Source organism: Megascapheus bottae, chromosome 10, assembly GCF_031878675.1.
Source record: "Megascapheus bottae isolate mThoBot1 chromosome 10, mThoBot2.hap1, whole genome shotgun sequence".
In the NCBI taxonomy this organism is placed as follows: domain Eukaryota; kingdom Metazoa; phylum Chordata; class Mammalia; order Rodentia; family Geomyidae; genus Megascapheus; species Megascapheus bottae.
This window is the reverse complement of record NC_143518.1, coordinates 5848877-6104481: the sequence shown is the minus strand read 5'-3', so window position 1 is coordinate 6104481 and position 255605 is coordinate 5848877. Positions and strand designations below refer to the sequence as shown.

General features: G+C 40.6%; 1 protein-coding gene across 1 annotated transcript; it reads right to left on the bottom strand.

Annotated features, from left to right (window-relative positions):
* Positions 1-15704: 15704 nt before the first annotated feature.
* On the bottom strand, positions 15705-163063 carry Megf10 (multiple EGF like domains 10). The gene is made up of 25 exons (XM_090340113.1): positions 162505-163063; positions 130045-130169; positions 120911-121012; positions 116754-116854; positions 94599-94691; positions 72181-72427; positions 70688-70808; positions 67507-67643; positions 59969-60181; positions 55141-55315; positions 53835-53955; positions 52921-53084; positions 51615-51717; positions 41079-41225; positions 39706-39840; positions 39094-39222; positions 33404-33532; positions 31585-31713; positions 29473-29601; positions 26037-26273; positions 23954-24081; positions 22613-22736; positions 20532-20576; positions 19522-19728; positions 15705-17679 (listed from the first exon to the last, which is right to left on the bottom strand). Exons 2-25 carry the CDS (start codon positions 130146-130148, stop codon positions 17474-17476), a joined length of 3426 nt encoding a protein of 1141 aa, XP_090196239.1. The 5' UTR covers positions 130149-130169; positions 162505-163063; the 3' UTR covers positions 15705-17473.
* Positions 163064-255605: the final 92542 nt, after the last annotated feature.

Here is a 255605-nt window from a genome sequence, read left to right as displayed (position 1 = left end):
GGGTCTTCTATTCTGTTCCACTGATCTTCTGGTCTGTTTTTTTGTGCCAATACCAAGCAGTTTTGTTATATGGCTCTATAGTAGAGTTTGAAGTCTGGTATTGTAATACCACCAGCATTGCTCTTTTTGCCTAGAATTGTTTTGGCTATTCTAGGTCTTTTCTTGTTCCATATGAATCTTTGGATTATATCTTCAATTTCCATAAAGAATGTCTTTGGGTCTTTGATGGGGATTGCATTGAATTTGTATATCAATTTTGGTAGTATAGCAATTTTCACTATGTTGATTCTCCCTAGCCATGAGCATGGGATGTCTTTCCATTTCCTAGTGTCCTCTTTAATTTCTTTCATTAGGCTTTTATAGTTTTCATTGAATAATTCCTTTACATCTTTGGTTAAGTATATTCCTAAGTATTTTATTCTTTTGGGAGCTATTGGGAATGAGATCATTTTCTTGATTTGGCCTTCTGTTTGTGTATTGTTGGTGTACAAGAAGGCTACTGACTTCTGAAGGTTAATTTTGTATCCTGCCACTTTGCTAAAGTAGTTTATTAATTCTAGAAGTTTGGGAGTGGAGTTTGTTGGGTCACTCAAGTAGAGGATCATGTCATCTGGGAATAGAGATAGTTTAATTTCTTCTTTCCCTATGTGGATCCCTTTGATGTCCTTTTCTTGCCTTATTGCTCTGGCTAAGGGTTCCAGCACTATATTGAAGAGAAGTGGAGAGAGTGGGCATCCCTGTTTAGTTCCTGATTTTAAGGTGAATGGTTCCAATCTTTCACCATTTAGTATAATACTGGCTGTAGGTTTTTCATATATGGCTTTCAGTATTTTGAGGAATGTACCTCTTATTCCTATTTTTTGTAGTGCTTTCAACATGAATGGATGTTGTATTTTTGTCAAATGCCTTCCCTGCGTCCAGAGAAATTATCATATGATTTTTATCCTTAGCTCTATTGATGTGATGTATTACATTGATTGATTTGCGAATGTTAAACCAGCCTTGAATCTGTGGGATGAAGCCTACTTGATCATAGTGTGTTATTTTTTAATTTGTTTCTGCATTCTGTTAGCTAATATTTTATTGAGGAGTTTTGCATCTGGGTTCATTAGAGAGATAGGTCTGTGGTTTTCTTTTTTTGTTGGGTCTTTCCCTAGTTTGGGGATGAGAGTAATATTAGTTTCATAAAATGACTTTGGTATTGCTCCTTCTGTTTCTATTTCTCAGAAGAGTTTCAAGAGTATAGGTGTTATTTCATCTTTAAATGTCTTGTAGAATTCCGCAGTGAATCCATCTGGACCTGGGCTCTTTTTGGTTGGCATTTCCCTGATTGCTTCCACAATTTCATTGTCAGAGATTGGTTTGTTCAATTTGTTTACCTCATCGTTATTCAGTGTGGGTAGCCTATATTTATTTAAGAAATCATTCATTTCTACTAGATTTTCTTGTTTCTTTAAATATAGGCCCTGGTAGTACCTATTCATTATGGACTGGATTTCTTGGGAATCAGTTGTGATTGTTCCCGTGGGGTCTCTAATCTTGTTTATTTGAGTCTCCCCTTTCCTTTTTTTGGTTAATCTTGCCAGGAGTCTGTCTATTTTGTTGACTCTTTCAAAAAACCAACTTTTTGATTTATCAATTTTGCGTATAGTAGATCTTATTTCAATCTCTGATATTTCTGATTTTATTTTTGTTATTTCTGTCCTTCTAGTTGTTTTAGAATTAACTTTTTCTTGCTCCTCTAGGTGTTTCAGGGTTTTTTTTAGGTTATTTACATGCTCTTCTTCTGTCTTTTTAATATGCGCCCCTAGTGCGATAAATTTGTCTCTTAGAACTGCCTTTGCTGTATCCCATAAGTTCCTTTGTGATGTTTCTTGATTGTCATTACATTCAAGGAAGTTTTTAATTTCATTTCTGATCTGATCTGTTACCCAGGAGTTATTCAGAAGTGTGTTGTTCAGTTTCCAAGTGAGTGAATGTTTTTTGACTGACTCTACTGTGGTCTGATAGAATGCATGGGATTATATCAGTCCTCTTGTATCTGCTTAAGTTTTCTGTATGAACTATTATATGATCTATTTTGGAGTGTGTCCCATGTGCTGCTGAGAAAAATGTAAAAAGTTTTGCCGTTGGGTGGAAGACTCTGTGTATATCTGTTAAGCCCAGCTGGGCTATGGTGTCATTTAAGTAGATGGTGTCTTTGCTTAATTTTGTTGAGTTGACTTGTCGTTTGTTGAGAGTGATGTATTGAGGTCTCCCACTATGATTGTGTTTGAGTCTATCTTGTTCTGTAATTCTAAAAGAGTTTGTTTGGATTGTACCCTTTACTAATATATAATGGCCGTTTCTATCTTTATGTACTGATTTTACTGAGAAGTTAATTTTGTCGGAGATTAAGATTGCTACTCCTGCTTTTTTGCATGGTGCATTGGAGTGGAAAATTTGTTTCCATCCTTTCACTTGGAATTCGTTTCTGTCTTTGGCAGTGAGGTGGGTCTCTTATAGGCAACATATGGATGGGTCTTGTTTCTTAATCTAGTCTGCTGCTCTGTGTCTTTTGATTGGATTGTTCAGCCCGTTCATATTTAGGGAAATTATGGAGAAGTGGTCAGTGCCCATTGTCGTTATTTATTTTTACTTCTAAGTTCCTTTCTCTCTCTTTTTTCCCTCTTTTGTGTTTAGTGAATTATAGATATTTGCTTCTTAATGGGGGTTCTTGATGTTCTACAATTTGTTCTCGATTAATTAGTATTCTTTGTGATGCTGGTTTAGTGTGCACGTATTCATAAAGCTTCTCTTTGGAGTGAAATATTCTTGTTTCTCCCTCAAATGTAAATGCTAGTTTTGCTGGATATATCAGTCTGGGTTGGCAGTTGTTGGTCTTCAGGACATCAATGATGTTTTTCCAAGCTTTTCTTGCATTTAGGGTTTGCGTGGAGAGATCTGCTGTAATTCAAATTTTTTTCCCATTGTAGTATAGCTCTTTCTTTCTTTGTTTTTTGCAGCATTTAAGATCAATTCCTTGGTATTCAGGTCTAGTGTCTTTACTATGATATGTCTAGATGAGTTCCTTCTAGGATCTTGCCTGTTTGGAGTCCTGAAATCTTCAATAATGTGAGTATTTTCCCTTTTGAGGTTGGGGAAGTTCTCTGCTATGATTTTGGTGAATAATGGTTGCATTCCTTTGTCCTGAAATTCTGCGCCCTCCTCAATCCCTATTATATGAAGATTAGACTTCTTTGCTGCATCTGCCAGTTCCTGGAGCTCTGGCTAGTACATTCTGACTGATTTTTCCAAGTGGCGATTCTCTGTTCTAGCTCTTGTATTTTATCTTCCGTTCCTGATGTTCTATTCTCCATCTCAGTCAATCTGCTGCTTAATGCCTCCATTTTTGCTTGAAGTGTAGACACTGAGCTGATTCTGTCTGCTGTGAGGCTATTAATCTTTTCTTCCATTTCTCTTTTGAATTCGAGGAGCTCTTTGGTGATTTCCTGCTTATGTTCCTGGAATTGTTTTTGGAATTCTGTTTTAATCTCTTTAGTCATGTCCACAATCATCTCCTTGAATAGGGTCATGTTTTGTGTCTCTTCAGGTGTCATTTCTTGGGATGGTGACATCTCTCTCGTCCCTTTGCTCTTGTTTTCTTTTGGGCTTTGCGTGGGACTTTGATTATTTATGTATGTTGTAATTCGTCTTTGCGCTCTCCTCGGCATCAAGAACTGTTGTATTTCGCTCTGTGGTCGGTAGGTGGCGGTCTTTACTTGGATTGGGACCAGTGGCTCTGGGAATCTGTGTATACCTGTGGTTCTCGGCTAAATTGGTTCATCTGCTGACTAGGTCAGTTTGCAGTTTTTGCAGGTGTTCAGCCGGTTCCCAAAGGCTGTGTGCTGCTGCACGACTAGCTCTCAGCCCAACCAGTGGCCTCACAGTGGGCCGTGGATTGGATCTGCATGCTTCAGTCTCAGTGCGCTGGGCGGATGGTTGGTTTTCCTGTGCTGCTTCCAGGGGTAGCCCCTGGCCAAGGGTCTGGAGTTTGAGAGTTTCCAGGGGCTCTCAGGTAGTCCAGCTGGTGTCCTCTCTGTTCCCAGGGGCGGGGTCCAGCAGAGGATGTGGGCTCCAACGGCAGAGCCGCGCCTTTCTGATTCTCAGAAGGTGAGCTCGGCTACTGGTCTGCCCTTCAGCTCCCTGCTGTGTTTCCACTGCTTTGTCAGAGAGTCTGTGACTGTGGGGGGCCCCTTGGTGCTGTCTTGCTGGGATCCCAGCTGGAGCGTGTCCGGCTCAAGATTTGAGGGGGACAGATGCTGGCTCCTAGACTCCCGCACACCCCACCCGCTGTTGGACAGCAGGGTCTCAGCGCCCCCTACTCTCGAGACCCAGTGGCCTGGGAGAGGAGCCTGTTGGGCGGGTGAGCTGGGACACCTCTGCCCCCTTTGGTGGGGTGCTGGGTCTTAGCTCCCTCCCGCTTGTCAGTCTCCAGTCAGAGGCCTGGGAGAGGAGCCTGTTGGGCGGGTGGGAGCAGGGACAGCCCCGCCTCCCTTGGTGGGGTGCTGGGTCTTATGGGTAGCCCGCCTGTCAATCTCCAGTCAATGGCCTGAGGGAGGGGGCTGTTGAGGGTAGGGACAGGATTCTAAATTCCTTGTCCCCCTGCTCCTGCCAGTCTTTCTCAGGCGGGGTGGAGGGGTCTGAGTTAAGTTCTATTGCTTGGCACCAGCTCTGCTTCCCCGATGGGTTTGGGGACCCGCTGGGCTACTCACTCCTCTGTGTTTGGCTGTGGGTACTCCACGGTCCTGCGGAATCTTTCACTCCACTCGGATCTCCGCCGCCTGCCGCCTGTGTTCCGCGTCTGGGTTCTGCTGCTTCTGCAGTGTGCTGGTCCGGTCCTATGCTGGTTTCTGCAGGTTGGGGCTGCCCGGCCCGGTGCCCTCCGCCGCCGATTTTTGCGTCTTGGAGCCTGCGGCGAGGGGTGGGGGAGGGGTCCTCGCCTTCCGAATTCTTTGAGAAAGTTGGATGTGAGCTTTATCTGGATTTCTTTTCCGGTTTGAGTCCCTCTCTGTTGCTTCTTGAGTTTGTTGTGGATTTCTTTAGGTAGTTAGCTCGTGGGATTCCCTGGTTCTCTCTTTTTGTGGGCGAGAGCTAGGCTGCGTCCCTATTGTCTCGGCGCCATCTTCCAGTCTCTCCTTATTCCTTCTTAATAGCTCACTTGAAACTCAGATAATTCTAGAAGGCAAATATTATTATTTCCTGGCTTCAAAGTCCAGTAAGGGCTAAACTCCACACAAATTATTAATGGAAGAACAAGGATTGAATCTTGGTTAAGTCTCCCAAATTCCAAGTCTTTGTTACAGTCTCTCTGTATCCCCATCTTGTCTTGATGCCATACTCAGTCTAGAGCTTTCTCTCTCTCCCCTTCCCTCCCTTCTTCTCTCTCTCTCTCTCTCCCTCCCTACCTCCCTACCTCCCACCTCTCTCTCTGTCAGATATGGTGTGGGAATTGAATTTGGGGCTTGGGCACAGTCCCAGGTTTCCTTTGCTCAATCCTTGAACTCTACCACTTAGCCAACAGCTCCACTTTTTATGTCCCTGGTTCTTTTAATTAACCAACTTTATTTTTAGAATAACTTTAGGTTTTATAAAAAAAATTGAAAATGTACTGTAGGAAATCAAAGTTTCCACATACTGACCACTATGCCCAATTTTCTACATTATAAACATCTTGAATTAATATTAAGCATTTGTTGCAATGGCTGAATCAGAATTGATGCATTTTGTTGAGTGAAGTCTTTAGTGTGCATCAAATTTCACTCCTGAATTGGTGTATTTTATGGAGTATCCTATATCATTACAGTGCCATTCGGCATAATGTTCCTACCCACAAGTTCTCTTGGACTCCATTTATTCAACCCTCCTTCCCACATCCTGAGCCCATGTCTCCCATTAAGTTTTTATGATCCACATCAGTTTTCCCATTCCACAATGTTGGAATCATGCAATATGCAGTTCTGCTCAGATTCGTTTTCTTCACTTAGCAGTATGCCCGTGAGAGTTCTCCTTATCTGTTTGTGGTTGATGATTTAGTTCTTTTTATCACTGAAAAAACAATAATCCTTTGCATAAATGTACCATGATTTCCTTATCCATTCATTTATGGATGGCCATCTTGGTTGCTTGAAAATTTGGGGAAATTAGGAATGAAGCTGTTAAACATTGTAATGATTCATTTCTGATATTAGTAACTTACATTTTCTTTCTGTTACTCTAACTTAGCTTGGCTTGAGGTCTCAAGGACCTCGAGTTTGGAATTATTGATTTTTATCATTTTAAATTTTACTGATGGTTATTTTTTACTTTGGATTTAGTCTGCTCTTATCTATTTTTCTAAGGTAGATTATTGATTGTTGACTTTGAGAGCTTTCTGGCAGATGTATTTAAAGCTATAAATTTTCCTTTGAGCACTGTCTTTGCTAGATTGCACAGATTTTGGTTTGTTCTGTTTTGATTTTACTTGAGTTAAAATATGTTCTGCATCTCATCTCATGAGACTACATTGTGTTACTGTAAACCTGCAGTCACAAACATTTGGAATTTTCTGGGTATCTTTCTCCTGTTGATCAAGACTAATTCTATTGTGTTTGGACACGGCAATATTTTGTAATTTTCATTCTTTGTTGTTGTTGTTGGCTGTGGTGATTGAACTCTGGTCCTGGGGGCTGTCCCTGAACAATTGAGCTCAAGGCTATGCTCTACCATTTTGAGCCACTTCCAGTTTTCTGGTAGTTAATTGGAAACACAATCCTCAGATCTCACCCTCTGAGTAGCTTGGATTACAGGCATGAGCCACCAGAGCCCAGCCATGATTTCCATTCTTTCAGATTTTCTAGGGTTACTATATGGACCTGAGTGAGGCCTATATTGGGTAATGTCCCATGTCAGCTTGAGAAGACTGTGTATCCTGCTGCTGTTCGGGTGTTGTATAAATGCCCCTGCTAAATGGATGATACTGTTCAACTCAGTTATATCCTTCATGATTTTCTGTCTGTCAGATCTGCTAATTGCTGATGTTGAAGTCATTAATTACAATAGGGGATTCATTTACTTGTCCTTATAGTTTTACCGGTTTCTGGGTCATGGGTTTTGAAGTTTTTCTGTGAGGTTCATACAAGTTGGGATTGACTATCTTCTTAGATACACAAATCCTTTGTTATTATGCATAACCGATTTCTGAAAATTCTTCTTGCTCTGAATCTTGCATTGTATAGCATTAACATCACCACTCCAACTTCTGATTAGTGTGGGCATGTGTACATTTTCCTCATCTTTTTACAGTCACACTTTGAAGATAAGTTGTAAGTTCACCTCTAGGCCACTATAATGAAGGAAGCATCACAATTAAGTAAGTCATAAGATTTTTTTTTTTTAGTTTTCTAATACATAATGAAAGTTATGGTTATACTCTGTAGTAGAATGATGTCTAAAATGATGCAACTATCTTACATAACAATACTTTATTGTCCTCAAATGCTAATGGCCATCTGAGTCTCCACAGAACCATGTTCTTTGTACTTGTGGTGCATCCTGCCTTGATGTTGATGTATGTGACCTGATCAGAGTTGATGGTCGTTGAAAGTTGGGGTGGTGTGTCAGTTCTTCAAAAAGGCAATGAGTCTTCTTATATCAGTGGATTCTTCCTTTAATGTTGCTTAATACCACGTGTACTCTAGTGCACTTATTCTGAAGTTGGACTCAATTCCCTCATATCTTGTAACTGACTTAACTAAAATGATATCGATGCTGGACACTGGTAGCTTACACATGTAATCCTAGCTACAAAGGAAAGCTGAGGATTTGCAGTTTGAAGCCAGCCTGGTAAAATCCATGAGGCTCTTTTCTCCATTTAAATACTGAACATGTCAGAAATAGAGCTCTGGCTTGAGCAGTAAAACACTAGCCTTAAGCAAAAATTGCAAAGACAGCACCTAGGCCCCAAGTTCAAGCCCCAGAACCAGCACAGACAGTAGCAATGAAGCTTAGGTCATAGTCTAAATTCTGTGCTATCATTTCAGCACTATTCATAGAATCTTTTCTAAGAGTATCTATGTCAGGAATTTACTTCCTTTGTTCATTCATAAGAAACAATTCCTCATCTGTGAAGGTCTTATCATGAAAATTCAACAATACAATCACATATTCAAGCTCTATGTCTAATTCTAGATCACTTGCTATTTCTTCTATATCTGTAGTTATTTCCTCTCTTGCAGTCTTGAACTTTTCATGTCATCAGTGAGTGTTAGAGACAACTTCTTCCAAATTCTTATTAATGTTGGCATTTTCACCTCCTTCCATGACTTATTGTTTGTTTAGATATCTAAAAAGGCAAATCCTTCTGAGACAGTTTTCAATTTATTCTACAAAGATCCATCACAGGGATGTCTATGCCAGTAATAATCTTAAAAAATGTATAGTCTTTACTCATATGAATTTCTTTCCTCCTTCAAGTTCTGTCTACTAGGAAGCCCACAAAAGCATTCCCTCTGATTTACTCTCACCACAGCAATCAGAGTTACTTTCAACTTCCAGTGTGGTAATTTGTAGACTTCTGACATATAGGTCTGGTTCTATCTTGGGAGTTCCCTAAGAAGATAAGGTCTGAGATTTGCAATTCCTTCAGTTGTAATCCCTACTATTTTACTGGAGCCCTCTTGACAGAATGGTAAAGTGGGAAATAAAGAGATTTGTCTTATAGCCCTAAAATTGTGTCTTAATCTTCTAGTGAACATGTGTCCCTGGAAATAAATTCTACAAATATTTATCAGTTATAATTTTCTCCTTTCTCTCTCTCTCTCTCTCTCTCTCTCTCTCTCTCTCTCTCTCTCTCTCTGTCTCTCTCTCTCTGTCTCTCTCTCTGTCTCTCTCTGTCTCTGTCTCTCTCTGTCTCTGTCTCTCTGTCTCTGTCTCTGTCTCTGTCTGTCTCTGTCTCTGTCTCTGTCTCTCTCTGTCTCTCTCTCCCTCCCCCTCTCTCTCTCTCTCTCTCTCTCTCTCTCTCTCTCTCTGTCTCTCTCTCTCTTTCCCTCTCTTTCATTAGAGAGAGATTTGGTCTAGAATGAGCTAGAGTGAGAGTAACCCTTTTCCAGGTGATGTGGCTTCTGGTAAGAGAGTTTCCTTGTGGGTAGGCTTTTATTGAGGAAGATAAAGCTCCTGCTTACTTTTTCTGGCTTTCTGCTGTAGCCTGAGGGTTGTTCCCTCTGATCTTTACCCGAATCTTTGGAGATTTTTTTATTGTCAAGATTTTGCACATTGATCTTCAAACAGTTTACCCATTACAGCTTAATTTCCTACCAATGCTAGCTGTCTAAGAAGGGAGTTTCTGCCCCTGCGTTAAGCTATGGTTCTCCAAATTCTCTTCTCTGCTCAATTTTAGGGACATCCATTTGCTCTACAAGATGCGACCTCAGTCTTCTGACCTAAGAAGTTTTGTTTTGTGTGTGAAGGTTGAAGTTACTGTAGCTTCAAAGTTCCCTAGTGTGGACCACACCCCAGTCTCCTTTTTGTTTTTTGTTTGTTTGTTTGCCTTTTAGAATAAATCTGACTGATGTGAACACATGTGGATCTTATTTTTGGTCCAGATTTCAGCCAGTAATAAAGATAGTGTGAGATATCACACTATAATGGTATCACAAGCAATTTAATCCCAATGTCATCAAAGCTACAATTTATATTTGTGCATAATTTCTAATTCTTCGGCACTAATCCAAGCCCTACAGTGTTTTACCATCACAATAAAATGGGGGAAGTAATCACTTTCTCCATTTTACAGCCCTGGTACCTGAGGCACAGAGTATTCCAAAGTTTTCAGCTGGCAGAAGTCTCTGACTCCAGAGTCCACTCTGACAAGACTTGGCATGATTCTGCCATAGCCAGGAATCATTATTATTGCATTTTTAGCATATCACCAACATGTTATCATTCTTTTGTGCCCCTGTCCATTTTCATGAAATCAAGACAAAAATCTCCTCCAAAATGTAGATTGCACAAGAAGATGCTTTCTTTCTTGGTCCAGATCAAAGGTCTAACATATTTAATAAACATGGATTGATTTAAGTTGAAGGGTATTGTGACAGTTAAGCCAACAATTACTCACTTCAAAAGAAAATTGAAAGGTTTAACTCATTTGCTAATAAAATGCATGGACATCAAACAATCTAAATGAGTCTGGAAATATTATCAAGATACAAACATTGAGAAAAACTTTCTTCTTGTCATAAGCAAGTTTGTTTTACTTCCCTAATGACAAAATGCCAGACTAAAGCATGTCATCCCCAGTTATGCAAATTCCATTTATGATAACCTCGATTTAAAAATATAGATGCAGTTTTAGAAATATAGATGCAGTTTTAGAAATATAGATGGGGGTTTGAATATAGGGCTTCAGCTTCACACTTGCTAGATCTGGTGCTTAGTTTGGAAATATTTTGTGTCTTTTTTTTTTTTTTGCCAGTCCTGGGGCTTGAACTCAGGGTCCAAGCACTGTCCTCGGGCTTTCTTAAGGCTAGAGCTCTACCACTTGAGCCACAGCACCACTTCCACTTTCTCTATGTGTGTGGTATCAAGGAATTGATCCTGAGTCTTGTGCATGCTAGGCAAGCATTCTACAACTAGGACAAACTCTGGCTCTTTTGTGCCATTTTTGTGAAAGCATCCTCTCAGTGGAGAGACGATTTGTCTCCGTTGGTAAAGCAGGTGGAAGCAAAGGATGACCTCTAGAAACATTCAGTAGCTCACCTTTCCACCATCACAGAAACTCCATTTAAAGCAAGCAGCAATCTGAGCACTTCTGAGATGTTTTAAACACCTTTTTTGAGTATTCAGTAGTTTTAAAAAATTGTTTCTAGGCATCTTTCCTGTAGGCCAGTAGAGGGAGCCCAAAACTTAGAAAGTTATTCCTTGCCCAGTCTGATGTCCCTGTTCTTTTATTTGGTCAGCAAGAGCTGAGATTGCTTCCTGTCATTACTTTGCCCTTTTGTCTGACTTTGATTTTTGGAAGTATGACCAAAATTTAAGCAAGTTCTATTTTTTAACTTTTTGGGAAATCCTACCAGTCATTTCCAAAGTGGCTCAACAAATGTCCATTCCAGATAATAATGAATGAGTCCCTTTCACCACATCCACACCAGCAGTTTTTGGTATTTGTTTTCTTGAAGATAGTCATTCTGACTGAGGTGAGGTAGAATCTAAATGCAAACTGGATTTTCATCTTCCTGATGGATCAGAAAATTGAACATTTGCATGTATTTATTGGTCTTTTTGCTGCTCATTTGAAAAAAAAATATCTGTCTAGTTTATTTTCCCACTCACATATTATTCATTATTTTGGTGCTAACTTTTGAAAATTCTATGTTTGGGATTTTAATCCCCTGTCTGGCAAAGATGTTCTCCTGTTCCTTAAGCCCCTCATTCTATTGATTGTTTCTTTTGCTATGCTGAGCTTTTAAATACTTGTGCTGATAGGCATCATGTAATGAAGACCTTAGGTTACTCGTCTTTTGATACCCAGTGTGGCAGGTGTTGTTCTGGGTCTTGCTGAATGTTATTTGACATAAAAATGATCTTCTTGTAGAGGTGATGTACAGAGGGGTTACAGTTATATAAATAAAGTTTCTTTTCTTTTCTGAGCATTTCTCAAGCTCCCCCACCGCCCACTTCCAGGTTCTAAAGTTCATTTTCCACAGTGTCTCATGAATATCACTGCTGCATTGATCCACCGTCGTTCCACCATTTCTATGGTCTTTTCTCAACAGCACTATTACATTATACATTATGTGCCGATGATACAGCATGGCTGTCTTTCATGGTTGCTTAGATTCACCTATAATTTTGAAAGGAAATGGGAGTATCCATAGCTTATCTAATAGGAAATGAATTCTTTTCTATTTCCTTTGACTATATGAATGCACGAAATTCTTTTCCTCCATTACAATCACTTTGAATTACAGAAGTTAAATTCATTTTCACATCTTCCTAGTGCTACTTCTAGGTAGAGTGCAAGAAACGAAAAAACATACTTAGAGGCACAAAACCCAACTGATGATGTGTTTAATGTACAGGCAGGGATGCAATGGTAGTGAAACTGAAGTGCATTTTAAATTCAAAGGCATCAACATTCACTATGAGATTTTTGGAACTTTCGTGGGAAATCGATCCAATGGAGACCTAGTCACACAGTCTTGTGATGCTTGTAGTAAGTCTTTATGTGTCACATAGTTAAACTTCTGTCAGAAGTGTGGAATTTAGAATTCCAGAAGAAGAGGTCCAGAAACCAAAAGATCAATGTGTTTCTAAAGGATTATGTGGCCACTAAATGCTTCCCAGACTGTTTATTTATTGTGAGAAATTTAACATCTTCAAGCTTTTCAGTCACTTACCCCTTTTGTCCATGTCAAGATGAAGTGATCTCTTGTTTCTCACAATGGACTATTTGAGGATCACATCATCAAAGCCACTGAAAGTGCACAAAGCATGAAGGCATGTCACACTGTGCAAATGGCCTTCAGCCTGACTGCATGGCACAGTCACCATTGTGTCCCATGAGCAGCAAGAGCAGTGCCACGGGAGATAACAGAACCAGTGGGCCAGACTGTGACCCTGGATGGGAAAATTCACTTCCAATGCACACCCCACCATGACCTTACTCAGAGAGCTTATTTACTTTACCTATTGGTAATAACCATCCATGAGCTGGGTTCTCAACTCTGTGAATGATGACTGGAAATAAAAGGAAAGGATAGGGAAGGACCATAAGAAAAGACTGTAGTAAAAAACCATTCTTCCCCCACAGAGAGAATGGCATTTTCCATTCAGAGCTAATTTTGTTTGGGTTTTTGCTTGCATTTGCTTTTCTTTTCATGAGAATCTGTCAGTTTTAGACACAAGTGAATGTGATATTTCAAGTGAGTAAAAGTAAGTTAGTGAAAAGTAAATGTTTTTTCCAAAAAGAATTGAATGTACATATGTATGTATATTATTTGTTAATACACACACATAGATACATACAAATATACATACATACATATATACATTCATACATTCATACATACATACATACATACATACATACATACATACGGATACAGAATATTGAAACCCACCACATGCTGTATGGAAAAAGGGAAAGAGGAAAGAGAGGAAGAATGAGGATATGTTGGCGAGTAAATTTGTTCAAAGTGCACTGGGTGCCTGTATGGAAATAGCACCATAAAACTCTCTCATATTACTAATGTATGTGAACAGAAAAACTAAAAGCAATCATTCACTGGTGGATCTTACATTGTAACAAGTGAAGCAAACAATACATGGAAAGCAAATTAATGCAATGTGCAATTCCAGATACTAAATCTCAGGACAACCACCAAACAGAGGAGAGGAATATAAACTGTGTTCTTCATCACAAAGGTGATCAAAACATGGGTCTAGCAGCCAAGATTATATCTTTCCTCTTTCCTGCTGAAGACTATAATTAAATTCCCAGTCTTCTGGCCTTTTTTGCTTCTCAACTATATTAATCAGACTTTTATTGTTGCTATGACCAAAATCTGAGAGAACTTAGAAGGAGAAAAGATTATTTTGGCTCCCTTAAAAGAGAGTTCAACTGGGTGCCAGTAGCACATGCCTGTAGTCTTAGCTATTCCATAGGCTGAGATCTGAGGATTGTGGCTCAAAGCCAGCCCAGTTAGGAAAGCATGTAAGATTCTTATCTCCAATTAACCACAAAAAGCTGGGAGTGGAGTTGTGGGTCAAAGTAATAGAGCACTAGCCTTGAAAAAGCTAGAAAAGCTCAGGAAAAGTGCCCTGACTCTGAGGTCAAAGCCCCGGGGGGGGACAGGGTTAAGAGGATACATTTATTGATGAATAGTGTTAGGACCCAGTGTTAGGCAAAACATCATAACTACCAGAGCAGAGGCAGAAAGTGCTGGTTCTTTCACAGGCCAAATTGCACATTAAAAAAGAAAATTTTGGGCCGGAGTTTGGCCTAGTGGTAGAGTGCTTGCCTAGCATGCATGAAGACCTGGGTTTGATTCCTTGGTACCACATACACAGAAAAATCTGGAAGTGGCCGGGAGTTTGGCCTAGTGGTAGAGTGCTTGCCTAGCATGCACAAAGGCCCGGGTTCAATTCCTCGGTACCACGTACATTAAAAAAAAAAAAAGCTGGAAGTGGTGCTGTGGCTCAAGTGGCAGAGCACTAGCCCTGAGAAAAATAAAAACCTAAGGACAGTGCTCAGGCTCTGAGCCCAAGCCCAGGACTAACAACAACAACAAAAAAATCTTTCTACTTTGGCACTTGCTCCAAAATCTCGCACAATAAATCTGTCAAAATTAGCAAGTAATCACCATGCTTGAGTGTTATGGAAATTTCAACGTCTTGAAATTTCTGCCACCAAATTCATTACTCTATGGTCTTTCAATTTAGCCTCTCACAAAGTTTCAAGACTATAACACTAATGGCCTTCCTCCAATCCCCAATGGATTCTTCATTTTCATCTTAAAAATCCCCACGTGAAAACTTTATTATTCACATTTCTATTTGCATCCTGATCTTCTGAACTCCCACCAGATTGCTTTGCTTTCAGTGTTCTAAATTTTCTTTACTCTGCATCTGCAGACTCTTCCAAATTCTTCCCACAAACTGGTAAAAAGCCTTAAAAAAATATGGTCAGCTATTACAATAACCACCCCACTCCTCTGATACCAATTTTCTGTTAGTCACTCTATTACTATGACAAAAATACCTGAAGACAAAGAGAAGAATGACTGTTTTGGGCTTATGATTTCAGAGGGTTCCATCCATTGTTGCTTAACTGTGTTGTGTATTCCTTCAATTCTTCCCTTCTTCCTTGTGATATAATTAATGTTAGTATAAAGTTATTGAAGCCTCATAAAACTAGGAAACAACTACTATTATTTCTAACATGCTGCAATATAGAATGAAAGGCTTTGAGAGGTGAAATAACACCAGTCAGACAACCAGTCACACGTGTTTTATTTCCCTAATGGAATAGTCAATTGCTTGAAAATTGCATGTCACTCTTTTTGCCTCAGCCCTCACTGTGCCCCACAGTCAGCGCTCCAGGTAACAGCTATTCAGATTTCATCCCTCAAACGCAGTGCTCTGAGTGAATGCTTCAAAATATTTTAGTTATTACTGGAAACATTACAAGCCTTTACCGCCAGTTCATCAGGGAAAATGTTAGAATAGAGACATGGCTCAAGTGGTAGACTGCTAGCGGTGACCAAAAAGCTAAGTAAGAGCATGTAGTGGTGTGTTCAACTCCTGGCACCAAAGTAAAAAAAGAAAGGAGGAAAAATATTTCTCTTTTTTCTTATCAGAAAGGATACTTCATATTTCCTCAGTTACATCTGTCTCGATTCACTGAAACTAGTTGCTAACTTAGAATCATTTGGAAAGTATATTCTAGGAAATTCCTTATTGCCTTGATTAACTTGGTAGTTCCTAATAAATTAAGGGCCATATGTGTGTTTGTTGTATTGACCACTGGATCTGACAAGCCACTATCACAGGGACAGATGTATGACATGAAATATCTGGCTATGCCAACTCAGAAACTGGCAGGGACCGTGTTTTTTTTGATACTACCTGTAGATAAACATGCAGTATATGTTATTATCTGACTCAGGCAGAATGTCATTCAGGATTGGTTATTTTTATTTTTATTATTATCTTTAAGTAGTTGTGTAAAGAACTTGTGTTTCGAAAAGATCAAAGAGTATTATTTTCTCTTACGAAGTCATCTCTGTATTCTGCCTTTCTGTTTGCTCAAGAAGATCAAAGAAAGAGAAACTAGCTTTTTTGTACCACCTTGGCAAACTTATGAGATAAACACCTTAAATTGAAAGTTGTCATTACCGAAATGTACAGGGGGCGAGCATTGTTGTGGCTTATCAGTATAGATGCCAGTGCTTTGCAGAATTGTCAGCAATGCCTTCATTTGCTAGCCAGTGTCACAGTTTAGATGGACAATATGTGATCATCATAGTTCAGGCCTCTAGCAAGATCAGCACTCTTCAGGCTTGGGGCCCAATCAACACTTAGGGAAACCGTAATGAAAAGGCTCTGAACTTTGGAATATACAAAAACCTCTCTCATTCACTCAGAAACCATTCACTTGTGGTTACTACATTATTTTAGTAATGGCCAACTTTAATAAGTTCAAATGATGTATTCGTTTCCTCTTTCCAAAAGAAAAACATATCGCATTTTTATCAAGCAGAAGATGAATGGCAATAATACAAGAAACAATGAACATATAATAGTTTTCCATTAACAATCCAAACACTACAAAACATAGAATATACAACTTGATGAAAATACAAATTAACGACAAAGGGGATACATGTCATATTAGCAATGCAAAAGACCAGCTTAAGCATAGTTTCTCTAAATCAACAATTAATAAAAGGAAAGTGCCCTTTTCCAAAAATGCACAAAAATACTTTGGAAATGTCTAGGGAAAAATTAAATCTTCTTGCTAATTCTATATTACAGCATGTATTACTAATTGCCTACAAAACTTTAAGCATCTTCTTATGCTATGCCAGTCATTACATATTTAATTCGCTCCAGTCTTTCAAAAATAAAACGATTTTGCTTTTATATTTCTGAAATGATCACTGATATGTTATGTCTCCCGAGTGGTATCTATGTATGCTAGGCAATAATGAGCAGAATAATGTTATGGATCTAAACTGGGCAAAGGTCATACTGAGAAAGGCAGCCTTTGCTTGGCACATTTATGTGTTGATTCTCACGATGCTTTGACTATTTCTAAAACAATTCTAATTGTACATTTTCTCATCCTAAGAAAACTAAAGTGTTCATATGTAGGCTTGTGGACAGCTAGTGTTTATTCAAAGTTCAAGTCCTACCACCTGACAGAACGTTTTCCCTGCACAATCCTTATAAATGGAGAACCCAACTGGAAAAACAGATGAAGTAATAAGGACTCAATACTATGCCTCACCTCTTCAAGGGGTTCAATGGTTCCCATTTTTAAATTAAGTAAATTTAGGGCAAGCTGCACAGTCCTACGTAGAGCTCCACGATGCAAATGAGAAAAGGTATTCAAACTTTCCAAGCAACAATGCCAAGCATCCATTGCAGCCCTCATCTTCAAAGGCATTCTGCAAGTTCATCATTTTAGCCAACATCTTCCAATATATCATGCTTCATGGTGCAATGCTAAAACTAATAGCAAGAGGAAATCATGATGCTGTCTCTTCCCTTCCACCCCTTAGAGAAATCACCTACAATTAGTGACAGCCTTGGCTTTGAGCTCTCTGGTTCACATCCAGCAATTGCTTATCAAGTTGATGAACGTTCGTGAAAGATGGCCGGCTTGGATGTGGAGACGAACTGTACTGTAGCTCTAGAAAGAGTTCTTGGGTCATCCACTGGTCCTTTGGTGTCATTCACTGCTGCTGCTGCTGCTGCTACTGTTGCTGCTGCTGCCGCCACCGCCACCATCCTCTCTCTTGGGGGAGGATGAACTGTCTCTGACAGGCAGCAGGTCATAATGACAAGGGATGTGACTGTTCTTTGGCAGGTCATATGGATCCTGGGTAAGGGGCCCATTATTGCTGAATATTCCTTGGACAACACTCACTGTAGGTTCTGTGAGAACCAATGATATGTTAATATATCAGGAAGGAAACAATGTTCAAAAACAAGATGGTTCTCCTTACAAATATCAAACACATATATTTTCATGAAAAATAGTTTTTTGAAGTATGATTTCACCTGGTGTTGGTGGCCACCCCTGTAATGCTAACTGCCTGTGGCACTGAGATGGAGAGGATCATAGTTGAGGCTAGTCCAGTCCCAAAAGACCATGAGATCCTTTTTCCATCCCAATGAAGCTGGGCATGGTAGCATGTACTCATCTTCCTAGTTATAATGGAAGCCCCAAATAGACTCTGACCTAGGTATTCATATGCCCACCCAGGTATATGAAAGAGTAAGTATAATAGTGTTGGACAAATTGACATACACAAAATGGTATTCTGAACAAAAGAATGACCACAAAGCCAGGCCCTGGTGACTCACGCCTGCAGCCCTAGCTACTAAGGAGGCTGAGATGTGAATGATCAGTTTGAAGCCAGTCCAGATAGGGAAGGGCAGGAGACTCTTATCTTATTCCAATAAACTACTCAATAAAAAGTCAGAAATGGGGGGTGTGGGGGGGAGGGAAATGGGTACCAACACATGTGAAAGGGTATCAATGTACGTGAATTAATGCACCTTCTATCTGGCAAATATCATGTAACCCTTTTACTAATTACAATAAAAATTGCAAAAAAAAGTCAGAAATGGTGCTGTGGTTCAAGTGGTAAAGTGATATCTTTGAACAAAAGAAACTCAAGGAAAAGACTCACGCTCTGAGTTCAGGTCCCAGGACCGGGAAGTGGGAAGGGGGGAAAGGATAACCATAGGCTAGGAGAGTAGCCTAGAGGTAGAGTGCTCACCTAGCATGCACAAAGCCCTGGGTTTGATTCATACATACCACATACATAGAAAAAGCTGGAAGTGCTTCTGTGAATCAAGTGGCAGAGCACCAGCCTTGAGCAAAATGTGTTCAAGGACAGTGCCCCAGGCCCTGAGTTCTATACCCAGGACTGGGAGGTGGGGAGTATAACCACATGGTAGGTATGAAGAAATCAAGGGAATATGCAGAAATACAAAACACATGAGTCATTGTCTCAAAAATACCTTGGGAATAACCTAGTTTAAATCCCTGGCTCAGAGTTTAGAAGACAAGGTGTTTAAAATTAACTCAATGCATGTTCATAGCACTAGGGCTGTCACTCTGAAGTGAGTTCTCATCCTCCTGTGATGGGCTTACAGAATAATTTAAAGAGAAATCATCACAGATTTAAAATAAAGAAATGAATTTCACCACAGTTTCCACACTGAAATTCTCTTAATTCTTTAAAAGTAAATGGCTCCAGGGCCGGGAGTGTAGCTTAGTGGTAGACTGCTTGACTAGCATGAACGATTTTTTGGTACCACATACACAGAAAAAAACTGGAAGTGACACTGTGGCTCAAGTGGCACAGTGCTAGCCTTGAGTAAAATGTATCCAAAGACAGTGCTCAGGCTGGCTTCCAACTATGACCCTCTAATCTCAGCCCCTGAGTAGCTAGGATTACAGGAGTGAGCTACTGTGTCTGGCAAATCATTTGTTTTAGCTTACTTGACATGTGAACTAATATGAATACCTAAGTTATTCTACACTATTGTGAAAATATTTAATGCAATTACAGAATAAAAGATGATTTAGAAGATTTAGGCAACTGAATACACATGTGCTAAGTAGTATTTTTCCCTGAGAATTCATTTCACATTGATTAATGGGATCCCTGTTAAACACAGTTTGCATCCAAAATATGGGCCATTTAAAATAGGTTCGAAAACAATCAGATGGCCTGGGTTCTACCTATGGCTGTGAGAACTCACCGATTTCATACACATTCTTGGTAGCTGCAGTTGCGTTACTGATCTCTGCATAGGGGGAATCTCTTCGTGCGGGTGACTTCATTTCCACATAGCCACACTCAGATGTTTTAGGGAGTAGTACGGGCGGGTCTTTGATGGTGGCATATGGGTTTTCAGAACTGCTTAGGGAGCAGTTACTTGAAGTATATTCAGAATTTTTTCCCAGATCTGTGATGAAAGGTGGAAGGAAAAAGCAAATGCAGTTTTATGACCATTGGATATTTTTTTTTTGGTGCTGAAACCAGTGTTGTTTATTTTGGAGAGCATCTGCTATAGAATTACTCATCCATGATATTTACATCTATGATGTCATTTTACCTCCACTTTAAGAGAAGTCCCAATGAAAATACCACAGTCTGATTTGATTTTAATGCTCATATTCAAGTATAGTTAATCCCATTCTATTTTCCAAATAGAAAATGTCCTCGATGAAACCTTTGAATTTATAAAGTGTTCAGTCTAGGAAACAGTAGTTGATAGCCTTGGGGCACAAGATGGTTCTACAATGACAATCAAGTAAGGCCTTCATACTGTACTGTGAGAACTTACTGTACACTGCCATAAGCTTGGGCTTATGCACATGGAATTTTTAATTGAACTTTGAATGAATTCTGGACACTTAGGATCCCGAGCCTTCAGTAAACACATCATCAGACTAAGATCTTATTTTCCTGGCTAATTTCTATTTTACATTTCCCTCTCCCAATATACCATATTCTTTTAAAGATAGTATGAGTATTTCTTTTGCAAACAATCAATTTTTTTTCCAAGACTTGTGTTCTAACAAGATATGCTATGGTCACTCTTGACATCAAACATGTTTGTGTGTTGTAGCAATTTACCATGTTGACAGCTTTAGATGATCGTTATACTGCTGCTTTTGCTTGCTTAGAAAAATATAATCTGTGAGATCATTCCTTAAGATTGTGATTCTGATATGCACATTTCTTCCTTAAGTTTACATACCATACCTTTCAAGGATTTTCCCACATAGCTTCTGTCAAGTCCAAAAGCACCTGTAATAAAGACAGAAAATAATCACCCTATGAGAAAAGAAAGGAGGAGAAAACCCACCTCAAGTTCCAGGATCATGGTGGGACACAACCTTGCCGTGATAATGTTTACCGAATGGGCTAAGCAGTCAATGCCCCCCCAACACTACATGTACGCATACACACATTTGATCATCACCTGCTCTTTCCTAAAAACTTGAGGAAAGGCTGATAATTTTAGGATCACATAGGAGTGTTAAACTGATATATATATAATATATATATAATATATATATATATATAATTCAAAGCTGCATAGGAGGAAAGCCATAGCCACGGCTAGTACTGAGAATTTGCTCACAAAGGCAGCACTTAGGAGGCTCAATGGTTTTTTTCCACTGAGATTGGGTGATATTACTGCCTCCACTGTAAGAATGTTTTCTAAAAACTGGAAATTTCAAACATCCATTATTGAGTAACAGGCTATGAGCCAGATCTTGGCCATTGATATGCAGTTTTTATTTTAACTATTTGATATTTCCAGCTTTGGGGACATAGGTGTCTGAGCCTACCTAGTAGATACAGCATTGCTTTCTTGTTTTAGAAGATCTGACCTTCAAAAGGGAGGGCATGCTCATACTAGGAAAAGTGAAGTATGCTGCCATTGAAAACACAACCTTTTGCTTGAACCAGTGAAGTCACAGGTATCAAAAAGAAAAAAAACTGCAGTCACAAATCCACGGTATTCGGAATATTACCGAGGGGATCCCAGGCCCTACCTTATTTAGTCCTTGTTACATCACCTGATATCAGCGCACTGACCAAGAATCAAAACTTCTATTGGGTCTGCTTTCTGGCAACTCAGATCCTATCACTTTTTCAGCCATGCTATTTGGGGGCCATGCTAGAAAACCTGTCTTCATCCATCCAGGAGTGTTGTCATTGTTTAGGGAAGAACAGCTTGGGTCAAGGCTTTGTGAACTTCAAAGCACCAAATCAATGAGTGGAATTTTGATTAGTGTAGCATTTATGTGGCACACACTTAGAGACAATCCAAGGGACATTTGATGAAAAGGAATATCATATTCCTTCCTACATCGATCAGGGCTTAGTTAACAGGAAAGAGTAATAATGACACCTTATGAACCATCCAACTAAGCATCTGAGAATATTAAAGAAATACTATCCCATCCTTATGCTATATTCCTTCAAGGCAAGAATACTAGAAAACTCCGAGTTTCTCACATGGAATTTTTAATTGAACTTTGAACGAACTCTCGATCTAAGGCTTCCCATCAAAATATGGGAGATATTGCAAGTGACATTAAACATTGCAAGTGATGGACCATGGAACTACTGAATAAAGAGAAAGACAAGGAAGGAGCTGTGTCTCATACCAGCTATCATGGAAAAGAAGATAGGAAAAATTTTTTTCTCCCTTGAGCTTATTGTATTGAGTGGGTTATAGGAATCTAGCTCAGCGCCAAGCAAGGTGGTGGGGGAGGCAAAGGCAGGATAAAGGCATTTGTAGCACAGAATTAACTATACCAAAGAGAAGTTTAGTCTTTGCTCTCAGCTCCTGAGATGTGATCCCTACCTCCTCTGAACATTCTGCCCACAGAAGTGTTTTGTGTACTTGGGTCTGAGGGCAGCTGCTTTGGCTGACCAAATGGTTTATAGGGTGGGTTGGATCCAATTTTATCAGCTTGTCCTCCAGTCATCCTCATAGACAACCAATTCTACCCAGACAACAGGCCCTGAAATTGCACTCCCCGTCTCCAACTCTCTCCCTAAGATGATGACCTAAGGGGAGTCATTTTGAGCATGAAATTAAGGAAAGGAATTAGATGACAGCATTGTCTGGCAGAGCTGCCATCTAGCAATCATTCTTGCGCAAGAGCAACTCAGAGAGAAATGGTTGGACAGATCCAGCAGACCCCGCAGAGGGTTTAGGTGCAAACCTATCATCTGGGCTGCTGCTGCCTTCTTGCAGCAGATCTCTGGACTCCCATGCAACTGAGAGAGGGTTCGAGTGCAGGGAGGGCACGCGTTGCACACACCGAGCTCATTGAGGTAGCCACCATGCTTCCAGTCTGCGGGCAGGGTTCCTGTGCAGTCCACCGCGGGGCCTCTCTTCCCAGGATTTACATTTTTAAGATTTACAAACAGCTGGTTGTTCTTGGACTGTGAAAAACATAGAATAGAAATGTTGAAAAAAGAGATCATAGTGGATCAAGGGCATGCTACCTCCTGTCCAGTGGAAAGCAAGGCCATGGGAAGGACCCACTCTTTAAAACACTAAGCCAGGGGGCGGTGAGATGTGACAACTCCCTGGAGGCAGAGAATCCACGTATGCACCCCAACCCTGCTCACCACACCTAAAGCTCTTCTTTTCCTTCAGTCACCCTGAGTTTGTCTCTTGGGCCTATGCACATGGAAGTTTTCATTGAACTTTGGAAGAATTCTGAATCTAAGTTTTCCCATCAAAATAGGCATGGTATTGCCTGAGTCTTCCTGACACACAAACTTCCCCGGATCTGCATGAGGACGAGTGGAAGGATGAAGCTGAATCTCCAGAGTGAGACATGTTATTTAACCAGTCGGCACCATAATTAAACTCTAGCTACATTAATTTAATGACAACTGCATTGAATTAATTAGCTCATTTTTCTCCCCTAGATGAAGTGAACAGAGAACAGAAGAGTGGTGAGTCTTTCAATGGGGACTGGAAGCATTATTTGGGTATCATGGCAATGAAGGTTCAGAGAGTTGTGCGGAGAACTGTAGGGCACAACTGGAGCTGCTAGATGATTTCCTCATCTGTAAAATGCAGTACTAGTCACACCAGGTATCACAGTATTGCTGAGAAGAACGAGTGAATTCCTAATATAAGGTGACTAGAAATGCTTAGTGTCTAGCATTCAGTTGTTACTATTTGGCCTATGGGGGCTTGAAAACGTCACAGTTTCATATGACTGAACTCATATGTGTATTTTTGTCACTAAAGTAAAAGGACTACGCAAGGATACTGGAAAGGGTACTCAAAGAATGCTAGTTAGGAAAGACAAACTTGATGATTTTAAGTCCGCTATAGGTCTTTATGGTATTTTTTTTTAAAAAATTAATGCCCAAACAAGCCCACAGCTAGCAATAAAACAAAATTAAAATTAAAAAATTAAAAATTGATGTCAGCATAAGACTTTAAGATCTCATGTAAAATTAGAAATAATATGTGGTCTGACTCTGGTGGTATACTACTATAATCCCAGGTCTTTCAGAGGCAGATATCCAAACAGCCACAGTAAAAGGCTAGCCCCATGATCAATTTAGGAAATCCTCATCCTTAATCAGGCTAGCTCCCTCCCTTCCCCCATTCTCCCTACCCACCAGATGCTTCTCACCTTGGCAATGGTCAGCCCGTCCCTGTTGTTGAAGTGAGGGGAGGTGGCACGCTGGGTGAGGGTGTGGTAACTGGGATTGGTGAAGTAGTGGCTGTTGCCATTTCCACCATTGCTGTGTGGTAAGGTTTCTGCAAGAAGAAAGGGAGAGGATTCAGACACTTGCTGCTCCAAGTCTCCACAGGAGGGAGAGAATGGAAAACAGCAGTGTCAATACAGTATTTGGACTATTTTCTTAAGTCAGTCTCAGCCCACTCACCCAGCCCTGATTGCTCATGCCCATAATCCTTGTTATTCAGGAAACTGAGATATGAAGATCATAGTTTAAAATCAGATGGAGCAGAGAAGTTCATAAAACTCTTATTTCTAAGCAACCACCAAACACCAGAAGTGGAGTTGGAGAGCAACAGGCAGAGTATTAGCCCTGAGCAAGAAAAGTAAGCAACAAGCACATAGGCCCTGAGTTCAAGCCCCAGTACTGGCATATGCACACACACAAAGCCTAGCCCTTTCAGCAAAACTCCTAGAGAGAGCAGTTTAGGCCTGCCTACTTGTCTTCTTGTAAAATATGAATGCACTTACAGATGGCTGCCCTTAGATTTGGGGATTATTTCTGCTGTAACTCTCCTCCTTCTTCTTCTTTAAATAAAATTATCCAATTTTTTGACACAATAATTCTGTACTATCTGCTGCTTGATATATTTCCTCAGAATTATAGTATTTATAAACATGTCCTCTAGTAATTGTTCTAAAGGAACTGATCTTTAAGTTTTCAGGTCCAGCACAGTATCTCAAGCCTGTAATCCTAGTTACTTGGGAGGGAGAGATTGATCATGGTTCAAGACACGCTTGGATGTTATGGTTTGAGAGACTCAAACAAATGGCCGCACACAGTAACGTGTGCCAACTATCCCAGCAATATGGAGAGGCACATAAAGGAGGCTCATAGTCCAATCACACCGGTCTCTTTTTTTCTCACCACCAGTCCCTTTTTCCATTGGTTATAGTCAAGGCAGGTTTTGCTTGATGCCCAAACTGGGCTGTTCAACATCTCCGGTTCAGTGGACACTCCATCTCGTGGTTAAATGAGTCACCTAATTATTTTGCTTTTGTGGACACTTATGAGAGAAAGAAAGATTCAAATGAGTTTTCTTATAGGAAAACTCACTGCCTTAGTTATTGCTCATACCTCAAACAACAATATTTCCTATATAAGTTGCTTTTCTAGTTAATGATATGTGTTTATCCAGGGTGAGGTCAGAAGATACTATGGGAAATGTACAGGAGCAGAGACAGGAGACCTGCTCTACCTACCTGATCTTCTCCAGACCATGGTAAATTTATAGCCCCTGCTCCTTTCCTATCCTCTCATCCATGACAAAAGCTGGGACTTGGTGCCTAGTAAAGTTTTTTTCTTTTTTTTTTTTGCCAGTCCTGGGCTTGAGCTTAGGGCCTGAGCACTGTTCTTGGACTTTCAAGGCTAGAACTCTAGAATTCTACCACTTACTTGAGCCTCTGCACCACTTCTGGACTTTTTTCTATGTATGTGGTACCAAGGAATTGAACCTGGATCTTTGTGCATGCTAGGCAAGCACTCTACCACTAGGCCAAACTCCTGGCCCCCTAATAAAGTTTTAATGCTTTATATCTAAAGCGAGCACACAAAGAGCTCAATTTAAAACCTTAGAGAAAAAATAAATGACAGAGTAAGGCCAGATATGGTAACTTAATACTGTAATCCCCGCCACTTGAGAGGTGGAAGTAGTAGGATCTCTGTTCAAGGGTACTGCAGGCCAACAGGGCAACGTCTATATGAGACATAACCAAAACAAAAAGGCTTCAAGGTGTGGCTAGTGCATCTTCCTAGTAATCATGAGGCCTTGAGTTCAAAACCCACTATCTCCAAGACAAAAGAAAACGGCATCGTGATCATTTCACTGATGGCTTAACTAGCGTCCATTCCTAATATGTTACAATATTTTTGGACAGGAAGGACACACAGCCAAATGCATGATTTCAAAGACCAAGGGCAAAGCCTGGCTTTATAGGTTCTGTGATTCTCCTCTACCCTGGACTTCTGTCTTACCTGACATACTGTAATCCCCATTGATGACCCTCACAGCTGGGGTGTAGCTCACAGCTGGCATGCTTGAATCCTTTCCTTTCTGTTTGTGTCTGTAAATAACGAACAACGCCAGGAGGAAGACAATCACGAGGACAAGAATGATGACGCCAGCGATGGCCCCTATCTGGTAGGAATCGGCAGGAAGGGCTGTGCTTGTGCGGCTCAAGCTGTTCAGGCTTCCCACAACAATAACCCCGGCTAGAAAAGAAGGGAAGAAATGAGCATGGGGTGGGCATGAGGGTTTACTGGATAAATGCTTCATCTTTATTTACAAAATCCATGCCAGCTAATGCCTGGGTATTTTCAGCTCATGGTTCATTTGGAAACTCTTGGAAATAGAATGGGAAAGAGAAACAAAATGTCAAAGCAAAATGTCCTTCCACATTAGTCTTCATTTTTGACTAGCAGATTGTGAGTTCTTGAAGAAAGGTTGATCTGGATTCAGAAAGCCCACTCCAAAGAATCTTTGAATGCAAAGATTCAAAAATCAGGTTTGGGGGCTGTTGCTATATTTCAAATTAAACAATTTAGACCATAACTTACATAATTCCTATTTTGGCTTAGATTTCAAGTACAGAGTTTAAACAGGGGTACAACCTAGAAGCCCAATTGGCTAAGGTAACCTCATGTTTATCCTGATAGTTGCTGATTTTTTTTTTCCTCAAGAGAGCAGACATAATTACATTATAAATCAAGCCCAAGGATCAAATCCAATGAGCTTTTTAACCTCAGGAGGTATTGTTCTGGGAAATTATACTTTCTGAAACAGAAATAGTTCCCTTAATTGTACCTGATAATATCATCCTACAGCCTTGCTCCTTGTGGTAGCTAATCCTTTTTTCCCCTGGTAGTAGGGTTTGAAGTGAGTCTGGTGCTCTACCATGTCAGCCATATTTCCAACTCCAGCTTTCTGTCATTTTAGCTGGAGATCAGAGGCTTTTCTTCCAGGCTAATTTAGAATCTAGACCCTTGAATCTCAGCTTTGCTACGAGTACTTAGGATTATAGGCATTAGCCATCAACATGATAGGTAATCTTAATTTTCAAGCTGATTTGGATTAAGACACATCTGGAATACTATTAAGCATGCCCCAAAGGTGTCTTGGGAACATTTTCTTGCCTGTCAGGTCTTGAGAGCTGGATGGAAGCACGGGCTAACATCTTGATGGGTTGTCCACAATACCTTGGCATTGTGAGATGGTAGTGAAAGGTAGGATGTGGAGCCTACTTAGAGGATGTAGGGTCACTGGGCCATGCTATACAGGGCATATATCTTGTCTTGACCTGTTCTTGTCCCTCTGTCTCTCCGTTCTTAGCCGCCATGCTGGTTTACCCAGGCACATGGAGCTAAGTCGTCACGGAATGCATTCTCTAACAGAATGAGTCCAAAGAAATCTTCTGTCCTTTTTCGTTGTTTCTGTCAGGGCTTTGCTTATAGCAGTGAAAAAGGAACTGAAACAGTCATTAAACTCAAAATGCAGCTCTATTTCTTCCTTATGATCCATCAAGTGAGGAAGAAAAAGATAATTATGAACTGAGAACTGAGAAATTAGGCATCTGAAAAATGACCCAGATATCTCGAGCTTTCCCTTTAGTGCTTACACTGCAGTTTCAAGATCTGTAAATAAGGAAAATGGCTTCCACATAACTGCTCTCCTATCAAATACATTTCTTACTATTTTATGCTTCTGAATGAATGATAGGATGAATACCTTCTAGGAAGCACAAGGATGATGAGTTTGAGACCAGTCTTTGCTACATGGTAAAACTCGGACTCAAAAAACTACAAAAAATAAAACAGGCAAACCAGTCTGCCTTGAAACTAGAGCATGAAGCTGTGAGCTTGGATTGCATTTGAAATAATGACCAGATTATGAATCAAACATCTGATTTTGGTTACTATTAAATATAAAATATGGGTATGCAGAAGTTTACTTTGAGAAAGAAATTAAATGTTACACGTATACACTCTTCTGTGGTCTGCAGTTTAGGATGAGTCTACCTACAAAACTATACATGTTCTGAAGTCTTTAAGAGGCCCACTGCTTATGGCTACTAAAAACCCATGTGTCCAGGAGAAGCTAGGACTAAGAAGACCAGGAATACTTTCTGAAAGACCTATCCACCCCAAAGGAGAATTTCTCAAGTGAGACTATGTATATGATGAGTATTTCCAGGTGATTATATGAATACACCTTGTTTTAAAAACCATGGGCACGAAGGGGCCGGGAGTTTGGCCTAGTGGTAGAGTGCTTGCCTAGCATGCACAAAGACCCCAGTTCAATTCCTCGGTACCCCACATACATAGCAAAAAGCCGGAAGTGATGCTGAGGCTCAAGTGGTAGAGTGCTAGCTTTGAGAAAGTCCAAGAACAGTGCTCAAGCCCTGAACCCAAGCCCAGGATTGGCAAAAAGAAAAAAAACCATGGGCACAAATGTCTTAAAAAGTTATGTGAAGCTATGACTCAAACGGTAGAGCACCAGCCTTGAGAGAAAAAGTGAAATGAGTGCTTAGGTCCCGAGTTTAAGCCTCAGTACTGGCACAAACAGAACAAGAACCAAACAAGTTTCTTAAAAATTCAACATATGCCTTCCTTATAGCTCCTTGTCAATTTTTGTAGCTTAGGTGTTTTCTCATGAGAAATGAAAGCACAGACCACACAAAGATTGACCCACTGTTTGTTGTTCATAGCAGCTTTAACAGTTATTATCCCAAACTGGAACAATGCAATGTCTATTAATAAGTTCACAAAGCAATAAACTAAGGTATATCTACTCTATGAAATACAACACAGCAACAAAAAAAACTGAGCTACTGATATATAAAATAACATGGCTCAAAATATTTCTGTTGGGTAAACAGAATGAGACATGAAAAGGAATACAGTGTGATTCCACTTAAATAAAATTATACATCATGTAAATACATCTGTAGTGGTAGAAAACAAATCTGTTATTGTCAGGAGCCTAAGCTGTAGTGGAGGCAGGAAGGGACCTGAGGAAGACTTTTATGTAAGATGATGGAAATCATCATTTCTGTGGCAATAGTTTCATGAATATGTATATATGATTGCTTTTTAAAATCAAATTATATAACTAAGCTATATTTGCATATTAACTCTATCTCGGAAAAACTGAAAATATCATTGGCCCAACAGAAAGTGAATGAGTTTAAAAAAAAGAGAAACTTGGCATGAAAGACTATGATGATCCTTAAAGAAATTGTCCAACTTCTCCTAGCCTTAGTTTCATTATCTAAATTAAATAAATACCCAATTCTAGCAGTTACATGCAGAGGTGTAGCAAGGGCTTCTCCAGGTTCTGTAAGTGAAAAAACTTACCATGTGCCTAGAGCCCACATATGAAGACACAGCAGATGTTTCTTATGACTATTCCTACCTTGATCACAGCGTGCCCCCTTCCATCCAGGACTGCAGTAACAGGTCCCGGTGATGTGGTCACAGGTGGAATTGTTCAAGCAGTCACATATCTGGCGACAGCCATAGCCATAAGTCCCAGCAGGGCACTCTGAAGAAGGAGATAAGGCCAGTTCAGTGCCCAGCCTAGGGAATCTGAAGCAAGGCTGCTTTCTACTGTGTACCCCTGAACAGACAGTCTCAGAGCCCAGGGTATCCCAGATCTGGACAGCAATTTCTGAGTCATGAGGTGACTAAACCCAGTGTGGAGGCTTGAGCTTCTCAGCATCATGGCTCCTGATGCTTTTGATATGGAATGCTTATTCAATGTGTGGAACTCCTGTGAATGAACAGGTGGTCACAAACAGGTACTAAGAGGAAACTAGATGGCAGGTACAGCCTAGAGCTGCTTCCCTGAGGACATATAGATTTTACTGTAGGTTCAGATGTCTCCCTGTAGTACATTCTCACTTGGATTAGCTGAAGTCTCAGAGGTGGAGAGAAAATTGTGTTTAATCTCTAGGTGACAACCTCATTTACCATAGAATCATTCAAATTCTGGATTCACAGGATTCAGACTTGGAGATTAAGATGGCAGGGTTCTTATGACATGGTATAGTAATAGTTGGGCATTAGTTTCATAGACTAAAGCACAACTGTGTTTCATTGTTCTTTGTAAAGTGAACATTAGGGGGCACTGTGCTGTTATTATAATAGCTCTCTGAAAAAAAAGAAAAACCAAAACCAACAACAACAACAACAAAAACAAACAAACAAACAAACAACAAAAAAAAAACAAGCCTCTGTTTACAGGGAGCACTAGAAGTCTTCTAGGACAAATGGATGTTTTAACTTGATGTTCAGAATAATCATGGAAGCACTGAAAAGGTTTTTATTTAATGAGACCTTAACAAGTTGCCTGGCATGCAAGTGAAAGTCACCTGAGAGCACATTATGGCATCTAGGTCTGTGTTTAACCATTTGTACACTGACATGCAATACTTAAACACACAGAAGGTGTGGCTGTGACTGTATAAGCCAGTGTCTGTTGTAGGACTGAATGAAACAGCAAGGTAACGCTCCAGATTGCACTGTCTCTGTCTGAAGCTGGTTCCTGGATCTCCTGCTACATTTGCTAAAGAGTTGCTGGAGTTTAGCACCCAGCACCTCAAGCCATTGGACTGGGATTAAGAGGAAGGGTGATTTATTGTGGAAGTCCTTTTCCAGCCACATCTCTCCTGGAGCCATGTCATCTCGGGGACATCTCCCATAAGTCCACCCGTTGGGAAGTGGAGAAGCTGTCTTTTGCTAGAAGGGCTTTAGAATAAGAAAGAACACCATACACAGCTCTCTACTTACACATTCATATGAATCCTGGATGAAAATTGTCTAGGAAAGGAATGGTGCAGTCACTTGCATGCTTAGCTTAAGGCTCATGTTCCCACTATTCAGATGCATGGCTTATGAGGTAAATATGGAAAAACCAGATGGATTCTTCCAACAGTTCACATTCTCCCTGAGTCAGATTAAATTGTTTTAATGTTAAGGCAATGTGTTGTCTTGAATCTTAAGACTTAGAGGACTCAATGGCAGATGAAAGACTATAAAAGTTGTCAAAAGAACCAATATTTGCCTGGCATGTTCTCACCTCAGCTACTTTGGCTGACTTTGGGCTCCTAGCCCTCCTCTCTACCCTAATGGCCTGTCTCTGATCGGAGTCCCAGTCACCCTTGTCACAAACAAAGATTTACCGCCTCTTTCAAGGTTTGAACTACTGCACTCCAAAAATTAGAGAGATCGAAAGGGACACGATGATTCTAATGGAAAACCAGAATTTGATCTTTGTTCTTAGAGTCACACCTCCTCCATCCAGAGGGCCTAGTGGATACTCAGAGGAAGCATCTGGAAGAAAGCTAGTTCATAAAGGTCCCAGGGAGGCAGATCTCTGTGAGAGGAAGTCAACCGTGGTGGTAACTACCTAACCATCTGCTTAACAACTTAAATGCTGTAATTCTTCTGACTTAACAGTTCGGGTACCTGGGAATGCTAATCCAGGAAGAAAGACCCTGACAGTAAAGTCATACGCAATACTCACTCTGCTCACAGTGCCGTCCCATGAACCCTGTGCGGCAGGTGCATTGCCCAGAAATGTGGTCACAGTCAGCTCCGTTCTGACACTGACAAATCAAAGCACAGTCCTTGCCATAAAACCCCAGAGGACATCCTGTGGGAAGAGGAGGGAGCACAGAAGCACTCAGAAGCCCGAAGGAAGCAGAAACACAGCTCCTGCCTCCAACACAGTTGTGTTTAGATTGAGGGAAGCTGTGTTCATGATGTGTATCTCAGCCTGTCGAGAGGCCTCACATTGGTCCCGAGGGAGGCTTTTGCAGGAGGTACAACCCACAAGCAAGAGGCAGGGGACTAGACCAGTCTATATAACCATTACTGGTTCCCTTGGAGACAAGACTAATGTCTTTCCATAAAGCCTTCCTTAAAGCTTATGCAGTGTGGAGTCATTCCTTTCATTCATCAGTTCAACTACCAGGAGTCTGGACTCAAGTTCCCTAGACTGAAATGAGTAAAATTATCTGTATGCTTTTAAGTCTTGGTCCTAGAGCTAACTGTTTCCTCCATCCTCTTTCCCAGGTCCTTTTCAGAAAGTTCCCATGTTTTTCAAGGGTTATTCTCTTGACTGTATTTCCTGGTATTAAGTCAGGATTGACTAATTTGGGATCCATCTTTCTGCCTTATTTTAAAGGTATCTGTTATTATTAATAACTATACTATATGCATTCCAGTTTGGTCTCCTTTATTCAAATGAAGCAAGGAGACTAAAAAATAATGCTTAACTGTGGAATCCTCTGCCTGTGATGTTAAAAAGCTTCATGAAGAAAAGTTGATTTTAAGCTAGATCTGATGAATGATACTTTTAAGTCCAAGCTAGTTAGGTGGTTGAAAATCTGACCATCTCAGTTCAAAGCCAGCCAGAGCACAAAAGTCTATGAGACTCTTATCTCCAAAGAACCAGTCAAATGCTGGAAGTGGAGGTGTGGCATCAGCCTCAAGTACAAAAAGCAAAGCAAGAATGCAAGGGCTTGAATTGGAGCCCTAGTGCCAGCAAAAGAAAAGGAAAGGGTAATGTGAGACTCTAAAAGGGGGGGAAGGGGGGGAAATCAAGCTAAATCAGAGCTTTCACAACATCTGGAATTACCATTAATGGGCAGAAGTGCAGATACTCAGGTTCTCCACAACCAGTCAAGTGGGGAGGCCCTGCACTCCAGGCGTATTAATCCTCCGCATACCATGAACCTCATTAAGCTTGAGTATCATGGAACTCCGTCTGTTCCAAGGACACATAGTAAGTGTGCTCTATACCAAAAAAATGTCCTTGGGCTGGGAATGTGGCTTAGTGGTAGAGTGCTTGCCTAGCATGCATGAAGTTCTGGGTTTGATTCCTCAGTACCACATACACAGAAAAAGTCAGAAATGGGGCTGTAGCTCAAGTGGTAGAGCCCTAGCCTTGAGCCCAAAGAAGCTCAAGGACAGTGCTTAGGCCCTGAGTTCAAGCCCCAAGACTGGCAAAAAAAAGAGAATTGTCCATCACGTATCCCAATCTTTGTGCAGCAAGAATAAATGACAGACAAATTGATCCATGTCAATATGATCTAGCTAAAAGAGAAAAAAGACAGAAGATGCTCAACAGCCTCTATATACCATTTTGCTCCACCTAGGTGTTCTGAAGTAATCCAAAGCTAAACTACACGGAACCTGATAGCCTTTTGCTATTTAGAGAAACGCAGATGTCTTGAGGTCTTTGGGGCAATAAAATATTCCCTTCCACGAACCCGGTTAGCTCAGACCATACAGGCAAGCTGAGGATCTATCTTTCTGAGCCACAGAGGTTCCTTGCTTACTCTGAGTGCAGTAGAGTCCAGTCCAGCCAGGAGTGCATTTACATTCCCCATCATAGGCACTGCAGAAGGCTCCGTTGTGGCAGTTACAGGTGTGGATACAGTTTGGGCCCCAGTGAGCCGGTGGGCAGGCTGAAACCGTAGCAAGCATGGACAAATGTGTTAGAGTCCAGTCAACACTGAGCAGAGAGAACTTAACAGTGTAAATTAGGACTAAGAAAGCACAATCATTCCTCATTCCAGGGCAGATACCCTGAATTTGTCAGGGTATTTTTCTATATTACATATAGACGTAGTGAGTCAGACATTAATGAGTCAGGAGGCCAAGAAAGGTCTCAAGGCTGTCAATTCAGTTATTGAACACACGTGTGTTTAAAATACATGTGTTAAAATGCACATTCAACACCTAAAATGTACATTCCACTGCTTTAGGTACAGAGCAGAGGACACTTGAAATTTAGGAGAGTAGCAAGTCAAACTAAACAGCTGTAGTGGCAAGAGCTGTGGAACAAGAGAGTGGGGTAAGAAAGACAAAAAGATGGGGTAACTCTTTAAACATGCCCTCTCTGATGAGGGGATATTTGAGCAGAGATTTAGCAGGGAAAGGAAATCTGCATGCTGATGGTTCACTTCTGTAATCCTAACTACTCAAGAGGCTGAGAGCGCAAAAACACTTCTTAGCAGAAAGAACAGCTCTGGAGGAATTTCAATTCCAAACTTTAGACTCTATTACAGAGCTATAATTCTCAAAACAGCTTGGTACTGGCACAGGAACAGGCCTGAAGACCAATGGAATAGAACTGAGGACCCAGATATTAAACCACAGACCTATGGCCACCAAATCTTTGATAAAGGAGCCAAAAAAAATAGAATGGAAGAAAGACAGCCTCTTCAACAAGTTGTGCTGGCAGAACTGGTTAAGCACCTGCAGAAAACTAAACTTGGATCCTTCTTTGTCACCCTGCACTAGAGAATTAACTCCAAATGGATCAAAGACCTGGAGGTAAAAGCTGACACACTGAAAACTCTACAGGAAGGAATAGGAGATACACTAGGCCTCCTTGGCACAGGTCGGAACTTTCTTAATAAGGACCAAGAATCACAACAAATCAGAGAAAGGCTGGATAAGTGGGACTGCATTAAACTGCAGAGCTTTTGTATGGCAAAGGACATAGCTAGTAAACTAATCAGGAAGCCTACAGAGTGGGAGAAGATCTTCACCAACCAAACAACGGACAAAGGCCTTATATCTAAAATATATCAACAACTCAAAAAATTGAATCACTCCAAAACTAACCTCCAAAGTAACAACCATCCCATTAAAAAATGGGCCAAAGACTTAAAGAAAGTCTTCTCTGAAGAAGAAACAAAAATGGCCTATAGACACATGAAGAAATGCTCAACATCTCTGGTCATAAAAGAAATGCAAATCAAAACAACTCTAAGATTCCACCTCACTCCAGCTAGAATGGCCAGGATCAGGAAAATGAATGACAACAGATGCTGGAGGGGATGTGGCCAGGAGGGATCACTACTACACTGTTGGTGGGAGTGCAAACTCGTTCAACCACTATGGAAAGCAGTGTGGCAGTGCCTCAAAAGGCTAAACATAGAACTCCCCTATGACCCAGCAATTCCACTACTTGGCATTTACCCAACCACCCAGAAACAAGGACATACTAAACCCACTAGCACAACAATGTTCATTGCAGCATTATTCACCATAGCAAAGATATGGAACCAACCTAGATGTCCCTCAGTTGATGAGTAGATCAACAAGTTGTGGTATTTGTACACAATGGAATTCTATGCTGCTGTCAGAAAGAATGACATCGCCCCATTTGTTAGGAAAAGGAAAGACTTAGAAAAAATCATATTAAGTGAAGTAAGCCAGACTCAAAGGAACTTAGGCTCAATGGTTTCCCTCATTCGTCATAATCAGTAGAAACCTTGGGCTCTACTAGCAGAGATTTGCAATAGAGCAAAATCTTGATACATAAGGACATATAATATGAAGCTAATTGAAAGGACCTCCAGGATACTGAAACAAAAGCCATATAATGAATGATTGTTGTCCTTAATGTACTATGTTGTCTCTCATCTCCTTTGCTGTCCCTTGGTTATCTCATATTGGTATAGTATCTCACTTTGTTATCTGATATATTGAATTTATTTGTATTTGGATATTTGAAATTTGATAGGGAAGGGGGGAAAATCAAGACGGGTGGGGGGGTGGGGGGGGGAGGGAAACGGGTACCAAGACATGTGAAAGGGTATCAATGTATGTGAATTAATGCACCTTCTATCTGGCAAATATCATGTAACCCTTTTACTAATTACAATAAAAAAAAATAAAACAAAAAAAAAAGAGGCTGAGAGCTAAGAGTAAGGTTGGAAGAATGCCCAGGCAGGAAAGTCCAAGAGACTCTTTGCTCCAATTAAATCACCTAAAAGCTAGAAAGTGGAGGTATGGCTCATGTGGTAGAGCATCAGCCTTAAGCTAAGAAGCTAAGCAAGAGTACAAGGCCCTGAATTTAAACCCCAGTCCTACACACAAAAACTGGGAGAAAAAGGATTTGACTTGGGTGCTTTAGGTTATGTGACTTATGGCTTTGATTTCCCATCAGCTAGCTGTACCTCACAATTATTGCTATAGACTTATTATCCTGATAGTGTCAGATTTGGTTGATTCATGGAAACTAGTAACTGGAAGAAGTAGAAGACAATAAAATAAAATCACAAAGGGTCTTTGCCCACTCAAGAGCAATGAGAAGGTCAGATATGATGTGTGTGAAATTAAAATGGGAGATTACAGGGTAAATACTTTTTATTCATAGTAGTATTTCAGAAATACAATTGGCTTTTTGTCCTTTGAAGTACTGAGGTTATTACTAAGGGCCATATGCTTATAATCAGGTCCTCTACCACTTGAGCTATATCTCTAGCCTTATTTTTAAGAACTTATTTGCTTAAAAGGAGCGTTACATAAAATTTCTATGTGATTATTCACTAGAAAATATGAAACAATGAAGATAATGAATGAATCTGAAGTAGTTTTAAAAATGAAATAAAGATCTCTCAGAAGTGTGGGTTTTTTTTAACCCAAGAGCAAGAGGAAAAAAAAAAGTGATGATTGACATTACAGTGGATTTTCTAAGGAAAATGCCCTCACTTAACAGATGAGGAAATTTTGTTTCAATGAAAGTTAATAGTGACTCTTGTCACACAGATCCGTGGAAATAGTTGTTGTTTTTATATAAGTACATCTTCACTCTTCAAGGGTACAGTAAGTCTCAGAGAGAGGGTTGGGAAATTGTGATTTAGTGATAAAATATCTGCCTATCAAGTGCTAGGCCCTGGGTCCCAATGACAGTATTTCCAAAACAGAAACAAACAAAATGCAATAATGGAAATGGAATTTAGGGTGAATGCGACAAACCATCTCAGCCTATCTGGTGGCACATTTGGGCCACTTTACCAAAACAACCTACTCCTTATGTGCTACCTATTAAGTATTTGTAAAACCTTTATGCCCATAATGTGTTTTTCTATGGTAACCCACTTTGCATCAGTCTTTAGGCTCTTCTATCCATTATGATTAGAGAATGAAAATATTACTCAGCATTTATATTTCCACATGGTATATGAGAAACAGAGTCTTAAAGAATCCATGTTGTCAAAGACATCTGACTCTGAATATACATTTTAATTTTTCGCCATCTCTGTATCACTGCGAAAGACATTTTACTTTCTAAACCGGCTGACACCCTATGAGAAGTATTAAGAGGGTGCCACGGAGCTCAGAGGGAAATCAGTGAAATCAGTGATCCCACGAGAAGCAAAATAAATAAATAAAGAGCTTCCGCTGCAGCAATCTTGGGGACAAGCAAATCATTGTCCCCATTCAGAGTGCTGTTCCCATTTCTGTCCTTTCAGCACATTCCTCCTCAAATGAGGACAGGAACAACTTTCAAAATAAAGGGTACCTTTTTGTCCCCCTTTATGCTGAGAGTGAAGCTTGAATTCAGGGCCTGGGCACTGTCCCTTAGATGGTTTTTGTTCAAGGTTGTCACTCTATCACTTGAGCCACAGCTCCATTTCTGCCTTTTGCTGGTCAGTTGGGGAGGAGAGTCTCACAGGCTTTTCTGCTCTGACTGGTTTTGAACTGTAATCCTCAGATCTCATTCTCCAGAGTAGTTTAGGATCACAGCACTTGGCAGAAAAATATTAAATTCAGAGAGATACATAATATATATTTCTCATCTATTTATACTAAAGATTGATGATAAGTAGCATAGGAATTAAATAGCAAATAATCCATCACGTAAACCAGTAAAAATTCATTTTCTGATTTGTCGTATGTGCATGATAGATTCCACAAAAATTGAGTATGTGCTATAAAACTTATAATGAATAAAACTAGATTAACCCCATTTGTGTGATATCCGTGGTCAAAAGTTGAATAACTTTAGAAGCTGCTCTATGGTCCTTTCAAAGCACGAGCCAATGGCTTGCAGTCAATGCCATCTATCCATGGCATGAGTAATCTGAATGCTCGCATGATGTCATGGTATCCCCATCTGAATTCAGTGAAGAAGAGTGATCCAAGTGAGACAGGGTGGAGCTCAGGATATAAGCTCAGCACATGAATCCACTTAGCCAAGTCTGCTAGGGAAGCCCAACAGGTGCCCAAACGCTCGTCAATCTCCTGCTTCCTGTCTCTCTAGTTACCTCTCCATGTAAACACAAAGCAGAGACAGACTCAGCCTCCTTCCCTCCCTCCTTTTCCCTCCTTTTTCCCTTTCTTCCTTTCTCCCCCTTCCCCCAACTTTTCTCTGTCTCTCTGTATCTCTCTCCCTGTCTTTTTCACCTAGAGTGTTAGTATACAGCCCAGAGTGGCCTCAAAAATCAAAATCCTCTTGACTCTGCCTCTGGAGTGTTACAGTTAAAGATGGATACCACCATATTCTCCTGCTCTTCTCCCTCTTTTTCTTCTTTTCTTCCTTCCTTCTTTTTCCCTCCTTTTCTCCCTTCCACTTTTCTTCCCTCCCTTTCCTTTACTTCTTGCATTTCTGAAGATTAAACCCAGACTCTTGCACATTCTAGGCAAGTAGTCTACCACCAAGGTACATTTTCTATCTACCTGGCCTACCTGCCTGCCTGTCCTTTTCTTTTGTCTTTAAGAAGCATTCTTCTCCCTGAGCACCTGTGGCTCACATCTGTAATCCTAGCTACTCAGGAGGCTGAGATCTGAGCCTCCTGAGTAGCTTCAAATTATGAGCTCCATAATCTGAAGCCATCCTAGGTATGTGACACTCTTATCGCCAATTAACCACCAAAAAAAATCCAGAAGTAGAACTCTGACTCAAGTAGTAGAGCTTTAGCCTTTTAAGACTGGCACAAAAAGGAAATAAACTTTTTAAAATATGCCTGTTTTTGCTTTAAATCATTGAGTGGTGTCTCGTGGAAAAGTCAACAAGAAGAAATGTTACCTATTTAGATTATTCCCAAGCGATCATTGTGATTTAGAACTAGAACTTTAATGAAGGACGGGATTTTAAAAACTAGACCACATCTGATTATTGGTCATGTATTACACACACACACACACACACACACACACACACACACACACACACAAACGCGTCAGAAAGTACACAAGTGTTGAACCATTACTCTCCAAGGGGACTTACGCTGAGAGCAATCACTGCCAATCCAACCCGGGTAACACTGACAGGACCTGTCAATGGGGTTACATGTGCCATTGTTGGTGCAGGTGCAGATTCCTGCACAGTTTTTCCCAAATCTGCCACTGGGACACACTGCGAATAAAACAGAGGTCAGTAACTCACAGTCACAACCCAGCTCACAGAATCTTAGGACAGGAAATATTTGAAGGGTCACCAGCCCAGATATTCATTGGCCAGTAGTCTGTACTCTACAGCACCCCCACCCCAAATCCTGAATGGACTCATTTTAACAAATACACAGAGTCAAAGACCTCATTAAAGCATCCCAAGCCAAGAGACATCACATTTCTCGAAATCTGACTTAAGGACTTCACACTCAGGGAGTCCAAAAATCCTTCTTCATATTGATTTTTCATGGAAGGATGCTTCCAATTAAGCCTGAAGAGGATAACAGTGCAGACAATATAGAGCTTTGGCTGGCATGTGAAGCCAGCATTCTTCAGAGCTCACACAGCCTACAGAGGGCATTAAACGTTGTGTCTCTTGTGATGTCTGAATCCAGAAACAGTGGGATTACTGCTCACCATCTCTCCTTCTAAGACTTAGAAGCCTTACCTTCATTGCACAGGGCACCAGTAAAGCCGGGCAAGCAGTCACACAGGCCTGTGATGTGGTGGCATGGGCCGCTGCTGTGTACACACTGCGGGCATGTCTGGCTACAGCGATGCCCATAAAACCCAGGGGAGCAAACTGAAAACACAGAAGAAACTCAATTATCTTCCTGAGAGGTACTCAGAGCGATTGCACACCGTGACCTTGTTAAAACTTTGGAAGAAAAAGAAAACTTAACAACAACCAAATAAAAGCTAGAGAATTTTCCAAGTATAAAACGAAACAGTAGGAAGAAAGGCAATCTTCAACAAGGAAATAAAGCCACTAAACTCTGAAACCTCCAGTATAAGTGAATGTCTTCATCCTTTATTTTGCTATTTAATTAGCTCAAGCGTGGGCATATACTACGGGCTCAATGAATTTTGTTGACTGGATAAAGAAATGAAGGGAATAAAATTCTAATGAATAAAGGAGTGAAGAAAATAAAACTCTAAAATCTCAACCTATTTGTGAATCCATTATAATTTAAGAGTCATGATTGGTAATATAATAATTCGTGGTCAAAATTAGATGTTTCTTCAATGAACAGTATAATCTCATGATTTTGATTAGAAACCAGGAAAGTAAGATGCTAAGTACTTATGTGCATTCTATGACTTTAATAGGATTCAAACAGGATAGCTCTTAATGGGAAAAGGAAAATTTAAAAAAATAGAGTGTGATAACACTGATATAATATTTCCTAAGGGAAATTTAAAAGAATTAGAATTTAAAAGAATTAGAATAGTATATGTGATAATAGCGATGGTCTTTCCTGATTTTACTTACTAAAATATTTGGGGAAATGTTACAGATGACATTGACCCATATCCCTTGTCCCCATTTTTCACTTTACAATTCTGTTCACCCTGTAGCACTGACTTTAGGACTGCTAGCAGAATGTAGGATTTGCCTCAAGGTTTGGCTGATGTTGACTTCTGGTAATAGAGCTAAAGCCCATGCCAAATTGCTGAATAAAATATTTACAGGTCAGTGGATTTCTGGAACACGATTTGCACACTCTAAAGAAGAATCACGAGTATCTTAACAATCATGCCAATAAAGAAATGAAACCATTAGTGGGAAGAAATGGTCGAGGCCCCATCTGTTAGCTTGGGCTTAGAGGGTGAAAAGAATAGAGTCCCTGAGAAAGTGCTATTGAGGGCAATTCTGCAACAACAACAACAACAACAAAAGCCATCCATGACACCTTCCTTGATCCTGGGCTTCAACCCACATCACTATAACCCATGGCTTTGAGGGGAGAAAAGGCTGTCTTTCTATATACAGGTCCCAAGGAAGGACAGATAGAAGTCATCCTCTAATGAGACACTTACTTCTCTGGCATGTGGTGCCTCGAAATCCTGGTGCACATTCACAGACACCATCGTCAGGGGAGCATGAGGCCCCATTTTTACAATGGCAGGACAGAGAGCAGTTGGGCCCCCAGCGGCCCTCCGCGCACACGCTGTCACAGTGCACACCTGGAACAAGGCACACAGTTTGAGGATGGGGCACATTGGGCTACTGTGGATGCCAAAGAACAGATGAGGCCCAAGCTCACTGGGTGCACTGGGTGTCCCAGCAACCTTGAGCAGAGACCGTTTAGAATCCAGTTATCTTATATAGGACACAATACATACACTGTATAACCTGAAAATCACACCTGCAACTATTTTCTATGCAGTCCCCAAGGAAGAATACCATTGCTCTATTGAGCAGTGTTCTTCAGTCGGGGTGAGGAGAAAGCCACAGGGAAAGCAAAGCTTCAGTCTGTCAAAAGCAAAATTTATCACACTATTGATTTCCTCCCTTCTTATGTTCTTTGTTTTCACAGAGAAATAACAAAGTCCATACTGGTAAGGCACATCCTAAGTGGTTAAAGGGTTTTACATCAAGAGAACTCTCCGTTGGAGAAAACAAATGCTCATAATCTTAAAATATTTTGATAACACATGAAAGATAAAATGAGCCACAAAATTCATTCTTCATTCTTCCCCACCTTTTTCATTGTTGTGCTAATCTTGGGGCTTAAATCAAGGTCATGGCAATATCCCTTAGCTTTTTTGCTCAAGGCTGGTGCTCTACCACTTGAGCTAAAACTCCACTTTTGGGTTTTTGGTGACTAGTCACAGATTTCTTGTCCAAGCTCGCTTTGAACTGTGATCCTCAGATCTTAACTTTCTCAGTAGGTAGGATTACAGGTGTGGGCAACCAACAGCTGGTCCAGATTTGTTCCTAAAGTTTTAATCTTGCATTGGAAAACTATAATTAGCCACTATTATTTATATTGTCTAAGCCATTGATTATTAGGAAAGTGTGTGTGTGTGTGTGTGTGTGTGTGTGTATAACTTTGATTTTGGAACTAGACAAACTTTAGAATCAGCCATGAATGGACAGCCAGATGCCTAAAGGAAATATTTTTAAAAACCCACTAACCTTGCAAAAATCTATATCAAGCCAGAATTTATTTGAGGGAGTTGTATCTGAAAGACAACAGGGATCTGTTTTTTTCTAAGTCAGAGTTCTCTTCACAAATTCTCTCCACATGGAAAGGCAGTGAATTACAATGAGGAGTGAACTGAGGATTGCTGGCCTCAGATCAAATGAACACATGGTGAAAAGAAGCATTTACCTTCTCCCCTTTCCCATACATAACAGTTACCAGCACCTAGGATGCTGGGAAGAGCATGTTGTGGCATTGCAGTTGTTAGGAGAAAAGTCATTGGGATCTGAACTCTTAACCCAGAAGCACTATGTGTTATCACAGGGATGGCATTAATTGGCACACAGATATCTCTGCTGAATGAATCCTTCTCCAGTTGCTCCTGCCCCTGTGTTCTTCATCTGAAAGTCCCCTTCCCAAGACGTAGCTTATTGGTAGGAAAGAAAGCCAGAGGTCTCATTATGTCTAGCGTGAGTCAACAATAGGCTTTTACCACAGCTCAGATGGTTGTCTGAAGACAAGACAATTGGGTCTGTTTATAAAACTCACTGGGGTTCAAATTGGGGTTCCCCCAATTTGGTTGGGCATACTATAAATTTTTCTGTTTACAAATATTTTATTATTTGTTATTTATTGTTTTTAATTAGTTGTACAAAGGGGTGTCAACTCAAGATGTCCATTTGTGAATAAAATGCATGGTATACAAGAAAATGCATAAATACAAATCCCTTCCCTTTGCTATCAAGTGACCTGGTTCCATTTTCACCTGCGTATCCTGGATTCCTGACTGTACCCACTCACCACTCCTCTCTCCATTCGCTTGCATTCCGCTCTCCTCTTAACTGCCTCTCTCTACGGATACACATCAGCTTCTTGGTATATATTTTGCTAAACAAGTTGAAGTCACACTATTGGAACCCTCCCCTGCAAAGACTATACGTTAGTTAATTTTTTTCTGTGCTTATTTGTATATGGCTCTAAGTATATCTACATATATGTTATATTCATATTATCTTACTTTTCAGATCTGTTTTGGAAAGCTGGGATGGAATTGCAAATTCTACCCTCTCCAAATGATTTTCAGCAGCCAGGAAGTAAGTATCAGTTGACCTTTTTAACCAAACACCTCTCCTAGGCACATTTGCCAACATACTAGGAAGGAATCAACTTCAAAATGAAGCCATGCACTTTGTTTTGTGACTTGGAAGTAACCATTAGCAGGGCTAACCTACCACAGACTTCATTCTCGGCTAGCCTGCCACACCCTTTATTCTCCACTGGAACTCAGGTTCCTCACTCTGACTGGTAGCCAGAGCTCCTGAGTAGTTATGGCTCACATAGAGACAACTCTTTCAGGGAGAGGCAGGCATCTCTGGGCATTTTGGTCAGGGACAGGCCGGAGGAAATGGAAGTTAGGCAGTTATCTGGTTAGCCAGAAATCACCCTGAAAATTAGTCATGAATTTTCATGGGGTTTTTTTTGGTTTTTTTTTTTTTTTTTTTAGGTGGGGTGCGGAATGGGGCTTGAGAAGTGATTTAGCTTGTCAGCTACTTGCCAAATCATTGCTTCACATTATTCACAAATTTAGTAAAGATAGAATGATATACACCTCGGGTCAAAAATAGATGTTGCCTTTATCCATTTTAGGTTATCCCGATTTATGCATGCCTTGGCACATTCTCAATCACAGCCCATTAAGAAAAATGACCACAGGTCGGATTGGCAATGCAAATAAAGTGATTCTTTATTTAGCATCTGCTTCCTCATCCTTTAAGAGATATGCCCAGCTGGTTAGCATAACTATCCATCAAAATCAACTTTATCAAGGCAGTTGTCATATAAGTTCCACAGGGCCTATGAAATAGTTGGGAGATCAATTATAGAAATAAGCTCCTTTCACACAATTTACCCATTATTGAATTTCCCAAAACTCACTGAGAATTCTACAGGTCATCTGTCCACCTTTGTCTCCAATCATATATACATACTTCAGCAGAACCAGGCTAAATTTTAAATAATGTTTACCTTAGGATTGCAAAAAATAATCTTTTTATTGAATGTAAATTATTAATATTCTCTTACCAACCCCCTTTAAAAAATTCAAGCCCCGTTCTGTTTTCACCAGTGAAAGTGAGTTATCGCTTTGCATCTATCAATACCTCATCCTTAATCAGGGACAAATCCAAGGGGAGACAAAAGACTCCCTTCTTTCTGCTGGCTTCTTCTTTCCCTCTACTACCCCAACCCCCAGACCCTTTGCCTCCGGCCATCTGCCCATCCCTTTGGAAGCTAGGGAAAGTCAAGACAAATCTATTATGCTGAGGTCTACCTTCTTTGGAGATTATATTTTTACAGAGTGCATGTTTTAAAGTCTTAAGAAATAAATATCTAATTGTGTGATTTTAGACAGTGAGGCTCATGGAGAGAGTCTTGAGTCCTTCCTCCATATAAGGCTGCCAGAGTCATCTCAATGTAAGGACCACTCTGCAGTGGCACACACTGGCCAACTGAACAACAGCTTAAAGTTGCTTTAAAGTTGTTTTAATCAACTCACTCTCCATCTTTCAATTATTTCTATTGATCTCATCTCACTTTTTTTTTTGCCAACTTTGTTAGAGATCTGTAAGACATCTTGTCATTTTCTTATGTCTCAGAGACATGAAAAGAAAAGTCAATACTCATTCAAACAGCCAGATGTTGAGAAGTTCTCCAAGAAAGAAAATTCAGGGTAACAAAAGCTCCAGCTGAGGCCTGTCTTGGGTTTCTGTCTTGGGACCCTGACCAGGGTAGGAAGTGAGCTGGCAAAGCAGGAAGGTGATCCCTACCAGAAGAACCAGTGGGTGCAAGGGAGAAGCCCAGAGAAGTGTGTGGCGATCCTTCAGGGACTTCAAGTGTTGGGTGCAGAACAGACTCTGGGCTGAACAGAAGCAGGGGTGGCCCACAAGCACCCAGGAAATGCTGCTGGATGATGTAGAGCCCAGAAGGCAGCATGGTGAAGCTCAAACATCTCCCTGGTGTTGAAAGGAACCAGGGAAGGGGCTTGGAGAAGGGGCATGACTAGATTTGTGTTTTATAGGAGGACAGGGAGACTTGAAGAGGGGAATCCAAAAGAAAGGAGGTCAATCAAGTGGGTGTTTGAAGCTGCTGAGGCAAGCAATGATAAAAAAAAATAACATGACACTGAACTAAATGGATTGCAGTTGTGATACGGAGAAGAAAAATAATAGTAGAGATGTATAGAAGAAACTGCAGATGAAGAATCTCCCATGCTCCATGCTCTTTGCCCCAGCCAAGCCAAAGCAATTAATTCTCGAAGAAGAGATGATAGAGATAGAGACAGAGATAAAGACAGAGGTTGAGGGAAAGAAAGGGAGAGGGAGATGATAGACACAGACAGGGAGAGGACAGGGAGGGAGAGGGAGGAGGGGGAAGGAGGAAAAGAGGAAGAGGTTGTTTACTTCCCCATAGAGGCCAGCACACAGATGGTAAGACCTATGTATTCAGTAAATCAATCAACAACGTTCTTTCCTTCTCTGAAATCTTCATTCACATTTGGAAGACAAAGCTTATATGAGATGTGTGCTGTATTGCTGACCCTTCTCAGCAAAAAGAGTAGAAATTGCTGCCTTGGTTGTTTTTGTTTTTGTTCTTTAAGAAGACAGACAATTAGGGAGCCCAGGGCAGTGTTTTTTGTTTTGTTTTGTTGTTCATGTTAACCCAGATTATAGAACACTAGAAGACAATTTAAAGAAATGGTCCTTGGAATGTTTACTAATAAAAGGCTTAAAACCAATTCCTGAGGACCTAACTTTGTAAAATATTTGTAGGTGGGGATGGGGTTGGCTGGGAATGAGGTAGCTTTAAATCCGAGGCAATCTTGGATTCAGTGGAAACATTTTTCCCCGTGATAAATGTTCTAATGCTGATAAGGAGATCTGTGAGGGGAAGTTTGTGCCAAGAGGGAGGACAAAGAGCTCTTTGATAGGCTTCACAAGTTGCTAGGCGATGGCTGAAAGATCCTGATAAACTTCAGCTAAGCAGCTCTGAAGAAAGGTCCTCTCGTTTAATGCCTGATGCATTATGCCCAACATGGGATCAACATTCACTGGGCCCAGGTAACTGCATGAACATAGTAAGCACATCCTCTGAGTGTCACTATTTCCTCCTCTCAAAAACATAGCCCCTCCCCCATTCCTTGTCTTGCTTAATTGTTTTGATTCGTCTTGCTGGTATTGCAACATTTGGAAAGTGAAACAGAAAAAAAAGGAAATGAGTTCCACTCAGTGTCTTGATCTTTCATTAAAAAGCTATTAAATATATATTAGAACAAAGAAAGATTTGCTAATACTAATTGGGCTTGCTGATACTGGGAGGGAGAAATTACTAGATGTGTCCTGCATTGCTGGTCCTTTGATCAATGATGATCAACGAGAAGGTCTAATATAGTAGAGCAAAGTTATTTATGGTGAATCTATGACCATAGACATCATTCCAGTAGAATGTGAGATCTGCAGGATGTGGGGCTAGTATCACATTTTATATTTCCAGCACCCCAGCACTGTGCTGGCATAGGGCTTAGCGATCTTCAACATATGGTAGTTACATCAAACCTTTCCATTGGCACATTGTTGATTTTCATGAATCTGCTGTCATGTAAGTAACCAAGTTGAGAAGTGTCTGCCAGTCATGTTTATGAGAGATCTTTACGTCAACAGGTTTGAGACAAAAATGCTGGAAAACTCCACCTGCCTTAATCCAGGAGAAAAAAAAACAGAGCAGGGCCGGCTTCTGGGTAGAATGGTAGATCTGAGGGCTTGGGGTTTATGGCAGCCTTTTAAATTTGTATTATCATTTTTAACAAGCACCTCTCTCCACTCCCTCTAGAGACTTAAACTTCTGCTGTAATCTAACATCTCTGCAAATCCTCACCTACAGACACCCTCCCAACCCCTCAACGCCCAAAAGAGTCAAAGAGTAAAGCATTAGAACTTGTAATCATTGGGAGCTTGGGTGTTAAGTTCATCGATAAACTCCCTAGGTTTTACTCACCTTTGCCCTTTTGTGTCTCTGAATGAGAGAAGGTGAGGCTCTCCTTACTGTAATCACTGAGGTGTCAACTGACTTGCATGAGAGCCTTGGGGCAGGTTGGTTGCTAGGGGGACAGTTCATTTGCCACTCTGGACACACTTGGTAGCTGGGGAAAGCTAGAAAGGACTGTCCTGGTGGGAAGGTTGAGTAGATTCAGCTTCTGCTCCTGGAACAAGTACACAAGCTGGAATCTTCTCATCGATTCACAGAAGGCTCCTCCTTCCCATTATCCTATTCCTGCCTGTGCTCAGGTAGGCACCACACCTCTCCTCTTCTCCTGTCCCTTTCTCACCATGGCACCACAGCTCGTTTCTCCCATGCTATCTAGCGGCAGTGTGCTGCATTCCTCACCTTTCTACCAGCTTAATTCTCTTAAAAAAAAATTCAGTACCAAATGCATGCTTGAGTTTTCTCTTCTCTTTTGCCACTGGTCTAAAGTTTTTGCCAAAGGGATATTCTCCTAGACCCCAAATTCTTCAGTGATTGTGGTACTCATGTATCGTAGATACCATTTTACTAAAAGATAATGGCCACTTTCCAGGCTCCTGGGACAATTGTTACAATAACAGACAGAACTACCAAGTCAGGTTATGCAGGTTGTACATGACACAATGGCCCCCTTGACAAGTGGTTAAGTCAGGGTGACATATAGCTCTCATTTCCTCAGCCAAGGAGGGCACCTTAAATAATTTTCAATTTTTTTCTAAAATTTTACAGAAGTAGTTTCAAGGGCTCCATCCATGTCACCTGCCCTCCAAATTCTCCTTCAGTAGGTATGAGGTAGCAACTGGAAATGCACAACTTAGAATTCTCAGGCAACGGGGAAGTTGGCTAGAGCTGGGAACCAGGCTGCAGATTGTATGTGTTTCCAGACGGCTGGAATGAGACGTTGATTAGCTGTAGACCTTGATTTACTCAAGCAAACAGGTGTTCAGGCTGATTGAAGTCACAGCAGGAAGAAAGAAAGAAACACTAACCTATTTGTATTGGGTTTTAGGAAAAGCTTTATAAACCATATCATTCCATTTGTCTAGAAATATACATATGTTTATGTATCTATCTGCATAAAGCTATATTTCATTTGACTTCCAAATAATCCTTTTGTTATAGCAGTATGTGATATGTGGGGACATGCGTGTGGTATATGGTGTGTGAGTGTAAGTGTGCATGTGTGTGTCCAAGACATGGCCTAGAAGTGAACAGGTGTTAACATGCTAAGAGATTACACAGAAGACCCAGAAAAAGACAGCCTTTGGACAAGCGAGTTGACCTAGGAGCAATAAAGGCCACGCAGCAAGGAAACAGTGGACAACAAGAGACAGAACCTCAAGGCAGTAACGCTTCTTCCCCCTAGGAGAGGCAAGCCAGTCTCAGATGGACAGAGGATTACAAGATTACATTGTACAGCAAACCCACCGCATTTCCTCAGAAGCATGAGAGGTCTGAGGCCAGATGGGATCATTCGTCTTACCCCATGACCCAGACTGTGGAATGCAAGCAGCACATTTTCTAACTGGCTTCAAGCCAAACCATCTCTTGCTTTTCTCACTCACAGATTAGTTCTAAATCATCAAAGCTGGTAGGTACTTGGACAATTGATTGGCATAGCCAAGATCACTTCCCACCCTCCATCTATTATTTCTACGCCAGGAAGTAGATTGAATAGAGAATGGCCCAAATGATGTAGACTGTCTGTTAGCAAGGTTATATGTTTGCTGAAAGGCTCATTTAGCACCATGTTCATTGAAATAGTACTGGTCAGTCTGTTTGAGAAGTTCAAGAAGCCTGGTGAAGTCTCGAAATCTGGCTTATTCCCTGGTATGATTCAGGTTTAACATTTAGTCATCAGAGTCTAGAGACATAGGGCAACCAAAGTTTCACATTATAAAGTCAGAACTTGACAGGTCAAGAAGAGACTATTGGGTCAGGTGCCCTTGAGTTTGTGGGTGACTCCGGTGGGGAGAAAATGAAATATGTTGTTTCACCATTTTCTGTTTCCCAAAGTGGCTCTCGAATTTTAGAAATCAAGTGTATGGCAGCTCCGCTCAGTCTGATCCTGCCAGTAACCAAAGAAACTCTAAATCAATTTTTGAGGGTCCAACAGACAACACTGAAGAGAATCTCTCCTGTTTGTGAATCTGAAAACAATATGGTAGCAAGGCAGGTTGGCAATAGTCCCCAAATAGATTGATGAGTGAATTCCCATTATACTTCGACCTTGCTTCTCAATAGAAATTATGTTGGTCCTAAGTTCATACAAAAATCTAAAGACCCAGAACAATAAAAACAACCCTGGGAAAAAATAAGCTTGGAGACTTAAAATTTTCAGTTTTGAAACTTCCTTCAAATCTACAGTAATCAAAATAATGTGGTGCAGGCAAAAGAATAAATATAGAGACCAATGTGATATAATAAAAAATCCAGAAGCAAATCTCATATTTATAAGAAATTGATTGATTGATGGATTGTGTGTGTGTGTGTGTGTGTGTGTGTGTGTGTGTGTGTGTGTGTGTGTATGCTGGTTTTAGGGATTGGATTCAGGGCCTGGGTACTTTCCTATCTCTGAGCTTTTTCTTGCTCAGGACAAGCTTTCTAGCATTTGAACCATAACTCTACTTCCAACATTTTTAAAGTTGTTAATTGGAGATAAGGGTCTCAGACTTTCCTGCCTAAGCTGACTTCAAACCCAAATCTTCAGATCCTAGTCCCCTGAGTAGCTAGAAGTATAGGCATGCACCTCTAGTGCCTAGTGAGAAACTGACTTTTGACAAGGGTATTCAGTTAATTCAATGAGAAACAGTTTTCACAACAAATTTTGTTGGGACTACTGGATGCACGCATATAAAATACCATAACTATATCATTTAAAAAGTTAACTTGACTTGGGGCCAGAGATTCAAGTGTGTAATCCTACTCAAGAGGCTGAAATCTAGAGAATTATGATTCAAAACCAGCCCAGGAAAACTCTGTCTCCAAAACAATTAGCAAAAAGGCAAAGTGCAAGCGTGCCTCAAATAGTAAAGTTCTAACTATGAGAGAGCAAATGAAGCAAGTGCATGCATCTGAGTTCAAACCCCAGTAATGGCAAAACAAGTTAACTAAAAATGGGTCAAGACCTAAAACTCAAAATGGGTCAAGACCTAAATGTAAAACCAAAAATTCATTTTTTTTTGCCAGTCCTGGGGCTTGAACTCAGGGCCTGAGCACTGTCCTTGGGCTTTCCTCAAGGTCAGTGCTCTACCACAGCACCACTTCTGGCTTTTCTATGTATGTGATATCAAGAGATTGAACCTGTTCTTCATGCACGCTAGGCAAGCACTCTACTACTAGGCCACATTCCTGGCCCAAAAGTTCAGACTTTTCAGAGTTGCCACCAAAAGCCCAGGCAACAAAAATTTTTAAATAAATAAGCTGGACTTTTGTATCAGAAACTTTTTTCTGCTACAAGGTATACCATTAAGGTACTAAAAAAAGTGTTAAAAAATAAAACACCTCAAAAATGAGAGAATACTTGCAAATATATCTGATGAAGGCCATTATCTATGTATAAAAAATCGTTACAAGCCAGATGCTGATGGCTCATGCCTAGTTACTTAGGAGGCTGAGATCTGAGGATCATCGTTTGAAGCCAGTCTGGGCAGCAAAGTTCTTGAAACTCTTATCTCCACTAACTACTAAAACTTCCTAAGTGGAGTTATGTGGTGGAGTACCAGCTTTGAGCAAAAATGTTTAGAGACAACCACATCTGAGTTCAAGTCCCAGGATCATCACAAATAAAAAAATTAAAAGAACCATCACAGTATAAAGTAACCCAATTAAAAATTAACAAAGATTCTTTTTCTACAAAGATGGGGAGATGTCCAATCTCTCTGGAGATAGATCCTCAACCTCATTAACCACTAGGGAAATGCAAAGCAAAAAGGCAGATATGTTCATAGACTAGAGCCCTGATACATGGCTGGTGAAAAATCCAGTGTGATCCTGAGAAAACAACTCCTAGGCCACACTCCCGGCCCCTTAAAAATTTCAAATCTAAGAAAGAATATTGAATAGGCGGAATATTCACCGCATAAACATTCAGGCTTAAGTTTTTGTCCCATCCACTAGAGTTCATTGCAGAGTCACATGACTCCTGTCTCAATGGCCTGTCTTCTTACAATTACAGCTTAGTTAAAAACCTAGCAATTCCATTTCCTGGGGACACCTGTCCATTTACTGGAGATCGAGCTACAGTTTTTGCTTTTACTGAAATGTTGACTGGTATAGATGCTTCTGAAGGTGCAAGGAACAACCCCTAAGTTCTTGACTTCCCTTTTGAGTAGCAACTCTTGGCTCTCACCTGACCATCCAGGGAGGCAGCGACAGTGGCCTGTGGTAGGGTGGCAGCCATCGGCATGGCTACAGTCACAGCGTTCAGCACAGTTCAGTCCGTATGTGCCATCCTGGAAGAAAATGGAGTTAAAGACAGTGAGGAGAGCCTGGGAAATCCCTTGATGGCAGACAAAGGACTGCCAACTACTTCCCTTAACCACCTGAAAGCATGCACTAATCCCCTCCCCCAAATGCCAGTCATTTGTGCCTCACGGAATGTTTGAGATGTATGAACAGTGGAATGATTATGCCAGGATGTTGATACACATACATAAGATATATGTAAACATCTTTAATTTAAGAAACCTTATTTTGTCATAAACTACAACTGATTAACATATTTTCTTTGATTCCTAAAGATTCCTATAACAATACAGTCTACTCTTAGGCAGGAAAGAGTATCTTATAGAAAGAAGATGCGTTTCTACTCCTTCTTCAGATGTAAATGGTTTGTTCATTGGTCTGAGGAAGAATAATAAGGCTAACTCAATTCGGTCCTGGGGGAATAGCTCCAGACAGGAATCCTCTTTACTGTGGGAAATAGGTTAGACTTAATCAAGAGGAACCCCAGAGAAACCAGAGCCTCAGTGGAAGTCCTTTTCTGAGGGGCCCCATTCACAGTGGCCACACATTTACCCAGCTATCTGATGATGTCCTGGAGGCAAAGAATATACACCACTGAATGACAGGAGCAAAGACTGATGCAAACAAGACAAAAACCCCAGCAAAGTGCTTAGGAAAGCAGCAGGTTCCTATACAATGTGTTTCCCATGTGTGCCCTCCAGTAAGAGATTTCTAATGAGGCAGGCATAGTAGGTCAAGGGAATGGAATGCTGAATGAGGGAAACCTTAGGCGATTCTTGTGCCTCCAGAGATATTTACAGTAAAGCAAGTTACTTCCCCAGCCTCTTTCTTCACTTCAATGAACATTTTTCCACCTCCTATTTCAGATTTCCCACCCTAAAGACTAGTGATTTCCATTATAATGGAAACAAACTATTTGCAGAGTTCACAGGCCTACCGTGAGTGCTAGACCACTGCTGTTGCCTTGCTGCCAGGGAGAGATGGGCAAAATAAGATACAGAAAGCCTTTACATGGGATTGGAGAACCACACTGGAAATCAAGGAAACTCGGCAAGCGTTCTTATCAAGCCGGGCCCTTCTCATCCACAAGACCACCTCAGCTCTCCTAACAGTGACCTTTGGTTCACAACCCACCATGGTCAATCAAGGAAACTACAAAAGGAAGCCAATCACAGTCAGAGCAGGTATACCTGGCAGGGCAGTTCGCATTTCCCGCCTCGCCATCCGGGGGCACACGTGCAAGTCCCATCCAAGGTGTTGCATGCTCCTCCGTGGAGGCACTGGCACGTTAAGTTGCAGCCAAAGCCCCAGGTGCCACTGGGACAGCGTATGGAGCAGTCCACCCCATGCCAGCCTACGAGAAAGAATGCCAGAGTCTGTGAGCCAACGAAGGCACAAGGAGTTTGGCTGGGGCTTTCCAAGCCTCCTTGCCCTGTAGAGTCAACTTGCAGGTGCACCTTGCCCCAGCAAGCTTCGGCTCTGGTGAGGACAAAGGCCTCCCCCAAGGACCCAGGCCGCAGAGGGAGCTGTGCCATCTGTGCAAGATGCCAGCTCACAGGAGAAGCTCTGCTGGGCTCCGGGGAGAGGAACTGGTGTGGAGGCACCTTTATTGCACAGCAATGCACAATTTGGAAAGGCTGAGATTTGTTCAGAGAAGCTGGGATGTCTATATGGCATGAGAGTCAGGTTTGTGTTTGAAAGAACAACCCTACCTTTGACACAGGACTCCATTTGCTGTGAATAACGTGAATCCAAAGGCCTGGCTGCAGTTACAGATGGTCGCATTCTGGCCTTCCCATAAAATCTGTGCTGGCTGCACTTCTTGTCACAAGTCCAGGCCAGTCAACTTAGGGGCACAGACCCATGTCTGCTTATTTACTCTTCTCCAAAGCACAGACTCCCAGACTCCCAATGCTGGCAAAATTTGAGATCATCTAGTGTCTTTTTCTTTACTCCGGGCACAAGGGCTCACGTGAAATGAGGGGCGGAGGGTTTGTGCTGAATTTTGGTGCAGCTGGCACTAGAACCCCAGTCAAAGTTTCTCTCTTGTGACTTTAGTATCAGGAGCAGTACCAAACAAGAAACAGAATTCACCCAATCTTACCTGCCTTGCAAATACAAGATCCATCCACAGGAGAGCAGACTGCATTGTTTTTACAGCCACAGCGAGAGGAACAGTTTACACCATAGGTTCCCAGAGGACACGGGGTAGAGCAGTCACCTCCCTATATGGGAATAGAGAGCAAACTTCAGGTTATTTTGTCATCTGGAATCAGTCCAATATAAATAAAGAGTATATTTGGGTAATGCTAATTATACTTCTTTTCTTATTTTAACACTCTCTATTTTCTCAGTTGCTATTATGTCACCACGATGCAAATTTTAGGGATTCAAGCACAGTACTGGTCTATGTTTAGGATAGAGGATTAAATGGAACCTTATAAATAACCCACTACTTTCAGTAGATTTGTCTTCATACAGAACTAAAATAAATATAAACCTTCCATCCTTGCTCAGATATGTAAAAATAAACCACAGTTATAAAGTCAGTGTCAGTAAATATGTAAACACAAATATGGAGTATACATTAGGTGCCAGTGTTTCTTGCCTAATGTACAAAGCTACAAAGCGTGGCTCCAACAGCAGCATGATTGATTGAATTTATCCAACAGTGAGCATTCAACACAAAATTGAGTTCCAAGGACATTCCAAGGACTGAAGGACATTTCATTTAAAAATAAATACATAAACATAGGGACTCTAGAAACAAGGCTAACTAATGAAAGGGCTTGGCCAAAGGACTGGGATATAGGTTAGAAAGCCCTGTGTAGGTCTTTAAGTTCTGTGACTTTCGGATCTACTCGTTCTATATTATATACTCCCAAATAACTATCCATATTCTTCATAATTTGGTGTTGGCTTCTTTAGAAAGGGAGGAAATGAATTAAAAACAGCATATTTGCTTTTGAAATAAATATTCTTAACGTATAGCTAAGAAGTCCTGAAAACTGCAGACCAGCAGGCAAGGACCTAGCCAAAAAGCAAGACCTTGTCTCAAAATAATTAGTGCAGAAAGGACTAGAGGTATAGTTCAAGCTGTAGAATGCCTGCCTAGAAAGTAAGAGGCTCAGATCAAACCCAATAGTGCCAATAAAGAAAGAACGAAAGAAAGAAAGAAAGAAAGAAAGAAAGAAAGACATATTTATAGTTTTATGAGCTTTCCAAGTTGTCATCTGAAAGCCATTATTGTTGATATTTCTATTTGTACTTCGCTATTTTTCTTCTTGTCAATGATGTGAACTATTTGAGCATACTCACTCTTACTTTAAAATAGATCAGATAAATCATGGCATTTATACAGTCTCCACTGGACCCCCTCTTCTTTTGCCTCCAGAGACCAAGTCACTCACTTTGAATCCGGGTGCACAGGTGCACTTTCCAGTCCCACTGTCGCAGTCAGCTCCGTTCTGGCAGCTGCAGATCTGTTGGCACGCTTCTCCGTAGAACCCAGGAGAGCATGTCTCATTACAGTAAAGCCCCGACCAGCCTGGCTTGCAGGCACACTCTCCAGACATGGGGTGACAGCTGAGAGACACGGATGAAAGGGACAAGTCACTCTAGGGTAAATATGATACACAAGGCCTGTGCAAATGTTGTTTTAGCTGTGATCACTAAAATATGTGGGTGATTCCATACCCAAATTGAAACTTCATTCCTACTTGGCATGATTTCATGAACAGGCTAAAACCTGATTGGTTCTGCCGCAGTGTAAGATATTAGCATTGTGCAACCATGTCCTTTTGTCTGTTTTGGTTTTCTTAACTCAAAAGTGCTAATTCAATCTAGGAACTGCATGAGGAATGAACTCCATCTGGTGACTTGTCATGTCAGTTAAGAGTGTGAAGTCCAGGGAACTCCAAAAGTGGTGTTCTTGTTCTCTCAGATGCTCTACCTGGTAGCCAAGCAGCTGTTGGTACCTGGGACAGCAGCACATGGATGGGAGAGGCAGCCGGCTGTTGCTCTGCAGCAAGTGGACACATCAGCTGCTCTCCACAAACGTGGAAGTCAGTTGACAATAGGGCACTCAGTGGCAGGCTGGCTCAACACAGCACAGAGAAGTCTTAACCATCACACTGGCTTGGCTGACAACTGGAAGATTGCTTAAAGATGGTTTCCCTCCCCCCATGAAGCTAAAACAGAGTTAAAACACATCCCTGAGCCAGGGGCAACAACAAAATCTGCTATCAAATCCAGACATTTACTAAATGGCCTCTTATCAGAGGGCAGTTCACAGACTCTATCCTTAAAAAGGGTGAGCTGGGAGAAATGAGGATGGTTTGTAACTCCTGAAGAACCTTAGAAAGGGCATTTAACTACGCTTGCCTGATGACCAGTGAAAGGCTAAGACATACTGCCACTGTCTTAGAAATTAATCTTGACTTAAAAAGAAGTGCCACTCAATGATGTTCATTGCAGCACTATTTACCAGAGTAAAGATATGGAACCAACCCAGATGCCCCTCAGTAGATGACTGGATCAACAAGATGTGGTATTTACACACAATGGAATTCTATGCAGCCATTAGAAAGAATGACATCGCCCCATTTGTAAGGAAATGGAAAGACTTGGAAAAAATCATATTAAGTGAAGTAAGCCAGACCCAAAGGAGCATAGGCTCAATGGCATCCCTCATTTGTAATAATTAGTACACATCTAGGACACTCATAGCAGAGGATCACAATAGCTAAAAACCTAGGTACATAAGGTCATATAGGATGAGATTAAAGGACAGGATATCTAGGATATGGAAATAAGAGCTTTATCTTGTGTGATTGTTGTTCTTAATGTACTATGTTATTTCTCTTCTCTTTTTTTGCCCTTTGGTTAATCTCATATTGTTACAGTATCTAACTTTGTTACTGGTATATTGTATGTACATTTATTTGTTTATTTGAAATAGGAAAGGGAAGGGGGGAACAAGATGATTGGGAGGGGGTGGGTGGAGAAAAATAGGGACAAAAGCGTGAGAAGGGGTATCAATGTGTGAGAATGCACCCTCATGAATGTAACTGTAACCCCGAAAATAAGAAATAAAAAAAGTGCCACTGACTGCAGAGTAGTGTGTGATATGTGTGATGCCAGTGGAGGTGGAGGCACAGACTGGCAATGAGTGTGCAAAACTTCCACAAGCATCATTTAACTCAGTCCGCTCAAGCATCTCAAAGCAGCAGATACGATCCCACTTCATAATCCAGGAAGTAGAAGCCTAGAAAAGGTAAGACACATGCAGGCAATGGGCAAAATCAAACTTGAACCCAGGTTGGACTATTTTCATGTTAAAGAAAAAGGAAGGCTGCTGGAAGCCTTTGAGAGGCACTTGATATGAAAGGGGTTTGCTAAAATACATGACAGAACTAATAAAAGGTCAAGAGGATTGTGCAAAAAAAGGAGAGAAGTTTAAATTTACATTAATAAGGCCCTACATTTTGGAAAAAACTATTTCAAGTAGTAGATCAGGCAAAATAGTTATCTTAATGTGCTATAAAATAAATGAGATTTTCAGAAGAAAATACTGTTTTTTATTAACAAGAAAAAAGGTAGTATCCATGATGTAGACACATATGCCAACAGATAACCGAGGTCCAGAGAATTGAAATAAGAGTGGCAGACAGAGACATTGATTTTCAATGCCCCTAGGAAGTGGGAGTATGTACACTGGTTTTGTGATTGATTGACACCAAAATTAGTATTCCACAATTTGTAATTAGACGTAGGAAGCCCTCAGAGCACTTTGGATGGATTTGATGGGTTCTCAAGCAAGCAGCTGAATTGATAATGAGATTAACACGATGGAGATGAGAGTTGACATACTCAATACTGGTTTCCTTTCTGGAGGGCAGGTGCTTTAAGTATTGGAAAATAGGAGTATACTCATAGCACAATATCTGCTATTTCATACAGTCATACAACTAGATCTTCCTTTTCTAGTAAATTTTCAATTTAATAGCTTTGTTATAGCAGGAGTGCAATACCATATAATATTGGCTGTGCAAGAATGAGCCATTGAATTTCCTCTGATTCTTTTCCTTAGAAGTTATCCACACTCCAATGCAGCGGCAATTAGGTCACATTTTTTAAAAGGCACATCATGATTGCTGATGGCTATTCAGTGTGTGTGTGTGTGTGTGTGTGTGTGTGTGTGTGTGTGTGTGTGTGTGTATGTGTGTGTGTGTGGTTGTTGTTGTTTTGTTGTTGTTGTTTTAGTAAAGCTAAATATGCATGGTCCATATGGATTCTGATTAAATCTCCATTTTCTTGTTCAAAATAATTTGTATCATAAAAGTTAGTTTTCAGTTGAAAATCTAGGTCATAGTGAAATGATTTTGGGCTCAAAATAATGTTCAACTTTAATTTTACTAAATTTACTAAGTTTACTTAAACATAGGTTTAAGATTATTTCAACTTTATAAGTAGATGGCAGAGCCAATGTAGCAAATATTTGCTCCACCAAGAAGCAGAACATACTGAATTTGAACTTGGCTATGTGATTAGCAAACACGTACTAAGGTTTGAAAGGTATGGCCAGGAGTTTGGCCTAGTGGTAGAGTGCTTGCCTAGCATACACGAAATCTTGGGTTCCATTCCTTAATACCACATACACAGAGAAAGCTGGAAGTGATGCTGTAGGTTAAGTGGTAAAATGCTAGCTTTGAGAAAGCTCAAGGACAGTGCCCAGGCCTTAAGTTCAAGCCCTAGGAAAGAAAAAGAAAGAAGAAGAAGAAGAAGAAGAAGAAGGAGGAGGAGGAGGAGGAGGAGGAGGAGGAGGAGGAGGAGGAGGAGGAGGAGGAGGAGGAGGAGGAGGAGACGAGGAGGAGGAGGAGGAGGAGGAGGAGAGAAGAGGAGAGGAAAAGAAAGAGGAGAAAGATGTTGTTACCTTGTGGACTGCCCTGCCTGTGGCTGCCTTTTAAAGCCAGTTAAGTTACAAAGGCTAGCCTACTAGATACTGGAGACACATAGCCTAGTAGATGCTAGTGACAAGGGTCATTGCCATCATTCAGCCAAATGACAGCTGGGAGACTAATCAGTCTCCAGTCAACCTGGCAAATTAGCACAAGAAGACCAGCCGAAGAGCCACCATGCTGAAGTCCTTCTGCTTAAAAATAATCACAAGCTAAAAAAAAAATAAAGCATGCCACTAAGTTTAAGTTGTTAGCTTTGGGTTTCTATGATATAGCCAAAGGTAACAATGCCAAACTGTTACTCAACTATGTGGATGCGACATACAACAAGGTTTCCATTAGTACAAATGTAAAAGCCAGGATTATTCAAAAGTAAACAAAATTCAATTCAAAGAATATAATGCAACACAGCATGTATATGTTTTTCAAACAACAATTTGAAGAAGAGACATGCTCTGCTGAACTTCTGTGCATTTGAGATGGATATGGCCAGGAGTTATCTTTCAGAAATATAAATGAAGTTGCATGTGTGCTGAATATAAATAAAGTAACTCTGGTCACATCTGAACCACTGTATAATGCACTACATTTTTGTCAAATGTAGTTTTTCCAGCAGCCTGAAAACAGACCTCCTGGAATTCTAAGTGTTTGTCTGATTCTAGAGGAAGAGAAAAGAAAAGAGTGTGGAAAGATATTTTCAGAGGCAGACAAGGTACACTAGAGTGGGTGGGATTGTGGTTTCCTGTTCCTAAATTCCTCTAGAGATTTTTTTGCACTAAAGGACCCTTTTGAATCTTGAGTCCAACTAGTCAGTTGTAAAAAGATATTTCACTTGTGTCATCCCATGGGAAGTCCTTTCACAAGCCTTCCATGGGCTCACTTCCTCTCTTTAGCTTGCTTTAGTCCCACAGATGTGTTGTCAAGGAAAAGATATTGCGGTGAGAATTATTTTATGATATTTTCACATCCTACACTTGGCTTAACCCCTTGTCTTTCTATGCTTTTTTTACATAGGATAGAATGGCCCAGGAGCCTCTTCTTAGGGAAAAGTTCCAACAGATCTTAACAAATTACATTTCACCAGTAGCTGCTGGGAGAAAAGAGAACTTAATGTCTACTAAAAATCATCTCACAATTTTAGCACTCCCGACACAGGCTATCAGTCAAGAAGTGAATTTGGCCAAACCCCAAACAGCCTAAAGAAAGGTCTTCAAACCTTCCTTCCAACCCCTGGACTCTGAAGCTGTAAAATATCCTTCCAGTAGCAGCCAGCCCTCACCTGTGAGTGTTGTCCAGGTGGCAGGGACATCTCTTGTCACACTTGATGCCATAGAGCCCCTCGGGACACAGGCGTGCCTCGCAGAGCTCTCCAGAAAAGCCTGCCTCACACAGGCATGTGCCGCTCACGTGGTAACACTTTCCCCCATTGACACACCGGCAGGCTTCTGCACAGTGAACCCCATAGGTGCCAACGGGACATTCATCCTGGCACCTATCAAAGAAGAAGCAGAAATTAGCTAGGGCCATGTAAAAACAAACAGTCGATTCAAAGGGGCCTCATTAAGTGCAAATCAACATTGCATTTTGAACTTTGTGATTTCCCCATTATGGGTAGAAAGACAATGAGATCCATTATTCTGGCTCCAATCACAGTAACAGTAGTATGCCTGGTGAATGCAAAGGAACAAGAATAAATAAATAACCTCAGCTCAGGACATGAAACAAAGGTAGGTTTTATTAAAAGGGTGGAACAAAAAGAGAAATTGCCCTAATATTAACACAAGTTTACAATTTGTATGTTTTAAACAATACCTGTCCCATTTCCTAAATGGAAAAATTCGCAGTGAATTCGAAGCTAAAATTTAATTCTTTTAGCTTTCATGTTGATATTCAGCTTTCATTTCAACCATGCCTCTGCTTGCTTCCAAAGTTCATAGCAATTATTGCTCCTCATTTAGAGAGCTACGTAATTAAGTAGCAAAGTCCTCTTGAGAAGGGAGAATTCTGGGCTTCTGAAATCGCACATTCTCCATGCCAATCTCGGGAAGCTCTTGCCAGTGGGTTAGAGGAAGGCTAGGAGTTTTCCAACACAAATTTTTTGGCAAGTGTGATGATGTCTCTCTGTTGTGAAGAAAAACTGCCAAATGGCAAGGAAAAAAGGTAGCAGGCCACAAAATGTCACTTTCTTGTCTTAAAAAATCCTATGAATTAAGAAAAGTGAGGGGAAGATTGGGAGAGATGGGTGAGAATATTGATGGGTGACACTGATCAAGATGCATTGTCATCGTAAATGGCTTTCTTGGTTGGCAACTCTTCCGGGCAACTACTTAAAGATACTTTTTTGAAAATGACATTAGAGCTTTGCTCTAGGGAAGGACTCAGTCTAGGTAAGATGGGTGAGGCAGGAAGCCAGGTTGCCGGAGGGATTTGTGATAAAAAAGAAAAATTGATCTATTGCTCCTTTGTGGAACACCCAGGCAGTTCTGGGCTAGTCAAGATTCTTTTGGGATGGTAAAGTGTTAGGGCTCTGTGTCACAGCAGAGCCAGAGACAAGGTCTCCTCTAGTGGAATGCTCACCACAGTCAGAAACACTTCGTCACAGTGGCCACTTCTCATGTGGCTCTCAAGTCATGCCAGATCCGAATCAAAAGTGTACATGATGGTGGCTCTCAGGCCACCATCATCAGAAGACAGAGACCTAAGCATTGCAGTTTGAATCCAGGGGCAGGAAAGTCTATTAAAGTATTATTATCATTTGACCACCAAAAAGCCTGAAGCTAAGCTACTAGAGATCAAGCCTTTGGCAAAGGAGCTACAGGCGAGCATCCAAGCTCTGAGTTTAAGCCAAAGTACACAAACACACACACACACACACACACACACACACACACACACACACACACGTCAGCATCTTAGTTCTTCAGATCTCAATAATACAAACAGTAAAGCATGATACCCACTTTAAACATACTTAAAAGAAACAGAAAAGACATTTGCTGAAAAGAAACCATCTATCCACAAAGTTTTGCATGGTTTTAATGAGAGGGTTTGGGAACTTGTGGCTGCTGGGATTCTATGTATAGAGGACAGAGTTTGGCAGTCTTCGGAGCCCTTTCCTGTTAACCCTGGCTGTAATAGAGACTGACAGCAGTGGCGACAAAGGAAAGGCCTCTTCTAAAGTTGGCCTCCCATTCTAGACAAGTGCAGGTACATTGATCAATACTCGATCTTCAAACATTCAACCTTCAGAGAAGCTCTGGAGAAAGCAAGTGTTAAAGCAATTGGGTGTTTTGTTTGTTTTGTGCTAGGGTGTTTTGTTGTTGTTGTTGTTGAAGCCTGGTCTGGTTTCAAACTTTGATCTTCAGATCTCAGCCTCTTGAGTAGCCAGGATTACAGGTGTGAACCACCAGTGCCTGGCTTTCAAATATGGGTTTGAGAGTTCTACATGAGCCCATTTATTTTCAGATCCAAGGGACTTTATGAAGGTCCTCAGTATTTGTAACCAGAAATTTCAGAAAGCCATGGCATCTTCTTTATTCCCTGAATACGTAGATGATAAAGAAAGGACTACTTTAGGATAATGATTCTACCCCATCCTAGCTCTTACGGAGGACCCGTGACACAACTATGCATCCTATCTGTTTGGATTTTCTCGAAATCCAGGAAAAAGACAATAAGGTAAAATAATATTACTTTCTTTTACATGGCGGTGAAAACAAATGAAAATGCCAAGCTTTGGATTCTCTGCATGATTTTCACTTTAAACAAAAACCGACAGCACTGAAAGTAGTTTCGAGTGGTTTTGACTGGAAGCCTGAGAAAGTTAACTGTCACCAAATTACAGGGAAACAGCATGGATGTTTTATCAGAGCTTGGTGGAGACTTCCTTTTCTCTGGGAAGACAAAAATGTATGCGAGCTGTTCCTGGCCCATATTGACATGTCTAACCTATAATTAAACATGCTACTCATTTTTAATATAAGTATAAACCATGCATTAAAATTTTACTTTTTAATGCAGCTGTGGTATCAGCATGCTACTGCTGCCGCTGTCGCTGCCTCTGCCACCACCACTGCCACCACCACCTCTTCTCCCTCCTCTTCTTCTTCTTCTCCCTCCTCCTCTTCTTCTTCTTCTCCCTCCTCCTTTTCTTCTTTTTCTTTTTCTTCTTCTTCCTCCTCCTCCTCCTCCTCCTCCTCTTCTTCTTCTTCTTCTTCTTCTTCTTCTTCTTCTTCTTCTTCTTCTTCTTCTTCTTCTCTTCTTCTTCTTCTTCGGAATGTTTAATTTTTAAGAGAATTTGTTTCTATCTACCTAACCAAAATGGTAGGATGTCTTTCTGAACTCGTTTTGTTTGTTTGTTTGTTTTTGTGAGTCATAGGGCTTGAACTTGGACTGGGCACTATTCCTTAGCTCTTCAGCTCAAGGCTACGCTACCACTCTACCCTTGAGCCACAGCTCCACTTCTCATTTTCTAAAGGTTAGTTGGAGATAAGAGTCTCGGGTCCTTTTGTGCCTGGGATGGCTTTGAATCTTGATCCTCAGATCTCAGCCTCTTGAGTAGCTAGGATTACAGGTGTGAGCCACTGCTCCCAGCTTTTCTGCACACCTTTTAAAAAAGGTATTATTTTGTGGATGAAGTTGGGAGAAATGGAGGAGAGCAATGGAATCAGTGACATTGATCAAGATGTATTATATTCACAAGTGGATATGTTGAATTGAAACCCCTTGTACACCTACTTAAAGACAATAGCATTATATTAATTATATAAATGCACAGAATATAATGTAATAATTGAGTAAATGTATATGGGCCATTTTCCTTTAAACTCTTTTTTATTATTAAATAGTTTTATTGTTATTATAAAGGTGATATAGAAAGAGTTCTCATTTTTATAAATCATATAACAAGTAAATTTCTTTTTGGACCATGTTTTGCCTTCCTTTGCTCTCTTTTCATCCCCTCCCACAAGTTGTGCAGTTCATTTTCAACATCGGGTTTACTGAGTACCACTGCTGCATTGCTCACCCTCTGTCCCTCCATTTTCTGTGAAGAAAGTAAGTGTAGGTCCGGGAGTTTGGCCTAGTGGCAGAGTGCTTGCCTAGCATGCATGAAGATCCGGGTTCGATTCCTCGGTACCACATACTTAGAAAAAGCCAGAAGTGGTGCTAAAGCTCAAGTGGTAGAGCTCTAGCCTTGAGAAAAGACCAAGGACAGTGCTCAGGCCCTGAGCTTTAAGCCCAGGACTGGCAAAAAAAAAAAAAGAAAGTAAGTATAGTCATGAATACTTATTTTATTATTTCTTATCACATATTTCGCCCTTAATATTGCTTTGGTGGCCCTATGTCTTCAAGAAGAGGAGAATTAGTAGAAGAGGAAATAGAGCTCCTTAAGAAAGAGGCAAAAACCTCTACAGTATCTTACCTTATGATCTGACATATTGTATATATGTTTATTCGGTTGAAATAGGATAGTGAAGGGGGAAACAAGATGAGGGGCAGGGATGGGGGGAGGGAAATGGGGTCGAAAACATGAGAAAGGGGGTCAATGTTTGTGAAGTAATGCACCTTCTATCTGGTGAATATGATGTAACCCTTCCATTAATTATAATAAATTTTTTTAAAAAGAAACAGGCAAAAACAAAATCTTCAAAGTAATCAATAAATCCAAGCCATAGTACAAATATATGAAATTCTCTTAAATAGAGAGAGATACTTTAATAAAAACTTTTCAATTCCAAGACGGGCAAAAGTCACAGACGTGTTTCATTTCCATTTGCTTATTCTATTCCTCGCGGTGAACTGAGGGACAGGAAGCCAGGTAAGGAGAATGGCTGCCCCTTCTCACTCTGTTCTGAGCACATCTCGCCCTAGGGTGAGTGGAGTCCAATCATAACTGACAATGAACGAACGATGCTCCTTGTGGAACCTGGGCTCCTTGGGTCAGCTGCCTGCCTTTCTAACCTCTGAAGCTGCAGCTCTGGGAATATAATGAGCACTATGAAGGAGTCACCTCATCCACTGTCCCGGACACGCAAGGGCTCCTCCGTGGAAGACCAAGTCTGGGTCTCACCCGGCTCTCACTGGCTGATCTCCCCTCGCGCGGATACACTAGGGTCCCCGCCTGATTCTGGGTGGGTGCCCTTAGTCCGAGGCCCACTCTCCTCGCGTCCGCACCAAAAGTGCGGAGCGCAGAATCCCCCCTTCACCCCTGCTCCACCTGACCGCCTCTCCACCACTGCGCATTCTCCAGACGTCTCCTCTGTCATCTGGACCGCTGTGGGTGCATGTTTGTGTCCCTGTGGCTCGGATGCCGTTCCCACATCCTGCTGCTGCTGGCCAGCAGCCCGTGGAAGGGCATCTGCCCCTGGGCAAAGGCCTCTTCCCAACCACAGCCGGCCACTCACTCTGCCTTCCCCACCTGGGAAAGCGCAGACCTCCAGCCTCCTCCCCACAGCTTCGCCCACACAGGGCCCCCCCCACCCCACCACTCAGTTTTTCCTTTCCTGATGACAAATGTACTTGGCGTGGTGGGTTGTGGGCATGTGTTTTAACCTTAGAACCCAGACGGGGAAAAGAATAAAAACAGATTCATATCATCATCATCATCACCACCACCACCACCACCATCATCTCAGAAAAATAATGATTATAAAAGCCATTATTCAACAAGTTCCCTCCCCAAACTCTTGCCTTTTCTCTAGCTCTGTGCCTTCCTGGCTTTCCCAAAATGTACCTGAAAAGTATCTAGCAATTCCTTACCCTGTTGTTCTGAGTAAGAATGGCTTTGTGTGTTTGTTGTTTCTCTGTGGCTTTTCATTTGAAGCAAATACTCACCAGGAAATTTATAGTAAAATTTCTAAAGACATTAAACATCGCTTAGGAGACTTCTATCTTATCCTTACCTATTTTACCTCACTGTAAAAGTCATGTGACAGACTTACCTATCTAAAATAGAACCTAGCTGGTCACCCAAACATCCTGAGAAGCTCAAGTAGCAGTTGCTAAAACTGTAAACTATTGGTAACAATAATTCATCCATCATAGGATTAAAGAAAAACATGTAATCAGCTTAGAAAAAGATAAAAAGAAAGATCCTTAAATTACCAGATATCAGGGGATCTAAACCCTAAGGTCTATGGATTGTGGTTTAAAGTCAGCCCTCGCAAGCAAATCTGTGAAACTCTTAACTATAATTAACAACAAAAAAGCCAGAAGTGGCACTGTGGCTCAAATGGTCAAGCACTACCTTGAGCAAAAAAGCTCAGGAACAGTGCCTAGGCCCTGGGTTCAGGCCACAGAACCAGCACATACACATAAAGATTAAGGGGACAGTACTAGCAAAAACCTTAAAATTAGGAGAGGAAAATACTAAAAGAAAAAATGGTTGCTAGCAGTTAGTAACAAGCATGACTTACTATACCAATGTCACTTCCAATAAAATTATGACAAAGATAGGGATTCTTGCATCAACCTCTACTTGTCAAGATTATCTCAGAGGTTCAGAATAATGTAAAAATGTGAGAAAAATAGTCATTATAAGTATTGAGGAATGACTTATCTTTATTGGTAGATCACAGCATTGCAAAAGATAGTAAATATTTCTCATACTGACTAAAAATAAATAGGAATGCTATTGGAAATGATAGTAAAGATGTAAATACTTGAAAGAAAGATTTTTCTTTATCACAAAACACCCAGCTAAAAACTGAAAAGGGTTTTTAATTGCACATTTCTTGAAACAATCTTGATGAGTATAACAATTGACTAATTGGAGGGGGAAAAACAAACCTTAGAGTATCATATTGAATGTAACAACATTGAATTCAAATTTTGGAAACAAACAAACAAAAAAAGGAAAAATGTGAAAAAAAATTAGTTCACAGTGATCACTAAAAAGCAGTGACAGGAGCCAAGCACTGGTGGCTCACACCTGTAATCCTAGCTACTCAGAAGCTGAAATCTGCACAGACAAGTCTGAGAGACAGACTCCATCACCAATCAACCATCAAAATGCTGACCTGGAGGTGTGGCTAAAATGACAGAGCACCAGTCATGACCAAGAAAGCTGAGTGAAGATGTGTTACCCTTAGTTCAAGGTTTGGTATCAACACCAAAAAAAAAAATTATAGCGATTACTCAGGTTGATAATCATTGATACTTATACAATTCCTAGAAAACATTCAAATATGATAATAGCTAGATGCTATTACTTTTCTCACAACCATGAAGAAAATTCTGATTATTAATTGAGTTGGCCAGATGAGGATAGTTCGAAGGTTCCCCTTAAATTGCTTACATAATTTTATACTCACACTCAATGAATTTGCTTATCTCATGTTTTCCAGAGAGATTAAGAGAAAAGTAGACTCATTGAGCAGAGCCCAGTGAGGTAACAGGCAAACCATCTAATACAGAAAGCTACAAACACGGATGTCACAACTACACGTGCACAGACACAGCCATCTACTAGCTGTAAGTCAGAGATCCACTCTACCAACATAGGAAGGTATAATGACTAATATTCTTAACAGTATGCTGAACTACCTAAATGATCAGTTTTCAGAATGATACATTCACTGTAGATTTTGAATGTCCGATAGTCTATAATCAATTATCTTTTGATGTTTTCTCTAGTGTCTTCAACTTACCTCTGCTGTCTATGACTCAGTTTTTATACATCCAATTAGTACAGAATCTTTCAGACACACCAAGACTTTACACATGCATCTGTAGCTGCAGATGCATGGTTCAGACCATGCCCCTAAGCTCCCTTCCCACTATTATGATTGGCCAGAGAAAAACAAGAGCATGCCTTACCGTTCCCCTGTGTATCCTGGACTGCAATGACATTGGCCTGTGACAGCATCACATGTCCCTCCATTATGGCACTGACATTCTTGGGAGCAGTTCTTTCCAAAGCGACCCTCAGGGCAAGGCTGACCACACACTGTGCCCTGCATTCAAAGAGACTTGGGAAATTAGATGGGCCTCTAGCCAGAGAAAGTGTGAAGGAGGGGGAGGAAAAGAGAGGAAACAAAAAGGGCCAGAGTGTCTGGGAGCAGAGCTACAAGAATATTAGATTAAGAGAGTTTTAGAACATGTAAAGTGTCCATCATTTTTAAAAAGCCACAGAGTTTTAAACAGACTTATTTACTTTGTAGGCTCAAATCTTAGGAGATAGTCAAGATGGCAGCAAAGTAGTCATAGAAAAAAACCCATATTAAAAACTGAAGCCTAAGAGACATGCCCTGGTTATGGTAACCTAAGGACTTTATAAATCTTCCTAAACATTCTTCCTTGTGTCTTACAGGCATAATAAGTCAACTTTCCTTACTGAACATCCTTTACATAAATAGTAACATCTGGTGTAAAGGATATCTCCAAATACTTCACCATATGTTCTAGAAAAATAAATGTACATCATCATTAGCTTCATTTCTTAAAGTGAAACATCAGTGAAGTTTTGTATATCTGAATTCTCAGTAACCTTCTCTAAGAAATAGTTCTCTAGGAATCAATCTAGGCATTTATTTCAGAAAAAATTAAATAGATGCAATAAATAGGTTTAATAAGCAATTCTATGCTAGATCAGTAAGGAACCTTATTTCTTGGGGAGAAAACTCAAGAGAAAAAGTTGGATATTTCTTTACCCCAAGAGGTTGCCCACCTTGTCCAGCAAAGAAATCATATTAATTCTGATCCTATGTAGATTAGAATACGATAATGCATCAATGAATCAATGAAGCATGCTACCATTTTCTACTTCACTTAACTGCATAGCTTGCACCTGTAGCTTCTGATTTATTGGAATTATAATAATTAAGCCATTTATTGGATGTATTTATTGGAGTTATAATTAGAGAACACAACATATCCCACATAACAGAAATTTTTCCTGTTTTTTTTTTCTGTCAGAGTGTGTTGCGTTGTTGCCTCTCTCTTAAAATTACAAAGAAGGCAGACTATGAGTATTCTGAAATTGGAGGCTAGCAAACAGCAGATGGTTTTGTAAATGTTTATTCTGGATACCACAGAAAATACATTTCCTCTAACTACTGGCTACCCACAAAGGCAGTTGGTGTGTTAATTAAGTCTCCTCTGGTGGTTTCTAGCTATCTACAAGCAGGGAAAGTTCTTCTACAGCCTCTTGGAACTGAAAAAAGCTTTTGAGAGATAGTCCACATTAGTGCTTAATGGAAAACCATGCATGTGCCAGGCCTAGTGCTAAGCATGGAGAATTGAATATATAATAAAAATCCCTAGTGAGTTCACAAGGCAGTGAATGGGGAAGCAGAGACCAGAAAAGTTCTAATCTTACCGTATACAAACAACTAAAGGAACAACTAGCTAGACGTCAGTGTGTGGTGAGCAGTATCCAATGCAAGATTCTCAGCCACACAGGACCTGCCTCTATCTATAATGGTCCTGTATAATTCTGGGGATATTTTTGAAACATTGTATATGAATAAGAATTCATTCAAACAAGTGGCTTTCTATTCATTAAAAGATATGTGTGTGCACATGTGTGAGAGTACATGTGTGTATGTTAAAAGCACATGTGTTGACCACTGAAAAAGCATCTCAAATGATAGCGTGAATAAATGCTGAATTGTTAGACCTCCTTCAGTGCTTCTTCCACAGCTCCCTTTCAGCTTCAAGAACTAAGCAAAAGTCTCCTCCTTCCATTGCCTTATAGAGTTGTCCATGCTTTGATTCTTGTAGCAGACTCTGGCACAGTCACCCTTTCTGATCCTCATGTTGGTTCTGATCTAGTCTTTGTGCCATAACATTTTGAATTCTCTCTTACTTTTCAAAAGGCCTGTTGGGAACTGGACTTCAGTTCTCCTTTGCTTCATGCCCATGATAAAGAGCAATTCCAAATCAATTCTACCTCCATTTGACAGTAAAATCCTTGGCACGTATCAAGCCCAGCCATTTGATGGCTTTGCATCTACAAGTTATCTAGGCTGGAGAGCTTGACAGGACAGTGACAAAAATCCTCATCAAGTCTCAGCATGGGGACTATCAGCACTGGGTTTTCCTGAGGTTCTAAGGAGGGATTTATAGTGGGAAAGAGGAAGAAAGACATAAGACCTAGGGCATGCTATGATAAAGTGGTTAAGGAAGGGAGAGGTAGAGAAGCAGAGATAGGGGAATGAAGCAAAGCAGATAGCTATTAGTAGGTCAAAGCTTTGGAAAGTAAAGCCAGGTAACAGCAGAGAACTTGGGTGGATCTGACTATGAAGATGTCATTTAAACTTCTGCAAGAACTTCAATACAACATGGAGGGAGAAAATTATGATGAAGTAAGCTTTTGAGCAGATTAAACTGAAGCAAACAGATACTGTTGATTCCCACTGCTGTCTTTATACATACAGATGCACAAAGCAAAGCAGAGAGCCAAGAACCAATATTATTTTCTCATTTTAGAGAAGTCTAACTAGTAATGCTTTAGCATTGTTTGTCCTTTGTGGCACTAAGATTATGAAATCATTATATACAGAAGAGGCATCTTAGTTAAAGTTTGGGAAAAACAATGCATTATAGTTTCTTATATTACTATCCAATGGGCTGTGAGACATTGTTTGCCCTCAACATGTCTCCATATTCACATGATTGGATAGCTTTTTTACCCCCCACATAACACTGTGTGCTTAGAAAAATGTTCTCAAAGCACAGCAGCAATCCACAGATGCAATTATGAAAATGATTCTCAAGATAAAGCCAGTGTTGCTCAGCTCTACCTGTCACAAGTGAAACCAGATACTTGCTTCTTTCTTGTGTCTTTGAAAGAAATGCAGGGCACATGACCAGCATGTTTCTCTTGGGGAGACTTGTTGTAATTAATGTACCAGGAGAGGTATTCTCTAGACTGTCAGTTGTAAAGGGCTTAGTACTTCCGGTTTGGGATACTCTGACCACTATAGCTACTTCACCTGAGTGTTCTGGAATGTGTCTTTATGAGTGCATGTTGTATGGGGGGTGGGGAGGGACTTACCATCCAGCCAGCAGGGCAAGTGCATTCTCCAGTGACATGGTGACACACTCCCCCATTTTGGCAAGGACACCTCTGTTCACACTGTGGACCATGTTTTCCAGGGGGACAAAGGTCCTCACAGCTGTGAGATTAAGGAGAATGACAAAGGACACCATTATTTACTCAATCACATGGTCCTTAAGTTCATACACAAAAACATCTGGAACCCTAAAATACACACGTTTCCTTACCCAGTAACTATTCATTTAATTAACATGAAGAGCACAAATCATATTGCCTAGAAGTGTCTTTGAGGGGCCATCCAGTCCTGTTGTTGGTTTTGGGGTGCTTTCTAATGAACGGCTTGTCCTATCTGAGAACCCCAAAGGAGAATGGTCACATATCCATTAACAAAAGTATCTTTCCATGTACATTACACCTAAGTTTCCATTTCTTTATGTGTGTGCTCTAGCCTCTAAGATAGAAACATCTGCATATATTTAATCTATTATCAGAGTTTTATTTCCAAGCAATTCTCTATTCCTTCTAAGCCTTGCCTTGTGTTTATCCTTGCCTTTCCTGGGGCTTAAACTCAGGCCCTGGCTTCTGTCCCTAAGTCTCTTTGTGTTCAAGGCTACCACTCTATCACTTGAGCCATAGCTCCACCTCTGGCTTTTTCTGAAGAGTTTATTGGAGATAACAGTCTTCCCTGCCTGGGCTGGCTGCAAAGTACAATCTCAGCCTCTAGAGTTGCTAGGTTAACAGGCATGAGCCTCTGGCTTTGCCCAGAAAAGCCTTCTCTTTTTGCTCGCCTGGGAAATCGCTCCACATTTCCCCCAAGTCCTATTCAATTGAGGCCTTGATGAAAAACCCATCAAAACAATATTAACAATTAAACAGTTTGAGATGATCATCTATTTTTCTGAAATGAGGACTTTCTAGACTAATGCAGTTTCCCCCTTAGCTCTACTTTATAGGCATTAACACCGCAGGCAGGATGTATTTACCTAATCAGCTACATTTTCCCCCAAGTATTAGTTCTGTGATTTACAAGTATAATTTTCTCAGTAAGGAAACAACATTTTTCTCTCTTTAAACTTTTTTTTTTGGTGCCAAATTCTGCCTTTTACAATGTCTGCTAAAAGAAACAAACCCATGAATGCCCTTCCTGCAAAATAAACTAGTGTGGATTAACTCATTGTCCTAATGATCTCCAGAAAAACATTACACTACGGTCTGTGTACATATCCTCCACCACGGCAATACATTCACCTTTTTATTTACCAGACAACGTAAGTGCTCACAATCTCACTAGCCTTTTATTACGGAAGGGGTGTAGCATCTTCGTGTCTGGCTCTTTCCCGAGGCCCCGAACCCGCCCAGTTATGTCCACTTAATTGTGTTTCCCATCCTGGACCACTCACAAGCAACAGAACAAAGTGCATGAGCAACGAGCAGCCACGAAAGTGCCAAACCCAGCACGCGTGGGGAGAGAACACGCGGGCAACACTTACAAGGCTCCCGTGTACCCCGGCGGGCATCGGCATTCCCCGGTGACATGGTCGCAGGTGGCCCCGTTCTGGCACTGGCATCGCTGGTGGCAGTCGTTGCCGTAGGTGCCCTGCTCGCAGCGCTCCTCGCAGCGCCAGCCCCGGAAGCCGGCCGCACAGTGGCAAGCCCCGGTGATGGGGTTGCACAAGGCCCCGTTTTTGCACTGGCACCTGCTGCTGCAGTGAGGCCCCCAGTGGTCACCGTCGCAGGCTGACGTTGGGGACAGAGATGGAAGATGGCCATTAGAGGAGGGATGCGGACGGGGCAGGGTCTTCAGAGCCAGCTTCCCTGCTCAGGGAGAGCGCTGGACGGCCCTTCTCCACCGGCCCTTAGCAGGGCATCCAGGCTCCACCACCAACCCATGCCGATGCCTGGGCCCCCAGCCCCGTGCCCCTAATGGCGAGGTGAGGGTAGGTGAGCGTGCAGGAGGAGGAGGCATGGATGGGGGGAGGATCAGCTCTCACCAGGAGGTTTGAGCATGCTTACCATTGGAATCCATGCATACCATTGGACCAGGCTTGGGTAGGGAAGTTAAGAAAGGAAGGGAGGGGAAGGATGGAAAGAGCAGGAAGACCCTGGTGATGAGAGGCAGTGGGGAGTGCAGCTACCTTCCAGTTGGTAACAGAAGCCTGAACCCCCACACAGTGGCAGTAACAGCGGGGATGGGACCCCGAAGCAGGGATATAGGGGAGCAGGAGGTCAGATTGGGCTGCTGCAGACTGTCCCTCTAAAGGGGAAACTGGGTCTCCATTCAAGATGTCAATCAAAACAGGTATGACTGAGTCACCCCAATTACCCCTCAGAGAAAAGACGGGGGGAAACAGACTAATATCTTCAAATTTTCTGACCTATTTTGAAAAAGTAGGGCAATCCTACCTAAGCTGAAAAGGTACAAGAAGAAGAAAGATAATAGGCATACAACGCCAGCTAAGACAAGGGCAGAAAATAACCTTTCAGAGGAAAGGTGAATTTCAAGCCACTTTGGAGGAAAAGGTGGAATGGATGCAAAAAAAGTGAATTAGAAAGAAAGAAGGGGAAAATCACAGTCTAAATTTGAAAAGGGTGACAATAGATCTACTGAAAAGATATTTCCCAGCCAACAGGACATTTATTTATTAATTAGATGCCATAAAAACCACTATGGAAGATATATCCTACTTAGAGCTCTTGGTATGAATTGTATTTATGATTAAAAAAAACAGTTCTGTTTCATTAAACTTTTCTCATCAGATTTCAAATAGCTACTGTAGAAAAAAAGAACTTTAGGTACCTAGCAAATAATTCATGTGGTGAGATACACATGTAAGCCTGGTTGCTTGAGAGGCAGAAGGAGGAGGATTACAGTCTGAAGCTGAGGATAAATGCATGAGATTCTGTCTGAAGAACAAACTAAAGCTCAGAAGGACTCTGGTTTTGGCTTAAATGGTAGAGTAATAGCCAGCTCAGACCTAGTGCTCAATCCTCAATAAACAAAGTATATGATCCCAGTGTTAGAATCTACCTCTCATTTCAAAATACCAAAATGTTTAGATGAATGATTCTACATTAATCAGTATGGCTTTGGTCTCATTAGTATTTTAATAAACACACTTTAATGGAATTAAATGAGAAAGAATTATTGAACTTAAAGCAGATTCAAAGAGCAATCACCTAAGAACTTACAATCTTCTTTCATAAAAGTAAGATTAGGTGGTGACTTCAAAATGAGAATTAAGCTTGTAATTCATGCCAGTTGTTTCTTTTATTGTCAATGGATAGTAACACAGAATTATTTCTGAGAATTGTAACTATTGTGATCTAGAATTTTAAGAAGGTACATGGAACATTCCCTTAGATTCCTTAGCCATTCCAGGAAAAGAACATCTTATCCTATTTTTTTAGTAATATAGCATGGTCCTTTGTAACTAATTTTCTGGCTCATCAATCCTCAGTAGTAAGAATAACCTTCATTCCATCTAAGACAATTCATTGTCCTATCACTGAATTCCTTCACCCCTCTTCAACCCCATCTCCACCTGTGGTTGATACAGTTTATCCATATCCTATTTCACAAATGATTTAATTATAGTCTACATAACTTTCAAATAGGCTCCAACTTTAATACTTTTACTTCTTTTCTGTTTGCTCATTTCTGCTCCTCTCTGCTGAACTTTTTCAAAGTTTCCATTTCTCTCTCAAATTCTAGAAGATTCAAATACTGAATTAAGTATTGTTTCCCAGGTCAAAGGAAAATTAGTTGGCTGACACACACAAAAGAATTTACTTAATAGAATTATCTTGGTGAGGGCATTGATATCCTGTCAAATTATTTTATAGTAGTATTTTGGGGTGGTATTGCAATTTGAATTCAGGGCCTTATGCTTGCTAGACAGGTACCCTACAGGCTGAGCCATACTTCCAGCATATATATATATATATATATATCCATATATATGTATTTAACTATGATGGGTTTGTTCAGAATTTGTTTTTTTTCCATTGTGATGCTGATTGGAGTGGGACTCTCAGTGTGTATGTTTGCAGAATTTGGTGGGGGGAGGGGTTGTTTCTTTTTGTTGTTGTTATTTTGTATGTGTGTGCCGATCCCATCCTGGTGCTTGACCCCAGGGACTGTATGCTGTCCCTGAAATTGTTTTTCTCAAGGCTAGTTCTCTATCACTTGAGCCTCAGAGCCATTTTCAGCCTTTTCTAAGTAGTTTATTGGAGATAAGAGTCTTACAGACTTTCCTGATCCAGGTGATTTCCAACATGATCCTCAGACCTCAGCCTCCTGAATAGCTAGGATGATAGATATGAGCTGCCAGTGCCAGGCTCAGGATCTGTTTTATAAAATCTGTTTTATAAAACTGAAGGGGGGGCAGGAGTTTGGCCTAGAGATAGAGTGCTTGCCTAGCATGCACAAACCCCTGGGTTTGATTCCTTGGTACCATAAACCGCAGAAAAAGCTAGAAGTGGTGCTGTGGTGGAGTGCCAGCCTTAAGAAAGCTCAAGAACAGTGCCCAGGCCTTGAGTTCAAGTCCTAGAACTGGCAAAAATAAAATAAAAATAGAAGAGTGGTAGAAAGAAGCTAGGTGTTGGTGGATCATGCCTGTAATACTAGCTACTCAGAAAGCTGAGATCTGTAGATCATGGTTAGAAAGCAGTTTGTGAAACTCATATGTTCAATTGACTACAAAAAGCCAGAAATGGAGCTATGGCTCAAGTGGAAAAAAAACTAAACTCAGGGAGAGTGCCCAAGTCTTGAGTTCAAACCTCATAACTGACCAAAAACCAAAACATAAAACAAAAAAACAAAAAACAAAACCAACTACAGTGGTAGTAAGAAATAGAGCAATGGAGTCAGCATAGACAGTCTCTCTTCTATTTTTTTTTAATGAGTCTTTTCTAAATCCTATCGAACAACTTCCTAGAAAAACAGAGACCAGATCTATTATCTTGGAGTTAGACAAATACAGCAAGGGAGAGGGGGAGGAAGAGAAGGAGGAAACGGAGGGCCTTAAAATCTGAAACTAACCCATTATGATAAAAAATATGTCTATAACAAAAACTGATGATTATCAGCATAAAGAAAAAGGGTTTTAGGATTCTAAAGAAATGTTATCATGCTGACACGGTTCATTTCCTGGCTGTATCTCAGCACTCTGGTATGCTTTGAAGTAACAGCTTCCCTGCTTTGAGCTGTACTTTCCTATGAAAGGCTACTGGTACACAAAACTCACAATGTGAATACTGTGTGGGAACATGGATGCTCTGGGAAAACATAATGTACATAGACAAGTCTAGAAATACATATGTGGGAAGTCAGATAAGTCAGATAAGTGGGACCCAGAGCCTGGGTGACAGACACCACAGTGACTTCCTTTCCTTTCACTTGTCATAGTTTAACTAGTTCAACACATCCATGCTTAAAATGATCAGAGTAAATTACAGGGTCCACAGCACAAAAGCCAGCTTTCTTCCCTAAGTCCTACAAGTTCTAGGATACATTGACGTTGTCTAGACAAGACTCAGAAATTATTTATTATGTTTAGTGCAGAATTCAGCCAATTTGCCTCAGTTTAAGCACCGTGTTTGAACAGGCAATTAGGGAAGAGTTGAGATGAGAATCATGTGACATCTTATTCTTAACACTTTAATCTCAAGGGGAAAGAGTTCCACTCCCTAAGAGAAAGTATATAGTTGGTTACTCCCACTGACAGGTTGGAAAATAATATTGTTAACATAGAAATAGTTTCAGTACCCTACTAGGAAAACATTAAAAAGCAGAATAAAAAAATTGTGTTTGAGATTAAGTTGAAAGGACTCTGAATACCGGTGAGTAAGTAATGACTGGTTTCAGCTATTAATGTATTAACAGCTGGAAATGGGCTCTTAGGTACTGTATTACTGCATTTGTGCAGATGTTTTAGGGGGCAACTTAATGAGGCTTTCAGACAAGCACAGACAGCTTGCTCTAATAAGCTCTCATGATAATTCGGAAATAAAAGGAATTTTTTTATATTTTTTACTGTAATTAATAGAAGGGTTACATTATATTCACCAGCTAGAAGGTGCACTACTTCACAAACATTGATACCCTTTCTCATGACATGGTCCCCATTTCCCTCCCTCCTTCCCCTTGCTCATCTTGATTTCTCCCCTTCCCTATCCAATTTCAAATAACCAATTAAGCATATATAAAATATATCAGATAACAAGGTGAAATATTATAACAATATGAGGGATAGCAAGGGATAGCAAAAGAGATGAGAGATAATATAGTACATTAAGGACAACAATCACTCATTATATGGCTTTTGTTTCCTTATCCTGGAGGTCCTTATATTTAGTCTCATACTATTTGGCCTAATGTCTCTAGATTTTGTTCTATTGTGAATCTCTGCTAGGAGAGCCCAAGGTTTCTACTGATTATGACAAATGAGGGAGACTATGTTCCTTTGAGTCCGGCTTACTCCACTTAATATGATTTTTTTCTAAGTCTTTCCATTTCCTGACAAATGGGGCAATGCCATTATTTCTGACAGCAGCATAGAATTCCATTGGGTATAAATACCACATCTTGTTGATCCACTCATCAACTGAGGGACATCTGGATTGGTTCCATATCTGTACTATGGTAAATAGTGCTGCAATGAACATCGTTGTGCTAGTGGATTTAGTATGTCCTTGTTTCTGGATGATTGGGTAAATGCCAAGTAGTGGAATTGCTGGGTCATAGGGGAGCTCTATGTTTAGTCTTTTGAGGAACTGCCATACTGCTTTCCATTGTGGTGAATGAGTTTGCACTCCCACCAACAGTGTAGTAATGATCCCTCCTGGCCACATCCCCTCCAGCATCTGCTGTTATTAATTTTCTTGATCCTGGCCATTCTAACTGGAGTGAGGTGGAATCTTAGAGTTGTTTTGATTTGCATTTCTAATAAAAGGAATTTAAACTACCATGAATATTACAAGTATATAATTCGTCCTTCCAGCCTACTTACAAACCTAAACGTCCATGCATCATATCTTAGGCTTGGATACAAGGACAGTACAGGAATTGCCTTTTTTAGCCATGTGCATGGCAAAAAGAAGGAAGTGGGAGAAAAAAGGTATAGAATTAGGATGAGACAGTAGGGCTCTATTATTTCTACTTCTAACTCTCTTCGTTTCTTCCTAGGCTTTCAAAGGCAGCTGAAGAACTTCTGTTCTTCAGTTACATTGTGTGTGTGCATCCCAATACTGAGGCTTGAACTCAGGTCTTTGGCACTATCTGCCTTGAGGCTGGTGCTCTACACCTTGAACCACAGATCCACTCCTGGCTTTTTGTTGGACAATGACAATAGAATCTCATGGACTTTCTTGCCTGAGCTGGCTTCAAATCACCATACTCAGTAGATTACAAAACTATCTATGCCATGTACCCAACTTTAGCAATTAAAGGAACCAGAGGAAATTGCCATTAGTTTAGGTTAAAAATGGCCAAATGTCATCAATTCTCAAATCGCAGCCTCCTGAATAGTTAGGACTATAGGCATAAGCTATTGGTGCTTGACTTCATTTTAAAATTTTCATTTGATGTTCCCAACCTTTTTTTACCTCACTTCATTAAAATCATATGTAATAAAGCCAGGAATAAGGCAAGCTTGCTGTACTAAGTTTTTAGCATATACTGTCCATGATACCTGCATTATCAGGAATATGGTGAAGTTGTTTTATTTAAGCCCTACAGCCACAAAACAAAGTGAGTATAATTATTCCAGTATTCCCACGTGCAACACACACTCACAGACAATTTTCCAGTCATTTGACATTCAAGTGTAAGCATTTGGACAGCTCAGTATAAGTGTAATATCATAGAAGTTGCCATCTTCCCTCATGCCTTGATGACCATCCCAAGCCCCTGGTGGTCACTGATTAATGAAATAAAAACCAGTGCAGATTGACAGCATTGTCAGCTTTCCAGGGAGAAGAAGTTCTAAAACAAAAATATTCTAGGGGCCAGGAGTTTGGCCTAGTGATAGAGTGCTTGCCTAGCATACATGAAGACCCAGGTTCGATTCCTCAGTACCACATACATAGAAAAAAGCCGGAAGTGGTGCTGAGGCTCAAGTGGTAGGGCTCTAGCCTTGAGAAAGTCCAGGGAAAGTGCTCAGGCCCTGAGCTCAAGCCCAGGACTGACAAAAAAAAAAGATTGTTGGTTCTTGAATAAAGGTATGACTTTAAAAAAATATTCTAGATATTTCTCTTGTTTGGCTTAACACTGTTTATGGCATCAGGCTACTCAGTGTAGTTTTGATAAGAGATATTTCACCATATCTGTGATCACACACATATTGATCTTAAAAAGTCATTAAGAAAGTCTTTGGGCAGATAGAAAGAGTGGAACTCTCTTGCTTTCAATGAAAGGAGCACAATTAGAGGCAAACAGAAACACTGCCCTGGGAGGTGCTCTGGAGAAAGGCAGAAGGACACACTGATGCATTGCCTCACCCAAGGATTTCTTCAGAAGGGGATGATGGGTAGGAGGACAGGATGAAATCATTTTATCCTTAAGTAATGTTACCATCAAGTTCACCTTGGTACAAAATTCCTCACCCACTAGCTGGCTCATGGAGAAGGAGAAATTATTTAATATTAGACAGACCTGTGCAATGGCTAAATATCACAGATAAATCTTGGCCATGACTTTGACCTTTGTTATATCTAGGGGTTTTTTTGTATTGTGCCAATATTAGGGCTTGATCTCAGGGCCTGGGCACAATCCCTTAGTAGTTTTTTCTCAAGGCTGACACTCTACCACTTGAACGATGACTCCATTTCCAGCTTTGTAGTGGTTAATTGAAGATAAGACTCACAAACTTTTCTCCTTGGACTGGCTTCAAACTGAGATCTTCAGATTTCATCATTCTGAGTAGCGAGGATTACAGATGTGTGTCACTGGGACCAGTTTAATTTTCTTTTTATTAATGAGAGAAGTGGGAGAGACAAATGGCACAGTTTTACTTTGTGGTGCATACACGAAGGGATATCTCAACTCCGAAACAAGAATGCCCCAGGTCAGTTAACTCCAGACAGAGATGAAGTGAAAACATGCCTGACACTGGTTTCTACTATTTGTTTGACTTGCGTGACTCATTCAAGCCAAAAAGGACAGTTTGGCTCTCACAATCCAAAAATAAAATTCCTCAGTAATTCTATAAAGTAAGCCTGGAATAAACTCAAACCTATAATGAAATCCAGAACTACCTTATATCTATTCAAAATTGCCAATTATAAAAATGGAAGTAGGAAAATAGAGAAGATGGATGATATTGGGAGAGATGAGGGAGGATAATGGAAGAGATGACATTGATTTAGATGCATATTGATCACAAAACTGACAAGCTGAACTGAAACCCCTCTGTACAACTACTTGAAGATAATTAAAAATTGTCAAAAACTGGACATGAGGGCTTTCTACTTGTAGATAAGTTTATGTCCAGCAGTAAGGCTTCAACATAAAAGGAGAAAGAAAAACCAGTTGTGAACTTCCCCCACCTTAGCAAAAAAGAATTATCTAAAATGACATAGTGAATTGCAAGCCCTCTGTACAACTATTTAAAGATAATGAAAAATGTAAGGCAAAGATTGTCATAAGTAAAATCTGGAGAAACTGACTGATTTAATAGGTCTCAGGCAACTCTACTGACTTGATTCTGTCTGTCTATCTACGTTAGTGATTCACAAACTAAGCCCACAGAAGCAACCGTTAAACATTTTGTGAACTCTAAGATAAGGCAATTGCCTCTGAACTATAAAACAACAGGAGAGCAAGTTCTGTGTATGTGCATTAGATATGGACAACTAGATAGAATCAAGTCTTAAAAATGTTTTAATTCCTCTGGATTCTAAGACTAATTATGAAATTATATAGGGACCAACAACCTTGAGGACACACTTTTCAAGATACTTAACAGGCTCTTAAAACTCAAGCTTGACAAGTAGAAAAGATATATATATATATGCTAATCAGTTAAAATATTGGATATAAATTATATAGCAATTTTAATGTAACTCATACCAGGATTAAAGAAAGCTGGAGTTTAAATAATAAATGTGATTTTAAACACAACGATGTTCATTACAGCATTATTTACCATAGCAAAGATATGGAACCAACCCAGATGCCCCTCAGTAGATGAGTGGATCAACAAGATGTGATATTTATACACAATGGAATTCTATGCTGCTGTCAGAAAGAATGATATTGTCCCATTTGTAAGGAGATGGAAAGACTTAGAAAAAATCATATTAAGTGAAATAAGCCAGACTCAAAGGAACATGGACTCAATGGTTTCTCTCATTTGTCATAATCAGTAGAAACCTTGGGCTCTCCTAGCAGAGATTCACAATAGATATATAAGGCCATATAGCATGATGCTAAATGTAAGGACCTCCAGGATATAGAAACAAAAACCATAAAATGAGTGATTATTGTCCTTAATGTACCATGTTATCTCTCATTTCTTTTGCTGTCCCTTGGTTATCTCATATTGTTATAATATTTCACCTTGTTATCTGATATATTTTATATGTGCTTAATCGGTTATTTGAAATAGGAGAGGGAAGGGGGAAATCAAGATGAGCGGGGGGAAGGGGGGAGGGAAATGGGGACCATGACATGAGAAAGGGTATCAATATTTGTGAAGTAATGCACCTTCTATCTGGTGAATATACTGTAACCCTTCTATTAATTACAATAAAAATATATGGAAAAAAAAGCAGTAGGGCAGTGCCAAGAACACTAAAAAAGAAAAGATGTCAACTTTAGTATACAACTAGCCTAATTAGAGTTGCTGTGCGAAGCATCAAAGAATATAATGGCCCTTAACATATAAGTGTCAAGTATCTACTAAGACATATCAAAGTCTCATTCTGTCTTGAAATGATGTATGAAGTTTGATTGAAGATGCTTTCCATTGAATTTAACCATAAGGGAACCCATGACTACAAAAGAAATTAACAGGGAAGGAAACTCATCTTCTAACATATAAACAATGCACGAAAATATCACTTTCCACAGAAAGGAGTGTTTTCCAGCTGAGTCAAAGACAATTTTCCAGTGTCTCAAAGGATAGAAAAACATGGTTCTTTCTGAAACAAGCACCCTTTCTTCTTATGCTCCCATCCCCTTGTCTATCCAGTCTTTCATCTCCCTGTGATTTCATTCTTCAAGCTTGGGGCTAAGAAGGCCTTCTTAGTCCTCCCCTTTGTTAATGAAGAAGAAAAGAACTTCATTCAAAACATCAAGTACTCTCAAAATAAAACAACTTTGCAAAGCTTCCCCATCCATGAAGAAGAACAATGGAAATGCACGAAATCCTCACGTCCTTCACACATCAAAAACCCTCTGAGAGCTGACAGAGAGCCAACCACATTAGACAATCACCCAGAACTGCTTAGTTCATCATAATCAGTAGCTGAGAAAGAACCGAGCTTCTTCTTTAAAATATATCTCCAGTGAATTGTCAAAGCCAAACTGTATATTTTAGAACTCTCTGTGGGTTTATCTCCAAGTAGGAGTCTGAGAGAAATGTTTATTCATTAATACAGTTTAATATCAAATTGTGGTCTCTCCATGAGAACAGATGAAAACCTCGAGGGTAGAAATTATATTGTAAAAGCAAGGCCCCAGTGGCTCACCTCTTTATCCTACCTACTCAGGTGGCTAAGATATGAGGGGCACATTTGAAGTGATGCTGTGGCTCAAGTGGTAGCCTGGACAAAAGAAGCTCAGGGTTAGTGCACAGGCCATGAGAACCAGCAAAAGAGAAGGGGGGGAGGGAGGGAAGGAGGGAAGTAGGGGGAGAAAGTGAGAAAAAGAGAGAGAGGAAGAAAAATGAATTGTATAGCTAAGTACATTGGTTATGCCACCTGAAATAGCTGCTAAAATTTAAAGGTTAAAGGTTATTGACAATATTTGGACTCAACATGTAGGGATAAGTTTTAAGAGCATGACAGTGGTACCTGTAGAAAAGGAATAAGGAAAGAACGTGGATCTCAGTGTTCTATTTGTGTCTTTCCTTATTTAGTAAATGTGGCATAATGATAAAATATAGGAAATCCAAGCCTCTGTTATAATATTATTTACAGTCTCTTGTCATCAGAGAAGCTTTTTTCGAGAAAATGATATCAAAATCATCCTGTAAGCATTGAGGGTTCTTGTTTTTACTGTGAGTTTGGGGCAAAACATTTTAGTCCTCTGGCCTTTCATGTCTCATTTCCAATATGAAGACTGTAAGAATTTGTGCAAGAACATAATTCTCCCCTCCTTTCTCTCCTTTGCCCAATGTTATGATGGAAAGAGCACGTAATAGGCATGATTCTTTCTGTTCTTCTACAGCTCTACCCTCTAGCACTAAACATGCCTATTCTTCCATGATGACTGGCCTTACTTTAGGCCATTCTCTTTCAACAGATAAAAAAAATCCATAGGGCATGCTTCTAGTTACTCGGGAGGCAGAGATTGGGAGGATTGCTATTGGAGGCCAGCCCAGGCAAAAAGTTAGTGAGATTTGTCCCATCTCAATCAATAAGCTGGGTATGGTGATGTACATGTGTCAGTTACGCAGAGGGGTTAATAGATGGACAAAGGTGCAGACCAGCTCTAAAAATAACCAAAGCAAAAAGAGCTAGGGTTGTGGCTCAGCCTTATGCCTATAAAACATGAGGGCCTGAGTTCAGAAACTAGTACCACTAAAAAAGAAAGAGGAGGAGCAGAAGGAGGAGGAGGAGGAGGAGGAGGAGGAGGAGGAGGAGGAGGAGGAGGAAAAGGCAGCTAAAAATGGAGCTGTGATTCAAGTAGTAGAGCCTTGAGCAAAGGAAGTTTAGAGACAGTGCCCAAGCTCTGAGTTCAAGCCCCAGAACTGGCACAACAGAGAGCACTTCATTTCAGCCAACTGATACCCTTACCCTTGATGATAAGACTGATGTGCTACTAGAATCCATAGCAGTCTAGATTGCAGAATGAGGAAGCTGGTATCCAACTAATCACTATCTTCTCTGAACAGAGGAGCCAGAAAGTATCTCTTAGGTATTGCATGAAAGAAATTATGAGGATTTATGGTCAAATATATTTCTGCTCCTTATAGGAACATTTTTAAAAAGCTAGGCTAAGTTATACCCTGCTCTGCTGTTTATTTGATGAGAGTCTAAAAAGGTTAATGAAATTCTCCTCATTGCTATGTGATCTGAATTAGTTTATAGGCTGCACTTCTTTGTCTCATTTCTTACTGTTTATACTCCATTTGCGTACAAATGAACAGCTGAAATCGATATCATCTTACAGAACCTCCACCTGGAGAATGAATCTGAAAACATGCAGACAAAAAAATTATGAAGCCCTTTCCATTCACATACATACAGGCTTCTAAAACAATTTTCTAAGCCATGAGATGCACTATCACACGGCCATGTGAGTCATATTCTTGGTGACATTTCATTACTGCTTTTTTCTCTCTCCTCAGAGGGAGATGCTCCCACATCCATCACTTGCCAAGTTCAGGAAGCCACATGAGCACACTTTGCCCAGACCCGCTAGCCCAGCTTCTAGTTTACAGCCTAGAAATCTCTGCTATGTTCTCAAAGATGTCTATGTCTGCCTTGCCCACACCAGGATAAATCCTGAAGCCACAAGAGCCTGTTCTACCCAATGCCAGGGGATGAAAGACTTCAACTCATGGCCTTTCCCTAGAAGACCTCTGGCCATCTCCTTGCATCTGTCTTGCCTGTTTGTTTACAACCTTCAGTTCCTCTGTTAAGCTGGAAGCACTTTAGAAGAAGAGGCACAGTCTTATTCATTCTCACCTCTCTTTTTATAGCCACCCCTGCTTCTGTCACAGTCATTCCTTTCTTCTTTCCACCCATAAATATTCATTGAACATTGCAGCATACCAAGACCCATGCTAACTATCAATGATAGCTAAACCACAGTGAACATTTAAAACATATTTAGTACTTCTTACCTCTTGAAGGGGAAGACAAACCAAAGCAACAACAGAAACCCCATTACCATAAGAAATATCTAAACAAACCAAATATGTCTGTGAAAAGTGCTGTTTCTTTTTTAAGTTAAAAATGCAGTCAGACTGAGCACAGTGGCTCACACCTAAAATCGTAGCTTCTCAGGAGGCTGAGATCTGAGGATCAAGGTTCAAAGCCAGCCTGGGCACAAAAGGACCTGAGACTCTTATCTCCAATTAAACTGTTTAGAAAATGGGAAGTGGGGCTTGGCTCAAGGGTAGGGTGATAGCCTTGAGCTGAAAAAGTCAGGGACAGAGCCCAGGCGGAGTTCAAGCCCTATGACCCACAACCCCCCCCCAAAAAAATAAAGCAGTCAGGTGCCACTGTCTCACACCCTGTAAGCCTAGCTACTTAGGAGATTGATAATAGGAGGATCAAAATCCAAGGAAAGAGAAGTATGCAAGTTTCCATCTCCACAGGAGAGCTGGATGGGTATGCTGATGTACCCGAGACACTCATGAGGAGGGGAATCCACAGGTAGGCAGGCCTCAGGGGAGCAGCCACCCTACCTACACAAGACTCTATTCTAAGCAGTGGAAAGCAGGACTAGAGGTGTAGCTCAAGTCCTAGAAGATGCCAGTGCTAATAAGTGCAAGATCCTGATTTCAAACTCCCATGCCAGTAATAATTTTTAAAAAAGAACAAGTTAAAATGGAGATGGGTGATAAAGTACCAGAGAATAGTTTGAATATGGAGGTCAGGAAAAGTCTCTCTATGGCAGAAAAAGGAAGGCAGAGGATGGGTAATGCAATATACTGAAATCTTGACTCTATGATGAAGCACCGAGGAGTTCAGATACCCACAACACGGTGCTCTGAAGCACATTTGTGTGGGGAGGGTGGGGGGGACGACATGGGGCTTGAACTCTGAACCTAGATGCTGTCCCTTTGCTCTTCAGCTCAAGGCTCCCATCCTACCCCCTGAGCCACAGCCCCCGCTTCCCATTTCTAGTGGTTAATTGGAGATAAGAGTCTCAGGTTCTTTGTGCCCGGGCTCGCTTTGAACCTTGATCCTTAGACTTCAGCCTCCTGAGTAGCTAGGATTACAAGTATGAGCCACGGCGCCAGGCTTGAAGCATATTTTTACATGCTCATGCCAGTCTTGATATAGAGAATTGACTCTAGTGGGAGGGAGGAAGAAGCAGAGAGGCCAGCACAGCAGACCCACAACTGTTATCAACAAAGGAAGGGCTGTGGCTTGGATGGAAGCGTGCAGAAGAGATGTGCACAACAGTTGGATGGATTGGGGTGTTGGATCTGCTGATAAGTGAATATGGCATGAAATTACAAAGAAATCAATAAATGATGTTGATTGAAGATAAACAGCCTGCCAGCCCAGCCCCATCCTCCCTACCACTGCACAGGAAGTCACTAACATGAATGATGTCACATGTCTAGTTGTTTCACTGTGCCAGAAGCAAGAGAAGCCAGACGTGAATTCATCTGGTATTGACTGTGTGTTCAGAGGTTGGAAACAATGGGAGGAAAAAAATGCACTTCACCAGGGCTTTTTGTCTATAGAGGCTTCAACTAAAGAAGTCTGTAACCTGAGAAAGCAAAGAAAGGGGTGACATTGTCCAAAAAGAAATGAACTCATTACATGACATATATAAGTGTTACACCTGTATATCACCTTTGTAATAACAATTAAAAATTTTTTAAGAAATCTGTAACCTACTTGGCACCAGTGATTCAGGTGGCTCAAATGTGAGGAGCATGATTTGAAGCCTGACTGGGCAACAAAATCTAAGAAACTTATCTCCAATTAAAAATCTGGAAATGAAGCTGAGGTTCAAGCGCCAGCTTTGAGTGAAAAAGCTATGGGACCAAGCCCATGTCAAGTGCCAGTACCAACAGGAGAAAGAAGGGAAAAGAAGGGAAGGGAGGGAGGGAGGGAGGAAGGGAGGGAAGGGAGAAACAGAGGGAAGGAGGGAGAGAGAGAAGAAAGCAAAGAAGGAAAATAAGGAAAAAGAAAGTGAAATAAGAAAGAGAGATTCCTATGACCTCCCCATGAGATTAAGTGTCCACAGAAAACTGTTCTAACTGTAGTCAAGTCTAAGAAACAATGAGTGGGGAAGGTGCAGTGAGGTTGGAACAGTCATACAAACACCCCGAGATTCCTTTGTTTAGCATTGTGACATTGTGTGTTTCAGCATCAGTCCTCATAAATGTGTGTACTAAATGCTTCATTCTTGTTTTAAGCATAAGGGAAGCTGTATCACCGAGACATTGGCTGGGATGAGTTCTGGGACCAGACTGGCTAGCTCATCACCCTAGGTAGTAGCCAAGAGCAGTTCCGGATTTCAGACTCTTCCATAAGGTAAAATCAGCACTTTCCGTGTGTGACTCTTTCCAGGCCATTTGGACAGCTCATCAGTGAAGTAGCCAGGGGCGATTGTGATAGACCATTCTGAGCTCAGGCCTCTCCATTTATCATTGCAGCGTCTGCCCCTAAGCCAGTAAACCCCCAATGGTCACTTTCTCTTGCTGCTCCATCAAGCTGATGTCTGAAGTCACTCTGGCAGTGCATAGCATGTTAACCGCTGGCAATGGGGAGCAGGCTGCCAGGGTCTTCCCGCTTCAGATGGCATCGATCCTCACTCTTGTGGCTGGGCACTAGACCTATACAGCAGACCTTGCTTGGGATGTGTCTGCTGTGTGTGCCTTACAATGTCTGACTTGTCGTGTCTTTCAAATGGAATCCTCCATTCCAGCACCTGCAGGCAGCCTTATTATCCCACTCTGTTCAGCATGCTTGGTTTAAACAAAACTTTCTCAGAGTCGTCCCACTGTTCTGCAAACCCTGGGGAGAGTTTTGTCTCAAAGACATATTGTCACTACTTATATACACCTGAAATGCTCTGAGTGACTAAATAAAACTCCTACTCAGATTTCTCTACACCAAAATTAATTCCCAGTTTGCCTTGTATTTGGACTAATGTGAGAAGTTAAAAAGAAAAGGGAAGGGGGGTGCTGGTAGAAAGAGAGTGAGTGAGAAGGAGGGAGGCTGAATAGTACACATTTGGAAACTAATTCTTGATTGTTGCTGGAACTCTTGTAAGTTAAAGCCAGAGGAGACATATATTTCTCAACAAATGCTTAGAAAAGTACAATCAAGGTTCTAGAGGTTAATAAAACAAATGTGTAGCCAAGCACTTTTGGTTGACGTCTATAAGCCTAGCTGTTCAGGAGGCTGAGAGCTAAGATCACAGTTCAAAGCCAGCCAGGCACAAAAGTCCGTGAGACTCTTATCTCCAAGTAACCAACAAAAACCAGAAGTGGCACTGTAGCTCAGAGTGTTAAATTGCTAGCCTTGAGCTGAAGAGCTCAAGGACAGTAACCAGGCCCAGAGTTCAAGCCCCATGACCAACCAAAAAACAAGCAAACAACAAAATGTGCTATGGTAATTATAGAAGAAAGAGGTCTAGATGGTTTCCAACACCCAAAGAAAGAAAGATTTCAGGAATAACACTACAATACATCATATAAAGTACATCTGCTTGAAACAGATCTGAATATAATCTGGCATCAGAGAGGAAAGATCAGATGGATGCATTATGAGTTCACCATCTCAAACATCTTCCAGGATTTATTTTAATACTTGTCCAGTGGTAATCTGACTCTGGTTACTGTCACTAAACCTCCTCTCTAACAGAACACATTGTTGTAGTTCAAGTCCCTAGGTCCGAAGGAATCGGAGGGAATCTGGTCAGTCAATTTTCTCCATCCTGGTTTCCTCATCTTTATGGTAAAAACGATCATTCTAACCATTCTCTAGTGTGTTGGGGGCCTTAAAACATGCTTGCCAAATACCAAGTGCCCCCTAAGGATGAACTGTCTTGTGGTCAGCAAGTTGACCCAACTTCCTGCCAGTTTCTGCTTCTTCCCTTCTTTGTTCTCAGGGCCATGGGAAGGACTTCTTATTCCTTAGTGCCTGGTATCCATGCTCCCTCCTCTCTGTCTTCCCTGGAGGCCTTGTTCTTTTACATAAATGGTGGACACTCTCAGCTGAGTCAGCTTTCCTCTCACCATCTTCCACCCCAGCTTCTGATCATCACCATCTTGAAACATAAGTGAAGGCAAATAAACAGGACTTGGAGGCATGGTTCAAATGGTAGAGCACTAGCCTTGAGCAGAAAAAGCCAAGGGAAAGCTTCAGGCCCTAAGTTCAAATGTTAGTGCTAGTACAAACACACGCGCGCGCACGCACATGTGCGCGCGCACACACACACACACACACACACACACACACACGCTGACTATTTCAACATTGGGTGCTAGTGACTCACTTTTGTAATTCTAGATATTCAGGAGGCTGAGATCTGAACATCATGTTTGAAGCCAGCCACAGCAGAAAGGTCCATCTCCAATTAATTGCTGTAGCTCAAGTGGTAGAGTATCAGCTTTGTACCAAGGTTCTAGGTTCAAGTCCCAGTACCAATACATGCACAAAAATAAAACAGAATAATCATTTATTATATGTTACATTTATTATACTTATTACATACAATATAATAAAAATTTATTTCTTCATGTGCTATATTTACTTCTTCTTTGCCCAAGTACTGGGACCTGGATGCTGGCCCTGAGCTTTTGTGCTCAAGGCTAACATGTTACTACTTGAGCCACTGTTTCACTTCTGGATTTTTTTTCTTTTCTATTCTTTTTTTGATGGTTAATTGGAGACAAAAGTCTCCTGGATGGCTTCAAACCTCTATCCTTAGATTTTAGCCTCCTGAGTAGCTAGGATTATAAGCGTGAGCCACCTGCTATCCAGATTTTCTTCTTTTATTGCTCCACCTCCTTGGCTTCTCACTACCTTACCCAATGTTATCCATCTCTTCTATGGCAGCTCTTCTCTTCCTTATATTCTCTGTCTATATTTCTCCCTAAGTGTGAGTCTGTGAGATCAATAACAATCCCTCATTTATTTCACTGTACCCAGCATCCAGTGTAAACAGTAATAATTCAAGAAAAGCTCACAAAACAAACACATCACTATCCTTCTCCAAATCATAGTTCCTCAGTCTAATTAAAGGCAGCAAACATTTTCTGTGCTCCAACTGCATGTCCCATGTAGGAAGAGCAAAAGAGATTAATAACACAGGGCCTGTGCTCTCCAAGAGTTATTTACCATCGGGTGGGAATGATGAGGGATGAGGATTGATGTTTATACAGATTCGTTAGGAGGATGGAGAAGGTGAGGAAAGAAAAGAGAAGGGTAAGGAAGGCAGGTAAAACAAATGAATGTCATTCATTTATCTAGGAAAGGGTTCATTCACATTAGGATGCCAATAAAAGTCAATGTGTGTGTCCTTTTTCAAAAAGTCATTTTAATCAAATTTAAAAAGAGGCAATCTGGCTGAGTCTATGAAATAAATCATGATTTAATTCCAGAGAAGCAAACTTTTTACACTTCTTCACTAACACCCTTGAGATATGAATATATATTCATATATATATATGCACAGAAAATGCATTCAAACTTGGGACTACTGACTGTATTTCATCAGTAGAAGCCTGTGGCTGACAGAATAAGCTGTCATATCAAGTCTCAAAGGGAAGCCTTTTGTAGAACCATACCTTTGAAAATATTTTTCAATCTTCTATCTTCCTTGTATTTTAGAAAGAAATGGCTATGTGTGCTATCTATTAATTCACTTGAGCTACAGTCCCATTTTGGCCTTTTTTTAAAAATTTAATTGGAGCAGCTTTTTTTAGTTAATTGGGGGTATAAGTCTCATGTCTTTCCTACCTGGACTGGCTTTGAACTGCAATGCTCAAACCTCAGTCTACTGAATAGCTACAATTATAGATGCAAGCTACCATATCCAGATCTAACTGTTTACTTTTTAATGTTACTATTTTCTTCTTTCCATTTTGTTTTTTAATATTCAAGTTGATTGAAATACAAAGCAGAAATGTGGCTGAATTTGAAAAAATGTAATATAATCATCAGTTGATATATCACTATTTTGTTGAAAGTGCATGTTTATATATAAATTGATTGCTATATTATTTTAGTTGGAAGTGTAAAACTATTTGTTGACATATAGGAATTCAAATGTGCGTAGAAGACAGCATACGAGAGATGACTAATCAAATGGCCAGACTGTTAACAGTTGGTAATTTATTGTTTCCTAGCTCTAAATTTATCTTTCCTTGACAGTTCTATAAAAATAGTTATAAGCCCTTTGAATATTTTTCCTTTGCCAGATTGATAAAAGCTACACATTTCCAGTAGAGGGCACTGCAAAAACATTGCAGAGGGAAGCCATTTTCCATCCTGGTCCTTGCCTTTATATCTCATTCAGAGTTCTGTTTCAGCAGAACCCAGCAGCCAAAAACTGACCCTATTCTTTTGCAAGATGTCTATCTGGCAGGCTGGTTTCTTTGTGAAAAGCTTTCTTAGAGATCCAGTAGTAAGTTCTAACACCCTTTCCCATAAGATATAGATGATACCCCTCTGCGATTTCTTCTTTGGATATTCTCTCTCAGCCCTAGAAATAGAGGCTATTTCTTATGTGTGACATTTCTATATTCTTTTACAGTTCAGTCTGCCTCTTACTAATCCATACCCCTCCACTTTTCCAATCTCTTGTAATAGTTAATCATTCTTCTTAACTTTCTCCTTTTCAGCGGAGTATATGGGCCACAAGCAAAGAACACATCAAGTACCCAGATCTAAATTTCCACTACAAGGAAGCAAAGGAGGGCTCCTCGAGGGAAATGCCTCATTCAATGATTTCAGCAGGAAAATAAAATACATGAGCCTAGAATATCTTAGAACCAAAAAGAAGGAAGAGCTCACTATCAAAAGAACAAGGCAGGCCCAGAGAACACAAAGGACAGTCTGTCCACCAAATAGATGGTATTATATTGTCAGATAACCCAAAACATTGACTACATATACATGAGTCCAAATTGATATAAATTATTGAGTAAATGGAGAAAGAAGAAACAATTTCTTTTTTTTTTAATAAGATGATTTCAAATGACAGCACTAGACACTCCCCACACAAATACACAGATTGTGGTGGTTTGGCTTGGTTTTCTGATTTGCAGTATTGGGCACTGAACCTTGGACATTGTTCAAGCTAGCAGAATAGTGGAAGATAAGAGAGCCTCATCAATGCCTGCCCTTCACCCCTGTAAAGAAACCTACATTTTGTGGCTTCTGCAATGCAGAGAAAGAGAGACATAACTTTGTAGCAAACACTGCTTCAGTGAGCTGACAATATCATGAGGGTGTCATATGAATATCTGATACAGTGATTGAGAAGAACATGTCAACTTTGGGGTGTAGTTATGAAGAGAACATCAGAGTCCCATGAGTTCTCCACGAAAGCCAAGTAGGAACGAGGACCTGAGTTCAAACCATGATACCACCAAAAACTAATCAGAAAGACAAAATATGCCTTATGGCCAATAAATGAAATTATGAAAATTATCATTTTCCAGTATTAAAGGATTACATGTTCTCAGATTTTAGAGTCTTCATTCACAAGTCAGCAAACAGTGAAGTACAGCATCTATTAACTTTCTGGAAGGTTCCCATCAGTTCTAGAAAGTCTGAAATCTAAGCAGGCTTCTGTTTTGAGCAAAAATACTTTCTCTCCATCCATTAGCTGGAGAAAGGCTGCTATTCTTACAAAATAAAGTGTGAGTACATGCGAAATATTTTCGCCGCCTTCTTGTCCCATAATTAGTAACAAGCTTCAACTTACAAATGAAGAATGCCACCATTTTTCTTTTGCCCACTCATTTACAATAATTTTCTTTTTCTCCAAAATGTCTAGGCAGCGCTGAGATTTAAGCTGGAAAAGTTAATGAAAGCAATATCGCATTGGAGGTCAGTGGGCCAGAAAAATGGACACAGGCCAAGTCCCACATCCCAAACATTCTGCCTAAATGGCCCATGAACACATTCCCCACTCTCCTACTGCACTAGCAAAACAAAACCCTGCGAGACAGTTACCACTAGTGCTGGGAAGCCTGTTAGGAGCCAAAACATACATACACACACACACACTGCCTAAGGTACAAGAAAAAGGCTTTCACACCAAATGTTGGGGGCACCGACAATACAGCCACAAAGGCTTTCTCTGGAGATGCTGCTTCAGGAAACCAAGAGATCCCAAGTACCTTAAAAAAAAATAATCCTTGGGACCGGGAGTTTGGCCTAGTGGTTAAAGTGCTTGCCTGGCATACATGAAGACCCGGGTTCGATTCCTCGGTACCACATACATAGAAAAAAAAGCTGGAAGTGGTGCTGAGGCTCAAGTGGTAGAGCTCTAGCCTTGAGAAAGTCCAAGGACAGTGCTCAGGCCCTGAGCTCAAGCCCAGGACTGGCAAAAAAAAAATTAATAATCCTTTTGTTTCTTTATCTTAGAGGTCCTTTCATTTCACGTCTTACTATATGGCCTTATGTATCTAGGTTTTGTTCTATTGCAAATCTCTGCTAGGAGAGACCAAGGTTTCTATTGATGAGTGATTGTTGTCCTTAATGTACTATGTTATCTCTCATCTCTTTTGCTATCCCTTGATTATCTGATATTGTTACAGTATCTTACTTTGTTATCTGATATATTGGATATATTTGTATTTAGTTATTTGAAATAGGCTAGGGAAGGGGGGAAAACAACATGAGCGGCGGGGAGGGGGGAGGGAAATGGGGACCATGACATGGAGAAAGGATATCAATGTATGTGAAGTAATGCACCTTCTATATGGTGAATATAATGTAACCCTTCTATTAATTACAATAAAAATATATGAAAAAAGAAAAAAATAATCTTAACAACATCAAGAGTTCCAAAGGAAGCAAGCACAATTGGCAAAAAGCAGCTTCTCTCCAGAGAGCTTAAGGTCCTTTCAGAGAAATCTCAGAAAAGCATGGATAGCAGTGAAGATGGTAGCTTTCTAAAAGTGATGATTTCCTTTTTTAATGAATGTAAAGTGTTGTGCATGATAACATAGCTACACTTCTGTTTCTGATGTCATTTTCCAAGGGAAATGAAGAACAGAACAGGAAGTGGACACAATGATGTACTCAGGAGTTAGCTGGAGGACTACAATTTTAACTGTGAAATTTGTACAAAGAAACAGTATTATGTAATATTCCCTCATTTAATCTTTATGACAATGGATATGGGGTTTTAGGTATGACCTCCTAACCGTCCAGATAATTGTCCTTTTAGAATTGTAATGCTGGCATGCTGCAGGCAAATTTTATATGATGTATGATCACCTGTAACCAGCACCAAGATGTTTGTGGATTTTCAAATCTTACCTATTGATCTTCCCCTATTTCAGCAAGTGTTCACGAGCTCCAGCTCAGAATTCGGAGATAAATAGTGTTGTAAGTACCATATAAAGGAACAAATTCATTGGTATTTAAACCCATGGGTGGTCAGTTTTGATCACCCCAGAATTTATCTTGGGTATCAATCAGGATAATACAGAAGTTAGCGTACACTATGATGGCTTTCCTAAAGCATCTGGATTCTGATAAGGTGAAAGGTCATCTCTACAGTTCCACAGTGAGTCGATGAAATGGGTAAAAGCAGCCTTTTTTTAAGGAAAGGGTTTCACTATGCATAGAAGTCTGGTGCTTGGAAGCCACTTCCTCCGAAGTGCTTACTTTATACTGGATTCACAATTCTTCTGTGGGAAATGCATGCACACAACCAAACAGGAACTGAAACAGGAATGACTTCCTTTAGAAATTCCTCTTGGGATGAAGAAGGAAACCATGGTCCTGCAGGGGGAATCTGCTGACAAGGGGACTCATACAGCACAAAACACCTCAAGACAGATGGCAACAGGTGGACACTTACCACTGGAGCAGTTGGTCCCACCCCAGCCAGGCTCACAGTGACAGGTGTTTGGAGCAATGCAATGGCCGTGCACACATTCATCAGCGCAGTGAGCTGTCAAAGAGAAAACAATCAGTCAAATAAAGAAAGCTGGCACAAGAAAACCAACAACACAGCTGTTGTGCATCCGAGGCTCAAGTATCACTTACAAACAACATGCATGCTTGATCGTTTTCTCCAATCGGTTCCCCAGCCCTCTTTCACAGTCTGCAGTGTGAACAATCAAACCCTTTCTGATTTTGATATCTCCCATTTCCTGCTGCTGAGTTCAACTTCATACTGCATTAGACAAGAAGTTTCAAGGGAAATTGCCTAAACTGCTTTTTAATGAAACTGTTAGTGAGGATCAAATGAGAGGGACATTAATGAAGAAACAAATCACAAAGCAAGATTTCAAGATCCCAATGACAAAACAGACACAATTCCCTTATGTGACAGGGTCACCAAAAATGAGAGTCACTTTTGTTGGTGTACACATAACTCACACTGGTGACACGGCAAACTCAAATGTGCTTTTTCTGTTGAGGAGAACTGAGATATATACATATATATAGATATATATATACCCCCCAGATCTTTGGAAAACATATCTCTATCCTGTTGGTGAATTTCTAAGCTGAGATCCATCCATAAATTGAGATCCAGAGGATCTCAGTTCAAAGCCAGCCTAGGCAAAAAAAGTTGCAGGACTCCATCTCCAATGGATGAGCAAAAAATGGTGGGACTGGTGGTATGGTTCAAATGGTAAGGCATTAGCTATGAGCAAATGATCTGAGCCAGATAGTAGGCAGGAGTTCAAACGTGATTATGTACAAACACACGAACTGGAACTGGATGATGAATGGGAGTGTCATCCTTGTCTTCAAATCCCAAACTTCTGGGCTTATTCAGTAGTGTCATTCTCTCCATTTGATTCTATAAAAATACTATACAGGTAATCTGTAGAGATGAAAGCATTCCTTTCTTTTCTATATTTTGGGACTATATATAATCAAAAAATAATGCAACCCCTTGAGAATCTAAAAGATGTCTGGGTTCTCAACAAGCTGGGTGGAAAGGGAGCCTCTTGGATTTTGTATCTGTCCATAGGGGCTGGATGTCAGGGAAGGGGGAGAGGTCCACATGTTTGGTAGACAGGTCTCTCTCAGCTCTACTTTCCCACTTTTCTTTCACCTTTTGTTTGCTCCTTAACTTCACTTTCTAACATTCATCTTCTCTCTCCCCACAAATGACTTCTATGATACGCAGTTACCCACAGACGCTTGTTGAAAACATTTTTAGTTTAGCTGTTGCTACGATAGCTCTTAACTCCAGTGATTTCTGCCAGGCCACATGAATTAATGATTAAGACAGAGATGACTAAACAACATCTCTGCTCCAATAGGAAGAAAAATTTATTTTAAAAATTGAATAAGAAATGCTTAAGCTACATGTATTTCCAGAGAGCCAAGAATCAAAAGAACTAACGACTGAGAAGGCTGAGATCATCTAGAAGATCATAATATGAGGCAAGCCCTGCAAAACTCATATCTGCAGGATAGCCAGTAAAAAGCTGGGCTCGAGACATGGCTCAACTGGTAAAGTACCAGTCAAGTGAGTAAACTGAGCTATGAAAGAGCCCTGAACTCAAACCCCTACACTGCCAAAATTAGTAGCAATTATCATAACTGTATATGCTTGTTCTTAATCTTTTATTTTGGGGGCACTAAGAATAATAAACTCCTATGGGCAGAATTAAAGGAGATCTACTTTGAAATGCTCTCAGATGGTTGAATAATTATACAGATGTTTTCGTGTTTGATTCATGGCAATGTAAATCTTTTGTTTATAACAAAGGAATCTTGACAACTCTGAACAATTCCCACAAAAAATAAATGACACTCCTCTGCAAATAATTTGAAAATTAGAATTTCTTTCAGAAAAACCCTTGTACTCACAATTGTCCAAGGTCTAAAACAAATCGTGGATGTGTCATCGGTAGAACACATTCATTTGTCTGAAAGCTAATTGAGTAGCTTTCCTGGTGAGGTCTTTTTCTTACAGAAAATTCAAGCCTATGCAATCACCTTTGAGCTTTGCAGACAACCTCCAGTTGAAATAAGAATGCAAATGACGGGAACCATTGTTTGCTGGGAGAGGTTGTAGATGGAAAGAACACAAGGTTCTGCTTCTGTGGTAGAGAAGCTTCACATAGCACACTCCATTCAAGAGTGTCTCTGCTCCTGCTTTCCATCACCTTGGACTCCCCTGTCTGCAGCGGCTCTTACCAAGCTTCCACCAAATGGTCAAGAGCAAAGGGAGGCAGCAGAGGAGAACTGAGCTAGGGCAACAGGAAGGACTATGGGAGGAATGCGCGATGCAACCAATCCTCGGGTAGATCAGCTGAGTTAGACTCCCCCTGTCCTCATTGGGATGCCATGTACTCTAGAAGCTTCTGTGACCAACAGACAACCCATGGGAAACCAAGGTTGGTTTGAGATCTGATTGAATCATGTATAAAATGCCCAAGGGAAAGAAGAAAGAGAAGAGTCTACCTCAGCAAATGTTCACATGCTCAAGTAGCGTCTCAGTACTTTGATCTCAAGCCCAAGTATGGAAGACCATTGTGGCTCTCCTGCCCATGGGACTAGAGAATCAATATTCTTTCTCTATGTCCTTATTGCTTGTTTTCAAAAGATAAGAGAACCCCAACCCAGATGGTCTATTCTGTATGATTCATCTTCCCCACTTTTCTTTAAGAAAATAATGAAGCATTTTATTCAAAATAGCTTTTGAGGCAAGATATAAGCAAAATGTCAACCCACATGCACTTCCCTGCTGTAGAGATACAAAGCAGACAGAGGAGCCAAGGCATCCTGAGACATGGCACGGATGAGATGAACAGGGGCCGCCTTTGAAGTGAGAGCTGTGGACAGTCTGTCTGCTGAGTGGACAGGTGAGGACTGACATGATGGCTCTGGGGTCCTCTGTAATGAGGCTCGGTTTTAGTTCCTAAATCCATTTAAATCCCATTAGCAATACCACAGACATCACTCCTTCCACTTGTAAATACTCAGCTTTCCTACAGAGAGCCATTGGCTATAATCAAGTTTCTTTCTTTCTTTTTTCCCTCCAGCCACATATATTACACTTTGAATTTACACCTAGGGAGGGAGAAGGTGTGAAAAAGTGAGCAAAGATTTCTTTACCTTGATTATATCCCTAAACAAAATTGTTCTAGAGGAAATGACATGATAATGTGGATATGTTCTAGGGCTAAAGTATTTCTAAAAAAATAACTGTCCAATAGAAACAAGCCTCCCAACAAACTTGTTTGAATAGTACAGGATTCCTTCCTTTCCTTCTGGATACCTAGTGTATGGGCAAGTTTGCAAAATGCATTTGACATCGCTGAGAAAAAGATATGTGAGAACCAGCAGGGCACCAGTGGCTCACACCTGTAATCCTAGTTACTCAGGAGGCTGAGATCTGAGGAGGATCAAGGTTCAAAGCCAGCCCGGGCATGAAAGAACATGAGACATTTATATCCAATTAACCAGAAAACCCAAAGTGGTGCTGTGGCTCAAGCAACAGCTTTGAGCTGAGGAGCTCAGGGACAGTGCCCAGGCTCAGCATTCAAGCCCCATGACTGATCAAAAAAGAGAGGGAGAGAGAGATGCAAGAACCAACCACTGAAGCCATACTCTGAATTCTTCCCATGGTCAAAGGTTGATGGCTATAAACTGCCTAACCTTCAGACTTCTTTTTCACGAGGCTAATAAATCCCTACTGTGTATATGTTTGTTTCAGAGATTGATTTTCTTGACTCAAAACATGATTTCTTGTTGGGAGCCAGAGTGGAATCAAACTGTACCTTGACTTGCATCAGATGATGGCTATATTGTCTTATTGCTTTCTGGCCCTATTCTATGTAAATGACCTGAGAATTAACATATGAATGTAACACCTGGAGGTTCCCTGGGAGAGGAGGAGGGAAGAAAGGGGAGTGGAAAATAAACGCAGCAGTCTCGGCAGTCTTTGCCTGGACTGCGGACATCCTGGACCCGGTGTGTCTGTCTCTCTTCTTTTTCTTCCTAGTCCTTGTCCCCTATTTCAGGAACCCCAATCTGCGAACCCTGGTTTGCTGCCGGTTGGCCCCGGCATCTGGTGCCTGAACAGGGACCCTGAAAATCTGGGACGAAGGTGAAGGACCCCTCCCTGTGAAAATGACGCCTGCTGGCTGCCTGAACGCTGCGTTCGGATCGTGGAGAGTGACAGTGGCCATCCAAGCAGCGACTCACTGGGCCTACACCCCCAACCCTCCAGTGGTGCATCCTGCGACGTGGGAAGGACCTGAGTTATTTGTGCATGTCAATTGGGACTGCTACTGATCCACTTGTTCCACACATTCATATGAGCTGTGTTTCTCCTCCTTTTACTATTATGTAGGGACCTTTTAACATATTTATTGACTCTACACAATTTAATATGTGACATTATTTTGTCTTTACCAGCCCTCTTCTTAATAACCTTTTTTTGTAAAAGATGCCCAGGTGAAAAGCAAAGGCCTCCAGAGGTAAGCAGAAGTCGGCCGACCCCCTTGTATGTCTGCGTTTTATTTCATTTCATTTTATTTTATTTTATTTTTGTTTGTTTGTTTGAAAAGGTGCACTGTGGGCCTAAAACAGAGGCCTGGGTGGTCAAGGGACGCCTTGACCCCCCCTCCCCTTCTGAGTTTCTTGTCGATAACAAGGCATACCTGAGAGTCCCATCAGCAAGACATGTCTAAATCTAAAAATAACTGTTTGGTGAAAACATTCATTTGAGCTCATGTTTTTTGTGTTAAGTGTATCTGATTGAGTCCAATTTTCTTGTTATATGTCAATGTCTGATTATTTAAAAGTCTCCGTTTCTCTGTCTTGTTCGTGTTACATATTTTTCCTTGTCCAGTTTTGTCTTTAAAAATTGGTACCATTTCTAAGTATGGATCCTTATGGTTTTTTTCTGTGCATACTCAAGCACACATCCTTGTTATTTATTTGAACATTTCTGGGCCTAGCATGGCCGCTCCCCCATGTCTGCAGTTGTGACAAGCCCTGGAATAATAAATTCCAGCTAAGTTGCCTTGCAAAAAGTTTTGTTTTGAACCTGGTTCTCATCTATAAGAGTAAAATTGGCAAAACTCTCTTGACACAAACTTCCAGAAAACGAATGGCCAATATTAATTTTGCGCACTTTATGATCTTTGAGTATGAATGTGTGTGAATGAGTGAGTGAACATGTTCAAGGTTAAATTGTCAGCATGCTGTATAAAACAATGGTTGAACTCATTTGAAACAAAGGCAATTGGGTAAATCTAAGTCTAAACTTCAAGAAAATTATTATGCTTGAATGTTTCCTATGTCTTAAAAGTATTATTGCATTGTTTTAAAGAAAAACTGGTAAAAAGTATTTTTCTAAAGATCCTGAAATCTGCATTTTAAAAAATCTGGTATTGCAATACATACAGCTGTTTACATTGTAAACATTGTATCCTGTTCAGCACAGAGGTGTTAGGGAATTTGGGATTTATTACTTTAAGTTAAAGTTTGGAAACATGTATTAGAAATTTAAATGTAAAATTGTTCATTAACGTCAGAAATTTTGCCTGTCCTTTTTTGCAAACTGACACTAGAAATCTGATGGTAAAATGTGGATAATGTGATTAGTATTTTAAAGGAATGTTTAAAGGTTTATCTCCATGCTATTGGGTGTATTTTAAAAAAGGAGAGGAAACTAAGTCCAGACTTAGACCTTTTGGTGCACTGATGTCTATAGTTCTTGAATTAGGGAAAAACTGTTATTTGAGTTTAAACTGTTGTTGGAGTTCTAGACAGTAATCTAAACTGCAAAAGAGCCCTTTTTTCTAAAAGGCAAGAGGAGTGCCTTGAGCCTTAGAGGGCCTGGAGGCAAAGGGAATTCCTTTAGCCTTAAAGGTTTTTCAAATGCAAATAAAGACCAAAGTGTTAAGAGTTTAAGTTAAAAAGTGTAAAAGTTTTAAAGAAAATTAGAAACCATTTCTGAACAAAATTTAAAAGTAAAGTTGTCCTAAAGCTTTGTTTCAAAAAAAGAAACAAGGAAAATTAGGACTATCAAAATGGTTGCTTAATTGCTATTTCAGCTTACTCTTGTAAGTTACTTTATAGCAATCTCCAGAAGGCCCATGGAGAAGGACAGCAGATCCTCATTCAAATGTAAGTTTGGCCCTCACCAAGTTCCAGGTAAGATCATGCTTAGAGACTATTTCTGTATTGACCACCTTGTTGCTTCTAATTGGAGTAAAGTGGCCTTTTGTAGGACTCATTGATCTGAAAGCCACAGTTTTGAGCCTGCCCGGGCAAAGCAAAGTCCCTGTGAGACTGTGGTGTCTAATCTGCCAGCAGGATGCTGGGACAGAGTTGCTTTGGAGCTCAAAGTGGCAGAGTGCTAGCTCTGAGCTGAAAAGCTGGGGGGAAGCACTCAAGCACCAAGCTCGGGACTCACAGTGGCAGGGCGCTAGCCTTGAGCTGGAGAGCTGAGAGACAGCGCCCAGACCCTGAGTTCAAATCCAACAATCAACAAAGTGAAATGCCAATGGGATGTTTATCCCTGTGTGGAGAGACACTACTGGGACAGGAAAGCCTCTGCTTGGATGGCAGAGATGTTGTCGGATCTTAGAGTCACTTGTGCTTGGCCATTCAAATTAATCAGAGCCGGGAGGTCATAGAATAGTTTGTAAGCATGCCTTACTAATGCCCGTGCCTTTCATAACTGGGCAGGAACTTGTCAATCTTCTGTGATAGCGGGTAGTTTAAAGTCCTAATTGAGTAAAATTTTTATTTTTTATTTTTGACACCAGCCACAAATTCAGGAAAAGTTTGTGGATCTGAGGCTTGTGTCTCTATTAATCTGTTTAGATCTGACAACTGAAGCATTGTTAAGGTTGCAGAAATTTAGTTCCCCAGACAATCAAGAAAAAGCCTTTGCAAATGGGTGCTAGGTAGGCTGCGCTGTTGTGGCCAAGGATGGTTTGTGCAGTTGTTGAATGTCAAGTATGATTTCTAGTTTGGAGTAGATTGTTGTTCCTGGTGTCTAATCCTTGCAACCCCTTGATAAAACAGGCTAGGCTTCTTAAGGTCCCTGGTCAAGCGTGGAGACGGCGCCCCTGAGTCAGCTTGAAGAAGTCACGGAAGTTGAATCTCCGCCCATCAAATCCCCATTGGACCAAGGGACCAAAGTCATTTTTGGAAAATGTGACAGGATAAATTAGGGGTATAGAAAAGAGTAAAAATTGCACTTGTGTTTCTTTTAAAATAAAAAACGGGGGACATGTTGGGAGCCAGAGTGGAATCAAACTGTACCTTGACTTGCATCAGATGATGGCTATATTGTCTTATTGCTTTCTGGCCCTATTCTATGTAAATGACCTGAGAATTAACATATGAATGTAACACCTGGAGGTTCCCTGGGAGAGGAGGAGGGAAGAAAGGGGAGTGGAAAATAAACGCAGCAGTCTCGGCAGTCTTTGCCTGGACTGCAGACATCCTGGACCCGGTGTGTCTGTCTCTCTTCTTTTTCTTCCTAGTCCTTGTCCCCTATTTCAGGAACCCCAATCTGCGAACCCTGGTTTGCTGCCGGTTGGCCCCGGCAATTTCTAACTAGAATATCTGCCCTTTGGTAAATCTTTTAGGTGAGTCAATTTGAAAATTTTAAAAGCATATACATTAGCAGAATGAATCAAAGGCCTTTCTCTAAGAGAAAGAGATGGAATGAGTCACCATTTCCTGAAGTAAAGGAGTTCCAACCTGAAGTCTAAGGGGAATGGCCAAAAGATGTGCAGAGAACGAAAACATTAAGACTAGTTATACACTCTGTCACCTCCTAGAAACAACATTTTACTTGCATTACAATGTAATATGCTCATATTACATTTACTATATACTTATGATATTTACTGCATATGTATGTTTATATTGTATATATACACACATATACGTATTTACATATATTCATCTATATGAGTATATATATGCATATACTTACATATATTTAAAACACATCATTACTTCAAAAAATGTGAAAAGGTATTTAACAAAGTCCAACACACATGCTTGAAAGAAAAGTCTGCAAATTAGGATCAGAAAGAAGGTTCTTGCTATGTGCCTATCATTCATGCTTATATCTTTGCTACATGGGAATTTGAGAGCAAACAGATGTATGTTTGGGGCATATATAGGCTGAAAAGTTCTTGAGACAAAACATGGCTAGAGATGTGGCCCAAGTGGTAAAGGACCAGCATAGCAAGCATGAGACTCTGAGCAGACACCAGACATCAAGAAGCCTAGAAAACACACTGTCACCCAGGGAACAGAAAGCTTACCTATGATGCCTGAGGAGAGGGAGGAAGGGAACTGGGGAGAAGAGGATTTGTTTGTACTGGATGAACATGTTCCTGGCCGTGAGGGAAGTGTGAACACACACCAATATACATACCTAAATATGGCAGCTGACTTTATGTCAATTGTAATTCCAGTGGGGCTATTTAAAAAGATAACTGCCATGTAAAGCAAACCTGAATAGAGGAGCAAAGAACTTTCTCCCAGAATGGGAAATGAAGAGCAGAGAATAAAACTAAACCCGTGCTAATGTTGAAACATTGTACAGTTTTTTTTCCTTCCTTCCTTCCTTCCTTCCTTCCTTCCTTCCTTCCTTCCTTCTTTCCTTCTCCCTCTCATTCTTTTTCTCTTTCCCTTCCTTCTTTTCTTGCATTCTTCCTTCTTTCCTTCTTCAGCACTGAGGATGCAACCCATGGCCTGTGCATGCTAAACAAATGCTATACCACTGAGCTCCACGCCCAGCCCCATGATTTCATCAAGAGTACATGGTTCTGGTGCCTGAGTGCCTCACATGCTGACGCAGGCATTAGCTTTAGATGTTTTCAGGAAATATTTGAGGAAAAGCTAATGTTAAAAAATCAATCACAACATGATATTCTCTACAAAGTAAATGACTTACATGAAAGAGAGAGGAAGGAAGGAAGAGAGAAAGGAAGGAAGGATGGAAGGAAGGAAGGAAGGAAGGAAGGAAGGAAGGAAGGAAGGAAGGAAGGAAAGAAAGAAGCTGTGTCGACTATTGTAATAGATAAGGAAACTGTATATACTATTGTAATAGATTCCAGTCTAGGGATTGAAATACCATCTGTGGAACACATAATCCTATTAATTTGTTTGAAAATGGAAAACGTTTTAGTTTAATTCTCCACTTATGCAGGCATTATCTAGTTTGGCCAGGACTCTCACATTGTCTCTTTAAGCCGAATCAGATTTAAGTAACATAAGTAACAGGATCCTCATGAGCCATAGTTTCAAAATGAGGGGGGAAATGATAGAAAAAAGCATTAAAATAAGCTTCAATTTGCAAACCAAGAATTTCCAACAGCTCAGTGTGATTGTCCAACTGCAAGCTAATTCAATTGGAGAAGGATTTTAAAGTCACTCAAAATACATTTTAGAGAAGGGAACAGAGGTAGGTGCTTTCATTGGAGACAAATGGTCGCTTGCTGTCCCTGTCATGTCTGGGTAGATGACAACAGGACAACTATAGGAGTGCCACACCGGGCTCTTTTGTGTTTAGAGTGGAGTCCTCTTGAGCCAGAGAATTCTTTGCAAGGTGCTTCTTCCCATGGCTTGCTCCCAGTCACTGGTATTTTCTGGTCTCCTCAATCTCATCTTGCTCACAAGAGTTTACAAATACTTCCTTCCCATTCTGCAATACATCCAATCCTGCTGGTGATGGAGGCTTGCCTGGGGAAGCTGCAGAGGGCAGAGGTCACAGCCAAGGTTACCTCCTTCCTTATTCAGTGTCCTTGCTCTTCCTTTTTTTAAAAACAAACAAACAAAAACCAGCCCTGGGGCTTGAACTCAGGGCCTTGGCACTGTCCTTGGGTTTTCTCAAGGCTAGTGCTCCACCCTAGAGCCACAGCACTACTTACAGTTTTTTTTTTCTGTGTATGCTGTACCAAAGAATCGAACCCAGAGCTTCATACTTGCTAGGCGAGCACTCTACCACTAGGCCATGCTCCCATATCCTTCTTAATAGACATGCCTTTTCCTCCTCTGGCTCCATTTACTCTTCCTACTCTCTCCTCCTGTCTACCTCAGCTTGAGCTTACAAGAGTCACAATATCTAGCCGAGAGTCAATAATCCATCTCAGCACTTAAAGTTAACTTCCTTTTCCAGGACCTTTGCTCTTCAATATGAAGACTGGAGCCAAAGGTATAAACAGTAAACATTCTTCAAAAAAGAAAAAGAAAGAAGGTGGAGTGAGGGGGGGCCAGGAAAGCAGGGCTAGAATTTTTGCATCTAGAACTCTCCACAAAACAAGCCAGCATAAATACTTTCAGGACCAAATGAGGATGGATAAATCAGATGAATATTGCAGGTCAAGTAGAACCTGGATAAAGTAGGAAAGCACTTGCTCATCTAAAGTCACAGGACAGTGTTCCCAATTCCATGATTCTTCTATGGAAAAGGAAAATCCAAACATTAATGAAAACATCTATACCAGCACAAAAGACTGCATGGACCTAACAAAACCTGGATATACCTCATAAGCCAGGTATGATACACATGCCTCTCTAGTGACTCGAGAGGCTGAAAGCTAGAGGATCACATAGGCTGAACTGAGATCTAAGCCAGCTTGTGCAATATCTTGAGTCCCTATCTCAAAGGAGAAAGAAAAAAAAAAGAGAAAGGGAGGGAGGGAGGGAGGAAGGAAGGAAGAAAGGACAGGAGGGAGGGAGGACGGAAGGGAAGACGGGAGGAAGGAAGGATGGATCTAAGACATGCTGTACATCAGAGAGTACTCCAGATACTGATTGGCCACACATCCAACATGGACAAATGACTTTATAAAAACCTGAGGGAAGATCTTTAAAAGATCACACCGAAAAACGGCCTGCTTTTACAGTCACATTTCAATCTTGACCGATAGGTTTTAGTTCTAATTTTTGACATTTCCAAATCCATCATTCATACAGCGATTCCAATTTCACATCAAGGACTACTTGCTATGCACACATGGGGTAATTTTACTTTGGTGGGCAGTGTCAGCTGTGAAATACCTCTGTAGATGACAGTCTGGAGAGGACTCGCTGACTCACCCCCACCTAGTTGGCCATTTCACTCTCCATGGCTCAACTAGAACCTTCCCTTGCTTGCTTGTTAAAACTGATCAAAAATAGCCTTAGAAGAAATGAAAGATCCAGAGTCTCTGAGAAATTACAAATAGTTATAACTAGAAAAGAAAAGTGAATCCTTTAAAGCAATGTTCTCCAAACTAAGTAGGGCTAAGGAAGGGTACTTTCATCAGGTTGTTAAGAAAGGAAGATGAAGACAAAAGAAGGGGGCTAGGAATGTTGCTTAATGCTAGAGTGCTTCTCTAGCATGTAGGAAGCCCCAGGTTTGATTCCTCAGTACCACATACACAGAAGCAGTGCTGTGGCTCAAGTGGTAGAGCGCTAGCTTTGAGCAAAAGAAGCTTAGGGACAGGCCCTGAGTTCAAGCCCTAGGGCTGGCCAAGAGGTAGGTGGGGAGAAGAAGAATCCTGTGGCTAAATAAGTTTATTGCAGGCAACCTCACAGCTTTTAACAGGCTGCAGGAATCTTTAAGAAAGAGGACTCTGTACACAGAATTACTTGGACAGAGCAGCAAGGAATCCTGCAGGGTGAGCATGAAGTTCACAGCTTATACCAGAGGCATGCAAATACTCATAAGGCCCAGAGCCCAACTTTCTGAAAGCCTGTTCTCCTGGGGTCCTCCATAGGTAGGTGTAGTCCATGGTGGCACCTTTCCTTTGGTGTCCTGCAGTCCTATGATAAGTATAATAAATTACATTATTGTTTTTAATCAGAAACAGCTGAGTTTGGGCACCATACCTTAAGCCTTTGCTAGTCCAGGGCTAAGCTTGGGATGATTTGACTGAATTGCTTTTCGAAGTAGAAATTCTCCTGGAGCGCTACCTCTTTTTCTGCAAGTCTTATCTAGATTTATTTACCTTAGAGAAGATAACAGGTCTGGAACTTTGAACATTCTTGCAGCTAAAGGAAATAATAGAGTATATGGCACTGATTTACTGTGAGTGTTGTTTGGGTGTCTGTCCCTCTGACCTCTCTGTGTGTGGCCCAGATGGAAGCCTAAGCTTCCCACTGGATTATCCGTAAAAATGCTGGCTGCCACTGTGGCAAACAGAAAACATACAAGTTCTGTCACCACCTGGTCATGTCAGTGTTGCATGGTTGTTCACATGAACCAAAATGCATTTTTCCCCATTATTTTAAAATTGCTTTGACCTCAAAATGATTTGAGCCATCATACAATAAAAATTGCTTCTGCATTCTGAGTTTTATATTAGCTGTTATCTGTTCCTGCAAAGACATTGCATAAATTATTAGGCCTGTAAAAACCCTACCTGACCCTCAATGCTTGCAAATTCAGGAATGATAAAGCTAGGGTGTTCTTTTCTTTTCATTTCTTTTCTTTTTTTGTCATTGTTTTCCTTCTCCTGGTTGCCAGGGCACTCTGGAGTCATGCTTTCTTATGCAAAAGTAGGCAGCAGACATGATTTCCACCTGATTAAACTGAAGCTATCTTGGATTCATAGTGGATTTTTTGGAGACTAAATGCATACTTTCTATTCATAAATTTCTAAGTAGTAAAGAGGCAATACCAACCAGTAAAACAACAAACGTTTCCTGCATTATTTATTAGATCCTGCTTTCACTTGGAACAGAATCCAGTACCTAAAACTGGAAAGCCGAAGTTTAGGTTGCACTGGATGTGTGGGAAAGTTGGAATTTGTGCTAGCACAGTAAGGAGGGAACAAAGGACTTCCCTGAGTTTGCTGGTAGGTGCCTCTGAACCAAGTCGAGCTCCATAGCAACCAAGTCCAGACAGAGTTCCTATGGAAACATGAAAAATTCCCCTGCCAGTGGCAAGAAGGCCATGGTGGGTGGGTACACAGAGGAACACACCAGTTGATTCTTGTCTTTGGTTTGCCTACCACGATTATCTCACTTTTTCCTCCCCTCCTAAAGTTTTGAAATATTTGATAAGATCATATCTATATTGTGAAACAAACATGGGAGATTCAGACAAACCCAGAATTGAGGCTGTAGTTGCCTTGAACCTTTTCTCCTTCCACCCTCGCTTTGCTATCCAAATCTTCCAGAGATGCCCCACTCACCCTGTGCCACAGTTGGATGGCTAACGCCTAGTGCTACTCAGTCTGAAGGATGAGAGTTAGGGGTTTTAAGCGGGAAAATACTCAATGATAAGCTATGGAACAGGCCCTTACATTCTTGTCCAGAAAGAGACAATAACTTATGCTGTGAGCATAGCTTGTCCCCAAAGCCTTTCCTAGTTGACCAGAATGCCCGTTCCCAATATTAATCCCATTTCTGTGGCCAATGCTGCCACAAAATGTGGCTGTTGAAACTACTTTTCCATCCCCTAGACAAAACTGCAGCCAAGCCAGGCACTGGTGCTCACCCCTGTAATCCTAACCACTCAGGAGGCTGAGATCTGATGATCACGGTTCAAAGCCAGCCCAGGCATAAAAGTCCTGAGGCTCTTGTCGTCAATTAACCACTAGAAACCCATAAGTGGTACTATAGCTCAAGGGTGGTATCCTTGAGCTGAAGAGCTCAGGGACAACGTCCAGCCCAGAGTTCAAGAGCCAAGATGGACCAAAACAACAACAACAAAACGAAACTGCAGCCAATATGACCCTGAGTTGGTTTTAGAAGTATTCCAGCTCATGAGGAGGAAGCAAAAATGGGCAGGTCATATCCATGGGAGAACAAGTGTAGAAAATAGAATCTCAGTTAAATGCCAGGGCTATATGTGACAGGAACCAAATAGGAGTGGTGATTTGGGAGCTACAGCTGGTATCACCAGGTTCAAGGGGTCCACAATGCTCCCCAAAGCCAGAAGTCTATCACAGGCATCGAGTCTTCCACTGCCAGGTTGAGGCACCTGGCATGGCTCTGCTCATCCTCTTCTAGCCCAGTCATGGCTTCAGGAATCGCAGCTACTATTTCAAGCGATGACACCCTCTTCAAACTGGGAAGATTTTTGTTAGTCCTGGTCTAATACAAGAGAGAGAGTGTGAGACAGAGAGAGAGAGAGTCAGAGAGACAGAGACAGGGGAGAGACGAGAGATCCAGGCACCGGTGACTCACACCTGTAATCCCAGTTATTCAGGCTGAGATCTGAGGATCTCGGTTCAAAGCCAGCCAGGGCAGGAAAGCTCCTGAGACTCTTATCTCCAATTAACCACCAAAATCCAAAAATGATGCTTTGGCTCAAGTGGTAAAACCCTAACCTTGAGCTGAAGAGCTCAGGGATAGAGCCCAGGCCCAGAGTTCAAGCCTCAGGACCGACAAAAATAGAGAGAGAAAGAGAGGGAAGGAAGAGAGTGAGAGAAATAAAGAAAGATATCAACTAAAGAAGAAAGAGAGAGATGTATTGGTCATGCAGCAAATGGCCTAATGTGGCTCTCCAAAGTGGTACATGTGTTGCATGCATATCTCTTGGAAAGAAAAGAGTAAATGAGCTGCAGCTGTTCGTAAGCCCTTGTCTCACCTATGGGGTTTAAAACCCATTACTAGCCAGGCATGAGGAATTCACACCTATCAGGAGGCTGCTACTTGAGGATCGCAATCAGAAGCTAGACGGAAAGAAGAGTCTGTAGAATCTTATGGCCAAGTAATTAGCAAGAAGCCCAAAGTGGAGGTGTGGCTCAAATGATAGAGCTCTAGCCATGATTGAAAAAGCTTCGAGTGCAAGACCCCAAGTTCAAGCCCCAGTGCTAACAGAAGAAAAAAAAATGGATATTCAAATAAAGGCAAGAACTCATCTGCAGAACTTTTGTTTCATAGAAACACCAACCACAGTTTCAGCTACTTATTTGCCCATGGCCAGCTTAGTTTTACTTAAAGTTGGCCAAGTTAGAAATCAGCTGTGAATATTTATTCCTTGCTCTGGTAATCGATTGTCACTCCTTCCGCGAACAACAGGAAATCATATACAGTTGAGTGTGGGGGAGTTAAGGCTTCTCATTTACAGTTCCAGAGTTCTCTTAAGGAGTGTGCCAACAACCGGCAGGGCACATCCATGAGAATCAATCATACACCATCACAGCCGGCCTCCAAGGAAGCGATGGGATGACCCAGTCCTTACGCTTTCCCTCTGTATCCCTTTTAAGTCACACAGACTCCATGCTCCATTAGAACTTCCACTCCAAGTGAACATTGGACATCTAGCTAATCGAAAATAGAGTATCACACTTCAGTCTAATCCAGAAGGAGCAATTGTCTCAAAAGTTCTTCCCAGTAGCATCCATCAGAGGAAGATAAAACAACTGGACCAAAGAGAATAGGAACTGGCCTGGAGAAGGGTCCCCTGGACTTTTTCTTTGTCCATTTGTGATTCTGCTGCTTTCAATAGCCAGCTTGCTCTGTCATCAGCCAAGATGAAGCCAAGGCCAACCAAGAACGAATAGTTAGCTGGCCTTGTCTCTGGATTTCCTGGTCCCTCCCACAGATGCATAGCTGCCAACTTCCCACTCTTGGCTTCCAAGTGCCATGTAACTTAATCTATAGGCAACCTCCATGGGGCTAAGAGGTCAGATTCCAAAGATGTGCTTGGAAAGCAGTTGTACTCCCCCCTCCCTCCCCATACTGTTGTAGATAATGGTTCCGTTCGTTGGGATGGCTTCAAAGAGTCACTTATTGTAAAATGCAGTACCATAACACTCTCCCCTCACTCCCCTGGGTCATTGCATCTACATTTCACTGCGGCTAAAAGATTCCTGCACAACTTACTCTTTGCACAGTGCTCCCAGAGGGGCAGTAGAGAAGAGAAACTTCCCTGTCTCCAACTCAGTCCTGGAGCTCTGAGCAGCTGAGGTCTTGGGAAATGAGTGAATGGCTGTCCATGAGTTGAGAGGAAGGGATTGGGGATTGAAGGGCCTATATCTCCTGCTGTCTTTGTCCCTGGCCATATTTCAGCTTCAACTTGTCTGCTTTACAGGTCACCAAGAGTCTATCTCTCTCCTCTTCTACCATCACCAGTTGTGTTTAATCAGTCTTCCTATAGTTTGCCAAAGGACATACAATTTCATTTTACTTTTTGTTCTTTATACAAAAGATAAGTGGCTACAAAATATGAATTTTTAGAAATATCAATATTGCTAGTAATTAAGGACATGCAAAAGAAAACAACACTTAGTGGGCATTATTACGTATCACCAGTTGGCACAGAAGTTATTGTAACCAATCTGGATAATAATTTGACAGTTTATCACAGAACACATAACTATGTGGCTAGGATGGTGTTTGTCTCCCAATATTTTTCAGCCACTTCACACAGTACTTGCTGCTTGGTGAAGCCACACAATTATGTTCAGACCCATGGGTGTAAGAGGAAGGAAATGCTCCATTTTAAGAGTCAGCTGCCTCTGCTGTATGTACATGTGAAATGTGAGCCACACCAATGGTTTCCATGAGATAGACCCTCTCTCTCTCTCTCTCCCTCTCTCTCTCTCCCTCTCTCTCTCTCTCTCTCTCTCCCTCTCTCTCTCTCCCTCTCTCTCTCTCTCTCTCTCTCTCTCTCTCTCTCTCTCTCTCTCTCTCTCTCTCTCTCTCTCTCTCTCTCTCTCTCTCTCTCTCTCTCTGCTCTGTGATGTAGCTGGAAGTTTAGAAGGGCTGAGATGGAAGGAAGATCCCCCAAAGTTCCCCCTCTGGACCTGAAATGTTCCTGTGCTGCCAGTGTGACCTCGCTCTGAAGAACACAGAGCTCCCGGCCTCACCAGGCAATGTGGAAGAGGTAAGCATAATCTGCTGGTACTCACGGCCCTTTTAATTACTCTGAAGGTCTTTGAAAAAATTCAATGTGAAAAGAACAAAAATATGTTCATTGATTAAAGTCATTATCAAAAAGACAGAATGGGAATGAGAATGGCAGTGTCTAGGGAGCAAAAGCAAAGCCTGGAGTTCAATGCCCTGTCACCACAAACCATGAGAAAGAAGAGAAGGGAAGAGAAAGAAGAGAGTTAAGCTTTAGATCTACAGATCATAGCTTCGGATTTGAGAATGAATAAAATTTCATCACATTGTTTTTGTGAAGATGAAATTTATCCAATAACTTTTTCGATTTGGTGGGAGAGGGAGTCCCTGGGTCTTGAACTCAGGGTCACATGATCACTAACCAGGTATTCTACCGTATGAGCCACACCTGGCCTTTTTGTTCTTTTCAATTTTCAGGAAAAGTCTGTCACTTTTGACCAAGCCAACCTCACGCTGTGGAGTATGAACCTTCTAGGTCCACTTTCCCAGAACAGGGGTTAAAGGCATGTGCCACCACACCCAACTTACTATTAGATAGGATGTAGATAACTCTTTTCCTGGTATAGCCTGAAACCACCATCTCCAATTTTCAGCTTTAAGTAAGTGTGATTAAAGCTACAACCTAGCACACCCAGCTTCCTCCACATTCTTTACAGTATAGCTCTAAAGTCCTCAAACCAGAATGCAGTTAAGAAATTCTTTTATGTAACTGCAATCCCTTTGTATATCACTTTTATAATACCAATAATTTTTTTAAGAGAATTCTTGAAGGGAAGTGGAGCTGTGGCTCCACTAGGCGTGAACTCAAAAATCCAGGAACAGTGCTCAGTCCCTGAATTGAAGCCTTGGGACTGGCATGGAAAAAGAAAAGAAAAGAAAAGAAAAATCTGACAATATATTGTGTGGACAAGACTTAAATAACCTTTAGTTCATTAACTTTTCTGCTTTAAAAAAAATACATTTATCTAATTCTCCATTTAGAATCAATACCAGTACCATTCCCCCCACCCACAAAATAGCCAATCAGATTGAAAGAGTTATTTAAGGTCTAAAGACTTAGTTTCCTCATAGAAAAGTCTAAAAACAAATTAATAAGATAATGTATGCTTGACATCTAGCAAGCATGCAATAAAGTTAACTGTTACTTTTTACTTAAAAAATTTCTTGAGGCAAATTCTTGGAGGACAAGAAACGTATCTACCCAGCAGTGTAGATCCAGCCCACTGGTTTTTTCATATTGCAGACACACAATAAATGCATGCCAAATTCTATCAAAAGGAACCTCTTGTGTTGAATCCAATTTTCTGTATGAAGAAGAGAAAGAGATGCCCCATTATAAAGAAATGCTGAATTCTTCTGCACAGAAAAGCTGAATAGAAACACGTATTCTTTCCAAGCCTATGTTGTGCTCCGCTGTGCAATCAGTACCCGGGTACCTTCCGAGCTTCCCCTCCATTCAGAAAAAAATGTTGTTCCAGATCCTTCCACTGGGCTGCCTGGCCAGGGCTGCCCCAGATCACTTTCTTCCCTGCTTAAGGCCATATGCTGTGGACCAGCAGCCAAATTGTTAGAAATGTCTGAGGCAAGAGATGAGGCCTAGAAAAGATGGTGCCTCAGCATCTATACCCTTGATACTGATCTGACTAAAAGCGACTTAGTATTCTCATCTCCAAAGCTGGGCTGGGCTGGGGGAGGAGGAGAACTCAAAGTAAATGCCAACAGCTGAGAGAGATGCAGCCAGCCAGGAGAGGCGACTGGTGACCGGAGACTCAGGCTTTGGGTGTGTGACTCACTGTGTGTGTGAAAGCTTTCTGTTAACCTTAAAGAAGCGTTGCAAGTACAGGTATTTATAGGAAAGCATCCTTTTTCCACTTCCACACAAATGAACAAGAAAAAGCAAAACTAAAATGCTAGTCCAAGCTCTGTGGCATCTGTGGCTCATGCCTGTAATCCTAGCTACTCAGGAGGCTGAGATCTGAAGATCGCGGTTCAAAGCCAGTCCAGGCACAAAAAGTCCATGAGACTCTTATCTCCAATTAAGCACCGGAAAACTAGAAGTGGTGCTGTGGCCCAAGTGGTGGAATGCTAGCCTTGAGCTGAAGAGCTAAGGGACAACGCCCAGGCCCAGAGTTCAAATCCTATGACAGACAAAAAAAATGCAAATCCACTTGCCACTCCTTTTGGTGCCTAGAAACAGTTAAAATTCCTGGAAAACAAAAACAAAACAAAACATGAAATCACAACTCAGAATTCTATGTTCTGTCTCTCCCCTCTATATCCATGCCATAGGAGTGCCAGCTGCTCAGAACACATAAGAAGAACCACCACCAGCCACCTCCAAGGACAAAGAAGTGAACAGGGAAGAGATAAAGTTGGCCTCTGAAGCTTCAGTAAAGAAATTGACCATACAGATAAGAAATGCAAAATAGCCAGAAAGAGAACAAAAAGCCCCTAGGCTAGAGAGAGTAGATACTAAGTTGATTAAATATATTAACATATCTAAAGAAAAAGAAAGCATATCTGTCTCTGGAGGCAGCAGATCTGCTAAGATTGCTTAGGAAAAAGAAAATTAGGAGCAAAAGCTAAATGTGTCTCTGGGAAGGTACCACATATATAGAAAAAAGCCGGAAGTGGGGCTGAGGCTCAAGTAGTAGAGCTCTAGCCTTGAGAAAGCCCAAGGACAGTGCTCAGGCCCTGAGTTCAAGCCGAGGACTGGCAAAATAATAATAATAATAATAATAATAATAATAATAATGTCACCTAAAGCACCTTTAGTCCCCTGAAGATTACCAGACTGCCCTAGCCAGGCCTCTCAACCCCAGCAAAGAGGCTTCAGCCTCACTTTCTCCCATTAGCCTGGGAGATTAGGTTATGATTATTCTCAAGGATGTTTGTAAATATGTCATTATTTTTCCTATTCTGCATCATTATTAATAAAAAAGCAAGCAAACTGGAAAAAAATGGCACAAGATATGAACTCAATGGTATTGTTATTTTCTGCTGGTGGGTAAATAAATCGGAAACACTCCAAAGTTGTAACAATACATACACTTCTGACCAGTTGTTCTCTAGGACTCTCATTTTACCTAATTAAGGATATGAACAACTAGTTCTTAGTAGAGATGACTTAGAAATCATGATGATATTCCACATTTGGGACTGATTAAAGAAATATCTCTAATCTAATACTATACTATCCTTTGCAATATGTCACAGAAGTACATTTGCTGGCTGGAGGAGCCACTCACAGTATACTTCATTTTCTTTTTCTTTCTTTGTTTTTGACAACCCTGGGGCTCGAACTGAGGGCCTGAGCACTGTCCTTGGGCTTTCTCAAGGCTAGAGCTCTACCATTTGAGCCACAGCACCATTTCTGGCTTTTTTTCTATTTATGTCATACCAAGGAGTTGAACCCAGGTCTTCGTGCATGCTAGGCAAGCACTCTATCGATAGGCCAGACTCCTGGCCCCTCTTTACCTTTTTCTTTTTCTTTCTTTCTTTTTTCTTATTTAATTACATACTGTATTTTTGTTTTCTATGTCATTGATTATTGCAGTAGTACTGGTTTTGCATCAGAGCTGAGAGTCAGCCCATTGGCATGAAGAATAGAATCTAAAGGTTGAAAGGAAGTTGAAACATGAACAAATCCATGTGATATAAAAGCAGTCCCAAATGGCACAGATAAGTTATCTTGAGGCACCTAGCCGGGGCTGGTGAAAACAGTACTAAAAGCTTCAATCTGTGCCGCATTCCTGCTACTGTAGCAAAAGCCCCTCTCCATGCTTCCGCATGTCAACTGGGAAAGGGAAGGTGCTCCTCCAGCTGTTTGTTCAACTGAGATAATGGAGTAAAATTGCTTCTCATGATCTCCTCATGACGTATACACAATAGTAAGGCACCTCAACTATTAAATAAATCCCATACAATATCAAACTTCTCTCAAAACAACAAATTGGTGACATGAGGAGCAAGAGAAGAGGGAAGGTGACAATAAAAGTAAAGTTCTACTGTGTAATTCAGATTGATTGATTGATTTTGCCAGTCCTGGGCTTGAACTCAGGGCCTGAGCACTGTCCTTGGACTTTCTCAAGGCTAGAGCTCTACCACTTGAGCCTCAGCACCACTTCCGGCTTTTTTCTATGTATGTGGTACCAAGGAATCGAACCTGGGTCTTCATACATGCTAGGCAAGCACTCTACCTCTAGGCCAAACTCCCAGCCCTCAGATTCATTTTTATCATTTCTTTTATTCAGAGACCTTGTACTTGATGGTAAGACTGGCGCTCTAGTATCTAAGCAATGCCTCCAGCCCAATTTTTTGTTGTTGTTTTTTTTAATTTTTTTGTGGATTATTCGTTATTACTTTAAATTGGGAAAAATTGTATTTATCTTTTCTGGGGGATTTTTAGTCTTTGTACAATTAATTTTTTATTTATCTCAAGTATTTATAAAAAGTATTTCAATTCAACATGTCAATTTGTGACTATAATGCACTTGATCAGTGTCGCCCTTTCATCATTTCCCCCCCCATCTTCCCCAACCCCATTCATTCCTTCAATTTACTTACTTCATTTTCACATATGTACATTGAATATTATGGCTGCTCTCACCCACTCTTCCTCTTTTATTTGTCTGCTCCTCATTCCCTAAATCTCACCTCCCCATACAAAATATGTTCCAGCTTCCTGGAATTCATTTTGTTAAACTGTAAAGTAATTTCTCAAAGGTGGAATCCTTCCCTGCATACTTTAGTCCATATATTTGTGTATATTTGCATGTGAACATGTGGGTATTTTGGAGATGGAATCTCCAGGACTTTTCTGCCTACCACTGGCTTTGAGCTCTGCCCTTTGAGATCTCAGCCTAGGATTACAGATGTGAGACACTGATGTCTGGCTTATTGTCATTTCTCTATGGCGACTGCTCCTCATTTCACAGACTCCATCCAGTGACTCTGCACACGTCACCAATGAGACATGTCTTGGAGAACTGCAGTTGATACCATACCGGCCTTACATCTTCTTTCCAAAACAGCTGATTTCCCTCAAGCCAAGGGGACCAAGCTAGTTCTTCTCTTGTGAACACTGGTCAAGCAGTAGTCAAGGGTGAAAGTACTCGGAGAGGCCCTTGTCCCAGGCCTTGGCTGCCATCAACAAGAACAAACCAGGCTATGACACATGGGTGCACAGGTAAAAGCCCAGTGCCTTACTTACGGACACACACGTCTCTGCTTTCATAAAAGCCAGGGCAGCACTGCGATTTGCGCCTGTACATGGTTTTCTCCCCATGGCGATAGGCTGTCCGGTAACTGATTCTAAATAAAGGAGAAAAGTCACATGGTTAGTTCTACTGACCAATCACTAGTCAGACATAATTTCTAGTTTATTGACCAAAGAGTCAGGGCTATAATAAAGGTATGCAAAGCTAAAGGCTTCAAATAAGAAATTACTTCAGGGCTGGGAGTTTGGCCTAGTGGTTAAAGTGCTTGCCTAGCATGCATGAAGACCCGGGTTCGATTCCTTGGTACCACATACATAGAAAAAAGCCGGAAGTGGTGCTGAGGCTCAAGTGGTAGAGCTCTAGCCTTGAGAAAGTCCAAGGACAGTGCTCAGGCCCTGAGCTCAAGCCCAGGACTGGCAAAAAAAAAATTACTTCAAATAAGAAATATAACCTTATGTATGATGTGTTCAAGTGTATACTGAGTGTGTACTCAGGAGAGTGGGGGTGCAGAACTCTAGGGGAAAGGGTGAAAAATTGCAACAGTGGAGCTCACTGGACACGAATGACAGTGAACTATACAACTTGTGGATGGAGGCAGGAGGGGGGACTGGGAGACAATGAGGGAACAGAAGACACTGTACAAAAGGAAACACACTTATTACTTGACTCATGTAATTGTAATCCTTTTGTGTATCACCTTTACAAAAGCAATAGAGTAAATTATTTAGGAAAAAAAGAAGTGTGACCTTACTAACTTGCTGTTAAGGATATATGGAGTACTGATTTGATCGCTTTATTTCAAGGAATTCATGATTTCCCTACTAAAACTTACCTTGAAATAACAGGAAAAGTATTGATTAGTGTCAGTTCACATCATGATACAGTCTGACTTATTTATTTATATGTTTTTCAGGGAATGAAATCTGTTTCGTTTATTATTCCTCCACCAAATTTCAACTTTTTTCTGCAATTTTACTGGATTTCATTCTACCTTCATACATATATATGCAGTATATATCATAGTCACCCATCCCTCTCTCCTTCCCCGCAAAAGTTTGCATTTTATAGTCATAATCTTTTCTCTTTCTTTTTCAAGTACAGATTCTTTTTTTTGCATTTTTTATTGTAATTAGTAAAAGGGTTACATGATATTTGCCAGATAGAAGGTGCATTAATTCACGTACATTGATACCCTTTCACATGTCTTGGTACCCATTTCCCTCTCCCCCACACCCCCCATCAAGTACAGATTCTATATGAGGAAAAAAACCCTTTGCATTTGTCTTTCTGAGTCCGGCTTATTTCACTGATGATCTCTAGTTCCATCCATTTTCTTGCACACATTACTTCATTCTTCAGAGTCAACTAGCATCCCATTATGCACATGCCACATTTTTTTTAGTCATCAGTTCACGGGTACCTGGACTGATTCCTTAGCTCAGCTATTGTGAGCAGTGCTGCTAGAAACATGAATGTGCAAGAGACTCTTATTTATGGTATTCCACCATAAATCAGATATCTTTCCAAAAGTAGAAATCACTGGAACATAAAGTAGATCTAGTTCTCATTTTTTGAAAGACTTCTCTACTTATTTCCACAGAGGCTACACTGATTTACGTTCCTACCAACAGTGTTGAAATCAGTGTCATTTTTATTTGCATTTTCCTTTATGGTTAAGGATGTTGAATGTTTCTTTGTGTATCTATTATCCATTTCTACTTCTTCTGAAAACTCCCTTTGATTCATTCATTCAAAAAAATTAAGCACAAGGCAGGTGCTGTGGCTCTTGTCTGTAATCCTAGCAACTCAGGAGGCTGAGATCTGAGGACTGCCAGCCTAGGTAAGAAAGCCTGTGAGACGCTCATCTCTGATTAAGCACCAAAGGACTAGAAGTAGAGCTATGACTCAAATGGAAGAGCACTAGCTTTGAGAAAAAGAAAAAGTTTAGGAATAACACCGAAGCCATGAGCTCAATCCCTAGGACCAGCATACATGCACATAAATGTACACACGTGTACACACACGCACATACACATATGAGGAAAACTAGGGAATTTATTTTTTAGAAAAATCTCAGCATAGTGTCATCTCACTATCAAACAGAAGACTAATAGACACTATTCCACTTAACTAAAACATCACAGTCACTGAATTAAATACAAGATTTTTTTTTCTATAACTGGCATCATTCTAGACCCTGAGAAGAAAGCAGTGAGCAAAATAATCCAATTTTCTCTCTCAAGGAACTTAGTTTGCTGGAAAAGACAGATCTGGTGGCATTTATTTAATAGATAGGTGTTAAACCAGGCACAGTGGCTCACACTATAATCCTAGCTGCTCCGGAGAATGAAACCAAGGTGAGCAAGGCTTGAGGTCAGCTAGGGCAAAAAATTCCTAAGACTCCAATCCAACCAATATAACATGTATCTTTCATTCTAGCTATTTGGGAAACTGAAATAAGGAGGGTCATGGTCCCAGGATAGCCCAGGCAAAAAGTTTGCAAGATACTCATCTCAATAAAAAAGCTGAGTATGCACTCTGGAAGGCAGTTTGGAGGTTTCTTAAAAAACTGAAAATAGGGGCCGGGAGTTTGGCCTAGTGGTAGAATGCTTGCCTAGCATGCACAAAGACCTGCATTCGATTCCTCGGTACTACATACATAGGAAAAAAAAAGCTGGAAGTGGTGCTGTGGCTCAAGTGGTAGAGGACTAGCCTTGGGAAAGCTCAAGGACAATGCTCAGGCCCTGAGTTCAAGCCCCAGGACTGGCAAAAAAAAAAAACCCTGAAAATAGACCTTCCCTATGATCTCACCATATCACTCCTCAGCATCTACCCTGAGCATCATAACCCAAGATATGGTAAGGACACCTGCTCAGCCATGTTCATGTATGCACTGTTCACAATAGCCAAGCAATGAAAACATCCCAGATGCCCTACTGCAGATGAATGGATACAAAAAAAATGTGGTACATATATACAATGGAATTCTACATAGCCAACAGACAAGAAAAAATAATGGCATTTGCAGGGAAGTGGATGAAACTAGAGTGAATTATGTTGAGTGAGATAAGTCAAGACCAAAGGAACAAAAGGTGTATGGTATCCTTAATATGTGGATTTTAGATCCAAACAGTACAAAAGCAATGACTCAATATTCAGGTACCCAAAGTTATGGACATGGTCTTGGAGATATAAACATAACTACATAGACGTAAAAATCTATGATGGGATATATACTCTATAGACATAATGTTTTATTTTATAGATTGATATGTATCAATGACATACAAACCCCCAGCCTAATTTTAATTTTGTTCTAAAATCTATGCGCCAGTGAATACTTGTTAGTTAAATATGACATTTGAAATACGATGTAAAAATCAGTGTTAATAAAATCTTAAAAAAAAAAAAAGCTGGGCATGGTGGCATGTATCTGACATGCTGTTGTAGTAGAAAGTTGCAAATTAGGAGCAGCATGATCCATGCTAGTCTGCGAAAGGAGTGAGACTCTATCTTAAAAATAGCTAGGTTAGATACACACTAGAGCTCTGGCTTAAGTGTTAGAATAGCTGCCTAGCAAATGCAAGGTCCTGAGTTCAAACTTCAGTACCATATATACACAAAGACGCTGAGAAACATTCTCAGGGATAATAGATGCCATACTCAGTCTGTTATTCATACTACCATAGATATTTAACTATTCAAACGAGAATACCAGCAGACCTTGTTAATAAATACTATTAGTAATATCTAGAGATCTGGGGTTCATACCATTGTTCACACTTAGAAATGCATAGCTTACTTAAGAGTTAAATTTCAGCATAAATTGGTCAGTTAGGAACATATAATGAAACCTGAACTCCTTACAACCAGTGATATCGGTCACTCCCAGTATAGAAGCTACGTGAGTAACTTGTTCAGGTTAGATGACGGATCCTAGACGTGTTTTCTATGGTTAGATCTCAAACTCCCACAGCTTCAAAATTACCCGAGCCTTCCTGTGCCCCTGCAATCACAGGAACAAGGCGAGAACACCAGCAATCCCTCAAAGACCGATGGCATGAATGCACTTTCTCAGGTGATTGAAATTTCTGAATGCCTGACCTCATTTCCAGTGAGCCACCCTTGGCCAAGTCTGAGCTTCTATTACCTGTGCCTTGTGCATTTGAACCAGTTTAAGATGTCGGTGCAGCTGGTGTAGTAGATCTGATCGAAGGGATGTGGGTAGGACTCTTGCACAGTCACTGAGTAACTGGAAAGAAATGGATAAACAAGGAATCAGCATTTCTCCTGTTTACATTCATGATATAGTTTGCCATGAAAAGCAATTTAAGATAAATTTAATTTCATGTACAACTCCATATGGTTTTTGCATGTGTGTGAGTGTGCATGTGTGTGTGAGCGTGTGAGCGTGTGTGTGTGTGTGTGTGTGTGTGTGTGTGTGGTGCTGGAGATCAAACCACAGACCTTGCATCTAACAGGCTTGCTACATCCCAGGCTCCATACTGACATACATAGAATTATGCTTTTACAGATCTTTGAAACACACACACACACACACACACACACACACACACACACACACTCATGACCCATATTAGCAATATAGTTAAAGTCAAGAGTTCATGTTATTTGAAAGGAAATTTCTCTTTCACTCTTCATTATAAACCCTAATGTTTCCAAGTGTCACCATAATTTTTCTTTATTTAAGCTTCATACACTTATCCTAGGGATCCAGGGATAATAAAGACCTGCTGCAGAAAGATTTGACTCTGCATGCAAATAATCAAGTTATTCAACAAAGAGACAACTGAAGTATTTACAACAGAGTACATTTTTCTACTGATTTTGAAAAATCAGCATGAGCACATTTCTCTGGTGGGAATTTGGAATAATTTGCTTTCATCTGCGCGCCCTCATTCTCAGGCAATAGACGAATATCCACAGCGTCTATCGAAGTTAAAACAAAACAACAACAACAACAAAAACAACGACAGGAAAATCTTTTAACCCAGTTCTAAAAATACAGCAAGTCACCTGAAATATTCCTAGCAACAGTTTGCTATTACTTAAACATTCTACTTTCCATTCCATTTCTCTAATATCTTCTTTTTAGTGCAAAGACATGCAACCCCTGGGGCTTGGGAAGGTGAGAGGAAAACATCCATGAAATATGAAGAACTCTGTTCTGTACTCCGTAATTTCCAACAATCTATTGCATACTCTGAAGCTTACGGTCTACCTTCAGGAAAACCCAGAGAATCTTGTTTCTACCACAATTACTCTATTTGCTTTTGATCTCTTAGTGAATTCTACTAAAATCTTCACATTAATGAACAAAATGCATCATAAATCTAACCCATTTGCTGCTAATCAATAGCCCATGTTAATTCAATGGGAATAATGCCTAGAAACAACAGGGAAGACACGAGGTTGAAATATTTGCTTGAAGAATAGAAGAAGATGAGGTGGTAATTTTGATCCAACGCTAAATATTGGAGTGAATTTCAGCAAACAGCCTCACTTTCCTGAGTCTTGATGATTTCGTTTTAAAATGTGAGCGATGATGTTGAAGATTGCTTTCTATTTGACACTTTGAATGACTACCTTAGTATCCTATTTGCTCCTTGAAGATCCATGTTCAAACAGGAGCAGAGTAGATAGCTGTTTGTATCTGTCGTGTAACCTATCTTGAGTTAGAAGCTGAAGTATTCCTGTTCCTGGAATGCCATGTCACATGAACATTGCCAGTATTTTTTTCTTGCTAACCAGCTGCTTACAAATAACCACGTCTTGAGGTCTTCAGTATTCTGTCCCTGTTGCATTTCTAATAGAGGAGGGAGTGATTGTCTTCTAGGTGTGGGTGGGCTACACAGGTGACATCTGACACACAAGAAAGGCACCCACACAAAACCAATGCCAGTTAGGCCAGACACATACTCCACAAGGCTTCACATTACACATGCACTTGACGTAAATTAGTTCGAAGCAGATTTGGTCTAGGTATCTCAGAAAATTGAAAAGGCTGTGTTATGATCTCCTGGTCTGTAGGCTTGCAAAGCCAGCATGATCATTGGCAAATGGATCCTGGACAATTTTATTTATGGTTGGGGAAATGATTCATAATTCCATCACCACTGGAAAACTGTTTTCAATCATTTCTACCAAGTAGGAAGCTTCCTTTAATAAGAGGAAATGTTAGAATACATTAAATTTCCTCTTCCGGCCACTTCTTGCTCACCAATAATGCACTTTTGTATGGTTAAGGATAAAAGAGACTCTTCTGTATAAAACAGTAATCAAAATAGTATTTGAATTCAACAAGTATTTTGGAACAACTAATGTACAGTTCTGGCTCTCAGTGAGCTCTCCACCTGAGAGAAGACAAGGCATAAATGGTAAGTATAACATGTTATGGCTCTGGGTAGAGGTTGTGGCTCAGAGGTAAACTACTTGCTTAGCAAGCATAAGGCCCTGGCTTCCATCCCCAGTCACACACACACACACACACACACACACACACACACACACACACAAAACAAAGACAAAGCTCCATGGTGGGGATGATAGAGTATAAAATCTACTGTATGTTGAGCATTTCTCCTCAGAACTGACAGAACTATACAGTACTATCCACATTCATCAGAATCAGACACTTTGTTTAGTTTGTGAAAGAAAGCTGCTAAGCCTCTTCAACTCAAATGGTTTTTCTTTTCTGTTAATTTTTATACATTTTTTCTTTCCCTATAGATTTTCTTTCACCTTCCTTTTTTTAAGAGGCATTACTATGAAATTTGGAAAACAAAATTTTAAAAGAATTGTATAACTCTCTTGGCCTCACGCATGCAAGGCCCTGCTTCCAACCCTCAGCACCACCAAAACACCATGCAAAGAAGAAAAATTCAGCACATACGTTATGTAGATGTGCATGCATGTGTGTGTGTGTATGTATGTATGCATGTATGTATGTATGTATTGGCCATGGTCCGAATGAAGGAATTGCTGTTCTAGGCAATAGAGCCCCCATCTCAAGATGCACAAGGTAATTCATTAGCCTTGGGATGCTAAATAAGTTCCTGCATGCAGTGACAAGGAAAAGATGTGAAATAAATAGCTGAGAGAGGGAAAGGATTGAAGAGAAGAGGAGGAGAAGGCAGTCTGGAATATCAAGGTCTATCTACATAGTTGAGAAGAGTGAGGGGAGGAGTGGGGGAGGGGTGAGAATGTTGAAATGGGTGACAGCAATCATGTTCTCATAAACTTCTTTGTGAAATGGTGACTCCTTTGTACAACTATTTAAAGATAATTTTTTTTAAAGAAAAGAGAAAGAGGAAACCAAAAGAAAAATTAGGGTTAAAGCTTACCAACTGAGATGAATGAGGAGCTCAAACATTGAAAATTGTGGTTATTACTTAGTTGAATGTATCTATATAGTTTTAATAATTATATATTGTAAGTAGGATTATTAAAATAGGTAAACAACAGTACATGAAATATATTTGATAAATACCTACATAGTAAATGAAACAGAAATGAATTATAACAACTGTAAACAAATTAAAATGTGTTGTATAATCCTTATAAAACCATTTGTTTTTTTTTTAAATAATTGTATAACTCTTACATGACTGCCAATGGCATTTGTTTCGTATCTTTGCAGCTTCTAGGGGGTCTGTTTCTTAAAGGTTCATTTTTCTGTTTTGCTTTGCTTTGTTTAATTTTTTTGTGCTATAATCATTCTGAAATGTTGTGGGGGTTTTGGCCATACTGGGGTTTGAACTTAGGGTCTTATACTCACTAAGTCAATTAAGTGACACCTCCAAATGCTTCTGAAATGAATACCATTATCATTTTTCCCATGGTAGTAAGTAATCTTCAAGTTATGACTTCCTGATATTTTGTAAGTGATTGCACTGGTTTTGCCCAACAAGCATTCATCCTTAGAAAATTTGGTTGCCACTTGTTAAGAGGCACACTTGCCAGAAGGAAGCTATGTTTCCAGATCGTACACGAAACCTTTTTAAACAGGGTTGCCTCTTCTGCGCTCCACAAACTTCAGCTTTGGCAGGTGTCTTGCAGCTCTGTAAACTTTGGGAGCTCCACTATCATTGCACAGTCATCAGCCACTGCTCTGGACAACATACAGTGGGAAGAAGGCACTTTCTCCACAGCCTGATCTCCTTTCATTTCTATCACCAGTGAGCAAAACTGAACTTCCGGTGATAGTCTGTGTGGGGTCAGTAAGAAGCCCAGTACCTCCAGACACTCTTCCATCGCTCAGATACCACTACAGGCCATAAGGAGTCTCCAACACAATCTGCAAGTAGGAAACTAGGGACGAAAAGGCATTGAATCCCAATTCTACAGATTTTCACCAATGGGATGCAAAACTTCTTTCTTGCTTGTTTGTTTCATCTTTCAAGCACATGAGAAACATATCATCCTCACAATTTTATCCTCTTCAGTGGTATCAGGGAGAAACCCCAGCAAGATTTAATTTAAGGTCAAAGAACAGGAGGTGGTAGGAGGGGAGCCCCTGGCACTTGGATACAATCCAGAGTGGTTAATTACATTTTATCTGCCTAAATTATCTTGTTACTGTAATCAGCTATGGTAATAATCAAGATTTCTTGTCTTGGCTCACGTCCGGACTGCTGATTCAATTACTACCACTTCTGTATCAGTAAGTGAGGGGTGACTAAAGAGCAACTTCTCTTTTTTATTGCCGTCTTGAGAGGAATCCCTGCTAGCTGGGAAAGCTTCAACTTTCAGAAAAGATAAAGGGAAAGAGGAGAAGGAACCAATGGCTCACAAAACTATTCATCTTCCTAAAAGATCCTCTGCAGAAATGCTTTAATTACAAATGCCTCATTTGTGTTTAATGATTTAGTTTGATACTCTTTCTTTCATTTAATGTTATGCACAATTTTATTTGGGAGGGGGGAGTCATGGTTGCTGCATTAAAACACGGCATGCCTTTCTTTGAAAATAAATGTACAGCCCAGGCGTGGTGGCTCATGCCTGTAATCCTAGCTACTCAGGAGGCTGAGATCTAAGGATCAAGGTTCAAAGTCAGCCAGGGCACAAAAGGACCTGAGACTCCTATCTCCAATTAACCTCCAGAAAACAGGAAGTGGGGCTTGGCTCAAGCATAGGGTAGTAGCCTTGAGCTGAAGAGCTCAGGGTCAGGGACAGTGCCCAGGCCCAGTTCAAGCCCCATTACAGCTACCCCCCAAAAAGAAAATAAATATCCAGCCATCAGTAGGGGTGTAGCTACAAGGCACGAATAGAGCATTTTTGTGTGATGGATGTGCAGACAAGTCCCTCAGAGATCCTGAGAAAATGCAGATTTGGTCTCAGGTGGGCAGGATGGGACCTGAGAAGGGGAATCTCTCACAAACTCACACCCAGGTCCTCCAACACAAGGAGGAAGCCAGACTCCCTGAGAGTACCATGGTTGTGAACTCTGAGGAAGAGACGGGCTTCAGTATGAGGCATGGGCTTCCAACTGATATTTTGAACCCAAGGTAGCATATCACACTCGCCTCAGTACCTCTCTAATCAGCTTCAGTTTTTCTCTGTGTGCAACCACTCCTCGGTTCCTTCATCAAATGGCTTCAAAGATCCAGCAAGTCAGCCAGGCACAGTGGTTCACACCTATCATACTAGCTACTCAGGAGGCTGAGATCTGAGGATCAAGGTTCAAAGCCAGCCTGGGCACTACAAAGCCACGAGACTCTTATCTCTAATTAATCACTAGAAAGTGGGAAGTGGGGCTGTGGCTCAAGGGGTAGGGTGGTAGCCTTGAGCTAAAGAACTCAAGGACAGTGCCCAGGCTCAGAGTCCAAGACCCATGACCCCCCCTCAAAAAAAAGGAAGATCCAGCAAGTCTTCTCAAGGCACTATTCAAATTCTGTTGACTCTTTCTTTATAGCATCTTACAAATTTGACTTTTCTTCTCATTCCAAAGGTGTCATTGAAGAAATTTATGTACCACTAACCCTTCCATTTTCTAAATTTTCTATGTGCCAATTCAGGCATCCACAGACTCATTTTTCATTATTACTGTTATCATCATCATCATCATCCTAAAGATAAAGCTCAGGTATGAAAGGCAAAAACTCTGTGCCTTGGCTATACCTCACCATTTTGTTTTTATATTCTATTTGAGAAAAAACCAAGATGGGTGGGGGGTGTGGGGGGGGGGAGGGAAATGGGTACCAAGACATGTGAAAGGGTATCAATGTATGTGAATTAATGCACCTTCTATCTGGCAAATATCATGTAACCCTTTTACTAATTACAATAAAAAAAATAAAGATAAAAATCAATATAAAAAAAGAAAGTAAATACCTCATTAACTATTTCCAGGCTAGTCTTCAACTTTTTCATATTTTTATTATGTTTAAGTAGTTGTACAAAGGAATCAGTACTTTAAAAGGAGTATATAAAAACAAACTACAGGCCCAGGAATGTGGCCTAGTGATAGAGTGCTTGCCTAGCATTCATGAAGCCCTGGGTTCAATTCTTAAGTACCACATAAACAGTAAAAAGCTGGAAGTGGTTCTGTGGCTCAAGTGGTAGAGTGCTAGCCTTGAGAAAGCCCAAGGGCAGTACCCAGGCACTGAGTTCAAGGCTCAGGATTGGCAAAAAAGAAGTAATAAGAGATTTAAAAAACAACACATCTAGATCAACATCACCTCCTCCAACAGTCTCATCTGTCCCTCCTTCCCATTTCTGTCCCCAAAGTAGCTGTGATTACAATATATACGACGACATGGTCACCTTAATTCCAATATTTTAGTAAATTGTTTTTGCTCATTTTCTTAGTGAAATGTTTTACAGGAGATTCTGTGATTACCAGGATGATTAATATGTGGTCTTCCATGGCTTTCATATGAAATGTTCCCAAAGAGCTCATCCGTTAAAGACATGGTTCCAAGATGGTGTCACTATTGTGATGGAATCATGTGGGCTCTAACTTCATCAGTAGATTAATCCATTGACGAATCCATAGCTGAACAGACAATTAAGAGGTGGGGACTAAGTGAAGAAGGTATGTCACTGGAGAAGAGTCTCGGAAAGACACACTTTATCTCATCCGTAGACTCTCAGTTGCCCTTTACTTCCTGGCTGTCCTGAGGTAAGCAGCTTTTCTTTACCAAGGCTTCCTTCTGTGATGGATTGAAACCTCTGACACCAGGAGTCAAAACTAACTCAGAAGGGTCCATTTTCTTTGGGTAATATTCTCTCAGTGATGAAAAGAACTGAGCATACCTTGTCCCTCCCTTAGATCTTATTTTATGTAATCAGTACTTCAAATTATGTATAAATGGATATATATATATATATTTAAACATCTATTTTATCTATAGCTTAAAGTCTGTTAGTGATGTGCACCTCACTGAAGAGGAAAGAGGAGGAGGACAGGGAGGGGAGAGGAGGAGAAAGAGGTCGAAAGAGGAGGAGGAGTGGGGAGGAGGAGGAGGAGGAAGAAGAAGAAGAAGAAGAAGAAGAAGAAGAAGAAGAAGAAGAAGAAGAAGAAGAAGAAGAAGAAGAAGAAGAAAAGGAGGAGGAGGAGGACGAGGAGGAGGAGGAGGAGGAGGACGAGGAGGACGAGGAGGACAAGGGAGAAGAAAAAGAGGACGAGGAAGAAGAAGAAGAAGAAGAGGAGGAGGAGGAAGAGAAGGAGAGAAGTAGAAGAAATGAGGGGGGGAACTAAACAGCACTACTGGGGTGAAGAAGCTTTGGTTTTTGTGTATTCTCACAGAGGAGGACAAAGATAATCAGAACATGCTGTCTGAGGATTGTTAATCATGGTACTGAGGGTGGCATAAAAATAAGACCACAGATATTAAGAATATACATTACTGCCAAGACGTAACACCATCTACTACTTTTCACATTGTCACTTACACTATTACTTTATTCATTAATTGTGTTGGTACTAGGGCTTGAACTCAGTGCCTGGGCACTGTCCCAGAGATTTTTGCTCAAGGCTAAAACCATTTTAGTCACAAATCCACTTTTGCTGCTAAAATGGAGATAAGAATCTCATAGAGCCTGGCACTCTAGGTGGCTCATGCCTGCAATCCAAGCTACTCATCAGGCTGAGATCTGAGGATCATGATTCAAAGCCACTCTGGGCAAGAAAGTCATAGGCTCTTCAATAAACTACTCAGAAAAAGCAGGAAGTGGTGCTGTGGCTCAAGTGGTAGAGCACTGGGTTTTGAACACAAAGTGGCTCAGGCTCTAAGTTCAAGCCCTAGGATGGGGAGAAGGGGGAAATTTCAGGCTGGCTTTAAACTGCGATACTCAGATCTTTGACTCCTGAGTAGGTAGGATTTCTGATATGGGCCATTGGTGTCCAGCTAGGCTGTTATTTTTAGATAAAGTTGGTTTCTGAAGAGGGTAAGTAGTGCCCTATAATTGATTGTTCCATGTACTCACTGTGTGGTTTGGTATTCATTTTGTGTTCCCAAAGGGGCTGTTAGAGCCCTGAGGGTGATGATTGATTAGGTCTTCCTAACCAATAGTTCCTACCACAAGTTGTCTAGATGTGGGGACTGCAGCATTTGTTTGCATATGGTTTATGCAACCTCACCCTCTTCCAGCTCTTCTGCAGGCTCTGACGTGCAATGTTCGGGAACTCCCCTCCTTCCCTAGAAACCTCCCAGCCATTGCTCTCCACTGGCTCCTTCAGTTTTCTTCTTTCCTGCAAAACTTAGCTTTCCCTCCTCAAGCCGGCAGTTCAGCCCATACATTTCAGCATTTTAGCACATTATCCCATGATGCCTCCTCCCATGGCTGTCTCATTCCCAAACACAAGTCCTGACTCTCAAAATTACTGCCAATAGATTCAGCATAGGAACAAGACCTTAGAAATGTCATTCTAATTGAGACTGACTTTGTAGTGTTTTTCCTGGATCTTCTTATTGTATCTGTGTTACAATTAGGTAGATCTTGATTTTTTCACATGATTTGTGTGTCTGCATATATACACATGTATATATATTCTACACAGAGAGAATATGTATTCTATGACATGTATTATACAATACACAATAGAATATATTCTAATATAATATATTCTATTATATATACATATATATTCTATTAGAAGCTGCATAATACTACTCAATGCACTAGATAGTCCCAAATATTTTGAAAGCCAAAGTCACTTTGCCATCACTTTTCAATGTCTACTGTCCCTCAAGTTGATGTGGATGATTTATAAGACAGCATCCTAGACTGGCTTCCTCAAGCCTTTTCCAGAACTGTTACCTTTCCCAGTGGCTGCACACATTGGGGTCTTCAAGATTCAAAGGTGATGACTTCCCAATCCAGTAGTACAACAATAAGCCGATAAAGCCTGGGCATGACTGCATTTTTCTTTTTCGAAGATCAATCTGAAAAAAAAAAAAACAGGTGCATTAAAATCACTCATCAGAATGTGTTGCAGTAGAGCAACTGCTGAGTATGGGTCATCTTTAGGCGTGACATTAAAAGCAAGCCATGTATTTATGTAAACACGGGAACCAGATTTCCTTGTCTGATGAGGGGGGAGAAGAAAGAGAGAGGGAGGGGGGAGGGAGAGAGAGAAGTTTCTTATGTTGTTCAGGATGCTATTTTGTAAAATACTAAAATGTAGAAATCATCACTATTTAACACCATAACAAAAGCCCGTCTGAGCCAGGCCAGTGGATGGTAAAGAAATCCATCAGAAAACCCAGAGCAACACCAGCTTCCAGATTTCCTCACCAGGCATACTTCCTTCTGGAAGAAAAAGTCTGCAAAGGAATCTGTCCTCATTTGTCCCAGTGAATGAACAAGGAAACAGAAGACTCCTCTGAGTCTGGAGAGGGAGATGCAGCTCAGACTCACACTGAGATTCATTCAGTAGTTCAGACAACACTTTGCAGTGCCTACCTGATCCCACTGTGCAAATATCCAAGGAGTCCCTTTCCCCACCCACTAAAATGCCTAGAATTTAGCAATCATGACACAAATTTAGTAAATATAAAATCTTTCTATCTGCTGAATAGAAACAAAACACACAATCTTAGCAAATAAATAAATACTCAGACATGGTGGTATACACCTATAATCCAAGCTACATACTATGGGAGGTAGAGTTAGAGGATTGTGGTTCAATGCTATCCCAGAAAGAAAAAAGAAAAAAGGAAGATCTAGTGAGAGCCTATTTCAACAAATAAGGAAGGCATTCAGGATGATTCATGTCTGTAATTCCAGCTACATGGAAGGTAGAGATAGGAGGATCACTTTTTGAGGCCATTCCTGAGGGAGGAAAAATGCAAGACCTTTTATGAAAACTAACTAAAGCATAAAGAACTGAAGGTCTGATTTAAGTGCGGTAGCCCTTGCCTAGCAAGTATAAAGAAGATCCTCAACTCAAATTGAGGTATCAAACTTTTCTTTTTAAAGAAGATGTCAGTGAAAAGTGTAAAGTTTAAAGCTATTGAGTGGTAGTGTCTGAGAAAGTAAAGCATAAGAGTATAATGGAAAAACAAATACCAGTATACCTGGGAGCTTGGAAAATGGGTAAGCTGGTAAGCACACATTCCAGATTCCAGGCACAGGGTCTAGAGGTGAGGGAGAGCCAGGAACATTGACAGACCTCTAATTGAGATTCACGTAAGAGAAAGGCAACAGCTAAAGAAAGAGACTAGGTTATGTCACAATAGGTCTATCCACCACTGTTAAGCATGAGGCTTCATTTCAAGATGAAGAGAACTATGCAAATGTGCAGAGTGACTCTAGGAAGTTGATCCTGGCTGCATATAGAGACAGTAGGAGGGAGACAGCCCTTGGGAGTAACCTGGCATGGGTAGAGTGGTACTGGGGAACCTTGAGGAGGTAGACAGGGCAGGACCTGAGAGCTAAAGATAGTCATGAGAGAAAAGACTTCTGCCTATCCCAGTGGGACCTGACCAACCTCTCCTTGTAATGGGAGGCATGGAAGCCCTCTATCTCTGACAGAGAAGCTGAGTCTAGGTTAGGCTCCTGTGAGACATTCAAGAGAAGCCATCTATAAGCATTTATTTATTTGTTTGTTTGTTTATTTATTTATTTATTTATTTTTGTTGGTCATGGGGCTTGAACTCTGGGTCTGGGCACTGTCCTTGGACACTTTGCTCAAGGCTAGCGCTTTGCCACTTGAGCCATAGCACCACTTCTGGCTTTTTCTGAGTCTGCGGTATTAAGGAATCGAATCCAGTGCTTCATGCACGCCAGACAGGCACTCTACCACTAGGCTATGCTCCCAGCCCCCATTTTTTTTCTTTATACCTATTCTGAGAGGAAGAAAGTTCAATTCATTGTCTCATCATTTGTCTCTAGGATGATCTATCATCTTATACTCTAATTCGCTAATGTTGAGGTTTCCAACTACAAACAAAACACATTAAAAATTATTTCAACCAAAAAAGGAAACATAATGATGATTTGCTTTATTGTAATAGACATTCTGAATATATTTAAAGCTCTAAATTAGGTATTAGGCTAACTTCACTAACTCAATCTTCACCTTCAAATAAACTTTCCTGTGATTCCATTTATTAAAATTTTAAATGGAAAATAAATGTTATTTGCATGAACCCCCTGGTGCCAAACTTGATTGCATCCCAGATCATTCACTTAATTATTATGGGAAAAAATCAAAACAGAAAATCAGTATAACTGATTAGCATTGCTAAAATGCTCCTAGTAGAAAGAGAAAACCGCCTACAGAGTTAACTCTTTCTGCCATAAACTCTGCTTGAAAGGCAAGCTTTGCTAATTTTTCCACAAAAGGCTCCATAATCAGGTTGAATAAAATCCTTATAATGAATGAGTCCTGGTTGTAATAAAAAAACAGAAGTTTCTTTATCAATGTGTTAAGGAGAAATAAATACTGGGGTGATGACTGACTAATTTATTTTTGCAACAACAGAGAGATAAATGATTCTAATCAATTATTTTGGCTTCTAAACGATTTTTTACCTTTCTAGGCTCTAATGGCTACACAGAAATAACTTCAGTGCTTATCATCCAGTGTTCTTCCTCAAATTAATTGTCTTCTCACAATCCCCCAAATTAAAACTAATTTCTTGTTAAGGACATTCCCTTCTCTGAATCACTTCTTAACTCTGTTGCAATGAGAAGAAGAAGAAGCTTCCTGTGCAAGGTCTATGAGAGATGTATCTCCAATTAATCACCAAAAAGCCAGAATAGGAGCTGTGGCTCAAGGGGTAAAATGTCAGCCTTGAGAAAAACAGCTAAGAGGCAGCACTCAGGCACTGAGTTCAAGCTCCAGTACTGGCACGGAAGGAGGGAGGGAGAGAAAGAGGAGAAAGAGGGATGGAGGAAGGGAGAGAGAGAGAGAGAGAAATAGAATCCAGCCTTATCTCCTGAATCAGTCAACTCCACTTATTCTGTAAGTGGCCTATATATAAGAAACATCTTAGCACAAGAAAATATAGACGCTACTGTGACAAGTAAGGTATGATGTCTTTCCTTAATTGTTTACAATCTCCTAGGGAGAAAATTGGTAAACAAAATGTGATTGTCAAATGACTTAATTTAGAAATATCTTGCCAGGAGTTTACAAAACAATAGAAATCAACATGAGCAGTGGTAGGATGTGAATCAATAGTTTATTTAAAAAAAAAAGAGCAAGGAACCCATGCATGGCACCTTGTACATATAATCTTTGACTCCGCAGTGAAGGGTCTGTATTCCCCAGACATGGGGCATGCTGAGATCAAATGGCTTGTTGGAAGTCAGAGGAAAGTTCAGCTGGTGACTACACCACCTGTGACCTGTCCTCAGACTCACACCCAAATACAAGGAAGACTTGGCTAAATGAAAACTCCAGGAAGGTGGAGAGGCAAAGAGAGAGGTGTGAGCCAGGGCCTTGGGGTACAGAATGAGACACGTGGTATGAGACTGTGAGGAGAGCAGTGCTTGCTGATGAAAGGCCTTGAGCACAAGGCTGAGTTCAAATCACTGCTGTTTCACTCCAAGTCTTTGAGCTGGAGAACACTTGGAAGAAAGATACTTTGGAATTTAACAGAGAATGTGCAGATCCTCGCCAAGATGCCAGATCCTCAGGAAGCTAAGACTAGATAAAGATTGTGATATTCAGATATGAGATAGAAGAATATTCTGGAGTAAGTATCATAAGGAATAGGAAGCAGATGAGAAATCAGTGAGTTAGCAGACCTGGAAGACAAATAAAATTAGAACTGATATCAGAGAGACCTGTTTTAAGTGAAAACCACTCAATAATGGGGCTTAAACCCAGGGCTTGTACTCTGTCATTGAAACCACCATACCTCCACTTCTAGCTTTGCTGGTTGATTGGAGATTAGAGTTTCAGGCTGGCTCTGAACCTCAGTCCTCAGATCTCAGCTTCCTGAATAGTTAGGTATAAGCCTCCAGTGCCCCAGAACCAGTTCTGGTTTCTAGATGTAGTCTATCTCATACTAGGCATTAAAAATCTGTCTTTTTTGTGTAAGAAAAGGGAAACTTCAAACACTATTTCTTGTGAATAAAATTATATTTACTTCCCCAAACTCCTTATTACGTCATACACAATACCATTCCCCCATTCTCAACCTGAAGAATCCTAATTTTTCTTGGCCTATGGATCAATAAAGACAAAGTCCTTTGTGAAGTTTCTTCTTTTCTTTCTTCATCTATGCTCTAGTAACTATAAGATATACCCTGTTCCTGTCAGTGGTATGTCCCAAGTATTCCCTCCTCTCACACTGAACAAACTTGGATAACCAATAAGAAATTGCAGAATTGACAGAGCATAACTTCCACATCTAGGTCAGAAAGACCTTTTACAGCTTCATCCAGTTCCTCAGATCTCTGCTCCACAGCAATTATTAGAACCCTGACGCCGCCCTTGAGGAGAGACAGACAAGGCAAAGAATCGAAGTCTCCCACCAACAGTTGCCTGTGTGATCCATCCTGAAAGTGAATCCTCCAGCTGTTGCCAAGCCTTCCACACCAGACATAGACTCTATAGACTCTGTAGACATTCTGACCAAAAACCATCATAGGCCTCTGAACCAGAACTAAGAGCTATGTTGCTCCCAAATTCCTGGCCCTCAGAAAAGGAGAATTACTGTGTTTGCTGTTTGAAGCCACTAGGTTTTGAAGTTATACTATGTAGAAATAGAAAATGAATAGGACTACACTGAAGTATTTCTACTCTGTTTTACTTCCAAATAAAAATGCCCACGCAACAATGCCACCTCATTGTTGCTATTTTTAATAGGAGTTATTCATAAAAGGAACCATCTGCAATGAGTCTGAATTCTTTCTCCAGTATTCTAACTCCTGGCAAAAGCCCATCCTCTTCTAATTACAGTCTGTTATCTTGTGCCTAGAGGAATGACCTCATCAGAGCTCTGTTTTAAGGTGCATCTGTTTTGTGTTCTTTCCACACTGTCCCAGATTTTCCTGCTATTTACCCTTAACAACTCGGCACCTCTGTCCAGAAAACTGACCTTCCTCGTAGCAAGAAGACTGGAGAATTCCTTCACCCTTTCTGGGCTGTGGGTCATTTGTCTACCATTAAAGAATGGATTACAGGGGCAGGGAGTTTTGCCCAGTGGTAGAGTGCTTGCCTAGCATGCACGAAGGCCGGGGTTCAATTCCTTGGTACCACATACATAGAAAAAAGCCAGAAGTGGTGCTATGGCTCAAGTGGTAGAGCTCTAGCCTTGAGAAAAATCCAAGGACAGTGCTCAGGCTCTGAGCTTAAGCCCAGGACTGCAAAAAGAATGGATTCCAAGGTCTTACTTGAGTTAGTTTTTCAACTAAATGGTTTTTCTTTTGTATACATAAAATAAATGTTACTTCTATTTCCCTGCATTTGAACTCATTTTATGGTTATCCCTGATTCAATAGTATGAAAAAATTTAAACTGTAAGAACTTTTAACACACCACTATCAGTGATGGCAATTCATTGAGACAGACATGATTCAGCAAAGAAATGGCAGAGTTAGAATCCATCCTAGATGAGCCTAACATATATCTATGGAATATTCCACTCAACAGCTTTAGGTGACACATTCTTTACCTCAAAGGTCTCAAAAGACAAAATAACACAGGGAGAGATATAGTAAGGATGAGAGCAGAAATAAATAAAATAGGCTTGAAATAAAACAGAAGCAATCGGTGAAACAAGAGCTAATTATTTGAATCGATAAACAAAATGAACAGACCCTCAGCTAAACTAAGAAAAAAAAAAGCATTCAAAAAATCAAATCAGACTTTCTTTTAAAAAGCAGTTATTACAATGTATACCACAGAAATACTAGATTCCATGAAAACCATAGAAAGCTTATATCAACAAATTTGATAATCTGGAAGAAATGGAGAAATTCCCAGACACAACAATCTTATCAAATTTGAACTATGAAGAAATGGAAGATCTGAAAAGACCTACAATACACAATCAGATGGAGTCACTATTAAAAAATCTCCTCATCAAAGATGCCTGGACCAGATAGCACCAATGCTACCTGAAATTCTTTGCAACATTTGAAAACCTATTACTTATTCTTTACTTATTCCAAAAAAGATAAAACAAAGAGAACTGGGAGCCGGGAGTGTGGCTTAGTGGTAGAGTGCTTGCCTAGCATGCTTGAAACTGTGGGTTTGATTCCTCAGTAGCACATATACAGAAAAAGCCAAAAGTGCCACTATGGCTTAAGTGGTAGAGCACTAGTCTTGAACACAGAGAGGCTCGTGGACAGAACCCAAACCCTGAGTTCAAGCCTTAGGACTGGCAAGAGAGGGGAGGGGAGAGACAGGGTCAGAAAGTGAGAGGAGAGAGAATTGTTTCAAATTCATTTTATGAGGTAAGAAGTACTTTATACCAAAACCAGACAAGACCATAACAAACAAATAAACAAACAGGATTATAAAGCTATAAGCCAACATTCCTGATGAATGCAGATGTGAAAATCCCTCACAAAATCATACTAAACCATATTTTAAAAAGACTATTCATGCCTGTAATTCTTGCTACTCAGGAGGCTCAGATCCGAGGATCATGGCTCAAAGCCACTATAAATAAGAAAGTCCATCAAGCTCTTATTTCCAATTAACAAGCAAAAAAGCTGAAAATAGAGCTGTGGCTCAAGTGGTAGAGCACAAGCCATGAGTAAAAAAAATCTCAAGACAGCATTCAGGCCCCTGAGTTTAATTCCTAATACCAGCACACACACACACACACACACACACACACACACACACACACACACACACACACACACAAGATTCTTCACTATAATCATGTGGGATTTATTCCTGAGACATAGGATTTAAATCAACACACATGATATGCATGCTTAAAAATATGTCAAATCAACTGAATGGGGAAAAACTATATGGTCATATTAAAAAATATAGAAAAGTCATTTAACAAAATTAAACATCCCTTAATAACAATTAAAAAAAAACTCTGACCAAAGGAGATTTAGAAGAAATTTCTCTCAATTTAACAACAACAACAAAAAATCATACAGGCTAGGAGTTTGGCCTAGTGATAGAGTGCTTGCCTAGCAGGCACAAAGACCTGGTTTTGATTCCTCAGTATGACATACTCAGAAAAGGCCAGAAGTGGTACAGTGGCTCAAGTGGTAGAGTTCTAGACTTGAGAAAGCCCAAGGACAGTGTACAGGCCCTGAGTTCAAGGCTAGGGCTGGCAAAACAAAACAAAACAAGCCAACAACTACAAAAAAATTATAAATATCAAGCCAACAGCTGACCTCATACTGAGGTACTGAAGGGTTTCTCACTTACGATCTAGAACAAAAAAAAGTTATATCCACTTTCACCACTTTTATTCAACTTAGTACTAGAAGTCCTAGTCATAGAAGGTAGGCAGGAAAAAAAATTAAAAATAGCATCTAAATCAAAAAAGAGGAAGTCAGATTGTCACAATTTGCAGTTGCTAAGATTTAGAGAGAAAAGATCCAATGATTCCCTAGAAACAAAACTATAATAATAATTTCAGCAAATTTGTTAGGTTCAAAATCAACATACAAAAGTATAGTATTGTTACTGGTATTTTTTTGCCAGTCCTGGCCTTGAACTCTAGTCGTGGGCACTGACTCTAAGCTCTTCTGCTTAAGGTTACCACTCTCATTAATTGGAAATTAAGGTCTCATGAACTTTCCTGCCTGGGCTGGCTTTGATCTGTGACCCTCAGATCTCAGCCTCCTGAGTAGCTAGGATTACAGGCATGAACCACTGGTCCCTGGTGTTACTGTTTTATGTGTATATGACAAAAGCCAGTTATCTAAAATGGAAGTCAAGAAGTCAATCACATTTATAAGATTTTGAACACAATAAGTATAAATCTAACAAAGGAGTTGAAAGATATCTGTGCACATTATAAAACTATAAGATGTAGGGCCAGAGTTTGGCCTAGTGTAGAGTGCTTGCCTAGCATGCACAAAGACCCGGGTTCCATTCCTTGGTACCACATACATAGAAAAAAAAAAGCTGGAAGTGATGCTGAGGCTCAAGTGGTAGAGCTCCATCCTTGAGAAAGTCCAAGGATAAGGCTTAGGTCCTGAGCTCAAGCCCAGGACTGGCAAAAAAGTATATAAATATACATTACATATTAAAATTATAAAAAAGAATTCTATAAAAATTATAAAATATTGGTAAGAGAAATGAAGAGGACAGAAAACTGGAAAGACATCCTATGTTCATGGACTAGAAAATCTACACTGTGAAAATGTCCATAATAGAGCTAGAGATGAGGCTTAAGTGGTAAAGTATTTCCTTAGCAACTCGTATAGGTCAATGATAACAAATAGATAGATGACAGATCAATAGAGACATACAGACAGACAGACAGAGACAGACAGACAGACAGATGGATAGATAGAATAAAATGTCTATAATAGTCAAAGCTATTTATATGTTCAATGTAAGCTTGATTTGAGCCAATGACATTCTTTTATTTTTTTTAATAGGTCATGGGGCTTGAACTCTGGGCCTGGGTGCTATCCCATAGCTCTTCAGCTCAAGGCTACCACCCTACCGTTTGACCTTCAGCCCCACTTCCCCTTTTCTAGTGGTTAATTGGAGATGAGAGTCTCATGTTCTTTATTGCCCAGGCTGGCTTTGAACTGAAATCCTCAGATCTCAGCCTCCTGAATAGCTAGAATTACAGGCGTGACCGCTACGCCCGGCCACCAATGATGCTCTTTATGAAACTAGAAAGAATAATTCTAAAATGTATATGGAACCACAACAGAATGAAAGAAACCAAATAGCCAAATTCATAATGAGAAAAAAGAACCAAGCAAAGTAATTACCTTTTCTGACATACTAAAAATGCAAAGCTGTGGGGTCCAAAACAGCATAGTAGTAACATAAAAACAGAAATATGGACCAGAAGGATTAAATAGAGAGCCTGGAATTAAGATCTATAGTGAAGCAATTTTCAGTGAAAATGTCCCTTCCCCAGAGGACAGATTATCTTTTCAGTAAGTGATATTTGGAAATTTGTGTATCTATGTAGAGGATGAAACTACATTCGTATGTCTCACTGGTTACAAAAGCCAATGTAAATAGATTAAAGACTTCGACTTAAGACTTGAAACGTTGAAATTTCTAGAGGAAAACACAGAAAATGTTTTGGGGGCATTCGCATATGTAAGTATTTTCTTGGACAAGATCCAAAAGCATAGAAATCAGAAGCAAAAATCAACAAATGAGGTAACACTGAACCATGAGCTTACAAAACTCATGTGGGTCAAGACCAAAATTGAGGGAAAAAAGGAACTAGAAAATAAACCTGGTCAACCTAAGAAGAAAGATGCTTATTGTTTTCTTCCTTTTTTCTTTCCAACTAAAAATAAATAAATAAATAAAACATTTCAAGTTTGACAAATTCCATTAACACAAGAAAAAAATACAATTGCAACAAAATGACAAAAGAAGGCAAATTCCCTATAATAAGGAACAAAAAAAAGAGAGCAAATATAATCTTCTGATGACCAGCAGAATACTTGAGCCTCATCAGGACCTTAGGCTTCGCCTTGTACATGGGAACGTGACAGAAGCCTAAGAATACACAAGGTCCCTCTTAGGATCAGTCTTTCCAATGCACATGTGGCCAGAGCAGGAAACTAGCAGGTGTTCTTCTCTCCAACTCCCTCTCCTCTAACCATTAAGCCAACCTTTAATTAGTGAGATTTTCATTATTAAGGGTCAGTTGACCAAGCCATGTGCCTTCTAACATGGACATACAAACACACACACACACACACACACACACACACACACACACACACACACATCATTTATTTCAAAGGGCCTATTATTAAGGTTTTCATTTTACTCCTGCAAATTTTCTAGAACTTTCTACATGTGGTGGACTGCAGGGAGGACAGATGGCGTTGAAGGATCCCATCTAAATCTTTTTACTTTATGGATGAAACTGCTCAAGTCTCAATTTAAGATGATGGTTTTAGGGTCACAGCGCCAATCTGTGATAGCGCAGTATCTCAAACCCAGAATTGGTCTCTTAATTTCCAATCTAGTGCCCTTCTTTTCCCACAGGTAGAGCAGACAGCATCTCTACAATAACAACCCATCTGGGCACTGTCGCAACAAATGCCTCCTAAAATGCAAATTTAATATCTATTTCTTCAAGTGAATAGGCTACTTGTGAGTAAAAACAGAATAGGGATTAGACAGTGTAGAAAGTCTTTCCACAGGTTTTCTGTGCAGATGTCTCCAAAAGAATTAAAACCCAAAACAGTGCAATTGGTGACTCAGCTGCCAGACTTCCCTGCAGACACTGTGTCAAATTGCTAACCAAAACCAGAGTGTGCAGGAAACGCAGGTATGTTTTGCAGCAGGCATTGCCAAAGGGGAATTTGAACGCTTTCATCCTTGTGGTTTTAAGCCCATATGGTCAAAGACTTGGAAGATTCCAAGAAAAAAGATGCAAGGAAACTAACTGCTAAGGAACACAGTAGGGGAAAGATATAATTATTGGAAGCTGTGTTTGGTTAGGACACTCAGAAGAAAATGCTTGGGCAGCCTCTTCTCCCACCTACACACACACACATACACACACACACACACACACACACACACACACACAAATATGAAAAGCCACAACCCAAACCTCAACTTCATGGCTCTTAAAATAGGGCTTTGTTTTAGTAGATAAAATGAATTAGCACCGGCCACTTCCTGTGGCATCAGACAGATCTTATATTCAAGAAACGACCCTGCCTGACCCTGAGTCACTGTTGGAGAACAATCTCATATTGATAGCAAAATTAAAAGCCTTTCTCCGTATGATTTCCTCTTTTACATGATCTCTCATTCTCTGTCCTGTTTGCCCCAGGGCTTCTGATTTGGCCTTCTCCATCTGGAGTGCCATCCAAGACAGGAAGAGAGTGATAGGGTGAATTTTGGTGTGGCTCACTTTAAAACTAATCTTTGCAGGCCACACTTTTTTCCTGCTTTATTTCCCTTTCAGACACAAAAGTCAAGAACAATTTGACTGATAAACAGACTTGCTATGAGAGTTTTAATGTTCCTTGCCATTCATACTACCTCCCGAATGCCCAAGGAACATGGATTTTTGTGAATATAGCCTTTATGTAGACATTAATTTTATAAAAGATGATGCTGTGGTTCAGAGAAATTAATATAGGCCTTCACTAGCTCACAAAATTATTTCCTAAATTGTTACTCCTTCTGCTGATTGGATCAAAATTCAAGATCCTGTCAACTTGTCTGATAACATAAATTGCTACATTCAAAGATAATAATGACTTCATTACTTCTCCCCACACCCCACCACTGGCTGAGGTCATTCTTAAATAACAGACCCTAGGGAACTTATAAAACATTAACATTAAAAAAAATAAGTTGACTGGCTGGGCACTGATGGTTCACACATGTAACTCTAGCTACTCAGGAGGTAGAGATATGAGGACTGTGGTTCAAAGTCAGCCCAGAAGTGGTGCTGTAGCTCAAGTGGTAGAGCTCTAGCCTTGAGAAAGTCCAAGAACAGTGCTCAGGCCCTGGGTTCAAGACCCAGGACTGGGAAAAAATTTTAAAACATAAATAAAAAATTTTTAAATTATAGGTTGTTTTAGGAATTATGTACCATGATGCAACTTTACACCCTAAAACATTCCTATTTTAATTTTTGGCTTTTTAAAGTAAGTTTATTTATTTGCTTATTTCCTTGTTTCTTTGTTTATTTACTGGTGCCACGTAGGCAAGCATTCTATCGCTGAATTCCATGTCTAGCCCTCTTTTAATTTTTTAAAGTTTCAGGAAGGTCTTTGGGTTTATTTCTTTGTAAGTAGTCATTGTTTTACAATCAGCATTTTCATTTTTCATCTATTATTCTCAGCCAAATATGCTTGATCTGCTTGTCAGAAATGTTTTCCCTTACCTTATTTTTCATGCTTAAGTCATTTTTCCAGTGACAATGGAGAACTTGCATCCTTTCTTTTATGTATGTATTATCTTTGTCTATTTTAGGATGATTTTCTTTTTTTTTTTTTTGCCAGTCCTGGGCTTGAGCTCAGGGCTTGAGCATTGTCCTTGGACTTTCTCAAGGCTAGAGCTCTACCACTTGAGCCTCAGCACCACTTCTGGCTTTTTTTTTTCTATGTATGTGGTACCGAGGAATCGAACCCGGGTCTTCATGCATGTTAGGCAAGCACTTTAACCACTAGGCCAAACTCCCGGCCCCCTAGGATGATTTTCTAATAATGTTTTAAAACATCATTTGGAGCCAGGCACTGGCAGCTCATGCCTGTAATCATAGCTATTCAGCAGGCTGAAATCTGCAGATTGTGGTTCAAAGTTAGTCCAAGCTAAAATTTCCACAAGACTCCATTTCTAGTTAGCCAGCAAAAGATAGACTAGAAACATAGCTCATGTGCTATAGAGTGGCAATCAAGTAAGAACGAGGCCCTAAGTTAAAACCCCAATACTTATGCAAATCAGTTGTTCGGGATCAAAACGTTTTTCCTAATATAAAAAAGGAAGAAATGAAACATCAACATTATGCTACTTAATTGCTGCACGATACAGCTACAGTGGTAAATCCTACAGTTGAAATAATCAGAAAACCAGTAATGATGAAAACATAAGATACCAGTAAAATCTATAAGCACTTGAAGGGCTTAGTTATGTTCATATGGTTATAAATGCATATCAAGTATACTGTTAATGATTTTTTAAAGCCATTGTAAGGTTAACAGAAAAATGATGACTGTTTTCATGGAGTTGGGGGAACTTCAATCTTCAGGCAGGTTCTGATAGCTCTAACCTTTGAAAAAACAAAGCTGGGTCTTGTCTAAGGGCAATCTGAACCAAGGCAAGGCCACAGGCTTTGCAACTCTGACATGTCCCTGAATCTCTTTTCTTCTTGTCCCTATTAAATGTCCTTTCTTTTTGGCTGAATTTCCTTCAGCTCTTTTTTAAAAAAAAATTTCAGAATCTCTGCTTTATTGTACATATTGGAAACTATAGGTCATCAAAAGCATCATCCATGTCACACTGAATACCTCGTAAACTCTATTATTGTCATTTGTTCGAGGTTTCCAACTTCCTAATCACTTAATATAAAAAGGAAGAATAAAATCTAATGGATTTGAGTGATATACAAAGGCAATCTTCATTGAAAAATCTATGAAGGATGGAAATAGTTTCCTTCCTGGAATATATTCTCCTATTCTGCTAATTAGACAAGGCCTATGATTCATTTCTGCGGTTCCCTAGAATTACATGTAAGCCTCTCTAATTGTTTGAAATTCAAACCACCATATAAGCGCCTTGTGTCTTTGTAATAATGTATTTCCACATTCCAGACCTAGTCAATAATGGGTTCTGGCATGAGTAAAAATATGACTTAGATTTTTTTGTACTAGGAACTACATAGGAATCTCTTCTGGAAGTCACTTTCCCATCCTGCTCCGGATACCCCTCTGTTGCGTGAACTGCTGGCTATCTTTTGCAAAATCAATCACATCTCCTAAGTAGATTCTAAGGTCCTTGCAAATAAAGCCATGGCTTTGTCTTGTTGGTCAGTCCCTCCCCCTCCTTCCTCTCCTCATCTGTGAAACAGTAATAGACACTGGTTCATGAGTTGGATCAAAATTAGGGGTCTCGAGGTCACAACACATGCCCATCACATTGGGCAGTGAGCTGAGAGGCTGACAAGAGTGAAGAACTCACATCCTGGGAGTTACACGCAATCTGGAGGATGAGGAGTGAGAAGATAACCAAGCAGACTCTATGACAGAAAGGCCAGATGCTTGATGAGGAGCTGGTATGGCTTTGGACTCATAATCACTTTACATTGGCCAAGAATGTACTTTGTGAAAGGCATCTGCATGAATGCTCAGCAGTTTGGGCCTCAACAATGGAACTGATGCTAAAACATCAGCCGTATCAACCTAGACAATCTTGCAATGCACAGAACAAACATAGAGACGTTCTTCTGATTCCTCTTTCAAAGAAAAGCTTTGCTTGCCCAGCAACCAGATAACCTAGAGAAAAAGTATCTTTGCCCAAATCATTTTTCTTCCTAGGAGATTTCAGTCTAGACTCACTCTGATTATAAAGATAATTTCCTAAAACAATTTTCAATAGGGCAAGATTGGGATCTGCCAATTGCTGATTTTATATTTTGCAAGAAACATGTTTGACATCGGTGGGGGAAGGTATTGTATAAATGGATAAATATAGCAAAAATGAATTGCAAACATGAGGTTTAAGTTGAGGGAACAAATAGAACAGGTCATTAAATTCACAACTGCCTTCATGCATATCTGTGCACCTGTACATACAAAGACAAAATACAAGCAATTATTTCTTTGGATGAATTGGATCACAGTTAAAAGTATGCTTTACTAATATGAGAACTACAATAAAATTTTAAGTCTGTTCTGGGTCCTTTCTCTGATGGTTCAGGTTAAGAGAAAATTAAAAAATCCAGTCAACTAGAAATTTTCTTTAAAATCTCTTGAGGACTAAAAATTTACATTAAGATAATGTTATAAAATTGATATATTCCTATACTGGGCTAAACACAAACAAAAGTCATCATTATGGTATAATATGGCCTCAAAATCTATATTACTGAACAGAGCCTTGTCCCGAGAACCCCATAAATACATAGAATCCATTCTTACCACCCCATGAAGCTCAAGAGAAAGTCCTCAGTCATGTACTCTTATGAATGAGAATGCATAATTTTTCCTATTTCCAGTCATTAAATTCTGAGGTTAGTTTCTTTAATGATAAAACAGACTCATGTTCATCATTTAAAAAGACAGAAAGGGAATAATAATGAAGATGTTTGACTTAGAAACTGTCACAATCAAACACAGACCTTTCTAGGTGTAATTAATTTTTTCAAGATAATTTATCTCATTAAAATATGGTAATGTATTATGGTTTCAAGTTATCTGAAACCTTTCTAAGGCTGAAAGCTAATGTTAATTTTCTTGCAATAAGCAGTATAATTTGAACCTAATGGAATCAGGCACATAAAAACAGTCTGTTCCTGTGTATTTAAGGTTCTTACAGAAACTTAGTTGTGCCCAGGAATCTGCATATGGCTTGGTATTAGGATCCAAAGGGAGGCTCAGAAAAAGGAAAACTTTCCAACTGAAAAGACCTAACATTTCCCTTGTAGTGTTCTGTCCGTGTGTGTGTGTGTGTGTGTGTGTGTGTGTGTGTGTGTGCTCATGCACCAGTCTAAACTTGAACTCGGGGCCTGGGCACAATCCCTTGGCCTTATCACTTAAGGCTGGTACTCTACCGCTTGAGCCACAACTCCACTTTGGGATTTTTGTTGGTTAATTGAAGGTAAGAGTCTCACTTTTCCACCTGGGCTTTCTTCAAACTGTGATCTTCCACTCTCACCTCCTGAGTAGCTAGGATTATAGGCATGAGGCAATGGTGTCTAGCTTCTTTCTGGTGAGGTTTTTGTCTGATAGGGACAAAATTCTTGCACAAAGATCAGTTTTTGACATTGTATGTCCGATACAAGCCTTGGTATAACTGGAGGTTTAATGAGACACTTTATTATTCTCTGAAAAAAAATGAAAACTGGAGACAGAGTTCTTCAAGCTTAATTACCACATCTGGTATTCGGCATCTCCCTGTGATTGACTGGAGTGGATGTTGGACACAGTGCCAAAGAGCTTCCCTATGAAAACGGCTTCCCACTCCCTGCCAGAATGGCACCAGCCTGTTCCAGCCAGGATTTCCATGGCAAACAAGTCAAGCCTGGTGCCCACCAGTCCTGGGCCAGCTGAGGGCACTTCTTCCTGGGGTCAGTGCCTGCTCTGACATTTGTCCCTCCCTGAGTATTGCCCACAGGTCTCTGAAGCCCATGGGCAAGCAGGCCCAAGGCGAGCCAGGAGTGGCGGAGCTATGCTTTTGTCACAATGTCTACTAGTTACAGTTGGGCGTTAGAATGGGATGGTACAGACTAAAAGCATTGTTGGGCTCCTGATCATGAAGAAAACTGATTTCTTTGGATACTCAACCTTTTGGATTTCTTAGGGCCTAGGAATAAGAGAGAGATTATTTCTAAGACAAACCTAAATTTAACATTGCTTACACATTACAAAAACTTGTTGCTACCATTCCTTATCCTCAGGAAAATTAGTCAGTGATTCCTTTGAGTCTATAATATAGTCACATGGGAGACATACTACTTAAACCGCACTTCTTTTGTAATGCATTATCTCCATATAATGTGTCATCATTTGACAATTTTTTGTTTGTCAGTCCTGGGGCTTGAACTCAGGGCCTGGGCACTGTCCTCGGGCTTTCTCAAGGCTAGCACTCTACCACTTGGGCCACAGCACCACTTCTGGCTTTTTCTGTGTATGTGGTACTAAGAAATCAAACCCAGGGCTTCATGCATGCCAGGCAAGCACTCTACCACTGGGCCTCACTTCCAGCTCCTCGACTACTTTTTCTGTAGCACTAGGATTTGAACTCAAAGCCCATGCTTGCTTGGCTTTTTCATCATGGTCCCTCAGCTTGTGCTCTACCAACAGAGTTAAGGCTCCAGGGCAACATTTTGCTGATTATTTGAAGGTAGTGTTTAAGTGTTGGTTAAGGATGTGGAAAAACTGGAACCACTGTGCAGTGCTGGGAGGAGAGTGAAATGGAGTGGCCACTGTGAAAAACAACGTGATAGCTCCTGAAAGCAACAAACAGACAGGAATTACCATAGCATGGAAGACTTCCACTTCCACGTGTTCACTCCAAGAGAACTGAAAGTAGAGGTTAAAACAGATTTTTGTATACTAATGTTTACAATAGTATTTGGAATACTAAAAGGTAGAAGCTGGGTACAGTGGCTCAAGCCTAAAATCCTAGCTACTTTGGCCAGGGAGATCAAAGGATCTTAGTTTGAGGCCAGCCTAAACATAAAATTTCTTGGGACTCAATGGCTGAGTTCAGGGGCATGTGGTGGTGTGTTGCAGCACCCTGGCAACTAAAGGAAGCCCAGATTGGATCTGGGACAGTCAGGCATAAATGAGACTCAAAACATAACTAAAACAAAAAAAGACTATCAGAGTAACTTAAGTGGTAGAGCATCTATCTGCCCAGCAAGCATGAGGTCTTGATGCAAAAAGAAGAAGGGGGGGGGGAGAGGAGAGGGAGAAGGAGGAGGAGGGGAGGAGGGGAGGAGAAAATACAAGTGAGTGAATAGTATCATAGGTCCTTTTCAGTATGGGATGTTATTTAGCCTTTAAAACGGAAGAAATCCATTGGACAGCGTGTCATTTAGGTACCAGCCTAAAAGACAAATTCTGTATGAGTCAACTTCAGTAGTCATATTCATCGAGATGAACCTAGACATACCTTGGGGGTAGACAGGGTCTGCTAAGAAGGAAATGCGAGCTGCTGTTTAATGGACACAGAGTTTTGATGTCGGAATAATGAATAGGTCTGGAGATGCAAATACCACAGAACCATACACTTAACATTGACGAATTGTATGTCATGTGCGTTTTAGCACCGTACCAAAAAACTACATATTTAAAAGCAAGCCAAGTTTTAAAAGGAAACCAGTATCTTCCCCGCAGACAGAGGCTTCTTGCTCTCTTCTTTTCACTCTGGATCTGGATAGCTGGATAACACACACACACACACACACACACACACACACACACACTCCTACAACACTCCTACAGTAGAAGGAGGAGAAACATAACATGGAGAGTGGGTTCAGCTGGTCCCATCACTCCTACTTCTCTCGTACTTTTCCACTCCCGGAGAACTTTGTAGTCCATGGCAATCTCTCCAGAACCCGGTCAAGGATCTCTCTTAAGTCAATGAAAACCGACAGGGAATTCCAGCTGTCCTCCACTGCCTGCTGGACGTCTAACTGTGACTTGATTGTTGCATTTGGAAGGTCTTTAGGAATCCTGCACATTTGTGCACTTTGCTTTCTTAGCAAAGTTCTACAGAATGTGAGGTTTTAAAGGAATTTGCTATTCTCTAGTTCTTATAATTTTTCAATTTAGATTTTTCTGGGTCTGAATAAAGTAACTCTGTTTTTCCTCCCCCAGGGCTGGCAAATGACATAAGAATTACACAAAGCAGTTATCTGCTTTGTGTTGAAGGAAGAGTGCCAACCTGGAGCAAGCCTGGCAGGTATCCCCAACCAGTTGTTATGGATAATACCTATGGGGAGGGCAGAGCTTAAAAGATTAAGTCACACTGCACTTTCCACAAAGCAGGGCACAGCTGGACAGGGATTCTGAGCAACTGCTTCATGAGGAGACAGCAAGTCTTCTGTTTTCCTGCAGGGTCTGTTCGGGTCAAGGCATGTGGCATGGATTAGAGCTCTGGGCCCTGTTATCCCAATGGGGCTAGACTGAGCTTTGCATACAGCACTTCCAGAACCAGAACCCAGGCTCTATTTCATCACCTGATAGTCACACTTGGGGTCTCTACAGAAATAGAAACAAGTATCAAGCTTTACAAACAAAAACAAAAATCAATCAATAAAAGCCAGAAATGTCTTCCTTAAAAAGCTGGGGGTGGGGAGGACAGACTTGTCAAAGGAGCTAAATCAATCTAAGAAGGACAAACGTCACATACTTTTACTCATATGTAGAATCTAGATAGAAAGAAGAAGAAGAAGAGGAGGAGGAGGAGAAGGAGGAGGAGGAGTAGGAGGAGGAGGAAGAGAACTGTTTAAAGGACCACAGGGTAGAAAGGGAAAGGAGAGGGTGATGAGCGTAAAAAGCACAGAAGATATAGAAAAATTGATATTATATATCTATATGCTTATATGGAATATATAAATATATAGATATATATTTCTTTATAATATATGTAATTCTATTATGTATAACATATACAATATTGTATATGTGTAACATAATGCTTTTATCAATAGCATTATGTATATTGTATAATAAGACCCACTAAAAAAAAGAAGGGTTGATGGGTAGGAGAGAGGGTAGTTAAGAATGAGTAACATAGGTGGAGTGCACTGGGGTGCATCAAAGTAAACTTTTAAAAATGATGTATAAATGAAGATTGTTGAGAGTGGTTTGGGAATAGGTGGCAGTGAGAGAGAGGGAGGCAGTGGCAGCAAAGATGAGTTTGATCAAAGTGCATTGTATGAATGAATGAAATGAAAACCCTGAACCATTCATTGATGCTGATTTTTAAAATGGGAGAAAACGTTGTATTTCTTTTTTTAAAAAAAAAGAGTAAAAACATTCATTTTTGCACATCTTTCCTGAGATCCATCATGGAGAAGTAGTAGAGTTTATATCCATCAAGGACAAGAAACTTCAAGTTGGCCTGATCTTAGCTAAATCTCGAGACTCCATGAAAGGTGTAGTTTAACAGGGAAGGGTGTGTGGACATGTTTAGGCTATAGGAGGCAGCACAGAGGGAGCACTTGTAATCCATGCAGCTTCTCTGGGCCATGGCAGAGCAGAGAGTGTGGCTCTGGGTTTCCTGCCAGCCAGTTGCTGTCTATCTCTGACCCGGACAAGCAGCTGCTACAGGCAAAGCTGGGCTCTGCTCCAGGTGCTGCCACTGGGGCCAGCTCCGTTGGGCCCCCAAAACAACTCAGTGTGGTGGTACCCCCACAGCCCAACCCTGCACCAGGGCTCCCCGGTTAAGTTCATGGGGGACCACTTTGTTATTCTAGTCTTGTAAATAAAGAAAGGGAAGCCCAAAGAACTTTCTTAGGTTGGGCAGAGCTAGAGTTCCAGGTCATTTCTGGCCTTGAGCAAGACAACTCTTTCTACTCTAGGTTGATCCATTGAGCTCTAGGGTTTTCCTCACCCTGGAAGTATTTTCTTTTTATTTCATTCACTACTCAAGGATGAAACAAAACGTATTTTAAAAGATTAGTGATACCACCTGGCGATTTGCTTTAGTCTAGTTTTTCAGTTACACAAGGATTGGAAAACAAAAATATGACTCAAATTGAAGCAAGTCTCCAGTGGTCAGCTATGTTGGTGAGGAATACAGGAATTCTCCAGCTTGAGACATCCCTTCACCCTCTACAACCCAGCATACAGTACATTCAAGCTAGAACTTGCACCAGAAGCCAATGGCTAATGACTGTAAGTCTACCTACTTGGGTATAGGAACTGAGATAGGAGAGTCATGGTTTGTAGCCAGCCTTCGCAGAAAAATCAGTGAGACTCGAATTAACCACCAAAAGCCAGAAGTGGAGCTGTGGCTCAAGTGGTAGAGAGCCTTCTTGAGCAAAAATGCCCAAGTGTCAGTGCCCAAACCCTGTGCGAGTCTCAGTGCTGGCGCACATGCATTCACACACACACACACAACTGTACAACCCAGTACTAATTGTCTGCAAGCATCTTCACATCTCCAACAACTGGACCCTAATGAATGGATGGCCGGGCCATTTTCTATGACTTTTTCTTCTGGGTAATAGTGGCTGGAGCCAGGTGGCCAAGTACAGTCATCTCCTCCCATCTCAGAGACATCTTTATGGGAAGAGCCACATAAAGACACCTAGCACACATGTGCAGGGTTTTGCTTTCCCTGGGGTAAGGTGTTTGCTCTCTCACTGACTGAGTCAGTGCCAGTGCCAAGACAGCCATTGGGAAGCTTCTTGTGTAGTAAGCTGGGACCTGAGTAACAAACGGATTCCTTCTTCCCCTAATAGTCCATTCTAAAAAACCACCTTGCAGGAGTGGGGTGCCATCCTTCTCAGAGCTAGCATGTCGAACAACAAAGGAAGCAGGAAGCACACAGTGAGCCACTAACTCAGAAAACATCACACTCCTTTAGTGCCTGCAAGTGAGTCTACACGTAAATGTGGTCCTTACTGAATGGCCTCATTTTTGCAAACAGTACAATCTGGCCAAGAAAGGACAAATTCTCTTCCAAATTCTCTCCAGCTAGAGGGAACACTCTTAGGTCAGACAAACGAGAAAACCTCTTTGAATGAACAGAGCTACTGAATCATCTAAAATACACTAGACAGATCAGAGCCCTACACATTCACAAATGCTTGAAATTCTAAAAGCTAACCTACCTAGGAGATTCTTTTCAGAAGGTCTTTGGACTTCATAATAATACAATTCCCTCAAGCAAAGACAATTCTGCTAGGAGGTGGCCAGGGGATTAAAGGTTTAGCCCTCAGGGACAATCATAAAAATTAAACTGCCCAGCAGTGGTGGGCTATAAAGTGGCTGTTTGAAAACTCGCAGGCACTATACAAACAAAACTTCAAAGCATCATTTACACATTGCCTGGAAAGAAAGGCAAAGGATTGTTCGTTCCAGCCTTAGCTTGGCAAATCTCCACATACAAGCATTTGTTTTGTTTTGATTTTTTTTTGCCAGTCCCTGGGCTTGAACTCAGGGCCTAGGCACTGTCATTGGGTTTTCTCAAGGCTAGCGCTCTACCACTTGGGCCACAGCACTACTTCTAATTTTTTCTATGTATGTGATACTGAGGACTCGAACCCAGGGCTTTGTGCATGCCACGTGAGCATTCTGCCACTAGGCCAAACTCCCTGTCCAGCTTCTGTTGTAGCATGTGTCATGCTTCATTCTTTTTCACGGCTGCATAATATTCCAGTGCATGTATATGACACATTTTATTTATCTGTACACTGATGGTGATCACATGGATTCTTTCTGCTTCCTCACCAAGAAAACAGTTTGGGTCATTTTGAATAGAGCTCCTATGAATATGTATGCTACAAGAATTGGTTTGAATTTAAAATACTTGCTTTAAATTCTGCTGTTATCTTAAAAGGACCAGTTAATTTTCTAACAGTATCTAATTCTATGATCAAGATAAATATATTTTTCAGCAAAATGCTATCTTCATTTTAAAATATCTATGCTTATGAGTATGTGTAACTGTGCTTAATTTCAGAATATCTTATTGTAGCTTGCATTTGATATCAGAGACTATACTTGTAAATTCTGTGCTTAATTAGTAAGATCTTATTTAAGCACGTCAATGATTCATTTATAAGAAGCCTAAACAAGCCTAATTCCTAGATATGCTAATTATTTTTTCTTATCTTAACATTATCTGGTGTTAAATCATGGTAAGTGGTGTTTATTTGAAAAGTTCCTCAATGCTAAATGCAACACTGAATCATATACTGCTATCATTCACAGATAATGAAAAAAGAAGTTCTTAATAGTTTTTTCCAAGGTCACAAAGTTTTAAAGAGCAGAGATTGAATTCCAGCCCAGATTTCTACATTTATACGGTAAATGACAGAGCCAGAAGTAGACCAGTGCCTTCCAAGCCTCGTCTCCTCATTCACAATGTTAATCACATGTGTACATAAACCAACACTTAACTGCTAAGTTCACTGCCCAAAATAAAATCTACGGAATGGATACTCACACCCCTTATAGGTATGATAGGCCCATTTCAAGGCCAAAGATGCCAAACTCTCCTTTGGAAAAGAAATTGCTCCTATTTTCTCTATTTGGGTTTATCAGCTCCACTTCTAAGACCAATCCTTCCCTAGTAATGGCTCACTTGGTCAATCTCTGCAGCCATGCTGAAGAATGGAGTCCTCTAGACAGTAATGGCAGGACCCGAAGCATCCTTTATCTTCTGGGACTACTCCACCTCCACAGATAGCACCCCTGTGGCTCCCTGATGAGCGCAGAAATGAGAGCAACAGGGCAAGCAACACGTGGCTCACATCCCTGTATCTCAGTAAGGAACAGGACAGGAGGGAGAGGTGTGAGCAGGAGGCATTCCAATATTAAGAGTTTAGCAGCACTGTCACCTCCATATCCGTAGAGTTCTTTTCTGTTTCGTTCCCCTGTCAGATTCTAAGAAGGAGAGGTGGAGAGTGAGAATGAGATTGGGTTTGTTCAGTTTGGAGAGATGCTTTGTTTTGCACTCTACTCTTGACTTCTCAAGCACAGGACTTGCTACCTGGAGAAGAAAAACCATTACCTATCACAATGCCAATCCACGAAAAATGATTACATATCATGATGCCTTATGATGCTAGGTTCTTCCAGCTATGGAAGTAAAAGGTAGCTAATAGATATCTAAAGCTCTTTACCCTCCCAGTCCCAACAAGACTTCAATTAGGAACCACAAATCAAACCTGCACAGCTCAGTCATCTTCATAAGTTGAGCATATCATACTATTAGTACTCGATTGCGCCTAACAACAACAGCATCTCAGAACATCTCTGTGGGCAGAACTTTTATTCTGACAGAAGACCCAGTCCCAATAAAATGGGAGGGAAGGAAGGAAGGAAGGAAGGAAGGAAGGAAGGGAGGGAGGGAGGGAGGGAGGGAGGGAGGGGAGGAGGGAGAAGAGGAAAAAGAAGAAAAAGGATAAAGGAGGAGGAGGAAGAAGAAATGGGGCAGGGAGAGCAAAGGGTATGGAGAGAAGGAAGAGGGGGAGGGAAACAAGGAGAAGGAGGAAGAAGAAGATAAAAAAGGAGGAAAAAGAGGAAAGACAACATGCAGCCTTTGTACTGTTTTGTGGCTTCTGTTATGTTCTTTTCAATAAGTAAAACTACAGAAGAACAAACTCTGTGCAGCACTCTTCCTTCATAGCACCGAGCTGCAAGCTTCTCTAAATAACACAAACACAGCCAAAGAAGCAGACCTAATCACCAGGAATTGGAAATTAATTAACTAATCAAGCTAGTGTTTAGTACAATTCTTTTGCCACCTGTAAAGTCTCCTTTTCCCTTTTTCCACTTCGGTGGCATCTCTATTAGAGGCAAAAACAAATAGCCACTTGGTAAAAGATAAACAAACAAGGGGAAGAGGGAAGAGGAGAAAGATAATGACAAAAAAGCCACTTGCCTCTGAGATCCACTTGCATCTCCTTCTTTAATGGATCTACAATGATAATCTATAATCAAGTGACACAGACAGACTTAATTAAAAGGAGCTCTAAGTGACCTCAAGCAAGTCATATATTGCCCTTTCCTGGGGGTAAACCTTAAATGATTCCACCAGGAAACCACTTACAGCAGGGACAAAAGGACTCCTACTGGCCCAGGAGTGTCAGCTACCTGGACACTCCATGGAAATGGGCTCTCTGGAACCCATTACGTATGCATGCACACACACATACACACACACACACACACACACACACACACACACACACACACACACGACATTTTTACTATGCTACCCCTAAATTTATATTCTGTGTGTCTGTGTGTATTTAAAAAAAATCTTAAGATAAAGAAACAAAAAAGAAGGCATCTACAAATATGCATTAAGAACTACAGACCAAGATTCATTTGAAAGAAGCACATTCAGGCAAAGCCTGAATGAATGGCATGCTTTTCATAAAGGGAGAAACAGACTGAAAGAACAATTCTGTTTGAACATCTACGACCTTTGCAATGGCTGTGATTGGATTTGAATCTTCCTCTGACACAAGAATGTGTCCAACTTGGAAGCCTAAGATTTGATCCCTACGGTAGCTTAAATAGCATCAAGAGCTTAAATAGCATCAAGAGGGGGTGCCTTTTAATTGTCCACGCCTATCAATAAATTCTCTATCTAAATTTAGATCTGGGAAGGAATTATTAATACTCTATCAATCTTTCTGAGACCACAAGCTTGAATTTAATCAGATTGAACACCTGTCTTTGATAAGCCTGAGGAAAGAGGCCTGGAAGTGAGTTTTTGCCTATCATGAACAAAGAAAGATCATATTAGCCTTGACAATAATGAAATCCTTCAGTCCAGTAAGTCAGTAGAACATAGTGGAAAACAATTCCTCTTCGGCAAAGGCCTATTGGGATCTTGATAGACTAGTGTTCCCCTAATGATGTGTCTGCTACTCCAAAACCCACATGAATGAGATTTCCAAGGAATTCCTTTTTCCCTTCCCAAATTCTACATCAGACACATTGCTGCAGGTCGTTTTGCTGTGGAAGGCCTTGACCTCCTTTCTTTGTCTCTGATTCAAGTCTGTCTGTTTCCTTGGGACTCTGAGCAGAGCTGGACAAGCCAGCCAGAGCCCAGTGCATGGGCCAACCCTCAAACAATGGGCCCCTTTCTCTGGCTGTCACATGAACAGCTTTGTGTTGCAGCCATTGTCCTCCTTAGTAGGGGAGAGCGGCCCAGCTTCTCACAGGCCCTATTCTCTGTGACCCTTCTAGCCAAATCACTAAAATGTGAAAAAGAAAAAAAAAATGGGGGGAGGAACACCATTTGAATGGGCACTGTAACTCTATACAGAGACCCACGGATCCTGTACATAAGTAGATCAGGCTAAGAATACCCATTCCTGGCCAACCACACCCCTAGCAAATCAAAGTCTTGAGACATACCAGTATCTCTGCCTTAGAGGTTTGAGACCAAAGGCTGAAAAAATGAGATGTCTTGGAATCTTTGTCACTCACCAGGGGCCTGATGTTGTACTTCTGTTTAAAGGAGGAACTAGAAGAGAGGAAAGAGTTTTATACTACGAATACGTCAAACCCTGATTATTGTATTTTAATGAAGGAGGCAAAGATGACTGGGAAGAAGACAATTGAAAGATGAGGACACCAAGGAACATGAGGAAACAGGACAGGGAAATGTTTTACATGTCAGTGGCTCTTCAGAACATCGATCAAAATAATTGTATTTATAAACCAATTTGTCAAATGGCAATTCCTTTATAGTAAATATGTAAGTTTTTGAAAAAGAAGGAAATTGGAATTGAGAAAGTGGATCATCAATGAGCCAGTGATGAGAAGGGCCCAGGGTTATGGAAGAAGGTACCACAGAAAGCTAGTAGAGGCTGAGCTAGTAGAGGCTTCCCTCCAGAGAAGGCTAGGCCAGGAGGAAGCTTCACTAGCAAGACGAACTTTGTAAAAGCAAGTATGTTGAGCTAAGGATGTAGCTCAGAGGTAGAGCACTTGCCTACCACTGAGTCTCAGATTTGACTTGGGTTTGATCACCAGCTCTGGATGAGGGGAGGGAAGGGAGGGAGAGAGGGGGGGAGGAAGAGACAGAGGGAAGGAAGTCAGGCAAGCCTAATATTGTTTTAAGTTTTAAGCTATGAACTTCTTCCGTAGTCCTAAAAGTTCCAAAGCTTTCGAAGTCACATGGCTGCTGGCTTTTTATGAAGTGAAGGAATCACCATGACATTTATGGGTGGCTTCATGTTAAAAGTGCTGTGACGTGATAAAGGAATCTTTAAACTGCTTAAGAGTAAATATAAATTCAGATCCTGATGAAGAACGTGAACCCCTATCCTCACGCCTACCCCTAAGAACTCTCATAGTAGTTGCAAGGATTCAGTTTTCTGTCTTATACTTAAGGAATGGGGCGGGGAACTTGCCAGTTTTTGTTTGCATCTCAAGAAGGCTCCTAACCACACATGACTTATATTATAAAGCAATTGCAGGGGCAAGTGCAGGGTTTCTTTAAGGCACGTGCAGGATGGGCGGGATCCAGTCCTAGAATTCCATGAGTGTCTTTAAAAAGACTTATTAGAATCTGGAACTTTTAAAAGTCACAAACTTCTTGGTACTCATACCTTTTATCACTTCGTCATTATACCCGTCACTTAATAAATATTTGGTGGAGAAAGAACTCCAACTCAAGCCAATTACTCTTTTAAAGAACCAAAATCATACCTTATCATCAAATCCTCATTCAATAATATATAGTCAATAATATATGTACATCTAGACATATGTATTACATGTGTAGATATTTTTAAATGATAGAGGTATTTAAAAGATCCATCATGGCTTGGTATTAGAACAAACCATATCTGCACAACTCATTTGAGTCAGACAAGATATTAACAAGGCAATTGGTTGGCCTTACAAAGGACCTCCTTGCTTCCAAAGATAAGATGTTTTTAACAGATGCTAATATCCTGCACATGTACCTGTCAAGACAAGGTTTTCCATACTGAAATACGATTTTCTTTGTCTTAAAGGAATATAATTTATTGTTCTCTGGGCAGGAAATTTGAGGTAGTTAGAATACTTCACATAGTTTCTTTATCGGAGACAATAAATCACTAGAGATGAAGGAGAAGAGGAAATGGATAGAGATGAATAGTGACACTAAAGGATCTGTTTGTTAGTACTTCACATTTACATCTGGCTAGTGGCAGAAGGTATGTGCCAATTAAAACCCACAGTGCCACTTGTAGTCCTACAAAGAATGCCCTATAGAATTGAAATAACATTAGATCTTAGTTTTCCTCATAGTTTGATACATCTATTTTATCAAGTTCCCCAAATTATCTTCTACATTAATGTCCATATATCAGTCCTGGATCTAGAACTCAGGGTCTGGGCACTATCCCTTAGCTTTGTTGCTCAAGGCTGACACTCCACCACTTGAGCCATACTTTCTGCTCCAGCTTTTTGGTGGCTGATTGGAAATAAGAATCTAGTCTCAAAGACTTTCTTGCCTGGGTTGGCTTTGAACCTACAACCTCAGATCTCAGCGTAGCACAAATTACTGGAGTATGCCACCTCAACAATGTTTTAAAAGAGTAAGAAGTATTGTAGTAATCTTTAATGGTGAGAGAGAGAAACAGAGAGAGAGAGAGGAAGAGAGAGAGAGAGAGAGAGAGAGAGAGAGAGAGAGAGAGAGAGAGAGAGAGAGAGAGAGAAGCCAAAACGTGGGAAAAACCGAAAAACCATACACAGAATAGGTAAAGTAAATGGATGAATGAATGATCAAGAGACAAAAGAAAATGTGCCAAAGTTCAGACAGAAAACAAATCAACAGAACTTGCTGAATCTTACATTAGTTCTTAAAAGTAGGCTCCTTTTTAAATGAAACTTTGGTGTGCACCACTGAGAACCAAAAGCAGAGGCAATCTTAAACAGTGCTGTGTTTGGGGTCCAGCCATGCTGGGCGTTATAGACATTTACAGATGCAGCTGCCCCCTCCCCCCTCCCTGCATCGCAGTGATGGTCAACACAGCTGGCAAATGCACGTTTCTTCCTGTTTATTTGAGCAGGCCCTGTCCATGAGCCATCAATTCAGGTTTTTGTTGTTATTCTGGAAATTATTGATACATCTATTTCAATGTTTGTGTATGTTTCGTTATTATACAAATGAAAGGAGATAGAAACATTTAAAACCTGATAGAATTCGGAGAAGTACTTTTCCTCAGGAACTTAATATAAGTGAGATAAGGATAGAAAGATGCATAGATGTAACACACTGTGTATAGATGTGTTATATATATTTATATATGCGACATATATGTGCGTTACATAAAATTTGAGAGAAAGATCAAAACATTCAAAACTTTCATCTGAATCAGTTCCATTTGTTGAATTTTCAACAGGTCCACTTTTGCTTAAATGAAAAAGGAATAACTACAATTATAGAAAGCTAAAAAGAAGATTTTTCTTTACAGAGCATACAATGAATATTGTGTACACATGATGACATGCTTGGCTTTCTAGGGCCAGAATTTTTCATCACATGTAGGTTGTCACAACCTTCAGATCTACTTTCAGGAATGCATCATTGTAAGAAGGAAACAAAGTCAATGTGAACTAGTCACCATGTTTGTAATCAAATGCAAAAAACCAAAAAATGCAGGCGAAAAAGTTTCATATGCCAGAGGTATGGCTCAAGAAGAAAGTGACTGCCTTCAAACTCTAGGCCCTGGGTTCAAGCCCCAGTACCATGAGGGAGAAAAATGTTTTATAAACTGTCAGGCACAGGGCACAGTTGTTTATTTGGCCTGGCACAGGCATGGCTATGGCATTTACAACTCAAACTATTCCACATTATAAACACAACTGTTTTTATTGTATATAGAGCCTCCCGTGGTATTAAATATGTTACACTAATATAATTTGGTGTTTCAAATGTGGACTAGGGATAGTCTGTTTTGCCCTTGTTTTTTTTTTCTACCTCAAGCTGTTAATTGTGTAGATAATATTTAGCCAAAAATAAATAGTGGCTTTCCACAACTTTCACCATTATGACTGAATATATTGCACTAAGAAACTATCAGTATCATACATCCTTTTTTGCCCACATCTTGTAGACATTTATTATATAATTACTGCTATGTGTCCACTTAGATGAGGATTTTTAATAAAAAAATAATGATATCACCAACTTATTGGGAGATTTGGGTAACAAAGAGCTAGACACTGTATGAAAGCTACCCATAAGAGTGACTGGAAGTTCATAGGAGATGACATTGCATTTATGTGAGAGATTAGGAAATGCTTCAGAGGGAAAATCCAAGAACTTTTCAGACGTGTCTTGGAAAATTAGTAAGTAAGTAACTGATTACATGGAAAGAGGGAGCAAAGAGGTAGCCAGCAGAGAAAGGAATAGACAAAGCTAGGTCAGACAGGTGTGAAGAGGCATGAAGTGTTTGGGAAACTGGCTAGCACTGAGATCTGTGAGGGCTGGAGGACTGGGGAAGAGAATGGAGAAATAACCCAGGGGGTCTTGTGTGCCACCATCAAAGGCTTTGTGCCCCAAGCCAAGGCTTCTCCCAATGTCATCTGAAGACAGCTTCAGGAGGTTCACTTGGAGATGCCCCCAGCATGCAGAAGAACACCTGTAGGCTAAAGCCCTGAATCTAAGTGACAGGGAAATCCACCCCTGAGAGAATGACATGCTTAGAATTGTATTTCAGAGAGCTATGTAGAGGTGACACTGACCAAGAGTCATTGTACTTATGTTGTATGGCAACTTCTTTATCCAACTACTTAAAGAAAAAGTAAAATAAAATAAATGTGTTAGCGATGTTGAAGCAGATAAGTTGTAGCACTCTACCAGAGCTATCTGCGCCAGTTATGAACTGACCCAGGACAATCTACATCTGAATCAAGGTTGGGAGTGGCCAGGATTTATATTAGGCTAGCCATATACTGGCATTCGCATAGGGGAAATATTATGACCTCATTCTTTAATGATTAGTACAAATTCCTTGTTTCATGTAAAGGTAAGTGCTTTTCATGTTTAGTTGATGAGCACGGTCATCCTGAACTTGTAAAACTTTGGATTCTTTCTAACACAAACCTTAACAGAAAAAAAAATGGAAGAACATGTCAAAAATCAGCCAATGATGGAGTAAGGTGATTCCATTAAGATGTTAGAACAAGAAGAAATACCAAAATTCTTTTGCTCTTCTTCCACCTTCCAACACAAGCTTGGACATCAGCAAGCAGATGCATACCTAGAGAGGCAATCTATTTGAGCTGATACCAAGTATTTAGTTTAATTTCTGTGGCCCGTGCTTTGATACACATTTAAACAAGTGTTGAAATCACTGTAGTTGAAATGTGTAGTTGAAATGATATTTGCTTTATAAAGCCCCTGGCATGAGGAAGCACCCTAACCATACTTAATATGAGCTGAACATGGCCAGAAAACAAATATTTATCGTAGCCATATATAAAATGCTGCCAGTGACCTTAAATAGTGCAAAGCCCAGAACAGCACTTGAAATGCAATGAATGCTTAATATATTGATTGATAATTGAGACTGGCTGAATGACTGACCTCTAAAAACTAGGTTAAAACGCATTAATGAAAGTGTTTCTAAGGGACTGATGAGTTGTGAAGTAAATGTCTTACCTCCTCACTTATTCCCAGCACTCTTTCGTGTTCAGCCATAATCACCAAACTTTTGCAAATCCTAGTCTTCTTAAATGCACCTTCTTGCCCACTGAGAGGGCCCCGTGAGAAAGTAACATAAATGTCATATTTGTGCTCTATTGAACAAGCCATTATGTATTATTTCATAGTAAGGCTCACATAGCACGGCCTCCAGAGCCCCCAAATGAGATTAAAGACCAACACCTACAGATGACTAATAAAAATGATAATGCAGCAATCGGACAGTTAACATTAGTGCAATCATAAAATAGCAGTCTTTGCTAATACTTGCCTCCTATATGTCAGGCTCATTAAGGTTTCACATAGAATAGCATTTAAAGTACTGCAAATGACCTTCAATAACACAAATTCAGAATAGGGCTGAAAATGTAAGAGATGTTTCAGAAATTATATTTGATAATGTATGATGATTTGTGATCCATCCTGTGGAGTAAGAACTATTACCCTCGTGATTTCACAGATGTGAACAGAGGTTAAGTAACACAAAACCACACAGTGAGAGCTGAACCCGCATGCCTATCTGTGAGCTCACCCACAGAACCCTTTGGCATAGCAGTGGCGAAGCAAGCAGTGCCCTACTCAAGGCCCCCTTGAAGCTCTCCAGGTAGGATGACGCCATGTCTGAATACTGGCAGTCGGTCCATCCATAAGAACAAAACACTTTTATTTGGGAAGTGTATACACCGAGTGTGATCCACGACACAAACAAGCAAGATCAGAGGCAAGAAAGGCTTGCCTGCCCAGCATACCATGATCACAACTGCCAGAGAACAGTGATACCTGCTCATTTATGTGCTTTTTTTTAAATTCCAGCCTTTGAATGTCCTCTCGAAAAGGTGACTGTTGGCGTGAGATTCTTTTTTAAGCAGCAAGGATTTCATTTATTCAATCATGTCTTGTAAACAATACTTTCCAAAAGCAAAATAAAAACAAAGTTATTTTCCTAAACTAAAAGTAAAAAGTCCTAGATACCAGATAGAAGGGACTTAAAAGAAAAAGACTACCACGGATTAGTCTCCCTTAAATGAGTTTCTCTGGCTTGAAGAACTGCCTCTTCCAGCACTGTCCAGGTTTCCAGCACTGACAAGGACCGAGGAGTCTGTCACCCATACTGTAGCCCCAGGACCCTTATGAAGGAAGCAAACAAGCATCCCCCAAGACCGCGGAGTTAACTGCCCAGTCTGCATATCAAATGCTACAGAAAGTCAAGTGGAGAAACCAAGTCAAGTTCCCAGAGGAACGAACCAGATCCGAAAAGCAAGACGCAGCTGAAACACCTTTGCCTTCGGGATTTCTCCCCAAACGCCCTCCCTCCAGCAAATCCAGATCAACATAGCCAACATCCAAGCCAAGGCGGAGAAATAAACAAAACCACATGCCTGAAGAGCAACATCACTCCAGAAATCCCAGCGCAGCCCCAAACAGCCCAACCAGTGTACCACACCACAGTAACAATGACACTACCGCCACCCCAACCCACCGAGACGCGGCGCCCACCTCGAGCTGCCCCGGGGGGCCTAGGAGCAGCCCCCGCCACCCCAGCATACGTCCAGCAAGTCCAAGGGCCACCAGAGCGGTGTTTGCCCAACTCTTACCCAGGTCCTGAGACGGTGCGATTCTCCGCGCCACCTTCTCCTCTCCGGTCTTCATCCAACTTCAGCCCAGGTGTCAGGTCTGTCGCCCGCACTGTGCGGGCGGAGTCCCCGGAGAAAGCCCCTGGTTTGGGGGGGGGGGTGATGGAGACCCGGGGCGCTGGCGAGTCCCCAGGCCGTTCGGGACGCTCGGATGCGCGCACGAGGGAGGGAGGGACTGGCTGCAAACTTGGAGGAGGTTGGCGCGGGTGCCGGGGGGAGGAAGGGGAGAAACCGGAGCCGGGGCGGCCCGGCTGCGCGCAGTGGCTGCAGCTGCTCGGCCCCGGACCGCGGCGCTGGGAAGGGAAGGGTGTGGGGTGTCGCCCGGCGTGCTCACAGCCCCCCTCTGTCACCAGCCAGATTCCTCGGGGGAACCACTCTGCATCCGGATTCCAGGTGGCCTCTGGCCGGAGTGGCTGTCTGGAATGACCCCACTAATGGCACGCTCACGAAGTTGGGGGGCTCCCCGCCCCCGGGCCTAAACGAAGCTGTGTCCTGACCCAGGCTTGGGGTAAACTCCTCATCCAAGTCTCCCGGCTGGGTGCGAGACCCTCTGCAAAGATTTCGGGGACAGGGCCAGCGCGGGAGCAAACGCACTGGGGAGGACAGGAGAGCCCAGGGATGCGGGGGAGGGGGCCCCGGGGGGCGGGGCGAACTGGGGGCGCAGGGGAGGGGCGGCCCTGGCCAAGTAGCTTCAGAGAAGAGCCGGGGCAGTGAGCGCTCCGGAGGCGGGGCCCAGAGAAGACGGGATGGGGGGGGGGGGCGACAGCCGGGTCCCCTAGCCCTCGGCGAGGCCTGGCTCTGATTTCTTGGGGAATGGCTCCCTCTGCCGATCGCCCCGAGAGACCCAAGGAGGGGACCCGGGAGGGTTTGTGGCTGGAGCAGGCGGGAGTTCTCCGGGGTCCGCCTCCTCCTTCCCCCCCAGGCTGAGAACCCCGCGTCCCGGCTATCCCGGAGGCTGCCAAGCTCTAGGCCTGGCGGATCCTCCTCCCTTCCGACCCCCACGACTCCACATCACCTGCACAGTACAGCCCGGTGATTGGGCCAGGCAGGGTGGTCCATCTCTGCCCGCCCTCGGGAGTGGGCACCTGCTCAGGGCTAGGCCCAGACCTGCCCCCCTCCCCACACCCCAGAAAACCTGATGGTTCTGCAGGCGGCTGTTTTTTTCTGGAGGCTGTCTCGTTCTGCGTCCTGTTGTGCTACTTCCCCCAAATATCTTAATCCGCCTCATTGAGACATAACACAAATTTAATATCTGATTGCAGCCGTCTTAAGTGCTCTATTAGATAAGGTTTGGGATTTTGTTTTTTGCCGCTGATACTGGGGCTTGAACTTGGGACCTCACATACGGCTTGGTTCTTCTACCTTTCCGTGTTAGATGATCAGATTAATCTTCTTAAAATTTTTTTTATTTTACTGTTATTTTTAAGTAGCTGTATAAAGGGGCTGCAATTCCCTATGTCAGATTATGAGCACAATACTTAACAATGGCACCCTATCCTTTACCCACCCCCATCCCAAGTTCCAGGGCTCATTTTTACATAGAAGTACATTGAGTACAATAACTGCACTGGTTCACTCTTTGAATTAAAACCTACTTGGTTGGTGGGTATTGTATTTTTTATGTACTGCTACATCTAATATGCTAAGACTTTGTCCAGAATTTTGGCCTATATACAGGAAGAATATTGATCTGTATTTTTTTGTGTGTGGGTCATGGGGCTTGAACTCTGGGCCTGGGCTACTGCTCTACCCCTGGAGCCACAGCCCCACTTCCCTCTTCTAGTAATTAATTGGAGATAAGAGATTCACGGGTCTTTAGTACCCCGGCTGCCTTTAAACTGTGATCCTCAGATCTCAACTTCTTGAGTAGCTAGGATTACAGGCATGAGCCACCACGCTCTGCTTGAGCTGTATTTTAATTTTCTCCTCGGGTTAAGAAAGAGATGGTGTAAATTTGATCAAAGAACATTGTATGTATATAGATAAATATCACAGTGAAATCCAGTTGTACAATTAATTTCTGCTAACAAAATACTAATTTAAAGGAAAAGAAAACACTTGTACATCGGGTTTTCTTTCCTTAAACATAGGAAAACAATAAAGTAAGTTGTTATTTTCATAGTGATTTTATAGAACAATTCATTTAGCTCAGTGAAATTCTACTTTTCTATGCAGTTCATTTTTAGAAATTGTTTTGAGATATTGATGGAAGTAATTCTTGTCCCAATGTGTTAGTTCAAAATGATATTTGAAATTTTAGCAGTCACAATTCCCTTGGGCAAATAGTTATTAAACATACAGGCAGAGGGAGAAGTCAAAAGCGCATTCCAATAGACAGTTTTTAATCTGTTGATATTTGGTCACACCTTGTAGCATGTTTATTCATTCAACCACTAGCCTGCAATTCTATCACATCCAGCTTTTAATAAAGGCACTGTAATTAGCCTACTATTTCTACTCCTTTTGCACCCAAATCAGCTTCTATTACTTCTTTTCTTAGTGATTTTAAACTTTATTTTTTTTTTGCCAGTCCTGGCTTGAACTCAGGGCCTGAACGCTATTCTTCAGCTTTCTCAAGGCTAGAGCTCTACCACTTGAGCCACAGCACCACTCTGGGTTTTTCTATGTATGTGGTACTGAGGAATTGAACCCAGGTCTTCATGCATGCTAGGAAAGCACTCTACCACTAGGCCAAACTCCTGGCACTCAAACCATTTTTAACACTATAAATGTAAATGCTTGTTTAGTTATAATAAACCAGGAGTCTCAGAATTTACCTTCTTCACATTTAGGAAGGGACAATTGTGGTTATTATGTTTTCTGTACAACAAAAAGGAAACTCATATCAATTGACTGCCATTGTCACAAACCTAGCAAGAGGCAGAGGTGGGACTGTTCCAGAGTCTAACTTCAAAGCTTACTGTCTCTACCACTTCCCTTGCCTTTGAACTACACAGATCGATTCTGGTCTTCTCTTTACCAAGCATGGTTCTTCAAAGTTCACCAAAGCATTATTTTAAAAAACATTTTCCCCAGAGACTTGAAAATGTATAAAGTTTAGTTTTTGGTAGACTCCCTACACAAGAGACCTAGATACTCTCGGGTAAATACAGCTTCATCTCTTCCCCCAGTTCAGTCAAGTCTGGGAAATGTTGTGCGAATAATGGATGAGGACTGGAAAAGGAGAGTTCTTGAGCCCTGAGTGTTCCCTCAAACACCTTTATTTTACCTCTTTCCTCTGCTTAAGACTTTATGTCCCCTTCTCAAAGCTGACACCTGTCCAGGAGACAGTGCTATGCATCCACTGTGCATCACTAGACACGGTGCTATGAGTTAGACAATGTTTTCTCTCTTTAATGTCAATAGAGATGTGGTAATCCTGGTGTTCTTTCTTTTCTTTTTTCTTTTAGCTGATCCAGTGCTGAAGTTTGAATTCATAGCTTGGCACTTACTAAGCAGGTACTCTACAACTGAGCCAGCCAGTCAGCTGGCCCCTCGTTGCATTTATTATTTTTGAGGTACTACAGTGTCTCCTTTATGTCCAGGCAGGCCTAACTTGTATGAGGGCTTTCCTTTGGCACTGGGATAATTGCACACATACAATATCTGTGCCCAGACATAGGTTGAGATTGAGACCGGGAGAATTGTGAGCTTTTTTGCCCAGGCTGGCCTCAAATCTCTGTTTCCCAAGTAGCTAGGATTACAAGTTTGAATCATACACAAGCAGAATTCCGGTATTCTTATTTTTCTTAAGACAACAACAGGATTCCAAAACCCAGCTGTTTATTTCATCTCGCTCAGTGTGTATTTTAAAAATTAATGTAATCTACAGTATGAAGTACATTTATCAGGATGAATGTTTTATCTTTTTGTGTATGACTTAGAATAAATTTTAAAGGAATAATTCTTAGTATTTACTATGTACTGTGATGTCTTGAATACCAGTGTATTTTAAGTTTTGCTGTGCATGCTAATCAGCTAGGGATTTTGTTAAATATGCAGGTCTGATTGAGGATCTGGGGATTTGTATTCAAAATGGCACTCTATTGCTTCTGGGACTGAACCTTGAGTAGCAAACTTCCGTTTTGTTTTATTTTACTAAGGTGTTACTTTATTTTTTTGACTTTTAAATGTATATGGACTGGCAGTTTGTAAAAGCATTGCTAGTGAACTTACTGGGCAGATCTGAAGCTGACAGCATGCTTATCTGGGATATTTTGGCAAAAGTTGACTTCTTGTGTGGTAGCATCCTGCTTGGAGGCCCCACCTCCCAGACAGCAAGGTCAAAAGAACAGGTAGAGGAAAGTGAAGGGAAGACTAACATTGCTGTTTTAAAAGGGCAAGATTTTGGGTACCAAGACATGTGAAAGGGTATCAATGTATGTGAATTAATGCACCTTCTGTCTGGCAAATATCATGTAACCCTTTTACTAATTACAATAAAAAAAATTAAAAAATTAAAAAATAAAAGGGCAAGATTTGACAAGAAGATAAATCTATTATCATTTGGGATAAATAAATCGAAGCATTCTTCATAGTGAGAATTCTCATGTGTAAAGTTTACAGAAGCTAATTGAAAGTAATTTGACAATGGTATCATATATATATATATATATAATTTTAAAACATCCCTATGGTACACTCACCTTTGGTCTACAATACAAATACTTCCTGTGTCAGTCAGCATTCTTGTTTTCAAGTAATGGAGATCAACTCTGTCTAGCCTTAGGAAAACAAAACCAGGGATGGTTTTGGAAGGACCCCTAAAGGGTGGGCAGCTGTGGAGCCAAAATCAACACTGAGAAAGAACTTCTTTAAGGGCTGGAAAGGAGGAATCAAAGTCATGGCCTTGAATGGCAGGATCCTGGTCAGTCTGCACCTGGGAAGATTAATGAACTTGAACCATCGCTTCCATCACACTCTCAAGATTGAAGTCACAGGCCAGAGCAACCATTTGTCTGAATATCGGACTCCACATTCCTTCTGGCTATCCTGGGAAAAACACAAGGATTGTAGCCCTTCAAATTTCCACAGTGGGGCAGATGCCTGCTAAAACAACTTCCCCAAGAGCATAAAAATAAAAGTGCAAGGATGAAGCACCATCAAGTAAGAAAGCAGGGGGTGCGGGTTGGGGGGGGGCAGGCACTGAGGAAAGGAAACAAATGCTAAGCTAGAGATAAACTGAACTGCACACAGCCCTGGACTGGAACTATTGGCCTGGGAGTGAGCCAGGGCTCTTGTTGTAAGTATAACAAGGTGGTGAATAGGAGTTTCCAGTTCTATGGGAACCATGGCTATTGTGTCAAAGCCAAGAAGACTAAATAGCCCTTAATCTTAAGAGTGGATCCAAATGCAACCCTGAGAGACTAAACCAAGAACCAGCTCTGAGAGCACCAGCACGCACTAACAACTTTCCATCCCAGCTTCCATGCCCTCCTTCCTTCCCACCACGACAAGTTAATTAATGAGGGAGGGAAGCAAGGGACCGATCCCAGAGAATAGGAATGCTAGCAAGCTGACATCTCCAGCCCTGGTTGACATGGACACCACTAGAGGTATGTGGCCCTAAGCAATTTTGTTCCTCTTATACATCTAAGAGGCTGGCCTGCCGGTAGAGGAACACAGCCCACCATGATTTCCAGATGCCCAGTCCTGTTCTTCAGGGTCATTGTCTTTTCTTTTTTTTTTTTTTTGCCAGTCCTGGGCTTGAGCTCAGGGCCTGAGCACTGTCCTTGGACTTTCTCAAGGCTAGAGCTCTACCACTTGAGCCTCAGCACCACTTCTGGCTTTTATCTATGTATGTGGTACCGAGGAATCGAACCCGGGTCTTCATGCATGCTAGGCAAGCACTTTAACTACCAGGCCAAACTCCCGGCCCGTCATTGTCTTTTCAAAACACGTATTTCTTTTCACCATGTAACATCCTATAGGAATGATCTACTCATGGTTTGGTTTCTGTCTCCCTCCAGCCCAGCACAAGCTTCTCCAAGGCAAAGATCTTTGTCTATTTAGTTTACTTTTTCACTGCAGGCACCCAGAGGGCACCAGTACCTAGTAAATTCTCTAATATGAGGAACAAACTGTAAGTAGAAGTTTTTGTATCACTCCATAGAGGATTTTTACCTTCCACTTGGAAGTGATCTTTTCTAAGTAGGAAATTATTTTTAAAAGAATCTCTGAAAATAGTTTTTAATTCATTTAATACATGCTCCCAAACCACAGAATTGCCAAATACAACTCTCAGTAGACACAGCTTTATCTTTCTGATTCTAATCACTATCTTACTCCAGTTTGAAGAGCAAAGAAAGGGAGGAGGAGCTGAAGAGAGAGGATTCATTAATCATGCTGTCACATTTCCGGAACTCCAGGGAATTTCTGTCAACCTGCTAGCATTATCCTCCACAATATAAGCAGTGTATCCAAAATTCTCCACCTTCCTAGTTTTTCCTTACACCTCCATACATTAATTTGCATTAGAGTCTAGGAGTTCTAAAATATTATTCCCACTGACATGACAACAGATTCTTTCTCCAAAAAAATGGACTTCAAGCCTTCTTCATAGCATGCTGGGATGTTCAAATGGCCACCAGGGAAAACAATGAGACTACAGCCGGGACAAGGTTTTCTAGCTTTGTTTGGCAGCTGCAGGCTAACCTACCCATTAGCTTGGTAGATCTGATGCTCTATCCGATGCCATCAGGAAGTTTATTCTTACTAACCAGTAAGTAAAATCAATCCTCTGTGACAAACCTAGTTTACAGCTTCAAACTGCCTTTCCTGTCTTACATAATTTTGTATAATATAGGTTCAATCTTCCAAGCCAACAACTCCTTGGGTGTTGTGTTTGTTGTTGTTGAGACACTAAGGTTTGCCTTCAGGACCCTGTGTATGATGGGCAGGTGCCCCACCACTTGAGCCATAACCCCAGCCCTTTTTTTGCTTTAGTTATTTTTCAGATAAGTTCTTATGTTTCCACATGGCCTAACTGGAACTACCATCCTCCTATTTATACTTCCCAAGTAATTGACACAACAGGCCTGCAGCTCCATACCTTGTTTTATTTGGTAAGATAGCATCTCACTAAATTTTTTGCCCAGATTGATTTCCAAACATGATCCTCTTAATCTTCGGATTACTTTTAGCTGAGATTATGGGCTTGAGCCACCAGGTCCTCCCACCCTATGTATTGAAGAAGAAGAGGGAGAAGGAGGAAGAGGAGGCAGAGAAGGAGGAAGAGGAGGAGGACAAGGAGGAGGAGGAGGAGGAGGAGGAGGAGGAGGAGGAGGAGGAGGAGGAGAAGAAGAAAAGAGGAGGAAGAGGAAGAGGAGGAGGAGGAGGAGGAGGAAGAAGAAGAAGAAGAAGAAGAAGAAGAAGAAGAAGAAGAAGAAGAAGAAGAAGAAGAAGAAGAAGAAGAAGAAGAAGCAGCAGCAGCAGCAGCAGCAGCAGCAGCATGAATAGTTTCGTACTAAAAAATGGTTGTCTTCAAGGACAATGCTCAGGACTGGCAAAAACAATTCTTCCCAAAGTAGACTTTTAAAATTTTTATACATTTTTATTTTGTTGTCAAGGTGATATACAAACAGATTGCTGTTACATATGTAATGAGTACATTTCTTGTAAACACTCTTACCCCCTCCCTCCTTATCTCTCTTTCCCTTCCTCCCAAAGCCCCTTCCCAAAGTCATAAAGTTTATTTACAACAAAAAAAAAATAAAAAATGGTTGTCTGATGACAACCACCCTACTTTATAAATTCTTCTCTCATCTTTATCTTACAGAGGCTGGAAGCCTGAGAACTGTTTTCTTTAATGTCCTAGCCAAATATTTTGGGTGCCTCTTTATACTTTGTCTTAAAAATAAACTCACAAGTTGGATAGACATCTGATGACAGAGCTCATTCTTCTCTCTCTGGCAGCAAAGGAAACCCCACTGTGGTTCCCAGATGTGACTCATACAGTAGCTCTGCCCCTTCTACCCTAGAGCTACAAAGTCCCTGGAGACTGGTGTGAGCTCTGCATGTTCCCAACTTTGAGACAAAGTGGCTGTTTAACTTTCTTTCTTTCTTTTTGTTTTGGAGAAGGGGAACAGTCCTGGAGCTTGAACTCAGGTCCTGAGCACTGTCCTTGGGTTTTCTCAAGGCTAGAGCTCTACCACTTGAGCCTCAGCACCACTTCTGGTTTTTTCTATGTATTGATATTGAGGAATCAAACCCGGGTTTTTGTTCATGCTAGGCAAGCAGTCTACCAGTAGGCCAAACTCCCAGCCCAGCTGTCTAACTTTCTATGGTGACGTAGTTCACTCTTCTTCCATCTTTGATTATATGAATATTCAATGTCTTATATTGTATCTTTGGAATGATTTTTGTGTTCATGAGTTGTGACTAAAACACCTTTCTCACATGGAAGCTCCATGTTTTTGTAATAAGACAACAATAAATATAGAGGTTCACCTTCTAGTTACGCTAACAGGTATCTTGCCCTAGACTGAGTACTTTCACACCTTGTCTCAGCTCTTTAACAAGATGTATTGGTTAACATGGGATTCGCTGTTCATATCTCATCAGGATTTTATCCTTTCAATTTCCTACCAGACCAACAATTAGAACCATGCATTTTCTCTTCCTGAGGATGAATGAAGCAAAATCAGGCTTGTAATTTTTGTTCCTGTTCTACCCAAAATGCATACCTAGAACAGCATGGGTGTGAGTCCTTAAATAAATATCAAGGGTTCTTTTTACCTAAAATAAATATAAGTTGGATATAGTAGCACATACCTGTAATCCCAGCACTCCACCAGAGACTCCAAAAGGAGAGTCTCAAGTTAAAAGCCAGCCTAATATAAAACCATGTTTCAAAATAGTAAACAAATAAAAGATGAAATAAAGCAACTATATTTCATATATTGCACCAGAACACATTCCAAATACATAAAAGACCTAAGTGTTAAAAGAAATAGGCCATAAAAATATGAAAAAGTCTCAGTGACTTTTAAAAATCTTTGTTTGAGAAAACATTTTTCTAAGTATGTTACCAAAGACAAAACACATTTAAAAACATACATTTTTTAAATCCTTTTTTTCAACTGAGAAGTTTTTAAATGTATTAAAATTGGACACACGAGTACCTACCACATAAAGTATAGCAATTTCTCCCACTGAGATATACTTACTCTTTTCCTCTCCACATTTTCTGTTCTATTCCAATGTAAATTTCAAAATATTGCAATATTTCACTCCTAAATTCTTTAACATGGGCTCTAAAATTTGGACTATGTGGAATACAAAACCACAATGCCTTTATTACTGAACACAAATGAAACCTCAATATCATCCAATACCTAGTTTATTTTCAAATTCTCTTTGAGAGAAAAAGAAATAATGTTTGGACCACAAAGAAATGTTGTATCTGGGTTCCATCTTCTCTTCTAGATCTAGAATTGGTCCAGCTTGACTCACTTTCTTTTCCATAGCACAGAACTTTACTTTTTAAAGAAAACACCACATTGTGATCTTGGTTTGTTTTCTCACATCTGGTGCTCTACCACTTGAGCCATGCCTCCAACCCAGTTTTTTACTGGTTAATTGGAAAGAAAGTTTCCTGGAATTTTCTGCCTTGAGTGGCTTCAAATGGTGATTTTTCCAGATTGCAACCTCCTGATTAGTTAGGATGTCAAGTATGATCCACCAATGACCAAATAATTCAATTAATTTTTTTTATCTTAAATAGACAGTGCTACTACGGCTAATGCTTGCTAATCATTCATATAATATGTACAAGGGAACATAAAGTGCTTATATTCTGCCTTTCCATAAGTACGAGTTTGATAACTAATCACTCTTCTGCCTTCCAAATATATTTGAAAGAAAATACACTGTAAAATACAGAGGCAAACTAAACTGTGTGTTTAATCTTATGATGGAGCTAAGACCTTTTTAATAACATAGAAGTAAAGGTTTTCTCTTTATTTCAGGAATCTTCCTGAACAACACTAATCACTGCAATCATCTGGGTTCATGATCTCTGTGAGTAATACCTCACAAATAACACACTGATTCTGCACTCTGTATTTTACCACATATACCTAAGGTGTAAGTACTAGAATTCACATTTGCTAAAACACATTTTCTGTGTGATCTTTAAACTTTATACTATCTACTAATGATCAGAGGATGACATTTCCAAGCCAGCCTAGGCAGAAAAGTCTAAGGGACTCCATGTCCAATTAATTAGCAAAAATTAGTGATGGAGACATATCTAAAGAGGTAGAGTACCAACTGAGCAAGTTTAGCAAGAGTATGCAGCACTGAGTTCAAGCTATAGTACCAGTACCAGAAAAGAAAAAGTAGAAAGAAATGCTTTATACCCTGATATCACAGACAAAGCCAATAAAATGGGATTTGATAATTCAGTCCTTTTTTCCCCTGCCAGTCCTGGAACTGAACTCAGAGCCTGAGCACTGTCCTTAGGCTTTTTTTTTTCTCAAGCCAAGCACTCTACCACTTGAGCCACAGCACCACTTCAAGCTTTTCTATGTATGTGGTATTGAGGAATCAAACCCCAGTCTTCATACATACAAGGCAAGCAAGCACTCCACCATTAAGCCAAACTCCCAGCCCCAATACTGGAGTCATTTCAACCTAGAAGAATGATTCTTTTTTTTCTATACAATTGAAGCTGAAAAGATTGAAACTGGTTCCTACCCAAGCTTTCCTGATAGTGAGTAGAACACAGTACAAATTATAGGAAAAAAGAACTAAGGGAGAGTAAAGAGAAAGAATTCCATTCTGCCCCAGATTGAATCATGCCCACAACCAATGTTACCTGACATGATCATGTTTTATGAACCAATATATTTCCTAGTTTTCCTAAACAAATGTGAATTAGGAGTCTATGTTTCATCCCCCTCAAAAAGTGCTGTCAAATGTCAAATGGGGGCAGGAAGTGTGGCCTAGTGGTAGAGTGCTTGCCTAGCATGCACAAAGCCCCGGGTTCGATTCCTTGGTACCACATACATAGAAAAAGCCAAAAATGGTACTTGTGGCTCAAATGGTAGAGCCTTGAGAAAACCCAAGGACAGAGCCCAGGCCCTGAGTTCAAGCTCTAGGACTGGGAAAAAAATGACAAATAGAAGAGCATAGAATTGACAAGATGGTTTCTAACAATATCTCAGATCTAATTTTCACATCTAGCAATAATGCCTTCCTCTTAGGTTCAGGGCAGCCTGAACACAAAATGAGATGCTATGTTTCATATGTTAGAGATTCTCTGATTAGGCTGGTCCCTTTGTTTTTGAACTTCCCTTGAGATGTACATAGGTACTGCATCCTGGAATCCCGTGTCTCCATTGATCTATATGTGGTGTGAGATCGTTGTGGGATTAAGTTGAAAATGGAAGGAGCATTTACCACCACTGTAACAGAATCTCTCCCACCCAGTGTTACACAGGTGGAAAGCATTAACACTTGCTGGTAATAGTGGTACAAGCCTTGTGGCTCTTCCCCTGGTCTGAGCTTCTTGATGCCTGTCAGCAGGGTAGTGGAGATTCTATATGCACACTCCGGTCATGTGATACTTTTCCCTCAGCCTTCTCAAACAAACTGTGGAATCTCCTCTATCAGCACTGAAGATTTACTTGCTTTTCCTGATCATAGTGGATTTAAGTTAAGCAGCTTAATAATCAGACTGAATATAATTAGCTAATCATTTGTAGGATTACCTAGGCTAAGTATTCGACACAGTAAAATAGAGCAAGCATGTTTCTGACTGTCTAAATCTCTGTATTAACAGAAGTGACCAGATTATACAATTCAAATGTACTTTCAAGAAAATATTCCTGGCATGAAGGATTAGAAATATGTTTAAGCTAAATTTAGAATTCAGAAGAAGTAATCTTACAGCTTTCTTTCCCTTACTTTTGGCTTTAACTAAGCTTAAGATGAATAAATTCAAGATGTTTAAACAGTTGAGTCTATATTAGTATTCTATGATTCTTTATAAAATACAGTTGTAAAATCATTGTCAAGTTGCCTCTGAATACCTGCTTAGTCATAATGGGAAATCTCTAACAAAGGCAGGGATGTCTTGCTTACCTATTAAATTTTAGCTCTTTATCTATAATGGTTTCTCTGTCTTTCCCTAAGCCTCAGGCCCACCTCTGACACATGCTGTCGTACACCTGAATCCATCTTCTTCATCTTCCAGGCAAAGGGCTACATTTTACTGTCTACTAGCACGTGTATAAAATAATCCCTTTCAGTGTCAGGATTTGGACTCAGAGCTCACACATTGCATTTGCTTCCTCTACTGGCACTCTACCACTTGGATTCACTACCACACCTGGCTTTTTGCTGGTTACCTGGAGATGAAGTCTCATGAACTCTCTTGCTCAGAGCATCTCTGAACTGTGATTCTCCAGATCTCAACTTCCTGAGTAACTGGAATTACATACATGAGCCATTGGTACCCAGCTCCAACAATCTCTTGCAATGTTAAGATTTTTCTTTATTCATTTAAAAGTTTATTATAGTGTGCTCCGAATTGCTCTAACATGGAGATCATAATTATACTATATGATTGAAGGTATATTACTTCAGATACCTCTTAACCGGTAGAAATTTGGAGCAGGAGTGCTAGGGAGAAAATTCAGCATTTGTCTATACTAAACATCCCCACACACTGCTACTGGACTAGACTCCTAGGAAGGATCTCTCTCTCTCTCTCTCTCTCTCTCTCTCTCTCTCTCTCTCTCTCTCTCTCTCTCTCTCTCTCTCCCTCCCTCCCTCCCTCCCTCCCCCCCCTCTCTGCTGGTCCTCATGCTTGAACTCAGATCCTGGGCTTTGCCCCTCAGTTTTGTTGTTGTTGTTCAAAACTAGCTTCACAGCTCTGCTTTTGGCTTTTGGTTTTTTGGAAGTCAACTAGAGATGAGAGGCCCATGGTCTTTCCTGCCCAGGCCGGCTTTGAACTTCAGTTCTCAGATCTCAGCTTCCTGACTAGCTAGGGTATGAGCGTCAGGCACCTGGGTTCTCTGTATTGTCTATTGAACTACTATAAGAATTTACTCTCTTGCCCTCGCCTCATTATTGTCTCAGTCCTGATAATATAAGATGAAATATCAAAAATTACTTGATGCAAACGTTTCCACATCTCTTTTCCAGATGAGGCATTTCACTGAAGGATTTGTTATAGGAGAGAAAGCTAAAAACAAATGTCAGTAAAAAGAGAAATACCAGAAGATAGGTGACATTTTTCTTACTCTTAGTTTGACAATGCTCTTGACAAGGGAAGGAAAGAATAGAAATGAAAAAAAAAACCCAACTATGGTGAATTTGGCCCTACCCCTGCTCCCTGTCACGATTTGGGTGTGAGAAAACACCCTTGATAGAGGTCTAGGCTCTTTCAGTAAAAGGAGGCATGTAACCTACTTTCTGTCTAGACATCCAAGAGACAGCAAATCCCCAGGGGTCTGCTATTTATATCACTCTGGTTTCCACCCTTTCAAGTACTCCCTTGTATCTAAGTGGCTATAAACTAGAACTACATTTCCCAGTGTCCCTTGTCTGTCAGGTATCTACCCAAGACGTGCTAGAGGAAGGGGCTTGCAGGAGTTCATAAGGAAATTTTAGGATAGTAAGTACAGCCACACACAAAAGAATGAAGCTGGACCTTTCACACATACCTCATATTCACTTAAAAAATGGATCAAGACTGAATTGCACCTAGCAGAACTGTAAAATTCTTTGAAGAAAATGTAGAGGTAACTCTTACATGATCTTGGATTTGGAAGGAGATTCACACTAAAAGTTCGAGCAACATAAGAAGGTAGAGAGAAATTGGACTTCATCAATATTAAAGATGGTTATACACCAAAAATACATAATCAAAAAGTAAAAAGGCAGCATACAACATGGGAGAAAATATTTGCTAATTGTATATCTAGTAAATGACTTGTATCTAAAATATGTAAAGGAAAATGGGGATCAAAACATGAGAAAGGCTATCAATGTTTGTGAAGTAATGCACCTTCTATCTGGTGAATATAATATAACCCTTCTATCAATTACAATAAAAATATATGAAAAATATGTAAAGGATTATTAAAACTCAATAACAAGCTGGGCTTTGTTAGCTATAATCCTAGCTACTCATGTGGCTGAGATCTGAGGATCACAGTTCAAAGCTATCCTCAGCAGGAAAGTTCACGAGACTCTAACCACCAAAAAGCAGAAACTACAGTGTTGACTCAAATGGTAAAACACTAACCTTGAGCACAAAAGCTCAAGGACAGTACCCAGGACCAGCATCAAAAACAGAAAGAAAAAATAATAATAAAGCTAACTATCTAGTCAAGAATAGAAAAGCTCTGAGATCCAGTGCCGTACATTAATATTAGCCTAGCCAATTGGGAGGCTGAGATCTGGAGCAGTTTAGTTTAAGCTGGCCAGGGGGAGAAAAGTCTTCATCTTCAATTATACAACAAATACCCAGGCTAAAGCATGGCTCATGTGGTAGAGTACCAACCAAACAAATAGGCCAAGTATGAGTCCCTAAGTTCTAGAACCAACAAATGGGGAGGAGGAAAAAAGGAGAGGAAAGAAGAAGGGAGGGAGGAGAAGAGAGGAGAGGGGAGGGGAGAGGAGAGGAGGGGAGGGGAGAGGAGAGGAAGGGAGGGGAGAGGAGAGGAGAGGAGAGGAGAGGGTTGGGGAGGGGAGGACAGGGGAGGGGAGGGGAGAGGAGAGGAGAGGAGGGCAGGGGAGAAGAGAGGAGAGGAGAGGAGGAGAAAGCATTTGAAGAAACATCACCAAAGAAGATATAAAACAGCCTATAGACATAAGAAAACATTCTCCATAGCATTAGCCATGAGGGAAATGCAAGCCAGAACAACATTGGAATGCCATTTCATACCTACTAAAAAAAAATGTCAATAAGAACAGTTAAGGCAAAAAACAGTTAAAAAGTATTAATGAGAATGTGGGGAAGTGTAAACTGGTGTAGCTGCTTTGGAAATCAGTGCAAAAAGTCTTCAAAAGGTTAAACTGAGAGTTTTTATATTACTCAGAATTCCATTCCTAAGTATGTACCTGATGTATACACTTCCACACAAAACCTGTGTGTGTGTGTGTGTGTGTGTATGTGTGTGTGTGTGTCTGTGTGTGTCCGTGTGTGGTATTGGAGATTAGGCTCAAGACCTTGTACATGTCCTCAAAAAGTTTTACCCTAGTAGTAAAAGTAATAGCCCAAAAGTGAAAATACCCCAAATATCCATTTGGTGAGTGGATAAATCAATTGTGATATTTCCTAACAATGTAATGTTATTTAGCAAAACAAATGAAATTCTGACACCTGTCACATGAAAGAATCATAATGGTGAAAACATTACAGTAAATGAAAGAATCCAATTATCCATGACTAAATTTTTAAGATTCTATATATTTTATGCTACCTTACATTATATATGTATATGTAGTTTAGACAAATTTAGAAAGATTAAAAATCAAGTGCATGGTTGCTTGAGGCTGGGAGAAGGACTAGAACTTCTTTGGGGTGTGATTAAAATGTTCTTCCGCTTTTTATGGTGATGGATTCCTCACTCCGTAATATACTGAAGTTATTGCAGTATACACTGTGAACAGATGAATCGTGTCACATCTATTATGTCTTAATACAGTTGTTTTGAGGAAATCTGAAGGAAACAAGGAGAGCTGTGACCCCCATTGTGCACTGTACAAATACACTGGCCTCACAGTGCAAAGAGCACAGATTTACTGGAACTAGCAATAGCACGTGTGTTTTCCCATCACATCAACAGTGGTTTCTCGAAGTCCATGAACCCGGACCAGCCTTGCCATATCTCTTCCTTGTCTGTCTTCCTCTCTAATGATTCTTTAACTTAGTTCCCTCAGTTAAAGCCCATTCTGATTCAAGTCCTAAAGTGCTTTGTTTTCTAAAGTAAATCCTGATTGATTTTCTGCTTGACAGCATCCAGCTGACTTCCGTGTGCTCTGCCTACCATACTATTTATTCAAGCACTTGTCTCTCCCTCCAATAGTCAAGAAAGGAAGGGAACGGTAATTCCTCCCTCCGCTTCAGTCTGATTTTAATCTAAGAGTCATCTTATTCTTCATGCCAAACATTGGTTCCGAAATGGGCATGTGACTCCATTACACCAATAGAAGGAAAGAGTTTTTTTCTTCTTCCAGACTTTTGGAGGAAATTAAAAATAACTCATTAGATATAAAAAGGACATCCTAATTTCTGATAGCAACTGTCCTACAACCCAAACAGAAACTTACTTTATCATGAAGATCACTACCTTGAGTCAGGGCAGACAGGGCTTGACTCTTAACTAGCATCATGGGCGACACAGCCTGTAGCCCACCTTACCTCTTGAATTTGCCTGGCCAGGGAAAAATGAGCTTCCCTTACTCACCATGGTTTGTCAGTGTCTCTCGAGGGAGATTTGAGACAACACTCAGGTTTCCTTCTAGCCTCAGAATGGCACAGGACATCATCCAAAATCACTCCTATAAGCTGAGAAATTTAGCTGAGAGGGACTAGTGAACCTGGAGGAAACTTGTGAGAATATGGAAGCATAAGCATCAGAAAACCAGAGACCTCCCAGGAATGTGGACATCACAGCTGACCCCACAAGAGAAGCCTGATCCATAACCACGTGGTACCAACGTCACCCCCCCAAAAAAAAATGGAAGACAAATGACATCCAGGATCCACATTCTTCTCCCTTGACATCTCAGCACAACTCACGATCTGACCCTCATTCCTTACACCTTGCCAAGATCATGAATTGACTCTGCTGATTTTTCCACCATCCAATGCAATGATAGCCTAATATAAGGCTGGTCAGATCATAGAAATAAATAAATAAATAAATAAATAAATAAATAAATAAATAAATAAATAAATAAATGAATGAATGGAGTTATCGTTGAACAAACTAGAACCCAGGGAGTATATCTCCAATCATTCAGACTTGGACCCAATAGGAGCCATGGTTCTCTTGGTCAGCTGAAGTATCCTCGCCCTATCCTGTGCTTCAGTCTCCCTGCCTCCTCCTCCACAGCTAACACTTATCAGGATTGTCTACTCCGGTCTCACTCCTTCTCTCTTACAGGATGTTTACTGAGATGGGTTTGGGGGTAGAACTGTCTCCATCTTGATCCAAATAAAGATACAGCTAGATGTCTTCATCCTTTTGGTGTTGCTATAATGAAAGAACACTGGATAATTCATAGTAGATGTGTTTCCACACTTTTGATTTTATAAGGCCAGAGGTCCAGGAGCTGGTAGTTTTCACAGGCCTTCTTACTGTGTCATCACCTGGAAGAAGGGCAAAAAGAAAGCAGGAGAGAGTGAGTGAACTCGCTGGGTTACCTCAGTCTACCCACGAGGACTGGGTCCTTCTGAGCCATACACCTCTGAAGGTCCCATCTCCAATATCATCACAATGGCGGTTAAGCTTCAAGGTGAATTTGGGAAAGAATCAATGTTCACACAGTGCTGTAGGCGAGAGAACTGTAGAACCATGAGCCCAAATTCTCATCTACAGGCCTATTCTTTTTCCTTACACATCTCCCAAAGTCTTACTGTTCTAACTGGAATGTGAGGAATATAGTTTCCTAACAACTGGTGGATAATGTTCAGCTGAGAGTTAGTCTAACCTAGGACACTGCTAGCATTTGTGAGCGCTCCAGCGTGGCTGGACGTAAGCACTACAGCACTCAACACGATTGCTCCCACATGGAGTTCCTTTTTCTTTTGTTTCATTGTCTGCTACTCCTGCCTAAGCCAATCTAGATGACAATTCTGTGATGACAGCGGTGTACCAGCATGTGCAACTTGGTTGGTTGACATGGGGCTGCCTGGATATTTTGCTCAACTGGACGTGAATTACAGTCTTCCTAACCTCATCCTCTCAAATGGCTGGGGTTACAGACATGAGCCACCATGCCCAGAATCATTTCTGGGTGGTTTTTTTTTTTTTAGTTGTTGTTGGTGGTTGTGGGACTTGAACTCTGGGCCTGAATATTGGCCCTGAGCTCTTCAGCTCAAGGCTACCACCCCACCCCTTGAGCCACAGTGTCACTTCGGGTTTTCTGGTCGTTAATTGGAAATAAGGGTCTCATTAGTGCCTGGGCTGGCTTAGAACCATGGCCCTCAGATCTCAGCCTCCTGAGTAGTTAGGATTATAGGCCGGAGCCACCATGCCAGTTCATTCCTTGTTTCTTAATTTTTTCTTGTTTGCATTATAACATCTTAAAACAAATTCCATTTTCTCATTGTTGCTATAGATTATCCAAAGGAGAGGCAAACATGTCTCAGTCCTGAGGGTGAGAAATGTTATCCATGTTTTGTTCCAGAAGAAAATCACTATGAAAGCAAGAACACTGAACAAAACAGAAAAGCAAAGCTAAACATCAGATTGCCGGGTTTGTATCTAATTTTAATTATTACACTTCAATTAAAGATGTTTAAATCTATTGTCTTACAGAAAATAATTTCATCTCTATATCACCATGAAGCTGGTTAAAACTGGTTTGGGAAGAGGGAAAGCAAGTGGGGGGAGGGAAGGGAGGGAGATGGAAAGGTAAAGTTTGATCTAAGTACATTGACTATATATGTGGACATACACATATCCAAATTAGTACTCCCTTATATTGGTAACTGATAATAATAAAAATGTAGACTTATGTTTTCTCCCATGTGGAAGCTAGAATTAATTTATAAACACACAAGTAAATACATTGGGTAGGATGCAAGTGGGTACAAATTTATAAACTGAAATATGGTAAATCAAGGGAAAACCACAGTATAATACCTAGGAAGGCAAAATCAAAGTGCAACAAAATAAACACCCTATTTCTTGAAAGGGATAGATTGCGCTCAAGGCGGGAGGGGTACAGGAATGAAGAGGAGGGAAGAGAATGTGCTCAACAGATTCAATATATAACCTACACAATTAAGAAAAGTGAAGGAAACAGTGGGTTGGGAGGGCTGGGTGACAATGTTGGAAGAGGTGACCTTGATCAAGATGAATCAGATTCATAAGCTGCTTTGTTGAATGACAACTCCTTTGTACAACTCCTTACAGACAATGTTAAATGTAGGGAGGAAAAATTAAAGATATTCTGTAACTGACCATTTGCTAGAAAATATTATGAGGAAAGAGATCAATTTTTACTAAGTTCCCAAAAGTTTCAGCTATTTACTTCTTGTGTTAGCTCTTACAACTTTCTCAAAGTAAATAGCAATTATGGGCCTACCTATTACAAAGACATTTAAGTTAAAACTATACTTATTTTTATATGGTGTCAGCAAAAACTTCAGTTTCTGCTTAGGTTTGTTTCCTAATAATAATTTGGTCTTACAATATTTAAAGGTTAATTGCAGTTTATAGAATGTTGACTTAACAACTTGTAATCAGGCTGTGTGTCACAGGTTAGTATTACTAAAGGAAATATTACTTGTTAAAGATGGCAGGGCAGTTTTGTTTCAGAGGGCAGCAGACAGGGTCTTGCAGCAAAGCAGGGAGAATAAGCTCAACCCCAAATCCAAGCAGGACAAATAGAAGTTTGTAACCAAGAATGGGTGTTGGTGGACAGATAATTGCTAAGAGAAAGCCTCCTGAGAAGCCATTTCTGTCAGCTGATTTGGCAGGATTGTTGCTGAGGAGGAAGAGGTGAGTGGCCAGATCCCCAGATGGGGAACTTTCTCTAAACTGATGTCACAGGATTCTTTCTCAAATTGGCTCCACCAGGACAGGGAAGAAAGCTAAGAAACCTGGACAAGCAGAGGTCTCTGACTGTGTGCACCAAAATTGGGAGAAAGTGAGGGGAAGAGGTGACACTGTTCAAAAAAGAATTGCATTCATTACCTGAATTATGTAACTGTAAGCACTCTGTACATCACCTTTACAGTAACAATAAAAAAGAATCAATATGAAGTAATTGCACGAGGAGAGTTTTGTTCTGCTTTTTACTATACATGCCGGAATGATTTTTTAAAAATCCATGTATGCTAATTCTATTTACAAGGTTTGTCATAACAGGCTGATTTTACCTAACAACTTAATGAGAGTTAATCAATTCAGACAGCACTTGATTGAGCCCAAATTATTCAAAACCTGTGTTGAAAGTAATGGAAGATATTTTCTGAAATCAGCCCACCTTAACATTAGAATCATAACTTGTAAAGATGCATTTAAAGAGACAGGTCTAACAGATTAATTTTAAAATGCAGTGCCAGATAGAGGTTCTGACAGTCAGGTGCAGATCCACAGAGGTTTGTGGGCTTCAGAAGAGCACGAGTGGGAGCACGGATTCCTGGGAGCCACTAGTGCTTAGCAGGAGGAAGAGAAGGAAACAGGCGTGTCCACACTTTTCTCTGGTATCTGGTGGGGGCACTGCCAGCACCCTAGACTCTGTTAACATAATCATCACAACCCAGACTATAAGACATAAAAAGGAAAGATGGAGCCAAGCACAAATGCATGCTTGATAGCACAGTAGGGTGATTTCAATGAATGGGAACCTGGATGAGGCCTGGCTACACATACCTGTAAACCCAGCTACTCAGGAGGCAGAGGTAGGCGTATTTCAGCAAACACCAGCTGGGACAAGAGCATCACCTGCTATCTGTAAAACAAAATAAAAAGGCCAAAGGAGTAGGGATATGACTCAAGTGGTAGATTACTTGGCCTCTCAAGCATAAGGCCCCAAATTCAATCACCAATACTACAAAAAAAAATTGTGATGTATTGTATATTCCAAAATACCTATTAAGAAGTTCTTGAATTCTTATAAATATAAACCCATAATTGTACAAGAGAATAGTTATATTAATTATCCTGATTTGATTATATATATGTATATAATGAGCATTTGTATCCTATAAGTATATACAATTAGTATGCATCAACTAAAGGAAGTGAATTATAACCCTTGGCTAAGAAAGGTATATACGCAAAAACTTGTAGGATACTCTGAAATATACCTGTGAATGATGTTCACATACACATTCTAATTTTATCATTGGTTATTGCTAGAACCAAAACATGGGCAGGATTAAGAAAGGGTGGGATATATACACATAGTGTGTGGTATGCAATTCAGTGAGAGGAAGGAGACTGGTTGGGGTTTGAGGAGAGGATAAAAATAAATAAATAAATAAATTGCTAGGCATTGGTGATTCACCCCTGTAATCCTCGCTACACAGGATGCTGAGAGCTAAGGATCACAGTTTGAAGCCAGCCAAGGAAGAGAAGTCCCTGAGACTTTTATTTCCAATAAACCATTCAGAATAAGTGGGAAGTGGTGCAGTGCCTCAAATGATAGAGCTCTAGCCTTAGCACAAAGAGGCTCTGGGACATTGTCCATGCCAGACAGAGTTCAAGTCCTAGGACCAGCAATACAAACAAACAAACAAACAAATGCTGTTTTCTCTATTTGAAAGTATAAATATATAAAAGAAAACTAAATTTACATAGCCAAAGAAATGTATTTATTTGAAAATATGGATGCTAAGAACAGTGAAAACTACTTAAAATGTTAGAAGTGTTGAATTTGGAAGTAGGAAACAGAAGCTTTCTAGAAAGGAAAAAGTAGAAGACCCTTGGTAAAAGCTAGCAGAACTTATCATATTTATGTGTAACTTTCTCATCACAAAGAAACAATAAATGCTTGAATAAATGTTTCACCATAAGGATAAGGTAAATGTGATGACTCTCCAATTAAATGGCATAGACTGTCTAGTTGGATCAAAAAGCAACATCCATCTTTCTTCTGTCTGCAAGAGACACATCTTGCCCCCTCCAAAAAAAAACCAAACATATTCTGAGACTGAGAGGTTGAAATAAAATCTATCAGGCTAATGGCCGCCATAACCAGGCTGGAATTGTCACCTTAATATCAGATAAAATAGACTTCAAATTAAATTAGTGAGAAGAGACAAAAATGGTTATTACATATAATTAGGGGGATCTCTCCTTCAGGAGGACATAACCATCTTAAATATCTACACATCTAATGCCAGAACACCCAACTTCATCAAACTTTCCTTACACTAAAACCACACATAGATCCAAACACAGTGATTGTTGGTGACTTTAACACACCACTGTCACCTATGGATAGATGAATCAGGCAAAAACTCAACAGAGAAACCTCAGAATTGAACAATTATATGGACCAACTAGACCTATTATTCCACCCAGCAACACCAGACTATGCATTTTTTTTTAGGAGCACATGGAACATTTTTTAAAATAGATCACATTTTAGGGCATAAACTAACTTGTGCAGATCTGAGACTCTCACTTCCAATTAATTTCTAGAAAATGGAAAGTGGGGCTTGGTTCAAGGGTAGGGCAGTAGCCTTGAGCTGATGAGCTCAGGGACACGACCCAGGCCGAGTTCAAGCCCCATGACCCACACAAAAAATTATACAGTGTGATCAAACAGGATTCATCAAACAAGGATGCAAAGCTGGTTCAATATACGCAAGTCAATTAATATAATTCATCACATCAACAGGAGCAAGGACAAGAATCACATGATTGTCTCAGATGCAGAAAAGGCATTTGAAAAGATCCCACACCTCGTTATGCTAAAAACTCTGGAGAAACTAGGAATCCATGGAACATTCCCAGCATAATAAAGGCTGTGTATAACAAACCTACACCTAGCATTATATTTAATGGCCAAAAGTTAACGTCATTACCTCTAAAATCAGGAATGAGAAAAGGATGCCTAATCTCTCCACTCTTCCTTAATATAGTATTAGAATTCCTAGCCAGAGCAATAAGGCAAGAATCAAACATAAAAGGAATCCAAATAGGGAAAGAGGAAGTGAAGTTTTCCCTCTTTGCAGATGACATGATTCTGTATTTAAAGAACCCAATAAACTCCACTCCCAATGGCTTGAGCAGATTGAAAACTTAGGTAAAGTAGCAGGGTATAAAATTAGACCTCAAGAGGCTGTCTTTCTTCCATTCTATTTTTTTGGCTCCCTTGTCAAAGATTAGGTGGCCATAAGTCTGTGGTTTAATATCTGGGTCCTCAGTTCTATTCCATTCGTCTTCAGGCTTGTTCTTGTGCCAGTACCAAGCTGCTTTGATAATTATAGCTCTGTAATAGAGTCTAAAGTTTTGTATTGAAATTCCTCCTGTGCTGTTCTTTCTGCTAAGAAGTGTTTTTGCTATATGGGGTCTTTCATTATTCCATATGAAATTTTGGATTGCCTCTTCTATTTCTTTAAAGAATGACATTGGGATATTGATGGGTATTGCGTTGAAATTGGAGATAGCCCTTGGCAAGATTGTTATTTTCACGCTGTTGATTCTTCCAATCCAGGAGTATGGGAGGTTTTTCCAGCCTCTTCAACAAGTGGTGCTGGCAGAACTGGTTAAGCACATACAGAAAACTAAAGTTGGGTCCTTCTTTGTCACCCTGCACTAGAATTAACTCCAAATAGATCAAAGACCTCGAGGTAAAAGCTGACACACTGAAAACTTTACAAGAAGGAATAGGAGATACACTAGGCCTCCTTGGCACAGATCGAAACTTTCTTAATAAGGACCAAGAATCACAACAAATAAGAGAAAGGCTGGATAAGTGGGACTGCATTAAACTGCAGAGCTTCTGTATGGCAAAGGACATAGCTAGTAAATTAATTAGGAAGCCTACAGAATGGGAGAAGATCTTCACTAACCATACAATGGACAAAGGCCTCATATCTAAAATATATCAACAGCTCCAAAAATTGAATCACTCCAAAACTAATCTCCAAAGTAACAACCATCCCATTAAAAGATGGGCCAAAGACTTAAAGAGAGTCTTCTCTGAAGAAGAAACAAAAATGGCCTATAGACACATGAAGAAATGCTCCACATCTCTGGTCATAAAAGAAATGCAAATCAAAACAACTCTAAGATTCCACCTCACTCCAGTTAGAATGGCCAGGATCAAGAAAATGAATAATAACAGATGCTGGAGGGGATGTGGCCAAGAGGGATCACTACTACACTGTTGGTGGGAGTGCAAACTCGTTCAACCACTATGGAAAACATTATGGCAGTTCCTCAAAAGACTAAACATAGAGCTCCCCTATGACTCAGAAATTCCACTACTAGGCATTTACCCAATTGTCAAGAAACAAGGACATACTAAATCCACTAGCACAACGATGTTCATTGCAGCACTATTTACCATAGCAAAGATATGGAACCAACCCAGATGTCCCTCAGTTGATGAGTGGATCAACAAAATGTGTTATCTGTACACAATGGAATTCTATGCTGCTGTCAGAAAGAATGATATCGCCCCATTTGTTAGGAAATGGAAAGACTTAGAAAAAAATCATATTAAGTGAAGTAAGCCAGACTCAAAGGAACATAGGCTCCATGGTTTCCCTCATTTGTCATAATCAGTAGAAACCTTGGGCTCTCCTAGCAAAGATTTGCAATAGAGCAAAACCTAGATACATAAGGCCATATAGTATGATGCTAAATGAAAGGACCTCTAAGATATAAAAACAAAAGCCATATAATGAGAGATTGTTGTCCTTAATGTACTATGTTATCTCTCATCTCTTTTGCTGTCCCTTGGTATCTCATATTGTTACAGTATCTTACTTTGTTATCTGATATATTGGATATATTTGTATTTGGTTATTTGAAATTGGATAGGGAACGGGGGAAAACAAGATGAGGGGGGAGGGAAATGGGGACCAAGACATGAGAAAGGGTATCAATGTATGTGAATTAATGCACCTTCTATCTGACAAATATAATGTAACCCTTCTATTAATTACAATAAAAATATATGAAAAAAATTAGCCCTCAAAAATCAACTGCTTTCCTGAATGCCAACAATGAGAAGAGTGAGGCAGAAATCAGGAAAGCAACTCCTTTTGCAATAGCCTTAAAGAAAATAAAGTATTCAAGAATTAACTTAACTAAGAATGTAAAGGACCTTTATGATGTAAAACCTGAAAAAGGAAATTAAAGCAGAACTAAAGAAGTGGAAAAACCTCCCATGCTCCTGGATTGGAAGAATTAACATCGTGAAAATGGCAATCTTGCCAAGAGCTATCTACAAATTCAATGCAATACCCACCAATATCCCAATGTCATTCTTAAAGGAAATAGAGGAAGCAATCCAAAAATTTATATGGAATAATAAAAGACTCTATAGCAAAAACAGTCCTTAGCAGAAAGAACATCACTGGAGGAATATCAATACCAAACCTTAGAGTCTATTACAGAGCTATAGTAACCAAAACAGCTTGGTACTGGCACAAGAACAAGCCTGAAGACCAATGGAATAGAACTGAAGACCCAGAAATCAACCCAAAGACCTATGGCCACCTAATCTTTGATAAGGGAGCCAAAAATATTAAATGGAAGAAAGACAGCCTCTTCAATGAGAGTTGCTGGCAGAATTGGTTAAGCATTTGCAGAAAACTAAAGTTGGATCCCTCTGTCACTCTAGAAGCATGGTCTCTATCCTCAAGTCGAGTTTCACCATTTTCCTATGCATTTTCTATCATTAAACATAGCATCATATTTTTAGTATCTTTAGTATTTTGACATCTTTTCCCCTAGTATATTCTTTCTTAAAAATTACCACCTTTCCAACCTACTATCTTCCATTTTCTAAGTAGACAATCAAACAGACATACTACATATACCAATTGTGTTTAATTTTCCTTTCCAATTCATATTACTGACTCCTTTTTACCTACTCTGTTTCATTGGTCAAGACCCATTAAATAGCAGTTTACTAAAGGGAATATCTTACGTTGTTCCCTACTTGAATGAGAATAGTTTTGCTTTTCTCCAATATGAATTTTCCATTGTTCCTCTAGCCCTTTTCTGATTTAAATACTTCCTGTCTTTCATAATAATAAGAATAATCAATGACAATAAAAATACGCTGGATAAATGGATTTGTGGGTAAAAAAATAAAACTGCAAGAGCTTTGTTTCTGTTTCTTTCTTCCCTCTTCCTCCCCCATCATACGTGTGCGTGCATGCGCGCGCGTGTGTGTGTGTGTGTGTGTGTGTGTGTGTGTGTGTGTGTGTGTGCGTGTGTGTGTTGGGGGATGGGGGGCTATTGAGGTGTGAATTCAGAGAATAAGTACCACCTCTGAGATTTTTCACTCAAGACTAATGACCTACCTCTTGAACTTCAGCTTCAATTCTGGCTTTCTGGTAGTTAATTGGAGATAATCTCTTACAGACTTTCCTGCCTGAACTGGCTTCAAATCATGTTCTTCAGATCTCAGACTTCTGAAAATTGAGAATTAAAGGCATGAGTCACCAGTGCCAGCTCTTTGCCTCTTTTAACTTATAAAAAACCATACATGTTTGTTACAGGTTGAATAATTTCTGCTTTTTCTGGAATAAATATTACTTCATCATTAACTGGTTTTCCTAGTGATTTGCTGTAAATGTTTAGATTGTACTTTTGCATATGATTGTAGCTTTTTTATATGTCACCTTTGTCAGGCTTAGTTTCAAGATCATGTCAGCCATATTAAATAAAGTAGAATATTGCATGTATGACTCTGCAGTAGTTTTAATGTTGTAGGCAGTAACTATAAAGTGAAGAGTATTTGCCAAAAAAGAAAACTTCCTGATGCTTCAGTTCCTTCAGCAGAAATTTTATTACGTTTCCCTGACCTTTATTATCGGTGATATGCAAGACTGAGTTTTTATTATCAGACATAACTCCCTTGAGTGTATGCACAACAGTTTCTTTAGCCATTGAGCAGTGATGTGAATCTAGTCTGAATCCATTGTTGGCTATTAGGACAAGTGCTGCTACAAGAAACATGCGTGTGCAGTTGTCTCTGTTATCTACAGACTTACAAACCCTTAGTTATATGACCGAGAGTGGTATAATTGGGTCAGATTTAGTTTTTTGGAGAAATCTCATATTGAGTTCCAGATAGTCATTGCAACAGTTTGTATCCCCACCAATAGTGTCTGAGGGTTCTTCCTACCACCACCTCATCATCTTTCAAAGCACTTGCTGTTTGTTGTCTTGATGATTACTTTTTTGACTGGGGTGAGATTCCATCTCAATGCTGTTTTGATTTCCTTTCACAGCTAAGGATGTTAAACATTGTTTCATGCATGTGTTAGCCATTTGTAACTTCTTTTGAAAACTGCTCATTAATTCATTGATTTTAGTAATTCGTTTTTGGAGCTCCTTATATATTCTGAATATTAACATGCATGGATCTTAAATCATTTTAATACCTATAAGTTTGTCATAACAGGTATCAGTTTCATTGTAGGTTTCATTGTAGACAGGCTGGGTTGTGTTAAAAAAATGTCGTGTTTTATTCTGGGCAACAGTCAACAACCCAATTGATTTGTTCTTGATCTTCCAGGCTTCATTTTATGCTGTGTTCAGTCTACTTTGACATGTTTGCTTTAATCCTCAAATAGAAAGATAGATTTTACTACTTGATCCTAAACACAGCCCTTTCTGAGGTCTCAACAGAAAGTTTGATGTACTTTCTATTGTCTTTCCAGTATGGTCATCCCAAGATTCCAGTATCTCTTAGCACTGCAAACCTCCAGTATGTTCATTTGTGTCTTGGAAAGACAAGACATTCCTTCGTTTTAGCTTCTTCAATCCTGAGGTCTTGCAGAATGTTAGCAGTTTGTAGACCTGAATCTGCCCATGCAAAGCCAGGACCAACTCTCAATCAAATAACTAAGGAACCTCTCTACTGTAAGCTCCCTTCTCTCTGGATTACTGTCCTGCCCTCTTCAGGTGCCTTCAATGCTGCCATGTCAGTTTAGTTAAGACTACAGTTCTCCACTTAGATTCCACATCTCTGTGCTACATTCAGGAGGGTGAACCCTCCCCCCTACAACAAGAAGACTAACTGCATCCTGATATAGGCCCTTGCCTTATTTCTCTTTGTCATTTTCATTTCCTCTTTCTCAGTTTCTCCCTCCCTGCCCATTCTCTCTCTGGACTTTTTGGACAAAGGGCCTAATAGTTGTTCTACTTGCTTGCTGGGGTGGCAATCTTCCATTTGAGCCATGCCTTCAGCGCTGCTTCTTAGCTAGTTATTTTGCAGGTGGAGTGTAGCAAACTATTCCACCAGGGTTGGTTTCAAACTGTGATCTTCTGTTTCTCAGCCTCTTGAGTAGCTGTCAGGTGTGACCGTGCAGGCCCATCTGATCTTATGTTATCTTTCCAAGACACTACTTTTTCCCAATGGCTAAAAACAAGCATCTCAGCATGTTTTGTTTAATTTTGGAGTGGGAGAGAAAAATCCAATAGCAGTTACTTTATTATGGCCCGGAAGCGAAATTGTAATAAGGAGCCAAAGTGATACATTTCTTTTTATTCTTTCCATCTTACAAATGGATTCCCTAAGTTAGATTTTCTTGTTAAATCCTCCCTCTGCTCTCTCTCTCTCTCCCTCTCCCTCTCTCTCTCTCTCTTTTTAGAATAGCAATTTATTTTTCTTACTTCTACTATACTCATTTAAAATTATTTTGTAAAAAGTACTTTTGTTTAAAATTTTTAAACGTATTTTTAAACGTATTTTATTCTCCAATAATTCCCACCAATTTATTTCTCACTAATATCAAGAATTCAGTTATATACATGGACCTTCTTACTTTCAGTTAATGTTTTTTGTGGGTCATGGGACTTGAACTTGGCCTGGGCACTGTCTCTGAGTTCTTCAGCTCAAGGCTACCACCCCTACCCTTGGGCCAGGCCCTACTTCCCATTTTCTAAAGGTTAATTGGAGATAAGAGTGTCATGTCCTTTTGTTCCCAGCTGGCTTTGAACCTTGATCCTCAGATCCCAGCCTCCTTAGTAGCTAGGATTACAGACATGAGCCACCACTCTTAGCTTGAGTTAAATATTTTTATCTTGCTTTCTCTCCATCTCTCTTCTTATTCTATACTGCTGAAGAGCTTTAGGATAGATAGATAGATAGATAGATAGATAGATAGATAGATAGATTTAAATCTCTCATTATAATTTACATTCTATTTAATAATATATTATAATTACATCTAAGTCTGAAATCTAAGTACTTTTCAAAATTGCATAAAAAATAAATGACATAGCTCTAAGTCAATAAAAATGTGTTTCTTTCAACAATTCCATTTGTTTTTCCATTACAAAGAAGAATGAGTATATGAGTAAGAGAAAATCATAACGTGTAACTTTCAGTGATAAAAATAATGTTGCAGAAAGTTGCAAGGCAAAAAAGTCAATGTATTGTTATATATCAAAGAAAATGACCACATTAATGTTAATATTTAATGGTGTTTGCCCATATATAAAAATTTTATTTTGGGCCAGGTGTTTGGCCTAGTGGTAGAGTGCTTGCCTAGCATGATACAAAGGCCTGGGTTTGATTTCTCAGTACTACATACATAGAAAAAACCTGGAAGTGGTGCTGTGGCTCAAGTGGTAGAGCTCTAGCCTTGAGAAAGTCCAAGAACAATGCTCAGGCCCTGAATTCAAGCCCCAGTACTGACAAAAAAAATTTTCATTGTATTTAAAAATGTAAAAAGATATCCAAAATAATAACATGTTGTGTATAGATAGCAGTTACACTGGTGTGTATAATATTTTCATTTTTTGGGTGGGTCCTGGCTAAACTCAGGGCCTGGCTGCTGTCCATGAAATTTTGTGCTCAAGGCAATTGTTCTACCACTTTGAGCCACAGCTCCACTTTCAGTTTCTTTGGTAGTTGATTCGAGATAAGAGTCTCACAGACTTTCCTCCCGGGGATGGCTTTGAACCATGATCCCCAGATCTCAGCCTCCCGAGTAACCAGAATTATAAGCATGAGCCATCAGCACCTGGCTAAAACTTGGATTTTCAAAATAATTTTTTGTTACCAGTCCTGGGCTTGAACTTGGGGCCTGGGTACTGTTCTTGAGCTTTCTCAATGCTAGTGCTCTACCCACTTGAGCCACAGCACTACTTCTGGCTTTTTCTTTGTGTATGGTACCAAGGAATCAAACCTAGGGCTTCATGCAAGCACTCTACCACTAGGCCACACTCCTGGTTCATAATTTATTTTTTTCAGAAAAAGCTAAGTCTTTGTTGGTCATTGATATTTGCATAAAACATATTCTTACCTTTCTTAAATACTTTAGTTTGATTAGAGTGTACATTTTTGCCAGTCCTGGTCTTAAACTCAAGATCCGAGCACTGTCCTTGGGCTTTCTCAAGGCTAGAGCCTTGAGCCACAGCATCACTTCAGCCTTTTTCTATGTATGTGGTACCAAAGAATTGAACACGGGGCTTCGTGCATGCTAGGCAAGCACTCTACCACTAAGCCAAACTCCCAGCCTCTGAAGGTATAGTTTAAGTCACATTTGTCAAATTGCACTGATGGCCCATACAGCATCTGACTTCTTACAAATCTGAATTGGGCTTCTGTTTGTCTTTCCATTTTGGATAACAGATCAGCCTAGTCAATCATTCTTAGAAGATAGCTTCTCTGAGGTTTTCTTGCATTACCTTTAAAAGCAAGAAGCCTAACATCATCCTAAGCGTTGTACATGTGTGACTTTTCTGTCCAATTGGCTGCTTCTAGCATGTATTTTTTTGTCCAGGATATGATACTACCCTAAATATTATTCATTTGTATTCTTGCTGTCCAGCCTTTGGTAAGCCTTCTCTAGATTAAGGCTAATCTTTCAGGTTAGATTTATTTCTTTGATTACTGCTTTTCATCATTTCTATGTTTTCTTCTTCTGAAGCTCCCGAAATGAAAATGTTTGCTTTTTGCATCATTTCCATTTCCTGACTTACGAGTCATTGGTGGAATGTATGCTCAACATTCTGGAAGAAGTTTCTACAGTAGTTTTTTGTTTTGTTTTTTTTATTTCCAAGATATGTGTTATTTTTTTCCAGACATTTTACTTTTGATAGACATACACACACAAAAATTAACATATGGCTGCGTGCTTGGAATGCCAGCTACTCAAGAGGCTGAGATCTCAGGATCATAGTTCAATGCCATCCTGGGCAGGAAAGTCCATGTACAATTAGTCACCAGAAACCTGGAAGTGGCACTATGGTTCAAAATGGTAGAGCACTAGCCTTGAGCAAAAGAGCTCAGGGTCAGCGCCGAGGCCTGGAGTTCAAGGTCCATGATCAACTAATAATAATAATATTAATAATAATAATAATATATGATCCACTTGAATCTAAGGTAATTAACTTCCCCAAGTTTTTATTCCGCATCAACTCTGTTTAAGGGAGGTTGTTTAATCTCAGTGCATACATTTGATTGACCTCATTTTATCTGACAACTATTTTTTCTTATCATTACAGAGGAAAACTTAGCTTTTGCAACATAAGCTCTAGAGTGTGAAGGGTGATTCACTGGTGCCTGCCCTGCCCTGCACATATCACTGCCGTCTTCAACTCTCGAACCTCAGCTTTGTGCATATATATATATATATATAGATATAGATAGATAGATAGATAGATAGATAGGTAGGTAGATACGTACGTACGTACGTACATACATACATGGATGTGTGTGTGTGTGTGTGTGTGTGTGTGTGTGTGTGAAGTTCCTGACAAACCATAAATTGCCTTTTTATATGATTTTTATGTTCCTTGGTTGTTTGTTTGTTTTTTTCTGTATAGAAAAGAAGAGGGCCAGGAGTGCAGCCTAGTGGTAGAGTGCTTATCTAGTGTGCATGAAGCCCTGGATTCGATTCCACATAACACAGAAAAAGCCAAAAGTGGTGCTGTGGCTCAAGTGGTAGAGCACTACCCTTTCGAAAACTCAGGGACAGTGACCAGGCCCTGAGTTCAAAGCCCATTACTGGCAAAAAAAAAATTAAAATTAAAAAGAGGAATACATCAAGTGTGATTAGAATTCTATATAGGTACAACATTTCCACTTTTTCCCTAGTCGGTGGTAAGAGAAATTGTGTATTTATTTATGAAACATAAAAGTGCTTAAGAAAAGACCTGAATGCACTTCAACTTCCTTCTGTAAGAGATGCAAGGGATTTGTCTTTTTATTTCAACATTCCTGTGGAAAGAGATTGTTGAGAGGAAGGTGGATTTTGAAGTTACTTTCCACTTTCTAAAAGCATTTTGAAATACTGCCTTTGAAACTATTTTTACAACCTTGAATTTGCTGTGGAATTCTGTGGTCCAGACAAGGACAGGGAATAGGCCCAGGAAAGTAAATCTCAGTTGAAAATAACCACGAGGGAGGGAAAAAATTGAGAACATCTGTATTTTATCCTGCCAATGTGTTCCCTCTTCTTCTGGAAGCACAGGATGTCTTTACTCTGTCAGCTGCAAAAATATTATCTCTCTGCAGGAATGAACACGTGTGGAATATATATTATGCTACCACATTACATGCATACCTAAGCAGAAAACAAAGAAAATGCCACTGAAATATACAACTCAATTTTGCCTCTAGGGACAAATAAAAAAACTTTATTATAATACCCAAATAGTGCAGTCCATAAATACACATTGAAAATTGATAGGACTGAGTGTTTTTTGTTCTTTTACCACATACTGGTGTCTAAAAATTAATCATCTCACCTCCATCCTAATCCTTCCTTTACATGGACAGAAGTAGGCTACATTTTTTTGGGGGGTGGGGGTCATGAACTTGGCCTGGGCATTGTCCCTGTTCTCTTCAGCTCAAGGCTACGGGCCTAGCCTTGAGCCAATCCCCACTTCCCTTTATCTAGAGGTTAATTGGAGATAAGAGTCTCAGGCCTGGCTTTGAATCTAGGTTACATTTTTAAGAGGGCCAAGAATCTGGGGGCAAATCAGACCAAAATCTATCACTTCTTTTGCAATTTTAAGGATTCATGGAAAAAAGCTGTTGGCTGATCGCTTTCAAATTCATTTCAAACCTTGTGCTTTAGTTAACAAACAAACCAAATATTAAAAGAATAACAGTAGATAACTTGGTAATTTAATAACTTCAGATGACTTTGGGAGCTAGCTATATTTGCCCTTTTTGAAATCAATAACTTTTCATTTAGAATTCAAAGCCATTTTAATGAGCATTCTGCTAGCAGCAGTTTTATTTGGGAGCTGAGCTTGTACAGACAAAAGTAATAAAGGCTTTTACTTACATAACGTACAGTTACATTTTGAAGACAACATGACTGATTAGAATTAGTAAATCCCTGCAGTCCGATTTTATATATGTTTTAAAATTCTTAAATGCTTTAAACCAGGGAAGAGTTTATAGAAAAGCATGCTCTTGATAATGCTTTAATGTTGTTTAGTTATTTGCAACCTCCTCAAATACTGGTTCTGTTAATGGAGGCCCAGAGAAAGCCATGCATGGCATGACTTCCTCTTGGCCAGTGTAGAAGCATCTTGAGAAAATGCCACTAGCTTTGACCCTACTTCTCCTGCTTTACTGTCTCACCAAATTGAAATGCTTGTCAACATAAGATATCCATGTGGTACCATCACATTCACTTTGGGGATCACATAAAGCTGAGAAACCTCCTCCATAAAAAGGGATCGATTCTCCTGTTTCCTTTTATCCTTTAAGAGATTTCAATTAAACATGTCACTTCGTGAGTACAAGGCGTCTAGTTCAGTGTCATCATCCTCCATGCTCCTAAACCCATCCATCCGCTCAGGTTCCATTCGTACATAGGGGCATTGAATATTATCATGCTTGCAATCACCATCCTTCTCTCCATTTGTTGGCCCCCACTTTCCTTGGCCTCCTCCCTCCCTTCCCCAACAATGCAGTTTCCAGCTTCCTGGTATTCATTCGTTAAACTGTAAGTTCAAAGCAGTTACACCATTGGAATCCTCCCCTGCACATACCACTCGGCAAGCCGTGAGCCCTAGGGAGGGTAACCCTGAAGCCTCCAGAGAGCGCTGGGGAATGGAGCCATACCAGAAGGAGGTGCTAGTGCGCTGCAGCACTCAGCAGGCCCGAGTTGGGGATCACAATTCAAGGGCCAGATAACTTGTAAGAAATCCTGGTTAAGAAAAGCACAAAGAAAGAACCAGAAATGGAATGAAAACCCCTGCACTCATCGTGTGGTGCACTCACTTTTCTTCTCAATAGTCCAAGCAACCACACTTTTAGTGCACAAAACCCATGACTGCATTTCCTTCCCAATCAATGACATTCTGCATGATAAAACAACCACTTCCCATTAGGACACTACTTCTCACACAGGCTCAAAAATGAGTCTGTAGGACTTGAGAAAAAGCAAAAGCTCCTTTCCAAGTGCCTTGTAACAAAATCTCTCTTAAGGCAAAATCAACATTAAACCAAAAACAAAACAAAACAAAAAAAAGCTCTGACAGCCCATAAACACAAATAAGCACATCATGCAAATAGATACCCAGCTATATTCTAAATCCCCATTCAGGAGAAACCCCCTACCCTGTTAGCAAACTCTTGAATATCATCCTGTCTATGAATAACCAACTTGCTGCTTGAAGAACATTCCCTGTTACCTGTAATGATCACTCATCTGAGAGAGAGGCAGCCAGGATGTGAGCAGGGCTCCCAGAACCCCTTTGGAGACCTAAAGCTAGCATCCACATTCAGTCTCCCCTGTCATTTGTGTCAGTAAATTCCTCTTTATTTGCTTATGTCCATTTGAATTTAGTTTTATGCCACTAACAACTGACATAGTTTTGATTAATATATCACTAATTAGAAAATTTTACTAGATGATATAACTAGTATTACCCCCAGAACCTGAAACAACAAAACCCTCAGATTTCCAACGATGACCACTATAGCAAATGAAACATGAACAAATGGATTACTCCCAAATCCATGCGTATAAAAAGGAAAGGAAGCAAATCTGAAGAAGAAACAAACCTTTCCATCTCAGAACAATGTATTAAGCAGAAGGCCTCTGCCTTATGTCTAGGATCAAGAAGATAAAGGATTCTATTTTATGTTGCTATTAAATTGAATTACTCTTCATTAAAGTTAGATGCAGTTAGAGAAATTAAACTTATCAAGAATTTGGCAGTATAACCTAAGTGATGATTCTTAGTTTATTTGACATCCCTTTGTGAGCTGATTCACAACTCTCATTTTAGAAAACAATATTTCCTTGTTGTGGGCTGACAAAATGATAGGAGCAGCTGCATTACTTCACATGATGCCATAGCAGTTGTAGAGAGGCACTGAAGCCAAGTGACTTCACCAATTTTTCAAGGAGCATTATGACTATAATAACCTTAGATCATGAGAGGACAGGGTTGACTTAAGAACAAATGCTCAACTTTCAGGAGACAATCTCCTAGCCTTGTAAACAATGCAGCTCTCTAAAGACATCTCTAAACATTTTTAGTGAAACAAATTCTTAATAAAAAAGTATAAAAATATATATCAATATGAAAAAACAATAAAAATAGTGATGATAAGCAGAATAGATACTAGCAACCGAGTGAGGAAAGAAAAAAGCAGGAATTCAATCACAGAGAATTATAATTCCCACTTGGGTATAACTACAGCAACATCTCTAGAAGCTCGGGGGGGGGGAGCAATGCAGGGGGGCAGGGAGCAATGTAGGGGAGCGGGAGAGAGAAGGGGTGGCTTTGCCCTCAGCTGATAGACCAGGGATGCTCAAAGAATGAGTAAGCACTACCTCGGTAAATGGCAGAACAAATACTTGTCAGACCGACAAGCTTCTTCATAGATGTAGAGAAAGCCCAAATCTGCAGAAGCAGTAAAATAATCTGGAGAGTGTGGCCTAGTGTTAGCGTGCTTGCCTCACATGCACAACACCCTGGGGTCGATTTTTTGGTACCACATACACAGAAAAAGCCAGAAGTGGTGCTGTGGCTCAGAGGTAGAACACTAGCCTTGAGAAAGCTCAAGGACAGTGCTCAGGCCCTGAGTTCAAGCTCCAGGACTGGCTAATGAAAATAATAATATCAAGAACAGTAATAATGATCTGGAGAGTGAGGTAGGCCCAGGCTGAGTGCAGGCAATAGGAAGATTCCACCTAACTCAGGTGCACTCACAACAGGGTTTTAGACAGGACCTGTAATGACCAGTCATTTTTAGGAAATGGCTTTGACTTCCAGTTGAATGATGGGTTGGGGCGGGCATGGGACCAACCAAGGGAAATCACAGCTGGCATTGGGTGGAGTGAAAAGACCTCAAGACCCAGGGAGAGAAGGCATCTGTCAATGGCAATTCGTTCTTGTCAAACCTTTGCCGAGACAGCATCAGGAAATCTAACAGAATCATTCTCTTTTACAAACTTTTTACTGAGAAAAATCCCAACCCTCTGGACAAGAAAAACTAATATAAAGAATCTGGCCAGGCGCTGGTGGCTCACCCCTGTAATCCCAGCTACTCAGAAGGCTGAGATCCGAGGATAGTCATTCAAAGCCAGCTCAGGTGCTAAGATTGTGAGACTCTTATCTCCAACTAACCTCCAGAAAACTAGAAGTGGCTCAAGTGGTAGAGCTATAGCCTTGAGCTGAAGAGCTCAGGGACAATGCCCAGGTCCAGACCAAAAAGAAAAAACAATCTGTATGTACTCACCAAACGTAGAGTTTCAGCAGTAACTAAATACAGGCTAATCATTTATTTTTAATTATCTTAAGTAGTTGTACAATTCAACACTTCAGTTTATGAGTACGATGGACTCTGATGTGTGTCACTCTTGCCCTCATTCTCCTCTATCATTCCTGAACACTAATCTTGTTTGATCTGTTTTTTCACCCATTTCTCTATTCTCATATGTATTTTCAAATTATGAACTCTTGAGGTTTCAGAAAAGCTGTGAAAACAATAGAATAATCACTCATTTGTGATTTACCTAGACTCATTGTTAACATTTTTAAAACCTTGTACAGTATACACATGTAAGTGTGTATGAATTCATTTCATCATCTAGCTCTTAAGTAAAAGGTAATTCTTTTATAAAAAGCATTGTATAATTATCACTCCCCAAATTTTAATGTAATGTAATATTCGGTGCATATCTACAATTTTCTGTTTGGCTCCAAAATGTCTTTTTATTTTTATTTTTGTGGGTCATGGAGCTTGAACTCTGTGTCTGAGCACTGTTCCTCATCTCTTCAGCTCAAGGCTACCACCTGACCTCAAGCCACAGTGCCACTTCTCATTTTCTAATGATTAATTGGAGATAAGAGGTTCACAGTCTTTTGTGCCTGCGCTGGCTTTGAACCACAATCCTCAGATCTCAGCCTCCTGAGTAACTAGGATTATAGGCATGAGCCACCGTGCCCGGCCAAAGTTATAGGTATCTTTTACCTTTGTTTCAGAATCACCTTATTGAATTATTTTTATGCATTGAATTCTTCCATTGTTTAATGTTTGTATCATCTTTAAGTAGTTGTACAAATGAATTGCCATTCAACAAAACAGCTTATGAATACGGTGCATCTTGATTAATGTCAACCTTTCAATATTCTTACCCACACCTACCAGCCCACTTCTTCCCTCAGTTTTCTTATTTTCTTAGCATATGTTTTGATTTTTTTTTGCCAGTCCTGGGGCTTAAACTCAGGGCCTAGACACATGTCCTGGGACACATTTTGCTCAAGGCTAACACTCTGCCACTTAAGCCTCAGTACCACTTCCAGCTGTTTCTGTGTATGTGGTTCCAGGGAATTAAACCCAGGGCTTCGTGCATGCTAAGCAAGCATGCTACCACTAGGCCACACTCCCAGCCCTGTTCTAATTTTTTGTGATGCATTGTATTTTGTTGTTCTGTCTCCTTTGTCTCCATCAATAGTGAAAAGTTCATGAGCCTTTTGCATCTTTGATGACAGTCATGCTTTTAAAGAATGCCAGGTGCAATGCAGAATGTTTTTTGATGTGTTTGGTTGTTTTTCCAGGATTAGATTCAGATGGAACATTTTAGCAGAACTATCACACTGGACATTGTGTCTTTCCCCATGTGTCATGTCAAGATCCATACAATGTCAGCTGGATCATTATTAATGATGAGTCTTTCACTTTTTCAACTGATTGAATTCATATCCTGTGGACATAATCCATTACTGAGAAAACCAGACAAGGACTGCAAAGTATAATTTCTATTTCCTCCTGAGTCATTGTAATGCCAAGAGACATTTATACAGGTCATTTATATAGACAAAACTTTATTGGTTTTATTCAGAAAAGGATGCTATAGATCATAACTCCAACAGCGATAGGAAAAGAATATAGTGCCACAGTTAAGAGAAATTGGCACAACAGGGAATTGAAATCCCATGAGCATTTCAATCGCCACCTCAGGAACCCGACCTCCAAGGAGGTCATCTTGACCTTGCTGCTAATGGCCTCCATGACTGAAAGTAAATCGCTTAACTTCTCAAGGTCTGCTTGCACAGCAATTACCCTTGGGTAGTAGAAGTCACGTGGCTGGCACAAACCCTGGGTGCCATGTGTGCAATGGTGCTGCACACATGAGATATTATTGCCAGTATCTTCAGTGAGGGACCACCAAACTCTCTTTGGTGACTCAAGGACAACACTAGGTCTTCTTTTTAAAAAGCACTATCTGAAATGTTGATCCTTCTAACAAATAGAATAATGTAAGCCCGGGGCTGGTGGCTCATGCCTGTAATCCTAGCTACTCAGGAGGCTGAGACCTGAGGATAGTAGCTCAAAGCCAGCCCAGGCATAAACATCCTCCCATGAGACTCTTATCTCCAATTAACCACCAGAAAACCGGAAGTGGTGCAGTGGCTCAAGTGGTACTGCAGTAGCCTTGAACTGAAGAGCTCAAGGACAGCACTCAAGCCCAGGGTTCAAGCCCCACAACCGATAGAAGAAGAAAAAAATACAATATTGTATCATAAAATGCCAGATGTTTGCATTAAATCAGTAGTATTATTTAAGTATTTTATTTGTTTGTTTATGTGGTATCAAAGGAATCGAACCTAGGGCCTCATGCTAGATTCTACCATGAAGCCACGTTCCCAGACTGACTGATATTTAAAATGAACTATTAAGAGCGAAGAATGATTTTTTTCTTCTGTGGTTCTAGAGAATCAAATCCTGGGTATCAAGCATGCTATACAAATGCTCCACCACTGAGCAGTACCCGTAGAATTTAATCTTCAATACTGTATGACCAGGATTGAGGCTGTAGCTCCAGTGGTAGAGTGGTTACTTAACATGCACAGGCCTTAGGTTCAGTATTCCCAGTACTGCCAAAAACAAACTAAAACCACCAAGAGGATAATTTTTAGTCTAACAATTTTTAGACTACCAGCACCAATATTTACCAAATAAATAGTAACCTTAACAATGAAATGTGTCCACATCTATTCTCATAAATCTAAAATTGCACTTAGATATTTTTTACATATGTTCTCTAGGTATATACAAATTTACAACCAGAGATAAGTATCTTCCACTCATAGTTATTCTGTATTTATAAAAAATTACATATTACCAGGATATGGAAACAAGAGCTATATAATGTGTGATTGTTGTTCTTAATGTACAATGTTATTTCTCATCTCTTTTATTGTCTCTTGGTTATTCTCATATTGTTACAATATCTTATCTTGTTATCTGGTATATTGTATATATGTTGATTTGATTATTTGAAATAGGAAAAGGAAGGGGGGAAACAAGATGAAGGGAGGAGGTGAGGGGAGGGAAATGGGGACAAAAACATGAGAAGGGGTATTAACATGTGTGAAGTAATGCACCTGGCATATGTAACTGTAACCCCTCTATTAATTACAATTAAAAATATATGAAGAAAAAATTACATATCAAATTTTAGTTAACATCTAAATTAATGGTTTTAACACAATGTAATCAACTCAATGTAACAGATTATATCATTTGCATGGAAAGCAATTCTTACCTTTATCTTTGGATTGACGATCATAATGTAAGACTTTTTTTGATTCTTTAGTAACTTAGATTAGATTAGATGCCTCTTAGATTATGTGATGGCTTTACCTATTTGAAGTAGAAAAATAAAAACTTCTGTTAACAAAAGACAATGACTTCACTGAAGACACTTTATATGAAGTATCTCATTTGAGGGGGTCTGTCTACCTTCTTTTTATAAGCTATTAATAATTATAGCAATACTCAATGGTAAAATGAGTGCGTAAATGTATATCCTACACTGAAATTAATCATCAAGTTTCAAGACAATCACTCAGGTTATGGATAATAGCTTACATTTTTAAATGTAATCCAAATGTATACAATAATTTTAAAAACACCACAAAGAGTGGGAGATCCTAAGTGAAAAGCTATTATGGGGGGGGATATTCTAACAAGATATTTATTCCTGTAGTAACAACTTAGCTAGTCAGAGCTACACCAATCTAGGTTCAACCCAAAAGGTGGCACTGGATTAGAGAGAATGGAACACATTTGATAATACTCATCACATTCTCTGGACCAAACTTTAGTTGATTCTTTTTTTTGGGGGGGTGGGGGGGTGTCACAGGGCTTGAACTCAGCCTGGGCACTATCTCTGAGCTCTTCAGCTCAAGGCTACCACCCTACCTCTGGGCCTGGCACTGTCCCTAAGCTCTTATAGCTACCGCTTTACCCTTGAGCCAAGCCCCACATCCTGTTTTCCAGAGGTTAATTGGAGATAAGAGTCTCAGGTTGTTTTGTGCCCTGGCTGGCTTTGAACCTTGATCTTCACATCTCAGCCTCCTGATTAGCTAAGATTGTAGGCATGAGCCACAGTGCCAGGCTTCTGGACCAAACGTTAAGCATCAAATTAGTTCAAAGGAGAAAGAAGTGTGAAGAAGGATCCCAGAGCAACTTCTAGGTTACTGGCCTGAGCGCCTATGCTCCCTGAGCTTAGCAAATGCAGAGTAGGTAAAAGTGTCTTTCCCTGGTGGAGGGAAAGCAATTCAGTCCATCTGGACATGCTTAAGTTAAGGCAGCCCTGAAGTGTTGTTAATAGAGTTGGACACCCCCAGTCATGAGTGAGAGAGAGCTGTCTCAGATAGGAAAATTTGGAAGTTGGGAAGCGCTAAAGGATGCTTAGTGAGATGGCCACTGGAGGCGCTGTACTAACAGATACAAACGTGCACCCGCAGATCCAAAAACATTCAGACTGACCTATACTAATGGAGGGAATTAAGATGCATGTGGCCTGAAGTGCACACAAACTCATATGTGAATTCATGCATGTGTGGGGGAGAGGAGTTTATTGAAGATTTTTCTTCCTGTTTGCCGAAATGGGATTTGATTCCCTAGAAGGCACAGTATCTTGGGTAAAGGGGCAAAATAATACGACATCTGCTAGTTGTTACTCAGCATCTATCCCCATTCTTTACTAGGAGAAGCTGAGTTTCCTCAGTGTGCCAATGGATCCGCTGCAAATGGGATTCCCCAGCCCACCCTGCACTGCAGTAGTCATATGGTGACACAGCTCTGGCCAATACCATACAGGCAAAAAAAATGAATGAAACTTCTCAGAAACTTCTAGGGGCACGAACTTTCATGACTAGCTCCTTTGCTCTTGTCCTAGAAAATGTCTGTGAGGTGAATCAGGGATTCTGAGGTCTTGAGACCCCCAAAATCACAATAAGAATTACTGAATATCACAAGGAGTCTGTGGCTCACATCTGAATCCTATCTACCCAAGAGGCTGAGATCTGAGGACTGCAGTTTGAAGCCACCCAGACAGGAAAGCCCTTGAGATCCTATCTCCAATTAATCAAAAAGTCAGATGTGGAGCTGTGGCTCCACTGAATAGAAATATTGAAGGATATAAGAGGCTAATATAAAGCCCCAGCGTCAGCCCTGTTAGACCTATTTCTGCATATAAGTAATAAAGGTAACCTTTGATATATTCTTGGAGGGATTTCTACTACTTGAGGTCTGGTGATTTCCACTAACATAGAAGCTCTATTTGAAAACAGTGTTCCATTAAAAAAAATCACTGGGGCCGGGAGTTTGGTCTAGTGGTAGAGTACTTGCCTAGCATGCATGAAGACCTGGGTTTGATTCCTCAGTACCACATATGTAGAAAAATCTGGAAGTGGTGCTGAGGTTTAAGTGGTAGAGCTCTAGCCTTGAGAAAGTCCAAGGACAGTGCTCAGGCCTTGGCAAAGAGAAAAATCTCTGTAAATAGCTATTCCAGTCACCATTTCCTTGCTATGACAAACTTCCTGAGGTCAGTACTTATGTAGGGAGATACTTGTAGGTTCCCAGTTACAGAGGTTTCAGTCCATGCCCCGTTGGCTCCATTGCTGCTGGTGAACAAGTACAACGGACAGAGCTGCTTACCTGACACCAGTGGGGAACCAGAGACAGAGAACAAGAAGCCAAGAAGAGGATACACTCTCCACTGTCACTCCTTCAGTGACTTCCTCCAGCCAGGCCCTGCCTCCCAGTAGTCCAACAGCTATGAACTCATGGATGGATTTATCCATCGGCGAGGCTTAGAGCACTTGTGATCACCTCTGAAATCATCTCAGTTGACAACCAAGCACACCAGCCTCAGAAGGCCTTTTTAGATTTACACTATAGCCCTCCAACTTAAAGATGCAACAAGAAATCTTTCAAGCCAAGGCCACTGGGATCAAGACTTGATTAAACTTAAGCCAGGCCAAATACAAACCCAATCAGATGAGCTGGCCATGACAAATGAGTCTATTCTCACCATTTCTCAATTCCAACATGCTTCTGTTTTGCTTTTCATCTGTCCATTCATCCTTAACCTAATAGGAGAATAAAGTGAGAAAGTTTAATACCATCCAATTAAGCCTATGGTAAATTATTTACTGAACTATTTATTTGTGTTTTATATTTTTCACATTTCCTTCTCCTATTTCAAGCAAGTAGACAAGCTAATTGCTGTGTCAATCCAGGATAGTCTGTGGGAAAACCATGAACTAGCTCCTCCCCCATCCCTACCTGGTGACCAAGCGATTTCACAGCCTTTCTAGAGTAGAGGATGGGGAGACAGAAGTAGAGGCTGCAAAAGAAACAGAGAGAAACCTATAAAAGGAAGGTGTGGAGCTTCCACAAACATCAGGAGCTTGGCTCCTACTCCTGCTTGAAGCCCCCAAAAAACAGAGCAGTCAGGGATCTGTAACTTGGACAGTCAAAATTGAGAGGCAGTCCTATTTTGTGCTAAGAAAACAGAAGCATCTGTGAGATACTGAAAGGAGTAGAACGTCTACAAAGTGACAGATTAACTTTGCCTCCAGCAAGGTGGGAGGACAGCTCAGAAGAATGTCTTGCACAACCCCAGTGAGGTCAAACATTTGGCTTTTCTCTTCTGTAAGAATCTTATTCGCTGAGCCTTTCTGACATCTATTCAAATCTCAGTCCTTTGGCAAAAGGCATTCACTCATTCAGTAATAAGTGTTAATCTTTTCTATTCTCAAATACTTTCTCTTCATGAGAAAAGAGATTGGGAAGCCCAATGCCTCTGATAAACCATAATTTCCTCCCTTGCATCTCAGAGTACTGTATTTTTTGAGAGACATTTACCCTGTCGTGCTTTGTGTCCGAATCTCCTATCTGTTCCTCCAGTTTATACATCTTTTTTAATAAATGTATTGAATGTCTATATTCACTGTGAAAATGATTTCATTTCCCGCATATCTAGTCTGGTACATGGTATCCAGGATCCGAGAACATACAATGAACAGTCCATGGAACCTGTTCTTGAGGTTCCTGAAACCAAATTATTATGTTCAAGGTTCATAGGTTTGTCAATAGTAAGTGCCCAGCGAGTATCCATAGCGATGGTTAGCTTTTACATCTCCATTCAGCTGCTGTCTGCTGCCCATACCAAGCTGAGACCCTAAACCAGGGTGTCTCAATAAAGAACAATGTGTCTTTTCATTGAGGCGTATATATTTCACTCATCTCGCTTGTTTTTCAGGAATAAAAACACCAAGTAAGAGAATTCTCCACATGTCAACCGAAAGACAATTTTCAAATCTTCCTGGCTGTAGACAGAGGCCTATTGTCGCTGTAGTTTCTGCTCTGGCAGCTAGAGGGCAGTGCACGTCTCTCTACCCTCCTTTGCCTCTGGCGTCCTTGCAGCTAGGAGGGGGCGGAGCCACTCTAGTTGAGGGAGGAAATTCAACCAAGCACCTGCACAGAAGAGGGTGCAGTTGTAACTTACTGCTATATCCTGGTATACAAGGGAGTAGCTTGTCTTCAGCCCTCCTTCCCTTGGCCTGTTGGACATCCCTCCGCCCACACCCAGTTCTTTGATTTTTCACCTATGTACTCAGGTAGCCCTGCCCTCTCAGCTTGCCTATCTGTTCCCCTGAGTATCATGCTTCTCCACCCACTGCTGACTTCATGGCCCTGAAGTGACTTGCTCATGGGGCTGGCTGGGTAGTAACAAGGCAGGCCACGCCAGCAGAGCCTAATGCCTGCCACACACAGGAGAGCGTATAATCAACGTGTGACCTACACAGCCCAATGCATAATGCCCAAGGTGCCATCACAGGTCACAGAGAAAACAGGAGCAGCTGGTTTTTGGTAGGCAGGGCCAGGCATGGAACCAGAGCCAGGACAAAGGAAGAATAGCAGCATGCCTGACCTCTGCAGAGAGTATTGAGCTTTCCCAAATTCACTCACAAATACCCTGTCTTCTCTGCTACTTCAAGTCAGGAGAGCCAGTACTCTACATTCACTTTTGCAAGTGAAAAAACAGCTGCAAGGAATGTTTAGCAGCCTGGTTCAGCCAGACATTAATGGAGGAACTGAGCTGGAATCCAACAGGCTTCAGCCTTTGCCCAAATAAGCACTGACCTGTATAAAATCATTGGTTAGGAGTTTAGCTTCTCTCTTTCGTAACTCAAACACAGCCTGGTGTTATTACCTCTCTGATCCTTCTGATTTTAATTTTTCATTTGGAGACAGTCTCACTATGTAGCCCAGGTGTAGAACCTCCAATTCATGATCCTCCTTCTTCAACCTCCAAAATTCTAGGCATGCACGGCAGTGCCCAGCCTCCCTTTAGAGAAGGGAAACAAGTGACCAAATGTGAAAGTTATCTCACTGGTGTCAGCTATGGTTTTGAACGATAAATGTGTGTTTAACTTAATTCTTTCTCAAGAATTTCACCCAAAAAAAGTTCATGTGAGTCAAATTGAGCCATTGTGGATAGTATTTTAATACCCATTTCAGAAGTTTTTCGAAATATGTTATTGTTATTAAAGAGGTGAGGTACAGAAGGGTTACATAAGTCAGGTAAAGAATAGACGTGTCATGAGAAAGGGTATCAATGTTTGTGAAGTAATGCACCTTCTGTCTGGTGAATATAATGTAACCCTTCTATTAATTACAATAAAAATATATGGGGAAAAAGAATAGAAGTGCTTTTTAAGACTGTGGTTTCTTTGTTTTGTTTTGGATTTTAGGAGTGTGGTTGGCTGGTTGGTTGGCTTACTGATTGCTGGATCACTGTGTGTAGCCCATGTTAGCCTCCAATTCATGATTTTCTGCCTCAGCTTCCTAAGTGCTGAAGTATGTGCCACCATACTAGCACATTTCAATAGATTTTTAAAAGTTTAACATATAAACTTAACAAAAGTGAGCTCAAGCCATTTTAGAAGAAATTTTAATTAGGCACCAATGACTCACACCTATAATTCTAGCTACTGAAAAGACTGAGATCTGAGGATAATGATTTGAAGCTCGCCTGGACAGGAAAGTCTGTGTGACCTTTGTCTCACCACTCTTAACCACTAAAAAGCCTGAAGTGGCTATGTGGCTCAAAGCAGTAGAACACTAGCCTTGAGTGAAAGAGCTCAGGGACAGCACCTAGGCCTGGATTTCAAGTCCCACAACAGACCAGGGGGGGAAAAAAAAAAAGGAAAGAAAATGTTATCTTAAACACCTTACAGGAACTTCCAGATGACTTTAATTGATTTCTTGCCACAACACATAGAGCTTTAGCATATGCTGTAAATCAATTTGTCCGTTTTCAAGTATTTGCTATTATCTTAGGTACACATAGAAGTTAAATTTGTAAAACTTTTTATTGACAAATCACATATATATTCTGGTCCATAAATCATGTAGACTTGGCTTACATCAGTTGGATACAAATTATGTTTCACTTCCCTTCACACTGGGTTGGTTGGGAATATTTCCTCTTTTAAAAAGTTCTCTGGGTCAGATGACCCACCAGTACTCATGAGTGCTTGTCTCAGTAGCTGATCCACTTGCAGGCCTCCTGCAGTTATGGCAGGGAGGAACACGGGTGAGCCAAGCCTGGTGAGGGAGGTCCAGCCAGAGTAACCACTCAACTGAGACCCACTTTAGAAGATTCCAGAATGCCTTGACTCCCTTTTAAATGTATCTATAACCTAGATCAAGCTTCCCTGTTTCAGGGGTCACCCCAATAAACTTAAATCATAACTTCTACCCGTGTAACCGATGCTATGTGATGGGGTCAGGTTTACAAACAACAGAAGTGAAACTTCCCTAAGATGTCAGTGTCTTTGAGACACTTCCTGAAATTACTTGTAAGAGGCTTTTTATTTTGGACTTTATTTGATTTTACTTTGAATCAACTTTCAAAAAAAAACAAAACAGCTAAATAATTTCAACCGAAAGAGCCAAAGTAGATGCTGATAGTAGTGTTATGGTTCATTGTTAAGTAGTGTCAGTGATACTCGTGTTAAGTAGTAGTGTTAAGATAGCAGTGGTCAGTGTTAAGTAGTGTTGGGGATTGTCGTGTTTAGTACTATTAAGATAAGTAGGGTTAAGGTTCAGGTGTCAAAGGCTAGCTCTCCAGCAGGTGGCACTATTGAGAAGTGACCTACCATGTGGACCCTGTTGTCATCAATGGATCCATCCATTGATGGATTTGTAATTTATTAGCATTGCTGAGAGACTTAGGGACTAGAGGAAGTAAGAATTGGAACATGCTTTTGAAAGGTATCTTTCCCCTCACACCTTCATCTTGTCTGTGTGTACACTCACATATGTGTAGCGCTCTGTCTCTCTGTGTGTGTCTCTGTCCCTCTGTCTCTCTCTATGGCTGTATCTCTGTTTATCTGTGTCTCTGTTCCTATCTCTATGTATTTATGTATGTATGTATGTATGTATGTATGTATGTATGTATGTATGTATGTATGTGTGTATGTATGTATGTGTGTATCTTTCTTTTTCTGTGTTTCTGCCTACCAGACTATCTGCTATCTCCTCCTCCTCCTCCTCCTCCTCCTCCTCCTCCTTGTAGCTACCATGATCTAACTACTGGCCCCAGGATATTCTGTCTCACCACAGGTCCACAGCAATGGCACTCGCTGATAATGGTTTTAGACCATCAGCCAAAATAAATCCACCTTTCAACTATTTCTTTTAGGTATGTGTCAGGAAACATACAACAAAGTTGTGACACTTCTTTCCCTGGCAAAAACGTTTCATGTGAGAAGAGAGCAAGTAGTGTGGCCTCCCTGATGAGGCATCAATCCTTAGAAAACGAGTCTCTTAGTATTCACACCCCAGCACGCACACCACTTCACAGCACACCTGTTCACCTCTACTCCCTCACCACGAGCGTGGCTTTTAGAGTGAAGAAACAGGCAGGAGTGAAGACAAAGCACCATGGCAACAGGAAAAAGGCCATCCGTGAGGAATATATTTTGACACCCTTTCTGACCACAAGAAAGAAGACAGGCATGAACTATTACTACTGAATAATTCTAAGTCAGAACAACGGGAGCTGAGGCCTTGGAGCCAATTTAGTGGGAGCACAGGAGAGAGATATTCTCTGTGGTGGAACCTTAGAACACCCACATTTATAGATGGCAGGAGGCAAAACAGAGTAGGATGGAGAGTAGTCACCAGTGCAATTAAGGAAAAGACAATTGTGAAATACCTGGTTCAGGTAGTCCCTCCCCCGGCATTCCTTTGTGCTTGATGTCACAGCAATTAGAGATTGTGGAATTTGACCTGTCCAATACCAGCTGTCATCTGCCACACCCAGTGCACTGAGGAAAATCCTGTCCCATTGTCAAAGCTCACAGTCTGAACACTTGTTGTCCATCCTTCAGGACAGTGGACTTGGTACTGAGCAGAGCACAGCAGCGAAACCCCCATCATGTTCACAGGTAGACCACTGGGCATTTCAGGAAATGAAGGCCAGCATGGGGAATTAGGAAAGGAATCAAGGGAAACCTGGGGTGAGACAAGCCTTTTCTTTACCTTGATGGTCCGGGGGGTCATAATCTCACTACATACATTCATCTAACATCACCAAACTGAACAACCTCAAAGTGTACATTTTACTGCCTATAAAGTATGTCTCAATAAACCTGACTTTCAAAACTATGAGAGAAAAGAAGGCCCAAGTTGACATCTGACCTTAGTCCATCATAGATCTGGGAGTCTGCTTCCCCCGCCTCTCTCTGGTACTGAGGTTTGAACCCTAGGTCCCACACTTGCTAGGCAAGCTGTCTACCATCCAGCCATGTCTCTAGCCCTGAGAGACTGCCCTCCTGACAGCAATTGTTTGTCAAACCTGACTGTCTCTGAGGCAGGCGGGAGGGAATCTGGAGGTGGATGGGGTGTTTATTTCATTTAGTTTATAGCAAGGTGTAGATAGCCCTCGCCTCCCTCTGTAGGACCTTCCAGGGCATCCTAAGACATCTAAATAGGTTTTCAGTAAATGTGAACTAAATGTCCTAGAAACAAAAGCAAAACAATAAAAAAAAAGCAGATTCCTTATTTAGAAAATTATCAAAGGATTACCAGAAAACAAGAGTTGCTTGAAATTAAGAGTATACTCTGCCACAAATAAGTCTGTTTGTTACCCGAAGCCTGAATCATAAGCCCTGGGATATCTATCAAAATAATGGACAAAAAAATAAAAATAAAAAAATGAAAGTAATAACCTGGCCCAGTTGCTCACACCTGTAAACCTAGCTACTCAGGAGCCTGAGATCTGAAGATTGTGGTTCAATGCCAGATCCGGCAGAGCTGAAAGACCCTTCCAACTAATCAACAAAAAGCTGGAAGTGGTGCTGTTTCAAGTGGTAGAGCACTAGCCTTAGGTACAAAAGCTAAGAGACAGCACTGAGTTCAAGCCCATTTACCAGCACCATCTGTGTGCATGCATGTGTGTGCACACACCATACATATTTACATATATATAAACATATATATGAAAAAGAGTTAAGACTACAGAATATGAAGAAGTCTTACATCTTCATAGCAGAAGTCCTAGAGGGAGAGAACTGATAAAAATATGCAGAAGGAAAGCATTAAAATAATCATGGAAGAATGAATAAGTAAAAGGTAGTGTATACACATAATAAAATATTACACAGCCATGGAGAGGAATGGAGTATTCATGAATGGATAGACCTTAAAAACATTATGCTAAGTGAAAGAATCAAGATGTGAAAGATAATATATTGTAGGATTCCATTTATACAAACTATGCATAGCAGGCAGAGAGCAGATGATAAGTGATGGTTAAGAGCTAGGGAATGGGCAAAAAGAAAGTACTAATTGCTTAGGGCTGATGAAAACCTTCTGAAATTGGATTCTGAAGCTTAACTTTACAAATAAAAAAATCTCAGCTGTACATTCCAAAAAGGGTGTAAATTACATATTAATTTTAAAGAAATAATAGAAAAAATGTTCAGGGATACAAATTATAATGACAAGATCTAACATTAAATGCAAAACAAAATATATTGATTCTTACTCTCCCTTACAGAAGTGAACACTACAAAAATTAACAAAGATATAAAGCATTAAGAGAAAACTAATAAGGACTGGGTGTGGCAGAAAATATCTGTAATTCCAAGTATGTGGGAAGCAGAGGTAGGAGAATAATGTATGCATTCTGTCTAAAAAAAACTAGAACAGAGGGCTGGGAGTTTGGCCTAGTGGTTAAAGTGCTTGCCTAGCATGCACGAAGACCCAGGTTCGATTCCTTGGGACCACATACATAGAAAAAAGCCGGAAGTGGTGCTGAGGCTCAAGTGGTAGAGCTCTAGCCTTGAGAAAGTCCAAGGACAGTGCTCAGGCCCTGAGCTCAAGCCCAGGACTGGCAAAAAAAAAGTCTCAGATCCTTTAAAAAAAAAAAACTAGAACAGAAAGAGCTAGGGCATGACTCAAGTGATAGAGCACCTGCTTAGCAAGCAAAGGGCTCTAAGGTCAAATTCCAGTACCAACTATCAAAGAAAAAGTTACAGAAAAATGAAACTGAAATTGGCATCAAACTTTTCACCTGCAAGGAAGGAGACTGTTAGTGGGATGATCATGATTAAGAAACCTTGTATATATAAATAAACTTAATAAAATGAGACCTCCTTGGAAAAATGTGATGTCAATAAAATAAACAATCATAATAAAACAATCCCTCTCCTGCAATATTACAAGACAACACACTAATGTATTTTCATACTTCTGTACAAATATGTTATGGACTAAATTAGAATGGGAAGTCCAACATCTAAGAAAATACAGTAGTGTCTCCCTCATTCAGGGAAGAATAGATTCTAGACCTCAAAATAGATTCCTGAAACTGGGGACAGTAACAACTTTGACATCTATATATACCTAATATAAAGTTTAATTTATAGGTCAGACATATTAAAAGATTAACAGTGGGCCAGGGGTAATGACACATACCAATCATCTGAGTACTTGGGAATCTACAGCAGATGATTATGAGGTCAGCTTGGGCCACAGAGCAAAATATAAAACAAATGGTGGAAACAAAAGTACCAGGGTTGTTAGTTCAGTGGTAGATAACTTGTCACATGCAAGGCCCTAGGTTTGATCTTTAGTTCTTGAAAGCAAAATGAGACAAAAATAAGATTAGCAACACCTTGACAAGAAAGTAGAACTGTACTTACTACTATAACTGATAACAAAAATATTACTTTACAGCTTTTCTTTGGTTCATTTGAATTCTAACATCAGTAGCCACTATAAGTGGCAAATTAACACTGGCTTCTGGGGAAAAACTCTTGAGGAAAAAAAATAATCACCTCACTGCATCTTTTCAAAGGTCTCACATTAAAAATGTATCAAGTGTAAAAATCCAGTCTATCAGATACTGTTCAACTGATGAATATTACAAATAGCTACTAGAAAGATAACACGTGTAACAACCTGAAGGATTGGGAGATAGGCAGGCATTTTCCTTTCTGAATGAAGAAAGACAACCTTTTTTTTCATTTGCATTTTTCCTCCCTTATGTCATTAAAATGTCTCTGTCAGAGTTCTTCATTTTAAGACTTTCCTGAGGAATCGACTTATCAAACAGGTATTGACTTGTGATTCAGCAGTCCTATCAGAGTTGATTTATACTACATCCCCCAGACTTTCCGTGCAGTCTGTGGGGCTGGCATCCATAGCCTCAGCTTTCCCGCCGAGTTTAAGTGACAGGCTCAGTGTTTAGATGGGACTTGACATATGCACGTTGCTTATGGTTCAGTGTCAGAGTAGCTCTGAATAATTAGCACTAGCAACTCTTCTTCCCAGATATTTATATCCTGGATCATAAGTGTCAAGCACAGCACCAAGTTGCAACTGGAAAATCTCCAAAGGCAAGAGACACCATAAGCCAGGGGAGGCTTTACTCTATTTTCCCTTCCATTTTACTATTAGAAAAGAAACCCAGGATGGTGAGATTTAAACTCCTGCCCTCCTCTAATTCATTACTGGGCACAGTGGCTTTCCTGAAACTGTTCTTTGAAGGGACTGTTGGTGCAGGGGTGAGTTAACACTTTCCAGAGAGAGAGAGGGGGGGGGCGGGGAAGAGAGGGAGAGAGGGAGAGAGAGAGGGAGGGAGGGAGGGAGGGAGGGAGAGAATCAGTGAGAAACAAAACCACCCTACTACACTCCCATGATGCTCTGGGGCATGCCACTGGGCTATGGAGCAGTTAAGTGTAGCCCCTTGAGAGGGAAGCGTTCCTGTCTGAAATACACAAACTCCTGCCTCACCCAGTAAAGAATGCAATTTGTCTTATAGCTGGGGCTAAGTGTGAGCGTGGACGTTGGAGTGTAATGTCCATAGGTTCTAGTGAACTTTGTTGATGTCTCCAGTCCTGAATAAGCCCTATCAGACCAGCCACTAGCTCTGTGGTTAGTAAGGCCACATCCCCTCCCATCTCCAGTGACAATTGCAATCATAGGGTCTCTAATTTAGAGAAGAGAAAGTCCTACTTCCTGGGGGGAAAAAAGGAAAGAAAAAAAGCATTCTAGCCTATCTTTAGAAAACAGGCTATCTAGAGACTCTCTGTGGATTCAGCTAAGGTCAGTTTTTCTACCCTTTCTGTCAGTTCACCATATTTTGTTTTGTGAGGCCCTCAAGTAATCCTATTTCCCTTTTTATTCTAGGAGTCCTTTGTGCATTTGAGAAGTGCTATCTCCAAATCTCCTATACATCAACTGATCTGCCTCTGGCTCTGAAACCATTGTCATGCAACAAAGTCTGTATTATACATTCACCCTCATATTTCATTCTTACAAAAACGCTATGCAGTAACTTCTCTGTATCCACAATTTCCAGATGGAGAAATGGAAATAAAGACAAGATGTGATTGTGCTCCATGTGGCTGTATGGAGATAGCCAGAACTGTTGAGGGCCACAGCTTGTACCCATGGATAATCTTGGGCCTGAATCCACAGCAACCACTTGCTTATGCTTATGAGTCTAAGTGGAGACCAGAGTTTCTCTTTTCATTGGTTTACAGAGCTTGTTTCTCAATCACGTCCTCAGCCCACATCTCTCCCATTCTAGATTGGGGTTGCTGTCTATATCAACCACCTAGACAACTCCCCATCATCTCCAACAACACACCCAAAGCTGAGCACTCACCTTTCCTTCCAAACATTCTCATCTCCCGCTGCCTGCCTCCCCCCCCAAAAAATAAATCAGAAAATAGCTTCACTAGCTACTCAGTCGTTCCAAGAGTAGAAGTTTGGGAGCCCCCCTGGAATTTTCTTCAGTGCCCACATCTAAACCATCACCAAGCCCCTAATTCCTCCTCTGTGTGTTTTTGGTCTGTGCTCACTTCTTGCACACTCAGTCATTAGCGAAGGCCACCATCTCTCACCCGAGTGACTACAGTAATGCCCTATCAGATCTCAGACACCGAGATTTGTCCACTTCCTACCTCTAGACCCTAGAGTGAGGTCAGCCAGGACTTTTCAAAAGGAAAATCTGATTAAGTCACTTCCTAGTTCAAAATGTTTTCATGGTTTCCTATCCCACAAAAATAATAGCCAAGAGGCTGGGAGTTTGGCCTAGTGGTAGAGTGCTTGCCTAGCATGCATAAAGACCCGGGTTCAATTCCTCAGTACCACATACATAGAAAAAAGCCAGAAATGGTGCTGTGGCTCAAGTGGTAGAGCTCTAGCCTTGAGAAAAATCCAAGGACAGTGTTTAGGCCCTGTGTTCAAGCCTGGCAAAAAAATAATAATAGCCGAGCTCTTAAAATGAATTGCAAAATCTTTAACAGCACCCCTGGTCGTCACCTCCATTTTCAGCTCTCATTATTTACCTCCACCCTTTAAACCACGGTATTAATAAACCTCCACCCTGTCGTTTGGTGCTTTATGTGGTTATACCTCCAGGCCTTTATACATGTTGCTTTTTTCTCTCCCTTGTTGTCTGGTGAGCTAACTCCTACTGACTGTTTTAATTTCAGCATTGTCTGGGTATACACATGTGCGCATGTGTGCCAGTACTGGGGCTCGAGTTCAGGACCTTAAGTTCTTGCTTGGCTTTTCTGTTCAAGACTGATGCTCTACTGCTTTTTTTTTTTTTTTTTTTTGGCCAGTTCTAGGGCTTGAACTCAGGGCCTGGGCCAGGTCCCTGAATCTCAAGGCTAATGCTCTATCACTTGAGCCATAGCACCACTTCTGGCTTTTTCTGTGAACTGGGTATCCAGGGCTTCATGCATGTTAGACAAGCATTCTACCATGAGGCCACACTCCCGGCCCCTGGTGCTCTACTATTTGAGCCACAGCACTACCATTACCGGTTGATTGGAGCTAAAAGTTTTACAGACTTTCCTGTCTGAGCCAGCTTTGAACTGCAATTCTTAGATCTCCTGAATAACTAGGATTATAGGTATGAGCCACTGGTGACTGGCTTTCAGTTGGATTTCAATTCTTATTTACTCTCTTGTCAAGAAGATTAGCACTTAAAAAGAAAAAGGAGAAGTTGGGCACTAGTGGCTCATGCCTGTAATCCTACCCAGAAGGTTGAGATATGAGGACCAAGGTTCAAAGCCAGCCTGGCCACAAAAGTCTGTGAGACTCTTATCCCCAGTTAACCACCAGAAAACCAGAAGTGGCACTGTGTTCAAGTGGTAGAGCACTAGTCTTGAGCTGAAGAGCTCAAGGACAGTGCTCAGGCCCAGAGTTCAAGCCCCACGAACAACAACAAAAGGAACATTAGTACATTAGTACCCCCGTATGTGAAAACGATACCCTCCATGGATGCTAGATTTTATTTTATATCACTTATTGTTGCATCTTACCTTGTTTCCATAAGGAAAGGAATTATTTCTATCTTGTTTTTCTATTAAATTTTCAGGACTGGACAAAGAAAGAGTGTATTGGACAAATGACTAGATGGAGGAAATAATAACAGCCAGAATAATTGGTGTAGCTGAGTGTCACTCCTTCAGCCTGTATGTGTGAGTTTGACATGCTGGCTTCATGCAATTAGGTTCTGCTCATTTTAGATCACAGAGGCATGTTCTTGGGTTTTGATTCTCTCACATTCTCTAGCATGCTGCTACTACCATTCTAGTATTATCAGAAACCTTAATTAGCATACGGTCTACATCTTCATTAGGACAGAGCTTACTAACTCCCATTAGTCACCAACTTCCACTAATCAGCACCCATTGCATATGCTAATTTAATCAGGTTCAAATTTGCTACACTTTTTTTTTTTCCTCAAGGATACCATGGGCAAACTTGCCAAGAGCCTTCTGAAAACTCAAATCAAGGTTACTATAATTCCCTAATTTCATTATTCTCCCTCCCTCCCCGTGTGCAAGTGTGTGTGTGTGAGTGTGTGTGTGTGTATCACACTTATAGATAATATCCCCTGGAAACACTCATATTTTGTGATATTTTCATAACCCAGCTAGAGTTCTATTTTTTTCTTTTCCATCAAATAAATTGCCTTGGAGCATAAAAGAGAGCCACAACAGATCAAGCAAGAGTCTCGGATGGCCTGGAGCCAAGCTCAAATTTGTACCTGCAGACTTCCCACCAAAAGCCACACCTTGCACACACAGTCTGCTTTTAGTCCCTTTTCCTCCAAGAAGAATGAATGCAGCATCCCAGCTTCCTGGCCTCTTACTTCACCACTTGTGTGTGCACTCTTCTCCCTTGGAATTTGATTTTTCCTAACTCCAGTCACCATTTGGTGGTCTCCAAATCTATAGATGAAAAGGGCTAGGTGATTTTACTTATTTAGTGAAAACAAGTGTAAACTAGCCTGGGTGCGATGGCTTATGTCTGCAGTTCTGGAGATGGAGACTGGTAGAACTGTGCATCAAGATTTGCTCTTGGCAGAAAGCAAAACCCAATCTCAATAAACAAACTGGTATGGTGGTGGTGGTGGTGGTGGTGATGGTGGTGGTGGTGTGTGTTATTCCAACTATGTAGGGGACATAGATATAAGAGTATTACTGTACAAGTCTGGTGGGACAAAAACTCAAGACACTATCAGAGAAACGAAAGCAAAAAAGATGTTGCTATGTGGCTCAGCTGGTAGAGCACTGAGGTCCTGAGTTTAATTTCCAATAAACCAAATAGCAAAAGGGCAGGAACGCAGGAAGGAAGGGAGGGAGGGAGGGAGGGGCGAGGGAGGAAAGGAGGGAGGGCAATAGGGGCTAAATAGTGCAAGACCCTTTTACCTGGAGAGCTAGACATGTCCATTAAAACACTAATCAGCTGGGGATGTACCACCACCTTAGCTGGCAGTTCTGGGCTCCTAGAGTTGCCTGTTGATGAACATTAATGTGAACTTGGACCATGAATGAAGAAATCGATGGCACCAGCATTAGCCACAATCCAGCAGGTCTCTCTCAGGAGGTGCCAAAGAAAGTGAAGCTGACAAGATCTGATCTGTTCTCTACTGAGACCACCTTAACTACTGATCCCAGGGAATCGCCCTGGAGCTGGATCGGTCCTCATTACCATAAGCTGAACTGTAAGAGAACAGCTTGTGATCTTAGCCTACCATTAGTGAGATACCAGGCTTTGAGACAAAATCCAACTTCTGTGCTGACAAATCAGCTCAGCCACACACAATGGGGAGGAGAACTCAGAGATTGTTCAAGTGGAGGAGAATGTACCTGACATTCCAGCAGCCAGAAAAAGTACATGTGAGATTAGAACGAGCAAGGTCTTATCTGACAATAGGGACTTTTCATCCAGTAAACTCAGAAACTAAAACTTTAAGAAAACTTTAATTCACAAACTTGTGTCACAGCAGGACCTGAGGGTGAGCTAGTTATGGCATAAGCTGCTGGTTGCCTGCCCAGGTCTTCTTTTCCTTTACTTCCTTATTTAAAATAATAAAAAAAAACACCTAAATTTATTTTAAGCAAGATCCACTGTTGACCAGTTAAAATAAAAGACTCCCTAGTTATCCTTCTAAAAACAGAAGGAAAAACAGCCTGGCTGGGCAATCAGGAAAAAGGTCTCTCTCATTGAAAGTCTTCCCTCCTCCCACCTCTCACAGTCCCACCTCCACACCCCTCACCATTATCACATGGCTCTAGGCAGTTGGACCCCAGAGCTGTGTGCCAGAGTAGGCATCCAATCAGAGGTGCTAAAGGATGTATGGAGTGCTGAGGACTGCTATGGCCCAGAAGCTGACCAGATATCTTGAGAGTTATATAGTTTTCTCCACAGACAGCTAATTAACCCATGCAAATCACATCCCAGTCAGTGCTCTCTTGGGACTCCTCCTGTCCAGTTAGAGCCCTGTTTATCTTTTTTCTTCAATAAACCTTTGCAATTTACTTCTCCTTCTAGGTCTGTGGATTTATTCTTAGAGATCTAGAGTCGAAAGGCATGTTCTAGGGGTTGCAGTTTTTCAGCATCACTTTCAATCAGTTTAGTCTATCACTAATTGTGACCAACGAGCTCAAGGAAAAGGAACATTGGATTAAATTCAGGAAATTCTTTTGCTGCTTGGAATAGCAGTGTAACAGCTAGATGCACATTGTCATTTCAGACTGTGAGGTAACTGAATGTAAGTAGATGCTGCACACAGACTATACCAACCGGAGCTGCTTCCTGCTACTGGGGCTTCAATACCAACTCAGAGTGGTCTTACCCCTCAGGTTGCCATTACATGAGAGGGATATAAATTGTATTGTTTAAAATACTATTTTGGTGCACAGTGGGGTTTACTTGTAATCCTCTCTAAGGAGAGTCTGGGCAAACATTTCACAAGCTCCCATCTTAAAAGAGAGAGCTGATCATCAGGGTGAATCTGACATCCCCGCTATGGCTGAAATTATCAATAGGACGATCATCACACCAAGTTAGCCTGCATAGAAAGCAAGACTCTATTTCAAAAATAACCACATCGATAACCACAGGGAAAAGGATCGGGGGCAGGGATGTCACATGGTATAGCTCTAGCCTAGCAAGTGTGAAGGTCTCAGTTCAACCTTCACTAAATGTACATAATCACACACACACACACACACACACACACACACACACACACACACACAATTTTCCAGGGCACTTTGACTTGCAGCTGCCATGGTTCTAGATCACATTAATCCTTCTCAATGTGCACAAAAGACGCAGACTCAGTCCCATGTCCAACTTCCCCGGCTTATCACAAAGGTCAGTTCACTCAGACATCATTCTTTCAAAGAATCTCAATACAAGTCTTCAACCTCTTTGTCAAATGAAATTTTGTAAAATTTCTGAAATGAGATGTATTGGGAATGAGGGGGAGGAATTGGAAGAGAGTGAAGGAAGAGGCGTTATTTCCTCGAAAAAAAAAGTACTCATTGCCTGACATAAAACAGAAGTGACCCCCAACCCGTACATCACCTCAATACTAATAATTTTAAAATAAAAATTTAAGAATGTTTTGGTATATATCATATAAGAAAAACATGTCTGGAATCCTGGTTTGGGCAATTTTTTTTTTGAGTTGTATTTATTTTTGTGCTGGTATTGGGGCTTGAACTCAGGTCAGAGCACTGTCCCTGAGCTTCTTTTGCTCAAAGAAGCACTCTATAACTTGGCCTACCATGCCTTTTCTGGCTTTTTCTGAGTAGTTTGTTTCAAGTCTCATGGATGTTCTGAGCTAGCTTTGAATCACAATCCTCAGATCCCAGCTAGGATTTCAGGAGTGCGCCACCAGTGCCTGGTAAATTTTGTTGTTTTCAATATCCCACGAACTTCAAATAGAAGTGATCCAGAGCAGAGGTGGCTGTGCTCACTGGTGTGAGCCTCCTTTCAGTAGTGGTACAGAGCCTGTTCTCAGACTTCGTGTACATGTGTGCATGCGTGTGTGTGCACATGTCCTGGGGTTTGAACTCAGGGCATTGTCCAGGTTTTTGTTTTTTGGCAAAAAGCTAATGCTCTCCTACTTGAGACACATCTCCATTTTTTACTTTTGGGAAGCTTGTTGAAAATAGGAGTTTCACAGACTTTCTGGCCCGGGCTGACGTCAAACTGCAATCCGGGCATGAGGGCATGAGTGACTGGCACCCAGCTGTCCTCAGACTTTCCTAATCTCTAGAAAAGGCCCCTGAATAACAGACATATCACCTGGGTTGCTGGTGAAGTTGAGGTCCCTGAAATCTCAGGGGTGTGCGGGAAGAGAGAGCAGCTTGTGCCATCATGGCGCATCTCTGGTCATCTGAGCAAAAGAATAGCAGGAAGCCCTTTGCCTCTAATGGAGTTGGAGGCGAATGGAGAGGGGCCGCATGACAAGAATGTGAGCTCATCTCAGCCCTCACCCAGACCAGACCATTAACTCTAGATGCTTCCTGTTTTCTACACACACTCTGGGGGAGAGACCAGTTATGTACCAGAGTAGACACCCTCTTTTTCTCTCACTCCCAAGCACAGGCCATCACTCTGTAGGCAACAGCTCTATCAGCCCTGTGGCAGAGCTGAGGCCCAGGAGGCCATCCTACCCCTCCTCAGGCAATAGTGTAACACAAACATTTGTCATCCCAAGAACACCCTCTGGAAAGAGATGATTCCTCCTCTACACTAGAGAAGTAACAGGCAAATCCCCAACTATCTCAGTCCTTCTCACTAGCACACTTAGCAGTCACTATGAATTGACCTATAGCTTTCTGAAAAGCCTTTATACTTCCAGTCTTACTCCCCTTTGGGTACCAGGTTCCATCATTTCACGATCCATGCTGGAAAGGGACTGGGAGCCCCACTGGCTCCTCCTGACTTCATGCAGCATTTTCAGATTTGGATAATGTGGACATTTTAATCAGATCAATCGTCATGTTCCCCAATCCACAGCCACTAGGTAGCTATTAAACTTAAGCTAGAGTCAGTATCCATCTGGCATTCATATAATAAGCCTCCCTAGGAATTGGGGACTACTTGGTACCCATTCCTCTGCATCCTCTTGAGAACACTAGAGAGCCATTGTGTGGGTCTCTTGTCTCAACTAGATTTCCATCCTGAGAGTTGACAACAAGGATCAGTCTCTAAAGAAGTTGTAGAGAAGCCATTTGGTAACACCTTCAACAAAGCAGAATCAGTTGTGTCGTTCTTTGTGTGATTCCAACACTTGTTGGTACCTGCCCTGTCTCCTCAGCAAAATTTTAACTCTCCATCTGCAAGTCAAGAAGGAAAGAATGTTTATTCACAGAAAATAAAGCAAACTGGGGAGCTACACCGAAGTTTCCATATTAGGCACAGAGGCTGGAGTCTCTCCTGTGTGAATCTATCCTTTCTGATTTTTCCCAAGCTGTTATTTTTCTATGACTGTAAGCAACATATTTTTTCCACGCAATGGCTGAAAAAACACCAGATATTTATGAATCCAAAAATAGAGTAATATTAGATTTAAAGAAACTGTGGGGTTCCCAGATGCTAAGACATTTAATTGTTTCACATTTCAGCCTCTTCTCTTCCCAATTAAAACACTGGGAAGTTATGAAGTAATTATAATAATTCTCTCAGGCTTCCTGATTCTTACCTAACTAACTACAAATGGCTCTTTCTCCATCTCTTAGTAGTTCTGTTCCCAAGTACATCGTGATTACCAGCTCAGGCTTCCATGGGACAATTGTGATTGGTTTGGAGAGAGGTAATACTGTTGAACTGGAGAAACTGATCTAAACCATCAAGCTACCATTGGCCTGCCACAAATTCAATTCCTTCACTCTCACTAGGGTGATAGTCTTCTAAACCACGAGCACTGTCATTTACTTCCAGATATTGAGTCCTCACTGTGAGCTCCATGCTTCATTCTGCAATCAATACCGAGGCTGTCTACCTAGTCACTTTCTCCTATTAATGTTTTCTGCTAGAACTTTTGACATAGAAAGCCACCTATGCCACCTTCCAGGCTCATTTATCCTTTCCCCAAATTTAATCAACGTAGGGTCATGAGTTTGGAGAAACTACGTAACCCAAGTCTCAAGGGAAAACTTTCAGCCCTGACAGCCAATAAAAGTGATGATAGTTTAGAATCACTCTATGTTATTTACTAAGGGGACTAAGCATTTGTAAAAGTCTCACCTCATCTGGACCTTAAAACAGAACTATATAAAACTTCCAAGACTTGAATATTGATCATTAATGATTGTTTAAACAGCTCGATAAATTAATAAAGCCTACTCAGGGCTCCTTGGCATGCCGGCCTCCTCTGGAAAGTTATCTCCACTCTTTCTCAGTATTTCCCCCACTACACATGAAGGCCTTCACTAGCCGCAGAGGACAAAGGCAAAGACTATGCGAAGTCGGTGCATCTCTGCATTCACTGGGCGAGCATCCATCAGAAGAAGCCAGCTGGTTTTCAGATTTTGCTTTGTCTTTTCATGAGACTAATTGCCTGCTCTGGGCCCACAAGATGAGTGATTAGGGAGGTGTCGAGTGCCAAGCGACTCTAAACCCTGCAAATGAGTTTTCAGTTAATGCCCACGCCTGTGGCTTTCCAGATGCTTTCACAAACATGAAGGACACTCCTTGAATGAGAAGCTGTTAACTTTGCAGCTGGTCAGTTATTTTTTTGATTGGGACATACCACTGTCTCGGCTTCCAGGTGGTGCTCACTATAGGCAATAAGTGCTCTTGTTCACAAGTTCCTGTACTGTGCATGTGGTAGCATAGCCAACAGTTATGCATAATCCTTCTCTATGCTGGTACTAGGCTATACTGGGCATGAACTCAGGACAAACCTACTTTTCCTTAGCTGTTTTTCTCAGGACTGGTGCTCTACTACTTGAACCACACCTCCATTTCCAGCTTGCAGATAAGAGTCTCATAGACTTTTTATCCTGGCTGGCTTCAAATCCTCAAATCTCAGGTTCTTGAGTAGCTAGGATTACCCAGGTATGAATAAACACGTCTGATTGTTCTCTTTTCTGTATTATAAAACACTACAGAATATATAACACCTAGTATCTATTGGGAGATACAAAAGTATGTGTGCGGGCTAGGAGTGTGGCCTAGTGGTACAGTGCTTGCCTAGCATGCTTGAAACCCTGGGTTTTATTCCTCGGTACCACATACTCAGAAAAGGCCCGATGTGGTGTAGTGGCTCAAGTGGTAGAGTGTTATCTTGAGAAAGCTCAAGGACAATGTCCAGGCCCTGAGTTCAGGCCCCAGGACTCGCAAAAAAAAAAAAAAAGTGCTGGGGGAGCTCGGGGCTCACACTCATAATCTGAGCTAAATCTGAGGATCTCAGTTCCAGCCCTGAGACTCTTTTCTCGAATTAACTAACAGAAAAACTGGAAGTGGTGCTATGGCTCAAGTGGTAGAGTGCTCCCCTTGAGCTGAAGAGCTCAGGGAAAGTGCCCAGGCCCAAAGGTCAAGCCCTACAACTGACCAAAAAACAAAAAAGTGTGTGTTTGTGTGTGTGTGAGTGTGTGTGTGTGTGTGTGTTTACGTGTGTGTGCTTGTTTAGAGGGCTGACTGGGAATCAGAATTTCAAGACACTAAACAAACATATCCAGTGAAATGTACTTTCTTAAAGTCAATAGTAAAAGCTAAAACCCCAGGTAAAAACTCCATCACTAAAAAGTGTTTTACATTAGCCGGCAAACCCTACAGGCCACTTCTGTTTTCAAGGCTTACATCTCAATTGTACTTATAATTTACTTACTCTCTATTCCTCCATGCTACCCCCCCCATTGTGAACTTTAATAAAATCCGGAATTCTAGAAAAATCCCCCGTGGGTGGGTGCTTCAGAACTGGGACAATCCTTTCATTACCATGGGTTCTGAATAATTGTTTCATTTTCTCCCTGAAAGAAAGCTGTGATTACAAAGCTAACAGTCAAGTGTAACAGGGTAAATCAGCCTAACGATGTGTGAAGAAAACTATATTAAGAAAAAAGAGGCTTGTTTTCCTCCATTGAAAAGGGGTGGAAAATAAATCTGGATGTTTCAGGGAGGCTGAAAAATTTATACCACAGAGTTCTAGGGGCTGTTTCCCTCTCTCTCTCTCTCTCTCTCTCTCTCTCTCTCTCTCTCTCTCTCTCTCTCTCTCTCTCTCTCTCTCTCTCTTTCTTCCTCCCTCCCTTCCTCTCTACCTCCCTCTCCAAAAGCCTTAAAACACCATGAGAAAACTGAAGTATCCTGGGCAAAAATCAGTCATCTGACTCTTATAAGCAGTGTGATCTCAGCCTGGTTTTATGTTTATGTATTATATCCAGAGGTTAATTTCCTTGTACATGCTCCAAAGAGCAAACCGGTTTGAAAAAACTGTGGTTTGAGAGGGTCAGGGAGAGCATTCTTTCTTCCATGTTAAATCTCAATGCTTAGTATAGTGGCCCAAACAACTGATTTTAAATAAAATTTACATTATTTATTATCATCACATATTGATATCCAAAGCATAGTATTACCTAAAATTATTACCTGTTCTGTGTGTGTGTGTGTGTGTGTGTGTGTGTGTACCAGATCTGAACTAAGGGCCTCAAGCTCTCCCTAAGCTTGCTTCCTCAGCTGGCACTTTACCACTTGATCCATACCCCCAATCTAATATTTTGCTGGTTAACTGGAGATTAGAGTCTCATGGACCTTGTTGCCTGGGCTAGCTTGAACCACTACCCTCAGATTTTAGCCTCTTCAATAGCTAAGATTATAGGAATGAGTCCCAGAGTCCAGCTTTTTTTGTATTTGCTTATTTGTAAAAGTGGCTTGTGAAGAAAGTAGATGGAATTCTGTCATGTAAGAGAATTCTCATGAAAGGGAGGAAGGCTTCCAGGAAAACCTCACTGTCTACATTCGTGCCTATAATCTCCCATGGTCACAAGTTATCACTCACCTGGGCCAGAAATGAATGAGGGATAGAACAGAGGAGGACTGTCAGCAAGCAGAGGTCTCAGCTACTGTGCCCTGAACAGGAGCTCTAGCGCCTTTAGCTTTCAAAAACCCTATATTTTAGAACTGCTTACTTCTAAAACTCCACCTTCACCCAGTCTGCTTGCTAAGATTTTAGAGTAAGTTTTAGCCAGATGAGGTGGCTCACACCTATAATCTTAGCTACTTGGGAGGTGGAAAAAGTTGGACATTAGCCCAGACCAAAAGTTAGTGAGATCCTCATGTCAATCAATATTCTAATTGTGATGACTCAAACCTGGCATCCTAGCTACTCAGAAAAATAGATCAGAGTCTGAAGCCAGTCTGAGCAATACCTAGGACCTTACCTGAGAAATAACTGAAGTCAGAAAAGAGCCCTGGAGATGTGGCTCAAGTTGTAAAGTACTGGCAATGGAAGCAGGAGGCTCTCAGTTCTAATGCTAGTACCACTGAACTAAATAAATAAATAGGATTCTCAATTACATTTCTTGCACACATAAAAACTTTAAACAATACAGAAGTCTATAATGCATTTAAGCCTGTTTTCCATTCCAAGTTCTCCCCCAAACTAACCTTAATACTAGAGTGTATGCATATGCAAGAATATATTTCCTTTTTCCCTTTTATTTTACTTAACCTTTTAGCATACTGTACACCTTGTCCTGTGTCTGGCTCTTTCCATTTAACACACCTTGGGAAATAATCCTTGTCAGTAAATAGGAGTCTTCTTTTTCACACTGCCTGGCTCCATTCCTACTGTTTGCTACGTAGGTGGTTTCAAGGGGTTTGCTCCTATAAATAATGCTATAGCATAGATCCTGGTTCCTGTCTTTATGATGCCAAAGCCAATTAATGAATCCCCTGTATTCCGTATTAATCCTCTCCAGCTTTCTAATCTTTTGCATTCCTGTCTACATGTACAAGTCTATCCTGCTCAGCAAGACTGACTTCATTCATCACACTCTTTTAACCCACTCAGTCTGCCCTTTGTCTAGAGAACAGGCACAATGCTTCTATTGGGTCCCCTGTGCCTTTTCAGTCTCACCTTCTACCCTTACCTCATGCCTACCAAAATCCTCAGATGAAGCTACTGGCTTGCTTATCTTCTGGACTTATCCTTTCTCTTTATTATTCATTTCATTTGTTTGTTTTTGTGGTGGTATTAAGACTTAAAGGTAGGGCCTGGGCACTGTCCCTTACCTTTTTCATACCAGGCTGGTACTCTAACACTCTTAAGGCTTTGGGTTGGTTAATTGGAGATATGAATTTCATGGACTCTCCTAAAGCATGATTCTCACAGTTCAGCCTCCTGAGTAGACAGTATTACCGACCTGAGCTTCAGTCATCAACCCAATCCTTTCTCTCTCATTCACTGAGGGACCTGTGGGCTGAACTGGAGATGCTGCCAAGATTGACCTGTGTGTCTCAACATCAACCTTCCAGGGAAGTCTTCTTTAACTGCTCGATGCCAGGCTGGGTTCACCTGCTGAGCCTTCCCGTCTGTCAAATACACGCTCACACTTTGCATGAGGCAGAAGCTGTCTAGCTGCCTCCATTTGGCTCTCTACTTTGCAGGCTATGCTTTGTTATGGCCTCTCCACCCCATAAGATGTCAGAAGCAAGTTCCCTGGCACACAAAAGAACAATCAGAAAAAAACGTTCTTCCCAAAGGACAATCTTATTATTCTGCATTGCCTGGCTGTGGCCACTGATTTGGGCTCATTCCTTGGTTCTTAAAAGTTAGCTACCTGGCTGGGTGAGGTGGCTCATACTTGGAACCCTAGCTACTCAGGAGGCTGAGATTTGAGGATCAAGTTTCAAAGCCAACCCAGTCACAAAAGACTCCAATTAACCTCTAGAAAAACAGGAAATGGGGCTTAGCTCAAGGGTAGGGAGGTAACTTTGAACTGAAGAGCTCAGGGACAGCACCCTTGTCCAGTTCAAGCCCCATGACTCACAAAAAAAAAAAGTTAACCACCTGGCTCACTCTCATTCTGACATGTATGACATTTTCAATCTCACTGCTCAGCAGTTTTCCTTTCTCCCAACATCCTCTACAGTTTTACATTACCCAGCTTTAACACAGAGTTCTCTTGGTTGTAAAGTAGGAGCATGCAGTCTGGATAGGAGGAAACTATAGTCATTCTAGAAAAACATTGTCATTGGAAAAAGACATACTCATTTATTAAGGTATATTCAGAAAAACACAGTGACAGAAATAAGCTAATGCTAGATATCCTTCCAATATTTAACAATATGGTGTGCCATTGAAAGTTAAACTCAAAAGCCATCTGGGCTCCAGTGGCTCTCACCTGTAATCCAAGTCACTCAAGAGGCTGACACCTGAGATCTTAGGTCAAAGCAAGCCAACGCAGACACATCTGAGACTTCCTATCTCCAATTAACCAGCACAATCCAAATCCAGAAATGGTGGTGTGGCTCAAATGGTAGAGTACCAGCATTGGGGAAAAATAGCCAAGCAAAAGCATAAGGTCCTGAGTTCAAGCCAGTACAAACACACACACACACACACACACACACACACACACACACACTCACACTAAAAAAGCCACACTCTTTTTTTAAAATTTATTTATTTATTTTTTATTGTAATTAGTAAAAGGGTTACATGATATTTGCCAGATAGAAGGTGCATTGATTCACATACATTGATACCCTTTCACATGTCTTGGTACCCATTTCCCTCCCCCACACCCCCCACCCATCTTGGTTTTCCCCCCTTCCCTATCAAATTTCAAATATCCAAATACAAATAAATTCAATATATCAGAGAACAAAGTGAGATACTATACCAATATGAGATAACCAAGGGACAGCAAAGGAGATGAGAGACAACATAGTACATTAAGGACAACAATCATTCGTTATATAAGCCACACTCTTTAAAACAAGCCTATATTTAACTGGCATATCAATTGTGCATTGTGTTCAAGAGTGCAATTGTCAGTGACACTATGCCAAGCCTAAGTAGAGAGATTTTGAATCAATGCCAATTACAATAACTGTTGAGTCTGACTCCTTCCCATCTATACAAATCATCCTAGAGGGAGGTAGAAGAATGGTTCTCTTTAGAAGGTAGTCTTGTGTGTGTGTGTGTGTGTGTGTGTGTGTGTTTGTGTGTGTGTGTGAATGCGCATGTGGGCACTGATACTGGGGCTTGAACTGATGGCCTGGGTGCTGTTCCTTAGCTTTTTTTTTCACTGAAGGCTAGTGCTCTAGTATCAGAGCCACAGCTCCCCTTCCAGCTTTTTGCTGGTGAATTGGGGATGACTTGTCTTCCAAAGCTAGCTTTGATCTGAAATTCTCAGATTTCAGCCTCACTCATTAAGCAAATGGATGGTGGATCACTATGCTTTAATGTAAACATGAGAAAATTCTGTGTTAAAACATCCACCCAGGGGTGCAATTGTCAGATTCATTTCCTTACATTATGGCATTTTCAACAACATTTAAATACAAATATCTCTCTTAGCAAGGGCAGAAGTATGTCTATGCAAGGAGAAAAATCTCTACACATTTGTATTTAACAATTGCTACTCTGTGCACAAATATTTTAAAGTAGATTCTGAAGATAAAAATACACAAGCCTTTTAAGAAAGAGATTGGTTTGGTGTAAAAATTTAAGTACATATTGTCATATTTTTAAAAAGTGGATTATAAATAAAAGTTAAAATATTATCCTAGGGGCCAGGAACGTGGCCTAGTGGAAAGAGTGCTTGCCTAGCATGTATGAAACCCTGGGTTCGATCCTTGGTGCCACATACACAGAAAAAGCTGGAAATGGTGCTGTGACTCAAGTGGTAGAGCACTAGCCCTGAGAATGCCCAAGGACAGTGCTCAGGCCCTGAGTTCAAGCCCCAGGACTGGCAAAAACAAAAAAGCAAAAACACTATCCCATTCTAAAATGAAAACAATTCGCAACTGCCAGACAGTTCTTCCACTTAAAAAAAAGGCTAAAAAAGTAGAATTCACAATTTTCATAGCATTAATAACTACTGGCGGGATAAGCATAAATTTGTCTTCTTTTCACCTACTACATTTATTTTTAAACAAACGTAGATCTCCATAACAAGAAAATACCTGTTGAAAGAATACATATATCATGTAGTTGTGCATTTTTTTAGTTTTGAGTAATTAAATACTTTTCATGCAGTTCAACTTTTTCATTTTCACCTGTTTCTAAGTATAATGAAAGCAGAACTTCAGTGAAGATGATCATTTAATGTGAAGAAGAATGAAAATTAGATTTGTGCAGGTACTTTTTCTCCTGCTAGCCAAACCATTTAACTCAAGGGAATTTGTCTCACTGGAAGCAGAGGAGATTTAGAACAGGTACAATATGCAGCAAAAGCCCTGAGAATGCTCGGGTCCTCAGGCATGCCTAATCCTCTCAGCCTCAAAAGTAACAAAATTGCAGAGCCATTGTCTTCCTGCACTTCCATGTTTGAGCAGAAGCTTCCTGAGTCATGGGAGAGGATGTACAGGTTTTTAGATCCTTATGATTCTATTTTCTTGGGGTAAGAATACACAACATGTGGTCTACCATCTTTATATACATTTTCATGTGGGCAGCACATTGTTGGTTACACGTCAGCACTTTAGAGCTTATGCACCACAATCAACCCAAACTGTCCAACTGTGGATCACACCAGGGCTGGATTCTACCATTTGCCTCCTCCCCTCCACCAATCTACTCATTCATTCCCTGAATTTGACTATTTTACATACAATCTGTCATAGCTGGAACCCTCTGTCTTTCTGGACAGGCTTATTTCTCTTAGCACATGTCCTCAAGATGCACCTGTGTTCCCACACAAAGAGTATTATGTGACAAGATATCCTTTTTTTTTTTTTTTTTTTTTGCCAGTCCTGGGCCTTGAACTCAGGGCCTGTCCCTGAGTCTTTCTGTGCTCAAGGCTAGTGTTCTACCACTTGGGCCACCGCATCACTTCTGGCTTTTTCTGTATATGTGGTACTGAGGAATCAAACCCAGGACTTCATGAATGCTAGGTAAGCACTCTACCATTAGGCCATACTTCCAGCCCAAGGATTTACTTCTTTTTAAATCAGAACACTATTCATCATTGGGTATATTCCAGGTCTTCTTTGTCCCTTCATTAGTTGATAAACATGTAAGTTGTTTCCACATCTTGCCACTGTGAACTGTTGCTATGAACATGAGAGTGCAGATGTGAATTCTTTTGGATAAATACCCTGGCATGAGATGCTGGGTCATGTTGCAGTCCTAGGTGGACACATTTTTTAGGAACCTCCACACAGTGTTTTTGGAACATTGCAATATTTGCATTCCCATAAAGAGTCTGCAAGCTTTCCAGTGTCTCCATATGCTCACTAACACTGTCTTTTCGTTTCTGAACAAATATTATTAGGGGTGTTTTTTAATGTAGTCTGTTTCATTGCCATGGAGTCACATAAATTCATTATATATTTTGGAGATTAACTACTATCCTATTTCTTTTGCATTTCTGTGACTTGACAGAAACAACTTAAGGAAGGAAATATTTATTTGGGTACACAGCACCAGGGGTTTGCTTAAACAGGACATCTTGGTGACTGGAGCATGGCAGGGTGTGGGTGGGGTGGGGGATTGGATTCTTCACCTCAAGGCAAGCAGGAACAAAGAGAACCAGCTAGAGGCCAGGGACAAGACGCCCCAAAGGTCACTTTGCAGCTAGTTCCCATTCCCTCAAGTTTCCAAAATATGACACTAAAGCTTGAGAATGAGCCCTAGCATAGGACTTTTGGGAGAAGACTACATATCCAAGGTATAGCAACTATTTATGAAATATATAGTTTGCGATTGGCTCAACAAGATGTGTTATTTATACACCATAGAATTCTATGCTGCCATCAGAAAGAACGACATAGCACCATTTGTAAGGAAATGGAAAGACTTGGAAAAAAATATTAAGTGAAGTAAGCCAGACTCAAAGGAACATAGGCTCAATGGTTTCCCTCATTTGCCATAATTAGTATAAACCTAGGACTCTCCTAACAGAGGATTACAATAGGGCAAAACCTAGATACATAAGGCCATATAGGATGAGGCTAAATGAAAGGACCTCCAGGATATGGAAACAAGAGCCATATAATGTGTGATTGTTTTTCTTAATGTACTTTGCTAGTTTTCATCTCTCTTGTCCCTTGGTTATTCTCATATTGTTACAGTATCTTACCTTGTTATCTGGTATATTGTATATATGTTTATTTGAAATAGGAAAGGGAAGGGGGGAAACAAAATTAGATGAGGGGGTGAGGGGAGGGGAATGGGGACAAAAACATGAGAAGGGGTATCAGTGTTTGTGAAGTAATGTACCTTCTAGCTGGTGAATATAACGTAACCCTTCTAGATAAGTACAATAAAAATTATTTTTAAGGAAAAAAATAGAAATATATAGTTTGCAAGTATCTTCTGCCATCTTATAGATTGTTGTCTTTTTACTTCACAGATAGTTTTCTTTTGTTTCTTTTCTTAGTTTTCTGTTAGGATAAAGCTTTTAGATTGGTACAGTCCAGCTTACTTATTTTTTGTTTGTTATTTTTGTTTTGTTCTGGGCTTTTGTTGTAAGGGCCATATGATCATTCCCAAGGCCAATTTTAGGAGGTTGTTATCTATCTGCTGGGTTTTTTTCTTGCTTTTTTTTGTCAGTCATGTGGATTGAACTCTGGGCCTGGGTGCTGTCAGTGAGCTCTTCAGCTAGCATTCTACCACTTGAGCCATAACGTCACTCCCTTTTTTTAGTTTATTTTTTTCATATATTTTTATTGTAATTAATAGAAGGGTTACATGATATTTGCCAGATAGATGGTGCATTAATTCCCATACATTGATACCCTTTCACATGTCTTGGTCCCCATTCCCCTCCCCCCCACCATAAAGCCACTTCCTATCTGCTGCTTTTCTTCAATGACTTTTTTTTTTTTTTTTTTTTTTGCCAGTCCTGGACTTGAGCGCAGGGCCTGAGCACTGTCCTTGGACTTTCTCAAGGCTAGAGCTCTACCACTTGAGCTTTAGCACCACTCTGGCTTTTTTTTTTCTATGTATGTGGTGCCGAGGAATCGAACCCAGGTCTTCGTGCATGCTAGGCAAGCACTCTACCACTAGGCCAAACTCCCGGCCCCTCTTCAATGACTTTTCAAAAAGTTTAAAATGTTACATTTGTCTTTGACCCATTTTGAGTTGATTTTGTGCTGAGTGTAGGATAAGGATCTAATTCATTCTTTTCCATGAAGGTGTACAGTGATCCCAAAATCTTTGTCAAAGGAGCTAACCATTCTTTACTGTGTGCCTGCATGCTCATTTAAGAGCAATTGATTTGTGTGCTTGTTCTTTCCTCTGGAGTAGCTGACAGTCTCTATGCCAGTTTCATTCTGATTACTGAAATTTTATCTATCTATCTATCTATCTATCTATCTATCTATCTATCTATCTATCTATAATGTGTGGGGGAGAGGTCATGGGGCTTGAACTCGGCCTGGGCTTTGTCCCTGAACTCTTCAGCTCAAGGCTACCACCCTAGCCTTGAGCCAAGCCTCACTTCACATTTTCTAATTGGAGATAAGAGTCTCAGGTCCTTTTGTGCCCCAGCTGGCTTTGAACCTTGATCCTCAGATCTCAGCCTCCTGAGTAGCTAGGATTACAGGTGTGAGCCACCGTGCCCGCCTCAAATGTATTTTGACATATGCCTCCAACTTTGTTCTTTCTCAGAATCAATTTGAGAGCTGTTGATCATTTGTGATTTTATATGAATATGTGATTTTATATGTTATGTTTTTACTATTTCTCTACAAAGGCTACTGACATTTTGAGGTCATTGTGGACAATATGATGTTTGTTGTTGTTGTTGGTCGTGGGGCTTGAATTCTGGGCCTGGGCGCTGGCCCTAAGCTCTTCAGCTCAAGGCTACCACCCTACCCCTGGAGCCACAGTGCCACTTCCAGTTTTTTAATGGTTAATTGGAGATAAGAGTCTCATGGACTTTAGTGCCCAATATGGCTTTGAACCTCATTCCTCAGAGCTCAGCCTCCTGAGTAGCTAGGAATACAGGCATGAGCCACCATACCTGGCTGATTTGAATATTTTAATAATGTTATCTTTCAATCCAAGAACATGAGATAGTTTTCTATTATGGACAGTAAGATTCTTGGTCTTAGAGAGGATTCTAGTTTCTTACTGTTCAATATGATCTTCACTGCAGGATTTTCATACATGGCCTTGTTTTGTTGGGGTATATTCTATTCCTGGTTTGTTGATAATTTTCATCAGGAAAGGGTTTTTAATTTTGACAAATGATTTTTCTGCCTCTAATGAGATGATCATGTGGGTTTTGTCCTTTATTGCATTACTGAGATGTTTCACAATAATTTTTGGCATTTGAACTATCATTTACATACCAGTGCTAATGGTGTATGATCTGATATACTGTTGGATTTAATTTACTGTGTTCTTTGAAGTTTTTTTTGTTTTATAGTTGTGGGTTTTTTATCTCTATTTTTAAGGAATATTAGCATGTAGTTTTCTTTCAGCACTTTTGTACTTTAATATCAAGGTAATGTTAGCAATACACTTTGTTTAGAATTATTTCTTCCTTTTAATTTCATGGAAGAGTTGGAGAAGGATTTGTATTCATTCTTCTTCAAACATTTGGTCAAATTCATTATTGACTCTAATCCTAAGCTTTTCTTTGTTTCAAGATGTTTTGGTTACTAATTCATTTCTGTATCACTATTGGACTGTGCAGATCTTTAATTTGATGTAACCTTAATATTCTGTATGTATCTGGGAATTTATTCATTTCTTCTAGGCGATTCAGGTCTTTTCTCATGTAATAGCAGTTTCTTAGGCTTCTATTTATTCTCCCTGTATATATTCTGTCATTTCTGATTTTTTATGTTTGAATATTGGCTGTCTCCTCCGCCCCCATCTTAATCTAGCTAATGGAAAGTCAAGCTAAAGTCTCTTGACTTCAGAAATTTTTAGTTTCTATTTCAGTTATTTCTGCTCTGATCACTGGCAACTAGGGTTTTAGTCTTTTTTTTAAGTTCTTTTATAATTGTTTTGATGGAACTAGTGTACAAGGTTGTTGCTAGACAACTGCTCTACCACTTGAGCCACATCCCAAGCCTACATTTTGGTTTAATTATTCTACTTTTCACTACTCAACTGTGACAGTTTCTCAATCACCCTTGTGAGTGTCTGGGATTTTTTGTTGTTATTTCTTTAATCATAAATGGTGGAGAAACAGCCAAGTTCATATTTTTTCTCTCCCACCATCTTGCATCACATTATAGTAATACACCACATTATAGTAATACAGTGCTATTTGTTTGGTTTTGCTGATAATGGTTTGGACTCATGGCCTCATACTTGCTCCTAGCTGGCACTCTGCCACTTGAGCTGTGCCTCTAGTCCAGCTTTGTGTCAATTACTTTGGAGTCTCAAGCACTTTTTCTGCCAAGGCTGGTTTCAAAATCCTGCCCTCCAGATCTCAGCCTCCTGAGTAGATAGGGTTGTAGGCATGAGCCACTGGCACCTTGCTTAGTAATTCTGTATTGTAGATTTGTCTCTCTGTGTTTACCTTTATGAGGGCCATACTTCGTTAGAATGTAATATTTTTGTTTGACATTTCTTCATTCCAACAACTCTCTCAGCATTTCCAGTAATGAGCTTGCTCATCTTTTGTAAGCCCCTAGAAAAGCTTCCCTTCAGAATAAGGGAGCGATAAAGACCCTCAGACAAACAACAGCTGAAGAAGTTTGTCAGGGAGAGGATTTGTCACTGAACTGATTTATTTGTGTGGAAGTTGAGGTTGCAGGGCTTTATACTCTACATCTTGCTAACTTTGTCATAAATATTGAAGAAGAGAGACACACACACAAATAAATCTCTCCAGGAAATGAAGAGGCGAGAGTAGAAGGAGGTTAAGGAGTGATTGCTTAAAGGTGGTGATCATGAACAAACTCACCCCACAACACAGGTAGGTTAAATTGTATCCAGGTACTGCCTATATTAATAGAATCAATATTTACTTTGTAAAATAAAGGAGCATGTTTGAAGGGGGGAAATCCATTCAGTTGACAGTACATTTTCCTGATAACCCAGTGTCCTTCAGCCTCCCTACTCTTTCCCAACACCCACCGTGATTCCTTCCCCGGAAGGTCAATGAAAAACAAACAGATGGGCCCTGGCTTTACTTTCCCAGAAAGGCTATGATGTTTTTATTTGCATGAATGTTCTACTAATCAAATCAAAGTGCAGGCTTTCAAAGGCTTTCGTTCCCAGACTCTGAGTGAAGCAATTAATAAAAGGAGAGTGATTTTCAAATTGCACAGTACAGTAACTTTTAGTTTATAAAATGCATTTCATCTTCAAACCAACTCAAATTAAATAGCTATTTCAAGTGTCTATCTCTAGTTTTCTCCTAGTCAAAAATGCACTTTCCTAGCTTCTTTTGGGAATGAATCTTCTGTACCCTTCTGATGAACCTGTTTGGTTCACAGGAGTCCAGCTTCATTGGCATTCAGATCACAGTGTGAACTGGGCTTCAGGTGCAGGTGGAATGTGCCACTTGCCCATCCACACTGGTTATTCAGACACAAACATGTGCCTTAAGTCCATTCTGAAAACTAATTCATAGAGGTCTTTTTTTTCTGAAGTTGATAAAAGAGGAAGGTTACAGAAGGAACAAAAAGCTAGGTATAATGATGCATGTCTATAATTCCAGCTACTCAGAATGCAGAACTATGGCTTAAGCTAGATGGGTAAAATATGAGACCCTTATCTAAAAGAATAGCTCTAAAGCAAAGAGGGATGGAGACATGGCTGGAGTAGAAGAGTACCTGCCTAACAAGTATGAGGCCTGAGTTTCAAACTCCAATATGGAAAGGGAAAAAGAAGACAGAGGAGAAGGAAGAGGAGGAGGAGGAGAAGGAGGAGGAGGGGGGAGGGGACAGAAGAGGAGGAAGGGGACAGGGAGGGGGAGGAGGAGGGGGAGGAGGACGGTGGGGAAAGAGGAGGATAAAGAGGATGAAAAAGAAGAGGATGTCATTTGAGCCATACCTCCATCCCCCTTTTTTTAATTGGAAATGGAGTGACACAAACTTCTCTGCCTGAGCTGGCTTTGAACTGGAATCTTCCAGATTTCATCATTCTGATTATCTATGATTATAGTAGTTAGTTACCAATGCTTGCCCCATGAGATTTTTTTTAAATATTAAAACCAGAGAAATATTGGGCTAACCAGGATGAACCCATCAACTTGCCAGTCATCACACTGCCATCTAAAGTATGAGAGCCACAGCCAATGAGAGGGGATTCGAACTCACCATTCTCATCAAGAACGAGCAGCAATTCTCACCTGTTTCACTCCAAGAGAACAAATGTTCAAGTACCAGACAGAAATTCTAGAGAAAATGACAACCAGTAGCTATCAGTTCCCTTGTTCTATGTAATCCTCAAATGATTAGCAAAAAAAAATCTAAGATTATTTTAACAGCCTCATTTTTCAATAATCAAGTGCTGAATTAAAATGAAATTCAAACACTAAAATTTAACACACTGCTAAAAATGAACATGTCTAAAATATTAATGGCAACGCTAAATGATTTATCATGCCCTCTTGGGCATATTTTATGATTTATTGATGTCATTTTAGCAGCTCTGTGGGTGACACTCTCTTCACTGTGTGTGTGCTTTGTGTTTCTTGGCTACATGTGCAATAAACTGCATACTCACACCTCAGATATGTGTGCACATCACATTGTAGGTAAAGGAGGAAAAGTAAAGTGTGAATTTTCCCCATAAATTGGAGAATTATAAGGTCAAAAAGCTTTGAAAGTGATTCTGATTTTCTTGACTTCATGCTAGGCCACACTGGAAGTATCTTCAATAACCTCCCTTGTTAATGTATGTCAGTCTTTGTTGGCAAGCAGTTCTACTTTAATTCTAACCTCTGTCCTCTCTGTGGCAAGTGTTTTCTGGAAAATAGCTTGTGATTCTTTGGTACTTCACTTTCCTTTCTTGACCTAATAATGCATCTTTCAAACATTTCTGTTCAGCCCTACACTTTATAATTTTCTAATATTTTCTCTAAGTTTTCTAAGACCCTGGTTCTAATATCCAAACCCCTCTAAGTGAACTTGGGTTTGTGTTGAACTTCTCCTAATATTAGTCTCTTCCTTGCAATCACGTCTGAGTGTCCAGAGGCCAGGAGGTCTCTCTCTGCTAAGCGAATAAATGGTTCTTTCTTTTTGTCTTTCTTCCACCATCAGCCACGGCCATCCAAGCAGAGCCCTTAGGCCAGGGCTTCCAAGTCAGCTCTCCTCCTCAAATGTTCCCATGGGTCTTGGGCTTGAACTCTACCTGGGCGCTGTCCAAGAGCTCTTCAACTCAAGGCTACCACCCTACCCCTGGGCTTACCCATGAGCAGAACTCCACTTCCTATTTCCTAGAGGTTAATTGGAGATAAGAGTCTCAGGTCCTTTTGTGTTCCATCTGGCTTTGAGCCTTGATCCTCAGATCTCAGCCTCCTGATTAGCTAAGATTACAGGCATGAACCACCATGTCCGTACCACCTGCCTCTTCTTAATCTCAAATTCAATTGGGGATTATAATAGAGGGATCCAGGAAGGGATTTCTGAGAATCCATCAAATCTATTATGTTATCAACTACCTGTTTTCCTATTTGAAATGATAACCAATACCAGATTCCTGTGCAGAATTAAAACTATGAGGAGAAGGAAAAAAATTGAAAAAGTGAAGATGAACAAAGGCCCAGATGGAGGAATATCAACAGGAGGAGGGAATGCAAGTGAATGAGGATGAATATGAAATCGGAACAATGAAACCTGAAATCATTTTAAGACAGGAGGGAGGGAGGGAGGGAGAGAGGGAAAGAGAGAGAGAGAGAGAGAGAGAGAGAGAGAGAGAGAGAGAGAGAGAGAGAGAGAGAGAGGAGTAAGGTACATTGGAATACATTATCCTTGTGTGGCAGTGTCGCAATGAAACCTCCCTTGTACAACTAATATATACTATACTAATTTAAAAGAAAGAAACAAGCCTAAGTTAAAGAAAATTTCATTCTTTTTACTCTGTCTCTTTTTCTCTGCATCCAATATTGGATTTTTTTCTTGAGCTTTATATCAATACTGACTTCTTGTGGTCAGTAAATTTTTAGTGGCATGGCTGGTGGCAGCTTGCTTTTTTTTTTTTTGGTGACTCTTGTGTTTCCTATGTAACTGTAATCACATCGGAGGCATTGAATGGTCGGTCCTCGGGTGCAATTGCCTAAGTTTTACACTCTGGCAAACAAAACCCCAGGAAAAACAGATGAATGGGGACAATACTGTCAATGCTTCTGCCTCTTCTCAGAGATGATTTTGCGTATGCTGCCGTGGTGACATTTTCCTGCACTCATCTGTCCACTGAGTGCATCTGTCCATGCATGAATTCGACCACTTTCTGGTTGTAGACATGCTGGGAGTGATAAGCAGGCCTGTCCTGGTCCAAGGTCAGTTCAGTAACTTGAATGATGTTTAGAAGGAGCTCCTGCTTGAGTCATGAGAGCTTTGGGTTGGGATGTCTGGGAGTGGACTCTGAGCAGGAGGTAGGCGTGCAAAAGGTTCATTGTGGGACATTTGGAATACAGAAGGAGAAAGTTAGGGGTGACTATAGGACACTATTATACTGTGAGAGTGATTTGACAAAGTCATTGTTAACCATATGAAAAACCGAACAAACATCACTTATTGGGAGACTGGCGGGTGTGGATGGCTGCGAAGGCCCGGGGACCAAGGAGAGTTCGATGGCAGCTGGAATGCTCCCTAGGCCTGGAAGACGTAACAGCTGAATTGTCTGCTAACTCAAGCAATGAGCTAATAAATAAGTAAAAGATGGTAATAATTTTTTTTAAAAAAGGAGAAAAAACACACAAATCACCATACTAGAAATGAAAAACAATCCTTTAAAACATTCCCACCTCTAAGGCTGGATAAGTGGGACTGCATTAAACTGCAGAGCTTTTGTATGGCAAAGGACATAGCTAGTAAATTAATTAGGAAGCCTACAGAATGGGAGAAGATCTTCACCAACCGTACAACAGACCAAGGCCTCATATCTAAAATATATCAACAGCTCAAAAAATTGAATCACCCCAGAACTAATCTCCAAAGAAACAACCATCCCATTAAAAGATGGCCCAAAGACATAAAGAGAGTCTTCTCTGAAGAAGAAACAAAAATGGCCTATAGACACATGAAGAAATGCTCCACATCTCTGGTCATAAAAGAATTGCAAATCAAAACAACTCTAAGATTCCACCTCACTCCAGTTAGAATGGTCAGGATCAAGAAAACTGGTAACAACAGATGCTGGCAGGGATGTGGTCAGGAGGGATCACAGCTACACTGTTGGTGGGAGTGCAAACTCGTTCAACCACTATGGAAAGCAGTATGGCAGTTCCTCAAAAGACTAAACATAGAGCTCCCCTATGACCCAGCAATTACACAGAAACAAGGACACACTAAATCCACCAGCACAACGATGTTCATTGCAGCACTATTTACCGTAGCAAAGATATGGACCCAACCCAGATGTCCCTCAGTTGATGAGTGGATCAACAAAATGTGGTATTTGTACACAATGGAATTCTATGCTGCTGTCAGAAAGAATGACATCGCCCCATTTGTTAGGAAATGGAAAGACTTAGAAAAAATCGTATTAAGTGAAGTAAGCCAGACTCAAAGGAACATAGGCTCAATGGTTTCTCTCATTTGTCATAATCAGTAGAAACCTTGGGCTCTCCTAGCAGAGATTTACAATAGAGCAAAACCTAGATACATAAGGCCATATAGTATGACACAAAAATGAAAGGACCTCTAGGATATAGAAACAAAAGCCATATAATGAGTGACTGTTGTCCTCAATGTACTATGTTATCTCTCATCTCTTTTGCTATCCCTTAATTATCTCATGTTGTTACAGTATCTTACTTTGTTATCTGATATATTGGATATATTTGTATTTGGTTATTTGAAATTGGATAGGGAAGTGGGGGAAAAAAGATGAGGGGTGGGGGTGGGGGAGAGGGAAATGGGGACCAAGACATGAGAAAGGGTATCAATGTATGTGAATTAATGCACCTTCTATCTGGCAAATATAATGTAACCCTTCTATTAATTACAATAAAAATATATGAAAAAAATTCCCACCTCCATAAACAAGTTCAGCCACTCTGGAAAGCAATGTGGAGGTTTCTTAAAGAACTGAAAATTGACCTTCCCTACAATCCTACCATACCACTTCTGGGCATCTATCCTGAACATCATAACCCAGGATATGATAAGGACACCTGCTCAGCTATGTTCATCTCTGCACTATTCACAATAGCCAAGTGATGGAAACAACCCAGATGCCCTACTACAGATGAATGGATACAGAAAATGTGGTATATATATATATATAATGGAATTCTATATAGCCAACCAACAAGATGGAATAATGGCATTCATTGGGAAGTGGATGAAATTAGAGCAAATCATGTTGAGTGAGATAAGTCAAGACCTAAGGAACAAAAGGTGCATGGTGTCCTTAATATGTGTATATTAGAACCAAATAGTACAAGAGCCAGGACTCAATATTTGGCCACACAAGGTTATGGACATGGTCTTGGAGATATAAACATAACTACCTAGATATAAAAACCTATGATGGGCTATATGTTCTATAGACATAATATTTTATTACATAAATTAATATGTATGTATGACATACAAACCCTCAGCTTAATTTTAATTAAGTTCTAAAACCTAAGTGCCAGTGATTGTATATAGAGATTTCCTTCTTGAATACTTGTTTGTTGAAATATGATTTAAAAATCTATGTTAATAAATTCTTTAATAAATAAATTAAGAAAAAAACCATTCCCACCTAGAGCAGCGCTATGATTTGGAAACTCTGGGGATCTGTGACATTTGCTCCTTGTTCTAAACTTAATCACGGTTGTCAAATGGCACAACTACCACAAGTGAATGGACTGGGTGAGAGAGCAAAGAGTCAGCCCTGGCAAGAGAGAAAATGAGCTCAAGCTCCAAGTTCTGTCTCCTTGAGAAAGTTGTTTATTCCAACAACTTTGTTACATGTAAACTATGACAAAATAGGACACATTGTGTTGTGAAGTTCAACACATTGTGTTGAACATGTATTACTCAGTGTTGCTCCTCAATCCATTGTGCCATCATCACCTGGACATGTGTTAGAAATGCAGAATCAGAATTGACACGCTAACGAGTCCAGGAGTTTATGTGCACCTTGAAAGTTGAAAAACACAGTGTATACTTAATATAGTCCGGCATTCAGTACATAGCATTTGGTGAGTAGGAAATCACGTGATACAGGTCACTTGTTAATCATTTAGTTATTATAGTAATTTCCATTCTGAGTTATCCTGGGTAGGTGCATGATTTAAGAACAGTAAAAAATGGTAATTACTATAATAATATCCAAGTAGCCAAGAAATAGATGATCATTTAAAGTCCTTTAAAACTCTAGGGGACCCCAATAATGTGCTCATGACCATGTGATGCTAATACTGTCATCTCACACTCACTTACTATGCCGGGCGCATTTCTCAGTACTTTATACGTATCATCTTATTTCATCATCCAGCAGTGCTATGGAATAGATACTGTTTTAGCTTAGTTTATAGTTTAGTTTGATTTAACTAAAATATGGAGAGAATAAATGGTTTGTTCAATCAAAGTAGAGAGAAGAGCAATCTAGTTCACAATCTAGTTGGAAAATACTTTCCCAATGTGGTTTTGCTAGCCAGGTCACAGAAATACATAAGGGAACTACTGTGTGCTGGCACAGTGGCTCATGGCTGTAATCCTAACTACTTGAGAAGTAGCTCACCTGCTTTGGCAGGTGAGCTTATCCCCAATTAATGCCAAAACCCTGAAAGTGAAACTGGTTCAAGGGGTAGAACACTAGCTTTAAATGAAAAGCTGATGGGTAAAAAGGAAAAAGCTAAAGGCCCAGACTTTGAGTTCAAGTCCCAATAATCAAACAAACAAATGTGTGAGTGAGTGAGTGAATGAATGAATGAATGAATGAATGAATGAATAAAGCAATCTAACTTGGATCCCATTTGTGCTATCAAATACACTGTGGCACATTGTAGCTGAGGTCATGGCTTCAACCTGGCTGTGCATTGCATATTATGATATCTCTCAAAGACAAAGATGTTTATGAGTTCAGCCTCTTCATCTTCATCCCTTAGATTCTGTTTCAGTAGGTTAGAAGTTAACCGTCTTGTTTCTCCGTTTGCATACATGTGCCTGAAGTATTTTGGCCATAATCACTCTCCTCCATTCTTCCTCCCTATTTCCACTAGTACCTCTACCCAGAGAGGATATGTTTACCTCTGTGTCATTCATGTTATTCCTAAAGTGCATATTGATTGCTCAAAGGGGTTGTGTTGTGATATTACATGCATACATATACATGAAAATACATTGTTTCTGTGAATGGAAATGGAAAAACCAAACTCACGAAAAGATGCTTCAAAGGAAGTAGGGAGGTTAGAGAAAGGAGGGGTAGGTGAAGGAGTCAATTTGATGAGAGAAGTCACTCTTTAGTTTAAAACAAAATTTAAACTGTTAGGGATTAATCTAGTACATGACTGAGGGCATAAGGGAGAGAGGCCAGTTAGCTATTCTGTGCATGTTCAGTATGTTCTAACTTAAATATCTTTATACATAACTGAAACAAATATGGAAGAGAAGGAGACAGGAAAGAAGAAGAGGGAATCATAGAGACTTTTCGGTTTGGGAGGTACCTGTCATTCTCCCTAATTCCTTTAATAGTCTTAGTGCTTATACATTTCCCTGCATGTGTTGTAGATTGTAACTGTACACCTCATGAACCTCGATAGGTTGAGTGTTTAGTGGCATTAAATAGGAAATACCTCAGTATGGCTCAGTGGAATAATCTGTTTTTACCTTGCCTCCTCTGGGAGATATTCTTCCAGCCAAAAGAAACTGAATCAAACCTTTCACACCACTTAAGACAACAGCAGAGGGAAGAGATGACTGCACCACATCGAAAAGAGAACGTGGATGACAACAGAGCTCAAATAAGGAGGAAAGAACTGAAGCACAGAATGAAGGTCCAGAGAGAACAGTGCATCTGGGCAGCTCTGTAGAATCCATTGATGAAGTCTTAATTTGAAGCAACCTTTAGCCCAGATATACACAGCATCAGGGGAGCCTAAAAGTAGCACTATGGGCCCATTCCTATACATTTGCCCTAGTATATTGAAGAGTATAGACTGAAAAAAAAAGTGGAACTTCAAGGAATAGAGATTCTAATAGAAAATAGCCATGGACCATTCATTTACACAGAGGATGAAGAATTGTAAAACAAGATTAAATTCTACTTCACAATACATAGCTTGCAGTTCATTGAAATTATTAATGGTAGAGTTGAATGGTGGTTTTAATTCTAAAATTAATATCAGTTTTAATTCCATCATTCTCAACAGATCATTTCAGTATCTTTTTAAAGACTTAGTTCAAGAGACATTCAAGATTATCTTGGAACTAAATATACCCAAGCATTATCAATAGTAATGATTAGAAAATATCTCTGGCTTGATTCTGTTGTGTAGTACATTATAGAGCCATTCCTTTAAGGCTATGAAAGTAACAGGCTAACAAGGGAGAAAAATTGCTCTTTCTGTGAATATATATATATATATATATATCTTTTTATGCCAGTACTGGGGCTTGAACTCAGGGCCTGAGCACTACTCCTTGGGCTTTCTCAAGGCTAGCGCTCTACCGTTTGAGCCACAGCACCACTTCCAGCTTTATTCTATAAATTTAGTACCGAGGAATTGAACCGGGGTCTTCATGCATACTAGGGAAGGACTTTACCACTAGGCCAAACTCCCTGTGAGTACTTTATTTGGAATAAAAAATGATGTCACTACATACTAGACTATAACATATTTAGTAAGAGTATGAGATTTGAAATCAATAACCAACCTTGAGGAGGAATTTAGGTTCAAAGCAAGTTGACAATCTTGTATACATACAACTTTAATTAACATTTATTTTCAAAGGAGATATTCCAGATTTTACTTTATTATTTTTTAACACCCCCGAATTATTCAGAGATGCACCAGGTACAAGAGACTAACCAGAGAGGTGAATAATTCATACAGACTATGGAGCCCTGTATAAAAAGAGAAAAGCAGTTGATTGGGTTTTTTTCCCAAGAAATTGTTAATGTTACATTACATTTTATTGAACTGGCTTCAAAAAACAACAGAGCCTGAACATTATTATTGTAGTTATTACCTTTCCTTTCCAAGTGCCATATCTTATTCTCTCTTGAGTTGAAACATTCTGATTACTTTTGCTTACTTTAGAGATTTGATTTTTCCAGGAGAAAAAAAAAGCCTGACTAGAACCTCTCGTATTTGAATTTTTTCAAGTTATAACCGCTCGCTATCAAATTTAAATAATCTCCCTTATCTTATTTGAATCAGTTTGTTCCTTTCCAACCTACACTTTCTATTTTATATAGAGAAGGGCTTCTTCATATCCTTCTTCCCTAACCACAAAGGACAAGTGTCTTTCATCAGTCACAGTCATAACCATGGCCCCACATCACCCGAGGAACCAGGACAGCTGACACAATGCTGCAAAAATATGACCGTGGCAGAATTGGGTATGAGTCTTTGGGTCCAATTCATCTTGGATTAAGCCAGAGAACTGATTTCCAGGACCTTGCAAACAGCTGTCATGGGGCAGACAGGCCATTTAGTGAGAGGCACAGATGTGCAACCTCAACTGGAATCTTATTCCCAGAGAAGCTTCATGACCAATTCTACTCAGCTTCTCCTCAGACTTCTTGCTGAAGCCATATGATTCACCATGGCCCATGGATTCATGATGGATCAGGTATTTCTATTTGAGGTTCTTACTTATTTTAATTAGGTGTTTTGTACAGAAGAGGGAGAGGTTGTTATTTTTTGTGTTGTTTAAGGGAATAAAACTCAAGTTACAGTTCTTTGTGCTCATCATTAAGCCCTTCAGTTCTCCTTCCCTAACTGTGAACAAAAGTCTGACTCTGAGCTACCCAGTGGCTCACACCTGTAATCCTTGCTATTCAAGAGGCTGAAATCTTAAAAGTGTTGTTTGAAGGCAGCCTGGGCAGGAAAGTCCATGAGACTTTAATCTCTTACTAGCAAAATGCTGGATGAGGAGATGTAACTCAAGTGGTAGAGTCCTAGCCTTGAGCAAACAAGAGCACAAGACCTGAGTTCAAGCCCCAGTACTGGGAGAAAATAAACCAACCAAGTCCAATTCTGCATAGAAGAAATACACAAACTGGATTCGAATGGATATGTGAGCTGTGGAAGCTGGGGCAACTTGATCCAGGTTTTGGACACAGAAAATCTCATTCCAATTCAAGCTTCTTCCAGTTTACATTCATTCTCTTCCCAGTTCCTCACCGTCAATTGCTTAAATGCATTCAATTACAGGTAGCCAGCGTTACAACAAAACTGATTACTAGTAAAATACAATACGTGTGACTTGGTTGTATCATTTCACAGGTTGCACCTTGGCTCATAGTCACACTTGTCCCAGGAGGATTGCTGGTGAGGACTTAAACCCCCAGATTATCTGCTGGGCTCTCTCGCCCTTTCCACCATCTAGAAACCCCAGGATGCTAATGCACTAAGGGAATGTTTGTGGGTATCTATCTCACTCACTATGCTGTGTCCTTGAAACCAGAAGTGCTCTCACAAGATTTCTAAGTTTCTTCTAAGTTCCATAGAGGTGAAATCCAAACCCTGGGTGCTAGGCTTACCCATCAAACTCCACCTCAACCTTCCTACACTTCCAAATACAGCTTTCCTTTCTCTCCTCTAACCAGGAACTTCAAAGACTCAATACCACCTATCCTCTCACTTGCCCCCCTCCAAGAAATAGGGATTCCTTCTATTTTCAGACCCAAGCCAAGTTCACACCCTACTACCAAATGAATTAATTGTCCTGCATGGGACAAAACCTATCACCAACTATCATCATAGGTCTCCAACTCCAAAGTAAGAAGAGATAGAGCCACTTCAATGTGTCTTTTTTTTATTATGGGTACTTGTACTTGAACTCAGGGCTGGCTGGTGCTCTACCACTTGAGCCACATCTTTACTTCTACCTTTTTTATTTGTTTTTATTTTTGGTGGTTAATTGGAGTTGTAGAGTCGCACAGTCTTTCCTGATTGAGCTGGCTTTGAACCACAATTTTCAGATCTCAGCTAGAATTAAAGGTGTGAGCCACTGGTGCCTGGCACACTATTCTTAAAACTATGTAATCATTAATCGTGAAAAATACTTAACGATCCCCTGGGATCTCATCTCATGTGTGTTAAAGTGAACTCCATCATGAACTGACATACATCAATGATGAAAGTGCTTAATTGAGACGTTTAAGCAGTGGGAAGAGAAAATCAGGACATACATGGTTTTTGTAAGACAATATGTAAAAACTCTCCTTCTTTTCCCCTCAAGCATAACTATTTATTTTCAAACTATTTCTGAATAGTATTCTACATTTTGAAATCTTGCCTACTAAGTAGATTTTTCTAATCTTTGGCTCTTTAAGGTATGGTCATTGTGGATCTGAGAATATAAAAAACAAACTAAGAGTAATGCTCTTGGAGATTAAATAACAGAAGTGTGGAGAGGAGAAAAGCCCTAGCCTCAGGAATAAGAGTGACTGCAGACTTCTAGACAAGCACGATGGAGTGATGTTTCCATTAGAAACTTCTGCCCAGTCAAAATTACATCTTACAATGCAACAGAGATATCAATAATCACCCCAGTCATCTTAGCCAAGTTAGTATGATCAGCAGAAGTTATTCCAGCCAGGTAACTCTGAAAGGACTAAATTTGGGCTAGAGCTGGCATGTTCAGGGGACAGGAAACACCGCTTTCAGAAATGGTCGCTGTGTCACTATAGCTGGAGCATCTGCCTCCTATGAAACCAGAAGGCCACTGCCAACCTTCCACCTCTGCCATGGTCACGAGGCTGAGACCAGCTGCCCATCTTATGCCATTCCAGAGCCGTAGGCCATGGCCTCACTCAGGCCTGCACCAGCAAAAGGGAAGCCTCTTTCCAAGTAATTCAATTCTCGATCCAGATTTTTAATCTGGCATAGATATAGTTGACAGGTAGACTCAGAAATCACACTGCTTTTAACTCAGTAACTGAAAATGGACCTGAAAAACTAATCTTCTTGGTTGAAAGTGGGGAAATCATATTGTGGCACACTGTAAAAATGATGGCAGGGAGCGTCAAAACTTGGGAACAGGATGAATGACAAATGACCATTATGCACACAAAATTTTTCCCTACTAGGAACTCTTTCTCTTAAGACATAATAAAATGAGCTAGTTTCTTCCCAAACAAGAGAATGATTCAAGAAAGAGGAAGATAGAAATTAGGAAACAGGAGATTTACCATGGGAGGAATGCAAAGAAAATTCCCAAGATAGGGATGGAAGGAAGGTAGAAAGCAATCCAGAATGGAGTGCTAAATACAAACGGTCCAGTCCAGCTGCATCTCACATCTAGTCCTTTCATCCTAAACTGGCTACAGCAAGTTCTGCTGCATTAAACTAACCAGGCAAGCTGGATGCTGATAGCTCACACCAGTAATCCTGTCTACTTAGGAGGCTGAGATTAGAAGATCAAGGCTTGAAGGCATCTGGGAAGGAGACTGTGAGACACTAATCTCCAAGTAAACTGCAAAAAGCTAGAACTGGAGCTGTCACTCAAGTGGTCAAGTGCTAGCCTTGAGCAAAAAAGTTCAGCGATAGCACCTGGGCCTGAGTTTAAGCCCCCAGATTGGGGGGGGGGGGTACAAATAGATTAATATAGCTGGTTTGTGAAATATAGTGAGGGCTTTATTCCATTGCCACACATGGATTTGCCTGGGGAGAGAGAATTCAAATGGAAATGACTTTCTTCAAAAAGTAGAGCATACTTTGAAGGAGAAGAAAGGGAAAAATCAGAAGACTGGCTATGTTTCACATCCTCCTGGAACGATCCTACAAATACCAGTGGATTATATCAGGCACATGAATCACCAGACAACTTGGGCAGTGGAACAGTGTGGGAGAGTGATAATTGTGAGAAAATGGAATTTATATTTGCTGTGCCACCTGGCTCAGGTGTGACTTGCACTCCCCTGGATGCAATAGCATAAACACTGAACATGGATAACAGAGGAAGTACATCACGGTAGGGAGAAGATGCCATGAGGGTGGAGTACGAAGGGAAAGAGAAGGAGTGGGACAGGAAACACTGTGAGCTAGAGGCTCAGGGAGCCAAAGAAAATAGCCAACATTCAAAAGGCAAGAGAGAACAATACAGGCATTTAGTTTAGAATTTGAAAGTAAATATCAAGAAAAAGGAAGAGTTTATTTTTTTAATGGACGATTCTTGCCTCAAGGGAAAAAACATTTTAGAATGGGGAGGAGGAAGGATTTGTTGTTTCCACTAATAAGTTTGATGGAATTATTTCATCTCTGAAGTCTTATTTCAGTTGGACACTCATTTTTGTATATTTACATATACTTCATGTATATGCTCCTAGACACACATCATTAATTAAAATGAAAATGCAATGTAGAACAAAGCCCTTCTTGCTGTACATTTGTAGCCTCTCTTTAAGACTCATACATCTCCTGTCTCCAATTCCCCCATTCTATGATACACCTGCTCATCCTATAAACCATTCTTTCAACTTGTCAAGATGAAAAACTACATTGGCCACTGGCTCCTTTCCAGAAATCCACCCTAGAGACATGACAGAAGCTGGAGGGAAACAGAGTTGAGGAACCAACAACAACAACAACAAAATGAAATGAAATGAAACATGGCCAAAAAAATGGCCCCTGGGGAGTGTGGCAGGAGGAAAGAAGAGAATTGCTAAGTCCCGGTGGGGTGGGTAGGGCAGCCAGTAGTGGCCAGACGAAGGTGGTGGAAGTGGAAGAATGCTTCTACTCCTCTGGCTGGCCAGTCACATCCTGCCCAGTCCTCTCCAAAACTGCAACAACCCAGACCATGGGTGTGTGTGAGAAGGCCATGACCAGAGCAGGAACAAGAAGACATTGAATAGAAAGGGTGCAGTGTCTACAGGTAAGAGGGGTTTGATCCATGGAGATGACTGATTGTAGAGATGGCCAGTGTGTACCATGGACTTGAGCAACCATTAGTGGTTGGTGGAAAAATCGCAATGATGGCCATCAGTTCTGAAACCACTGAGGCTGGTCTATAAATGGGAGGCTGGGATTTAGCCTTGCCTTATACACAGTAAGGTCTACTAACTGATATTCCCAGAGAAGGAGGTGGTCATAGCTAGACAGCCATGAAAGGCCTAGAACTCCTTTATAAGCTAACCATCTTACAGCCAATAATAAACCTCCACAATATACATCATGAAAAGAGATGGACCAAGAAATGACAGCAGTGATGATGAATTATTAGGAAGTGAAGGCAGATGTTAGTAATATGAGACAAAAGAAAACACGAAGAGGAGCAAGTTGAATGTTAGGTGTATAATACATAATAGTCAAAGTGAATACGCAGAGATAAGATACTGATCAAAATGGTTAAAAGACAAGGACAAGGCTATGGGTGGGGAAAATCACACGGAGAAGTGTCATTGGCCTCCTCAAAGAAAGGGAAAGCAGCAGTGGAAGTATTCTGCAGAATCTCTTTTTTTTTGGGGGGGGGATTTTTTTATTGTAATTAGTAAAAGGGTTACATGATATTTGCCAGATAGAAGGTGCATTAATTCACATACATTGATACCTTTCACATGTCTTGGTACCCATTTCCCTCCCCCCCCACACCCCACACCCATCTTGGTTTTCCCCCCTTCCCTATCAAATTTCAAATATCTAAATACAAATAAATTCAATATATCAGATAACAAAGTGAGATACTATACCAATATGAGATAACCAAGGGACAGCAAAGAAGATGAGAGACAACATAGTACATTAAGGACAACAATCATTCATTATATGGCTTTTGTTTCAATATCCTGGAGGTCCTTTCAATTAGCTTCACATTATATGGCCTTATGTATCAAGATTTTGCTCTATTGCAGATCTCTGCTAGTAGAGCCCAAGGTTTCTACTGATTATGACAAATGAGGGAAACCACTGAGCCTAAGTTCCTTTGAGTCTGGCTTACTTCACTTAATATGATTTTTTCTAAGTCTTTCCATTTCCTAACAAATGGGGCGATGTCATTCTTTCTGACATCAGCATAGAATTCCATTGTGTACAAATACCACATTTTGTTGATCCACTCATCAACTGAGGGACATCTAGGTTGGTTCCATATCTTTGCTATGGTGAATAGTGCTGCAGTGAACATTGTTGTGCTAGTGGGTTTAGTATGTCCTTGTTTCTGGTTGGTTGGGTAAATGCCAAGTAGTGGAATTGCTGGGTCATAGGGGAGTTCTATGTTTAGCCTTTTGAGGCACTGCCACACTGCTTTCCATAGTGGTTGAACGAGTTTGCACTCCCACCAACAGTGTAGTAGTGATCCCTCCTGGCCACATCCCCTCCAGCATCTGTTGTCATTCGTTTCCCTGATCCTGGCCATTCTAACTGGAGTGAGGTGGAATCTTAGAGTTGTTTTGATTTGCATTTCTTTTATGACCAGAGATGTGGAGCATTTCTTCATGTGTCTATAGGCCATTTTTGTTTCTTCTTCAGAGAAGACTCTCTTTAAGTCTTTGGCCCATTTTTTAATGGGATGGTTGTTACTTTGGAGGTTAGTTTTGGAGTGATTCAATTTTTTGAGTTGTTGATATACTTTAGATATGAGGCCTTTGTCCGTTGTTTGGTTGGTGAAGATCTTCTCCCACTCTGTAGGCTTCCTGATTAGTTTACTAGCTGTGTCCTTTGCCATACAAAAGCTCTGCAGTTTAATGCAGTTCCACTTATCCAACCTTTCTCTGATTTGTTGTGATTCTTGGTCCTTAGTAAGAAAGTTTCGACCTGTGCCAAGGAGGCCTAGTGTATCTCCTATTCCTTCATGTAAAGTTTTCAGTGTGTCAGCTTTTACCTCCAGGTCTTTGATCCATTTGGAGTTAATTCTAGTTCTGCAGAATCTTATAATGGTGAATACATGCCATTGCATTTATCAAAGACCTGCAGAATGTACAATAACAAGAAGAAGTCATAATGAATGCCTGGGTGTGGGTAATAATGGTGGATCACTGCAAGTTCACCAGTTGCAGCAAATGACACTACTCTGATGATGGATATTGATTATGGGAGAAAACAGCAAAGTAGATGATTGGAAGAACAAAATGTATTTCCTGTTGGAATGTACTATCGATCTGAAACTCTTCTAAAAATATGAAGCTTACTTATTTTTTATGTTTTTACTCATTTTTATTCTTCTTGTAAAGGTGATGTATAGAGGGGTTAACATTACATAAGCCAGATAATGAGTACTTTTCTTGTTGAATAACATCACCTCTTCTCTCACTCTCTCCCAGTTTTTCCCTCCCATTCCCACCCACAAGTTGTATAGTTCATTTTCAACATTGTATCTTTGTTCACCCTTTGTCCCTCCATTTCTGTGAATAAAGTTTATTTAAATGGGAAAATGACATTATTTTCATCCATAATATGAGCATGTGCTAGGAAGCTGGGAAATAGCAGATGGTAAAGACAGGCTGCTGAAGTACCTGCAGGCTACTTCTCATTCCACAACACAGCCTGGGGACCCACAGCTTCATGCCATCAGACATTGTACATGGAACCCATTCTTGAGACCCTATCCCAAAGATAGTGCCATCTATCTAGAAGGGGTGTACAAGAAGTAATACAATTCAATGTGGTTTTTAGGGACAAAGAGCTAAGGAGCTAGAAGGGAAGGTGAATGAGGTAAGTATATTAGTTGCAGGAGTTAAAGCCCACTGACCTGATAAACATATGGCAACATGATATTTAAGACAGTGGGGAAAATTGACACAGGGGATAATACAGACCATTAAAATTAACATCTAAATACATACTAAGAAACACAGACAATTAAAATAATTCACTTCAAATGGCATCAGAGTAGTTTTCCTCTTGAAGAAAAATAAGAACATTTTTAAACTAAATTAAACAGCACTTTGGGGTGCACTGGTAGTGTTTGTGTGTCATAAACTGAGGAGTATGGTTAAATCAGGCTTCTTCACTCAAAGTCTGTCAGAGTATTGATGATAGAAGATAGATAGATAGATAGATAGATAGATAGAATTGTTCTTCCTCTTATTGTAGAATTGAAACAGTACCTTTAACTCTAGGCAGTTTTATTTTCAATCCAGTTGACCTTATTCTTATATGTAAGTTTGATGCTCTTTATGGAAAAACAAAATAAGAAGGCTCCTAATTTCAATATTTAATGGATGCATGCAGTCTCTACCCTCAGCTTGGTACATCCTCTCCCTCTTTCTACTCTTGTGCTCCCAACCATGACACTTCCCCTACTCATTCCCGCTTGCTATGAGCTATCCTAATGGAGAAGAGAGGAAGTCTTCTTACATGGTGGGAAAGACAGCATGTGTGCAGATGGGGGCAGAGTGGACTCATCTGAAGCACTATACAAAGGACATGTATTTAGAATTGTAGGCACAGAAGTCATTCTACTGAAGTTAAAATATGTCTACCCCTATTTAGAATATTCTGCATTAAATTCAACAGAATTTTGTCCTAAAATTTCAAACGCTAAAACTTTAAAAGAGTAGATCTCACCGGAATCATCCAACTTATCATTAATCGTAGGGTGTGCCTGATCCTAGGGAATGATTGCAAGTTAGAGTGAGAAACAGGAACTCTAAGAGACACATTTGCCCACAGAGATAAGGTCAGATCACTCACAGACCTAAGCTAGATGAGGCTGAGGAGTCGGAATATGGATCTGAGGCAAACGTGCCATCATCAAAAAACATGAAAAAAGAAGAAAATTACTTGGTTGGGTTGATGCTTAGAAAGTTCGGGAACAGCAACGTGGAGGGAAGGAGCAAATTATGTTATGGTCATTGGCCAGACTCCAGAAGCTCACACCTGTAATCCTAGCTACTCAGGAGGCTGAGATCTCAGGATCTCAGTCCAAAACCAGCTGGATTACTAAAGTCCATAAGACTCTTATCCAATTAACCACCAGAAAACGGGAAGTGGTACTGTAGCAAGCCCCATGACCGACAAAAAAAGAAAGAAAGAAAAGAATATTATAGTTGTTTCTGTTGAGGGTTTATGAATTTAGCAAGGGGTCAAGTTATCTGGCTCTTATAGTAGATTAGACAGTAGAAAAGGCAGATCACCAAATAAAATCATTTCCGTAGGTCCCTTTGGCCCTGTGATTTTTCAAATTCCTCTTCCTCCACATTCCATTAAAAACAGGGATGAGGCACAAATTTTCAAATCTATGAACAATATGCAGACAGGAGTCTCTACAGACTATACATGATGCCACTTCTTAGATAATTCCCTGGGATCAGGCACACCCTACAATTAATGATAAGTTGGATGATTCAGGTGAGATCTACTCTTTTGAAGATTTAGCATTTGAAATTTTAGGACAAAAATCTGTTGAATTTGATGCTGAATATTCTAAATAGGGGTAGACATATTTTAACTTCAGTAGAATGACTTCTGTGCCTCCAATTCTAAATAAGATTGAATTTGATAGAAAAATCTAGGGCATCACCATGACAATTACCAGGCTTAGTTTAAGTTCCACTTGGGCTTTATTTAACCCCAATCAGACAAAAAGCAGAGGGCTGTGAGGGGAAAGGGATGCTCACCTCTGCCTTCTGTGATTAGAATATCCAGACTCAACAGTAATGAAACATGACATCAGGCCATTGGTCCTCAACTAGGGCTGCATGTTAGAATCACTTTGAGGAATTTAAATAAAAAATTACCGGTGCCTAGGCCCTGTCCCTGGAGGTTTTTTTTCCTTAATTGGTCCAGAATAAGAAGGCATTAAATGTTTCCCAGGTGATTTTAATGCGCAACCAGGGTTAAGAACCATATGCTAGGTAATTATCTCCATAGTTCTCAAGATACTACTCAGGGACAGCTCAAAGTTGTCAATATCATCCAGTCTGTGATTCTCATGTGCTGGATTCTTTCATGAATGTGGCAAAATATGGATTTACCTCATTACAAACAAGTTGGTTACTGAGACAATATATGTTCCTAAACCTAAACCTGATGCAAGGGTAAGGATTGTCTGGCCCATGGGCCATATAAAGCCTAAGACCACATTTGGTCTGGCCCTGTAAGTAGGCAACTGTAGGTTACACTTGAAACCAAGTAAATCTGGGAGCTATTTTTTTTTCCAAAGCACAATTCAACAAATGTAATGAATGATTTCTCAAACATCCTAATGTCCCTCGGCAGAAAAATCTTTTCCCCACTCTTTGG

Bases quoted from the DNA above. Each gene is read 5' to 3' on its own strand.
- Megf10 (XM_090340113.1), bottom strand. From the start codon at position 130,148: ATGCAGTCATGCCCAGGCTTTATCGGCTTATTGTTGTACTACTGGATT. The intron at 70,809-72,180 runs GTAAGTGTTGCC...TTAATCTCACAG, and splicing joins CCGGGGTACACGGGAGCCTT to CTGTGAGGACCTTTGTCCCC. The intron at 22,737-23,953 runs GTGAGAAGCATC...TGTTTTTCACAG, and splicing joins ACGGGCTGACCATTGCCAAG to TCCAAGAACAACCAGCTGTT.